At 43.0% G+C, this 284,954-nt stretch overlaps 1 protein-coding gene across 4 annotated transcripts; it reads right to left on the bottom strand.

Annotated features, from left to right (window-relative positions):
* Nucleotides 1–47,602: 47,602 nt before the first annotated feature.
* On the bottom strand, nt 47,603–270,839 carry NOL4 (nucleolar protein 4; the record flags this gene model as incomplete). 4 transcript variants are annotated; one of them, XM_079785152.1, is made up of 11 exons in its annotated part: nt 47,603–47,796; nt 73,076–73,256; nt 101,220–101,333; nt 116,030–116,209; nt 146,546–146,829; nt 199,670–199,802; nt 203,181–203,293; nt 204,571–204,682; nt 224,134–224,196; nt 225,133–225,282; nt 270,579–270,839. In XM_079785152.1, 11 exons carry the CDS (start codon nt 270,837–270,839, stop codon nt 47,603–47,605), a joined length of 1,785 nt encoding a protein of 594 aa, XP_079641278.1. The 4 variants fall into 4 exon arrangements, with proteins under 4 accessions (XP_079641278.1, XP_079641277.1, XP_079641279.1 ...); XM_079785151.1 differs by lacking the exon at nt 224,134–224,196 and adding an exon at nt 115,137–115,328; XM_079785153.1 differs by lacking the exon at nt 224,134–224,196.
* Between the last annotated feature and the right edge of the window lie 14,115 nt (nt 270,840–284,954).

The following is a 284,954-nucleotide window of genomic DNA, read 5'->3' as shown; positions in this document are numbered from 1 at the left end:
GGCGGGAGCCCACCTCTAGGGGGAGGACTACACCCCGCTCTGGCTTTGCTATCCCTTTTATTAAGGTTATGGGATACACCCATATCCTTTAGGCAGGAAATTCCAATAATAGCCAATCAGCAGGAATTAACATAAGACTAACAGGTGGAGGCTGCTTCAGCTACCAATGTCTCAACTAAACAGTGAGCGCTCCGACCTTTCAGAGCATTTTAGGTTGACCAGCCTTCCGGATTCCCTGCCCACCTCTATCAGTGGGACAATGATCGGTTTCCGGCAGATATGTTTATGGATTTTAGAGAGATGCGGGAGGGAGAGAGTGACAGAGAAACTTCCATTGGTTGCCTCCCTTATGCGCCCCAACGGACCAGAATCAAGCCCTTTGAGTGTGCGTGCGGGATGACACGCCAACCCACTGAGCCGCAGGCAGCACGGTCCTGAAGCTGCGGGGCCAAGAGACCTGTGCCCGGGAAGTTGCCGCGCAGTAGCAGTCGTTAACCCTCACTCAGTGGATTGGGTCCGGTCACCTGTGACTCTCAGAGAAGAGCAGCGGTGAGGAGGAGGCTCAGTGGCACTTGGACAGCCCAGAGGGCAGCCACCTGCAGTGCCACGGGGACACAGACCGGCGGAAAGGGGCTGGCACGTTTGCTACGAGCTGAAGCGAGGTCCCCAGAGCATGGTTTGAATGAAACCAAGTGAAATCGTGAAGGAAAAGGAGGAAAAAAACAATATCGGAACAAGGTCCAATTCCAGTGCAAAGCCATTTGAGAAAACAAGCCACATCTGGAAGGCCGGGTGAGAAGTGGGGGGGGGGGGGGGGGGGGTCAGACATGTAAATCGGTGCTGGCATCGACTTGCAGAAGCCCTGAGATGAGAATGGAGAGACACACACCAAAGATCACCTTTGGATACATGAGGTGGATGGGCCGGAAGGGGAAAACGACCTTTCCCCCATCTCTGCTTTGTAAATTGTCACAGGGAGTGTACGTGACAATAAGTGTACGTATGCTTTAAAAGCCTATCCGATGTCTATTGTGAAATCAAGGAAAATACAATAAGCCCGGGCCTACTGGCCTCTTCATGCATTTCTCTGGGTCCGAGGAGAGAACAACAACATGGAATTGTCCTCAGGGCTGTCAAAGGGCATTTTCCCCGAAGCAGACATGGATGTCAGAAAGGGTGAGGTCCGGAGGCCTCAACACAAAGCCGGGCAGTGTAAGGACTACCGTTAAATAGCCACCCGGTCAGGCAGATGTAGAATGGAGGCGTCTAATCGAAAGGCAACTCACGAAGCTGAAGCAGATACTAAATCCAACTTTGAAAGGGCAACGTCAAAACATAATTTAGGAGCTAAAGGAAAACGAATTTTAAAAAAGCACTTGTATGGAATAATGGCACATTTACGATTGGGAGTGAGCCCCAGGGACCGCCAGTGTGTGCTCCGTGCAGGGCAGGCTGGGAAACCCCTCCGCAAGGTGAGCAGGGGGCTCACGGCGGTGCCCCTGGGGGATTCATTCTGCACCAGGGAGGTCGGCTCTGAAGACTTGGGAGGGCGGCTGGGGGCTGGTCAGTTGTAGAGACGTGGGTTGCGGGCTCTCATTCCCGCAGAGGTCTTTTTTAGACCAGGTCTAAGGGCTTATTTGAAGCTCAAAGGAATGGGCACGGTTTTCCCGTGAGTTTTGTGTCCCAGGCCTCTAGTCGTGTGACACCTGTTGGTAGGGTCTTGCTCCTGGCAGCTTTGGACGGTGGACGTCGGCGGCCTCAAAGGCTTGTGGAGTTCTGTATATGACTTGTCTCCTCTAGGAGAATCAGCAAACCTCAAAGAGGTCAACTTTTTATTGCCTTCCATCGACCAATGTAGAAACATGAGTGATTTATATTGTTGAGAACATATAGAATGATTTAGCACATGTTTGTTTAAATTCTATCATTTGAAATAGCATAGAGGGACCTGGAGAGTATTATGCTGTGAAATAAGCCAGTCAGAGAAAGACAAGTATCACGTGATCTCACTCACATGTGGAATCTAATGAACAAAATAAACTGGTGAACAAAATAGACCCAGAGACATGGAAGCATGGAACAGACTGATGAATTTCAGAGGGAAGGCAGGGGGCGGGGAGGTATGCGTGTGGGGAGATTAACCGGGAAACCTATTTGCATAGATGCATAACCCATGGACACAGACAATAGTGCGGTGAAGGCCTGCGAGGGGTGAGTACTGGGTGGAGGGCATCATGGGGGAAAAAACACACACAAAGGGGCATCTGTAATACTGTCAACAATAAAAATAAATTTAAAAATAAAGAAATAAAGTAAAAGTCAATAAATTATGTTTCTAAACTGGTTGAAATTTAATCAAAATTTATATTAGTTTCAGAACAGTAGCAGTTGATATATTACTGATGAAACTACCCATGTTTTCGAAACAATACAGGAAATCCATTAAGACCAATGAAAGAATTTGTTGCCATGCCTTTATAAAACTAAGTGCTAGTCTTCCCCACTCACCTTTCTCTCTTCCCCTTACCCAGCGTTGTTTTCCTCTCTGTAATTATCATCATCAAAGACAAAGCCTGAAGAATAGCTTGGGATTAAAAACAAACCGGCAGAAATCAGTTATATAACTTATATGGTGCTTTTATATTTTCCTGGTTTCAAAATCAGCTCAAACATTGTTTAGATGTTTTGTTTTTTACCTTATAGAAAAAAAAAAAGAAAGAATGGAAAAGACAATTTTCAAACACAATGTCTTCAAACAGGGCTGAAATCTATTTGAGATTTGACCTACATTACTGTCACTTCATTCATATTGTGATATTTTTAGAGACATTCTTATTTAACATTGTAAGCAAATAAATCAGGCATTAAGTCATTAAACCTTTATTTAATACTAGCGTTCCCGTTGCAGGAAAAATCCTGCAATAGGGTTTCCTGCTGCACTCTACCCCACCCTGCCTGCTCTCCTCCCTTGTCCCCCGCCCCGCGATCTCCGCCAGCCCCCCTGCTTTTCTAACTTCTCCGCCAGCCCGCTCTCCTTCCTTCTCCCCCGGCCCCACCTCCGCTCCTCCCTTCTCCCCCGCCCCGCCTTCTCCGCCAGCCTGCTCTCCTTCCTTCTCCCCCGGCCCCGCCTCCGCTCCTCCCTTCTCCCCCGGCCCCGCCTCCACTCCTCCCTTCTTCCCCGGCCCCGCCCCTTCTCCCCCAGCCCCGCCTGCTCAACTTCCTTCTCCCCCGGCCCCGCCTCCGCTCCTCCCTTCTCCTCCCCCCGGCTTGCTTGCTTCTCTGCAGCTTTGCTCCCTTCTGCAGCTCTTGGCTTCTTTCTACGCTGTCGTGATATGCAAATTAGCCGCCATCTTTGTTGGGGTAATTTGCATATTCGTCCTGATTGGTTGGTGGGTGTGGCTTGGCTGGTGGGCGTGGCTTTGGCATAGCGAAGGTGCGGTCAATTTGCATATTTGTCTAGTATTAGATTAGATGTTTACGTTTTTAGTCCCCTTTCAATAGTTACATATATTCATACTGTAATGAATTATATTAGCTTGAAGCAAAGGTTATTCAATATCAGTATGCCCAGAATCAACATGGATGCTTGTTGAAAAGGTATATATGCTGGGTCTCTGGCATGGAAATGGGTACATCAGGAGTGGGACCCACGGACCTCTCTATGCAACAGGCAACTCAAGTGACTCTGACATACGTGGCGTGGAGATTTAGAGTATGTGGTTACTATAACCTGATATGCAGTGTAATCCTAATCATCTCTTCTGGACTTAATTCCTGAAGAAACGTGGGCAGGGAAAGCCGTAACATGGGGACCTCTGACATTGAGAAGGCTGATTTGCGCATTGGTGGGAACCCAATGGCCTGGGACTTGGCAAACATGTGAAACGAGCTCATGTCACGGTGTTGCACGAAGGCAAATGATCTGTTTCCCTTTCCTTGCTTTTCAAATTTAGTTTGAGCTCCAACGTTTCTGTTTCTCCCGTTTTCCCTTTCTAATGTATTTGACTGTTCACCCCACAGGCGATGTGAGTAAGAGGATCAAAGTAAGTTTTTTTTAAATATATTTTATTGATTTTTTACAGAGAGGAAGGGAGAGAGATAGAGAGTTAGAAACATCGATGAGAGAGAAACATCGATCAGCTGCCTCCTGCACACCTCCTACTGGGGATGTGCCCGCAACCAAGGTACATGCCCTTGACCGGAATCAAACCTGGGACCCTTTAGTCCGCAGGCCAACGCTCTATACTGAGCCAAACCGGTTAGGGCTCAAAGTGAGTTTTTGAAAAATTGAAATCCACTCTGTGAGTTGTCATGTACTTAATAATAATTTCCTATTTTATTCGAAAAGCAAGTGTATCTTCTGGTTTAAAATGAAGTCTCTTTGCTTTAATTTATTTTCTCACTTGTAATCAGCCCTTATGCTGAATCAACTAGAGTTCTATAATTATTTTTTGCTTCTTATAGAAACCTGAAGTGTACATTTTTTGACATTTCCATCATTGGACAAGTATGTGTTATTCTAAATATCTTGTATCATCTTTGTTTACATATATGTGGGATCATGTACTACACATTTAATATGGCATTAATTTTATTGCACTTCATTCCTGGATTAATATTGTAGTCAAAATATCCTCCAGGTATTTGAATTTGCACAGCTCATTACTGAATAAGATTTGGGATAATTGGGTAACACTTGCTTTCATAAGTGCTAACACATAATGTAACAATTTTAAGTTTTGTCTTACCTACTTTTTCTGTTCGTACATTGGAAGTAAATACTGATGGTCAGAATTTTAAAAGAGAATATTTCAGATTTGGGGTAATTTACTGCTGCAGTGTTAAAAATTGGCTGTTATAAAGTGAACTAATTACATTTTTCTTATCTTCTAGGTTATAAAACAGTAACAAACCATAACAAATTAGATTACAGGTGAGGTCTTTAAGCTTTTGATCCACAGTGACCAAATGACCCCGAACAAAGCTCATAAAAGACAGAGCAATAAAGATTCTTTTGATGTGAATAGCTGAGTTATCCTGGTTCTCATTTTATTCCTAAGTATGGTTCTTTGAACCCTTACAGACACACATGTGACTATATATCTTTCTTGCTCTGTGTCCCCCCTGTGGCTCTCTCTGTATTATCCTCCTGAAACATGCCATCTGCTTCCTCGGGCTACGGGACATTTACTATGTCACCTATTCGCGTGGATTTGGCATACGCAGGAAGTAGCTAGCCTGAAAGGAAAGAGCCTGGCTTATTTTTGGTTAACTTCCCACCGAGCTTTTAATAGGTAACGTAGAAAGCACTTGCACTCTAAAGTCTCAGACCTGGGGCTTGAGTCACAGCCCTGCTGTTAGTTGCTATGTAATTTCTAATTATCTGATTATTAATTTTTTTGCTAATTTACACACATTACACTCAGACGGACTAAGAAAATATATCATCTTTATGTTCTGAGAACAGCAGGAGGGGGATTCAGAAACTACATGTAGTCAAACCTGGTCACCACTGATCTAATGATTTAAAGTTACTTTTTAAAGTAAGGCCCTCTCTTTTTTTAAAAAAAAAATCAACTTTATTTTTAGAGCAGTTTTAGATTTATAGAAAAATTGAAGCTACAGTAGAGAGTTTTCATGTGCCCTGTACTTAGTTTTCCCTATTAAGAACATCTTACATTAGTATGGTATGTTTATTATCTAATCTAATAATAGACAAATATGCAAATTGACCGCACCTTCGCTACACCCAAGCCACGCCCACCAGCCAATCAGGACGAGTATGCAAATTACCCCAACAAAGATGGCGGCTAATTTGCATATCAAGACAGCGTCAAAGAACCCAAGAGCTGCAGAAGGGAGTAAAGCTTCGGAGAAGCAAGCAAGCCGGGGGGAGGAGAAGGGAGGAGCGGAGGCGGGGCCGGGGGTGAAGGGAAAAGCAGGCGGGCTGGCCGAGAAGGCGGGGCGGGCGACAAGGGAGGAGCGGAGGCGGGGTAGAGTGCAGCAGGAAATCCTATTGCAGGATTTTTCCTGCAATGGGAAAGCTAGTAGTTAATAAAACAATATTGATGTATTATTGTGAACTAAAGCCCCTAGTTTATTCATATTTCTTTATCTTTCCCTAACATATCTTCTGTTTCAGGACTCCATCGAGGACACCACGTTGCCTTTAGTCGTGTCTTCTTAGGCTCGTGTTGGCTGGGCCAGTTCCCCTGCCTTCTAGTTGGTGATGACTGTAAGTTTTGTGGAGACCGGTCAGGCATTTTATGGGATGCCCTTCTGTTGGAATTTGTCTGATATCTTTCTAATGATTAGATGGGGGACGTGGGTTTTAGGGAGGAATAACAGGTAAAGTGCCGTTTTCATCACATCATAACATTCCACTTCTAGGAATATATCCTAGGAAGCCATAAACACCCATCAGGAAGAATATACACACCCCTATGTTCATAGCAGCACAATTTACCATAGCTCAGATGTGGAAACAGCCCAAATGCCCATCAGTAGATGAATGGATTAAAAAACTGTGGTGCATTTACACCATGGAATTACTACGCAGCTGTAAGAAAAAAGATCTGTTACCCTTTGAGACAGCCTGCAGGAACCTGGAGGGTATTATGCTAAGCGAAATAAGCCAGTCAGAGAAAGACAAGTATCACATGATCTCACTCATAGGTGGCATCCAATGAACAAAATAAACTGATGAACAACATAGATCCAGTGACGGGGAAGCAGGGAACAGACTGACATATTTCAGAGGGAAGGGGGTGGGGCTAGAAGAGATTAAGCAGTGAACTTTGATGCATGTATGCCTAGCTCATGAGCAGGCAATAGTGTAGGCACAGCCTGGGGAGGGGAGGGAACAGGGTGAAGGAGGTCAGTGGGGTGGGCGAAAGGGGACATCTGTAATACTTTCAACAGTAAAGATAATTTTTTTTAAAAAAGGTAATACTATTAACATTGAGCACTGTTGATATTGACCTTGATCCCTCAGCTGAGGTAGTGTTTGTTGGGTTTCTCTACTTCAAAATAACCCTAAAACGTCCCCTTCCCATACTGTACTCTCCGAAAGAGGTCATCATCACATCCCCCACTAAAGGAGTCTCCACGTTGGTTTCCGAGGGCGGCGGTGGCAAATTATCACGCACTTGGTGACGTAAAACAATAGAAATGTATTCTCGTACAATCCTAGAACCCGGAAGCATGGAACCAAGCAGTGTCACGTGCAGCTAAAAGGGCCAGTAAAAGTCATGATCAAAAGATGTCCTGTGTATTTGGAACCATGGACTTAAGACTTTGCAAAGCATGTTGTGATACTTCACATGTATATAATGACTGAACGAATGAAGTAATAAAGTTCGACAGTAATTCAGGGTGTTTTTCTGAAGGGCCAGAGACCACAACACAAAGGGTTGAGGAGTGAATTAAAGGTGAGAAATTGAACACAGGAAATACAGACCAAAGTTCCAGGAAATGCAGAAAAGGGGAAGATAGAATCAACAGGAAGAGGGTGATGCTAAGTTAAGAGGGTTTTGTTTGATTTATGTTTTCCTTTCTCTTCTTTTTAAGTGGAAGAGACTTTTAGTACGTGTATGGATTGGATTTCCTTTAGTCAGGGAGAGAGATGTTGAAGATATAGGGAAGTGAGGAAATATTGGAAAGATGAATAACTCGAGAAAGCGGTGTTAAGGGTTGAAAATATTGGATTTTGAAAGGACCAGATCCGAGGGGGAATGTTGGGATAGCTGCTATATAGACAGGATGCGGGCTTTGGAGAAATCAGCTCATTCACTCTTGGGAAAAAAACATGACCTGCTGAGAGAGGGGGTTGGCATCGAGTGAACGTGTCCATTTTTCATGACTCTTTCCAGGCCAGGCTTGCCTGCTACAGCATTTCATTCCAAGTGTTTATTGAATCAATGCCTCAGAGCTGCGAGGCCTTGGGTTCTGAGCTACTCAGAAGTAGAGCCTTTTATCTGGATTGTCAGGCAGAAATATGAAACCAGCCACGATATTGACTTTCCCTCTGATGAAGTGCCCATTCCATGCAGAGGGAGGAAGAACAAACACATTATTATTGTCCACAGCTCTCTGGGCCGCGGTGCCATCTGCTTGCCTTCCTGTGTTCCCCACGAGAGCGGTGTGGTGAGTGGAGAACTGTGCCCCAGAGCCTCAGACACTGGCTGCGCCCTGCCCTTTCCCTGTCGTGGCTGCGTGTCCGTGGGCAGGTACTTCGCAAGCCCAAGCCTCAGGGTCTTCATCCATGAGAGCAGGTCACAGGTCTGCATGGGTTTGGTGGGAGACACACACTGAGGATGTGTCCCAGGGTTCGGTGATCAATCGGGCTGTCGGTCTGGGGGCCTTTTCCAGGCTGCTGAAGGTCAGGGAGTGGCTTGGTCCTGGATTCCTAGTTCTTAGCACAGGCCTGGATTCATTCATTCATTCATTCATTCACATTCTCTCTCTCTCTCTCTCTCTCTCTCTCTCTCTCTCTCTCTCTGTATGTTGAATGAACAAATACACGATTTTTCATTGATTTATAGAAGTGAAGAATTCCGACCACTTTCAGTATTTCTAATGAGAAAGGCTTCTTGGTGAGAGGTATACACTGATTGGTTTTGAACGTCTTTGGGCAGAGGCTTTGCCCGGCCCTGACCTCCCCTCGATGCCTCGCGCGATGGTAAATGTAACTTTTAAAAAACATGGTGGCTGGGCGAGAGGGGGGCCTCCGACGCCTAATGAAGGGGACTCTGTCCTTTCCGTTCCCTGTGGGACCTGGGGTGTTCTCTGGCGGACGGGTAGTGTCACGTGAAGAAGAAAAGCGGAGCAGATCCAGGGGCCACTGTGGCCCGCACAGGGTGGGCTGTGCCTGCCTCGGTCTCTTTTTCTGGGTAGTTTCTCTCATGATGGAGTTTCCTCCCTGCCCTACGGCTTAGACCTAAAGACTTAACGCCCGTAAAGATAATGGGCAGTTCTCTGCTTTGTTAAAGAAGTTTCCCAAACACTGTCAGACAGGCCTCCCAAGGAAATCGGGTGAAAATCTAGGCTGGTCCACAGCTCCTTCTCCCTGAGTTATCAAAAGCTGAGGGGACAGAAGGATGCAATGTGAAGAGGGAACATGAGTGTAGCCCTTGCAGAAAACAGTTTTTTTTTTAAAGTATAGCATGCCCCAACCCCCCTAGTTGGTGTGGCTTAGTGATTTAGCATCGACCTATGAACCAGGAGGTCATGTTTCAATCCCTGGTTGGGGCACATGCCCAGGTTGCAGGCTCCATCCCCAGTGTTGGGTGTGCAGGAGGCAGCTGATCAGTGATTCTCACTTATCATTGATGTGTCTCTTTCTCCCTCTCCCTTCCTCTCTAAAATCAAGAAAAATATATTTAAAAATATTTTTAAGGTATAGGCTCAAATTGCCATGTTTACAGCATATTCAGTTATTTATTCCTTACGTACAGAGAAAATTAGTAAGAGCAGGTCAGTCCCTGAGTGTGGTGACCATGTTCCATGCACAGGATGGGCCGTGACATTGGCCTGTAGTGGTCCCGTCTGCACTGCTGGCTCATCGGTGGATCCTGCAGCCCGCGCCATGCCCTGCTCCCCCACATCTGGACACAAAAGGGGAAGTGACAGCAGGATTCTGGCACCTGGTGTCTGCTTCCACCTAAGGGGCTGGGTGGAATGGTCACCCGTATATCTACACTGAGTGGCCAGATTATTTTTATCTCTGAACGCATAATAATCTGGCCACTCAGTGTATATCCTATATAATAAAAGGCTAATATGCAAATTGTCCCCTCGACCAGGAGTTCGACCAGCAGGCAGGCCGGCCAACCGCCCATGTCCCCTCCCCCTGGCCAGGCTGGCCAGGCCCCACCCATGCACAAATTCATGCACCAGGCCTCTAAAATATATATACTGAGTGGCCAGATTATTATGCGTTCAGAGATCATAATAATCTGGCCACTCAGTGTATTTCCCCCACATCTCAGTTTGCCGCCCAAGTTTGCCATTAATGAGCCTGTTCGTAGAATACAAGTCAGAGCGGACACTCCGTGTGAAACACCGAGGACAGTGGGAGGGGCGGCCAGGCCTTCCCAGGGCCCCGTGGGCTTCTCTCCCCGGAGGCGGCAGGAGCACTGGGGAGCACAGGCCCGTGGATGGGGGCAGAGAGCCGAAAACCTACCGAGCTGTTCTCCTTCCTAAGAGGGGATCGTGAGTGGTTATTCCTCCCTCTCCCCAGGCCATGTGGAATCCCAGAACTTCCTTTCCCTCGTCATGGTAACTCCGCTCTGTGAGAGAAATGGTTGCAGCAGAGTCACTGGGCCATAGTGGTTTGGGCAGAACATTTCTTTGAATGGATTTAAAGATGGATTGATACCATGTTAGGAAAAGGGGAAAGGATGCAATTTATTTGGTTTTGTTTTCTGTAGCTTAATTGACCAGTAAATTGTGAAACTGAAATTCATCCATTCTCTCTCTCTCTCTCTCTCTCTCTCTCTCTCTCTCTTACGTATTTAGAGAACAAAATTACCCCTGCATATAAGGACATCATTTATTTTAAAATAGCCCACTACTTTTGCCCATCATCAGCTTTTTCTACTATGAGACAAAAATCATTCTCTCTACTTTTGGACATTTTATTTTTTTTTTTTACCTTTTTCTTTTTCTAAGAGTTTTTTTTTTAATTGTCTTGCTCATTAAGAAAGAAGTTGATTACCCATTATTTCAATTCAATTTCCTTGATATTGGTTTTAATCACCTTAGAAATGTAAAACTGGCATTCCATTATCCTAAGATTTATCCTTTATACATATTATTGCACTGTTTTTTTCTTTAGTCATAATTTAGTTGTTAATCAATTGTGTTTTAATTTAATTTTTTCTGGTCTTCACCAGAAAAATCTATATTTTACATTCTAGAAATCCTTCTTTAAGAATATTTAAAGATATAATTATAAGAATATCCAATGCAGTGAAAAATGAAAGCAACCTGCATGGCTCTCAGTAGAGGACTCTTTACTATGAATTGTGGTGACTACGCGATGGTATCTCTGTAACAATTAGAAATTACAAGACGTAGAGCTTTTAATTTGGAAGAATGACAGTGAGCAAAGCAAGTTACAAAACAAGATGTGTCATATTATTCTATTTTTTTAGTAAAAATAAGATGTAATTATATGTACATATGGCTAGGTCAGTATAAGAACATTATCCTGACATTAGCAGAGGAAAGTTGTTTTCTTTCTTTCTTTTTTTTAATAATAAAAAAGAAACAGCCCTGGCTGGAGTGGCTCAGTTGGTTGGGTGTTAACCAGTGTACCAAAAGGTTGCCGATTCAATTCCTGGTCAGGGCATATGTCTGGGTTGTGGGCTTGATCCCTGGTGGGAGGTGTGCAGGGGGCAGTTGATTGATGTTTCTCTCTCATTGATGTTTCTATCTCTTTATCCCTCTCCCTTCCCCTCTCTCTAAAAATCAGTAAAAACATACTTTAAAAAAAGCTGGAAAACAGAAAATAGGTAATATTATGATTGATCTAAATAACTAAGCAAGGTATTGTTGACAACACAGAAAATGAAAACTTAGAGCGAAGTCCCCTTTTCTCATCATCTTCAAAAGAAGGCAAAGGAGGGGAGGAACTACAAGGGACTGTTCAGAGGCAGATTTAGTGACTCTGATTTTCATGGGGGGGCGGGGGGTGGATTAAATGCCCTCGGGAGGCAGCCAGGGCAAGTATCACATGTCCGAGGGAGAGGAGCCACGCTGATGGGCTGCGGCTGATCTCCCAGGTCGGCGGCATTAGTTCGGGCTGCCTGTTACCCACCTGGCGTCCCCCAGGGGCCCCAGGGAGGCCGGCTCTGCCCCAGCAGGTGCCAGACCTGCTGTTTACTTGGCGATGTCAGGGCGCAGCTGCTGCTCCGGCTTCAAGCAGTTAGAGAGGCGGTGCCGTTGCCAGGTGCTGTGACAGGTGAAGCGAAGTCTCCGGCGACACCTGCCAGCCCGCACGCCGGCCCGCGCTAACTGGCTGGCGGGCCCAGGGCATCTCCTCGGGGCTCGCTGACGGGGCAGGGGGCATAGCTCCGGCTCCCCGCACCCCGGCTGCGAGCTGGGAGAGGGGAGCGCCTTCTGGCCGGCCCTGGACACAAGCCTGGTGGGGGGTCATGAAGATGGGGGGACTTGACCTTTCCCAGCTGCGCGTGGAGAACACAGGCAACACCCCAAACAGAACACAGGTGCTCGCTAGAGACAACGCGTTCGTTATTGATTATCATTACCGAACGGATGGATGGAGCGAACTGATGTCCTTTTGCTCCCCGTGCTGAACATCTCCCCCGTCTCAGCCTTTAAATCTGGTGTTCTTCTTGGAACAGCTGACGGAGGAGATGTGCTTTACTATTCGCATTAGACGTGAGTAAGTGGAAAGAAGCCCGCGGGCGCTGGCGTTTATGTGGTCCTTGGAACACGTGTGTGACCTGGGCCTGTAGGTTCCTTTTCACACACAAGGGGAGACTTCTTGGGGAGACCTAGAAAGCGAGAGGTTTCCCAAAGCTTAGACCGCAACTCCTTTCTCTTTGGTGAAATATCCCCAGGTCCACTCAGGACGGACAGACAGGAATCCGTCTGAGAGGACCTGCTGGCTCCTGTCCACCGAGGTGCGGAGGGCCCATCTTGGCCTTCATGGTGGGGGGACCCTCCGCGGGGGGGTTATTACCGTCTGTGGAAAAGGCTCTTGCAGGAATGTGAGTCCCTGCTGCTCTCCCCCCGTCGTTCGGGAGATAGTTCAGAGCCGCTGCCCCCACGCGCGTGGAGCTGGGCGTTGGCTTTATGAAGTGCCGCCGGCTCCGGGCTCCCCCCCCCCCCCCCTCCATGGGCACAGGCTTCCTGGGTGCGCACCTGTGGCTTCGGAGGCACACGCTGCCCCACAGCCACCTGGAGCGCATCAGCCCTGAGCAGGAAGGGCCTGTCTCCAAGCTTCTCCCAGGCACCCAGCTGCCCCCGCAGAACTGTGTGCAGCCCCCGCCAGAGCCGGCGCTTTCAACCAGGACAGGCACCCGGTGGCGGGGACACATTCTTGTCAAGAGACTGGCCTTTCCCGTGGCTGCCAGGGAACCAGCAGGAAAGGGTGGGGAGCCCAGCAGACGGAGGGCACACAGGGAAGGCGCCTTCCCTCGCCCTGGGGAGCCCAGAGGGACAGCCCAGCACCGAGACTGACCGAGGCCGGGTGACCAGGACCCGCCGGGGCAGCCGAGCTGAAAGGGGAGAAACCAGGCGGTGCCTTCGTAGGAAACAGCATAAAAGAATAAAAACCATTTCCTAGTAGGGAGTCAGGAGGAAAAGAATAACAAACTACATGGTGAAAAAATGATTGTAAAAAAATATAGAACATATGTATCTGAAAGAATATGAAAATACTTATAAAACTGCTAAGGTTACATTTACAAATACTAGAAATAAAAGGGAAATTGTTCTATGTTCACTGTAGGTTTTATTTTTTAAAAATATATTTTTTATTGATTTCAGAGAGGAAGGGAGAGGGAGAGAGAGATAGGAACATCAATGATGAGAGGGAATCATTGATCGGCTGCCTCCTGCCCGCCCCCTATTGGGGACCGAGCCAGCAACCTGGGCTCGTGCCCATGATAGAATCAAACCTGGGACCCTTCAGTCCGCAGGCCGGCACTCTATCCACTGAGCCAAACCGGCTAGGGCTACTTTAGGTTTTAGAAGGACTCAATGCCATAGGTTTGGTATGTGTTCCGTTTTAATGTTCATACTACAATTTTAGGTGGTTTTGTTTGACTGGCAGCAACTGCTGGTGAATCAGGATCCCGGTGTGAACAGGATGCTGGCACACACTTGATGTGAGGAGGGTGTTGGAAACAATCGTGATAAGATCAAAAGAACAAGCTTGAGCTAAACTGTCTGGCTTTGATTTGCAAACCCAGCTGTGTGCTTTGGGCGAGTTACTTTCCCTGTTTATCAGTTTTGGCCTTAGTGAAATGAGATGAAATTTTATACCCACGAGGTTACTGAAAAGCTTAAGTAGATAATGCAGGTAAAGCATTTAACTAGAGCCTGGTCCTCAGTAAACGAGCACCAAGTGCTAACTATTGTGGTTAGGTGCAAGTGTCCCCCCGCGTGGTTCAGGGTTCCGGTTCAGGGTTCAGGCTCTGGAGGAGGCCGCACACAAATGAAAGAGACTAGAAAATATTAATTTGGAAATATTGGGGGCCAGGCGGGAGCCCAATTCAAGGGGAAGGACTTCACCCCGCTCTGGCCTTGCTATCCCTTTTATTAAGACTATGGGATACACCCATAGCCTTTAGGCAGGCAATTCCAATAACAGCCAATCAGCAAGGATTTACATAAAACTAAAAGCGGAAGTTGCTTCAGCTACCATTGTCTAACAGTGGGTGGTTGGCTCTGACCTTTCAGAGCTTCAAGGTTGACCAGCCTTCCGGGTTCCTTGTCCACACCTCTGCTAGTGAGGACAATGGGCGGCTTCCAACAGTTAGGTAGTAAGATTAGATTTTAATGCATTTATTTTCTTCTTGCAGGTTATTTCGTCTGAAAAAGTACCGTAATTCCTACAAAATGTGAAATACAGTCCTTTTCTTTCTTGTTTACTTTCTGACCTCTAAGAAGTACGTTTTATTTTATTCTTAGGTAGAAATGTATAAATAATTATGAGTTTATACATATTGCAAATGTATAAACTCATAATTGTTTTTCTGCTAATGTAACCATCAATGAAGATGAAAATGGACTCTCCGATTCAGGGAGTCAATAAAAACAAGCAAATGGGTGTTGAGAAAAGTGATGATCATAGTTAAAATAATGAGTTAATGAGGGGGGACCTGTGGGTATGGATGAAAAAGAACTGCCCATTAGATCTGTCATAGTACCTCACCATAAAGAAATCACCACCCCAGTTGGCTTAAATAGTATTGATACACAGAATAAAGAGATAACTAAAATTATGCTAACGCACACCTGGGGTGATTTTGTATATGATTGTCAAGGAACTTTGCACTGAAGTACAATGTGGTCAGCTCGCGGCGCTGTTAAGTTTTATTAGTAATCTGTAGGAAAAAGCTAGACCCGGGATCTGTGTTTTTCTGACCAGCAGAATAGCCCGTGTACTTTACCTACTGATGCACAAGGTCTGTCTGTTCATTTTCAACTTGTGAAGATACTGCAATTTCTGTAACAGATACATTCTGTGGGCGACCCTGAAAATACAGTGTTTGACCTGCCCCTGAAGGTGTAGAGTTCTGTGCCTGGGGGGTGAAATAGGAGCTACTTACTGTCCCAGGAAAAGCAAGCACCAAACTAACTTGCAATTCCGTTTTCATGATCATAACTAAGACCTCGCCAGGGACAGAGCCTTCACCCATGTAAATAGAAGCTTCACTCCCCTTGTGACTTTCTCTGCTGAGCACTTACTCGGTTTCCTTTGAGCCTCTGATCACTGAATGTCGATAGTCTAACCCCGTGGTTGGCAAACTACGGCTCGCGAGCCACATGCGGCTCTTTGGCCCCTTGAGTGTGGCTCTTCCACAAAATACCACGGCCTGGGCGAGTCTATTTTGAAGAAGTGGCGTTAGAAGAAGTTTAAGTTTAAAAAATTTGGCTCTCGAGAAATTTCAATCGTTGTACTGTTGATAATTTGGCTCTGTTGACTAATGAGTTTGCCGACCCCTGGTCTAACCCTATCATCATGAAACTTAAAATGTCAAGTATTGGCACATAATATTCTTTCCTCCAAGTTTATAAAGCCTTTTTGTGACCTCTGATTTATCTTAATTTTAACAACACGATCACCATTTTAAGGTTATCACTTCTAATTTCAAAATGTGAGCATTAAACCCTCATAGAATTTTAAATTTTAAATGTTACGCAATAATTCAAGAGCATAGTCAGCTATCATCTCTGTTCTTCTCCCGGACAAAACCAAAGCATGGAATCAATGCCAGGAGCTGACAGTTTTGAATCACCAGGGGACAATTAGGAAGTTTCTCTTTGAGGTTTATTAGCCAGCTACAAAGGAAGCAGACCTTTTGCAGATGGCACGTTCTCTCCCTTGGGAGACTCTTTGGGTGAGGTAGTCACTGGGTGATGGGATCGTACCGTGCGAATATACACAGGGCTTTTGTAAGGGCACTATCCTGCTCTTCCAGGAATTTCTCTTCTGAAGATTTCAGGTTCCTGGGTTCTGAGCCTTCATTTCCTCTATCTCTCTACTTTCTACCCACAGGTTCTCGAGTCTGCTGTCCCGGGACACGTCTGCTGTAATGACTTTCAAGAAGAGATTCCTCACCTTAACTCCAGTGTTTCTTTCCGTTTGGAATGTTGAGTGTTTATGTTTCCCGCTTCACCTTCTCACCTTCTCCTCTGGTCCTTCCTCCTCATTACTTTCTCTTTCCCACTTACCATACGTAGAGTTTAAACATTGCAGGAGAGAGAAACAATGTCATTTTCTTCTATGGCCTTCGTAAATGCATTCCTTTGTAAAGGAGTCAATACAGAAATAGGAAAATCCAACATAAATACATTTTTCTTCCTTTTTCATATTGTGAACTCAAACTGTCCTCCTCGGAGGACATTGCTAAATATTTGATAAGTAAGCTTTTCTGTGTATTATACACACCTATCCTCCATCTCAAGCATGCTTATCATTTTATTCACATGGTGTGTGCTTGCTTTGGTAGAACAATGTTTTGGGATCTTCCCTATTTTGTATACTTAATTCTACTTCATTCATTTTTCTACCTATAAAGTATTACAGAGTATGAATGCTTATTTATTGGCAATGCTTAAGATAAAAGGTATAGAGATCGCTGCTTGTGAAATCACTGCCGAGTTTAAGAAGTGACGTACCAGCACTGTTATGGAAGCCCACTGGGCGACCCTCCCCGACTCCGGAAGTCACACCCATTCTCCACAGCCTCTCCCAGTAGACGGAAGCAAAGGGAGTGCTTTCCAGCTCTTCTGTGAGGCCTGCATTACCCTCACATCAAAAACAGACAACGGCATTGAAAGACAGGGAAAGTACAGGCCACCATCTCTCATGAACATAAATGTCAGCTTCCTAAGCAAAGTATTAGCAAATCTAATCCAACAATGTTAAAAACGGTGTTCGCCCCACGACCCAGTGAGAATGAATCCTGGTAGACAGGGCTGGTTCCACATTTGAAAATCACTTAATGGGATCCACCGCATCAGTAGGCTGAAGAAGAACAATTATATGATCTAATCAATAGATGCAGAAAAAAATCCAACACCCATTCATGATGAACATTTGGAGAGTTTAGGACTAGAAGGGAACTTCCTCAACTTGAGAAAGAGCATCTCCCCAAACCCCAAACCCCAGCGGCTCTGGGTGGTGGGGGACCATGGCAAGACAAGTAAAATTAAAATTTATGCCATAAAAAAATGTCCTCAGGTCAGAGATGACTGTGCGCAGGTTACCATGGTAACACACACACAGGCCTTCACCCGGCTTAGCAGCGGAGTGTGGGGAAAGGAGGAGAGTCTGGTTCAGAACAGCTAATTCTCAGCAGCAGTGCAGCCCCTGCAGAAGGGCTCCCGGCAGGAGCGAAGGGAGGGGAAATGCCGTGACCTCTCTCGTTCCGCATCTCCACCTCTCCCCGTGCCCCACTAGCCACTCACCCGGGAGCCAGGGAGGAGGGACCCCTGTCCACACAGTCACGCAGAGAAAGGGACGGGGTTCAAAGGAGTGGAAAACGGGGAATCACTGAAAACAGTCACATTCTTAGGCTCTTCTGTCTCCAATCACAATACATGATACATTGCGACTCTCTGATTCTGTCTCTAGTGTTGCATTGAGGTCAGAAAAGAATAGTCTTTTTGTTTTGTTTTGTTTGTTAATCTTCACCCAAGGATAGTTTTCCATTGATTTTTTTTTTATTTTTTTTTTTTAGAGAGAGTGGAATGGAGGGGGAGAGAGAGAGAGAGAGAAACATCAATGTGAGCCACATAGATTGGTTGCCTCCTGCACGTGCCCCAACCAGGGCCGGGGATCGAGCCTGCAACCAGGTACATGCTCTGACCGGGATTGAACCTGGGACCCTTCCGTCCATGGGCCGGCACTCTAGCCACTGAGCCAAACGGGCTGGGGCCAGGAAAAATATTATTTAAAAAAGCCTGGGGCTGCCTGGGTGTGCGCTGCAGGCCGGCAAGCCACGGGGGAGAAGCGTGCTGGTTAATTCTTCTAGTGAACGGTCAACACACGTGTGGCCACGTGAGCTGGCCACGATGAGCAGAAACAGGTCCTTCCCGTGGAAAAGCAGCCATCCGGGACCAGACATGGTCAGTGCCACGTGCTGCCTCTCTCAGGACAACCAAGAGCCAGGAGGCAATGATTGCTGTGAGTGGAAATGCCTTCTGTTGGCAATTAAATGGAGTGAGATGGGCCCAAAGCCAGAGAACGTTCTGGATTGGACGCCTGTCTGATTTCCCTAACTGTAGCCAGCCGAGTTTTGTGAAGTGTCTTCCTGTTCCGTTGTTGCAATACAGGCGTTGGTAGGTATCATAAAAACTCACGTTCTCTGCAGAGAGATCACAGGCTCTGTCATTAGCCACACAGAGCAGCCTGTTTGATGCATTACACATCGCACAGGGTGAAGACCCGAATTAAACCAGAGCGAGCGGGGTGCCCGGAGGAACCCACACACAGGGACTGGGAACCGTGATGAGAGGACGTGGGGGAAACTGTCATTTCCACGATGCCATAGTTTTCCTCTTCTCTGGAAGGCAGCGTGGGCTCACAGGTGCCTCAGATTCCTCCTCCCCCCGGGTGGGAGGGGCGGGGGGCTGGAGTCAGGTGGCTCCCCTCCCAGGGCAGAGGCTCTGATGACCCATGACCCCAGCAGGTGCTGAGAGGCAGCAGGCTGGGCTCCATCAATCAGCTCCTCCCGAGGCGCCTATTTCAGGAGGAGGCAGGGCTCTGGCTCATCTCACCACCGCCCTCCTCCTCTCCCTGCGGACGCCGGGGGACCCTGCTCCAGTACCTTCTGTGGGGCCCTGAGCTCCCCAAGGTAAAGCTCTCATATCGCTGGGGGTGCGGGGGTGTTGGGGTTCCGTCCCAGGTCCCCCTGGATTTGGTCACTCGGAGATTGGCCCGCACGCGCCTCCAGCCACTTTCAGGCCCAGGTTTCCATGCCGAGCGCTGGGGCCCGCAGGTGCCCCCCAGGCTGCGCCCCGGAGGGTCCTGTCCTCCCTGTCCCTCTGGTCTCCCCGCCCTCGGGCGCTGGTGTCCCCTGGGCGCGCCCCTCCCGGAGGGGTCCCAGAAGAGTTGTTTGTTTTCCAGTAGGTCAGTGTGTTGTTGTTGGTGGAACGAGTGGCAACCTGCAAGCTCCTTAGCGAGGACCTGGGGTCAGGGTCCGGTTTCTAGAAAGAAATGCACGGGCAGTCACAGTCGCTGTCTGTGGAGCGAGGTTGGTTCTGTGGTCTGATCAGTGTGTAATGCAGAGCAGCTGTAACACACACCACCACCACCACCACCCCCACCACCCCACCACTATCACCACCACCACCACCCCCCCATCGCCCCACCACTCCCTGAGTGCCTGTGCTGCCCCTTTGGGCTCAACAACACCCCATTTCTTGTCTTCATCCTCCAAGTCCTTGTCACATCAGGAACCTCCAGTTCGCAGCATTTTGCTTCTGGCTTGAACTTCGCCAGAAGGCACGGAGGAGTCCCCATGTTTATTTGCTCCTTTTCGTTGCTGAGTAGTATTCCCTGGATAGGATGCACTTCAGTTTGTTTATTCTTTGAAAGGCATCGGAATTTTTTTTTCAGATTTTGGCAATTACTGATAAAGCTGCAATAAACATTCACACGCAGATACTGGGTGGACATACATGTCTCTTCTGTTCAGTAAAATGCCCGCGACCGGGGCTGCTGAGGCGCCTGGGGAATGTCTGTCTAACTTTCTCCGAGCAGCTGTGCTGTCTGCTGCCGCCAGCAGCACGGGACCCCGCTGCCTGGCCCTCCCTGGCACTTGGTATCTTAGCTCCCCCCCCCCCCCCCCGGAACTGTGGCCACTGGGAGCTCAGATGTGGCCCTAGGCCGTGGGTCCCGCTGTCCAGTGAATCTGCATCGCCTTCACTCGCACTGCCTTAGCGCTGATGGGCGTTCTTGTGAGCATTTCCGAAATTACATTTTGATCTGGTCGGTAGGTGGAGGGGGAGTTGGAGAGTTGGCTGCCAGAGTTGGGCATGTGGAGGGGGGGTGGTGTGGAGACACAGGGGCTTTCTGTGTCCGTGGGGGAGGGCATGAGGCCCTAGACTTGAGCAGTATTGGTTTGCAGCCGGATCGCCACGTGGAGGTGATTTTCCCTGCCCCCACGCAGACCCTGCCCACGCAGGTGCAGGTCATGGATGGAATCCCGGGGGGCTGCACCCTGGACGCGGAAAACGTGAGGGCCCTGCCCAGGCCGCCGTGGGCGCTGGAGCCGGGGTAACCCGGGTGACGGTCACCCTGAGCTTCTTCTGAGGGGTCTGTGGGATGACAGGAGCAGAGGAAAGAGGACGGGCAGCCCACGTGTGGGAGGAATGAATGTTTGGTTTTTACTTTTCCAACCCGAGCTCACTCCAGCGAGAGAGCTCCCACTAAGCCCCAGATCCCAGTATTCTGACTCAGGAATAAAAGCCTGCTGCTCCCTAACACCCGGGGCAGCAGCCAGGGGGTGCAGCTTAGCAGGGCCGTCCTCCTGGCTGCTTTCACAGCTGATACTCAAGGTCGGCCAGGAGCAGCTGCGGGTGGCTCTTTTCTTACCCTCCCGTCCTGTAACCCCCCTCCCCTCCCCTCCCCATCTCTCTCCACCTCTCCCCTCCTTTCCCCTCCCATCCCCATCCTTCCCTTCCTTTCTCCACCCCTCCCCACCCTCCCCCTCCTCATTCCCAGAGAATGGAGGGTGTGTTCCTCTCTTGGGAACAAGTAGAATTGGTGTGAAGATCCAGACAATATCATCAAAGGAAAGAAGTGTACCCCCCCCCCCGCCCCCACTTTCCATCTTGTTGCGGTTCTGAATACAGATGTGATGGCTGGAGCGGGAGCGCCATGCTGGGCTGTGAGGAGAAAGGGGGCTATGACCTTAATGATCCTGGGGTTCTTCTGAAGTTATCTTGTACTTACATTCCATGAGAAGGCAATACATTTCCACTGTGAGTCTCTGTTATTTCGGGTTTGCGGTCATTTGACATGAAGTCTAACCCTAGCAATCAGACCTTTGGAAATGTATCTCCCCCACTAGATTGTGAGACCTGGGTAGCAGGTGTTAGTCCTCTTTTGCATCTATTTCACATCACTTCCCAGCAACTAACACAGGGCATGACCTATATCAATTGCCAAAGAATATTTTTTAAATAATACGTTTATAGAATGTAATCAAGGTAAAAAATGTACTTCCTGATATTTCCTCATGACAAGGCAAGACATGGAAAAATAGTGACAATTAAAAGGTACATGAAAGCAGTGACTGTTCAGGACAGAATTCACATGAAGAATGTGCTAAAGGGGAATCATATTACATATTACATATCATATCCACTCATATGAGACACGTATACTGAAGGAGCTCAGTTGTAAGGAGCGATCGTGTCAATGCATATGAAGTATTTAAAGCTATCTTTACAGACTTGCTGTGTTGACTGAGGTATATGTGTTTATTCTATACATTTTTGCAGCATTCGCTGTTGTCAGGTGCTGCGGCACTTGGTAGAGATGGAATGGTAAAGAAGCAGGTGGGGCCCTAGCTGGTGTGGCTCAGTGGATAGAGCGCCGGCCTGCGGACTGAGGGGTCCCAGGCTCGGTTCCGGTCAGGGGCATGTACCTTGGTTGCTGGCACATCCCCAGTAGGGGGTGTGCAGGAGGCGGCTGATCGATGTTTCTCTCTCATCGATGTTTCTAACTCTCTATCCCTCTCCCTTCCTCTCTGTAAAGAATCAGTAAAAAAAAGAAGCAGGTGTGGTCTTGCCCTCAGGTATAGGTTAGTGAGTAAGCTTTTTATTGATTACAAATTCTCACAGAATGAATAGGAAATGTTCATATAATTTATAGCATATGTATAGTTGACATCACTTATAATGGATATTTATTAGATTTATATAATATAGTTCTCTCATTTATAAAAATATAACAAGTTCAGCGAGAGAAGGATAGGTGCACTTCATTAGAGCACTGGAAGTAGGCATGGGCGGCGCTGAAGAGAGAGATGGGGATAGAGAGAATTCGAGAATGCGTAGATGCATGTGGAGCAGCGGGGTGATGTTACTCTTAAGCCGGCTTGAAAATCGCCCCTGGAGAAGAGGAGAGTGCGCTCCTGATGGAAACGCTCTCCCTGCGGTCTGAGCCCCACGGAGGCTAGCATCCATGAGTTTGTGTGGAGCCGGTCTTCCACGGCATGTGACTCCTCCGCCAGCTTTCGGCTTCATGGATGCGGCCGCAAAGCAGTGATGTCGATAGGTCCTCGGTAGACATGTTCACTTGGGGTGGGGGTTTTGCCCAAGAGCTCTGACAAAAAAAAGATGGCTATTACATTATAGGCAAGAATTTACTCAAGTGATCACTGACGGGATCTCGGCTCCATAAGATACTAAGGAGGGTATGGAGGCTTGGAGAGAAAGGGAGACCTGGGGATGAGGATTTCTGATGAGCTGGACAGGGGAGGCGTAGCAGGGTGCGGAGTGGGTGGTGGGGGGCTGGCACGACCAGGGGGAGGGAGCGGGCTGCCCCAGGTTGTGGTCTTCCAGGAAGAGCACGAGCAGATGAGAGCCAGGCTGTGGCCGTGGCTGCTGAAGGCTCGGGTGCAGGACAGGCAGTCGCTGGGCAGGAGGAAGGCCGGAGCCAGAGTGGCCTGAGCACCTGAGACGCGGAGTGCGCGGTCCGTGCTGATGGGAGTGGCACCGAGGAGGACAGGTGGTGCGGGAGTAGAGAAGACACCGGTCCGGGTTCCTTGTCTGCAAGGCGCCAGCGAGACGGGCAGAAGGCCGGCAGACAATCACAACGGGGGTGAGAGAGGCACAAAGGACCGGAGTGGAAATTGTGTCTTTCTTAAAAATTAGAATCCTGTCCTAGCGGGGTTGGCTCAGTGGATAGAGTGTCGGCCTGCGGACCAAAGGGTCCCTGGATCCATTCCAGTCAAGGGCACGTAGCTTGGTTGCAGGCTCCTCCCAGACCTGGGCCCTGGTTGAGGCTCGTGCACGAGGCCACCAATCCGTGTGTTTCTCTCTCATCAGTGTTTCTCTCTGTCTCTCCCTCCCTCCCACTCTCCCTGAAAATCAATGGAAACATATCCTCGGGTGAGGATTAAAAACAAAAATTACTAGTCCTAAATTCTAAATGTTCTAGAATGAGCAATTCAAAACATGATGTCTAGGATCCTCTTTTACTTCTAAATAAGCTTATGTGAAATAACTCTGATTTAAATAACGTTACAGTGGTATCCCTTGAGAAGTATTACTTATAAATTGCATGTCTGATTGTAATTAGAAATGCTGATTATAATTCTATTCAGGGTAAGGGGTTAGAAATGAATTAAACATATGAAGCTTCTTAAATTTCTGTTTTTTTAGTCTAAGCTGGTTTGTTAATACAAGTACTGTGGTTCTGCTAATGAAAACTTCTGTGGAGCGTTTGTGGTGCAGATAAGACTCTGGGGAAAGCAATCGCTGGCTGAAGAGAGGGAGATTTGGAAATACAGCAAAACGGGTTAATATTTGTTGCATACATTTTCCATTTATTTGCTTTTTAATGTTTTATTATTAATTTTGGTGAGGATTTTTTTTTTTTACTAAGTGCACTTTTATATATTCACCTTCATTCTTTTAAAAAATTTTTTATTTCAGAGGGGAAAGGAGAAGGAGAGAGAGATAGAAACATCAATGATGAAAGAGAAATCATTGATCGGCTGCCTCCTGCACGCCCCACACTGGGGATCAAGTCCACAACCCGGGCATGTGCCCTGCCCAGGAATCGAATCGTGACCTGGTTCATAGGTCAATACTCAGCCACTGAGCCACACTGGCCAGGCTTCGTCCTCATTCTCACAAAGTCCTTGTTAGAGTGGACTTGGTCTGAAGTGCTTGTTCCATCTGCTTCCCAGGGACCCTGCCCCAGCCTCAGCCTGGGGGGCAGCAGCGAGCTCCCTGTCCTCTGTGGCCGCGGCTGGGGTGGTGGGTGCATACACTGGAGGGGCAGAAGGCCCAGCTGGCTGGCCCTGACCTGGGCTGACCTGGATGGGGGAAATGGCTGGCTGGCCCTGACCTAGGCTGACCTGGGTGGGGGAACAGCCCCCTGGCCTGGAACAGACCCGGTTGACCCCTCATCACGATCTGATTATGCTTTCACTCCTGAGTCCTGCTTTATGTGAGAAACTATGAGTCGCCCTCTGATTGGTGTGACTGTTCTCAAAAACTGAGTTCAGCCATGTCACCCCTTTCTAGACATCTGACCCAGAAGCTTAGAGTTTTTGCAGGAACTTGAGCTAGTACCTGGGCTGCACACAGATGAGGGGAAGCCCACTCAGGCTATTTGGGGTTAGAGCTGGTCTAGAAGGACAAACAGCAGGGACACAGAGAGCCCCCCGCTAACCACTGGTGGGACCCTCGGAGAGCGGTGAGACACAGAGCCTGAGCTTCCATTTCCCCGTTACTTCCCTGTGAGGACTGGCTCCGGCCCGTTCCCATGGAATGCTGGGCCACAACGCTGCCTTTTATACAGGCTAAAGGAACTCTCATTGGTATAAGAGTTACAGAGAGAAGAGCCCGCCCATCTGAAAAGTGTTGGATGTGTTATAAAATGTGTGTGTGTATATATTTTTATTTTTTAAAGTGCTTTTCACTCTGGCCAGTGCATCTCAGTGCATCGGCCTGCACACCAAAGGGTCATGGGTTCGATTTCTGGTCAAGGGCACACACGTGGGTTGCAGGTTCAATCCCTGGCCCTGCTTGGTGTATGTGCAGGAGGCAACCAAGCGATGTCCCTCTCACATAGACGTTTCTCTTTCTCCCTCGTGTCTCTCCCTCCTTCTTTCTTCCCTCTCCCTCCCTTCCACTCTTTCCAAAAATCAATGGGAAAAAAAATGCTTTCAGGTAAAGATTAACAACAACAAAAATAATATTCTTACACTCTGTAAAATTTACTTTGTTGTATCAGGAAAAATCGCTACTTGACCATTCCATGTAGTTAGTCAATTCTCTCAACATCATCTGTTGAATAATCATTTCCCCATTTATTTATGATTATTATAAAGTTATTACAATTTTTACTCTCTCGGGCCCTCACGTATTTTCTCATTAATCTACCTGTTGACTGAATTGCCAATAGCACACTATACTTAATAAAAGATGTGATCTGTATTCATATTTGATAGTGAAAAGTATTTTTCAAAAATTTCTTAGTTCCTCTTTTTTTATTCAACTACAGCAAATTTAAAATAATTTTATCAAGTTACAAAAGAATGCCCAATAAATTTTTGTCTTAGTTGCATTAAGTCTATAAGTTAATTTGGAAAGATATATTATTTTATAATGTCTTTCTATGAGGTAATGTAGAATATTTTTCCTTTTGTTCAAACACTTAAAAACTCTTAGCAAGATTGCACATCCCATTTAATGGTTTTTTACATTTTTCTTTGAGATATTCTAAATTCTTTTATGTTTTTTTCTATGGATATCTAATTTTTCTCCATGATAGCCTTAGTTCTTTACTACTTGCATGTAAAAAAGTTTAATAATGTGGAGCACTTTCTTATAGTTAATTATACTGTCTTCACTCTACATTTGAAATTTATTATTAGGAATCCTCTGGCTATAGTATCAACTCATCAGCATGTTATGAAAGTTTATTTCTCCTTTCCAATAATTATGCTTTGTAATTTTTGTTTCATTGGCCTGATTAATATTTAAAACAGTGTTAAGTAGTAAAATGCATTCTTCTCTCGCTGATTTTAGTAAGTCCCCTGAGGGGTTTCCCACCATGCACTCCGGGGGACACGCGGCCCACGTGTGACCTGTGGGAAGGAAGCCCAAGGGTCCGTCATCGGGAAAACGCTCTTCACCTGTTGCCCCTCCTGGACACCAGCAGTTTGCCCTCTTCCATCTCATTAACCTGCCTCTGGAGCACAGTTCCCCAGTAAATGACTGTACTGTGAGCTTCACGGGGGTTTTAACTGGGGGGCAAGGAGAGGGGTACAAGTACGAGCTGACACTATTCTCAGGGAAAGCTAGGTTGAGCTCACAGGGCAAACCAGGAGGCCCTGGGGCTTCCACCAGAGGCAACTGGCAGTTTCTTTTTATTTTATTTTATTTTATTTTATTTTATTTTATTTTATTTTATTTTATTTTATTTTATTTTATTTTATTTTATTTTTTTATTGATTTCAGCAAGGAAGGGAGAGGGAGAGAGAGATAAAAACATCAATGATGAGAGAATCATTGATGGGCTGCCTCCTGCATGCCCCCTACTGGGGATTGAGCCAGAAACCCAGGCCTGTGCCCTGACGGGGAATCAAACCGTGACCTCCTGGTTCATACATCGACGCTCACCCACGGAGCCACGCAGGCCAAGCAGCAGTGGGCAGTGTCCTCAGCACACACGCAAGTGGGAATGCGATTCCATCTCCCCTTCTGCAGACAACCTCCGTCTCCATGAATGATCGTGTCAGGCAGCCCCACTCACCTGGTTCGCCACAGAGGGCAAGGCCCAGGGGTGCAGGCAGACAAGGGGTGCAGGCAGCACAACATTGCCTTTTTTATGTTTTATTTATTTTTCCTTTTAATTAAATTTATTGGGGTGACATTGGCTGATAAATCATATAGGTTTCAATGGTAAATTCTATAACATCATCTTATGATTCAAGACAGAAGTTCTTTTTTTTTTTTTAATGAATCTTTATTGTTCAGATTACAATTGTTTCTCCTTTTTCCCCCCATATCTCCCACCACCCAGTTCCCACCCCCCCTCTGCCCTTACCTCCCCCCCACTGTCCTTATCCATAGGTGTATGATTTTTGTCCAGTCTCTTCCCATACCCCCCACACAGACACCCCTTTCCCCCTGAGAATTATCAATCCATTCCCATTCTATGCCTCTGATTCTATTAAGTTCACCAGTTTATTCTGTTCCTCAGATTTTTAATTCACTTGACTTTTAGATTCACTTGTTGATAGATATGTATTTGTTGTTCATAATTTTTATCTTTCTTCTTCTTTTTCCTCTTTTTAAAGAATACCTTTCAGCATTTCATATAATACTGGTTTGGTGGTTATGAACTCCTTTAGCTTTTTCTTATCTGTGAAGCTCTTTATCTGCCCTTCAATTCTGAATGATAGCTTTGCTGGGTAGAGTAGTCTTGGTTGTAGGTTCCTGCTATTCATCACTTTGAATATTTCTTGCCACTCCCGTCTGGCCTGCATGGTTTCTGTTGAGAAATTAGCTGATAATCGTATGGGAGCTCCCTTGTGGGTAACTAACTGTTTTTCTCTTGCTGCTTGTAAGATTCTCTCTTTGTCTTTTGCCCTTGGCATTTTAATTATGATGTGTCTTGGTGTGGTCCTCTTTGGATTCCTCTTGTTTGGGGTTCTGTGTGCTTCCTGGACTTGTAAGTCTATTTCTTTCATCAGGTGGGGGAAGTTTTCATTCATTATTGCTTCAAATAGGTTTTCAGCATCTTGCTCTCTCTCTTCTTCTGGCACCCCCATAATTCTGATGTTGGTTCGCTTGAAGTTGTCCCAGAGGCTTCTTACACTATCTTCAACTTTCTGAATTCTCTTCTCTTCATACTTCTCTGGAGCAGTGTCCTTGGCCTCTTTGTATTCCGAATCTTTGAGTTGATGCTTGCGATCCTCTAGTCTGCTGTTGGGTCTCTGTATAATATTTTTTATCTCAGTCAGTGTATGTTTAATTTCTAGTTGGTCCTTTTTCATATCTTCGAGGGTCTCATTGAATTTATCGGCCTTTTCCATGAAATTCTTGAAAAACCTTATAACCGTGGTTTTGAACTCTATGTCCAGTCGCTTGTTCTCCTCCATTTCTTTGGTTTGTGATCTGTTTCCTTGCCTCCTCATTTCGCTGCTTCCCTGAATTGGTAGGGTAGCTTTGTGTACTAGATGTCCTATTGGTTCAATGGGTCAGCCTCTCAGTTACTTGAGGTGGACACTCTTGGTGTACCCTTGTGTACTGTGTGCCCCCCAGCAGGAGCTACAGCAAGAACTAGTTTTCTCCTCCTTTGCTTGGGCGGTTTTGGAGCAGTCTGACTGGAGCTGCAGTTTATTTGGTTAAGCTGCCACAGAACAGGCCATTTATATGCAAAAGCCGCTGTGTGGAGCCTGGGCAGGTTTGTAGAATGTGCGGGGCGGGCCTCAGGGCGGGGCGGGATCTCAGGGCGTCCCTAGGCTGGGGCGTGGCCAACGGCAATGGCTGGCGTCAGCCGTCTCTGCCTTTCCACGTTTCCAAGTCCCTGCGCCCCGCGTTCCAGCGCAGTAAAACAATGATTGCTGGGCGCACCTCTGCAAAAAAGTCACTCTCACTTTCTGACCCGATGGCCGAGAGTCCAGCTTCTCCCCGTAGGTGTCTGGGTCCCCCGCGAGTCCCCAGAAACTGGGTTTCAGAGTGATCGGGAGCTTGTCTCCCTGCGGGTTGAAGAAAAACCGCGCGCCCAGTCGCCCGCCGCCAGCCTGATTCGCGCGCCTCCGTACCTCAGCTTTTCAGCGTTTGTGCTCCTTTCTCTCCTTAGTTGTAAATCTTCCACTCAGCCAGCTTTCCCGTGGTTCTGGGTGGTAGACGTTTTGTCTTTTAGTTGTATTTTTGAAATTGTTGTTCGAGGCAGCAGATTAGTTGTTTAACCATGCCGCCATCTTGGTTCCTCCTCCAAGACAGAAGTTCTGACGTTTGTGGGCAAGCCCTGTTCTTCTCCTTGGGCAGCCTTGAGGAATTTCAGAGGGTCCTGGGACAGGCACAATGGTACAGGGTCTCTTGAGGCTTCCTCTATGAAACCCAGGGGGCTGATGGTAATCTGACCTGCTTTCTTTAAAAAATGTTTTTATTGATTTCAGAGAGGAAGGGAGGAGAAAGAGAGGACCATCGATGAGAGAGAATCATTCGCTGCCTCCTTCACGCCCCCTACTGGGGATCAAGCCCGAAACCCAGGCATGTGCCCTGACCAGGAATGGAACCCTGACCTCCTGGTTCATAGTGTCGATGCTCAACCACGCCCACCGGGAATCTGACTTCATTTTTTATAGCTCTTTAAAATGTGGGGTACTTTTTTTTTTTCTCTGCATCTTCAACGAAGAGTTCTAGCCATTTCCCAGAAATAGAAAATGTTTATTGATCATAGTATTAAATTGTTTGAGGGGCACTAAAATGTTTACTGTAGATAGGGAAAGATTTTTTATCCTTGTAAATTAAATATCTGATATTCAGTCTGAGATTATTGCAAGAAAAAGAAGTGTAGTAAAGATCTTAGGAAAAGCTCTGGGAGGAACGGAGGGTTTTGTAATGGGGAGATTTGCAAGTAATTATCAGCTGACAGCAAGGACTAGCACAAACGATCCTTTGAAATAGATTCCAGCTCTAGGATTATATGTGCCTGTGAAGTGCTGAGCGGAAACCACATACAATAATTTTGCTATTTTGCTGGCAATTAATTAATGCTTTTCAAAGAGTGACAAGTACTATAATAACTATGTGACATCAGAAAACTGTATCAAAAGATGGCAAAGCCAATGACATTATTGCTCCCTTAGTGTGGCTCAAAAACCACGAGGCAACTACAAAAAATAAATGACTTTGTCAGCATTAAGAGGATAAAATGTCATTTGCTTCGATCAAAGTGAAAACTATTTTATCCTAAGATGCCTCAGAAGTACACTTACCACAATGCTGATGGATTGATGTTTTATTTTCTTATTAAAACGTTTCCGAAATACCCACAGAGTATATACCATAGGGGGGGGGGGAAACAGTGGAAAAACCAAACAAAGAAGAATTCAGGTTCGTGGGGTGCGTCCCCAAAGGGCACGCCCTAAAGCCCTTTGCTAGGAACTCGGCAGAGAGAGAAACGGCAAAAAGCCGGGTTTTGTTTTTCCTCTCTTTCACGGCAGAAGACAAATTTTGCTGGATATAAAATTACACGTTGGGTTTGTTTTCTTTCAAAACTTTAAATATTTCCCCCCTTCCTGTTTCCATGGCTTTTGACGGGGAGCTGCTTTAAGTCGTATTCTCACTCCTCTCTAGATAAGAGTGCTTCAGCCCTCCGCCCCGCCCCTGGCTTACCTCAAGGAATTCTTTGCCTCTGGTTTTTGGCCGTTTGAATATGTATGACCACATATTCAAATTAGAGGTTACTTTTTACAGAAGTTTTAGGGGCACTGCAGTTTTGATGTGAAGACGGAGATTTCCCATTTAGCTCCTGCTCACACATACACATTGCCTCTCCCACATCAACACCCCCCTGGTAGCGGTGCACTTGTCACAACTGGTGAACTTCACCTTAACACAGCATCACCACCCAGAGTCCATAGTGGTCACTAGGGTTCACACTTAATGTTGCACATCCTATGGGTTTGGACAAATTTATTATGACAGTTTTTCACCATTATGATATCAGACACAGTAATTTCCCTACTGGAAAAATCCCTAAAAATTTTATTTGGTGGATGCTAACATAATGGTACTGTGTTTTTATTTTTAAACTAGTAGCCCTCCGCACGAATCCGTGTGCCAGTAGCTCTGTGCCGCCCTCCTGTAGCTCCCCCGCCCCTCCTCATAGCTTGCTGCCCTGCCCCCTTCTGTAGCTCTCCGCCGCTCGCTTGTAGTTCACTGCTCCACCCTCCTGCTGAACTGTGATCCAGTCCTTATGCGGTTGCTCGTTACGCTTCATGGCGTAAAGGATAATTAGCATGTTCCTCTCTTATTATATAGGATTCCACTTGTTTATTGACATTTTTACATTTACCATATATTTTGAAATCTTGCTGTTATCAAGATTTACTAGTTTCACTAGTATTTTTGTCAATTCTTTCCAATTTTCTACATAGATTATTATGTCGTCTGCAAACAAAGACAGTTTTATGTCTTCCTTCCCAATTTAGCAGAGACTTCCAGTACACTGTTCAAAAAGAGTGGTGAGAGGGAGTGCCTTCATCTTATGGAAAAACTTCATTACGGATGATGTTAGCCTCAGGTTTTTGAATGGATAGTCTTGATCAAGTTGAGGAAATTCCCCTCTATTTCTAGTTTACTGAGAGTTTTTATCACGGATGGGCATTGACTTTTGTAAAATTATTTTTTGCATTTATTCATATGAACATGTGAGTCTTCTTTAGTCTGTTGATAGGGTGCATTACATTAACTGACTTTTGAATGTTGAAACAGCCTTACATCCATGGACAAAAGCATACTTAATAGTGGACAGGGACAACAGTGTGGTGGTTGTCAGGGGAGGGGGAGGGGGTGATGGAAGAGGTTTGGTGATGGTGATGGGGGAAAAAAAAGAATAATGCTGGCCTCATAGAATGAGTTACCTTCTACCTTCTCAAAGGCATTTTAGAGAATTCGGGTAATGTCTTCCTTAAATGTTTGGTAGAATTCACTAATGCATCTATATGGCCTTGTGCTTTCTGTTATGGAAAGTTTTAATTTATCGATTTAATTTTTTAACAGAGTTGTATTCAGATCATCTGTTCATGTGTGAGTTTTGGCAGCACTTGTCTTTCAAGGAATTGGTCCATGTCATTGGTTATAAAAATTAATGGGCATAGAGTTGTTAATAGTATTTTTAATTTTTTTATGTCCCTGGGATCTGTAGGGATGTTTCTTCTTTCATTTGTGATATTAGTAATTTGTATCTTATTTTCTTAACTAGAGGCCCGGTGCACAAAATTCGTGCACAGGGGGGTCCCTCAGCCCAGCCTGCACCTTCTCCAATCTGGAACCCCTTGAGGGATGTCCGACTGCCCATTTAGGCCCAATCCTATCCTGTTTAGGCCCGATCCCAGTAGGATCGGACCTAAATGGGCAGTCAGACATCCCTCTCACAATCCAGGACTGCTGGCTCCCAACTGCTCGCCTGCCTGCCTTCCTGATTGCCCCTAACTGCTTCTCTCTGCCAGCCTGATCACCCCCTAACCACTCCCCTGCCAGCCTGATTGCCCCTAACTGCCCTCCCCTGCTGGCCTGGTCACCCCTAACTGCCCTCCCCTGCCAGCCTGGTCACCCCTAACTGCCCTCCCCTACCAGCCTCATGGCCCCTAACTGCTCTCCCCTGCTGGTCTGGTCCCCCCTCCAACTGCTCTCCCCTGAAGGACTGGGTCCCCCAAAACTGCCCTCCCCTGCAGGCCTGGTCCCCCACAACTACCCTCCCTGGCAGGCCTGGTCTCCCCCAACTGCCCTCCCTTGCAGGCCTGGTCTCCCCCAACTGCCCTCCCTTGCAGGCCTGGTCCCCCCCAACTGCTCTACCCTGCAGGCCTGGGTCCCTCGAAACTGCCCTTCCCTGCAGGCCCAGTTGCCCGCAACTTCCCTCTCCTGCAGGCCTGGTCACCCCTAACTGCCCTCCCCTGTAGGTTTGATCACCCAACTGCCCTCCCTTGCAGGCCTGGTCCCTCCCAACTGCCCTCCCTTGCTGGCCATCTTGTGGTAGCCATCTGTGTCCACATGGGGGCAGCCATCTTGTGTGTTGGAGTGATAGTCAATTTGCATATTACTCTTTTATTAGATTGGATTACTGTGGCTAGAGGCTTATCAATTTTACTGGTCTTTTCAAAAACTAACTTTTGGCTTATTTAATCTTTCTCTTGATTTATTCTTTTCAATTTAATTTTTGCTCTGATTTTTATTACTTTTCTGCATACTTTGAACTTAATTTGAACTTCTTTGTTTTAGTTTCCTAAAATAAAATCATAGATTATTGATGTGGGATCTTTCTCTCTTAAAATAATATTTAATGCTCTAATCTCACTCTAAATACTGCTTTCATTGCATCCCCAAAATTTTGAAATATTGTACTCTCATTCTTATTTACTTCAAAGTCTTTTTTAATATCTTGAGGTTTCTTATTTGACTTGAGATTTTATTTGGAATTATTTAGAACTGTGTTGTTTAATCTCCAAGTATTTAAGGATTTTCTAGATATCTTTCTATTATTTGTTTCTGGTTTAATTACATTGTGGTATGAGAATATAAATATTATTTGTGTTTTTAATTTATTAAGGTATATTTTATGGCCCACAATGGGCTCTTTCTTGGTGAATGTTTCATGTGAGGTTGAGAAGAATGTGTTCTGCTGTTGTTGGATGAAGTTGTCTATAGATGCCAATTATATCAATACAGTTGACTGATAGTGCTATGGAACTTGAGATGTTATTCCTGATTTCCCTGCCTGCTGGGTCTGCCCATTTCTGAAAGAGAGGCGATGAAGTCTCCAACTATGGTAGTGGATTCATCTATTTCTCCTTGTAGTTCTATCAGCTCTGCCTCCCGTGGTTCAGCACCCTGTCATTAGACACATACACATTAAGGGTTGTTTTGTCTCCTTGAATAATTAATCCCTTTATCATTATGTAACACACCGCTGTATTCCTGATAACTCTCCTTGCTCTGAATCTGCTTAGCCTGAAATTAGTATACTACTCCTTCTTTCCCTCTTTTAGTGTTAGCATATTATATCTTTCCCTACTCCTTTACCTTTAATAATAAGTCTTTATTGTTAAAATAGCTTTCTTGTAGGCAACATATAGTTGGGTCATGTTTTCTGATCCACTCTGGCAATCTCAGTCTTTTAATTTGTGCATTTAGGCCAGGCGTCCTCAAACTACAACCCGCGGGCCACATGCGGGTGTTTTTGCCATTTTGTTTTTTTACTTCAAAATAAGATATGTGCAGTGTGCATAGGAATTGGTTCATAGTTGTTTTTTTTAAACTATAGTCCGGCCCTCCAACCGTCGGAGGGACAGTGAACTGGCCCCCTGTTTAAAAAGTTTGAGGACCCCTGATTTAGGTCATTGGAATTCTAAGTGATTATTGATATAATAATTAAAATGTACTGCATTTGTTACTGTTTCCTATTTGTTGCACTTGTTGTTTTTTCCAATTTTTGTGTTCTGCTCTTTTTCTGCCTTTTGTGATTTTAACTGAGAATTTTATGATTCCATTTTTCTTTCATTTCTAGTTTTAAAAATATTTTTAGTGTTTACCCTAGAGTTTGCAAGATATATTCACAACTAATCCAAGTCCACTTTCACATAATGCTATACCACTTCATAGGTAATTTGAATACTTTGTAATAATTATAATCCTAATCCCTCCCCCTCATCCTTTGTTTCATTGCTATCATTCATTTTACTTACACACTAGAGGTCCGATGCACAAAATTCGTGCACTGGGGGGGTGTCCCTCAGCCCAGCCTGCACCCTCTTCAATCTGGGACCCCTCGGGGATATCTGACTGCTGGTCTGACTGTTGGATCGGGCCTAAACCGGCAGTCGGACATCCCTCTCACAATCCGGGGCTGCTAACCACTTGCCTGCCTGGCTGCCTGATTGCCCCTAACCACTCTGCCTTCCAGCCTGATAGCCCCCTAACCACTCCCCTGCCAGCATGATTGACAGCTAACTGCTCCCCTGCCAGCCCAATCACCCCCTACTGCCCTCGCCTGCAGGTCTGATTGATCACCCCCAACTGCCCTCCCCTGCAGGCCCTCTTGTGACAATGTGGGGGCGGCCATCTTGTAATATGAGGGCGTGAGGGTCCATTTGCATATTACCTCTTTATTATATAAGATAAGCATGAGTAATTGAATATGTTGTTGCTATGAGGCTTTGAATTGATGGGCGATTTATTTGTGCTCTGTGGCCTGATTCAATTAAGCTCTCTGTTCTTAATTTTACTATTAAATCCTCCTTTAGTTCCACAAAAACTTCTGTATAAGAATAATGTTCTTGAAATAGAAAATGTAGCCCATTTTTTTTCACCCCATAAGCTACACCTCAACGTTTTTATGCTTAACATTTGTACTGTAGTTCATTTGTAGGGTTTGCTGAAGATGGCTGTATATAGGCTATATTAGCAAGGGTTGGCAAGGCTTATAGGGATTTATAGATTATAGACAGAATTCTCTAGAGACGCACAGAGCCTGGCCAAGTTCTTTGAGTATTAGCAGAACTCTTACAAATAATTTTATTATAGAAATTGTGTGGGTTTAGGGATAAGCCTAGTGGGGTATCTAAACCCAGTTTGAGTCTTGGATCTTAGCTATCATGTAGTCAGGATTCTTAAAGTCACCTTTGTGGCTTAATTTTATTTTAGCTATAGCTTTTTATGGCCTAGTTAAAATTGAACTTTATTATTAAAAATATTTAATGGGGTTTATGCCAGATTCTATTACCTTGGGTTAATCCTATGACCATGGTGGCTAGCACAAAAGTTACCAATCCTTACTGGTTAATATAACTTAGACTTCCATTTATGGCTTAATTTTTATTACTGACGTCTCCCATGGGGGTGTGGTTGAACAAGGCATTGTGAGCTATTCTAAGTGTGCTCGATGCCTGCTCCTTTTACTCATCTGTGATTAAAGGGCACTCTCACTGCGATGCAGATACTTTCATGTGTGATTTCAGTAAAAATTAATGGAAAGGCTGGGACCAAACCGTTGTGTTTATGGAGTAAGTGAACTCACCTAGGCATTTTCACTGCCTTGCTTTGATGTTAAACTACATTAACAGATTGAGTCTAGGTTGCATATAGGTAATGGGTTAGTGTAAGAGGTGTTCAGTGTTAATCAGACGCCAATTTGGGAATATTAGTGATTTGGGGAAATTTCTGAGCATCAATAAATATAGTTGTTTTGGATGATCAAAAGGAAGTGACAGATCTAGAGGTGTAGTTGTCTAAGGAAAATTAATTCATTCAAGTAGCATGCTTGTATCAGGGCAGGATTTTTTTCATTGAATGGTTCCATAATTATTAGGCTGAGTATATTTTGTTATTGAATTTGCTTGATTGTATTAACATGTTTATTTGTATTACCATGGTGGGAACTAGGCTTTGTATATTATCATAGACTTAATCTTGTTTAGGGAGTTTGGCAAGATATTAATGATTATATATAATACTAGAGGCCCAGTGCAAGAAATTTCGTCGGCAGGTGGGGGGTCCCCTCAGCCCAGCCTGTGTCCTTTCACAGTCCAGGAGCCCTCAGGGGATGTCTAACTGGCTGCTTAGTGCTGCCACGGAGGCAGCACTGTGCTTGCAGCCATCAGCCTGGCTTGTGGATGAATGGAGCTCCCCGTGGGAGCGCACTGACCACCAGGGGGCAGCTCCTGCATTGAGCATCTGCCCCCTGGTGGTCAGTGCACGTCATAGTGACTGGTCATTCCCGGTCGTTCTGCCGTCAGGATCAATTTGTATATTGCCCTTTTATTATACACTGAATGGCCAGATTATTATGATCTCTGAATGCATAATAATCTGGTCACTCAGTGTGGGTGTGTGTATATTAGAGGCCCAGTGCATGAATTTGTGTATGGGTGGGGTCCAGCCAGCCTGGCCAGGGGAAGGGGACATGGGTGGTTGGCCGGCCTGCCTGCTGGTCGAACTCTTGGTCGAGGGGACAATGTGCATATTAGCCTTTTATTACATAGGATATACACTGAGTGGCCAGATTATTATGCGTTCAGAGATCATAATAATCTGGCCGCTCAGTGTATAGGATAAGGTTTAATGAGGAGGTAGTAAGGGTTTGTCCTGCAACCATTGACTGAGTTGCACCTTATGGTTTTTTGATGCTGGTGAACAATATTTGAATCATTGCACATTCCAGCTTGCCATATGAGGAAGCCATGATTATGACCTGTGAGCATTAACTGAATTACACCTGTTTTCAATGTTGATGAATGATACTAAATATAAGCTCAGCTACAAGTTGCTTGAGTGTGTTAAGGCCTTTGATGGCCATAGCTGGATCCTAACATACCTCCAATTTAAAAAATACCAAAGGCATGATACCACAGTCATGCGTCTGCAAGGGCTGATTAGTCATTAATACATCGACATGTCTTACCTAAGGGAAAGTTGGTGACTTTAGGTGAGATGGTCCTCTGGGCCTCTAATATACACACACCCACACTGAGTGACCAGATACTGAACACAGCTCATTGAGTAAGAACCAGATACTGAACACAGCTCATTGACAGAAACCACCATGATTGATGGGTCCGGAGCAAGAAGAGGGGTACATTTATGGAAGGGTTGCTGTTTTCTTAAAGCTTAGTAATTAAAAATTGATTCTGAATGCATGCTGACTGGAAATGATTTGACAATGCGTATGCACTATTGCTTTATAACATTATAAAGCACAAGATTAGGGTTTAAAGGTCCTGGGAGATATCTTAGTAAACTTCTTAGACTACCTTGCTCATATGTCAGATATTTTGAGCAAGATTTTGTAAGTATCTGCTTGAAATCAATGGACAGTTGGTTTATTTGGCCAAGGCTTAAACATATATGGTGCAGATGATGGATTAAACAGCAGTCAGAATGCTGGTGTATGGGTGGTTGTCCTTATCTGATTGGGCGCAGGTCATGTGCTAGAGATGGCCTGCTCTGTCTCCACATGGGGTCTGGGAGGGTGAGCTGTAGGCAGATTTGGGCAGGAAAAAATTAGTCTCATCTGGAAAAGAAACATAGTATAAACATAGTATAGCATCTGATTAAAATCAAGGGCTATCTACACTAATAAAAGAGAAAGATGCAAATTGACCATACCTTTGTGACGTCCACCAACCAATCAGGAGTGAGTATGCAAATTAACCCAACAAAGATGGTGGGTTAATTTGCATACTCGGGCGTAGAGTGGCGGGGGCGGGATACTTGCGTTGTTGCCATGGTGACAACACAGGTGTTCCACACTGCCCCAGCCGCTCCAGGCCTCTGGGCACGTGGGAAGGCGGAAATGTGGCTCTGGGCCAGAGCGAAGGCAGAAAGGCGGCTCCGGCAGTGCCGGCAGCCGGGGGAAGGAAGGCTCATTCTTGCACGAATCTTCGTGCAACAGGCATCTAGTATTTATATATTATCACTAGCGGCCCAATGCACAAAATTTGTGCAAGGGCCTCGGCCCTCACAGCTGCAGCGGCTTGCCTCGGCCCTCGCAGCCCCAGCTGCATCCGGAAGGTCATCCAGCTGTCCTGTCTAATTAGCATATTACGCTTTTATCATTATAGTTTATATTTCTATTATGCATGAAGTTACTTCATTAGGAATTAAAGAGAAACTGAAGTAAATATAAGTCCATGAAAGTAAATATAAGAATGTGTTCTCTCTAATATTCAGAAAATGTTTAATTTATAGAAGCTAGATAACCCTTACAATTGTATGCCATATGGAGAGAGTTTATATTTAGGAAGATAAATACTTAACAGCTCAAACTGTTTAAATAGTCCTACAAAAATAAAAGATTATTTTTGTTTTCAAAAGATGTCCTATCTATGGAATCCTTTTCTTCCTGTTTCACTGCTAGTTGTCTTAATGCTCCCCTTGCGTCACTGTTTGTTTATTTTGGAAGTAGAAAGGAATACATGGGGGAGGGGCAGTTGCTCTAGTAAAGAGAAAACATTTGTTTCCAGGTAAAAAAGCTTGAAGTGCTTTGTGACTAGTTACTGTTTGTTATTACTCTCTCTTCCAGTAGGGGGCAGGATGTAGCAGTGTAAACTCCAACTTCTAGGGGCAAGCATGTCAAACTCGAAGGCTAATACCAGCCAAATAAACGAAGCAGGCAGCCCATGGGCCGCGAGTTTGACATGCTTGTTCTAGGGGGTTAAATGAAGAGTGTATCATAATCCTTCAGAGTTACGATTTAACTAACTTAAACATTTACTTCTTCCTGATCTATATGCTCCGGATTAATTCTATTAAGTCCCCAGAAGAGAGACTGGTAACTTGCAAAATTCTTGATTGCAACAAACAGACACCAAGCCCAGGTCCCGGAGTTGCCTGTCTGCTTCCGTGGACTTCAGGAAAGCGTTTTCCACTGTGGGGAAAGGAGTCAACAGAGGCTGGGGCATCTAGCAGATGTCTATCCGGATGCCGTCCTTTAGGGAAGAAAACAAGGTAAACGTTTATTATTACAAGGAGAGCCAGATGTCAAACACTTATGAGCAGCAACTCCCGGGCCTGACCCTCTTCCAGGCTGTGCGCTGCAAAAGTGAACGGAAAAAGAGTTCTGCTGAGCCCTGGCTGGTTTGGCTCAGTGGACAGAGCATCGTCTGTGGACTGAAGGGTCCTGGGTTCGATTCCGGTCTAGGGCACATGCCCAGGTTGTGGGCTTGATCCCCAACAGGGGGCGTGCAGGAGGCAGCTGATCAATGATTCTCTCTCTTCATTGATGTTTCTCTCTCTCTTCCTCTCTGAAATCAATTAAAAAAATATTTTTTAAAAAGGAGCCCTGCTTAGAAAGCCTGCCTCCTGCAGGAAGGGGGCGGAAGATCCACACAGAAGTTACCAAGGAAATCGAAGGGCTGCAGGCCCTCATCCTTGTCAGGAAGAAGGAAATGGGTTGGAGACGGGGAGGGTGGCCAGGTGGCAGGGGCCGCTCTGGGACCAAGGCCAGTGCCTAATGCCACGCGGGCTGATTTCCAATAGCGCCTTTTAGGTGCGTGGCTTGCCACTGAGAACCGCTTTTCCCGCAACAACAGAACATAAAACAGCTCCTAAGTACCTCCGGCAGCAAAAGAGGGTTTGAATTTTGACGTATCTGTTTTTAGTCCCTGTGGATAAAAAGATTCCTTAATGAAAGGTTTGTTGTAGGTGACCTTGTTATAATTTCAGGTTGTCAGATGAAGCGAAAAAATTGCCCCTCTTATCAGAGTTTGCAAACAAAGCATTTATTGTAGAAAGAAATGTTTTATTGGTAGATATTTTATTTCAGATGGTTTTTTTTTGTTTGTTTTTTTAACGGGCAGGGACTCTTCCGGTCTGCCTGCCTTCATTCTTTGCTGTGTTGGACGGATAGGTGCAATGCAGGCCCTTCACCTTCTATCCATGCTCGCGGGCCGCGGCCACTGTCTCGCTGCTGTTGGTCCTCAGCAGGACTCGGGACCCCTGTATGACTCAGGGCGCCTGACCCCTCGCTCTGAACTCGGGCCTCTTCTCGACCTGCGGCTGGAAGGCTGGGTGTTTCAGTTCCCGCTTTTTTTGTTGTGGAAGACGTGGAGAGCAGGCGCCTGGGAGGCGAGATTGGGGTGCCCGTCCGTGATTCTCCTCTGCAGTGTCTTTGGAAGTCCAGTGGCTGGTGTTGAGGTTGGGGTGCCCGTCCGTGATTGTCCTCTGCGTATATGCATGCCCTTCACTGACACTTGTCTCCTCCGTCCTCCCCAACACGCTGGGGTTTTGCCAGGGTTCCTCACAGCTCCGGGCTTTGCGGCCCGCCAGCTCCCCGCAGCCCTGGGAGGCAGGGCCTGGCCCTCCTCTGCGTCTGTCATTACAGCTGCCCGTGGCTCTGTCCTTGGGTTTCCTAACTCCGGTCCCTCTCCCCCACTGGACGTGACTCTTGAAGCAGGAACAGTTTTTCTGTGCCAGAGACGATGAATGCCTAGCACACAGTAGGTCAGAAAACATGGAAGAAAGTTAAATGAGCTAAGAGGCTCCGCGGCCTCCTCCTCCCTGGGGCTGACCTTACAGCGGCCTCAGAACCCTCCCAGCAGCCAAGGAACCAAGAAGAAACCTGTGGAGCCACTTGTTCTCCCGTTGCGTCCGAGGGCTTTAGGCGCGTGAAGACCACTTCCCAGCCCAAGCCCTAAACCGGAGAACGTGGGAAACCAAACAGTCCGGCAGCCCGGCCGGCGTGGCTCAGGGGCTGAGCGCTGACGCCTGAGCCAGGAGGTCACGGCTCCATTCCCGGGCAGGGCACATGCAGGGGCCCCAGTGGGGTGTGCAGGAGGCGGACTGGATCAGTGATTCTCTCATCATTGATGTTTCTCTCTCTCTCTCCCTCTCCCTTCCTCTCTCTGAAATCAATAAAAACATATCTTTAAAAAAAAAATTAAGGGGGAAAAAAGGCGCCAATCCCACACCTGTAATAGCATTTGCTCTCTGTGCTCTGTGCTTTTGTTGTATATTTTTCTCTCTCTCATAGCATTAAAAACGGTCTTGAATTATCTTTGATCTTCTTTGCCTTGGAAAGGAAAAAGAAACAAAGTAAATGAGGGGAAATGAAATTTTAATATGTAAATAAACCTCTGCTTCACTTTCTTTGCTAGATACTTTAACTTTTAGATTGATTTTCCTCAATTCAGTACATGTTATTCCCAGATTCTTCCCTTTAAAAGACGTGTCATCTTACCACACCTGACGTTGAATGTATCTTGTAATTGTTCAGAGTAAATAGGACGCTGCTGGCACTTGCCGTTGGGAGTGTAAGGCACGCAGGTGGATTGCCTGCAGACCCTCGGGCCACCCCGCTCCGCCTAACGGGTTGGAGCCTCCTCAAACTTCTCTCTCCCCTTCCTTGGACAGAACCACCTCCTCAGAAGCAAAGTGGTGGAGGAACGGGTCCAGACACGTCTGTGTTTTCACCCCTGAAAGATGTAGCTGCACTTGTACCACGTTTATTCGTGTTATCCGTTTAATTCAAACGTGAGGCATTTGAGAAAAATGCCATTAAAATAATTTCCAAGAGAAACATACCCTTTACACAGGAGAAAAACTGTGGGTACAGCAGCAGACAATTAACTTCTAACGTGTGTGCTGCTGACTGAGGGCTGTTAGTGCAGGGGGATGGGCACGGACGACTGGGCGGGTCCAGAGACGTTTTTCTTTAAAAAAAAAAAAATAAGGAAATGGCCCTAACCGGTTTGGCTCAGTGGATAGAGCGCCGGCCTGCGGACTGAAAGGTCCCGGGTTCGATTCCGGTCAAGGGCATGTACCTTGGTTGTGGGCACATCCCCAGTTCGGGGTGTGCAGGAGGCAGCTGATCGATGTTTCTCTCTCATCGATGTTTCTGGCTCTCTGTCCCTCTCCCTTCCTCTCTGTAAAAAAAATCAATAAAATATATATATTTTTTTAAAAAGAAGAAAATGAAGGTAGTGTCTTAGGCAGAACAATGCCCCCTGCCCAAGCCCCCTGAGATGGCCACATCCTAGTCATCAGAACCTGCCAATGTTTTCGTACAGATCAACATAGAGTTAAGTTTGTAGGTGGAATTAAGGCTGCTAATTAGCTGGCCTTAAATAGATTACCTTTTTTTTAATCCATGTGGGGCCAATGTACTCAACCAGGGGCTTACCAGGTGTACCGGTTAATAATGCGGATTTCGTATCAAAGAAAACACGATAATTTCAAGAGAAACATCAAAAGTGCTTTATTCAAAGTAATGTCCATCGCTAGCTACACCTTTCCCCCATCTTTGTGAATACCAATCGAATAGAACTTTTCTTGTTTTGAGGCAAACCATTCAGAGACCCAATTTTCCACTTCTTCGTATGTTTTTGAAGTGCTGCTCAGAAAGTGCGTGTGCCATCGATCAGAACAAGTGGTCATCTGAAGGAGCAAGGTCTGGTGAATATAGCAGGTGCGTTAATACTTCCCAGGCAAGATCTTTTAACGTGTCTTTAACTGGTTTTGAAGTGTGTAATGGTGCCGTGTCTTCTGGCACATTCTGGTCGTTTCACGACCAAAGCGTGGTTCAAATTGATTATTTGTTGTTGGTAGTGATCAATATTAAGTTTCACCTGGTTTTAGAAGCTCATAATACACCACACCTTCCTGATCCCACCAAACGCAGAGCATTGTCTTCTTTCGGAAGTGATTTGGCCTTGCAGTCGATGTTGATGGTTGACCTGGATCAACCCATGGTTTTGTGCACTTGGGATTCTCAAAATAAATCCACTTTTCATCGCCAGTCACAACTCGATGCAAAAAAGACTTACTTTCGTGCCATTGAAGCAACATTTTACTGATGACTTTTCCGTTTTCCACTTGTCTTTCGTTCAGTTGATGTGGCACCCATTTTCCTTCCTTTAAAATCTTTCCCGTTGCTTGTAAACGATTGGAAATTGTTTGCTGAGCAACGTTTAATCTTTCTGCAAGTTGTTTTTGAGTTTAACACACATCTTCATCCAATAATGCTTGTAATTGTTGGTCTCCAAACTTTTTCGGTTGACCTGGACATTCTTTGTCTTTTAGATCGAAATCATCACTTTTAAAGTGTTTAAACCAGTGTTCACAAGTACCTTGAGATGGAGCATGTTCACCATAAGCTTCCCGAAGTATACTATAACTTTCAGCAGCACTTTTCTTCAAAATAATGAATTAAAACTTCCCACAAATGCTCTTTTTTGGGGCACGAAATTAGACATTTTTAAGCGTAAAAATATCTATGATGTTAACACCTTCAGCAAATTTGACATGAAGTTTTGAAGTTTGTTGTCAATACAACAAAATAGCACACATATCAAATTGCATCTATATCAACATGTGTAACTCCATCCATTGAAAAGAATCCGCATTAGTAACCGGTGCACCTGGTAAGGGGCGAGAGTCGGCAAGGGAATGGGTTCCCACTAGGAACACAACCCTGCCAACCCCGAGGCTTCCCCCCACGGGGTGCAGTACACCCATGTGGTCTGGGGTGATTTGTTACGGCGGCCACGGGGAACTAACCCCGGTGCATCAGACAATGTAACGCTCCACCGTCATTGAAATAAGACTGACTGAGAATGCCTCATGGTGGGGAAATATTCACGGGCTACTGCCAGGTTAGCAAGGCGGGCGAGGAAACACCATCTGCAATAAAATAAAATGTTCACAGCCCTGTTTAGCGAAAAGCTGAAAGGTTATTCGTGGTTCTCCATGGATGCTGGGGTTGGCTTTTTCCTTTTCTGTATTTCCCACGTTTCTTTTGCAATCGGAAAATAAAAAGTTAAATATGATTGCCCATCTACCTGAAGAAATGTTATTCTACCAACAGCATTGTAGCTCCTTCCAAAAAATATTGATTTCAAGAAGGGGGAGGCGTTAGAATTACTGTTGCGCCACGATTGGTGTTTGAGTGCTATCTGCATCGACGGTGTCGGGGTTGATTTCAGTAGCCGGTTAGCACCTGCATCGTGTCTAAGACCTAAGTCTCGGGTGCGTGCACTTCCCTCTGGTTCGGCTGAAGGCCCTTTCCTTTCCATAGTGGAGGCAGCAGGCACCCATCATCCTTAGGGTCCCTGCCTTCTCCCCACGCTCTGTGGACTTGGTTTTCATCAGTGTGGTTTTTATTGTGGCTCTTCGTATGTGTAGAGAACAAAATTTAAAGGAAATTAAACCTCTCCAAGTAGGATAAAACTTGTGTTTTGTCGTTTCACTTGATGTCAAGTGCATTTTAAAAAATATTTAGCGACAGATAAAACGGCTAAACGCTGGTACTCAGGCCTGGCTCCGAGGCGCGGGCGGGATGGCATTCCTCAGGAGGAGGCAGGCCTGCAGGGACGGGGCTGGGCCGGGGGAGCTGTGGGGGGGGGGCTCCCGCTCCCGGTGTCTGTGCCCCCAGCAAGTCCCTCACCCTCTCAGCCACCTGTGGGCGGTGACTGGCCTGGCCCCTGGGGTTGCCCTGAGAAGTCAAGGCACAGACACGCCTTTCCCGGTGCGGGATCGGGAGAGGGTTATCCTCCTGTCTGAGCGCCTTCATGACGGGGTCCTGCCACCGAAATGCCGCAGCTGTTTGTGCCCTGTGGTATTTCGAGGCGCTTTCTTGTGGTGCTAAGGTAGCCCGATGTGCCAGATGCCCTGCGCTTCTCCGCTGCTGAGGATCAGTCACTTACCGGGAGGGCACTGGGAGCCAGCGTCCCCGAGGCTGTGCAAGGGGCAGCCCCTCTCCTCCCGTGACAGCATCTGGGAGGACCAGGCTTTGTCAGGTACCCGTCATCAAGGAGGAGGAAAGCAAACTGGCCCTTCACGTGGGCTCTGAGCTCTCCCAGGGGAACCGGGGTGGGGTGGGGGTGGGGAGGGACCTGGCACCCTCAGCCGTTTAGGTGCAAAGAGCGAAGACACGGGGATTTAGCCCTTGGTGGACGGGCGTGAAAGTTATAATTGAAGATGCAGACTTCACACTATAGCACCTTGCTGGAGCCTGCCTTCTCCACGCCATTGGCTTCGTTCATGCCACTGTGAGGGACCTTTGTACATGCTGAACTCCAGCCCGGGCCTTACTTTGCTCAATAGCAACCCTATCAAAGCCTCCGATACTGTTCCCACAAAACCCAACGCTTGAAGCAAGCCCTTAAAGCAGGTCTGTGTTTCTGCCAAGTTAAAGATGAGTGACCTAAAGGGCCAGATTACTCATGTAAAAGTGAGGCATAAAAGATAAGTTCATGCCCTGGCCAGTGTTGCCAAGTGGTTAGAGCGTTGGCACAGGCACTGAAGGGTCTCGGGTTCGATTCCTGGTCAAGGGCATGAACTTGGGTTGCAGGTTTGATTCCAGGCCCCGTTGTGCAGGAGGCAACCAAGCAATGTGTCTCTCTCACACTGTTTCTCTTTCTATCCCCCCACCTCTCACCCTCTCACTCTCCCTCTAAAAAAAAAAAAATCTGGAAAATTACCCTCTGGTGATGGTTAACAACAACAAAAAGGATAAATTCTTAAATCAGATTTAAATAATCAAATGAAATATCTTTGGTTTTGCTAGTTTGCTTTCCCCTTCTTGGAATAAATTATTAGACTAAATGTGGAGACTCTGGCACCATAGGCTGTTTCAGAGTACAAGTATGGGTTATCCATTTTGTGGTAACTGTAGGCACACAATATCATTTCCTGCTTTAAAAACTGCTAAACGTTAAAAATTATGCTATTCAGAAAGTTTATAAGGTTTCACAATCATTGTTTTAACACAGAAATCTGTTTATTAAACCCAACAAAACAAAGAAAATTATACCAGCCCTCAATTTTTGAATTTTCATTTAAATAAGCAAACTCTAAATCCACATCTTAAAAGATGTTTGTGCATCTATGTATTTCCAAAATACTCATATTTCAATAAGATTTTTCACATTATATTCACCAACAGTATCACAAAATTTTGTTTTTTGTTTACATAACTTGTAAGGAACAGTAATTCTAGAAACACTAGAAGAAAAAAGCATAGCAATGTCCACAGTTACAAGAAAAAGTGCACATTACTTGGTCACAATCACAGTCATTACTTGAAAAACTATAACAAGTAGATAAGAAATTTCACTGATGCCTAAACGTGTCAAAAACTGAATGACGTAAATTTTACATAAAATAAGGCAAATTTCAGGAATGCGCAAAGATCTTGTAATCCAACCAAAGCTAAACAACAGAAAAACTGTAAGAGAAGCATTAACTGATGTACTCCCTAACTAGCTTAAAAACAGGCTTGCCTCAGTGCACAAAGAAAAAACACCCTTCATGTGTATCCAACGCTACAAAATCAGAAACAAGGGCAGAGGATGGGGCAAGGGGGGGGGGCAGTTTATTTAAGTTGCCGCTGCAGCCACCGAGAGTCCTTTACATCCTATGTTTACCTAGGACTGTAAATCATACATGTTTACCTAGGACTGTAAATCATACATGTCCTATCAGGAGAGGCAATGGTCCTTTTGGAAACTGTGTCTGAAAGAGAGAAATGAAAATTAAACTACACACGAGTGCAAATTTTCAGATTGTCACTTGCAACCTCCTAACATTGTCATCTACATCCAGCGGCTGCTGGAGGGATGCCTGTCAGACACGGCAGGAAACCAAGGTGTGACCCCTGCCCCGCCCCCAACGATGTGTCTTTTTAAATATTAAATTGTGATGAAAACCTCTATGTAAAGCTGCGGTGGTGCCTGGGATGCGTGGGGTCAGCGTGAGTGCAGGCTTCTCTGATATGACGATGTCAAGAACATAGGCAAGGGTTGTGGGTGTTTTTCCAGCATCAAGTGTTATTTTTGTAGAAAGAATTGGGAAAGGGGAGAAGGCAAAGGGATGTGGAAAAGGTACTTACAGTAGTTTTCTCAAAACAGTTTTCTTTTAGGACCTATGAAAAAGTTACCAAAGTAAAAATGACCATTTTGAATGAAAAACAAGTTTCCTTTTTATAAAAATTACATATATATATATTTTTTAAAATACAAGATCCTTTTCATTGTTATAACCTGTAACAAGAAATTTTGGCTTTGTTTTTTTTTTCTTTTCTTTTTTTGCCAGATCCTGCAGCTTTTAGTCCAATAAGTCAGTAGCAAATTCCACTCATATTTCAGTTGGATCTGGAGCTATTCTTTATACCACAAGCTTCTTGCATTTTATCCTTGAAATAGGAATCTACAGCCTTTTTTTTTTTTTTTTTTTTTTTGGCCCAGACAGTTATGCTGACACTAAAACAAAAAGCAGCAGGCCGGACACACAGCCTCTCAAGTGCTTCAGAGGCCAGAGTCCCTTGGAGGCCCCTGAACACATCACTTCATGGACCAAGGACAGTGTGGCCGAGTGCAGGCGTTTCCCTTAAGACCGCGCAGTAGGGCCATCGCTGCTGGGAAATCAAAATGTCATTAGTGGAAACGGCAAACTTCGACCTCCGCGACTAGGATCGCCTTCGGCGTCAGTTCTGCTGTAAAATAAGGTTTTCCAGTTCATCTGCGGAACGCAGTAAAAACGCAGCCGATTCCCGGTAGCCGGCCACGAGCTGCCGCACGGCGTTGATCTCGGTGGGACTCAGCTGGGGCCTGGAGCTGGCGCTGCTGGAGGACCCGGAGCTGGGCGCCAGCTGCCTCTTCATGCTCAGGTCCGTGGGCCCTAGGGAAACGTCACAGAGTCAGACACGGTTTTCATGCTGGTACTCGGACATAAGCATAACCGCGCTGTTGACGTAATTCATGCACCCCTTCGTGAGAAGCTGCTGATGCCTGAATCAAAGGCCGCTCTCAGGCCCGGCCGGTGTGGCTCAGTGGTTGAGCGTCCACCTATGAGCCAGGAGGTCAAGGTTCCATTCCTGGTCAGGGCACATGCCCGGGTTGCGGGCTCGGTCCCCAGGAGAGGGCGTGCAGGGGGCAGCTGATCAATGTTTCTCTCTCATTTTAATGTTTCTATCTCTCCCTCTCCCTTCCTCTTAGAAATCAATAAAATATTTTTAAAAATCAGAAAGACTAACGAGCAACACTGATGCAAAATGAGCGGCTGGGTGTTCTCCTGGTCCAGTGGTCGGCAAACTCATTAGTCTACAGAGCCAAATATCAACAGGACAACGATTGAAATTTCTTTTGAGAGCCAAATTTTTAAACTTAAACTTCTTTTAACGCCAATTCTTCAAAATAGACTCGCCCAGGCCGTGGTATTTTGTGGAAGAGCCACACTCAAGGGGCCAAAGAGCCACATGTGGCTCGCGAGCCGCGGTTTGCCGACCACGGTCCTGGTCTAATTCCTGGCAATCGCCTCTCATGGTGGAAAGACCTTGTCTTTAACGTGTGCCTTTTAGGAAATTCAATGTCAGGTCTACCTCCCACATGCAGAAGTTTCTCTCGACAAGTAAATGACGGGGGTCACAAATGCTTTTCCCTTGCTCTGTTTGTTAAATGATTAGACCCCACCAATTCAGACGCTCAAGTATCCCCGGCTGTAATGCTCATGATGCCGAATTACACACTCACCAATGAGAGGGAACGGAGAGGCAGGGGGCATGTCATAGGTTTAAATTCAACTTTTAAGTGGCACAGTATGGACGCAAATTTGGGTACTTTTTCCTTCCAGACCAAGGTTTTCTTCTGTGAGGCTGACTGATTAAACATGTGGACATAGAGTGAAGTCTTCACTAAGCAAATGATTAGTACAAACAATGCCATAGAGACACCGGGCTGGGAATACTGGTTTAGGTACTGTTCACGTCCCTTCTGTATTGATTTGCAAAAACGTGTCAAAACTTTTTTCTTACATAGATTTAAAGCGAGTCAGATAGCTCTGCTTTTTGATGACATTTTGTGAACTTTTACTGAATAATTTATATCTCATCCTTTCTCATGCATCTACCACGTCTTTCTCCAACCATCTGTCGAAGGACACTCCAGTTGTTTCCATGTCTTGGCTACTGTGAATAATGCTGCAAAGAACACAGGGCTACGTAGATTTTTTAAAAAAATTTAAATTCTTTATTGTTGAAAGTACTACAGATGTCTCCTTCCCACTGCCCTCTCCCCAGCTGCTCCCCCGCCCTGAGCTGCTCCTCCCCCCAATAAATAGGTCTTTATGAGTAAGTGTTTTCCAATTTTTCAGGCTGATAACCCAGAAGAGGGATTGCTGGGTCATATAGTAGCGCTATTCCTAATTTTTTGAGGAACCTTCAGAGCAGCTGAACCAATTTACGTTCCTACCAGAAGTGTAAGGAGATTCCCTTTTCTCCACATCATCTTCAGCACTTACTTCTCGTCTTAAGGAGAATAGCCATTCGAGCAGGTGGGCGGTGGTACGGATTTGCATTTCCCTATAGCCATGGTAGGCAAATGTTGACTAATGAGTTTGCTGACCACTGGGATAGGGGCTTAATCACAAGGAACAACAACAGCCTGTAATTATTGGAATCGAGAGTCTAGGTCAGTGGTTGGCAAACTCATTGGTCAACAGAGCGGCAAACCACGGCGAGCCGCATATGGCTCGCGAGCCGCAGTTTGCCGACCACTGCCCTATAGCAAGTGAGGTTGAGCATCTTTTCATGTCTGTTGACCGTCTATATGCCCTCACGGGGAAGTGTCTGCACAGGCCTGCCCATTTTTAAACTGGATTGCTTGTTTTTTGTTGAGCGGTGTAAGTTCTTTGTATATTTTGGATATTGACCCCTTATCAGAGGTATTGTTTGCCTTTTGGTTTTGTTGTCAGTTTCTTTGGCTGTCCAGAAGCTTTTTAGCTTGATGTAGTCCCATTCATTTATTTTTTGCTTTTACTTTCCTTGTGTTTGGGAAAAACCATTCTGAGACCAAGGTCCATACATTTAGTGCTTATGTTTTTTTCTATATATTTTACTGTTTCAGGCTTATATTCAAGTCTTTAAACCACGTTGAGTTCATTTTTGTGTATGCTATTCCATAGCAGGCTAGTTACATTCCCGTTTTTCCAACATCATTTATTGAAGCGGTTTTCCTTTCTCCATTGTATGTTTTTTGCTTCTTGGTCAAATATTAGTTTCCCATGTATGTGTGGGTTTATTTCTGGGCTCTCAATTCTATTCTGTGAAAAATGAAATATTGCCATTTGTGACAACATGGATGGATGTTGAGAGTATGATGCTGAGTTAAGTAAGATGAAAAAGGACAAAAACCATATGCTTTCACTTATATGTGGGATATATAAAGCAGAAAGCCGTCAAGCTCATAGACACAGACAACAGTAAGGTAGTTACCAGAGAAGCACAGGGGTGGGTGGGGTGGGAGGAGAATGAAGAAGGTAAAAGTGGTCAAATTTATGGCCACGGAAAGAGACTAGACTCTGGGTGGTGAGCATACAATGCAATATACAGATGGTGTATTATAGAATTGTGTTATTAACCAATGTGCCCCCAATTAATTTAATTAGATAAATTTATAGTTTTTTTAAAGATCTTCAAATCAGACATTTGTGTTAAGACCTTTTATATCAATTCTTGTTGGATTATTAATAAGACTTTAGTATATACTTAATGAAAGGTAAGAACTGTGACACTGAACACTTAAGTAATAATGATTCTATAACTTGAAAGTATTTCAACGGATTTTTCTATAGACAGAACTTTTCAGAGAATGGTATTCCATTCATGAACTAAGCCAGGGATGTTCTCTTATCCTTCTAGTTCTCCTTGAGGCATGGAGATGGGTCAAGCCATGACCCATCCACCCTCACCCCTGAAGGGAGAAGGCTTCTGTCAGCCAGGAGGCAGTGGTCCCAGGAGAGAGAAATGGCTTCACATGGAATTTAATTAGGACAGAGAGGAGACTAGCACACAAGAACTCTGACAACTTAATACACTTCTGCTCTGGCCTTCCAGAGCTTTGGTTACGTAGCAGCTTTTAGCTTCCACTCGTCCATGTTATAAAATCGAGATACTGACGTAACAAGCTGGAAGGGCGAGCGGGAGGGAGGTCACACCTGCAAACTGAAATTACTGAACAAGCATCCAAACAGATCATTACCTGGAATTATTCCCCCACGGATACCAAGGGATGACTGTGTTCCAATAAAATAACCTCTCGTACCACAAGGAGAACTGGAGCCCTGGTCCCTCCTGAGCATCGTGACGTACCATGAGCTACTTAAAAAATTCTTTTCTTAGCTTTCAGGAATCCCAGGACCATGCAAATCTTTATGACAGAAAACGGAAAGGGTTCTGCTCTCCGCTCTGGAGATCTCTAGTGTCTGGTTGCCTGACTGTCATTCGAAGGTGTACCGTTTTGTGATGGTTTGGCTGCCAAGTTGCTGACAGGTGCTCTTAACTGGGATTGAGAAAGGGTGGGACTACAGCTCCAGTTCTCTTTGGGGTAAGAGGAATTATTTTATTTGAATACTAGAGGCCTGGTGCATGAAAATTCATGCACTCGGGGGGTGGGGGGTCCCTCGTCCCTCAGCTTGGTCTGCGCCCTCTAGCTCTCCGGGGCCCCCTGCTGGCTTAGACATCCCTCTGGCGGCCCGGAGCCCTTGGGGGATGTCCACCTGCCAGCTAAGACCAGCTCCCCGCGGGGAACAGGCCTAAGCCACAGTCGGACATCCTTAGCGCTTCCCTCAGAGGTGGGAGAGGCCCCTGCCGCTGCCCTCACAGCGCAGGCGTCAGCCCGTCTTGTGGCCAAGTGGAGCTCTCCCTGTGGGAACACACTGACCACCAGGGGGCAGCTCCTGCGTTGAGCGTCTGCCCCCTGGTGGTCAGTGCACGTCATAGCGACCCATCATTCCACCTTTAGGGTCAATTTGCATATTATCCTTTTACTAGAAGCCCGGTGCACGAAATTTGTGCACGGCAGGGGGTTGTCCCTCAGCCCAGCCTGTACCCTCTCCACTCTGGGACTCCTGGTGGGATCGGGCCTAAACGGGCAGTCGGACATCCCTCTCACAATCCAGGACTGCTGACTCCCAACTGCTTGCCTGCCTGCCTTCCTGATTGCCCCTAACCACTCTGCTGCCAGCCTGGTTGATGCTTAACTGCTCCCCTGCCAGCCTGTTTTCCCCTAACTTCCCTTTCCTGCAGGGTTGATCACCTCCAACTGCCCTCCCTTGCAGGCCGGGTGCCTCCCAACTGCCCTCTCCTGCTGGCCATCTTGTGGTGGCCATCTTGTGTCCACATGGGGGCAGGATCTTTGACCACATGGGGGCAGCTATATTGTGTGTTGCAGTGATGATCAATCTGTATATTACTCTTTTATTAGATAGGATAGAGGCCTGGTGCACGGGTGGGGGCCAGCTGGTTTGCCCTGAAGGGTGTCACAGATAAGGGTGTGGGGCGGCCTGAGTGAGGGGCCTGTGGTGGTTTGCAGGCCGGCCACGCCCTCTGGCAACCCAAGGGGAGGCCCTGGTATCTGGAATTTATTTTCCTTCTACAATTGAAACTTTGTAGCCTGGAGCAGAGCCAAGCCTGGGGCTCCGGCAGCCATTTCTGTGGCAGTTAATTCACCTTCTACAATTGAAACTTTGTTGCCTTAAGTGGGTGAGCCCGGCCAGCTTTGCTTCCCCTGTTGCCGCCGGCAACCCTGGCCTGCTCTCTCAAGCTCTGTTCTGCCGCCATTTGTTTGAATTTGTTTACCTTCTATAATTGAAACTTTGTAGCTTGAGTGGAGGCTTAGGCCTGCAACGGCTATGGAAAGCTTGGCTTGCTCTGTTACCTGGGAAACCTTGCTCTCTGTGGCTGTAGCCATCTTGGATTGGGGTTAATTTGCATACTTGCCCTGATTGGCTGGTGGGCGTGGCTTGACTTGTGGGTGTGGCTTATGTAGCGGAGTGATGGTTAATTTGCATATTACCATTTTATTAGAGAGGATTATATAGGATAGCCATCCCTTGGTATCTGTCGGGGAATAATTCCAGGACCCCTGACGATACCAAAACCTGTGATGTTCAAGTCGCTTATATAAAATGGCATAGTATTTGCATATCCTTCCATATACTTTAAAGCATTTCTGTATTACTTATTATCTGACACAGTGTAAATGCTATGTAAATAGTTGTTATGCTGTATTGTTTAGGGCAGTGGTCAGCAAAATCATTAGTCAACAGAGCCAAGTATCAACAGTACAACGATTGAAATTTCTTTTGAGAGCCAAATTTTTTAAACTTAAACTTCTTCTAACATCACTTCTTCAAAATAGACTCGCCCAGGCCGTGGTATTTTGTGGAAGAGCCACACTCAAGGGGCCAAAGAGCCGCATGTGGCTCGCGAGCCACGGTTTGCCGACCACGGGCTTAGGGGAAAATGACAAAGCCTGTGTTTTGTACAGATGCAACCATCATTGGCCTACCTATGTAGTAGATGTTGGCAACAACAGAACTTTTTCTGTCTCCCAGTATTTCCCATCTGGGCTGGTTAAATCTGTGGACATGGAGTCTGTACTGCAGTTTATGGATGACTCTCCACCTCTGGCTCAAAGAGATAAACTTCCAAACGAAGACAGGGCTCCCACTTTTTCATTCAGATCATTATTAACACAGGCAACTCTATAGACAGCCATCCACACCTGTTACTTTGTTTTCTGGAAGAAAGTTGACTTCCTTATCTTGCTTGCCTTTGGATCTACAGGGTCAGGATTGCATATATAAGTGAAAACCACAAGGAATTATTTGGATGAGTGTTTATTCAAAATTTCCAAGTTGTTAGGTTAGATAGGGAAGCAAAAATATATGAAATAAAAATATTCACAAGTGGACAAATTATTGCCCACTTCTCCCCTTACTAGGGACTCCCCCCGGAGCCTCTCAACAGCTGGGCGGGGACAGCAGAGCAGGATAGCTGCCCATTTCAAAGCAGGTGAAACTGAGTCCTGACAGGTTCGCTGGCTTGTCCAAAGCCAGAAAGAGATCCTGGCCCTCCGTCCTGCGCCGCCGTGGCCCAGCTCGGAGGAAACTTGAGTATTAGGTAGAGAAGGACGGCTGCCCCAGAGGAAGGGCAAGCAAAGGTGTGGTGTGTAGGGACGGCGTGCTGGCCAAGGGCCCAAAGAGGCCCAGGTTTAACATGAGATCATACCGAGGTGGTGGGTGTTGGCTCGTTCATGGCTAGAGCCCCAATTTGATCCTGGTTATCACTGTTCCAACCACTCCTCTAGCTGGGTAGCAGTGATTTCCTGACTCCCAGCATCTTTGATAAATGGCCATCCGTCCCCGAATGAAGAGAAAGCAATGCCTGAGACAATGACTAAATGTTTACCAAGTCTACCTCAGCATCCTCCTGGCAATATTCTCTGAAACCAGGTCCTCTGATGATCAGCTTGGGTGCCTGAGATGATGATGGGTAATTCTGGACTCGTAAACTCGGTTTGGAAGTGTTCCCTCCTCTTCTCTTTTGTGGAAGAGTTCCATAGAATTCACCGGTGAAGCCTGGGCTTTTGTAGGAAGAGTTGATTACTGATTCAATCTCCGTAAGAGTAATCATTCTGTTCAGATTTTCTATTTCTTCATAATCATCTTGGTAGATTATGTTTCTAGCAATTTATCCATTTTCTTCTACATTGTCTAATTCGTTGGCATATAATTATCCATAGTAGTCTTTTATGATCCTATATATTTCAGTAGTATCAATGGTAATGTGTTCTCTTTTCAATTTTGACTTTTTAAGTCATGTCTTTTCTTAGCAAGTCTACTATAGTATTATAAACTGTTTATCTTTTCAACGGTCTCACAGTCTCTATTTCATTTACTTCTGCTCTGGACTTTATTTCCTTCCTTCTACTAACTGTGGGCTTTCTTTTTCTATTCCTTGAGTTGTAAAGATCACTTGTTTGAGATATTCTTTTTTGAGGTAGGCGTTTATTGCTGTGGAATTGCCTCTTCGAAGTGCATTGCAAATTAGTTACTTCCACTTAAAGGGGAAGCTTTTGCAATTGAGCAGTGAAAACAATTTTGAAAAGATGGGAATTTACTTATGCCCTTACATCAAGGACCAAAAAACACTGCTGAGCCTGTAGTGTGTGCTCAGTAAATATATCAACTAGAAATTTGTGTGGGAAGTTTAGAAAACAGCTAATCGTTACTTGTTGGTCATCAGCAAAGTAACTTGAGCACAGCAAAAGCTTCACATAACAGCACTGTTCTGCCTTGTAGTTTTAGATGAACTTAATCAAGAAACTTAGTCATTTCTGTAGCAAAATTTCCAAAGCCATTCATTGTTTGATAATAGTGTGAGAACAGTTCTTTTCAGTCTTAGCCCTGACCTGAGAAAAATTGCAATACAACTTTACCATGCAGCCATCACACTGTTGTGTGACAGCAGTTTGATGTTCAGATTCTATTTCTGACAAAATCTCATAGAAGTGATGATGAAATTAATGAGAACACATGAAGTTGACACAACTGTTTCAACAACACATGATAGATGCAAACGTTTTCCATAATTTACCTGCTGATATAGTTCAAGGAATACCAGCTGCCTTATGTTTTAACAAACTTTGTAAATTTGTCCAAACAAGCCTATTTTTGCTTCACGCTTTTTAGCAAATTCTACTTTAGGTTGTACTGAATTAGTTTTCTTCCTTAACTTTGAAAATGAAAATGTATTCAGCTAAAGTTGTTTAATTCATGTTATTCATAGATGCTAATTCTTCTGTCACTTCAAACTCAACGTAAACAAGAGGTTAGTATCAATAACATCTCAACTTATTTAAAAAAACAAGGAAAAGCACTTGAAATCAGTTGGATTGCTCTTTTGAATTGACTATTTATATTGTCAATATCTCAATTTCTTCAACTCTTCAAGCAGTTTTTGTCTTAATGCTCACAGTCAAAACAAGTTTCTTTTCCCTGGACACATTCCTTCAGCCACGGTGATCAAACAATTCAATAAACTCACCATCGGTAGGTATTTGACTTCCCCTGCTTGACTAATACATGAACCACTTGGAAACTTACTTTGATTGCAGGCTCATTTTATATTTTGATCAGATGTTTAATAGAGGTATTTTATCAATGTTTTCATACTTTTCTGCCAAAGGGTGAAAAAAGTAACCGTTACTCTCAGCATTGACTCTAAATTCGCTAATGCCTCTAAAACACTCAACATAAGGCCTGGATTACAGCAGATACACAATACTAGAGTCAGTGTGCTAATGACTTGCATTTAGATTCACAAGTGCTTGCAATATAATTTGCCTTTTAACACCGTTCTGGATGATAGGATTACAGAAGCATCACAAAACGAGTCCAGTGCTCTCCATTTCCTTTTCTTAGATCTGTTTGTGGAACGTGATTACTTAGTCCTTCAAGTTTGAGTAAAACTCATTTGTAAACCATTTAGGTCTGATATTTTACAGAGAGGAAGGGAGAGGGATAGAGAGTTAGAAACATCAATGAGAGAGAAACATCGATCAGCTGCCTCCTGCACACTCCCTACTGGGGATGTGCCCACAACCAAGGTACATGCCCTTGATCGGAATCGAACCTGGGACCCTTAAGTCTGCAGGCCGATGCTCCATCCACTGAGCCAAACCAGTTAGGGCCTGGGTCTGATTTTTTAATGGATAGATTTTTACAATAATGATTCAATATATTTAATCATTAAAGATACATTTGGAATAGCTATTCCTTTGGCTATTGGTCAATTACATACTTGTAAAAGATAATATCAGATCTACATTGTCAGGTATACCAGCACAAAGGTATAAACATTTTTATTTGTTCCTTTATTTGAATTCCTATTTTAAGCTTCCTTTATCTTGGTTCATCTTCTCAGATTTTTTTAAATTCTTTCAAAGTTTCTGCTTTTGATTTTGTTGGTCTTCTCTATTCTTTGTTTTCTATTTAATTTCTCCATTTATTTTCTTCTGTGGTTTGCACTTTCTGTTTCCAACTTCTTGAGATAAATGAGTAGCTTCTTAATTTTCTAATGTGAGTGTACCAAACCAGTTTTCTGCCCCACTAATTACAAATATTTCTGAACACAATACTATTAAGTCTTTGGTTGTCATCAGTTGCTTAGGTGGTCAATATGTTAGAAAGAATGTGTATTTCTAGAAAGTTGGGGTAGGTTCTAGATATAACCAGATTCCATTTTAATTATTTTTTCCAATAAAATATATAATTATTTTTTCAAATCTAAATGATTTTCTTTTTCCCTTCCATTAGTTTCTGGGAGAAGTGTGTTGAAAGTCAATGGCTATGATTGTGGATGTGTCATTTTCTTCTTGTAATTAATTAATTGGAGGTTATGTTATGGGGGCACATAGTTTCTAGACAATGGTGACTTTCTGAAAAAGGATTTCCCTTCATTATAAAGTAACACACCTTTTATGCTCCAAAGCTTTTTTCTTAAAAGACCGTTTTTGGCATATATATGTGTTAATGGCGTATATATGTGTTAATGGCATATATATGTGTTAATATTTCCTTGACTCTTGGAAGATTGTTTTCTGTGGGTCTGTTTTCTCAAATTAGAGCTGCATTTTCCTTAGGCATTTGTCCCTTAACAAACCATAGATTACAACAGAACGAAGCATGGAGCGATCCCAGGCCTTATAGTAACACCACGGTTAGGGGTTTGAGTGGGAGAGGTGGTCAGGTGCTACAGTTCAGTGGAAATGTTTGTCTCCTCTGAGGTCTATGTCAAACTGAAGCCATTTTTAAATCCATTTGGGTCTGCTGTAATTCTAATGATTATTCAGTCAAATACTTTACTCCTCCCCACACCTCATCCCATTTAACCTCTCTACCTAAAGGCTGACTAATCAACATTAGGTTACCAAGGAACAGGGTGTTCATAAAGTATGTAACAAGATGCTGGTATCCGTATTCTACAGACATTTAAGAAAACACAAAAAGCAAGATACAGATCACTGTCAAGGCCAAGTAGCTGATTACGGCATTATGCCAGGAGAAAGGGGGAGTATATAGGTCACCCCTCCTCTCCCCCAAATTATGTCTTATTTCTAGAAAAACTAAAAATCCAACACTGACAGCAATTACAGGTAAAGTGACATCTCCATCATGAGTGTTTACTCTAGATTATAATACTCAATATCCCATACATTTTTAAAAAACTATACAACTGATTGTCCTGAGACAGATTTAGCTGAATCTTCATAGACTTCAAAATGTAAATCTCTTGGACCTGTCTTTAAAAACCCATTTATTAAAATTTCTCTTTTCAGGTCCTTCTGTATTTCATCTTATTTCTATTGTTGATCCATCTGTTTTATTTCATTTTTCGCATCTAAGTGTATCTTATTCAGAGAAAAACCGTAAACATCTCAATATTTTTGTTCTCACCTCAGTGACTGTTTCTACACAATCAATTTGAAAAGACTCAGTCCTTTAACCTGTTGGCCTTCCTAGTTATTCGTCTATTTATATTTGCTAATTTCTTGCACTCAGTGCATGGCCTTCCCATTTGACCTTCCAATTCAGTGGTTTGCAGAGACCTGATTAATCATTCTGATAAAGTAGGAGGATCTGAAAGTGAGTCCTTTTCCCAGTCTTAGAAATTTGTGAGGGGAAAGACTCTTAGCAGGCTTCTCTTTCTGCATACTTTTGGCTTGTGGGAAAAATACAAATATTGCAGTAAGGAAAAAGAGAGGAGTTAACTTTAGTTGAATCAATTATACTACATGAGAGCATAATGAATTCTTATATATGTACTTATATGCCTATATAGTTTGTTTGTTTTGTTTTGTTTTCCAGCAACAGGAAACAGTTCCTAAACCAGACAATAAAAGTGTTCATTCACTGGTTTGCAGAGAGCTTAGACTCAGGTTCTGCCTTTTGGGGCCACTATTAGTTTTTCCTTTCCAGTGATTTCCACAGATGAATGGGAACTATAGTAACAAGGGTCAACATAAGACAAAAACCTCCAGATTATCCTCAGTAAAGATTAGAGATTTGTTTTATTCTTTTACACTTTTATTTTGTTCCATTTTTATGTAAGCCTACTGGTGACCACAAAGCAAGACCCTACAGCAGATTGACTAATGAAAGAAACAGAGCATACCACTACAGCAAATCACCAATTTACAAAGATAGATAAACGATGAGAATACAAAACAATCAGGAAGAAGTTCGAAAATCCGTACCTATCATAGTAACGGATCATTCTGACTTTCTAGACCAGGAGAACATTCTGAATCCCCGAGAGAGCTCTTTCCTGAGTCGCAGAGGGCTGGTGAGGCCAGTCCAATGTAACGGACACGTTCAGACATTCCCAGAGGACACGTCAAAGGCAGTTGTGTAAGGAAAACAACGCGCCAACCATAATGAGTGCACGCCACCTGGAAAGGCCTGAGCGGTATACCAGCAGGCTCCAGGAGAAACGCGTCTTCTTTTCATTCCCCTCCTTCAGTGGGAAGGCACAACTCAAAACCCTCAAGAGGATCTGCAGTACCTAAGGTCCCTTTTACTGTAGAAAACAGGCTTTTAGGAAGCGGATGCCAGAAGGAGCTGGCCATACTGAGCTGCAAAACCAATGGCATGTACGGGCAGGGGAAACATGGGCCGCTCCCCGCTCCTGTTCTCAGAGACCCCTGGACCTACAGGACCTGGGGGAAGACCGAGGGCTCAGTCAGAAAAACGGAAAGATGCTGCACATCACTTTCCTGTAAAACTTCCAGCAAATGAGTAACATAGATTCCAATCATTAAAAGTTTGGGTTTGCTTCCTTTAAACGTCGCACAATTTAAAATTCTGTCACAATGATATTCTTTTAAAATGTGTTTTGTCAAGACATTCAATTTAAAAATGGAAAGTCTTACATATATGCCCTCAGGAAAACAAAACTCAGGAAGGACTGATTTCCCATAAATGCCTGATTTACCGAAAACTGGTGATATTGGAATTGTCTTAAATGCTAGAGGTTTGGCATACAGAAGGCCAGGAGACATATGAAAACATGCTCAAAGTCACTAAACATCCGAGAGATGCAAATAAAAAAGACAATGAGGTACCCTCTCACACCTGTCAGAATGGCTATCATCAACAAATCAACAAATGACAAGTGCTGGTGAGGATGCGGAGAAAAAGGAACCCTCGTGCACTGCTGGTGGGAATGCAGACAGGTGCAGCCGCTGTGGAGAACAGTATGGAGTTTCCTCAAAAAATTAAAAATGGAACTCCCATTTGACCCAGTAATCTCACTTCTAGGAATATATCCCAAGAAATCAGACAGGATATATGCATCCCCATGTTCATAGCAGCACAATTTACCATAGCTAAGATATGGAAACAGCCTTACCATAGCTAAGATATGGAAACAGCCTAAGTGCCCATCAGCAGATTAGTGGATTAAAAACTGTGGTACATCTACACAATGGAATACTATGCAGCTGTGAAAAAGGAGCTCTTACCATTTGCAACAGCATGGATGGATCTGGAGAGCATTATGCTAAGCTAAATAAGCCAGTCAGAGGAAGATAAATTCACATGGTCTCACTCATTTGTGGAATATAATGAACATAATCTGATGAACAAAAATAGATCCAGAGAAGCATTGAACAGTCAGTCAAACCTCAGAGGGAAGGCAGGGGGTGGGAGGTAAGAGAGCAACCAATGGACACAGACACTAGGGAGAGGTCAAGGGTGGGGGGGAGGAGATATATGTAATACTTTAATCAATAAAAAATTTAAAAAATGTTAGAGGTCGTCTCCTATCAACCTTGGAAAGTTTTGCTTATGGTTTCCAGAGGCATGAAAAAGAAACGACCCAGGTGGTTAGCCTTGCAAAATGAGCTAAATTGAGCTTTGTTTGTATAACTGGACTGTTTGTGTCTCCATTGTTTTTAAACAATCTGACTGAACTCTCCTCTCTTTACATTCCCTGCCCATGAGCACAGCTGAGCCTAGACCCTCACCGACTCACCTGTAGCTTGCTACCATTTGCATATTCTGAATTGCAGTTCCTCTGCTATTCCACAATAAAGACACCGTTTTGGCTTGCCTCAGTTTACCTCTTTATTTAGGTCAAGAGTTTTTAGTTTTACAAATCCCAGCCAATGTCAAAGAGGTTTTAAATACCTATCTTACAACTTATTAGCAATCCTTAGGATCCTAAAATAACTGAAAGTTATTTAAAAGCTGAGCAGTTTGCATTAAAATCATTGCTATTTAAGAATCACCATTTCAGTTTCCATAAGGTTACTAATTGACCTCACTTATTTCATTGAGGAGTGAATGATTCGAGCATAATTAGACACAATGAGCTGCTGTGATAGACGTGGGAAGGTTTTCTGTAATAACACCATCGAAAAGCCGGTACCGTGGTGTGAGGTGGAGGAGGTGAGTCTGGAACCAGAGTTCCGCAATACAAGGCCACTCACCACCTTGACAATTGAATACTTTAAATGTGTCCCAGTGTGTCTAAGGAACTGACTTTAACATTTTTATTTCATTTTTATTAATTTTAGTTTCAATAGCTACATGTAGTTAGTGGTTACTGTATTGGATAGCACTTGTCAATAAATTTATATTTGAAAGAAAGGGAAAACAAAATAAGGACACAAATGAGTAGGGTTTAAAGTGAACAATACCCTGATTAAGTTGGGTCACCCAAGGATCACACACAGGAGAAGTGGGCTTACTAAGAAGAGTCACAAAGTTGGACACAATGGGAAAATCTCTAGATACAAACATCTGACTCTGTGCTGTGGAATGTACTTTGACAACCCATTCAGGTTTATTAAAACTCGATTGAGATGGGATTATGCAGTTATTCTATTAGGTTGACTTCAATTAGATTGCACAGTCACCTTTCTCCACATAATACGTTATCATGTAGATCGTCCCACTGCATAAAATACAGGCAAAGTAGGAAGGCCAAGAGACACATGAAAACATGCTCAAAGTCACTAATTATCCGAGAGATGCAAATCAAAACGACAATGCGGTACCATCTCACACCGGCCAGAATGGCTATCAACAAATGACAAGTGTTGGCGAGGATGCGGAGAAAAAGGAATCCTCATGCACTGCTGGTGGAAATGCAGACTGGTACAGACACTGTGGAGAACAGTATGGAGTTTCCTCAAAAAACTGAAAATGGAAATCCCATTTGACCCAGTAATCCCACTCCTAGGAATATATCCTAAGAAACTGGAAACACCAATAAGAAAGGATATATGCACCCCTATGTTCATAGCAGCACAATTTACAATAGCTAAGATTTGGAAACAGCCTTGGTGCCCATCAGCAGATGACTGGATCAGAAAACTGTGGTACATCTACACAATGGAATACTATGCTGCCATAAAAAAGAAGGAATTCCTACCATTTGCAGCAACCTGGATGGAATTGGAGAACATCATGCTAAGTGAAATAAGCCAGTCCATGAAAGAAAAATACCACATGATCTCACTCATCTATGGATAATAAAGAAAATTATAAGCTGTTGAACAAAAAGATAGATACAGAGACAGTAAAGCATCAAACAGAAGGTCAAATTACAGCGGGAAGGTTAGGGAGAGGTGGGGGAGATAAAAGATCAACCGAAGGACTTGTATGCATGCATATAAGCATAACCAATGGACACAAAACTCTGGCGGGTGAGGGAGTGGGGTGGGGGTGGGCAATGGTAAGATATGTACACATATAATTCCTTAATAAAAAAATGAAAATAAAATAAAATACAGGCAAAGTAACTACAAGGGAGTGCTTAACTTTGATGAGTCAGTTTTAGGTTCTAATCTAGAAAATCATCTACACCGTTAACATAACAGACCTGATGCCGTTTTCTCACGACAGAAGCACCCAGCTGTCTCCTGGAGCAGAATGACAATGGCTCCCTCCCCGCCTCTCCTACCCCCCCCCTCCCCCCACACACACACACAGCTGCACTAATTCTTTGCACGAGGCTACGGAGCCAGAACGAGTCATTGAGAGGGAAAGGTAAAAAGCACACCTCCCCAGGTCCCTGGGTAACTATGGAAAATAAACATTTCTTTCCCAAACCAGGGGACTGATGCCTGATATGAAACACTTGTCTTCTGGGGGGTATTAATACTAAAAGAGAATAAAATTAGGAAAGACATCCTCAGCTTCAACTATTATTCCCATTATCAGTTGGATTTAGTTAAGTTTTCCAAGTGGTACAATATTTTATCAGAATAATTTCTTTCACAGAATCTTTCATTTATCTATTTATTGAGCACTAATATATAGTAAAAAAAAAAAAGGTCACCTTGCCTGCCCTCATAATGTACACAATCTAATATAGAAGGGAGCACGTAACAGATGGGTTAAATAACAGACATGACCAGGGTACTGTGGGAATATACCGGAAGACCAATTAATGAGCAAGGCAACCAGAAAATGATCACAGAGAACATAAGAGCCGACATGAGTTAGGGGCAGGGGCGGGCCTCCCTGCATGAGATAATCCCATAAACAGGCAATAACATGTTTGGGGATGAATGATTCCATTTTAACAATTGAATATTAGATTTTTGTGATATCTAGGCCAAGCTATCTGGTAGACAGCTGGATAGAAAATCTGAAGCTCGAGGCAAAGCATAGGGGTGACAGCTTGTTGCATATTTTATAACTGAAATCATAAGAGGGAGTAGGCTCTCCTTTGAGCAATGTACAGAACGAGGGTTAAAGGAACAAGGGCATGAGGACAGGGACAAAGCCCAGGATCCTGGCAGGAGAATCACCTTAGGAGCACACGATGATGTGAGAGTGTTTCATGGAAGCCAAGAGAGTGGCTGCTTCAAAGCTCTAATCAGCAGCAGGTGCAAATATACTCAAGAATCTGATAAGTATGGAGTTTCCTCAAAAAACTAGAAATGGAACTCCCATTTGACCTAGTGATCCCACTTCTAGGAATATATCCCAAGAAGCTAGAAACACCAATCAGAAAGGATATATGCACCCCTATGTTCATAGCAGCACAAGTCACCATAGCTAAGATTTAGAAACAGCCTAAGTGCCCATCAACAGATGAGTGGATTAACCTTTTGCACTCGGATGTCGGGTGTGACTGGACACGGTTAGCATTAGAATAAAGGAATCGAGAAAAAAGCAAGCGAGTGCAAAGGGTTAAAAACCTGTGGTACATCTACACAATGGAATACTATGCTGCGGTAAAAAACAAGGAATTCTTACCATTTGCAACAGCATGGAAGGAACTGGAGAGCATTATGCTAAATGAAATAAGCCAGTCAGAGAAAGATAAATATCACGATCTCACTCATTTGTGGAATATAATGAACAACATAAACTGATGAACAAAAGCAGATCCAGAGACAGAAACATTGATCAGTCCATTAAACCTCAGAGGGAAGGTAGGGCAGGGTGGGGGTAAGGGGGAAGAGATCAACCAAAGGACTTGTATGCATGCATATAAGCCTAACCAATGGACACAGACACCAGGGGGGTGAGGGCATGAGTGTGTGTGGGGGAATAGGGGGATAAGGGCACATGTAATACCTTAATCAATAAAGAAAAAAAATCTAATAAGATAAATAAAAAAAATAACCTTTAAGTGAAATCACTGGTAAACTTACCCTGACCAATTTCAGTAAAATGGTGGGGAGAAGCCATTTACAGTGGATTGAAGAGTGAATAGCTGATGAGAAGTGAAGACAGTGAATGAACAGAAGCACTTCTTTGAAAATATCAAGTGAGAAGTGGTATTTCCGAACGCTGGTGCCTACGGACAGCACTGTCCATGCACCACACCAGCTACGTCGTCATGAACGAGCTCTAGGGAGGTGGCGAATCTTATGGCCAGGCCTCCTTATATTCTAACTACAGGCCAGCATCCAAAGAATCCTTATAGCCACAAATCCTGAATATTGGTGGGGAATAAAGAAGATAATGAATGTCAAGATTCGGGCAAACAAGAAATTGCCATACAAATGTTAGTTATTATGGTCATTATTACTACAATTGGGTCTTGTTAGATTCCCATCTGCCCAGTGTATATCAGAGTTGAAAAACAAATTGAAAAGTCTGCCCAGTGGGGCTCATGGAAGGGACACCTCAGTAGCTGACTTATGCATATAATTTACCCTGGAGATCCCCAGATAACCACAGCGAACCACAACTGAGCTCTGTAGACAGCTCAGCGTGAACTTCCCGATAGGAAGAAAGCATCCCAGCATCCTATGCAATTGGATGTGATTGTAACTGGAGGATTGGCTGCTGCTTGCTTCTCACTTCGGTTGGATAATTTAAATAAACTATGCAAATTGCAACTGCTGTCATCTTGATAACACTCCAACTTGAAAATCTGGATTGTTGAATGCAGACTCTTGCCAGCTCTAAACAAATGGAGGCTGGCTAATGAAGGGTTTGGGGGGCACCCTTTCCAGGCTACGAGGTCTCCTCCATGGGCAGGCTTTTCCTCCTGCTACTGTATTCACAACGAGAAAACATCCGGGAAACTTCCTCATTCAGCCACAGAATCCGTCTATTCCGTTTAATCTTCCTCCTTTCCTGATTCCTCCGCTTTATCAAAGAGAAACCCTTCACCCTGCCCTCCGATATACATACATAATTCTCTTTGTGGCTTTTTGATTCGGGGCAGCACGTGTCCTATTTTTTAAAGGTGTTCATTATGTCACTGAAGTTGAGCACTTACATGTCTGGCCTTATTCAGGAGACGTCATCGTGAACGAGACAGAGCGTCTGCTTTTAAGGAGTGCAGAGGGAAAATATTTGAAAACATGTCACAAGTCAGTGAGTTAAGTGCTAGAATAAAGGCACAGGCAGGAAAGTGACTCATCTCCCAAAGGGAGGGAGGTAGCCAGGTACAGTGTCACAGAGGAAGTGCTATTTAAGCAGAGTCCTAAAGGGTTCTGATATGTAGGCAAGAAGAGGACAAATGTTTTATCTCCAATTGATCTGTCAGTTTCTTGAGGTCAGTGATTCTGCCTTCCTCAACCTTGTTTCTCTTAAAGTAGCTGCTATAGACAGACTGTTGGCATTCCCCTCAAAATTCACTTATAGAAAGCTCATCTCCAACGTGATGGGATTTGGAGGTGGGGTCCTTGGGAGGTACGTCAGGAGGGTGGAGCCTTCATGAATGGGATTAGCGCCCTTTACAGGTGAGACCCTGAGAGCTCCTGTCCCTTTCTCCCACGGGTGCACCCACTGAAAAGACAGCCATCTACCAGGAAGCAGGCTCCATCCAGGCACCTGATCACAGACTTCTGAGCCTCCAGAATTGTGAGAAATAGTGTTTGTTGTTCAAGCCATCCCGTCTACGGTATTTTTACTATAGCAGCCCGAACAGACCGACAAAGCACCCATTACAGCGATGTGAACACGAGGACCCCAAAATAATTGTTAAATTAAAGCCAAACGCTGTTCTGTTTCCTTTCCCATCCTGCCTTTGCATTCTTCTGGAACACAGTACAGTCTGCAGGGCTGATGTCCCTATTACACTGGCTTAGAAGGTCCTGCAAGCATTGTACTAGTATCTCCTTCCATCTGTGTCCTGCTGTTCATGCTGCCAATCCACATCAGACTTCCCCGTTTTTCTGTTAATGGTTTGAATTCTGATGGTCTTCATCTGCTTTATACATTGTCAGATGTATAGCTAAGTCAACTTGGTCTCTTAAAAGTTGTTGCTCCCACAAAAATTCAATAAGTAAATAAAAAAAGAAAAGGAAGAACTCATGGACACGGACAATAGTGTGGTGATTGTGGGGTGGAGGTGAACAGGGTAAAGGGGGGATAAATGGTGATGGTAAAGAAAATAAAGAAAAATAAATAAATATAAATGCTAAAAAAAAAAGTTGTTGCTCCCTTCTACACTTTTCAGACATCTCTACAAACTTTAAAGTCAAGAATTCTCAAACTTAGATTAACTGGAATTGTTGGCCATCAGATATGATGTTGGCATCTCATATAATGCTTATCTCCTATGTCCTCTTTAGCTCTCAAGATTTATGGATGTGTGTGTAGTTTCTTTCTCCACAGCTCCAAATACGTTATAGGGAATGACTATTCCGATGTCTTAGAAATGAAAAAATAAGCTAAAGATAACATTTTTTAAACAAAGTCAGAATGTTTGGGGTTCCCAGAATTTATGAAGAAAGTCCCCACATAAAGACAATCATGGGCCTGATCAATCAGGCTGCCTTCCTGTTAAAACAAGCCCCCTCCCCCCAATAAAAGAAATCAAAGTAGTGAGAGCCAACACCAGGGCTGCAGGCAGTGTGGGTTTGAGATGGAAGGTATTCAGAGCTCCTCCCCAATACGGACTTTAACCCTTCCCCTTGCTACCATCACTATAGCGAGAGGCCTTTCTCAAATGTGAGCTAAAGAGATTCTCTTCAGTTTAAGTCAAAAGCAGTCATTTGCTAAGACTGGTGTTTTGCCGGCTTTTGTTTTTGTTTGTTTGTAACTCAGTGACAAGCCCGAAGTCATTGCCCAAAGAGAGCCTCCTCAGCTGTGAGTTGCGGCATGCCGTCCTGGTTATCCTGCTACGCCTGGCTTTTCCCAGCAGACTGTCTGAGTTGTTCAACGTTGTTCTTTGTTGTATCCTTAAGAGATCTTGATCTCATCACGCAAAAGCCAAAAGGTGTATTGACTAAGCACTCAAAAAGTCAACCGGTGTGACCTTGAGCAAATCACCCAGCTCTCCTGACCTCTTTCTTTGTAGCCTTTAAAAACTATAGGTTGCCCTCACATTATTTCTCAAGTGCCTTTAGACTCTATCTATGATAGTGAGGGCTCTTCTGGGGGGGAAACTGACTAAGTGGGCTTCACCGTAATACATAGTATCTACATTCAAACTGTAAATTTATAAAACTGATTTCTAGCCACTTACACGGTTGCATACCTGGAATCTGAACTAGGTGTCTGAGGTGACTCTGAGCACCATGAACAATACGGTTGAGGAAGGAATACCAATGTATTGTGAGTACGTGTGTGTGTGCACGTGCGCGCACTGTGGTACATGCTTTCAATGACAGCTTCAGGATGCTGTGAGAGTTATGGCTATAAGTGACCTACACCTGGAGTTCAGCATTTCAGAGGTGAGCAATAAATTACGGGTGGGGGAGTAAAAAAAAAAAAAAGGTCAATAAAACTTCAGGTCGGGGAACATTGAGGCATGAAGGGCTGGATAATGCCATTTTCCCGAGAATAATTAGAGCCCGTAGAAGGGTTTTAGATAATTAAGAAGTGATATAATCACATTTTCCTTTTCTTTTCTTTTTTTATATATTTAAGTGATTTCAGAGAGGAAGGGAGAGGGTGAAAGAGAAACATCAATGATGAGAATCATTGATCGGCTGCCTCCTGCACACCCCCACACTGGGGATCAAGCCCACAACGCAGGCATGTGCCCCTGACCTGAATCGAACCCGGGACTCCTCAGTCTGAAGGCCGATGCTCTATCCACTGAGCCAAACCAGCCAGGGCACATTTTCCTTTTCTTAAAGATTACTTTGGTTTCTCTGTGGAGAATGGGGTGAAGGGCAATAAAAAGTTTTGGAGCCCTGCTCAATAATAATTCATAGCAAAAACTTCCTTTATAGTCCTTCTTGATTTTCACTCAGGGTTGGCAGTTGCCCCAAAGGTCTCTCCTCTCAAAATAGTCTCATTGTGTCTTCAATCTTTTCCTTCTTTGTATATATTATCTTTTTATTTTTTATTTTTTTTACCACTCGTTATAGTAATGGTAACAAGGGGAAGGGTTAAGTCCATATTGGAGAGGAGCTCTAAATACCTAGCTCTCTATCTTTTTCATGAAAATGCAATGCTTTCTCCAACTTGCTAGATAAATAATAAAGAGTGGGGTGTTAAACATGTGTAGACCCACAGGAGCCTGTGCTCAGAAGAGCTCTAAGCTTTGTGTAATGCTCTGTTATCAGCATCTTGAAATAATTAATTTTTATACAAGAGGGCCCACATATTCATTTGGCATTGGGCTCCCAAAATTACCTAGCCATTTATGGATCAAAGAAAAATTATTTTGGTTGTATTTGAGTAGAAGTGAGCAATACTCAGTTTGTTCCATACTCTTCTATACGTCACTACCATGTCCAAAGCTTTGTTTTCAGTACTACCACGATAATCCAAATTACCATAGTCTTTTCTTGATATTACAGAAATAACTAATATTAGGCAAAATAGACTTAAAAAGTTACTAGTGATAAAGAAGGATATGATAAAAGTGTGAGTCCATTAAGAAGATATACCAATATATACACCTAACAACAGAGTCCCAAAATAAAGGAAACAAAATTGTCAGAATTGAAGGCAACAGTAAACAATTCAACAATAATACTTGAAGACTTCAATACCCTTCTTTCAATAATGGCTATAAAAATTAGACAGATGTCAACAAGAATATAGGAGATTTAGTCACTGTAAAACAACTAGGCCCAATATGCATTTACAAAATGCCCCACCACCAGCAGCAGAATACACATTATTCTCAGGTACATTCTCCATGAAACATGAAACATTCTCCAGGACAGACCATGATCTGGATCACAAAACAAGCTTCAATAAACTTGACAGGATTATAGAAATTATATGAAGTATGTTGTCTGGCCACAGTGGAATACAACTAGAAATCGGGGACAGAAAGAAATTTGGGAAATTTACAAATATGTGGCAATTGAGCACCATACCTAAACAGCCAATGGGTCAAAGGAAATTAGAAAATACCTTGAGGTGAATGAAAACAAAAATACAACATACCAACATTTTGTGATGCAGATACAGCAGTGCTTAAAAGGAAGTGTAGAGTTGTAAATGCCTCTACGTAAAGAGGAAAGAAGACTTCAAACAAGTGTCTTAATTTTCCATTTTCCACAGGAAAATAAGAGCAAACTAAACTAAACTTAATGTAAGAAAAATGAAGAAAATAATAACTAGGAGAATAGGAATCAATGAAATACGAGATTAGAAAACAATAGAGAAAAATCAATGAAACCAAGAGCTGTTCTTTGAAAGGATGACAACATCTGACAAAATTTTAGCTAGTATATCACCAAGAAGAAAAGCGAGGACACTCAAATGACTAGAATTAGAAAGGACAGAGCGGCCATCACTACTGACCTTCCAAAAATAAAAAGGATTACGAAGGAATACTATGAACAATTACGTCAATAAATTAGATAATTCAGTTGAAATGGACATATTCCTGGAAACAAACTACTCAAACTAACTCAGGAGGAAGCGGACAATGTAAGTAGACTTTATAACAAGTCAAGAGGTTGAGTTAGTAATCAAAAATTTCCCAGAAAAGCCCAGGCTCAGGGCGCCACTCTTGAATTCCAGGAAACATTTAGAGTATGAATACCAACACCTCACAAACTCTTCCAAAAAAACAGATAAATGTAGACCAATATTTTAAGGAAATCATGCCATCTACAGTAGCATCACAAAGAGAACTATTTAGCAGTAAAAATTAAAAAGTGTAAAGCTTGCATTATAAATACTGTGAGACATAGTTGAAAGAAATTTAAAAAGGGTAAAATGAACATAAAGACATCTCATATTCAATCTGTTATTTCCTCGAAATGTTAAACTCAGAGTTACCACATGTACGAACCAGTAATTCCACTTCTAAGTATAAACACAATACATTGATTTCACACACACACTTGTAAAGCAGAGGTTCATATAGTAGCATCATTCATAGTAACTCAAAGGTGGAGAATATCCCAGTGCCCATCCATTTGAATGGTTAAACAAAATATAGCATATCCATAGAACAGGACATTTGGCATTAAAAAAGAAGTGTTGATACATGCTATAACATAGATGAACCTTGCAAATATGCTAAGTGAAAGAGGCCAGACATAAAAGATAGCATATTGCGTGATGCATTCACTTACATGACACGTTCAGCCTAGGAGGGTTTCTGGAGACAGACAGTATATTGTACTTACCGGAGACGATCACTTGCTTCAGTACTTGTGTCCATTATACAGATTATTAGCTCAGTAGCTTACAACGCAGACTCTAATGTCAGAATGCCTGTGTGCAAATCCTGGACCCTCCCCTTTACGGAGGGGCTTTGGGCAAGTCACTCAACGCCTCTGAGCCTCACAAAATAGGTTTCAATCATGTTAGGAAAAAGGGAAGTGGTGCGTTGGCATTATTTTTAAATGTGGGGCAAGTTTAATTTTATAAAAATTTCCTCCAAATGGCAGGATGTATCTCATAAGACTGTGTAAGGATTCAATGGATATTACACTGAGGGGACTCAATAAGTAGTATTTATTGTTATTAGTTTATGTTAAATAAATTAATAGATGAATGCTTTTTAAAGTCTAAATTACAACATGTTTTGTGTCAATAAAATCGTTAGTGAATACACTCTATTCCCCCCACCCCATTTTTTGATTTGAGGTTAAGCTCTGAACTACCTATCAGTTCTTACTTCACATGTAAAGTATTTTTAAAAAATATTAGAGTTTCCAGCTTTATAGCTTTTGTTTATGTTTTCCTTTCTAATCTCAGATTTGCTCTTTCCTGCAGATTTATTGTCCAAATAAAAATAAGACGTGAAAGCAGCTGAGAAGGCTCACCGAACCTACACTGGGAACTAAATCTCTTTCCAAAATAAGCTCCTCCTTTTCCTTCTACTTGAGGCACCGTGTGTGCGTGTCCGTGCATGCGCATGTGTGTGCATATGTGTTTGTGCATGTGTGTGTGTGTTTTAAGCTGGAGGCAACTGATAGAAACTGAAGGTCAGGGACCCTGTGCTTAGAGGACCTTTGCTGTGAGCAGACCCAGCAGAATGGCCCCTGCTCACACACAGAGCAGCTTCCTAATACTGTGCAGGTACTGACACTATAATGCAACTTCCCCCAAATCTAGTAAAAGCCCACCAAGCCCAATCAACTTTTAGAATTCAAATTAGTCTTTGTTTTCAGGCATTTTTCAGTGGAAAGAGAGAGGAAATAGCAGTTCTCACCGATACTAACAATTCAAATACAAGGCTGCGAAGTTTTTGCTTAAACTTGCTGATTTTACATCTGTATCTACTTGGCCTCCTGCTGAAAAATCCCAGCTTGCACTGACACCACATAATTATAAGTTTGCTTTAAACCACAACACACAGACAGCAGAACCAGGATACTAAAGCGGTCACTGACATAATCTAAGGTTGGTCGCACGACGCCGGCACGCTGTGGAGCGTGAGTTCTGAGGTCACTGGAGAAGTCCCTTCCTCTCTGAGGCGATGCCCACCACTCATTTAAACAGATGAGGCTCATTGGCATCATTTCCCCTCAACATTAGAGATTCTTAAGGTCAATTTCATTCCTAATTATATAAACACATAAGCTGTTCCAAAGTTAAGTTTACCAAACCAAGTATAGAAACAAGTGTAAGCAGAGAATTCTGCCTTATATTCCTTTTCCCGTATCATTCTCTCTCATCCCTGCCTCTATGCAACTTTTCAAGGTTTTTTATAAGTCTTTCTTGAATGAATATTGGCACACAGACTTTTCATCACCTGGCGCATATAAGGACGTTTTTCATGACTTTTTACAGCTGCACGCTTCCCCCGTTGGGACGCACTGTCACTGGAGGGTCTTGGGTACAAGGAGGGACTGTGCATGCATCTTTCATCAAGTCAGTCAAGTTCCTGGGCCTCCAGTTTCCAAATTCAAAACTTCAAGTGTTAAGAAAAATGTGTCATTATTCTTGAAGAATAGTTACATAACAGCTTTGGTTGGGGGTGGGGGATGTAAAACTATTTGTTTTAAAAGGCTATTTCTCTGGTTGAGAATTCTTTTCAGTATAAAAAACAGCAATCCTCCCGTTGTATATCATGCTACCACTTCCAGAAACAGCAGCAGAACAGGGGGCATCCTTGTAGCGAGATGGGTGTTCTGCATTGAACGGCCTTGTTTTTAGCAGGTTGGCACGAACTATTGCTTTCACAATATATTCATTTTCTTCTCTCAGGTTCAGAGAACTGACTACCTCCAAATGGACTTAAAAATCGTAATATATAATAGAGACTCACCGCTACTGGAAGCGTCACTCAGACTCAGCAGCCCTCCTCCGAGGCCTCTGTAGCTATGGTAACTGTAGGTCCCGTTGCCGTTGATGTACAGCACCTCCTGGGAGCCCGAGACCGCGGAGGCTGCGAGCGTGGCCTGGGCCGCCTCGGGTTTGCTCTGCTTGTCAGCCGGCGCGGACTTGTCCTGCAATGACAGCATTCCGTTACCTACCAAGCCCCTGGGCCGTTTGACCGCGAGCAGGACTGTCTTACTCTTATCCACACGTCTGCACTGGACAAGAAAAAATACCCCCCAGTCCCTATGAAGTCAGCACCTATGCTCATTTTCAACAACTTTGCTAAAAACTAAAAAGAAAAAGAAAGAAAGAAAGAAAGAAAGAAAGAAAGAAAGAAAGAAAGAAAGAAAGAAAGAAAGAAGAAAGAAAGGAAGGAAGAAAAGGAAGGAAGAAAGCAACAACATAAGACAGTCATCATTGGAGATGGACAACTTCTGATTTCCAACTGAATTTCAATGTGTATGAAAAGAGTCGTTCACAATAGCCACAAGGCAGGCGGGAGCAAGCTAAATGCCCGCTGACAGATGGATAGAGACATGGTATAGAAATACCATGGGGTAGTACCCAACCTTAAGGAAAGAGGGAAACCGTGCCACATCCTACAGCATGGATGGACCTTGAGGACATAATGCTAAGTGAGAGAAGCCAGTCACGAACCTTGCATGATTCCACTCAGAGGGGAATTAAAGTAGTCAAACTCATAGAGAGAGAAAGTAGGAAGGAGGTTTCAAGGGCTGGGGCTTGGGCGGTGGGGAGCCGTTCATGGGTTAGACTCTCAGCCACGCATCCTTCCTATTACCCAGACCACAGCTCCGCGGTGCTCTGCTCTCCTCAGAAAACCACTATGAAGTGCCATGAACACCGCTAGGCTCTGAGGTCGTCTTTCTGTCAGGAGGTGTGGTTGCCGAAACCGGTTTGGCTCAGTGGCTAGAGCGTCAGCCTGTGGACTGAAGGGTCCCAGGTTCGATTCCGGTCAAGGGCATGTACCTTGGTTGTGGGAACATCCCCAGTAGGGGGTGTGCAGGAGGCAGCTGGTCGATGTTTTTCTCTCATCGATATGTCTAACTATCCCTCTCCCTTCCTCTCTGTAAAAAATCAATAAAATATATTTTAAAAAAAGATGTGTGGTCACTGAGACTCTGAGAGAAGAATATCCTATACTTTAAAGTGATTTGGAGGCCCTTGGGAAGTGGCTGGCCTCAAACAATTCCACCAACGGTGTAACTTCCCAGTTTCTCGACTGAAAATAACTTGGGCAGCATAATAAAATTTCTAGTTTGCGGACATCGGTGGCTCTTCTGAAACATATCAGCCTACTTTCCCATGGTACGAAAATGACAAAACAAATACACTCACAGGAAGAGTTTTTTAATGATAAGAAGAAAGTGAAAAGGCATTGTCCCCACCATATTTATTTTCTCATTGATTTTTAGTATAATAGAATGTGTGTTGCTAAACATAAACACACTATATTTAAAATCTGTCTTTCATTATTAACTGTTATTTCAACCATAGTAACTTCACTGAGCAGACAGATAATTGAGTCCATTAATAATCACATCATGCCTTGTAGGGAGTCACTTGTACTTAAAGATTTTCATTATTAAAGTTCTTGGAAGCCCACTATACGTAGAGAAGACATACAGCACATGAAAATTCCAATGAAATCTAGTCTGCATTGTCTTTTTCGGAAAAGTTTACTGTAAAGTTAATTGATGCTTTTCTTTTGAATGATCACTAATATTGGTTTCAAAGAAGCACGGATTTTAATGGCATAAAAAAGAAATACCTCCTGAAGTCAAATGTTTTCTCAGATCTTTTTAATAATTGTTAGCTCCCAAAGTCTCAAATGACAGCTTGCCCCTGGGTTGCTATGAAGATTATTTTCAAAAGAGAATATTAATATATTACAATACTGCATCTCTAGGCAATGAAATTTTAATCAAACAGAAACATTTCTATCCCAGCTTTTATGAGACTTATTTCAAATTTTCTTTTAAAAATTCCAGAAAAAGAAGGTAGCTTGAATGACCTCTAGCAGCGCACTAGATAATACAGATTTGTTTTCATTTCGATTTCATTCATTAAAAATATACAGTAGATTAAGCATGGGTGGGGAATCGTTTTTCTGCCAAGGGCCATTTGGATATTTATAACATCACTCGAAGGCCATACAAAATTATTAATTTAAAAATTAGCCTGCTATCTTTGGTCATATATTTAACTCACCCCTAATGCCTTGGCAGGGCCACACCGAATTATTTCTTGGGCCTTATATAACCGGCACGCTGGATGTTCCTCATCCCTGGATTAAAGAAACACTTATGGTGTCCTAGCTGGTTTGGCTCCGTGGATAGAGCATCGGCCTGCAGACTGAAGAGTCTCAGGTTGTGGGCTCAATCCCTAGAAGGGGGCATGCAGGAGGCAGCCAATCAATGATTCTCTTTCATCACTGATGTTTGTTTTTTTTTTCTCTCTCTCCCTCTCCCTCTCCCTTCCTGAAATCAATAAAAAGTATATTTTAAAAAAAGAAACACTTATGGTGACTTCTATAATTAGGCTCTGGCGTTATCAATAAATACACCCTTCACGGTTCATCCATGTTGTTGCAAAGGCAAGATTTCACCTTCTATGGCTGAGTAGTATTCCATTGTGTGTGTGTTTATACACACTTTTTTTTAAAAAAATCATTTATTCATTAATGGACACTTCGGTTGTTCTCATTCCTTGGATTAAGAGGACATTATGCTAAGTGAAATAAGTCAGATGGAAAAAAGACAAATGCCTATGATTTCACTCACTCAGATGTGAAATTTAAAAACAAAACAAAAACAGACGTATTGAAGCACACAACAGATTTGTGGTTACCGGAGGGAGGGCAAAGCCAATAAAGGTGTATAGTGACAGAAGCTAGACATTTGGTGGTGAGCATGATGCAGTACATACCCTGCTGGTTTATAATGCTGCATGCATAAAGCTTACATGATTCCATAAATCAATTTACTTAATTTTAAAAAATTAAATATATCCTTTATATATATTACTAGAGGCCCGGTGCATGAAATTCATGCACGGGGGGGGGGGTGTCCCTCAGCCCAGCCTGCACCCTCTCCAATCTGGGACCCCTCAGGGGATGTCTAACTGCCGGTTTAGGCCCGATCCCGCAGGAGAAGAGAAGACTGTTTGAGAAGACTGCTCTGTATTCCTTTGTACTCTACCCACAGAAACTGGACGGAGGCAAGCTTAAGTTTGCTGGACCTGCCCTGCTACTTGGGTTACACATGTTGTACTCCTAACCCACCGAAATGCCTAAGGAATCCTTTACTCAAGTTTCTTAGACAACTTTTGTTGTTGTTGTTAATGAGATTTGCTTGATTCCACTCAACTTTCTGAAAGTAGGTTTCCAAAAAAATTGGCATGGAAATGTTACATTGCCTTTACTGTATTTCCAAAGACCTCTACTCTTTCTTAGACTTTACCTCTACCTTCTACTGTACATTTCCATTAACCTTTCTGTCTATAAAGCTAGTCCAAACAATAATCTTACTGCTAGATTCAATAACCCAGCTACCCTTCTTCTGCTTGCCGTTTACCTTGCATTGTTACAGCAATTGGAGTTTGCAAGGCATCATTGCATCAATGTCAAATTACATTTCTAGTTCATCATTGAGCTGATCGGGGCACTAGTGACCCACTTTTTAAAAGTAAAGAAACATGCATAGGCCTCAGATAAGCTTATCAATGCAAAATGGATAATTGTGGCATCATTTGCCTGAACTGTCTAGAAGATTGTTACTGGATGCCTCGTGCCTTTACATGCTCTTTGTAGTCTAGAAGCATCTTTACTTAAGTCAGTGCTCTGAATTTCTCCTTTGCTCTGTTAGTATAGATGGGCTGAGGGAGTGCAATATATTTCACATATGAACTGCTGGAAAACATATCTGCTTTCTAAAAGCCTCTCTTCTTCCACTGACAGTAATTGTTCCAGAACTTAGCACATCGCTATGCATTTCCAGGGAAATTCATAAAAGATCAGAGAGAATCAGAGGTCCCATTCAGACTGTTTTCCTAGGAAAAAACTGCATGCACTCAAAGTAAATGTGCTTATTACCTAGGATAATGAGAGGTGACTTATGATGCCATCAACACACATACACACTCTCACACTCAGATATGTAATAACACTCAGGAAATAATTCCTTTCATATAGTCGGAAGCATTCCATACAGCCTCCTGCAATTGCTGGCCCTACAAATGATTAAAATGCCAACACAGAAGATAAGTCCTTGCAAAGATGCTCCCAAACCCACTAAGACAGATAATAAGGAAAGACACGTTTTGTCTAAATCCAAGAAAGCACGATCAGATTTGAAATAACAGATTTGGTTTCTGACTTGAGAAACCAAAATCACAGCGGCACAGCTGTTACCCAGAGTTTTATCAAAGTCTCTGAAGAACAGGTTATGCTGACAAACTCTCCTTGTAGCAATATTTTCACACACACAAATATTCGCATGGCTTTATAAACAGTAAAGCTTTGAGTACTGTTGCCTTAAAGAAAACTACAAAATAAATAGGGTCTCCAACTCAAATACATGTAAATGCATGGCTGGCAAGAAGGAACCATGTACACTGCAAAGTTATCTACTGACATTCTTCCTGGGGCCATAACGTTTTATTATTAAAAAATAAAAGTAGAGACTTAGCACCTTTAAATTGCCATTTTAAATTTAAAACTCTGCCATTTAGTTATTGACCAAAAAGAAAAAAAATCAGATTAAAAAAATGTCTTTTTCTATAGGTCTCCAACACTCAATTTTGAGTTCCTTTGTTGATATAACCAAAATGAAAATTTAAAAGTATTGTTTCTTTGAGGTTGTAAAATCTGATTACAGATATAAACCTTTTGGAAATAACTTTATATGCACATCATAGTATTTTCCCCTCAGAAAAATCTTTCAGTTTTATTTATTTGTGAGCATAAACACTGTACTTTTAATACTGGCATCAAAGGGAAGTCAGATATCCCCTCCCTGCCCCCACATCCTTCCTTCAAACGAAACATCACTGTGGAAATGAGAGAAGTGGAAATATTGATGACAATTAGAGGATTCCTCAGAAGCTTACTTATCTCAAGTCATAAATTACTAGGATATAATCTGAGAATCCTATATAATAAAAGCCTAATATGCTAAGTGTCCGGTCATCTGTTCAACCAATCAAAGCATAATATGCTAATGATATGCTAAGGACGCTCAACCGCTTGCTATGACGTGCACTGACCACCAGGGGGAAGATGCTCTGACCAGTAGGTTAGCTTGCTGCTGGGGTCCTGCTGATTGAGACTGAGTGAGATGGGCCAGACATGCCCTGGAGCCCTCCCGCAGCCCCTCCCCAGCTGGCCAACCTCCCGTGTCCCTCCCCGGCCCCAATTGTGCTCTGGTGGGGTCCTTTGGTCTGGCCTGCACCTTCTTGCAATCTGGGACCCCTCGGGGGATGTCGGAGAGCCGGTTTTGGCCCGATCCCACAGGCCAGGCCAAGGGACCCCACTGGTGCACGAATTGGCATCTAGTATTCAAAATAAATGTGTGCACTTCCCTTTTTTTCATTTACATTAACCTTCAAACCCTTTCTGTGGTTTGGAGAGATTGAGAAAAAGAAAAAGAAACAAGAAACTCTTGGACACAAACAACAGTGTGGTGATGGCTGGAGGGAGAGTGTTGGGGGAGGCAGAAGAGGGTAGAGGGGGGATAAATGGAGATGGAAGGAGGCCTGACTGGGCGTGGTGAACACACAATACAGTGTACAGAGGTGTTGTGGAACTGTGTACCTGAAACTGGTATAATTTTGTTAACCAGTGTCACCCCAATACATTCTTTCGGTTTTAATAAAGTCTTTCCATTTTAATAAAGCAATGCCAAATTGGTATCTTTAACATTAAACTTTAACATAGAGGGTGAAAATAGGTTTACAGTTGTTCGCGTGGAAAATACAATAATTAATAAATGGTAATACAAGAATGAACTCTGTGTTTTGTGTACTCACAACTGTAAACCTACTTTTTCCCACCCTGTATTTTAGGTATAAGAAATATGTTCTTCTAATCATCTATTTTTGTTTTTTTGTGTTTATTTTTCATTTTTTTAAAAAAATCTACATTTAGAAAATTCAAAACATCTTTGAAACCATCCCTGTATTTGCCATTGGGCTGTACTGATTTTTTTGAGTTCTTAAATCATTTTTAATCCCCTTTACTGTATTCTTTCTTGGTGATTCTGGCATGCACGGTTCCTCCCAATCCCTACCTCCACTCTCAGCCTTCCCTCTGAGGCTCGTGTCTGAATTTCCTATTGCGCAGGCATGTCAAGTTTAACATTTTGAAATTAAATCTATCTTCTCTTTTTTCCAGATACCCGTTGCAAAATGTTTAATCAAAAGGCAGAACAACACCCGTTCTAGCACCAATGTTTCTTGTCCCAGTCAACACGTCATGCCAAGGTTTTCCTCTCTCACTCTGGGCCCCCAAGTCCTCTCAGCTCCATCTCGGAAGCAGCCTCGCGGGCAAGCACCTGGACCACTCTCCTGGCTCACCCCGGCCTCAGGCTCCAGCAGCTCTCCCTCGCCGACTGTGATCACCCCTGACCTGTGCTCACTCCTTCACATCTTGTCTGTATCTCTTATCATGTTCATGTCTCTTTAAAGTCTTCTTTCTTTTCTCCCCTGGAGATGAAAACCCAAAGTTCCTGACAGCGAAAGCTCCTCAGAGTTTGAGAACTATCTTGCCCACCACACTTTCTGTCACTTCCTCTTTTTAAAAAAAAAATATATTTTATTGATTTTTTACAGAGAGGAAGGGAGAGGGAGAGAGAGTTAGAAACATCAATGAGAGAGAAACATCAATCAGCTGCTTCCTGCACACCTCCTACTGGGGATGTGCCCGCAACCAAGGTACGTGCCCTTGACCGGAATTGAACCTGGGACCCTTGAGTCCGCAGGCCGACACTCTATCCACTGAGTCCGCAGGCTGACGCTCTATCCACTGAGCCAAACCGGCTAGGGCTGTCACTTCCTCTTGTGCACGCTATCCTCTGATCATAAACTAAACGGGAAAATAAAATCTTGCCACTGTAGTTTTCGGAGCCGCCTGAGTTGCCCTGTATGTGCACCAGTGAGCAGCACGTTTCTCATTATTGTACGTATTCTATCCTCCCAGGATATTTTGTCATTTATTTCCAGAATTTTAGCACATGTATGTAATATTAAATAACAAACTGCATTTTTTCTTAAAAGTTTTTTTTTAAATCATCTTTTTGTACTTTTTGTGTGAAATGAAAAGGTATTTCATTAGATAAAGCAGGCTTAGAAATGGCTTTCATCAAAAGTAACGGGAAATATGGTATTTTCCTGTTTCACGCCCTTACTAACCTAAATCTCAGATTGACAAAATGTCTTTCTTGCTAAATCCCTAATCTATCCTCTAGAGGGCCTCAAAAAAAAAAATACATAACACAAAAACCAAAACAAACCAACAAAAAAGAAGCAGGGCACCTATTTGAAATTCCTACATCTCTTCTCTGGTATACAATCATTATTATGAAAATATGCAAGAAAAACACATAGGGAATAAAAGGTAACCTATGAGAGAAAAATAATTCGACTGTATATACATTCGTTCCTTAGTTTTCAGATTGCTATAGATCAAGCATGTCAAACTCGCACCAGCAGGCCGCACGCCTCTTTGACATACTTGCTATGGATGAAATACCTTGAGCCAAATATCCTATTGACTATGGGGAGGCTAAACAGTGCCAACTCCATTACATGCTAACAATTAGTAAATTCCCTCCAAGCAAGATTCTAAACATGACCGTTATATTAGAATCTTTATCTATAGAACACTGCAGCTGTACTAAACATTCAGAAAAAATACTTTTAACATTAAATGTTGAGAGGCATAGTGGAGGTTGATGAGACTTCTTAGAGCAGTTCACCATTGGCTATTACATAAAGGTCCTATTAACACGGTGATGTCAGCAGTTTAAGGCTTATACCCACATAATGGTTATCTAGAGTATGATGCTGGGCAGCAAGAGGTACATTATTTTATCTACAATGTAATCAAATCTGTGATCCATAAAGGGGCTTTATAAAGGGATTTAATTAGTTCCTGATAGGCCATGACTCTGATAACAAAGCTACATGTTTAATTTATGTTGTCCACATAATATGTCTATATCATTGATGAATGCTCAACTAAACTCACAGGCATTAACCTCTTTTGACTAACATTTACATTCAAATCAAGTAAAAATAATGCCTGCCACTTTAAAAGATAAAATAAGAGAAACAAACTGACTTTCTTTTCACGTCCGTGGCTATGTTTTCCCAAAGCACAAGGTTAGGCTGCAATTTATGTTAAAATGATGGTTGGACGCATTGCCACAAATTGCTATAGAAACACAAGTCAACAAAACTCAGGGCGAGTACTTTAGAAGTGACTTCTCAGAGCCTGTTTATTTACTCCAGATGTCAGTTACCCTAAATCCAAGGATGCGGATGTAATAACCTAGTTATTAATAAGAGGAAAGGAGCAAAGGAATGCCAGATTTTATAGGCGTGCGATTTGTGCAGTTTTGCCAGAAAGCTGCAATTTGGAAGCATGCCCAGTCAAGTCTGGGTGAACGCTGGGAAGGTAGTTGCCTGTAAGTCACCCCTGGGGACAGGTCATTGGCCAAAGTAGGTGTGGCCACCGCAAGCTCAGAGATTTGAGATACATAAGCTCCTAAACAAAGAGTCGTCTCTTGTGGTTCTCTTGGGACTCCTGTGGTGGGGGGCACGCACCCTCGGCTCCCCTGCATCTGCCCACACAATGGACTGCTGGACGGGAAGTGGCCAATGCTCTGCAGAACCAGCTCCCCCGGGGGACGGACGCTCCGGACACTGGCTCTGCTTCCGGCTCCGCGGAATGGCCAGCTGCAGCACTTTCAGGACTGGGTTAAGGGAAATGGGACTTTGCCAACGTAGGGATGTAATTCCACGTAAATAAAGCTTCCGACCCCATCTCATCCTCCCGTGAGGGCCTCCAGAAACGCTTATTTCAGCGGTACCCCAAGAACCTCACCCCCACTAGCAACGGAGAAGTCCCATCCATCTAGCCGATGACACTTCTAAGTATGGTCTTGAGAGCTTTCACTTTGGACTTAGAGAAGAGTAGGCTGAACTGGCCAACAGACACTTGAAAAATATAATTAAAGTTAAAAAAAAAAAAAAGCTGGTCATGGCTATTTTCATCCTTTTCATTTCTTTTTGAGCGAGCAGAGATACTTGACGAACGATGCTATGTCAACGCTGATGTTGGGAGGTAATTATAAATGGTTTCCAAATTAGAAACAGGTGTGCAGGCATGGCTGCAGGAGCAGAATGAGCGACTCCTCCCCACGGTCACGCCACACAAGGGATTCCTTCGGCTCCTTCTGATGGCCATTATGATCGATCATTTAGCAAAACATAAGTCCATCTGAACTGTACACCTTGAAGGAGCCATATAACTGAGATCTTCATGCCTACACGTTGGAATAAAAGCTTATGGATTATTCTAATTTGATTTAAATTGGGCATAAAAATTACCCATCCATTCTGAGTTTTCAAGTATATTAATCATGAAATAGTCAAATTAAGGTAATTAGGAAAGCCATAAAAACGGCGATGCCCGAATCGCAGAGTGATAATGCTTTTACATTAATGTGAAATTAAGTTTCTTTAAAGGGAACGTGCATCAGACAACGTGAAATAATCTAACAATAAATAACCTTGTGATGAATTTAAAACACATTGCCTACGCCTGACCACGTGTGGATGTTACATGTATATAGACGTAAATGCTCTGCTGTTAAAAATGCTCCCCTCGCCAGTCCTGCTTCTGGTTCTCACAACTTAGGTATGTGAGGTGCTCTGTTTAGCGTGGTGACTGTGGGGTCGGGTGTGTAGAAAGAGAAATATCACCGTTGGCATGTTTCTCCATATATCAGATATAAAGTTTATGATTGTTTGCATCTACAACGAGAAGTTCGTTTGTTATTCAGGAAGTCACTAATTTTAAGAAGTTCTCTTGACTTATCAAAAATACACACAGCCGAAACCGGTTTGGCTCAGTGGATAGAGTGTTGGCCTGCGGACTGAAGGGTCCCAGGTTCGATTCCGGTCAAGGGCATGTACCTTGGTTGCAGGCACATCCCCAGTAGGGGGTGTGCAGGAGGCAGCTGATTGATGTTTCTCTTATCGATGTTTGTAACTCTCTATCCCTCTCCCTTCCTCTCTGTAAAAATCAATAAAATAAATTTTAAAAAAATACACACTCATGGCCTTGAGCATCACCTGTGTTTGCAGAGCCGTGGCGCTCCCTCCTGTAGATGCCGATCACATCACCCGACTCCAGGATGGACTTTGGTAGAATCAGTCTAACGAAGTTTCTCTTTTCCTTCCATTTTTATTCTCTCTGAATCTCTTCCTTTCCCTGCAAGATCTCATCCTGTTTAGGGCTTCCTCGACCCCCTTCTGCACTAAAGACCTCGAAATCTAAGCCCACATCTCTGATGAAGACCTGTCCCCGGGTCCACATTTTCAGCTCTTTATGGAACATAAACACTGCCTGCTGCATAGGTGCTTCCCGCTCAGCATGGCAAACTGTACACTTGATCTTCTCACATTCTCACTTCTCAGCATAATTTGCTCTGCCTCCTGAATTCTTGATCTCGATTCATGATGCCTTCATCTATACCAGCGGTTCTCAACCTTCCTAATGCTGCGACCCTTTAATACAGTTCCTCATGTTGTGGGGACCCCCAACCATAAAATTATTTTCGTTGCTACTTCATAACTGTAATTTTGCTACTGTTATGAATCGTAATGTAAATATCTGTGTTTTCCGATGGTCTTAGGCTCTACAGCAGCGGTTCTCGACCTTTTTTCTAATGTCGCGACCCACAGGTTGAGAACCGCTAGCAGGGTCGCCTAAGACCATCGGAAAACACAGATATTTACAGTACGATTCATAACAGTAGCAAAATTACAGTTGTGAAGTAGCAACGAAAATAATTTTTGGTTGGGGGTCACCACAACAAGAGGAACTGTATTAAAGGGTCGCGGCATTAGGAAGGTTGAGAACCACTGATCTATACAGTCTCCTGAGCCGGAGGCCTGTGTCATATTCAACAGGCACCCTTTTCATGATCTCCCAGGACCAAGTCTTATTCCACCACTGTTACAACCTGTGCACAACCCAGGACCAAGTCTTATTCCACCACTGTTACAACCTGTGCACAACCCAGGACCAAGTCTTATTCCACCACTGTTACTGGTTAGTGAGTTGTTTAAACAATGTTCTATCGAATGTCTTCTGCTTGCTAGGCTGCACACGGCGGGTGCTGAGAATCTATCGTCAGATAAAACAGAAGGGATCCCTGCCCTCCAGGGACCTAGAGGCATGAACAGGAAACAGACTAGAGGAGAGGAAGAAGTAAAAAAATACATATAAGTTCAGACAGTGATAACCGTTAATAAAATAATACAGGGTGGTGTAAAAAAATGTTTAGAGATGGATGTCCAAGAGGGAAGGCCTTGCTGAGAAATATACATGAGCTAATTAGCCAAAAATGGAATGATAAAAAAGAGGCAGCCATGTGAAGATTTAGATGTGTGGATGTGTGTGTGTATGTGTGTGTGTGTGTGTGTGTGTGTGTGTGTGTGTGTGTGTAAACAGAGCACAGAAATCCATTCTACACTTGTCCTGAAATGTTTCTCATATCCAAAGACCTCAGTGATCCCCAGGGTTTGGCTTAATTATGTCATGGAAGCATTCACATAACTTTGTCTAACCATCGATATTGTTTTAATATCCAATGCTTCTCTGTGGCAATAGAATTGAGAAATATTCAAATAAAAGTACCCCGTTTTCATGTTTCCTTAATGCAAAATACTTTAGTGGATGCTAAATATGACGATATTTTTTGCATGCACATTAAATATATCTGTTTTCAGGTATATCTTCAGATGTTTATAACCAAAAATTCAAACTTGTTTCTTAATCTTGTAAAATTTGCTAACTGCACTAAGCTATAGCTTCAAGTACAAACACCATTCTGTTATTATTGAGGCAGGGCTGTTTTTATCCTAAAACACTCTTTAAAAGAAAAATTAAGAAAAGTGAAAGACAATGAGACGGCCCGGGACATTTCCCTCTGAATTCAGCATCATCTTCACTGCAAACCTCCCCTTGGTGGCCTGGCGGCTAGTTTCACCCCAGACGCTGAGCAGGAAGCTGCATTTGCTGAGGAGCAGTTTTTCATTTCCATACAAAATTAGCAAGGTGATTAATACTTTTAATTTCCAGGGGCCTACATTATGCAAATGAACCCCAACCTTCCTTCTGCTCTGCCTCTGTGAGCCTTCCCACGGGAATGAGGGCACAGTCCTGCATGTGACCCTACCCCACCCCCCACCCCCAGCAGCTTGTGAGACACCCTATTTTCCGTCAGGGGCGCACCCACAGTTGCAGTTAAATGTGGGGGCGGGGCTCACTCTCCACCCCCTTTTTTCTGTCCTGGTGCCTACAGGCTAACAAAGGGACACAGTTCTGTCCGCCCCGCAGAATCCATCTCAATAGGCTCATACTGATCTTTGCAAAGCTTGTTGGGGACCGCAGAGTGAAATGTGACATGGGGAGAGTACTGACCACCACCACCAAGAAAAGAAACACAGGAGATGCTCTTCAATTCCACAGAAGACTAAAGTGACACGGAGGCCCTGGTTCCGCGATGTGTTTGTCAGCTGGGTGCCCTCGGTGCTGGCTGGCGGCTGCCTTCCCGCCCACTGCTTTCAAGGGTCTCATGAGCCCTGGGCTTTGAGGGTGCTGAATCCCAGGCACCCTTCGCTTTCAATGACGAATTAACTAACTCGTTACTTTTTTGCCTTATAAGCATCTTCTCATTCTAGCTTAGAGGCTCTGGCCCCATTTACAAAGTAAACACACCTTGGCTAAGACCGAACACAAATGATACGTTTACCTACTCGGGGACCCGGAGGCTTCTTTCTCCTCTGAGCTCCCCGCAAGTCACAGGCAATTCCGTTCCACCTGAATACGGATGGACACATGCCGAGAGGGTAAAGAAATAATTTTGCTCAATTGTTTTCCGTTCATGTTTTGTACCAAGCAAAGTTCATAACTGAGCTCGAGTTTGAGTTATCTATAATAATAAAAGCGTAATATGCTAATTAGACCAGACGTCATTCCGGACGACCTTCCAGACGAAGCCTGGGTCCCGGGTACCAGAGGGAAGCCGGTGCTGGCAGCCGGGGGAAGGAAGGCCTACTCCGCACAAATTTCGTGCATCGGGCCTCTAGTATTCATATATTCTTCACATGTTCTAATATATGTATTATTTCTAATATAGCAAGTATCCTCTCAAGGGCAAAAACACATTTTTCCAGGCTAAAATATAGAAACGAGTCCCATTTAAATAGATTCCTTATTCCTATTCCATTCACATAATTTTCTGGTCTCCTATAGAAATGTGTAGAGGAGACAGTATCTGTGCATTCGTGTCAGTGGAAATGGGCAAAACATCTAAAGACTATCTTATTTCTCATCCCAATGATTTTTTCAAAGGATTAGCAAAGCTTTCATTTTCAAAGCACAAATTTGGCAAGTATGTTCAGGTGATAAAAGACTCCAAGAAGACGGTAAATCAAAGTCTTGCTACACTTCAGGTGCCAAACTCAGCTGCCTCTAGGGGCCAGGCGAGGATTATAAATGAGTGAAGCGATCCCGGGAGAGGACAGCAGGGAGTACTGGAGACAGCGATGAACTCAAGAGCCCAGGCACCACTGAGAAGCCTTCAGATGCAAACAGTTTACAGCAACGTCCAAGCCAAACAAAACACTTCTGCAGCCCACCACCCGCGGGTCACCCCAACTGTCCTCTTTTGATAGACTTGGGTTTAGTGCACTAAGAAATGCATGATTCAATTCTTTTTCTTTTTGCTTCTTTTCAGAAATCCTGGAGCAGTGCTTCTCTGACTTGCTGAAGCAAGTCGTGACAACTCTTCCTGGAAATAACCAAAGACCTAATGAGTGTGACTCATCTTGATGGGAGCCTGTGGCCACAGCTGTGGCCCAGCCCCAGGGTCCTCATCTGGGCTTCACAAACAGGAGCTCTCGAGTTACTTGACATAAAGGCACCCAGACGTTTACCTCACATCTGGGGTTGGAAGAACACGAGGCCCTGGCATGTCACAAGGACAGAGTCGCAGGCCCTCTCCTCGTCCTGAGCCGGCTGCTCAGAAAGGGACTAAGGGAAGGAATCTGTGGCCAGGCAGCCCCAGTCTTGTGTGGGGGTGAACTCGGGATGTTGATGCGTTTGCCTTCATTTTAAGGTCCAGACAACTTTTCAGAACCTGCCTTGCTGAACGCCTCTGGATAACTGCTAGATCCCTGCAATCTGCCAGTGCTTTCAGATCCAGAGAAAGGCCATAAGGCAAACAGAGAGACAAAAGACAGATGCACAAACGCATGTTAATTTCGGTTTGATTTTAGAACAGAGTCGACGCATTTAAAGCGCGGTCAGCACTTTATAGCTAATAAATGGACAGTCCTTTTCAAGAAGCCGCTCATTATGAACTGGTTTCCTCCTCATCATTAAAAAGCACTTATTACAAGTCTCATTACAGATGGCCTCCATGAGGAGCTGTGCGCAGGACTGCAATGCACAAGGGGTCTGCGAGAGCTCTGTCTCTCCAGCAGAAAAAATTAAATCTACATGATATTCCCATCTTATACTTAACATCACAACTAAACAAATGTTTAGGAAAACGTAGAAGAGTAAGGTTTTGTAGAAAGCACAGATTTCGTGGAGGGGGTGTGGAGGTACTTTACACAAAGCACTTACACCTCTTTGACAGGAAGATCACAATGGAATACATGATTCCTGAAAGAGCAAAGCAGATGTCGATAGGCAACAGGGCTAATTCCCCTCCTTTTGAATGCCAGCTTGGAATTCAAATTCTCCTAATTTCTTCATATTTTGATATAAATTTTCATTTTGTGTAGCGTTATCTATACTCTGTACACTATGTAGGAGAGAGAGAGAGAGTCTATTCCAGTCTCCCGATGATAAAAAATGTTTAATTCATGTCATTAAAAAAGATGAATATTGACCCTACTTCAAATCTTTAAATACAACTCAATGTTACCTGAGGAAGGGGGGTCCTAATATATGGTGGCAGGAGAAGATGTGACTTTGCATGTCCAGCACGTGGTGTAATGTACAGATCTTGTAACACAGAAACCCACACCTGAAACCTGTATGTTCATGTTAACCTATGTCATCCCAATCAATTTAATAAAATAAAATTCAAAGATAATTTATGTTATTTCCATTTTAAAATCGTTGAAAGTGGTTATATATTTTGCATTTATAGATACATTTTAAATGCTAAGTCTTCAATAGTTCTGTTGGTAAATTCTGATTAGGTGTAACTCATGGGCATAAAGCCATATACACATTCTTCAAAAAAATGGAAAATAAAAATTGGAAGTCAGCTCAAGTTATGCGTTCGATTTCTTAACACACAGGAACCAGCACTTGACGACCAGGGAGATTTTCCAGAAAGCTTGCTATGAAAACAGGGTGTGCTGGACAACCCTCTGCTAGCTAAGGAGATGAGGTGCGTGACGCCATGGGTCCACCCAGCCATCTCAGCAGGGGCTGGTGACAGAAGAGGCTACCCAGGAAGGAGGTGTGAGGGGTCAAGTCAAGCAGCCCAGGTCCCTCGGCCTCTGAGGAAGACCAACGAGGTTCTGAGGGTTTCATACCAGCTGAAGACATGCATCCTGAACGGAAAGGGACAGAAGGGGACGGAATGAGAGAAGAATGACCCTTGGGGCAGCTGAAGATGCAGAGATAGAGAGGGCAGAGCTGACTGAGGCCAGCCAACAGGAAGTCCTTGGGCGGGGAGGGCCCAGGGGGCAGGGAGGAGAGTTGGGGCTACAGATAATGATGCTCAGGCTTGAAATCAAATGGAATTTATCCCTCTGGGCTTTGGACTTGTTGGTATCTATCAACCTTTTTTTTTGTTTTTAAATCCCCTTTCTCTCTTTTGGAATGGGTATACTATGCCTGTTGCAGGAACTGTATAGAAGTGTCTCTTCATATACAGTGCATGGATTTAGATTAGATTGGGTGTAGTCTCAATTTTTGTGCCATTCAGGTGAACGTATTTTCTGTTTATAAAAATTCTTAAAGATAAGTTAATATAGTAATATACTCAATTTTACATATTCTTGTGTCCACACAAATTGTGGTTCTGAGCTTTTTTTAAAACTCCCCTAAAGCAATTTAAATTCTAAATATTAAATTTAGTTTATCATGAATTGTTTATTATATATGCATTTTTTATAATTTATGAAATGCTGGTTTGAAATTGCTACAGAGCCGATATGTTACTTTTCCTTAAGCTTTAAGCAAAGACAAAATATTATTACTCTAATTATATTGCTAGTTTTTCTTTGTCAGTAGCATTATTAATATCATCAGCTAAAAAAAATGAATTAAAAATATGCAATATTTTTGCTTTCCCCTAAAGGTAAAAACACATGTTGATCGAGAAACAAAGGGGGAGATAAAACATCCTCAAGGATGTGGATATACTAACACCCACATCTTATAACCTTTACCTGATGCCTATACAGAATTCCAATAAGGTTTAGAAAACATTTAGACATTCTTTAAGGTCACGACTTAGAATACACAGGGTATCTGTTGATCATAGTATTAGGATTTTGATTTTTTTGTTGTTTTAGGTAAAATCATCTAAGATTGCCATGCATCTTACTTATCACTGGAACAGAACTCACTTTTTTCCTTGCTAAAAATTATGCAGTTGTCAACAGGATAGCTGAATGTCTAGATTGTGCATGCATTAATATTTGAACTGCTTGTAAGATATGACTACATAATGATATGCTATTTAATGTGGCTCGGTTTCTAAAACATGACTGCGTAATGACAGATTATTTAATGTTGCTATTAAGACTTCAGTTTGGGGAGGACATGTCCACATTCATGTGAAATTCAGCCTACTAAACCAAAAGTACCATTTCACAAACACAAATGAGTGTACCCCAGCAATGGTCCCAAACCTTTCTTTTGTAACATATTGGTACTCTCTAGTTTATGTGGACATAATGTATTTATATATATAGATAGGTACACCTTTTTAATTATTATTTTCTTTTAATCCTCACCTGAGGATATTTTTTCCATTGATTTTTTTGTGAAAGTGGAAGAGAGGGAGGAGGGGGAGAGAGAGAGAGAGAAATATCTACATGAGAGAGATACATAGATTGTTTCCATACGTGCCCTGACCTGGTCCAGGGATCGAACCTGCAACCAAGTATGTGCCATTGGCCAGAAATCGAACCCAGGACCTTTGGTCTGTGGGCCGATGCTCTAACCACTGGGAAAAACTGGCCAGGGCATGTATACCTTCTTATACATAGCTTTTAAGAGTTCTCTTTTGTGTAGAAGACATAGACATAGCAGGCACATGCATATATTTGTGAGTAAGTAAAGAGTAAATAAGGATAAGTCATTTATTTGCTGAGTACAGACACAGCATACATAGCTAAAACAACAACAACAACAAAAAACTACACCCAGGTGACAGCATCCCAGCCTTTCTCTTCTCAGTAACCCTTTACAACAGCTGCTCCCCAAGGCACAAGAGCCTAGATACACACACAGCATCTACTCATGGTCCGCGGCCTTTGAACCTGGACTTCTCATGAAACGAGTCCTTAACCATCAGATAAGCGCGGAGCAGAGGAGGAGGATCAGCAGACAAACCTGAATATTAATGTTCCCTGTGTGGCATTTGGGGCGGAACGCCCCCCACCGCGGGGTCGCACGGGGAACAAGCTGTGCGTTCGGCCTGCTGCTATGACAACTCCCCGGGCCAGTGTCAGGCCAGCTCCCGCCTCTGGCCTCCCTGTCACGGCTCTGCCAGAACCCTAACAGCGGCCGCCTTTTCACACGGAACGGTGAAGAGCAGCCGTGTCCAAAGCACCAAATGTGAGACATTCTTCCTCCCCGCCTCAGCCCACCTGCTTGTTCCCATCACACTGTGCTGTGAGCTTCTCTGTCCGCTGCTGAAACTGTTCACCAGGCTGTCCGACAACATTTCCCGGTGCAATGCTCATTCCGGGGATTCCTGCTCCATTCGGCCACACCTTACGTTTCTCAGGAAGCATCGCTATTGTGTTAGCAGGCACCTCAGGAAAAGGCTCTTCCCTTCCCGAAAACCAACCTTTTTGCCATGCTACGTCCAGCCACTTATGGATTACTTATTGAGCGGTTACCCTATCCCCAGTACATCACTAGGTATCTTTGGGGGCTCAAAGTAATGAAAAGCCAAAGATGATTTAGTTCTACAGCGTGATACCAATGGAAGAGTCCATCTTCTGAGACACCTGGAGGCCACTGCAATGCTGCGTGGGATTTACAGTTGAGTCCTAACTTTCGTTGTCTACAGAGAGAGCTGGGAAAGGGACTCGGCTTGTGGGCTGACCTCTGCTCCAGGAGGGGCTCCTTAGAGCAGGTACCCTGTAAGGTGGGCGGGCAAACAGACACAAGCAGAGCGGGAGCCACACCAAGCCTGGGTGGCAGACTGGTGGCAGAGCCAGGATGCGCTCAGAGGACTAAGAATCCTGCTCTACACCCACATCCCTCTAAATCCCCAAACTGGCATTGATACTGCAGAGAGCAGGAGCAACTGCGGGGAGCTGCATTCCTCTAGTGTAATTCTTTGTCATAAGTACTAATAGTAATGACATACACCTCGCTGAGTTTTAGGACAAAGATACCTGAGAAAATTTACGGGCAGTCAACATTAAGGTACAAGATAATACACCTGCATTAGTATAATGATATATGTATGCTTCCCATACATACCCTGACTTATTTCCCAAATATAGTTGATCTGGCAATTGGAGTAATGAAGAAATTGGAATTTAAAATTGCATCAGGGTATTTGAAATGGTTTCAACAAACTTTGTTCTGAGAATATAAAATGATCAAATAACTAACAAACTAATAGCTCAATAAACTAATTTAATGTAAAAAAATATACAAAGGATTCTGTATTTTTTAAAACTACCCCAAAGTGCAGAATCCTAAATAAAGGATTAAAGAAGACACATGGATACCTGGGAAGTTCCCCAGAAAGTCTGACAGCTTCACTGGATTCTCTAATTTGCTTCATCGGCAATAATAACTGATAGAAAAATGCAATGGAATCATGTGACCTCCTGAGTTCTGCATCCCAAAGAGTATTCAAATCCTGGCATGTTCGAATGTCTGATGGCATTATGATTTGCAATTTATGAAGCATTCTGAGTTTCATTACTCAGAACATCACCCTGAAGTCAAAAGGGAGCTAAATTCTTTGTACTGGATTGGTCTATTTTTTTTTTAAAGAGAAATTCTGTTTCTAGTGAAATATGGAAAAATCACAGAAGAAGGAAGGAAGAAGGAAAATCTAAACTGGAAAAAAACAACTTGTCCAGGCCTATTTCTTATATAAAATAAAGTTATTCAATTAAGTGGTGTGTAAGGTCCTCTGTAGCTCTAATTTTTAAAAACTAATCTAGTATGTCCCAGTCGTAAAAATGTTAGTTTAATCATGTGTAAAGGAGGCTCTTTTGAAAAGCTGTGCATGAGTAATCCCCAACTGGAGCGACTTTGTGTGGATGCCCACGTGTATGACTCGGACACCCCCACACTGATTCCCAGGCCTGAGTCACAGGCTCCCCTCCTCACACGCCTCAGGTCCCCCCACTGAAAGCAGTTATGTAGCAAAGGTAAAGAAATGACCAGTGGGAAAGACACTGGTAAAGAGCTTTAACTGCTGCATTTGATGGAAATCTTAATGCCTCTGGGATTTAGATAAACTTCTCACTTGCATCCACCTATTTTATTAAGTTTATAGTCACAGCTCTGACCTCTTTTGAACTTCGTTCGGCTCGCTGCCCTCTTTACAGCACCAAGCATAAACCTCACGTAGCTTTTCTAGAGGATTTGGGAACAGGAGGCCACACGCAAATCCCAGGGACGAGAAAAGTGACTGTGCCTGCCACATGCTGGGGTGGCCTGAGTGTCCGTGAGCGTCAGGGCCAGAACGCAGTGTCTGTTTTCCTAAATAAAACGAACACCCAAACCAACAAACCAAAAAGAGCACGGGTGTTCCTAGAGAAGTATTTAATGAGAAGCTGGCTCTGAATGTCGGCAATCTTACTGGCCTCCCCATGTAACTGCATAGGTTACAGTCTTGATCTTGCTTACATTCTCGGCAAAACACAAAAAGGGGACAAATGAAGGTGGCTTGGTGTTTGATCTACATGAGCATCAGGTTTCTCTTGAGAGAGTGCAGGTAAGGACTCAGAAAACTGCTCTGTGTAAACTCCTAAAGCAGCCAGAGGCACTTTTCCTGACACCCGGTGAGCAGGGTGCAAATAAAAACAAACACGGGCTGTCCTTTAGTCATCCAAAAGCCACTGGGCTTAGGGGAGGGTTGCGGGGTAAGAGATCAACCGAAGGACTTGCATGCATGCATATAAGCACAACCAACAGACTCAAGACACTGGGGGCGGGGGGACGAGGGCAAGTGCTGGGGGGTAGGGGAGGCCGGGGGGAGGTCACTGGGGGCAAAAAAAAAGAGACATATGTACTACCATTTGTAATACCTTAAACCAGTGGTTGGCAAACCGTGGCTCGAGAGCCACATGCGGCTCTTTGGCCCCTTGAGTGTGGCTCTTCCACAAAATACCACGGCCTGGGCGAGTCTATTTTGAAGAAGTGGCATTAGAACCGTCAAGGGCCAAAGAGCCGCATGTGGCTCGCGAGCCGCGGTTTGCCGACCACTGCCTTAAACAATAAAATAAAAAAAAATTTTTTAAAAAAACCACCATTGGGCTGAAGCAAAAGGAAAATTTAAAAAATATATTGTTGACAAAGCAAAGAAAACACGATGGGGTGTCTTCGTGAAGGTGAGAAACTTAGGAGTTGGAACCATTTCAGCAAAATTGGTCGGAAAAGGTCAACATTGCTGGCAAGCGAATCAGAACGCCAGGCGCCCTTCAACATCAGGAAAAAGAGGCAAATGACCAAGAGCGCAAGCTGACCTTCCCAGGATTTGCTTCCGCACGGACCCTGTACGGCCACCCGTCCTGGCCCCTGTTCTGAGATACCCAGGCCTAGGGCTGCCGCTCAGGTGCCAGACTGCACAGTCCTGAGTGAAGATGAACAGACAAATCCATCATTAACACTTACGGTCGGAAACCTTTTGTCATAAGCTAAAGATGCACTGATATTTTAGAAAGAGTTCCCCTGAAAAGGAAAGTAAAATCGAGACCGTTGTAATGAACCTCGTTGTGAACAACAGGAAAGACGCAAAGGGAAGGCCAGATGTTAGAGGCATGTCATTTGGGCGGCATCAGCTGGAAGCTAAAGCCTCCCCCTCCCCAGGGAGCTACCAGTCTATTCCCCAGGGATCGCTGGGGGAAGGGACCGGACAGGGAGGAGAACAGACGCATGCCCAGTAAAGCTGGGGTGACATCTGGAAGGTCCTTGGCTGTCAGTCACACCTGGGAACAGGTCATTGGCCGGAATGGGCGGGGCCACGGCAAGGGCACGGAATTGGGGATCTTTAACCCCCTAACAGGAATTTGCACTCTTAGGCTCTTGTGCTTTCGGTTCCTCTTATGCTCCTGGGGCTCTTATACCTCGGGGGCGCGCTCTCCTGCATTCACCCCAACACAGTGGACCGATGGACCGCAGCCAGCCTGATGCTGAACTGGACCCGGCGCCAGCACGGAATGCAGGCTCCGGACCCTGGCTTTGCCTCTAGCTCTACCGAGACCCAGCACCCTCCTACGGGGGAAGGGGACTCGGGGGACCCCGGGATGCACTGCCACACCAATGAGACCACGCAGCCCCTTTGCGAGTCTCAGAGAGGTCCTCTGCTTGAGCTGTCCCGAGGACCCCGCCCGAGAACCCAGTGTGGAGAGGCCACCCCCGTTACTCTGATAACAAAAGCATTTTAAAAGGCGGCCGTCAATGGAGACAGATACCAGGCGGGTGAGGGCATGAGTGGGGGGGTAAGGACACATATGTACTACCTTAATCAATAAAGGGAAGAAAAGGCGGCAGCCCTCAGCGGCCTGGAGTCCCAGCTCTAGGGGAGCCCTGCTCTCCTAAGGGCCGGGCAACAGAACAGCGTGCGTGTCTCGTGGCCACTGGTCCCCCATGAACCGTGCCAAACACCAGTCTCTTCAGGAAGCACAGTTCAACACGCCAAGCTACTGCATTCGCTAATTTTATAAAAACTTTCCCCAATACATAAAACATTATTTTTTCCAGAGTAACTAATGGGTTTTAACGTGGTTAAAGAGAAAAGACAGGGCAAAGAGTGGACAGATTATGAGAAAACATAATTACAAAAAAGGAATGTATTGGCATAAACCAAATATGTCAGATTCTTCCTTTATCTGCGAAGCCTAAAAATAAGTGGTTGTAAAACAAGTGGTATTAATGAAAATGCTGTCTTCACGGAGAACCTTGGAAACCATATGTTCCCCCGACTTTGGCGCTGAGAAGTGTATCAACATAACATGTTGAATTTCTCTGTCTGAATTCAAACCACCTACTCACGTCCTGACATTTATCAACTTGAAATTAATGACACCCTAAGCTAAAGATGTACCCAAAGTTTTAAAAAAATAATTTCTATAAAGATGTGGAAAAATTCTCAATGAAGCCAGAATACAAATGAGCAACAAAAAGGCAAAAAAAAATCAGAAATTGAGGCTTGTTCCTACCTTCTCCCCTCAATCCATACATGACACCCAAAAGACATGACGTTTCCACATTCAGAGTCCCTGTCCATAAAAGAGGGGAGCCGTTGGCCAGGCTGGTGGGTTCTGGTTGGTTGAGTGTTGTCCCACGCACTCAGAGGTTGCTGGTTTGATTCCCTGCCTCTGTCTAGTTCAGTGGTTCTCAACCTTTCTAAAGCCACCACCCTTTAATACAGTTCCTCATGTTGTGGTGACCCCCAACCATAAAATTATTTTCGTTGCTACTTCATCACTGTAATGTTGCTACTGTTATGAATCGTAATGTAAATATCTGTGTTTTCCGATGGTCTTAGGCGACCCTGCTAGTGGTTCTCAACCTGTGGTCGCGACCCACAGGTTGAGAACCGCTGATGTAGAGCCTAAGACCACCGGAAAACACAGATATTTACATTACGATTAAAATTACCATAAAATTATTTTCGTTGCTATAACAGTAGCAAAATTACAGTAATGAAGTAGCAATGAAAATAATTTTATGGTTGGGGGCCACCACAACATGAGGAACTGTATTAAAGGGTCACGGCATTAGAAAGGTTGAGAACCACTGGAAATTGTAACCAAGAACATTGAGATATCTTTATTTTTTGAGGAGAAAAGTAATGAAATAGCAAAGGCAGAGAAAGAGACAATCTTTTCACTTGAGCCGTGTCACAGAATTATGAAAGGGAAGGCTGGCATTGGCCACCTTTTTGAAATGTCAGCGTGTGGAACCATTTCCTAGATAAGTTAAAAAGTCTAGGCTTTCATGGGAACGGAAACGTGATGCTGAAGATACCCTGCAAGGCGCTGCAGGCTGACCTCGGCTCTGAGATCCCGGACGCCTGGCGGAGCAGGAGGCGCCGTCCGGGCCCGGGCTGCCGCAGGGCCGAGGCCGCACGATCACACGCCGCCCCGGGGCCCGGCCACGGTGGGCTGCAGAGAGGCCGCCCGTCCGCAGCACCTCCCGGGCACAGATGGAAGAGCTTTAGGAAATTCACCGGATTCGTCAAGCGCCACAGGCTCGGAAGGGCACACACACTCACAGCCCTTCACCACGGCGGCAAGCAGCCAGGCGTGCGGCTCCATAGAACCCATGATTGTCTGGTTTAGGACCTTCAAGTACCTACAGAAAGACAGGGCTCGGTGACGAACCTCTGAGTCACCGGCGAAGTCCAGGCATCGTGAGTTGGGTGAAGAATGCTCACGGCAAGAGATGATCTCCTTGCTGAGCCCCCAAGAACTCTGGCTGTTTCTTCCTGTGCAGAGAGAGGGTCTGGGTCCCAGCGGGAGAGGATGCCCACCTCCATGCTGTGGTGGGAAGTGCAGAGTCACCCACAGAAGCCTTTGTGTGGCATGTCCAAAGCAATCTGTGGGATTCCCAGTAAGGAGCGGTGTAGATATTTTAAAGTAAAACCCCCTCAGGCAGCCAGCACTCTCAGAGCATGGCCAGCTTCTCCGGTGATGCGAAGCGCTTTGGGAAGGTGGGAGCCTCGGTCAGGCTCATACTGAGACAGAAGCATCATTCTCGGAGTAACTGCTCGCTGGGGAAGCCCGCGGCTATGGAAGAAGGAAAGGTCTCTGGGAACAAAGCGGACAGTTTTCCAACAGAAGCCGCCCTGCCGAAAACACTGAGCAGAGGCCCAGATGGGACGAGTCTGAAGAGCTTGTGCCTGAACATGGGTTTCCCCTCAGTGAACACAACACAAAGGGACAGGGTCGCGGAGAGATGGCAAGTGTCAGCCTCACGTCGTATGAACTTACACCTGGACTTGCTCAGGCAGCTGAGCAACCTTGTATGCACCGCCTCGCTTCTCTAAGCCTCAGTTTCCTCCTATGTGAGAATAATAATGCCTGCTCTCATTTATTCTTGTATAAAGAATAAATGCTAAGTGAGAGAAACGTCTGTGAAGTGCCTATCTGATTTATAATGAACCATAAGATGTATTTTTTTGTCATTCCTTCCGTATCTCTCATGAATCCTAAGCCCATGAGCCCTCGCAGGGCCTGAAAAGAACACTGCTACGGGAGTGAGATTGGACAGCCCGCCTTCTCAGGTGACAGAGCCTCGTGTCTGAGGACGGAGAAGAAGAATGGTTCATATGGGAAGCAGGGTGAAGGCCAATTGGTCCCCACCCATTCCTGTCCCTACGCCCGGGACAGTAGTAAGAAGTCACACTCCTCATGACTGTGAGCAGTTTTTCTTCAGTGGGTAGAAGCTCCAGGAAGCAAATCTGAGCCCAATGGGAAGACCATCAGAATGTGTGACCAGGACATGTGCTTTACGAAAGAGCAGGCCTTCCGTGCTGGGGGTGGGATTTTCCCACCACGTGAGGTACTCGAGCAAATGGTGGATATCAAACATCTTTAAACTGATGAAACACACCGTGCTTTCCCAGGCACTGCTTTCTTAAATCCTCAAGATAAATCTGTGCGTTTAATATTCACATGCCGATTTCACAGATTAGGCCAACAGTGGCCAGATAATTGACCACATAGTGGTGGATGAACAGCTTTGGGGGATATTACAGAATGATGTCACAGGTCAGTGGTCGGCAAACCGCGGCTCGCGAGCCACATGCGGCTCTTTGGCCCCTTGAGTGTGGCTCTTCCACAAAATACCACGGCCTGGGCGAGTCTATTTTGAAGAAGTGGAGTTAGAAGAAGTTTCAGTTTAAAAATTTTGGCTCTCAAAAGAAATTTCAATTGTTGTACTGTTGATATTTGGCTCTGTTGACGAATGAGTTTGCCGACCACTGTATAGGTAATACTTAACATGAACCAGTCATAACTACTCTATATGTGACTGACACAACGCAGGAATATTCTAGAGTGTAGACTAAATGGCTATATGGCAACATGATAACCAGGAGAATCCACAGAATCCCAGAATCCTGCCATTGAAATTTCTAGAATTATAATCTCTCAAATAGACTGAGTCTGATTTTAAAACTCCTATGAAAGAAAGAGTACAAATAATGCTTTTAGTTTTACTTATATTGATGCAACAGAAAAGCTAGAACATCAGTTAAAATCATCTTTTCTAAGCTGATTTATTGATACTTACTATGTGCCCTGCAAAATGCTAAGTACATAACATAAATCTGTCATTTAGAGTTCTCATAACAACCCTACAGGACTAATACTGCTAATCTTGTTATCTTGCATATGAAGAAACAGAGGTAGAGAGAACTGAAATAGTTTTCTGAAAGTTACACAATTAGTAAGAGTAGAGCTGAGAATCAAAACCAGATGTATTTAACGCCAGAATGTGTAATCTCAATCACAACACGAGGTGGTAGGGTGGGGCAAAAGTAGGCCTACCATTGTTTGTATGAAAATAATATAATAATCCTACCTAATAAAATGGTAATATGCAAATTACCATCACTCCGCTACGCCCACGATTGGGCCATTGGGAGGCTGGGGGCGGGACTCAGGGTGGCCAATTGGGCTGGCGGCGGGCGGCCTCCTGCTGGCCCCAATGGCCAGCGCTGCGGGAGGACCCATGGGGCTGGCAGAAGGCGCCGGTGGCGGAATTTGGGGTGGCTGATTGCATGGCTGCCTGCACCAGTTTTCCACCAGCACCAGTTTTCCTCTGGCCACCCGCTGATCCGAGTGCCTCCGGCCAGCGCGATGGGCCACCCAGAGTTCCTCCACCGGCGGCGCTGAAGGAACTCGGGGTGGCCGACCACGCTGGAGGCCAGAGGAAACGGCGCTCCGATCAGCGGGTGGCCAGAGGAAAACTGGTGCTGGTGGAAAACTGGTGCCAGCAGCCAGGTGAAGGAAGGTCTTTTGCACAAAACTTCGTGCAACGGGCTTCTAGTTAATAAATAATAATACAAGAATAAACTCTATTTTGCATACTCACAACTGTAAGCCTACTTTTGCCCCACCATTTATAGTACTATCACCCATTTTAATATAAAGTTTAGAATTATAATAATGACAAAAGTCTCAACTGAGAACATGAATATGTGAATAAACACTTAGCAAAGAATTATTAGCAAATTCAAAGTTAGTTTTTTCATACATAAATTTTATCTGAGGCCAATACAATTTTTTATTTAACTAAAGGCTTCATCTTTTGCATCGTTTAAAATTATTAGCACATGCCATATTAATAACAAGCATATTAAATTTAAAATAATGCCATTCTGAAACACTTTTCAATAAGGAAGCCTGGAATAGAAACATATTTACTTCTATTTTTCTATTTTCATTGGCTCACAGGAAAAACAAAACTGGCTTAACAATTTAATCTTCCCACCCCAATCTCAATTAGACATATGAAGCACTCTGTCATTTGTTGTAAAAATAATTTGAAAGTAAGACTACAGCACCCTTCTATGTGCACTACTTAAATTATGTGTAATATTTATATGCTATAATTTAATTTTGTATTAGGGATAATTTAGGAAGTGGGCTAGAGAGAAAAATAAGACAAAGGAAGACATAGCAGACACAAGAAGGGGAGACAGACAGAGGTAGATGAAGCAAGGGAGAAACTGAGTGAAACCCCAGGGAACGAGATCAAAACATCCTCACGCCCACCCCACCGGGACATCACCCTCAGGAGAGAGACGCAGGAGTGGACACGGAATGGCACGCAGTGAATGACTCACTGACGAGGAGGTGGGCCCGGGATGTGCACTTCCATTACTTCATGTTCCCACGTTAGGGACCTCCCATGGGGCCCATGGTGTGTGCTCTCACCCCCCCCCCCCCCCCCCCCCCCGCGCGCCACGTGCTGCCCCTTAGCAGTCAGGCCACAGGGATCACAAGGCAGGTTGACGTTCACGAGAAATGAACACAGTCAGGCCCTTAGCATAACCAAGCAGGAAAACGGACAAGTGTGGTGGTAAGTGGTCACTGAGGACCTGTCCCTTGACTGACCAGCCTTCTGATAGGATGCTACACGGACCTGTAACCCAGCCATTTACAACTGTCCGGTCTCCGCCACAGAACATCTGGCTTGTTAGGTCTCCGTGGCGCTCGTGAACCTTCATGGCCAAGTTTAAATTCGTATCAGAAACACACAAAACCCCTGTCTCTGTGAACTTCAAAATCCACCCGCTCAGCGTGGCCAGGAGGCCCGCTGAGCCGCCCGCGTGGCTGTGGCCCCGGCCCCTCGGCCCCTCGGTGCCCAGTACCTGCTGCTTCTCCAGGCGCATCCTCTTGGCGGCGTTCCTGCTCTCACTCTCACAGGCCGAGGCCAGGATGCTCTCTGCAACTGCTGAGGTAAGGTGGGAAGGGATAGGTCGCGACTACAAAGAGAGAGAGAGAGAGAAAACGTGACCAAGTGATGAACAGTAGCGTCCAGAGGCCCATGCTCGTCTCGGAAGAGCTCACGGGACGTGCAGGAGCATCCCTTTATTCCAACTTACTTAAATAAAAAGAGGAAATGGAGATTGCAGAGATGGAAAATGAACGCTAGCTAGAGGTAAGGCTCTAGGTGCGACACCGATCCATCATTCATTCATTCCCAGGACGCCGCGGTGGCGAGGGCTTAGTGCAGGCCATCGAGCGGGAGTTGGAGCGGCAGGGGAAGGGGTGCTGACTGGGCTCAGCCAACAAGACAAGTCCTTCAGGTCTTTCACGGCCTGTGACACAGCCAGACAACAAGTGACGGGGCTGGAACGGAGCTGGAAAAACCTGACAGACACTCAGACCGGGTCAAACAACATTAACATGAAATATTTATGAAGACTGACAGTCTAACGTGTGGCCATTGATATGATGAAACCCTTTGAAAAGGAGTTCAGCTCAAATACAAACTAAAAAGCAGTACTAAAACACTTCGGGTACGACAAAAATGTGATGTTTTAGATGTGAGATGTATTCGTGCCTACATGTTTTATTTCTAAAATGTGAGTTAACAATATCCCTTTAACAGGCACATCCATCTTCTTTGTAGCCCACATAGAAATTAACTCCCCCCAACCAAGCTCCTAATTAATTACCAGTTGTTTTCAACTCTTATCATTTGTGATAATCAAGAAAGTTTTTCTTTTACGATAATTACATACAAAATCATCTAACTGAAAGATGAAGTCCTTAATGACACTGAACAGTTTTTTTAAATGAAGGTAAGCAAATGAAAGATAAGAAAAAAAAACATGAAAATTAAACCAGAGGAGATAAATATGAAATTACGAAATAAAAGATCCTTTGGGAATCTAGCATGTACAGTGACGTACATTAGGGTTTTCAAAGCCTCAAACTAAAATATGTTTGGATGCCATTATTTAGAAGCCTCTGAACCCCCAGAGACCTGGCCTTTTTTTCTTTTCTGGTAAATGAATGAACCTGAGCATAGCTTTATGCTACCTGATTCATTTTGCTGCCTCTGGCATGTAAGGAGTGCTTGAGCGAATGGAACCATGGGTGTTATGTCTCAGACAGTATCCCAGGACGGCTAACTGCAGACCGCAGGGCTTTAACGGGCGCTCCTCGGGGGAATCTGTGTGCTGCAGGGCTGTGGTCACGGGTTCCTCCCGAGAGGAGGGCTGCAGATGCCCGCACAGCAGTAAGGGGAGCCAGATCACACAAAGCTTCCACGTAGGAACGTGAGATAAATGTTTTGACAAAAACAAAAACAAAAACCCACAAAAAAACAAATGCAAAGAATTCAAAAAATAATTTATGAAGTCAATACTTCCCTGGTTGAATATAGTTCAGTAAATATGCTATTTATTAATATATATATATTTTTAAATGTACATATTAGATTTTAAAATAATGATTCAAAATGTATACAGCCTTATACTCTACATGATTTATACCTAGATTAATAAGACTGGATACTGATTTCTTTCCTAGGATATAATATAATGCTAATAAGCACCCCTCCCTAATTACCTCTTAATTAACTGTCATTTTCGACTGAGATGTGCTGATCTTTCCCCAGCCCTGTCCTCATCCTAATAATTATCTATGCCCAAAGCAGTGGCGGCTGTTACATTAAACAGATGGCCACACTGTCACATGGAACTTTTGGAGTTAAAAAAAAAAATCACATTTTAATGGGGGACTTCAGATGTGACTGCTGTTGGCACAATGTAAATGAGTCTTTCCTTGTGTGCGCATGTGATTCTTACCACCACACCAACTAGCTATTCCAGTTTTTGCTCTAAACAATGCTAGAGTCCTCTGAACTTCTGCTGTACATGTGAGATGCTTTAGGACTTTTAAAATTATAAAAATGTAGTACAAAGAAATAAAAAATGTAAGATTCTGTTCGTGGGTTAATTCAGCAACGTCTCTAGCCTCTAATGTTGAAGTGTAGCTTAATCACGTATTAGACAAGGCCAGACGGAGAGCAACGGTTACATCCACCCAAGGTTATAAGTAGAATGAGCTCCTTCAAAAATAATTAAAGCAAATTATTCACCAGTCAGAGTTTAGGTAGGGCCGGAATTAAGACTGTTTCTTCTAATCTTGACATCTTGTAGAAATATGTAATTTAAGAATTCGGTAGCTTGGATGATATGCATACCCTATTTTCCCCAAAAGGTATCTCTGCACCTAAATGCCTAATTGTTATAGGCTGCACAGAGTGTTCAGCCCCTAAGGGATCCCTTTGGTTAACTAGGTAGCGGCATTTGTAAACATCAGTGGAATAACCTAACAGTTCAGCAACAGTTCAACTACTTGCAATCTGTCTGACCAATTTGCTATTTAATCTCTCTGAGCTTCACTCATCCTGCCAAGTATCATTATCTCTGTTTTCATAAGTGGCAAAACTGAGACTCATTCTGTAAGTTCTGAATAGAAAAAAATAATCTCTATGTCATGGAGCAGTTGTGAGAATTACTTCCATGAAGTAATGTACACAAAAATCACTGATATCCTCACTTATTTATTCGACCAGCATATTTAATGAGTACTTTCTACATGTCAAGTCCAAAGACATGGAGGCCAACACTGCTGTCTCTGCCATCATAGAATTTACTGTACAAGCTAGTACAATGCCTAGCACGTAGGGTATAATACACATCCAACCAAGTATGTTTAGTATAGATTCTCAACTGGCAATTCTGAAATCCTAATATTGTACATACAAAGATTTTCAAAAACTTGGGGCAAACTCAACTGGCATAAAAATGACATGAGAATACTTACAATCCTTCTTTTTCCTACTTTCTGGGCATAGTCATACGTTTTGTGGCAGAAATAATAAATTTGTATATGGGATGTTTTCCCAGATTCCTGCTGTATGCAATAACAGAATATATACTCTATTATGTTTCCAAAATCTAAAGAGTTCTGAATTCGGAACCTGAGATGATCCAATATTTCAGATAAAGATGGTGAATGTGGGCTAAAATAGCAGGTCGACTGTCTCGACCTCATCCTGTATGGTTTTAGTGAAAATGGCAAGCAAAGAGGCTCCTTGGCCTGACCCTGGCCACATGATGTAGGATTAGACAATCATAGAGCTCATCACTTTATTCCCAGTGACTGATCCAAGAGATGGACTTACGATCCAAAAAGGGCCAATCCAAGTCCTTTCATGGGAACCAGGACCTGAAGCTGGGAGCCTGCTCTTAGACTGTGAGTGTTAAGAACAGAGGTTAAGAGCTGCTAATGCAACCTTCCCCAGCAGGCAGCAAGGACCACCTGAGAGGGCAAGCAGTGCCCAGAGAAGCACAGGTAAGAAATGGGGAGCATCAAACCCCTGACATTTGAGCCCTTGGACCCAGCTGTATGTGAACCATTGGATTTGCTGCAGTTTCTCGAGAAAATTCTCTCGACTAATGCAAAGGGGCTTGAAAATGTGTTTGTAACAAACATGCTAATTAACCTTCAGTGAGGGTTTGATGATACATATTTTTCTATGAAGTGATGCTCTATGCTTTGGCCTTAATTTTAAAACATTATTGGCCGTTAATAATAATCTTTCACAAATGCATGGGGAATAATAGTTGGTACCTACATATACGTCTATACTTATATAGCCTTAGAGTTGATACCTAGAAGTTCAGTTTAGTTAATGCCATATGAAAATACCTCTGATCAAAATAAGATAAATGAAATTATCAACCAAAATGATATTTTCATTTTTAACTAAGAGACCCCTTATCTAAATCTCCACTAGGAAGCATCTTTGAATTCTGAAAAAAGTGACTATATACACTTATGATTATTGTGGAGCACAGCATCTTCTCCCTAATAGTTTACATGGGAAACCTAACACTACACAAAATTCTATTTATACATTTAATGTCACTACCTAGTCACAATAATTGACAAGTAGATGAAAATACGTTTAAAATAGTATTTCAAGAATTAAAAAGAGAGTAAAAATAAAATGTGATAAAAAATTAAATGTTATATCATTGTCTTATTTAGTGGAAAAATCTCCCTAAAGATTTAAAATATATTAGGCTAGATTTTCTGTCAGTGGTAGCTTTTAAATTCAAATGCCAATTGCAGAATACTGTGAGGCACATAGTACACAATAAAAATTAGCTTATCTCCCAACTAATTTCTACCACAAAGTAACACATTAGTAAATACTCACTCACTCATCTTTCATTCAATAATTTTAATTCAATTGAATTGGACGTGTATTGAGCAGCGTTCATGAGCAACTAATTGCACTGCACACAACATTGTGGGCGATACAGATACGCACAAACTAAGAAGCATGGTCCTCAAGAAATAGAACTCCGTGTTAGGGAGTCAAGGCCCATACGGAAGGCACAGTAATAGAAGACAGGATAAAATAAAGCTACAGAAGAGGTACCACAAGTAAAATTTGCACACAGAAGAGAGAGAGACACAAGGCTGCTCTTAGCCAGAAGGAAGGGGTAAGTAGATAAGGACATCATTGATTCAGTTCTCCAAGCAGTTCAACAGATTAAGGCAGCGAGGGTTTCCCAGTGAAGGGAACGGTGGGATGAAATGTCAGATTAAGTTGCATTTTATCACGTTCCTCCGACACCACGTACTGGGCGACGCAGGAGTGTTCACATTGCTATTTCAAGTGCTGCTGGTTTCACGTGTAAGGTAAGTGCCATTTATTTCCATTTTCCCAGAAATGAAAACCTGGGGTGACAAGGTCCCTAAGTAACAACTGGTGAAGCACAGATAAGAACTAAAGTCCATTTGATATAAAATCGAGGTGTTGTTCTTCCCATTTCCTCACCATTACTGCCAGTTCTCCACCGCTTCCCTCTGGGGTCAGCCTCCTTCTTTTCAGAGGACTTTCTGGGGCCCCCGGAGGAGACAGCTGCGCCTGGGAACCTCAGTCGCTGCAGGATCTCCTTCCTCTCTCTGGATGTGGCTTTAGCAGTGCATTGATTTTTAGGTTAAAAGTAGTTTCTCTACCAATTTTGAGGACATTTTCTTAGTACTTTGAAGATTGGCTCTGACATCTATTTTTGAGGACAAGAAGTGTGTTCATTCTGTCCTGTTTTCGACCATATCTTGCTTCTTCCTGTCGACATTTTAAGAATGCCACGGGCCCTAGCTGGATTGGCTCAGTGGGTAGAACGTCAGCCTGTGGACTGAAGGGTCCCGGGTTCAATTCCGGTCAAGGGCACATGCCTGGGTTGTGGGCCCGATCCCCAGAGGGGGGCGTGAAAGGGGCAACTGATCAGTGATTCTCTCTCATCATTGATGTTTCTATCTCTCTCTTCCCCTCCCTTCCTCTCTGACATCAATAAAAATATATTAAAAAAAAAAAAAAAGAATGCCATGGGTCTGCGGTTTCTACTGTGACATCCGTAGGCATGGGTTTGTTTTCATCTATGCTACTCAGCACCGGTCTACTTCTCTGGTCTTAGGATTCAATGGTCTCCTCACTACTCAGTTCCAAAGAGCCTGCTCCTCAGCTGTTTGAAGGAGGACCTTATTCCAAGTTCTCCTCTGGAATGCCAGTTAGCTATGTCTTCATCACTCTAGTCTTTAGTTTACATGTTTTTCATATTTCCCTTCTCTTTTTCTCTCTGTAATTTCCATAGTTTTGTGTTTATGGATTTTCTCTTTGGCTGAAACTTACCTTCTACTTAACCCACTTGCTAAGATTTTAACCTCAATGCTTACAATGCCTATTTTATTTCTTAAAGTTGTAAGGAGACACTTTAATTCCTCGTTAATAGAGCAGGAGGCCTTCCAGGGCCCGACCTTCCTGTCCAGTATTCATTTCCTGCCGAGTCCCACGCCAAAATCCATGTCTCCTGAGCGTGACAGGGTATTCAGACCTCACTTCTTCTACCTTCCTCGTCTACCACCCTATCAAATTAAGGGCTTACAATTCTGCCTATGAGTTTTCTATTCATTTCTTGGCCTGGGAATTTCCTTTCCTTTCCTTTCTTTTTTCTTTATCCTAGCAAGGTATTTTAAAAATTATATTTTACTTAGGAGTTGTATATATTTGTAGATGAAAGGGAGGTGGTATGTGTGTGTGCCTGTGGTATTCTATGAGGCTCAGGTCAATATTTTGCTAAAACTAAAAGATCCAATAATTAGTAACTCTGACAACTATTTGGCTATACATTTTAGTTATTCTTCCATTTAGTGCATTTAGTAAATAATGAAGCATTGTACCCATAACCCCTGAGCCAGGAAACATCAGTGGACCAAGACAGCACACGTTGAGAGGGAGCAGCAATCCCATGTGATGGCCTGTTGTGTTAAAGGAACTAACTGGGCATATTTTTAAAAAGGAATAGAAAGGGGCAAGATTATGTGCTGAACATTGTATACACATTATCGCATGTAAGACTCCAACAGGCCTCTCCTTTAGAAAGAGGGAGACTCAGAAACACCACATCAAATTGTATGGAAATTCAACTAAGCCTGGAACTGAGACTTAGCCTCTCAATTTCAAAAGACCACACTCTAACATATAAACAACTTAGACTTTGTTCTAAAATGGCAACGTCGGACACTGTCAAAGCCAGAATTGGGAAAGGCTGTTCCAGGAGCCAAGGAGACTTTTCATACAACCAATGAGGCGCAGGCGCCAGTCCCCCTCGCTCCGATGGGACTCCTGCACTTTCCGCATGTGTAAGCCCTCTGCTGGGAGCCACGTAAAACCCAGGAAGAATTTATGTGTGTGTCTGCACATTTTCTAAGATGTCAGAAGATAAGGGTTTGAATCTTCAAAACGTCCCTATTTTTAAATCCTTTTCTGTGTATATGGTGTCTTTCCTAACTGTAAATATGCATCATTCTACCTAATTTTTTGCTCATAATGGTGTCTTGCTTTTCTTTTTTAAAAAAGGCCCCAAATTTTACAATTTCCAGGCACAAATCCTAGTTCTGTGCCTGCCTAGGAATAGATGGTATGGAGGAAGTATGAGATGGAATTGAGTTTAAAGAATTACGCAAGAGCCCTGGCCAGCGTGGCTCAGTTGGTTGGGCGTCATCCCATGTACCAGAAGGTTTACGGTTTGATTCCTGGTCAGGGCACACGCCCCGGTGATGGGTTCAATCCCCAGTATGGGGTGTGCAGGAGACAGCAAGTCGATGTTCTGCTCTCGCATGGATGTTTCTCTCTCTCTCTCTCTCTCTCTCTCTCTCTCTCTCAATCAATGAATTTTTTTTTATATAAAAAGAACTATACAAGAATATAGGTATGGCTTAGGAAGGACTAGAACTAAAATGATAGCAGATAAAATTCAAAATTATGGGACTGATTTGAAACTCAGCAAAGGAAGAATAAACAGAATTCAGTGAGTGGTAGGATGCAAGCCATAAGTGTAATCAACAGTCAAACCTCATCTCAAGTTTATGAACACTGATTAAACGACAACAGTGGAGTTAGTACCAGAAATAGGTAAGTCAAGAGGAATTTACCAGTGACAGAGTAGATAAGGTGGAATATCAGTGAAGATGATGGGTGACGGAGAATATAAAGAGTTCAGTGAAAATATATCAGTACATTTGTCAAATGTCTGGCTGACATTTGGAATGAAATACCAAAGCTTTGTAGATGACTGGAATTCTATTTTGAGAGTGGAATACAGCATATAGTGCAGACTTGTGCAACTATGAGTAGGGTCATCTGTTGTACATTGCCAAGCCCAGAATCTTAGAAAGTGCCCCCCCCAAAAAAAATTTTTTTTAAAAAGGAGGGACAGAAATAAATGTCTCAAGAAAATGGGGCTGATTGAGTTGAGGATTCAACCTTGGGGTTTGGTGCAAAAGTAGTCATGTGATCTTCCTAGGAACTAATTCAGTATGGTGAGAACCAGAATTTCAATTTGAGGGATGATCAAGGGAGTTGGTGGTGACGGGTCTGATCTTTGAGTGTGAAATAATCTTTCAGAAGATCTATCAAAGAAAGCTGGACTCAGGCTCTGAACGAGAAGTTATGAGATTAATTATTTCCTTGGAATCTGGAAACTTTTTTATTTCACAGAAGAGAAGAAATTTCCCTTTCAGTGAAAAAGGAAAACTGAAAATGGGGAAGAGCTGGGATGGTTGATGGAGCAACATTCTAAGTAATACTGTCTATGCAGGTTTATCAAGTTTTTAATCAAGCTCTTGTATGAAGGACTGGGTATATTTCTGATCAAAATTTTAGTTTAAAGAAGCACTCTAATTCACTTCTTATAACATCTCTATTTGCTAAAGAAGGAATAGAAAATGTCACTGTAGCTTTTGCAATGCATCTGATATCAGGGAAGCTGTGAATTAAAAGCAAATTCTGATCCCTCAACTTTGGGGCTGCATTAGACGAATAGAAGCAAATGATGTAATTAGTCAAATTCTCTTAAAAATGTACTATTCCTGAACATTAAGTATTTATTTTCTGATGAAAGAACTGTAAGATCAGAAGGTCAGATTTCAAAATTACTGAAGAGGGTATTATAGGATGCAATTAAAAAGAAATACTAAGGACAAGAATTTAGAAGATAGTATGAAAGTATGGTGTTGCCATAATTATTTACATATTTGTTTTTAAAATTCACATCTCACTTTTTCCCTAAAATAGACACATGCACACTAAAATAAATTCAGCAAAAGGATAATTGGGACCTTAGAAAGACTTTGACTCTGAACTTCTTGGAGGCAAGGCGCAAAAGTGAACATACAAGGTTACACCGAGTCCTAGGGACGAGAAAACACAGAAGCACTATTTCTGCAGGAGAAACAATTTTCTTCTTGCTTTTCCTTCTAGAAGTTTCTGAAATAAAATCATTTGCAGTGGACCCTGAGTAACTTCGTGGACAATGTCCTTGGCAAAATTTTACCAAGTAATTGCATGAGACTTATTCCTTCAAACACACACAGTCACTTGCATAATATTAAAATGCAAGTAAATAGGTCATTTTTCAAGAGGCTGAGATTTATGAATTCAAATATCTAGGATATTTGATAGAACTTGGTAGTGGCAAAATTTGAGGTACAGGAGGAATGAAGGGCTGAGAGTCTTAGGAGATCATCTCACCTAAATATTTTCAGTTGAGTTTTATAAACTTGCATTAAACCTATGCAGCAGGGTGCGTCTCTCACAATGCACACTCAGAAAACAAAAAAGAGAAATCGTATCAGGTGACACGGGTGACACTCAGGTATGGGCCAACCCCACCTTTGTAGAAAGCTTTGTCTCTATGAGCTTATCTATGACAGGTACTCTTTGAATTCAGGCTCAGGACACCCTGAAGAAACGTATTTCTTTTCTGGAACAATCAACAAATATTCTTCACAAAAAGTGGCGGGAGTAGCCTGCCAAAGCCACACAGCAGAATCCACAACCATTTGATATTTCTGTCTAAGGACTGGGTGAATGGCTGTTTAACTCATGGCGTCTTTAAAACTTAATGAAAACTAAGACAGTACTTTGGATCAAGCTTATTAGATTTTTCGCAAAACATACCCTTTGACATTCAACACGGAGGATTTTATGATTTGAGATGTTTGTTAACAACGAATTGGTAAAAATGTGAAGCATGTGTAGAAAAGTGTCATAGTGCAGTTATTATACTTCATGCATCATAGAAAATACTTATTGTGATGACAGAAAGTTTGGCTGCTTAAGCAATCAAGATCTGTGGGGTCTTGATAATTCCAGTGAAATAAAAATGCATAAATATGAACTTGAATTATTATAGGCAGTCAATTGAAAGTATTTGTGTTGAAATGTAAATTCTTGAGGGATAGTGCCGAATAATTAAACATGAATAGATTTTGTATTAATGACAGCAGAAAATTAGTCAAAACGAGTGCCAAGATGCTCAAGTGGAGTACTAAAATATGCTGTGCTAAAGCACTTCTATGGGAATACTTCTTTGAATTTCTTAAAGTCAGCAGGAAACATATAATTCAATATTTCACTCTACTTAAGGAGTCTCCTGGTTTAGACATCCCAAGTAACTGAAGAGCTAGGTTTATTGAATGCCCCTTTCATTTTATAACACAGAATCCCCTACCAAATAATCCTACACTTAACCATTCCATCATAAAAAATGTCAAAAACTTCAGGTTGCCTTGTTGGCTTGTTAAGTATTATAGAATAATTTGCATGTGAAAACAATCACATACTGAAAATGATACATTTTCTTCATGTCTACCTACACTAAAGATAATAAAAATAATTTTTGTTAAGAGTTCTTCCAATTTAAAAAGATACCTATTATATCAAATTTAACAATTATGATGGCAACAGTATTCGTGTACAATACTTAGCTGTAATTCTTCTCTGTCCTACTCATGCCCTTTCCTCCCTGTTACAGATGACGACTACTCACAGTGACACAGAATCCTCCCCACACTCCATGTCAATGAAGTGACACATAAAACAAATCAAACTTCCAAGTGACAACTAGATGGCAGGTCTAATTTGTTATTGCCAGGAGTACATAGCTGAGTAATGCATAAAAAATGGGCTAAACTGCAATAGCAATTTGCATCCGTGTTGTTCATTTAACATTTAATTACATTAGGCCTTGTATTATTACTTAAGCATTTTGCTTCCCACAACTTGTCACCTCAATGAATCATACTAATCAAGGAACATGTTATATTTTCCTAATTAACAGGTCAGACATCTCTTCAACTTCTCCTTATTATGTTGTATAATGTTATGTGCATTATATATCCTATCTAATAAAAGAGTAATATGCAAGATGTTACTCCAAGACACAAGATGGCTGCCCCCATGTGGTCATCAAAGATGGCTGCCCCCATGTGGACACAAGATGGCCGCCACAAGATGGCCTGCAGGAGAGGGAAGTTGTGGGCAGTTAGGGGTGACCAGGCCAGCATAGGAGGGCAGTTGGGATGACCAGACTGGCAGAGGAGGGCAGTTGGGGGAGACCAGGCCAGCAAGGGAGGGCAGTTGGGGGGGACCCAGGCCTGCAGGGGAGGGAAGTTGGGGGGGATCAGGACTGCAGGGAAGGGCAGTAGCGGGGGGACCAGGCCTGCAGGGAGGGCAGTTAGGGGAGACCTGGCCAGCAGAGGAGGGCAGTTAGGGAGACCAGGTCTTCAGGGGAGAGCAGTTGGGGGGGGGACCCAAGCCTGCAGGGGAGGGCAGTTTGGGGGGACCAGGCCTACAGGGGAGGGCAGTTGGTGGGGGTGCAGAACAGCAGGGGAGGGCAGTTGGGGGGGGACCAGGCCTGCAGGGGAGGGCAGTTAGGGGTGATCAGGCCAGCAGGGGAGGGGCGTTAGGAGTGAATGGGTCAGCAGGGGAGGGCAGTTGGGGGCAATCGGGCCAGCCGGGGAGCAGAGTTAGGCGTCAATCAGGTTGGCAGGGGAGTGGTTAGGGGGTGATCAGGCTGGCAGGCAGAAGCAGTTAGGGGCAATCAGGCAGAGGCAGGCGAGTGGTTGGGAGCCAGCAGTCCTGGATTGTGAGAGGGATATCCAACTGCCAGTGGGATCGGGCCTAAATGGGCGGTCAGACATCCCTCAAAGGGGTCCCAGATTGGAGAGGGTGCAGGCTGGGCTGAGGGACAGCCCCCACCTGTGCACGAATTTCGTGCACCGGGCCTCTAGTCTATTAAATAAAGAACGAATGAAATGATTACATTCAAATTTAGTAGCATTTCTGTACAGCATAAGATTCCTTTATAAAACCACTTGACTTTGAAGTAGTCAACTTTTTGTTCTCTATGCATGGTGCGAGGTTTACAACAAACAGATGTCCATGGAAGTAAAAAATACAATTAATGAAAAAAACCCACGAATGTCTCAAATATGCCTTAGAGAAATTAAGAGTTCTACATGACAATTATTTTTCTCTAAAATAATGATTAATAAAACATTTATACTATGAAAAATAATAAATTTTACCAAAGAAAATAATCTCTAAACATTAAATGATTAGGAAGAAAGAGTAATGCCAGATGCTGTTAAAATAAAAAATATTGATATATAATATTATCTTTCTTGTAACTGAAAAAGGAAGCTATGTTATATACTTTGTACTCAGAGTGAGACATAGTTTTAATTGGAATTTCACTTCAGCTGCTTAGTGGTCCTGAGCCAGATCCTATGTCAAATCCAGGATTCCGGGCTTTTACACCTGCTCAGATATCCTTTTTGTTTGTTATCTCCCTCCTATTGGGTAAATTATAATAATTTTTTTAATAATTCAATAATGGGGAAAATAGCTTCCCCCCCAAAGTGTCTCTCCTCTTTTATACTACATTACCTCTGCTCGTAATAATTTAGTTTCATCAGACACAGTTATGCCATTCTTATTTTAAAATGGCTGATGCACCATGCCTCTAATTTTAATGTAGTTATTCTGAGAAGTAAGCAACTACTTACATAAAGAATTCTGTGCATGTATAATGGAAGCTTTTTTCAGATGATGAATTAAAAATATTTGATAATGTTCTCAGAGTTAAGATTTTACTTAGTGGTGACTGTGGGTCAGAAATGGCTCCCAGAGCTTTACGTGTGCCAGCGGATAGAATTCCCACAGCTTTATAAATTAGGAATTGGTGTCATCTCAGAGAGGTGTCTGACACAGGCCGTGGAGGTGGCTTGCCGGAGCCACCTAGCTACGAAGTGCTGGATCTGGACTCCAAGCCAGGCTCCCTGGGGTCCAAACCCGTGCTCTTTCCCATCCAGGCAGACCACTGCTTCTCCATAAGGACAGTCCTTTTTTAAAAAAAAATCCATGATATGTTCACAAGCTAATGCAGAAAATTTGATAGATGGCGGATTTTGTTATTGTGTCGTTTCATGTACATCTGAAAAATGATTTCTCAGATACGACATCCTCTGAAACCTCTCCTAGCCACCCCGACTCCTGGCCCATCACACCGAAGAAGGAGAGGCGGGACCACAAACACTCCCGGTCTTGGCTTTTATGGAGCAGAGAGAGGAAAAAAGGATTTCAGAAAATCCCCAATACATTTCTGCTCACATACAATTAAAGAATTTTAAAAAAACACTGTAAATGCATGCACAATCTACAGGGGTACATTTAGAGAGCAAGGTGAATTATAATCAAGTTAAAAACAAAGCAAAACATCGGTATCTGATTTCCACCCATAAGTAATCTAACCTCCGCATAAGCTCACCCATGTATACAGCCCAGCTGAATATCAAAGCTCATGCTTTCACCCACAAGCACACAGATACGCTGAGCACAACAAAGCCTTATTTTTCACACGAGGATCTCCAACCCCGATGGCCATTTTCGAGGCTTGCTATCTGCTAAGCGTTGGCACGAGAACGGTGTTCCTTAGACGGACCCATCCACTTCCTCCCATTGCACAGACACCCTTCTCCCAGGCCATCCAAAGCCTCCAGGATGCTCCTCCTCATCTCCACTTCGGTGTAACAGAAAGCAACAAACATGAATGAGATGCTGGTTCTCATGGGACTTGACTCATGTGACCCTCATTGTCTATGGCCCGATACCACATGGGCCTGTGAGCGCTGGCTCACCGGGTGCTCCTGGTTGAATAAACAAGGGATAAATATACTTCAGGAAGATGAAGAGGAGAAGGGGGGAAACAAACGAGCAAACAGAACCCCTGTGACCTGACATCATGGAAAAATAAATAAAAAAAGACACTAGGATGAAAAAATAAATAGTGTCATGGTTTACAGGTGGGATTTGGATGGAATCTAGGGCTGTGTTTTCATTCAAAACTCACCATCTCAAAACCACTTCTTTTCATCCGCCTGCAGGACTTGAGGTAAGTACGGATGCGCTTTCTGGCACGCTCTTGGTACTCAGGGAATTGTCGCCTGCATGAGTCAATGATAGCCTGGATCTTTTCTTTGGGCTGCTTAGAGATTGGGACCATTCGGTCCAAGTTTTCATCTACAAACAGCCTGACAAACATCTGTTGGCAAGAGGGAGACAGAGGAGAAGGGTTTGGAGGGCTGCTCTCGGCTGTTCCTCGCTTCCTGTCTTGATCACGGATAGGAAAATACTCTTGTTTTTTTTTGTTTTATTCACTGGAGAACTTTGCAATGGAAAGCCAGAAATTTTAAGCAAACACCCTTTAAAGACTTTCTCCATGGTTGGGTTAAAAAAAGAGAGAGAGAGAGAAAGAGAGAGAGAGAAAGGCAGACAGACACAGACAGACAGAAAAGTATAGACTATCGTGTAGAAAATAAAAACAGGAGGCCACAGCAGACTGCGACAATGAAGCACCCCATAAAACTCTGTTAGAGAGAAATACAGTGCGGCCGCCACTTCGCTACTCTGCAGGGTACTGGTCTCTGAACACACACCACGGACTCTGTCATGCAGCATGAGACACGCTGGGCAAGCAGGAGGGCCACTGATGACGAGCTATGTGCTCCTCACCCCTGGGGACACATGATACTCACACAACACGCCAGGGGCCGGCCACATCGGGCCTGAACATTCTAAGCAACACACAGCAATTCTGGTGTCTGGTTGGCAAAGAGTGTTTCGTGTACTTTTAAATCGCTCTGCAAATCCAACAGACACGTCTCTAAAATATCCACAGGTACCAGCAGGCGACATGAGCGCGACGTGGTGAGAACTGAGCCGTCGGGGCGGCGGGGGACTCACGTTGAAGGCCTTCAGCCGCTCGGCCTCCACGCCGTCCGTCTCGGCCACCTTCTCGGCGTCGTCGTGGTCCTCGTGCTCGTCCTCGTCCTCGTCGCCCCGGTGCAGGGACAGGTCCTCGGCCCCCCGCTCTCCGCCCTCGTGCTTGCTGGAGTCGTAGCTGGAGTAGCTGTGTGCAGGGGACTGCAGAGAGAGCAGAGGAGATGGCCGGTTACATTCGCTGCCCACACTTAGACGTAAGGGCTTGATTTTTGAATTCCAGCTGTTTCTCAAAGAACGTCTTGCTTAAATGAGTTGATCATTTCGGGAGCTGTGGCTATTCTAATTTGAATGGCAATTAATTAAAATTTAATGAGAAACGCATTTCCTCAGTCACACCAGTCACATGTCAAGTGCTCAATAGCCCCACGGCAAATTCCCATCGTGGCACCAAGTTTTATCGGATTTTAGCTTTTTGAGAGCAACCGCTGTTCCCACTCAATGTCCCTGTCCCAAAGGAAAGGAAAACCAGCCGGTACTCAGTTTTGCAAGAGAACCATGGAATCACATTTCTCCGCGATGGAAATGACCTCGGAGCTGAGCCGGCCTCAGTGCATTCGTCTTCTTTAAACGGATAAGGAAACGCAGGGGTGCGCATGCTCAGCTGGCTTGCCCAACAAGGACTAGACAAAGCACTTTGGAGACTAGGCCTGTGATTTGTACGACAGCATGCTTTCAACTTAGTTTATAAACTGTCTATGTCTCAGGATGGCATCTGATTTTGGATTAGAAAACAAGGAACCAGGATTCCTCCTAATGATGTGTCACGCTTAGTGGCTCCTAATGCAGAAGAGATGACGAAGGCCAACCAAGACAGGGTTCCCAAAGGGATCGTGGTACCCAAGGCCAACCCTGGGCCTGCTGTGGGGCCTCCTGCTTCTCGGTCAGCCCAGCAGCTTGTCCTTTGAGAAACGGCTTTTGCTTTTCACCACGTGAAAGCGGCGATCCCATGGGCAACAACCTTCTCTACCTTATGCGTGTGCCTCACCTTCCCCTCTCGGTGAAAAAACACACACCGAACCTGCCTGTAACTGAAATCAAGCCGAGTCCAGCAGAGCTAAGCAGAACCTCATATGGACATCTAGAGTCCACTGTGCTTGAAATTAACCTAAACACTCTTCAGATGTATGATAAAATACATCCTCCTGCCCCCCCTTTTTATTTTGATTAAATCTGAGTTTTAGTCGCTTGTAATTGAGTCTGGAGTGGCACAAAAATCAATCATTGTAAGGCCAGAGTAATGAGGCAGATTTCACACATACTAATTTAGATACATAGGTGGCTCCCGATACACAGATAACAATATCTGTCAACAGCAGCAGCTTCCCTCAAATCTATCCATAAAGTCAAATCCTTCTGAAAGACCTTGATGATAGAAAATTTTAAATCAACGGTATTCAAAACATGCCTCTGTGAAATGTTAACATATGGGTAGCATGCTTTAAGGATCACACAAATTTAACTGTAAAATAAGAGGAGAAATTGTAAAACTAGACAACTGACCTCAAAATGAAGTTAAAATTTAAAAACCAGAATATTTTTATAGTTCAAAACATTAAGAAGGTGGAATTACCTAATAAAAGACAAGGCAAATATTGCATAGGTTTGAAAAATACACCGTGTAGAATATGTTTTTAAATGGCAATGTGCAATATTTGGAAAATGTTATAATACACTTATCTGCATTCAAATACGCCAAGCTAATTTATTCTTTCTGCACACCCTATGAGACACACACCCAGCATCTGCTCCAAACAGGATCCGCTGGAACCACAAAGGATGTATAGTCCTAGTCTCTTCGGGTAAACAAAGCCCATCCTTAATGTATTGAAATATTCAGGCTCTAAATCTAAAGCATAATCCATATAGACTAAAGGATCCTTTACACTGTAAACTAAAATGATAAAAAAAACTCTGAATTCTGTTTCTCAAGTGGAGTTTCATTTCTTGCCCCGCTCTCACTGGGGAAGACCTAACCGGCTTTCAAGGCCAATCAGATTAGGTTCCGTTTCTACAAAGATCCCCACTTGTACCTCAGTCCATCTTCGATCCTTTGCTACACTGTGAACTCATCATAACTATAACGGTGGCCTTTGACACGGAAGTAAACACCGCCGTTGCTCTCTCCTTTTCTTCCCGTGTTCATGTGCACTTTCCTGCCAGCTAGGCCGAGATAGGCATCAATGCAGATCCTCCCACGTTTCCCCCCACACCATCCAGGACACGCTCTCCACAGAGTTGCCGCTCAAGACTAGTTTCCCGCTTTCTACAAAACTAGCGGGTCTTAAAAACGGAAAGAAGACCAGCCACAGACTGGGAGGAGAGAATTGCTAAAGACACGTCTGATAAAGGACTGTAATCCAAAATATACAAACAACACTGAACACTCAACAGGAAAACCATCAGATTACAAAAGGGACCAAAGACCTTTATGAGTGATAGGAAGTCATTTATGAGAAGCAGCTTTTGAGGATGCAATGAAATCATACAGAGAGATTCAACACGACAAACAGATAACACAAAGTCTTAGTACACAATTCAAGGCAAAAAATAAAAATAAATAAAAAAATAAAAAAAGAAGAGACACACTGGACGGGCTACATAAATGCTGATGGACAGGGGGCAAGGAGAGAGTCTAAGCCACGTTCTAAAAGGGGTTCAGAAGGACTGCTTCTCAGGGCAGTCTCCTGGCACGCATGCCTCATGTACTAAATGGTTACTGGAGTTTTTCCTCCTGAGGAAAAGACAATGGCCCATCATTCAACAGATCCCACTTAGAAACAGGAGCCGTAAGTCAAGAGCAATGCGTTTTATTTGAAGTTACTGTGTGTTTCTACGTGGAAGAATGGCTCCCGAGAGGGTTATACATTTTAGCCAATTTGTCAAGGCTTTTATTTTTATTATACAAATGACGACAGAAATGTGTGCTAGGAGTGACATTGAAAGTTTCTTTCAATTCCAAGCTCCTATGATTACACCACTTTTGAGAGAAGAATCCAACGAAGAATATGCTCTTTCAGCTTCTCGAGACGGATGTTGTCAGGGACACTGGCTTATCTTTTATCACAAGGTGGGGGAACACGCTGACAACAGAGAAGTCTTGCGACCCAGTGGTTAAAATGTGCATTCCTGATTTCACTGTTCTTCCAAAGTTTCAAAAACAACTACTGAAGACATTAACCCATCACTCTGAAGGAGAAATCCCCAAATGGCAAAATTCGTCTTCTAACATTTCAGTTTAGTTCTACAACTAAAATAATAAAAGGGAGATGTAGGCATCAGATCTCAGAACGTCTATGGTGAATATCAATTAGATTTCTTTCAAGTATTTTTAAAAAGACCAAAAAAAAGAAAAAGTTATAGAAATCATTAGTGTATTTTCTCCAGAAGCCTTATTTTGCTACTAGTGACCTAGTGCATGAAATTCGTGCACATTAAAAGGGGATTAATTAAAGGAAATAATTTAATATTGCTATTTGCCCTTTCGCTATAATAGAAGTGTCAGAGATGAAAGAAAATTAGTAAAATGTATATGAAAACCTTCCTCCTGTCTGAGTCTGGGGCTCATCATGGGACCCAGAGTCAAGTCCCCGCCCACCCACATGCACCTCAAAATCGTGTGAGACCCAGACCTAGCCACCCCCCCCTCATTGGGCTAGATCCAGACCCAGCCAGTCCCACCCTTGTCAAGCCCTGCCAGGCAGGGAGCATAGCCTCAGGTCCTCCAGCCCAGCCCCAGGACAAGGGGCATAGCCTGAGGTCCCCCAGCCAAGACCAGGGCAGGGGGCATGCCTTGAGGTCCTCGTCAAGCCCCGCTGGGTGGGGGACATGGACTGAGGCCCCCCCTCAAGCCCCCACAGGTGGGGGGTGTGCAGCCTCAGGTCCCCCGGCCCAGCACTGGGAGGGGGGCGCAGCCTCAGGTCCCCCATCAAGCCCCGCTGGGCAGGAGCACGGCCTGAGTTCCCCCAGCCCAGCACTGGGGGTGCAACTTGAGGTTCCCTGTCAAGCTCTGCTGAATGGGGGACATGGCCTGAGGTCCCCTGTCAAGCCCAGCCAGGCAGGGGGGCACAGCCTCAGGTCCCCTGTCAAGCCCTGCTGGGCTGAGGGTGTGGTAGAGGTCCCCTGGCCTGGTGCCGGGGTGGGGGGGCGTGGCCTGAAGTCTCCTGTCAAGCCCCACCTGGTGTGGGGCACAGCCTGAGGTCCCCCAGCCTGACGCTGGGGCGGGGGAGCAGCCTGAGGTCCCCTAGCCCAGCACCAGGACAGGAAGCACAATTTGAGGTCTCTGGTCAAGCCCTGCTGGGTGGGGGGGCGTGGCCTGAGGTCCCCTGTCAAGCCCTGCAGGAGAGGGCGTAGCCTCAGGTCCCTGCTGATTGCTCGTTAAGGCTCCTTATGGGAACTTGGCCTCAGCTGTGGGTGCAGCCATCTTTGTGATGGAGTGATGGTCAATTTGCATATTCCCTCTTTATTATATTTTGCTATAATATTATCTCATATGTTTTTAGAAGAACTTTTTTTCTTTTTAAAGTGAAATTGGAATTTAAAGTGAGCCTTCAAAGTGAACCATCAATTCCATCACCAGCAACAAAAATGACTGCCATACTATAGTGGTTTTGAGGCATTATTACCATTTTTGTTCTCAAGGGACTGGGGTTGTATAAATATTTTAGCAATGTTTAGTAATAATTTCATCAGCCTAGGCTTCAGACACTAAAAAAACAATTGATGTTTGACAAGCAGAATGGCCAAACATGCTATCTATTATTACAATGCTTTTAACATGCAGATTAAATGTTTCATTTGTCTTATTTTAAAAATTAAGTCTAGTCATAAATAATAGTAACATCATTAGTAATAGGAACAAGGATAACTAAGACTTATATTGGGCATAATATGTTCCCGTTCTGTACTTAATACTTTATACAAATGTGTTCTCACAAGGACCCCATGAGTAAATACTATGATGCTTATTTTACTCGTGAGAAAGAGTGAAAAATGGTGGAGTTGTGATTTGAACTCCTGCAGGCTCGTTTCAAAGCCCGCCCACCAACATCTCTATGTTACACAATACAAGATTTAAATCGTACAACCTCTGGCTTGAGATTATTTGGACACTATTAGACATACTTAATCTACCTTTAAATGTCCATCACTGTATTAATCAATATAATGCTACCTGCTGTAACTGACAAAATCCTCCAATTTCAGTGAATAAACACAATTCAATTCTCCTTCCGATGGAAGTTCAAATTATTTCCCTGACTGTCAGGGGAGTTCGCAAGGTAATCCAGGGACCTAGGCTCCTTCCATCTGTGGAAATCTAGGGCCTAAGAGTCCTCTATGTCCAGCCAGTAGAGAGAGAAAGGAGGACCATCCATGGGAAGTTGCTATGGGCCCACCCTGGGCCTGGTACATTTCACCTCCACTCACTTCCTATTGCCCAGACCTCAATCATAGGGATGAGGAAGACTTGGAGATTCTGTTTAGCCGTGTGCCCAGGAAGAAAACTGGATTGGTGAGCAGCTGGCCAATATCGCCCACATCTTTATCTATCTTCCTAGTGGTGTTTTCCTCATATTTTCTTACTCCAAAACTAATAATTACTCTACTAGACTTCTCTATCTTTTCTAGAGATGCCATATTCGTCAAAGTGAATGCTACTAGTACCTACAAAGGATGTTGTGAAGTTAGAGTAAGAATTGAAAAATGGTGAAACCCCGGCCAAAAGGGAGCCTTTGGGTATTAAGAGGAAGAGCTACATTGTTAGTTCTCCATCAGTGAGGTCTCTACTAACAGCTCCTTTGCTCTTCCAGGAGGAACATTTATTTACTTAAGGCCCCCTGTTCTTTTCTGTCCCTGCTGCAAGAAATTAAGCTCTTTGTAGAATTTATAGAATTTCTTGAGAAATTTTGACTGCATGGTTATTGATACATAGTAAACATCCCAAGGTATTCTGGGTTTGTGAATTGATAATTCAAATAAGTGCTCGGTAAACACTGTGTGCTAGGGATACAACAAGTGCTTAATAGAAGCTTATGGATTATTGCTTAGATAACATTGGTTTTTAATGGTAGAGTGAAAAGAAGAGAATCCAAACTATGACTATAAATTAAATAAAGGCTTACGAAAACCTGAGACTCTTTTCCTTTTAAATTTACTTTTTAAAGTAGGTACAGTGGTAATGGTTGAGCAATGCTTTTTATATATAAAGCACATGAACTTTTAAAAAAATGTAAAGTCTGAAAACAAGGCTCAATGGACATTATATCATGCTTGTTCTTAGGTCTCCAGGACAAAATTAAAAATAAAATCAACTTCACATATTCCTTCGGATGTGAAATCAATAGAGTAAGAGGGCAAGAAGAAGACTTCGATAACCTATAAATGAATTATAATAAGATACTAAATCAGTTATCTCATTGAAGTTTCAGGTTTATTGATGTTCAAATAATACGCCAGGCACAATCATACCCTTTAAAATTATAAATAAAATTATCTGTTCACCTTTTTTTAAACCCATCCATTAAATGATCTAACCATACTATCTGATTCCATGCCTAGTTAATTGCAAAATAACATACTATCTACCCTGACCGGTTTGGCTCAGTGGATAGAGCATCGGCCTGCAGACTCAAGGGTCCCAGGTTCGATTCCAGTCAAGGGCATGTACCTTGATTGCGGGCACATCCCCAGTGGGGGGTGTGCAAGAGGCAGCTGGTCGATGTTTCTGACTCTCTATCCCTCTCCCTTCCTCTCTGTAAAAAATCAATAAAATATATTATAAAAATAACATACTATCTATTGACAAAATAGCTCGAATTCTGAGATTAATAAATATTATTACAGGTTCATAGTCTTTTATTTGAAGCCTTCGGCCCTAGGTCTGTTGGGACTTAGAATACTGTGGGTTTGGATGGAACATGTGAGGACGAACTACAGAGTGTGAACTATCCCCGAAGCACACAGAAATATTTCCACATTTCTCCAGAAAATCACATGAATATTTACACTAAAACAAAGAAATACATAAAGAAAGACTATGAATAGTTTCATGTCAATTTAGGTCAGGTTTTGCAAAACATGAGTTTTCCACAAATCTAAGTTAAAATTTTTTGAGAGGCTTTTCCATTTTAGAATTGTGGAAAGGAACTCAGAGCTCCTAATCCAATTAAATCCTCCATGTTTAAATTAGATATTGTTTCTAAGCTGCCTCTCCATGAAGCAATTTTAATGAGTTACAATTATGTAAAAACGTCAAAGTTTTCAAACAACTCTCGTATAGTCAGATTGAAAACAATGCTTTTGGTGATTTCTGGTCCAGCATTTAAGCAGCTTAAAAGACATTAACTAGTCCCAACAAGTAAAAAAAAGGAAAAAAAATCCACAACTGTTCCTCAATCCATCAGAGAAGTGAGGTCACAGGGCGAACTGCTGCACCCCCAGAGAGACAAGCAGGTAGAGAGAGAGAACCATGATTTGGTGGAGCAGAAACCAGTATTGGGGTAGGAAAACCTGAATGGTAACTGATGAATTTCGGGAGGCTCAACAACAGCAGAATGCGTTCTTTTCAAGCTCCCATGAAATATTCACCAAGACAGGCCACATTCTAGGTCATTGAGTGCCTTCACACATTTAAAAGAAATCATACAACATAGCCTCTCAGACCACAGAGGAAATAAATGAGGAATCAAAAACAGAAAGTTACCTGGAAAATCTCCCAAGTATTTGGAGAGCATCTAACACACTTCTAAATAACACTTAGGTCAAAGAATAACTCCCAAAAGAAGTTAAAAAATACTTGGAACTACGTGAAAATTTATCAAAATCTGTGGGATGCAGCAAAAGCAGTGTTCAGAGGGAATTTTATAGCATTAAATGTATATATTGGCAAAGAAGCTTCCACCTGAGGAAACCTGAAGGGCAGCAAATTATATTCAAAGTAACCAGGTGAAGAGAAATAATAAAAATTAGACAGAAATTAATAAAGTTGAAAACAGGAAAATAATAAAGAAGATAAAAGAAACCAAAAACTGTTGTTTTTAAATATCGGTCAACGATGTAAGCCTCTAGTTCAGTGGTTCTCAACCTTCCTAATGCCGCGACCCTTTAATACAGTTCCTCATGTTGTGGTGACCCCCAACCATAAAATTATTTTCGTTGCTACTTCATAACTGTAATTTTGCTGCTGTTATGAATCGTAATGTAAACATCTGTGTTTTCCGATGGTCTTAGGCGACCCCTGTGAAAGGGGTCACGACCCACAGGTTGAGAACCACTAGCAGGGTCACCTAAGACCATCGGAAAACACAGATATTTACATTACGATTCATAACAGTAGCAAAATTAGAGTTACGAAGTAGCAACGAAAATAATTTTATGGTTGGGGTCACCACAACATGAGGAACTGAATTAAAGGGTAGCGGCATTAGGAAGGTTGATAACCACTGCAAAAAAAAAAAAGAGAGACACAAGTTACTAATATCACAAATGAAACAAGCAACATCACTATAGACTCATGGATATTAAGGGGATAATACAGGGTTGCTACAAACAACTATATCTACAATTTCCATAACCCAGATAAAAAGAACCGATTCCTGGAAAGATACAACCTGCAAAATCTCACACAGGAAGAAACAGGCAATTTGAATAGGACTTTGCCTATTAAAATTGAGTCAATCCCTTCCGAAAACGGGAGGCATCAGAACCAGATGGGTTCCCTGGTGAAATCTATCAAACACTTATGAAATAAATCACCCGTGAAGGACAGAAGCAGAGGGACTACTTCTGGATTCACTCTACTAGTATGAGCTCATAATTACCCTAATACCAAAATTAGACACACCATGACAAGAAAACTCCAAAACAGTATCTCTCATGAGCATAAATGCATCTTTAAGAAAATATTAGCAAATTGAATCCAACAATGTATAAAAAGTTGTATACCATGACCAACTGGATTTATCCCATATATGCAAGGCTGGCTGAACATTCACAAATCAATTGTGGTTTATCACATCAACACATCAATCCTCACATAAACAGCTCAGTTACATGAACAGAAAAATTGAAAGATAATTGAAAGATATTCCATTTTCACTAATAGGAAGACTCAATATGGTCAAGAAATCAGTTCTTCCCAATTGGATCTAGTGAATCAATACAATCACAATCAAAATCCCAAGTTTTTATATTAATATCAAGAAATTGATTCTAAAGTTTATATTGGCAGGCGAAAGACCCAAAAGAAACTACTCAATATTGAAGAAGAAAAACAAAGTCAAAGGGCTGACACTTTCTAACTTCAATATTTACTCTAAAGCCACAGTACATGAGACAGTACGGCACTGATTAAAGAATGGGTAAATCAATGGAACAGAAATCCAGAAATAGACTCACCGAATAGAGTCAACTGATCCTCGACAAAGGGACAATGGAGAAAGAACGATATTTTCAACAATGATACTGGAACAATTAGATATCCACATGCAAAAAAATTTAGCTGTATACATGATAATACACACCAACTTTTTTCTTGCCACAGGGTCATATCTTCAACAATAGGGAAACAAATGTATTTTTCCTATCAACAAATTAAATCACAATAAATCCACAATACACAATAAATTATGAAGGAATGTAATGAAAGCTTAATCCTGATCCAATTTTCACTCTTACAACTACCCTAGGCCCAAATATAAAGGGAAATATACCTCCAGGGAAATTTACCTCCAGATAAACACCACTGCAGACTTACATAGAAATATTTTCCTGGGATGGCACAAGTGAATTTGCAAGCTTCCCAAAATGCTGGTCAATTTTATCATTAAAAATCAAAAGGAAAACCCAAACCAGATCCACAACAAAAAATCAAGTGATTTTTGTTCCTTTATCAACTCTGGAGAAATGTCATGTGGCTTCAATTTTTACAAATTATCAACTTTTGTCCAAGGGTTAACTTTAAGTAATTCAATGCTCCCTCCCTCATTGCTGTCTGTGTGACCTTGAATGGTTTATTTCGCCAAAGTCTCAGGTTCTTCCGGACAACCTGAGGATGACATTGTACCTGCCTCACAGAATGGCAATGAAGAATATGCGAGATGGAAAGGACAAAAACGGACTGAAGAAAATTATGCTTCAAGGAGAGAAATGCTATAATGCATCAAACCAGTGATTAAAGTGAAGGCTACAGTATGATTAAAAATTTTAAAGAAGATTATTTTTAAAATTCTTTTTAAGAATCAAATCCATCCTAAGTGGTTGCACCAATTGTGAAACCTCAAGAGGTCATTTTTATAGGAATGTTTTGACAGCTAGGGAATTCAGGCATCTGAAAGTGTTTGCTTAGTGATACAGCATTTACCCTCTGGCCAACGGGGAAAATGAAACACAGGCATTTAATCGAGTGTCTAAATATTGTACCTTCCAACATTTTGATTACTTGAGACTTAGTATTTTGTGTGCACTTTATTTATTTATTTTTTTAATATATATTTTATTGATTTTAGAGAGGAAGGGAGAGGGAGAGAGAGATAGAAACATCAATGATGAGAGAGAATCATTGATTGGCTGCCTCCTGCACGCCCCCCACTGGGGATCAAGCCCGCAACCCAGGCATGTGCCCTTGGCTGGAATCGAACCCGGGACCCCCCAGTCTGCAGGCCGATGCTCTATCCACTGAGCCAAACCAGCCAGGGCTTGTGTGCACTTTAAAATGGTGCAATTTTAGTTTACCAATAGTTTATTACTCTCAGTTATGCCTGACTTAAAAAAATCTCCTTTTACAAACTCACATTTCCCTCTAGACCAATATTGAAAATTCCACATATCTTAAGTCTTCCTTAATATATTTTTTTATTATAGAGAAACACAATAAATAACAGATTACTGGATGAAATAAAATGCAATCAAGCATTGTAGTTTTGCAGCAAAAGCTGACGTTCAACAGATTTTAGGTAAAATTCTAACCGTCATCTATCTTTGGTGTATGCTGGGGAAGGTATGAAATATACAGAGAGAGATTTAAATGAAAACCAACTTCCGACCTCCTTGCTCTCTCTGAATGGACTGCCTCGTCACCACAGACCAAAGCCGAGAGCCACGGAGCCAATGGCTTTTACCCACTTGGATTTTTACAGATTAAGAAACTGGGATGTAGATGTGTAGATAAATAATCACTGGGATTGGTTATGAGTCTTTGATCAAATCAACCACATTTCACTACTTTATTCTCAAGCCAAAATATAATAAAACCAATAAAAAAATATGTGTGCCTGATATGAAATATCTTTCTAATATGGGGCTATAAATCTTCATAGTACAAACTACGTTATATTCCCTTATACTTCTTAGTTTGAAAGGGATATTTATTGAAAACAGTAAAGCTATTTCATCTATTGATTTAATGTATATTAATGCACTTTCAATAACTTCTGAATAACAAATAGTTTTCTTTTACAACTGGGAGGAGCTGTTAACCAATGTATAAATAAAGTCAATTGACATAAAACAGGGAAGTCCAAACAGCAAAGATCACATACTTAATATTTCATGAAAACAACCATTTGTAAAATGAAAATTAAATTTGAAATTCGAATTAACCACTAAGTTTATTATTTCTATTGTATAGATTCCTTATAGGTTTAGATAAAGACATAACCCTCCTGCAATGAAACAACACTAGGCCCAGTTTACCCTGTGTGGCTCTTCCTGTTATAAGAGAGGTTTAAAAGGAAACTGTACTCAGCGGTCGCCAACCTTTCAGACCTCACCGACCACCAGTAATTCAATTACTATCCTGTGTCAGCGACTAAAATGGGTCTTACTGCTCTGAAATAGTTAGTGCCCCCTGGCCCCGCCAAAGTGCCTAGCTTACAGAGTGGGAGCACTTTGTAAGATACTGGTGAACTGTGGAAGGACATGGAGCATTTTTATTTAGAAAGTAGAAGCTAAGCTGTTTGACGGGCTGATCTGCAATACGTTGATACAACAAAAGGGTATCGATTTTACAATGACTTTAATAAGGATTAAAATACCTACAAATTATCAACTGTTACTTAACATTCTATAGAAAAATCAATCCTTAATCCTTAAAGGTGAAGGGATTAACCCTTTGCACTCGCTTGCTTTTTTCTCGATTCCTTTATTCTAAAGCTAACCGTGTCGAGTCACACTCGACATCCGAGTGCAAAAGGTTAAGCGAAAAAAAAAAAAAGCACAACCTCATGGACACAGACCACAGTATGGAGATTACCGGAGGGAAAGGGGCTAAAGGAGGGTTTGGGGGGATAAAAGGTGATGAAAGGAGACGTGACGTGGAGTAGGGACAAACACCACCACATGCAGATGCTGTATGATAGAATTGTACCCCTGAAACTTATATAATTTTATTAACCAATAGCACTCCAGTTAATTTTTAAAAATCCTTCATTCAACAAAAGTGGTAAAATGCTTCAAATGACTCCCCAGCCCAGGATGTTAGCGGAGTATTAACATGCAGCCTACTGCATGTCTTAAAGAAGGCAGGCCTGGCCAGACAATTTCCCTTTTTTGGTTTTTGCCTAGAAAAACAACAACAACAACACAACCACCAGGAGGGATTGCATGGTGTTTTCTGGGGGAAATAGGTTTTAGGAGACCGTTAGGATGGCTGCCTGGGTCACAGGGCCGTGTGCTCGACAAGTGGGTGCAAACAACTCGTGTGATTCCGTTTGAGGGAGGACAGGACACGGAGCCCGTGCACCCCCCCTCCCTCCCGCAGGGACCCCCTTACCTGCGGGTCTCACAGCGGAACCCGGGGCCCACCAGCCAGGATGGGAACCCCGAACTGGAGTAACGGACCCGCCGGGGCTGGAGTCCGGGGCTGAGAACCCTGAGAGCTGGCCATTCCAGGGGCGCAATTCCAGGGCGCCCTCAATATTGTGAGCATCTCCTCCAAGAGCCTGGCCAGGGCCCCACAGAAGGTACTGGAGCAGGGTCCCCAGGGAGAGGAGGAGGGTGGTGGTGAGATGAGCCAGAGCCCTGCCTCCTCCTGAAATAGGCGCCTCAGGAGGAGCTAATTGATGGAGCCTGGCCTGCTGCCTCTCAGCACCTGCTGGGGGTCATGGGTCATCAGAGCCTCTGCCCTGGGAGGGGAGCCACCTGACTCCAGCCCCCCGCCCCTCCCACCCGGGGGGGGGGGAGGAATCTGAGAAAAGCTTGTGAGGTTCACAGCTCTGAGGCACAGGCTCCCCAAAGGCCCCAAACCTCATCATGAACCTGGGGACTGGATCCCCGCCCCCCACTCCTCAGCACCTCAGCACCAAGGCCTGCTCACAGCAGTTCCCTTCACCCAGGGCTTTGAAACTGGCTACCCAGAAACGTCACAAGGCAAAGCAGACGGCCAGAACACGCGTGGGGGCGCACACAGCGTCAGAATCACACGTGGCAGGGCTGCTGGGCTACAGAGTGGGAATTTCTTAAAAGAAACTATGACTAGATCAACCCAAGGACTTGTATGCATGCATTTAAGCATAACCAATGGACGCAAGACACTGGGAGGGGGGTGAGGGCATGTGCTGGGGGGTAGGGGAGGCTGGGGGAAGGTCAATTGGGAAAAAAAAAGGAGACATATGTACTACTATTTGTAATACTTAAAAAAAAAAAAAGAAACTATGACTAACCTGCTAAGGGCTCTAATGGATAAAGTAGACAGTGTTAAAATAAAAAAACAACAACACAGAGACCAGCCTTGAAAATTCCCTGCGCAGACAAAACCAATTAGTCATACAAACAGAGCTTAATTAAGCTGATTGCAAGGCTAACTGGACCTGGGTAATTTCTTGCGATGTCTCTGGAAACCATAAGCAAAACTTTCATTTTCCAAAATTTAAATCAGGTAGCCACTAACCAATTCCCTGTCATTTAAGAAAATTCTAGTATTCTAACCAGTCTCTGTGGAGAACAGTCACTGCCTTCTCCCCATATAACTGCTTAATAATAATATACCCCTGAGCCTCATTCCATGTGCGTGGCCCCAGGTCACGAACTCTCTCTTCGGTGTGGGCACAATGAACTCTTACTAATGACCACTAATGCAAGAAGGGATGGGCACTGAAGAGAGGGATACAGGTCCTGATGAAATAAACAAAACAAAAAAGTGCTAGAAAAAAAGCTGTAACAGAAATAAAAACGGCCTTTGATAGGCTTACTAGTAGGTTGGACACAGCTGAGGAAAACAAAATCTTTAAGCTAAAGAACGTATCAGTAGACTCCTCAAAAGCAGAAAAGCAAAGAGAACAATGACAAAAAAGAAAAAAAATAAGCAAAAAAATAAACAAACCCAGGATATCTAAGGACTATGGGAAAACTACAAAAGGCACAACATACACTTTTTTTTCCAAAGAAAAAATCAAGGAAAAGAAGAAATATTTACAACAATGACTGAGAATTTCCCCAAATCAATGTCAGACATTAAACCACAAAGCTTTAAGAACACTACGCAGGATAAATGCCTCCAACAACCTGCACACAGGTGTATCTTTTTCAAATTACAGAAAACCCAGGATAAAGAAACGGGAGGAATAAAACCCCTTACCTATATAGGAACAAAGATGACAGCCAGCTCCTCAGAAACCATGCAGGCAAGAAGAGAGTGCAGTGAAATATAAGTTAAAGTGTTGAGAGAAAGAAAACCCACCAACCCAAATTCTGTACCTTGAAAATTATCCCCCAAGAGTGAAGGAGAAATAAAGATTTTTCTCAGACAAACAAAAGTGGAGGAAAATTATTGTGGCAAACCTGCTTTGCAAGAAATGTTAAAAGAAATTCTTGACAAAGAAGCAAATAATATAGATTGAAGACTTGGATCTACATAAAGGAGGAATAAATGAAGGCAAAATAAAAGCTTTGATTTTCTTATATTTTTCCCCATCATCATCAGCAAAACGCTAAATAAAATACATACTAGTATATTCAAAGGAGTGCTGGTAGAAGTCTAACAACCAACTCGGAGGGGGCGGGGACGGGGAGGGGGTTGGGGACAGAAACACAATAGATAGCACTTGCAGATTTCTGTTGTGTGAATACTCCTATTATGGCCAATGTCAAGCTATTAACATGATGTCACTGAACAGAGTTAAGAAATGATGCACAGTATACCCTTAGCCAGAAAAGTGGATATTGTCAATATTATTTTTCCACCCTCCCCTATCCCACACTGGGTACTACTAGACCTCTCCTCTCTCCTCCTTTGGAGTGCCCAAGAACCCATATGGAGGTGGAGAGCCGCAGAGTTTCAAGGGATGACAGAAGAGGGAAAGGGGTTGGGGTAGGTGGAGGTGAGCCAAGGGTGGGGGCTGGGGGATAGGGATGGAAAGAGACTGTGCTTTGGGTGAGGGGTGCACGATGCAGTGTGTAGATTAGGTTTTGTTGAGTTGTACACTTGGAACCTGCATGGTTTTGCAAACCAATGTCACCCCAGTAAGTTCAATTAAAAAAAGAAAATGAAGAAGGAAAAACAAGCAAAGGCTGACAGCGGTATAAAATGTTCAAGCATGAGGAGATACTTGGGTCTTGATTATTTCTTTGGGGAAAGAGAACTCATCCCAGGAAATGGCCCAGACAGTGTAGCCCTGCGCACCGAAGGCGAGACAGGTGGGGTTCGGAACCGGCGGGGGGCAGCCCTCTCAGTCATTGCAGTCGTGTGTGTGTGTGTGTGTGTGTGTGTGTGTGTGTGTGTGTGACTCATTGTGCACTACTGAAGTGCGAGAAGCACCCACCAAATGATAACTATGGATTTGGGGCCACAAGGAACCACCGGTGTGGATGGTGGAGACTATGACTCAGCTGAAGAGTGGGTAAGATTAATTCCTCAGAGTCACACCCCACCTCCAACCAAGGTAGCTACACATACCTGCGAGGGCAGTGGTTCTCCACCTTCCTAATGCCGCGACCCTTTCATACAGTTCCTCATGTGGTGGTGACCCCCAACCATAAAATTATTTCCGTTGCTACTTCATAACTGTAATCTTGCTACTGTTAATGAATCTTAATGTAAATATCTGTGTTTTCCGATGGTCTTAGGCGACCCACAGGTTGAGAACCGCTAGCAGGGTCGCCTAAGACCATTGGAAAACACAGATATTTACATTATGATTCATTAACAGTAGCAAAATTACAGTTATGAAGTAGCAACGGAAATAATTTCATGGTTGGGGGTCACCACAACATGAGGAACTGTATTAAAGGGCTGCGGCATTAGAAAGGTTGAGAACCATTGTGCTGGGGGAAGGAACAGAAGCCACCTACACCACGCTGGATATGCATTTTGTACAGCAGAATTCTGTCAAAGCCTACAGAAAAATATTCCTTTGAAAATCCCTACCCTACATACGCCATCTCCCCTTTCTGTGGACAACGGCACCAAGTCCAATTTGTGAAATTCCATCAGAAGTATGTAAAGTAGATGTTAAAATCAATGGCAAAAGTCACCCTGATTCAAGGCCTAAAGCATAAACGGATAACTGACATTAAAGGGATTTGCTGTAATGCACATTGCTTCTTAGTGAGATGAGTGATGGCATCTGTTAATAATTATGAAGCAGCTGGGTAGGAAAAAACACTGAAAATTCATAACACACAACATCTTTAAACAAAACAATGGAGATAGTTTGCTGGAAGCCAAACCAATATAGAAATAACTTTACAGCATCTATTATAGGGCTTTAAATAGTTTATATATGGCATCAGACAAAAAGGACGTGTTTTCATAAATAGTGTCTGGCCCAGCAAAGAGCTCCTAAGGATATTCACTTAACCTCATTATAATATTTAGCTTATGTAGAGTCACAGATGGTAAATGACATTCTCATGCTCAGCATTTTACTTTTTAAAAAAATATATATTTTTATTGATTTCAGAGAGGAAGGGAGAGAGAGAGAGAGAGAGAGAGATAGAAACATCAATGATGAGAGAGAATCATTGATCGGCTGCCTCCTGCATGGCCCCTACTGGGGATCGAGCCCACAACCCAGGAATATGCCCTTGACCAGAACTGAACCTGCGATCCTTCAGTCCGCAGGCTGACGCTCTATCCACTGAGCCACGCTGGCTAGGGCACTCAGCATTTTTCTGAAGCCATTTATATATATAAAAGGATAAGCAACCAACAACTGAACAACCGAACGACCGGTCGCTATGATACACACTGACCACCAGGGGCAGATGCTCAATGCAGGAGCTTCCCCCTGGTGGTCAGTGTGCTCCCACAGCCAACCTCCCCCAGTCCCCCCACCCCCGGGGGCCAGCTGGCCAACTTCCCGTGGTCCCTCCCTCGGCAGGCCCCCCTACCCCCATTAATTGGCCCCGATCACTGGCCAGACCGAGGGACCTCACCCGTACATGAATTCATGCACTGAGCCTCTATAAAACCCAAAGCAAACTTCTTGGAGAACTACCAAGGCAGAATAATAATTCATCATTAATAATTGATGAGTTAATATTAGTTAAGTTGTTAGAACAATTCCTAGCCTATAGAAGCACCATAGGAGTGTTTGATAAAATAAAAATAAGTACCATAGTTATGTCAGGGGTACTTCCTTGTCAACACCTCACTATAGCTGTCGCATGAGTTTGATGTACATTATGTCATGTACAATGTCCAATAAGATCAGCACAACTCTTTAGCCTCTTTTATTCTCACTATAACATGGCAGAATGTAAAATGTAAATGAGTTATTTTGTTTACCAAATATTTACTGAGCACTTATTATGTTCCAGGGGCTGTTCTGAAGGCTGGAGGTGTAGTCACCAAGTGAAACACAGATCCTACTCTCATGGGAGACGATCTTCAACCAGCGGAGGACTATCACCAGGTGACAATTAACCAGGATGATTCAGACCCTCTTCCTTCTCCCTACCTCTTCAAGTGACCCATCCTTCAAAACGACCCGCCACCTCCCTTCCCTGTGCTCTGGGACAGGTGTTTCGTTTTCTGGCTTGGGTCTGTTCGCTGGTAGCTTCCTGTTTGGTGGCCTGTTGACACTCTGAGGATGACCCCTACTTGTTTCCTCCCCAGTCTTCCTCCTCGCTGTTGGCCTCACATTTCCACTTGCCAGCCAGGCATCCCTAACTGACCCTCTAGCCCCTGGCACTCCATAATCTCAAAACAGGCTGGCCCTGCTCTGCCCTGGCAAAGGCCCTCGTAGCTGCTCCAGAGAAAAGCCATCTCTGCCTCCTTCTCTAGCGCCCTCCAACCGTTCCATGTGGGCTGAGGCCTCCAACCTCCTGCCCAAGGCGCAGGCCCACTGCACCCCTCTCCTGCTCAGATCCTGGCACGGTCCCCCACGCTCAGGGACACCAACCAAGTAGCACACCAGAACTGGACCTGGAAAAAGTCCCCCAACTCGCCTTTAGGCACCCCTTCATCCATCCAAACCCTTTTGCTCCCAGATCATTCTGGTGCCTTCTTACGTTTGTGACTTTATTCTCCTCTGTATTTTCCCCTCCTCAAACTTACCTCATCGTAGCTACCTTTATTCTTCGAGTCCTCCATGAAACCTTCTCCGATTCCCTACTTTGTGTTTTCACAGAACATTTTACACATAAAGATTGACATTCATGTATTTTTATCTTTAATTCGTGGTTATGTGGTGGCTCCTTCAGAAATAATTCTGTAGCCCCACAGTCCCTAGGGGGGCACCCTACCTGCAGCAGAACTGAGGGGTATTTGTCACCTGGATAATTGTGACCCAGGAATGTTCTCCCCAAATACTACTAGTTTTGCTGAATTATTTCAGCACTGTAAAGGCACCTCAGATGAGAAGACTAACACCGGGAATAATGGTTTCGTTAATGAAAGTGTAGAAATAAACATCACAGGTTAATTTTGGTTTTTAAAACTTTGTCTTAAGCAGGACAGTGAAGACCCTCTGCGTTACCATAATGGTGAACATATGTCTATATATTTGTCTGAATCCATAGAATATACAATCCTCAGGCGAACTCTGGACTTTAGGAAATTATCATGTATCCATAGAGGCTCACCAATTGTAACAAATGCACTACTCTGATGGGGGATGTTGGTAATGGGGAAGGCTACGTGTGTGGGGGGCAGGGGGACTATGGGAAATCTCTATACCACCCACTTAATTTTGCTGTGAACTTAACACTGCTCTAAAAAATTAAGTCTCAAAAAATTTTGTCTTAAGCATCAAAGTGAAACTGATTAAAAAAATCACTTAGTTTTCTTTATATTAAATTTTCACATTTGAAAATCACAATAAAGTCCTCATAAACCCCCAAATGTCTCCTTTGCCAGCCTGCTATCGCTCTATCCTCCTCCATCACCATACTGGAAATTCACTTTATTTTAGTCACTGTTTTCTTTAATTAAAATATATTTGGCATATAACATAGTGTAAATTTAAGGCGTATGTGAGTTAATCATATAGTGCAATATGATTGCCATTGTTGTGATAATTAGCACCTCCATAATATCACATAATTATCATTTCTTTTTACTGATTGGAATAATTGAAATCTAGTCTGTTAGCAAGTTTGATGATTATAATGCTGTCTTGTCTATATTCACTGTACTAGAACTCATTGAAGCTTTATCCTCAACATCTGTCTCTCTCACCCACCTCATTCCCTGGTAACCATCATTTTGCTCTGATTTTATGTGATAGTATTTGTTTTTCTCTGTCTAACTTTGCCCACTTAGCATAATGTCCTCATGGTCCATTCATGTTGTCGCAATGGCAAGATGTCTTTTCTTGTGGCTGAGTAACATTCCATTGTATGTGTGCATGAATAAATAGCACTGTATTTATCCATTCCTCCATTGATAGGCATGTAGGTTGTTTCCATATCTTGACTATTGTGAAAGAGTGCATGTCCCTCTTTGATATGCTGTTTTCATATCCTTGGAATATATACCCAAAAGTGGAACTGCTGGGTCATATAGCTCTATTTCTAATTTTTTGAGAAACCTCCATATTGTTCCCCAGAGTGGCTGAACCAATTTACATTCCCACTAACAGAGGGGAGGGTTCCCTTTGTTTTTGTTTGTTTGTTTTTAATTTTTTTCTTTATTGATTAAGGTATTACATATGTGTCCTTACCCACCCCCCGATTGCCGCCCCCCACATACTTGCCCATACTTATCTTGTGTCTTTCTGATGCTAGGTATTCTAACAGGTGTGAGGTTGTATCTCATTATGGTTTTGATTCGCATTACCCTGATGATTACTAACTTTGATTATCTTTTTTATGTACCTGTTGTCCATTTAGATGACTTTTTGGGGGGCAGGGTGTCTATTTAGTTCTTCTCCCCTTTTTAAAATAGATTTGTTATTATTGAGTTATATAAGCCTTTTATATGTTTTGGATATTAACCCTTTATCCAACATCTGACTTCTGAAAGTTTTCTCTCCTTCTGTAGATAACCTTTTCATTCTGAGTGTTTCTTTTGCTGTGCAGAAGCTTTAAGTCCCATGTAGTCCCATTTGTTGGTTATTGATTTTGTTGTTTGTGTTTTCAGTGTCAGATTCAATTGAGTCATTGTTCATGGTAATATTTTCAAAGGAGAATCTCTGGCCCAGAGAGATAAGAGCGTATACATTTGAACTGGAATGGGGCATGGTCATACTCCAGATTAAGGTCCCAGTCAAGTGCATAGTGGGGAGTTTGGGGAATCCAAACTATTTGAGGAAACTGCTGGTATGAGAAAGTGGGTGGGATAAGATAAAAATGATGTATTCCCACATTGCTGCGTATTTTTTCCTTTAGCAAACATTTTATAGGGAGCAAGTTTCATGCATCTAAACCACATTAGTGTGTGACCGTACAACCCACCACCCTTATAACCTATGACCCATAATCCACCACCCGCCACATTGTCCTCATTCCCCATGAATCTTTCCCCCTGGCTGAGGTGACCAGATCGGTGTCATGAAGGAAGTGGCATTTGAATTGGACAGATTCCAACAGCATAAGCAAATATTTTAACAAGCAGAAATTGCAAGGTATCCTAGGATTTATTTCTATGAGTACATGTTATATAGTTACAGAAATAGGTCCTAGAAAAATGCCTATAAAATGCATCCGGGAATGAATTACATCCAGAGTCATGGAAAATAGGTATAAGAAAATAGGAAGGAAAAGGGGACAGAGGAAGGAAGAAGAGGAAAGTAGTATTTACTAGTTGAAATGAATTAATATGCTTCTTCAAACTGCCAATCTCATTAAGTGATTTGTAGGCTATTAAAATAAATATTTTTAAATTGAGAACAACTTTGCAAGATTCAACTAAGCTGCAAATTCTGGAGCCAATAACCACCACCACCACCACCATCACCACCACCATTCTGATTGTTATGAGTTTATATGAAAATGCACACAGTCTTATTTAACCTTCACAATTTCCTATAGGGTAAGTGCTATTATCTCTCTTTTACTGATGAGATATTTAGGCTTAAAAGTTAAAGACTTGATCAAAATTACAAAAATAAAAAGTATAGTTTTAAACAATATATTTGTATTGATTTCAGAGAAAAAGGGAGAGGGAGAGAGAGAGAGAGAAAAAAAAATATCAATGATGAGAGAGAATCATTGATCTGCTGCCTCCTGCTGGGGATCAAGCCGGCCTCCTACACGCCCCATGCCCACTACTGGGGATCGAGCCCACAACCCGGACATGTGCCCTTGACTGGAATCAAACCTGGAACCCTTTAGTCAGCAGGCTGATGCTCTATCCACTGAGCCAAACCAGCTAGGGCTAAGTGTGGCTTTTCGGTCAGCAAATAACTATGAGCCATCAAATAGCAGCTGAGGGGTCTCGGCATCAAGTCGAATTTGCTGCTGCTCACTGTCAGACCCTACCCTGTGATCTCAGACTATATTGTAGCGGTTCAAATAATGGCAAAATTCCAGAAATCCACATTCTAGAAATTCTTAGTGTAGCCATTTTGTAATGTCTGCGGGTCTTAGTTTTCCCATTTGTAAAAAATGGGAATAATAACTGAGCCTAATTACATGGGGTTATTATAAAGATTATAAAAATTAGTTCTTAGAATAGCGCCTGGCAACAAATCTTACCTTTTACTAACTTCCATTATTATTTTTGGGCGCCAAGTTTAGGACCTCATTCTTTTTCACTCCATCATCCAAGATTTCTTCTTAACCCCAACTTCCCCCTCCCCGCTAAACTTAAGGTCTCCATATCAAAAACACACCTTAAAAATGCTAATAGGAGGCCATAGGAATATACATTAAGACTCATCAAATATTTCATATTTTTTAAATTATTACATTAAGACAAGTTGGAATATATACCTCTCTGTCTCTTTCTTCTTCTTCTTCTTTTGCTCTTTTCTAAAATTTGAGCCAAAACTGATGAATTTCAATAAGTCCTGGGGTAATACCAACTATTTGAGCAAAACAAGTATTTGTCTAAGAAGTGTCAATGCAAGTATTTGCCACTGATCAAGGAACTATCCACTAACTGTACCAGATCTCTGCCTCTCTTGATAGCTTGCCGGGCTCAGTTACCATAGAGATGACCGGTTTTCACAGCATCAGCAAGGGCGGGGGGGGGGGGGGGGGGCGGTAGGAGGGGTAGGGAACCGTACAGGAGCTACAGAGTCAGACCCAGGTTCCATACCAGGTTCGATTACTTGACAACTTGTTTAACTGCTGTCACTTAAATGACTTATAATGCCCTGGATTTTATGTCCTTATGCTTAAATGAGGCTGGTAATTACACTTGCTCTCCTTACCACACTGAGTTGGTTTGAGTTCAAAATATGACAGCATCGTACAAGGGTTCATTATTATCACAGTGGACATGTAATATGAGAACTGATATGTCCTGTATCCTGTGGCTGTTAGTTTCCTTCACACCCTCATCGCTTACCTACTCCCAGTTCTGCGCATGGAACATTCTACCGTATTTTAAAGCTATACCCGCATTTCTATCCCCACCACCACCTCCCAAAGTTAGGACCCTGTCCTCTGTCAGCAGCCTCCTCCTCCCTTTAATGCCGCGTAAAGATGCCAAATGCCACAATGATCGACCCCAAAACACAATCTGACCATGCTAGTTTGCTCTCCGACATCCTAAGGTATACACCGCTCAACTGCCAAGTTCACGTTTTAAAAGGCATTCGTTCACAGCCTACCCTAGTCTGGCCCCCTAGACCAAATCTCCAGACTTCTCTCTTACCACGCCCAGCCTCAATGTTGACAGGTTTTACCTGAATGCTCTCTTTACTGAGAATGCCCCATTCCCTTTTGCCAAATGGCTGCCTCTTACTTAAACATTAAAAGTTAAATGGGCCCTGGTAGGGTAGCTCAGTATGTTTGAGTGTCATCCCAATACGCCAAGGTGGCTAGGCTGATCCTGGGCCAGAGTGCATATAAGCATCAACTAATGTAGGTAAGTAAGCGGAACAACAAATTTAAGTTTCTCTCTCTCTCACCATCTCTCTCCCATCCTATCTCTCTGAAAATCAAGAAATAAAATATTTCATATAATTAAATCGGCAACTTTCTAAGGCATGGCTAGTAGGCCTAGAAGGGGATCCCACATACAAATTAATTTCTGTATTCTAATACACTTATTTATTTGTGTGTCTGTAAGTTCTTTTTTTGTTGTTAATCCTCACTCAATGATATTTTTCCCATTGAATGTTAGGGAGAGTGAAAGGGAGGGAGGGGGAAAAAGAGAAGCATTGATGTGAGAGAGACCTATGTATGGGGTGCCTCCTGCATGTGCCTTGGGCCAGGATTGAACCAACCTGCAGCCCAGGTATGTGTCCTTGACCGGGAATCAAACCTGAGACCATTCAGTGCAACACTGACCAGGGCAAAATATACGCTTTTTAACGACAGAGACCTTTTATCCCGTTCGATCTAGCACCCAGGATAGGCACGTTTGTGGAGTATATTACTATTGTTTCTATCCTGAAAAGAGTCTAAGCCAAAATCTCTATATAACACCAAAAAGTTAAGCATTGAAAATCATCAAATTAAAATGATAATGAGCTGGAATAGCCACATAGCAAAGATCAACATGACACTATTCCAAACGTGAATCCATTTTTCTTGTTTTAAGTGGCAACCTCATTACACCTAAATATTTCAAAGAGGTATTCTAAAAAAATGCACTTCTGTTCATCATAGCTACATAAAACCACATAGCAATTATTAATGGGAATTATGATAAATATTCTACATACTTTAATTTGAATGGTAATATCCACGTTGGTAAAAATTTAAAGGGAAGATTAATTGATTATATGTCACATGGACCACGATGAGGAAATATTATTTAAATAAAGTGAAGATTAAAGGGTCTTAGGAACTGAGCCAAAAACCAAGTGTGTAGTAACCACAGTGACACATTAACCCTCCGACATTAATCACCTTCCCACCACAGTTATCACTTGAAACATTATTCTTTTGGGAGACTGATTCAGAATATTTTACCATATTAAATAAAATGAAGCTGGGTCACAAATACTAAAAGAAAAAAAGAAAACTAAAAAGATACCCTTGCCAGTTTGGCTCAGTGGATAGAGCATTGGCCCATGGACTGAAGGATCCGGGTTCGATTCAGTCAAGGGCATGTGCCTCGGTGAGGCTCCATCCCTGGCCCTGGTCAAGGGATGCAGAAGGCAACCAATCGATGTTTTTCTCTCTGTGTCTCTCTCATATCAATATTTCTCTCTCTCTGTCTCTCTCAGTTCCACCCACTCTCTCTAAAAACCAATGGAAAAATATTCTCAAGTGAGGATTTAAGAAAAAAAAAAAAGGGGGGGGGAGGCAATAATAGTGTTTTAAAATTATATATTTCCTCCCTTAGTGTTTTAGTTTTGTTTTTATTCTCCCTTGTTAATAATTTAAAACATATTTACATCTGGGTTTGTATATTCTTAACCTTTCTTTTTCCCATATAATTAATCCCCTAACACTTCCTCATGAGACTTACTTTCCAAGATTTAATCAACATTTCTACTTTTCTTCTGAGCTCTAATGTTACTACTTGTCCTCTAAAATTGTGTAGAAAAATAAATATCACCTAAACTCTCAATGCAATATATTTATTCTTTAGATTGGTTAATATGATTCCCTGCTAGTCTAGTGAGTTAATTTGCATAGTAATAAGCAATCAGTCAAAGGCATAGTCCTGCACAGCTATTCTTTTTAAGAATTTCTAGTCACTGTTTCGTTTTTTCCAAAGGCTTTATAATCAGTTTTGTTGGATATTATCCATAATAAAATCGTGAAATAAATCAATATCAAACCTTCAAGAATCTAAGCTTCTCAGAGATACTATGTAATTAAGCTTTCATAGTCCTCCAAGGTAGAATAGAGACTAGCCTGAAACATGCTGGAAGTTCACAGTGCAGTCATTTTATCAATCGGCACAGAACTGACGGGACAATCCTGAGAGCTGCAAAAGGCAGCAATGACTGAACAGAGCAGCATTAAACCTTCAGCGTAACGTTCACCTGAGAGCCTTGGGGTCAGACAAGAGAGCCAGGGGCCCTGGAGGACTCTGCATATGGATTGGGATTGCAAGACGAATCCCTAAACACGATTCCAGACATTGTCTTCTTCACGATTAAATGGCTCAGCTCGCTTACCCCAATCCAATTTCCCACGAATTAGGCTGACGTTTCATCGGCCATGTGTTTTGAGTGCAACTCTTAGTATTAACTCTCCTAACCACTGTCCAAGGTAAGACCTCGACCACTTCCCCTAAGGGTTGCTCCATTTAACCACTTCCCACTGTTTTGAAATGCCCTACATGTTTGCTTCCAAAATACCTCCCTTTCTTATTTGGTTGCCTTCACTGTCCTTTTCAGTTCTTTCTCCTCCACAACCTGCCTTTACGCCACTGGCTCCTGGGGTTAGTCTTCTGCAGGATGATACATGTTCACTCTCTTCTCTCCTCAGTCTTTGCTTTTCTGAGGTAACCCTATCAGCCACATCAGCTTCAGGCAGCACTGCTGCTCTCAAGTCTTTCTAACGTTTCTCTCGCCAACTGACGTTTTTTTTTGAGCTGACACGTGGTCCCCAGGGCCTGTTAAACATATCCAGAAGATACTGCATGGGCACCATAAGCTTCACACGTCAAAAGTGCTTCGTCAATTGTTCCTCATCCCGAATCTTGGGGAATGGAATCATATCCACTCACCAACCAGCCCCAAATCCTGGAGTCATTCTAGAATGTTCTCTGCTTCATTTCCCACATTCAATATAACTTCATTTCTTCAAAATATTTGAGGAACTACTATGTACCAGATATTAAGTCAGGTGCTCAATAAGCAAGGTAGCCATCATGTTTATACTCATAGAGTTGGCATCCTAATGGGATGTACAAAGGTAAAGAGGCTATTCATATGTGAAAGACATCTCCAGGAGTTTGGCAATAGACAACCTATGGAACTCTATATAGTGGCCCTATAAATACAATTTCAAAAGAATAAAAGGAACAGTATCTCTGCATGCTTTTCTTTCTGAACTGCCACAATAGCTCTCTAACCAGTTTTCTTTTTTTTTTTCCTGGTCCCTATCCTATGCATCTACTATAATGTTGCCAGAAAATTCTAAAATTCCAAGCTGAACACAACCTTAACCATGCTAAACTTTACTGTTGGATACAATGCAGAGTCCTTGAACTGGCCCACAAAGCCTTTGTTGATGGAGCCTCCTTATACCCCATCCCTCCATACATCCTCTCTGCTGAGGCCATGCTCAATTCCCTACACATCTCCACACCAGGCAAAAGTCTCTAGAAAGTCTCCCCTGAGAATCTCTGTATTCCCCTGGGTGCCCCACATCTGTCCTCTCTCTCATCCCCCTGCCATATGTCCATCACTGTACCTATGGGATTAGATTACAATCACAAGTTTGCCTGTCTTTCCTGCTGGACTATGGGTGTTTGAGAGACAGGGACCCTGTTTGAGGGACATGAACATGCTTTGTGCATGTCTATGTTTTTGCTTCCCACAACAGTGCCTTGCACGTAGGAATCCCTTGCATGAAGTCACACCTCGTTCTGAATGGACAATGCTTCCCAACCCCATGAAATCAACTCATCTTCCCTGTCTGCATTCCAGGCCCCTCATGGTGAAAACAGGAGACCCCTTTTGGAAAAAAAAAATAAATAAATAAATAAAAGGTCATCTTACATTTCCTTCAACGTTTGAGACTCATTTCCTCTAAGAAGCCCTCTTTAGTACTTCAATAGAAATAGTATTTCCTTACTTCGAACTCTCAATATTTTAACACAGGAATCTGTATTTGCCCATACTTTCATTAAGAAACGTCTCTATGTATATGTACCTTCTTTACCCAAACTACTTATCTAAGAGCCTCATGAATAAAGTCTCCTCTCTTTCAGTTGCCCTGCTGACTACTTCATTGGTGCAAGGGTGACAGGTATTTAATTTGTCCCTTTTGGACAGTGATGGCGAACCTATGACATGCGTGTCAGCACTGACACGCGTAGCCATTTCTGATGACACGCGGCCGCTGAGGCGGCCACATGCCAAGGATGAAACATTTGCTGCTCCTGAGGATGAAACATTTGAAATAATGTTTTTTCCTCAAAATGACACACTACCCGAGTTACGCTCAGTTTTTTGGTGAAGTTTGACACACCAAGCTCAAAAGGTTGCCCATCACTGCTTTTGGAGGAGTGAATAGAGTCCCTCTGGATTCTGCTCCCAATGTGCTCCCAAGCAAGGTCTCACAGTTCAACTGTTTTCTCTCTTCATCTTATCTGATATCTCAGCATTGGCCATCAGAGCTGACCACGCCCTCATTCTTGACAGTGGAAGTCACTGAGCTTCCATACTCTATACCCTTCTGATTTGCCCCTGCCTCTCTGGCTCCTCCCCACTCAGCTATGGGAGAGGTTTTTCCTTTACCAAACCATCCAACTTTCAGCTCCTGGGGGGTACCTCCACCCCAGGTCCCTTCCTCATCTCATTCCTCACAAGCAGCCCAAACAATCTGTGCCCGTGGATAGCTCTGTTTGAGTAGGAGAGCAAAAGTATATTCATTCTGTTCAACGAGTGCGAGAATGTGTTTCCATGAGCAGAGTTCACATGGTAATCACACACAAGGGGATAAAGAAGACAGCAAACCACGGAGTGTTTTTTTAAAAAATCAAGACTCATGGTGTTCAAAGGACATTACATGATTATTCAAGTCTTATGGAGACAGGATTATGTGGCTGGCAGGGAAACTTAAGGGTTGTTTTGTTCCGTAAAATGTCACACACAGACACAGACCCTGTTAGTGAATACAAAAGCATGCCTGTTTGTGCGACTTGGCGTTAAACCACTGAAGAGGACACTTGTGCGTTTAACCACCAGCAAAAGGCACAGCAGCCTCCTGAGGCGGAAGTGCTTACGTGTCTGGTGATGTCCAGTGACTTCCCTAAAAGAGGATAAAACAACACATCCTCGGGCGAGAAAGCAGATTTAAATAGAGCCATTTCAGAAGGCAGAGTGCCTCAGCAAAATCAGGAATTAATCCAGATGAAGACATTTTGCTTTCAGGGGATCTATGTAACAAAAACATGTTCTACAACTCTAACAGAGTGGGGTCGGGGCCGGTGGGGGGTTTTGAAGTGAAAATGTATACTCTATAAAGTCCTCCTGTTTTTAAAAGTATACCTTAAAAATTATAGAACCAAGTCACCAGTATGTGTTATTTCAAACTGTAGTAATATGAGCTTAATTTAAAAAATAAATAAATCAGGAACATTGTAACTTATTCTAATATAAAGAATCTAGTTGTGAGATGATAGCACATTGTGGTTTTAATTTGCATCTCCCTGATGATCAGTGACGTTGAGCATCTTTTCAAATGTCTCTTGGCCTTCTGTATGTCCTCTTTGGAGAAGTGTGTGCTCAGGTCCTTTGCCCAGTTTTTTAATTGGATTGTTATGTGTTTTTGGTGTTGAGTTTTATAAATTCTTTATAAATTTTGGATATTAACCCTTATCAGATGTGTCACTGGCAAATATGTTCTCCCATTCAGTGGGCTGTCTTTCCATTTTGTTGGTAGTTTCCTTTGCTGTGCAAAAGCTTTTCAGTTTGAAGTAGTAGTCTCATTCGTTTGTTTGTTTCCCCTGCCTGAGGAGATATAGCAGAAAAAACATTGCTACAAGAAATGTCCTTGATTTTACTGCCTATATTTTCTTCTAGGATTTTTACGGTTTTGAGTCTAACATTCAAGTCTTTTATCCATTTGAGTTTATTCTTGTGTGTGATATAAGAAGGTGGTCTAGTTTTGTGGCAGGAGGAGGTAACGGGCCAGATCTCTCAGACACAGTGGGAGCGAGGTCCTTGGGGTGCCGCTGAAATAAGCATTTTCAGAAGACCCCCCTAGACAGTGGTCGGCAAACTCATGAGTCCACAGAGCCAACTATCAACAGGACAACGATTGAAATCTCTTTGGAGAGCCAAATTTTTTAAACTTAAACTTCTTCTAACGCCACTTCTTCAACATAGACTCACCCAGGCCGTGGTATTTTGTGGAAGAGCCACACTCAAGGGGCCAAAGAGCCGCAGGAGGCTCGTGAGCCGCGGTTTGCCGACCACGGGCCTAGGAGAATGAGATGCGGTAGAGGGCTGTATGTGTGTGGAGCTACGTTCCTCAGGTTGTAAAAGCCCCTGCGCCTTAAGCCAGTCCTGGGGCTCCATTAGAGCCCGAAGCAAGGCCAGCGTCCAGGGTTTCATTCCATGTTGCAGCCAGGTTAGCTCAGCATCCAAGCTAATCCAAGTCCATTACTCCATTGTGTGGAGTCCCACATGGCTCTGAGCATGTGGGCGCAGGGGCGCTCACCCCAAGCAGGCATCGCAGGAGCCCAGTGCGCCAGAGAGAGAGTACAAACCAAGAGAGCACGCTCCTCTGTTCAGCGCCGTTTATGATGAGATACATGTCGGAGCACTTATTTCACCTGCACGTTTCCTCTAGAACACGGACCCATTCTCCTCTGTACGTGCAGTAAACTACGGACCAAAGTCCTCAGGTCTCTCAAGTAAACCAGAGGCTTCGGCGGAAACTTTATTGCTACAGACACCTGTCTAATCTTGGAGAAACCAGATAGTTATTTTTACAGTTGAAAACTGTGTTCTGAGAGCTTAACTTTCACCTCAGAGCTCCACACACTCCCAGACACAGACCCATAAAAGATTATGTAAACGAGAAACATTAAATCAAGTAATTCCATAGATGAAAGCACACCAACAGCTTCTCCTGAGACGTGATCCATTTTGCTCAGTCATTCCTTAAATTTACCGCTTCTATTACAGGGACACATGATAGCCGTGGTTATAAGTTTCTTGGCAATATATCATTGGGACTTGTTTAAAATATTTTTAGATTTTTTTTTTTTTAACAATAATCTTCATCTCTTTATTTCTTTGTGACCTTCATGGCCAAATTAAAAAGTCCATGAAAATTGTAATGTGATCTTACCTTGCTTCCATTTTCTCTCGCCTCCCGTTCCATCTTGAGGTCAGAAATTAGAAGGCTCTTGTATTTGTTTTTCCCATCGCTGCTGTGGTCGTCGGTTCTGTATTCCGAGGTGAGCTGTGCTGAGAGGGGGCTGTCGCTCAGGTTCAGTGGCTGCTGGTCCTGCTCCAGCCCCGGTTTGCCATCCCCATTGGAGTCGCCCATCTCCCTGCTGTGTGTTCCCCCTGAAGCAACTGAACTTTGCCCCACAGTCTCATTGCCATTAAAGCTCTCTGCAGCGGAATCATCTGTCGGAAAGAAAAAAACAAACATTTTGATTTTAATGAATGTGCCGTTCAGTTTCTACTTCAACTAGCATTCACTGCGCTCCTACTATGTGCTTGGCATTGCGCTAATTTCACATACAATGTGTAATTTATCTTTAAGAATAAATTGGTAAAGTTCCATTGTTACTTTTAATATAGTAGGCACATTCAGCCACAAGAATAAGTGAATAAAAATAAGAAAAAGAAGAAAAAAACAGAGAAAACAGTTTAATCTCAAACAATCCCAAAATGTAAATTTAAACAAAGAGAATAAGATAATTGTCAGCTATTTTGCAAATAGCTTTTGTTTTTCCAGTGAGAACAGCCATATTTGGTAAAAATGCTCTGATAAAAGCACTGTCTATCCTGCTAATGGGGTACATATTGATTCAAGCTTTGTGGGCGTTTAATATGCATCTAAAGCTTTAGAAAGGCTCAAAAATGCTGTTCCGGCCATTACATGTCTGGGATTTTAAGCATAAGAAGTTTAATCACTGTGTGTACTTCTGTGCAGGTAAGAAGGCATTTATGCTAGTGCTGTTTACAATGGCAAAAACTTGTTATAAATTACCGGAAAAGGAGACTTGCTTAACACAATGGAATGATTAGAATATTATGGAATAATTCAACATTCCATTTTAAAGATATAGGAAAATGTGAGTCAAAGTATTACAGGAGAAAAAATCTAGCTACAAAGAGCATGGTCAATGTAATCCCAATTTCATAGAGCAAACATATAAACATGGATGGAAAAGACTGAAAAGATATAATCCTAAATGTTAATATTGATTTCTTCTTAACTATATGGCTCTGGATTTTCTAATATTCTTTATTATCTATAACATATAATTTTCCAATAACAAAAATAAGATAACTGTAGAATAAAAGAAAAGGGCAGAAGTGGAAGCAGGAGAGTTAAAATTTTTCTGGCATTAAAATCTATATATATAAAAGCCTAAGGGACCGTTCGACCATCCGACAGTTCGACCGGTAGCTATAATACACACTGACCACCAGGGGGCAGATGCTCAATGCACAGGCATGGAAACATGGAACAGACAGATGAATCTCAGAGGGGAAGGGGGAGGGGAGAGGGCAGGAAGAGATTAACCAAAGATCTTATATGCATACTAGAGGCCAGGTGCACAGAATCATGCACCAGTGGGGTCCCTCGGCCTGGCCTGCGGGGATTGGGCCGAAACTGGCAGTTTGACATCCCCGAGGGATCACAGATTGCAAGAGGGTGCAGGCTAGGCCGAGAGACCCCACCAATGCACGAATCCGTGCACTGGGCCTTTAGTAAATAATAAGCTTGTTTAGAAAAGTATATTAATGATACTTTACTGAAACCAAGAAAAAAGTTTACATAAAACAATCACCCTTTATTTCTCTTAATTTCATCTTCTCGTATATAAGAATTTGCTATTAATTTTAAAGGATTATGAAGTACATATATTTAAATGTTTTCATTAGTTAAAGGCTATTGATGAAACCATATAAATACGAGTAAGAGTAATAATATTCAATATTTCTTACTTTTGTTTGATTTCTGATTTATTTATTTACTTATCTTTTAATCCTCACAAGAGCATAATTTTCCACTGATTTTAGATAGAGTAGAAGAGAGGGAGGGAGGAAATGAAGGAGGAAGAGAGAGAAACATGGATTGGTTGCCTCCCTCACGTGCAGGGACTGGGTCTAGGATCGACCCTGCAACCCGGGTACATACCCTTAACCAGAAATCGAACCCACAACTCTTTGGTGTGTGGCCTGATGCTCTAACCACTGTGTCACAGCAGTCAGGGTGATGTCTGAGTATTGTTAAGTCTGCTTTACTTTTGTAGAGTTCAATGAAATATTTACTGCCTTCTAGTCAATTAAATTCATGGAAACCCTAAAGTATAATCATTTATTCACCTGCCTGAGTGCCCACACTTGGCCTAGAAGGGGTTGAATACTTGGCCTCTGAGATTCTGCCTTCAGTAAGTTCACAATTAAAAGGGGCAGAAAAGTGAACGTGCACCTAAAACTCACAGCCAAAACGGGCTATGATCCAAAGCAAGCTATGATCCAAAACATCCCAGACCATTTCCAAAAGATGCTGACACATGACCGAGTCCCAAAAGGGGAGGCGACCTTACCCCAGCTGAAGCAGTTGGAGGATTGGGTCTCCCACCTTGAGATCGGCAGGTGCCAGTCAGAGAAAAGCACCTGCAGGGCTGAGCACGGAAGAGAAAGGAAAGAACCAGAAACCTGGACAGGGAGGAGGAGGAGGAGGAGGTGATGGGAAGTTTTGAGTCTGAGAGAGTTCGACTGCAGCTTGAGAGTCAATAGAAGTGACTTTAATTTATTGTGGGAAATGATGTGTTAAAGAGATTACTCTGATTCTGATGAGAATGGGGTGAAGGCAACAACATGGAAGTTGGGGAGACCAGTTAGGAGATCTGCACGTCACCCACGTCAGCACTGCTGAAGGGAAGCTCAGACTAAAGCGGCAGCCGCGCAGAGAAGGAGGGGACCAGGACAAGCCTGCGGAGAGACGGGGAGACGGACGGTGGGCTGGACAAGGCCCGGGAGAGGCCAGGTCTCCAGCTCCAGTAAAACATGAAAAGAGAGAGCGCTGAGTTTAATTCTCAGTAAAATGCTCCTTTAGAACAAGTATTCTAAAAGTATTTTGAGGAAAAGTTAAAATGGGTTCAAATATTCTCCTATTAAATTATTCTTTTTGTGTATCCACTCAAGAAAAGACTTCATGTGGAGCGGAAACATACATAAGGAAACTGGCCATACGTAATGTGAAAATGCACTTCCCATACTATTAGTTTGAGAAATCAAAAACATCCTTTTAACAATGAAATAGCTAAGGTGTTTCAAATAATTGGGGAAATATATATATATATTACATATATGTAATTTGAAAAATTGTACATATTTTTTGTTATGTCAAATCCTTAGGCTAAAGTATGAAAGGTAATTTTGGGTTAAGTTATTTCTTTCCAAGGAAGTCCAAAGAAAAACATAATGGACATATACATGTCCAATTATTTAATTTATGAAGAAAAATGTAATTTAACATTTTGTACTAAAATCCTTTAAAAATTACTAAACATTTCATGTAAGAAATTTTATCAATATAGTAAAAGAATGAATAACCCTGAAGAAATATTTCATTTTAAAATAAAATCTACATTAGCATGAAACAAATCCAATACCCATTGTAGTTAAAATTCAAACATGCGATATTTGTTCCTTTAATCTGAAATCATCATCAATATTTAATAAACAGTGTACTAGTTATTCATTTTTCAGGGAAGATAAACATTACTATTTATCAGGAAAGTCTTTAATAAAAGTCATGTATTTATGATGTTGGTACAAACAGTAAATGAATAAAGGAGAAAATATTTTTAGACAAAGTAGTTCTCTCCAGATGTTACCAAGGTAACTAAATGCAACAGCCTTACATATTTCATTCCTGAGTAAAGAAGTCTTTTTTATGATGAACAAATGAGTGATTTACTCATTTGCATCAAATATATATTCACATATTTTATAATGTAAATAGTCAAAGAATCAGTAATTGTCACATGCCACTATTTTAAAAATCAAAATTCAAAAAAAAGTTTTGTTGTCTACATTAGAGACATTCAATATAAAGAAGTGAGCAGACATTAAACGGAGGATAAATTCAACGTTTTCTATTGTGTAGTTTTGGGTGACCATGTTAAAGGTTTTTATTCTCTCTTAAAGAGACTTTTTTATAATAAAAAACCACAAATCCCTGACTCCTCTTTATCATAACCAGCTCGTGTCAGTTTATGGCTTTAAAAAGGGGAAATGTGTTTCCTTACCCATCCTGAGTGGCTGCTGGTGTGTGGACACCGGGCTGCTACCCGGAGGGTGTGGTCTCTACATCTGGAGGAAGGACCTTGGGCTCACAGGCGCAGGGCGACCGTGCTTCCCCCCGAGTTTAGCCTGGGCACCAGGGCATTTGAGCCCAAGACTCTGTATGCCAGTCCCCAGGGGAAACAGCCCCTGGAGCTCGGGATAACAAGATTGCCCAGGGTACCTAGCAACAGAGGAAAACGTGGGATGCGATGACAGGGAAGTGTGGAATCCAGTGACATCAGAAGGGCAGCTGGATGTCGGGGTGGCATTTGTGCTGAGGTTGCCTTTGATGGGATGGACTTAGTAGTGTGGGGAGGGCCGTCCAAGTGAGCTCGGCGGGGGGGGGGGGGGGGGGGGCTTGTCTGTAAGTTACAGCAACACGAGCTAGGCGGCCGGCCACTCCTTGTTTTCTCTCTCCTTCCGTCCCCTACGCCCCTTTCCCTGCACCCATTAGCACATGTTGGAAATATGATGGTTTACGTAGATAGTTTCATCAGCACCAGACTCAAAGGTCAGCTTTTGCTACTGAAAGAGGATTAACCTATAACCTATGTATGGTATGTATTTATATGTATATCTGTATTTACATGTATGTATGTATGTATGTATGCTCCTACCTACCTAATAATATGTGCTAAATGTGTTGGAGATCTCCCAAGCACCTGACCTACTTTCTGAGTCAGCTACTTTCAGTAGCTCTTTATTATGGTCTTCGGGCCAAGTGCCTTGGGCAAAATGAAAAGGGAAAATATATCCTCCCATTTTAAGACTGCTACTTGGAAATTTAGTCCTAAAATCCAGGTCAGATGCTTAGAGTCCAGAAGCTTTTTATGGTTCCCCAAGTCCACCACAGTCTCCTTTGATGCCTCCTCAGAAAACCTGCCTTTCATATCTTACCATGAAACTGACTTTTAAACCGATAATATGACATCACGAGCCAAATAGGTGGACATATTTTTAAATTCTTCAAAGTCTACTTGCAAAGGAGAGTTTTGGTGCAATGCCTGTCATTGTTCCTGATGTCTTCTCTGTCTTCTCCCGGCTCCGGGTCCCCGTAAAAAAATGTGAACTTATCCATTACTGGACTGTACCTTACATCTTACGCCTCAGCCCGGAGCTCCCTCCCCTCTCCAACACGAAGCACGCCATCAGGTGCCAACGGATCCTTGGCAGCAAGCCCACGGCCCTGTCCTGCCCACCGCCCACCGCCTGACTCATCCCTGCCTCGATACCCCCTTTGCCCATCTTGAAATGCCTTCCACATTATTCCCATTTCCCCTCTTCAAGTCCTTCTGATGGCCTTTCCATTCTTTGCATTTCTATTTTACTAAGCCCTGAAAATATAATTTTTAAAATGTTAAGTAAACACCTGTTCTGTATTTCGTCTTTTGTTTTCTTATATGCAAAAACTTCATTGTTGACTACAAAAGCCCTGGATTTCCAAGTCCTCAATACCACAAAAACCTTTGAAAAAATAAAGTTTAAAAATGCAATGTTCTGAATCGCAGAGGGGAGGCAGGGGTGGTTGGGAAGAGATCAACCAAAGAACATGCATCTATGCATAACCCATGGACACAGACAATAGGGTGGTGAGGGCGTGGGAGGGGGGCTAGAAGAGGTCAATGAAGAAAAAAAGGGGACATATGCAATACTTTCAACAGCAAAATATTTTTTAAATGCATTGGTCTATTTTTGTTTGTATTTTCAAAATATTATCCAGGTTATTAATGCTTTGTTAAACATGTTCCAAAAAATGATGCTACATTTGGAAGTCAAAACATTTAATACTAAGTTTACTAATGTAGATGAATATATACGCATGTATATATTTAGGTGTGACTACTGCTGAAAGGTTAAAGGGCACTGATTTTAAAAGGATAAAACCGGCATTGCAGGTAAGAATGTATCAAGGGGATTCAGTTTTCCACTAACTCAGTTCTGCAGGGAGGGTGGCCCTGGGTTGGGAGCGCCTCATCCAGCCTTGGCTGTTAGAAGAAGGGGCTCTAATTTAAGGAGAATACAGAGAAGGCCCAGAGATCAGCTGTACCTTTTATTTTTTATTTTTTAAAATATATTTTATTGATTTTTTGCAGAGGGGAAGGGAGAGGGATAGAGAGTTAGAAACATCGATGAGAGAGAAACATCGATCAGCTGCCTCCTGCACACTCCCTACTGGGGACGTGCCCGCAACCAAGGTACATGCCCTTGACCGGAATCGAACCTGGGACCCTTCAGTCTGCAGGCCCACGCTCTATCCACTGAGCCAAATCGTTTAGGGCCAGCTGCACGTTTTCAAGCAGATAACTAAGGCTCAGCACAGTAACTCAGTAACAATATTTCGGTGCTGTCCATGCGTAGGCAATGCACGTTCTTTATGTTACGTTCTCTAAAAATGTTAACCAAGTACCTACTGTGTGCTAGGCACCCTTGTTGGCACTGGGAGTCAATCGAGACTCCGTATGGAATCTGGTCTTAACTTAGACTCTAACTGAATAACTGCAATGCCAGGTAGAAGGGAGTAGCTAACCCAGGAGAGCGCCATGGAAGGCAACAAATAAACAAGGTCTTGCACACAAAGAAAGTCACCTGTGATGCGGGGGACGAGGCCGGTATCGGGAAAGGCCTTCACAGGGGGGCAGTTTGAAGAGGGAGAGATATACTAGTACGCAGGTGCATGACGGTGATTGTGGGTCAGGAGAATGTATAAGGAACAGCACCAAGGCAGGAAAGAGCCGGAAGAGCTCAGGGATTGGTACTCTCTACACACTAAGGCAGGGAACTGTAGTCTCCGAGTCTCCGCGTCCTGGACATTTGCTGGGTACCCCTTCTCTGCAGCCGCTCTGGCCTTCTTCCCCCAGGGCAGGGCCTGGGGACGTGTGCAGTGCTTCCCCCCATTCCGTGAGAGTGGCCTGAGAAGCGTCTCTCCCTCCCTCCCCGGAGCCTCGGTCAGCGGGCCTGTCACAGGCTTTCTCCAGGTTCTGCGATGCTCGCTTTTTACGATGGCCATTAACGCGAGCACTTAGCCATAGTTTCTCTGCCTAAAAAAAACGTATACACTATTATTTTCATGCTCAGGGTTTCAAAGAGCTGGGTATTTTATAGAAAGGGATGCGCATAAACATTTTTGTATCGTTATAATGAATTAAAACTATCTATGATTTCTTTTGCTGATAAAATCACATCACTGTGAACACCACTGTGCTTTACTGCCTACATTCACAATACAATGCCATGTTAAATTTCAGTTAGAGGTAAGTGAAAATCTTATATAATAAAGAGGTAATATGCAAATTGACCATCACTCTAACACACAAGATGGCCGCCCCCATGTGGACACAAGATGGCCGCCACAAGATGGCCAGCAGGGGAGGGCAGTTGGGGGGGACCAGGCCTGTAGGGGATGACAGCTGGGGGGGACCAGACCTGCAGGGGATGGCAGTAGTGGGGGACCTGGCCTGCAGGGGAGGGCAGTTGGGAGTGACCAGGCCTACAGGGAAGGGCAGTTGGGGGCAACCAGGCCTGCAGGGGAGGGCAGTTAGGGGCAACCAGGCTGGCAAGGGAGGGCAGTTAGGGGTAATTGGGCTGTCAGGGGAGTGGTTAGGGGGTGATCAGGCTGGTAGGCAGAAGCAGTTAGGGGCAATGAGGCAGGCCGGCAGGCCAGTGGTTGGGAGCCAGCAGTCCTGGATTGTGAGAGGGATATCTGACTGCCCATTTAGGCCCAATCCCACCGGCATCAGGCCTAAACGGGCAGTCAGACATCCCTCAAGGGGTCCCAGATTGGAGAGGGTGCAGGCTGGGCTGAGGGACACACCTCCCTCCCCCATGCATGAATTTCATGCACAGGGCCTCTAGTTTAGATATAAATATGAATATTCTCCCCCCAAGTAATGAATCTCCTGATGTATTCATTGACTCCAAGATAAGAGGTTTTGAACTAGATTACATGTTGTTGTTTTTAACTTATCTGAAATGTACCATAATAATCATATCTGTTACAGATTTTCAGATATCTACTCAAATCCTGATATTCCAGATTTCAGTAGTCGTTTGTTTAGTCTTTTTTCTTATCTTACAATACCTGTCATCTACAATTCTAAAATCTATATATTTTATTTACCAGTTAGACTGTAAGCGTCTATATAGTATGTATTTTACAGGTCATAGTGGTCTAGAGAAACCAGTTTAGTGCTTTACACAAAGTTGACATGGTAGAGATATGACTGTCTGTCTCTCTACAGATAGATCGATATATCCATCAACTGATTGGTAAATAATACAAAGTCATAAAGAGTATAATAAACTCATGCAGCTGCGTAACACATTCCTGTAGCGGCAGCTCACTTACGAAGCTATTTACTGCTACAAATGGAAACCAAAGCAATTAACACTGTGGGTTTTTGATGTCCTGTCTCATCCAACAAGCAGAATATACAATGATAAATTCTCACGTTAAACTTAAAAGTGAATCTAAGACAATCATTAGACCGCAGTCCAATGTTTTCAAAGAGAGTTGACAGCTAATCACTGGAGAGAAATGTCTTAGGAAACATTAAATGGGCAATAGAAACGAAGTCATATAGTATTATTATAAAGTCATTCTCTTAGAAAAATAATTGGACAATTTATAGAAGAAATGGCTCAGGGATTTATCATTAATTATGCTAAGCTGATAACTAAGTAAATGGGGTGGGGGAGAGTCACAGATTTGAGATCAGTTATTCTGAAAAGAAATGTTCTAATTGAGACTAAACTTAATGTGATCCAAAAGGACGGTCCCCTACCTTGGCATTTGGCCAAACAACAACTTCAGGGTTTTGTTGCCTTGCCAATAATAATCCAGGAACTACATGATCCTAAGAAATGGTGAAGCAGTGATAAAAACAAGACCCAAGAATAACACATTGTTTGAAACAAGTCTGGGCTATCGTCATCTCTTTATCTGGATTCTTTTGTTTGCTGTCAAGTGTCTGAAGATTAAAAACGCCTTCCTCATGTCCTTAAGTTTGATTTCCACTGCTGTATCTAGGGTGTGGAGGCGGTGGATAAATATACGAATTCCTCCATTAGTTGTATAATTTCAGTTGTCCCGGAACTAGAAGAGGCGTGCGCATCACCTGGCGATCTGGCCTCAGAAAAGTGGGCTCGTCGCTATCACCTGAGCCCACCGGCAGGCCAGGACCCAGATGAGTTCCACTGCGGGGAATGGGGCTCTTTGTGGTGTTCGATCGGTTCCACTGGGGCGAGTGGGGCTGTTTGTGGTGTTAGATGGGTTCCACTGGGGCGAGTGGGGCTGTTTCTGGTGTCTGTGAAATAGGTGGTAGACATTCAGTATATAATTGTATCTGGATATATGGAGAAGTTGTGTGCTGGGTGCTGCGTGCTGGTGTGCGTGTTTCAGCAGCCACGTCGTGGCATGTACCAAGCACCGATAGGAATGGAAACCTAGTGCACACAATCCCTTCCGAACACACAAGCACAGGCTCCAGGAGGCATGATCTCTTGCAACCCTGGCAAGATCTGGAACTATGAGACAGAGAGAAAGGGACTCATCCGACTTGGTATTCGTATGCTAGCCGTTAGGAACAAAGCACAAAGCACAAAGCTTACAGTCGCTGGAGTTACCATCATTTTTTCTAAAACTGGGGCTGCCTTTCATTCTTGCCTTTCCGGATTACTGGGGGACCAGCTCTTCCATGAATTCTGTGAGAGGCTCCAGCGCCCCTCCAACAGATGGTCATTCTTTGTATTGTTTTTGCTTAATTTATCCAAAGACCATTTGTAATTTGAAAAATCAGCAGTAACTAATGCATAATATTTGTTTTACTTTTGGAAAAAAACCACCACCAGGAAAACAGACATATTAAGTGAATTGACTATGTCCGGTTAAAACATAACGTACACGTTGAAGGGACTTGAAGTCATGTAACAAAATATAGTCAAATAAGTAGCAGTTTCTATCCTGAAAAAAAGAACGCTTTCAGAAATAATGGGAAGAAATATAACTGAATCAAACATTTGAAGACGTTTATGTTTTTAATTACCTGTCAGAATTTCAAGGATTTGAAGTCATACAGAATCCGTTTTCTGTGTAATAAGTGGGAAACGATCGTGACAAAATTACCAAAATATCAAACAGGTTTCTAAGAGGTGTGTGAGCACAAAATGTTAGCTGTTAAAGGGCAAGTTCCAGCTCTAATTCCTCTCTCAGTTTGTGACAGGCACACAGAAAATATTCAGTAACTATTTGTTGAAGTGGACAACCAAGAGAGACCACATGCACATGTATATCTAGTGTCTGTTTAGTAAATAGACTGTGAGTCTTTTTATGTTCTTATAAGAATGTTCTGGAACTACTCATTGTACGTATTACTGCACTAGGTACTGCGCAGGGCGGATATCGATGTGCCCCTCCACCAAAGATCCCACACCCTAATTCCCAGAACTTGTCAATAGGATGTGATAGAACGTGTGTGATTAAGCAATGGCATGTGGTACGGTGGATCTGAAATTTGGAAATGAACCGGGTAGGCCAGATTTATTCAACTCGGCACTTAAAAGCACAGAGTTTTCTCTGGTTAGTGGCAGGAAAGGAAGTCAGAGAGATCCAGATCCAAAGCACAAAGGTTTCTCAGTGTACCGCTGAGGACTTGAAGGTGGAGAAGGTCACATAAGACGGAATGAATGCAGGCAGTTTTACGGAGCTGGTAGAGATCCCCAATGGCAGCCGGCAAGGAAACGGGGGACCTCAGTCCTACAACCACAAGGAGTTAATCTCTGCCAACAACTCTGTTTAATTCATCTTGCTCAGGGGCAGGGAATCCAGAAACATTCCTTCTCATACAAGAGTTTATGTGAGACGTCGGCATAGATAATATCCAACCACTAAGGGGTTGATATGCAACTGTGGGAGGCCACTGTTGATAGCAAGAGAACTAAATATGACTGACAGCCTTCAAATCTGGTTTAGAAAGACTGAACCTGAGGTTATATCAATCCCGAGTAGTAAATCTCTAGGAAATTTTCAAGAAAAGGAGGCAGCAAACCAAATATTCTCTCCCTTAATCAAAACTAATAAGCAAGAACAGTGTGGCCTCACTTCTTATAAGACTCATAAGAGGATATGATATGGCCCAAAGAGCTTATATGTGTACCATAGGGTTAAAGATGTTAGTGCAGGGGAAAAGGTCACCTTGATTACCTTAATTAACAAATTCCTGGGAAAGAAGGTCTTTACTGAGGTCAAGTGTATATTTGCAAAGATCGAGAATCTTTGCCCATAAAGTAGAGCTGTGTACTGTCCGAGTATTAACAAGCTAAAATCACTGTCGGTTTTGCTCACATAGTAGGTAAAGAGTATCATTCTAGAGCAGTGGTCGGCAAACTCATTAGTTAACAGAGCCAAATATCAACAGTACAACGATTGAAATTTCTTTTGAGAGCCAATTTTTTTAAACTTAAACTATATAGGTAGGTACATTGTTATTAACTTAATTAGGGTACTCCTAAGCTGGCCTTTGCTAAAAACTCAAGGAACCAAAGAGCCGCATGTGGCTTGTGAGCCGCAGTTTGCCGACCCCTGTTCTAGAGGAAATTGTCCAAAATCTTCAAAGGTTGCCCAACTGGCGTGACTCAGGGGTTGAGCCTATGAACAAGGAGGTCACGGTTTGATTCCCAGTCAAGGAACATGCCCAGGTTGCAGGCTCCATCCCCAGTGTGGGGCTTGCAGGAGGCAGCCCATCAATGATTCTCTCTCATCATTGATGTTTTTATCTCTCTCTCCCGAAATTAATAGAAATATATATTTTTTTTAATCTTCAAAGCTTGTTCTCTGGGTCCTTCATGTTCTCCATTCCATCTTTATGGCAAATCCTCCAGCTATTTGTATGCACACTGGCTCTCTGTAAGTCATTTTACTGAGAAATAGACTGACAGATTGATTGATTGATTATCCTTTGACTGAAATTCCCCCACAGGAAAATGTTACTGCATTTAGACACTTGTAATTCAAACCTTTTATCTCTAATTGTCTCTGGATAGTTCCAGCCATTAGGAAGCAGGCGAAGGAGTGCATGGTGCTTTAGGAGTGTGCATAGAGGGAGAAATCCTGCATGCACACTAGGTCTATTTAACGCCCAGGTCTTAGAGAAACTTAGAGGCTGATACTTAAGAGTGCATGCTTCATGATGTTTTCTCCCAAGCCCTCCTACGCCACTCTCCCCAACCCCAATGTTTTCCCCACTCCCTACTGTAGTGTGTGAGCCAGGACTGCTCACTCAACTGCTCAGCCATGTTCCAACGTTCTGAGATGATGAGAAGCCTAAGTCATCAAGCACTTCTTTGACTTAAAGAATGAGTCAATCCTAAAATAAATATATGAACAGTCCCCCCCACCCCCCCACACACACACATGCCTTCATCTTATCCTGGTAACTACAGGCCGGCTGCACAAAATTCATGCAAGAGTAGGCCTTCCTTCCCCCGGCTGCCAGCACTGGCTTCCCTCCGGCACCTGGGACCCGGGCTTCCCTCGCAGCCGCAGCTTCGTCCAGAAGGACATCTGGTCTAATTAGCATATTACGCTTTTATTACTATAGATTCTCTGGTTTGATCTCAGATCCTCTCTTCCCCCTTTCTTTGCAAAACATTTCCCAGTTTCCCTTGCCTGTTATCTTATGACTTGGTTCAAAATATGGGAGATACTGGCGAGAGCTTGAGGTTGGGTATCCCTGTCCCCGTCCCGTGCACACCCCCTATCTGGTTCAGGGGGCATCTGCAGCTCCAGTGTGGAGTGCATCTGCATGACCACGCCCAGCTCTTGCCAGGAAGCATCTTCGGGGAACCTCATCCCATCAGGTGGCTCTGGCTCTCGGGCTCCAGGAATACCAAACTCCTTCCTTGCTTTCCACCTGGCTGCAGCAGGCACCCGAGCAAAGGACCATGGAACCAAAAGAGGTCAAGGCCACACCAATGTGGTCCAACTAGAAAGGTGAATTAGATCAAGAAGACTCCGTCTCTTAGAATTGGAGCTAATACCTTTCTCCTCAATAAACAGCATCAACATCACCTGTGAACTTCTTAGAGCTACCAAATTTCAGGCCTTACTCCAGACCTGCTGAATCAGAATTATGCCATTGCATTTATATTCTCAGTAATAACAATAATAAATGCTCAGACTTTCCATTTATACCTGCTCTGTCTTAATATTTTTTTTAAAAAACAAAACAAAAAACAAGAACAATGCATCCTAAAATACGATGTGCCCAGGTTAAATAGTCACAGAAGCCAGAATTCCAATTCTCTTAATACCTTTGCTTATTTTTCCTTTTAGGGACAGGAACAGAGATATAGGGTGAATATAGTGTGTGTGGGGGGAGGGGCAAGACACAATGCTTGCCACATAGTAGGGGCTCAATAAATTATAAAAGAAATAGCCCAGTGGATGAAAGGAAAGGAGGGAAGAGGAAAGGCCTAGGGATGTAGGCACACACTCTTTGGCGATCAGAAAGAGAATTAATAAGTAAAAATTGGAAACTGGAATAGCTCCTTGTTGATTATGATTACTGATAAGATACCTATTCTACTACGTAGATTGATAAATATCATCAGAAATATACACCAGAGTCGGTGAAAAGCAAAGGAAAGATTAAGGAGGACAGAGGGAGAGAAGTCATGGCAGAAGAAGGGGGTGTCAGGGGAAGAGAGGTGAATGGGTGCAGAGGGAGCAGGAAGGAGAAGACCCGAGGGGGGAGGAGAGAGGGGAGAATGAGAGGGGGGAGTGGAGAGGAAGAGAAAGGAGGAGAGGGGTTGAGGCGGAGCACTGGTTTCAGTCTGAATAGTAACCGCTTAGGTATGGTTAACAGCTGGGTCTCCCCCAGGACCCCAAGCTCTGAAAGAGTGGGAACTAGGTCAGTGCTGCTCTCTGCTGCATCTCGCACAGCTCCAGTCCCCAAGTGCTTCTCAGACAATGTCATGACAAATTGGGTCTTTTTATTTCTCGTCTGGCATGGACAAATAGTTCACAAAATTAAAGAAAAATCCTGGAACATGACATGCCAAATCAAGCCCATTTGCTTATTATTAAATTCTACGGAGATAAAACTGTTCTGTTCCAAATCCTGTACTTCTCTCGTCCTGGGCCAGTTAGTCTTCAGGCCCAACTCGGGGCCACTAAACTGCTCCCAGACCTGGTTGAAACTCATTCAAAATTTGTAAAATATAGCCCTAACCGGTTTGGCTCAGTGGATAGAGCGTCAGCCTGCGGACTGAAAGGTCCCAGGTTCGATTCCGGTCAAGGGCATGTACCTTGGTTGCGGGCACATACCCGATGGGGAGTGTGCAGGAGGCAGCTGGTCGATGTTTCTCTCTCATTGATGTTTCTAACTCTCTAACCCTCTCCCTTCCTCTCTGTAAAAAGTCAATAAAATATATATTTTTTAAAAATTTGTAAAATATCTAGTGTAGACATCATAACATTAACAGTTCAGCAATAAACTATAGCATTTTTTTTTTCTGGAACTTGATCTATTTCTTTCCCCTCATTTAATTGCTACCACAATTCTTAAAAGCTAACAGGTGGTGAACATGACCCTACTTTAAAGTGGTTTGAGGAGGAAGGACAGGCTTGCTAACTTATGGCCCCTTATGGAGTTGCAAACTAGAAGAGACCTCAGTTCTCCACACCCAGGCCACTGCTTTTTCCAAAGGTCTCAGTGGCTCCCTTTTTCCTGTAACCCTGTTGGACAGGCAGCGTTAATTAGGGAGTGTGAGCACTTCCGCCTTCACTTTTGGCTAGCAGAACCTCTAATTTACACATTTCAGCTCTGCTGCTTTTCAGTTTGGCTTAGCCTCCATTTCTGTATCTATAATGTTAAGATGTATATGAAAGGGTACTCCTGCCGTTAATTAATTTTGCCACAATTAATCAATTGTTCCCAAAAGGTAAGTGTGTTGTTAGTCCCATTCCACTTTTCTTTAGTCTATAAATTAAGTCTCTATAGTAACCGCTAGTATAAAACAGCTAATATAAAAACAATATAAAAGCTATGAGAACGCATTTGCAAATCATTAGCAAAATGCTCTTTCCAACAACTGATTCAAAACAATGATAAAAGATGACACCTATATTCAAAACCTTGGTGACCACTTTTTGAGGATATCAATTTTTTAAAGAAGAGTTTATTGATTATTAGACAGAGGGGAAGGGCGAGGGAGAAAGAGAAGCATTGATGTGTGAGAAACATCTGTTGGCTGCATCCGGCACGCCCCCTATTGGGGATCAAGCCTGCAACCCCAGCATGCACCCTGCCTGGGAAATAAATGGGCAACCTTTTGGTGCAAGGGACCACGCCCAACCAACCGAGCCTCACTGGCCAGGGCTTGAGGATAGCTATTGAACTACCTATCATTTATCTATCTTGTCTAAAAAAATACATCTGCTAAACTGTTAACAGAAGTTGTCTATTGGGAGTACAGTGGGTTGGGAGTGGAGAATAGGGGAGCCTTCCTGTTTTCCTTATACATTTCTGTATTTTTGGAAATTTTTCTCATGAATATACATTTAGATGAATATGTAATATTTTATTAATAATACATGGATGATAGAAGCAATTCCAGTAAGTCTAAAGACTTTCATCATGTATATTTTAAAACAAATGTGTCATATTTTATTACTTGATCCATTAAACTTTGAAGTAAAACCATATGCAGGGCACATCCTTAACCCTTTAGTAGACAGATGAGGAACCTACTGTGAGATAGGAGATGAGGTTCCAAGGGGAATATAGGGTGTCCCAAAATAGTGGACACACACTTTACAGCTGACGCTCAATTGATGTTTCTTTCTTTTCAGATGTAACCCATGGGAATTAATAATTATTCAAACCGCGTATATATTTTGGGGGACCCCCTGTATGTATAATGCCAAAGTTTGTGTGCTTCCCATTTCCCTATGCCATGGGGCAGTGAAAAATGAATAGATTGTGTCTTTTAACGGAATCTCCTTGTATTTTTAACGTAGTCATCACGGGGTGGCAAAACAACAAAAAGGTGGCAGTGATACAACCCAGAATGCAGGTAACCCTCGGCCAAAATTGCCCACGCAGCTTGGCTCAGAGAATATTTCATATTTTAATCATCCAACTCATTTCCATCCCCCTGTCATTGTAAAATGAGTAAAACATCAGAGACGGGTGCAGAGAGCAGGTTAAGTTGGCAAGGATCACCTCCCACTGGAGATTAATTTACCTGATAAGCAAAAATAGTCTAAGGTGGAGAAAGCATGATGAAATATTTGCCAGACTGTAAAGCTAATTTTTCATCACTGGTCCACTAACCCAGAATTTGCTTCTCATTGGCGATTCCCGAAAGCCTAGCAGTTTCGAATGTTTAAGATAAAAGAGTTACTAATGATTTCATGCCAGTCCCAGCACGGCTGTGTCTCTTGACCAGATCAGAACTGATACGCATTTTAGGTGAGTGCAGGCCCCTGAGACAAACAAAGCTTTGGGGTCAAGAAGAAATGGTGCTAAAGTTATCGGGTTAAAATGCTAAGCTCTGAAACCTTAAGAGAAGAACTTGGGAACAGTGTTGTGAGGATTTGTAACAACGACAACAAAAGAGTAGGAAATGTAAGACCATGTTCCTGATGCCCCCCGCCCCCCCACCCCTCCCCTGACTGTGAGGACCAGCAGCCAGAGGAAGGGACTCCAGGAGGGGAGGACCCCGGCACCCCCTACTTGGCAGGTGACAAGAGAAGCACATGTCTCCTTCTGATACAGGTAATAGTCATCCCTCGGGAACTTATTAGCTAAAGGAAAAAAACAAAACTTGGTTATCCACCTTCAATGTCCTGCTTGCCTAGAGCAATGTCTGAGAGAGCACGCACACGGGCAGCATGCTCCAACACGGATGGCTTCTGGGATGCCCGAGTTCCTCAACTTCTTTCCGAGCGCTGGCAACGCATTGCATGTGCTTGCCTTTCTTTCTTTTCTCTTTTTTCCCTAACGGGTTACCAGTGTTAGACAAGGTTAGATGGTTTAGGCAGCATCAGTCAACGTTTGTTTCTTCTTCTCCTTTTAAAAAACGACCTTAAGTTTGTTTCACAGATCATGGTACTGGCCATATTGTAATGTGGAGTGCTGGTCTTAATATTCATCGCGCGGGGCTCAACTTGATCATCTCAGAGCTGGCCTGTACTGCAAGGCGGTAGATATGAGTGATTCTGTCATGAAGTAATCGCCTCCAAAGCGGGTTCTGCTGCAGGGAGTCCTGCATGAGATTTGAAAGGACAGACTCGGGCAGCGACGTAGACTTACACCTGGATGTGCTTCAGGACCACAGAGTGAAAGCTTTTTCTGTGGGATACAGAGTCGGCACATCCTGTAGTCCGCTTGGAGGTTCTGGCTCCGACACTGAGCCACTGGTCCCACTGAAGACCGGCTTATACACTTGGCCCTTTCCTTCCTCTGGCTCTAATGTCCTGACCTTTCTCTCCGACACAGTCAGTGAAACCTATGAATAAAGGCTGCATCCAGAAAGAGCCGACCTCCCTAGCCAGTGATGGTGCCCTCACTTTCCAAAATGGAAAACTCTCAAGGTACCCCTCCAAACAAGCCCCCTTTTTCTCTGTAAATTTAGAGAAAAAAAGAAAGAAAAAAGTGGACCAAAAAGGTAATGCTGTTTTCTACAGTTTAGGGGAATGTGCCCACCATTTTCTAATCCCAGTTGTTATGAACTCCAGTAGATCCGCATGGAAGATTAAATGTTGGGGAAAAGTTGTCCGTGGATCTTTAATTAATAATCGCCCAAACTTTTAGGCAAAATGAAGGAAAGGTAGCCCATATGTTCACAGACTGTTTGTGAAACAATCAAAGAAATAAGAAAGATAAAGAAAACCTAAGCAGTAATTGGGACTTAAATTGGTAGGTGTGTGATCGCACGGGGCTGCTATCTTTTAAGAAGCACCAAGAGAGCAAGCTTCTGTGTATGAGACACTCCCTAAAGAATCCCATGGAAGAGTTAGTACACAGAAAGACTGTGTGTGCTCTCTAAAGAAGACTATAGCACAGAGGCCCTCCTGCAGGACCGCCCCAAATCCTGCCAGGCTCTCCTCTCTGTCAGTACTGTACCTGGTACGAACCTCTGCCACAGCACCTTCCATATCCGTGCCATAGGCACAGCAACATTGTGGTTAAGAGAATGAATGCGTTTTGCAGTCAGAAAACCACAGATTCAAACCTGGGTCTCCCACTTACTAGTTGAGTGGTTTAGACATACACTTAGTCTCCTCATAGGGACAACAGGGGCAGGGATGGCATAATGCCACAAGGTGAAAAATAACATTTTAATGCCACAAAGTGAAAAATAACATTTAAAAATACAATGATGAGGTTAAATTAGCTAATGTTGGCAAAGCATCTAGCCCCTTACCTGGTTCACATCCAGGAAGGCTAAGTACTGTATGTAAGAGGAGAGACAGGCTCCGGTGTCTCCATTTCCCGCAGCGTGCCTATGTAGAGGCAGGCCCAGAGGAAGGGATTCAAATGCTGGTGGAATGAATGATGAGTGGACACGTGAATGGATGGATGAATAATCTTAGGAAAGCATTATTTCTATTGAAGCCCCAATTGTCTTCAGCATTTCCCTCTTCCTGGAGGACAAGATGGTTCTGTGACAGGAAGTGGCTTCTATCAGATATTAAGCACCCGGTGCAGTGCAAGTTTCCTTATGTTCGTTATATCCTTTCATTCCCCAAACAACTCCTTGACATAGATATTATGTAGAAAATTTCATCTAGACTGTGTCCAAGGGCCTGCTTATTTAAAACATAAGACACACACACACACACACACACACACACACACACACACACACACACACCAGGCAAAACAATAAAAATGATTGTTTCCTTATCAGTAACTCTCCATGAGCATCCAAAATGCCTCATTTAAGAAACGAGAATGCAAGTTGCAGAGTGATCTGGAATAATCCTCTGCTATTAGTCTTATGACTTTAAAAATATTCCTTGACCTTTCTAAGCGTCAGTTTCCTCATTCTAAAACGGGATATAATTATGTGTGCCTGGCAGTGTTGTGAGAATTAAATGAGATCATGTGTATAAAAAGGCATATTATGGAAGGATAAGACGATAAGCTTTCCTTGAGGAGAGAGGCAGCGGCCTCCCCACCAGCCCCTCTGTGGGGTGTCTTTTGGAAGACACAGCGGTGTGAAAGGGGACCAGCCTTTTGGTTGCCAGTGCAAGATTCGAACTTCTGACCCTTCAACTTCTAAGTGCATGCCTGCAGAGTTCGCTCAAGGCTTTCACAAGGTAGACAGAAGATAATCCACAGGTGCATCTATTTATCTCTCTAGGCAATGGAGAAGTTGTAATTGTTCCTTATTCTACCTGACCCTATAAATGTGTGTGAAAGTCTACCCAGACTTTGCAGTCACTTCCACAACACCTCACACCCCACACCCTTACTGCATAATAAACTGTGTTTCCTTCTTCTTCTATATGGGCAGAGAGGGGTCTTATTTTGGCAGGATAGTTTTATTTCCCCAACCATTATGAACTACAAAGGGCCAAGATGTTAATGGTTGAGGTTGTTATTATAATTATTATTATCATTTCGTGATTACACGAATAGAAAATAATGACAGTTCTCCACATAAAAGAGACAATACTGCTGTCCCTAACTGGGTATTGTCCTACAAAAGTGGTTTTCTCAAAAATTCAGCTGACTATGTACTTTTTCCCTATGTATTAAATTTACTTTTATCATTTATTAATGCCAAGAGCAGAGCATCAAAGTTCTCTAGCAAAAAAATTATTAAATTTTGGAATTGTCAGACTCCGGTAATAAGTGATAAACTTCTTTTTAACCATACTAAAAAGTTGTACTTGAGCAGAAAAACTGATGTCAAGTTCTCACATACTCTAATTGCTATACACACATATTAAAGAGGAAAGGACAGAGAGAGAGCAGCGGAATGAATGCTAAAGATGCCATGGAATTTCACCAATAATGTGAACTAAAATAAACTACATTATGAGTAACTTAACTCTAACAATTAAATGTAGTATTTATATTTTAAGACTTAAAGATCAAACAAGATGTCTGAAACAAGATTTACTGCTGCCTCCATTACCACCCATTGATTTCCTCCCAAACACCCACTTCCTATTGACTTCCTCTTTGTCTACCAATGGTTCTCATAAGACTCCAGGTTTGAAAGAATTTTTTAATGCTACCCAATCATCGACCAAGTTCATACTCTATTTGCTTTGCCATACTGCTTAATACAAGAGATATATAGATATAGATATAGATATAGATATAGATATAGATATAGATATAGATATTCTTTTATAAAAATATATTTTTATTGATTTCAGAGCAGAAGGGAGAGAGCTAGAAACATCAATGATGAGAGAGAATCATTGATCGGCTGCCTCCTGCACGCCCCACACTGGGGATCGAGCCCACAACCCGGACATGAGCCCTGACAGGGAATTGAACCATGACCTTCTGGTTCATAGGTAGACACTCAACCACTGAGCCATGCCAGCTGGGCTATATATTTTTCTCTATATTTTTTTTCAATTACACTTTACCCTCAATATTATTTTGTATTCGTTTCAGATGGATCGCACTGAGTTTTCTATCAGTCATTGTCACCAGGCTGTTTGTCTGAATGCCTGACTTTAACATTTTGCATCTGCCTTGTCACCTGTCACTTGGCAGAGGCTAAATAAGTCTTGGTTGATTTAATTAATACATGAATTCCACCGATTATATGTCTGTGACTTCTTTCTCATCGGGTCCCTAGTTTTAATTCTCGGCGCTTCCCTGCTAGTTTAGGCTCTCAGTCCTCATCAGCTCCCCTGTGGCCCATACCGTCTATTCATCTCACTCCACATGTGTAGGATGTGCCTCCACAGAGCAATGGTCCCATTTCTTCCTGCTGGGTCACAAACTCTCACTGGCCCCCATCTGCCTTCTAATGTATGTCATCAAAAGTTGACAGCCCAGACTGACATTCTGGTCTTTCCAAAACCTAACTTCAACAAGTGCGCCAGCCATCTTCCCCATACACCAGGCTGCCTGTTTGCTTACAGGCAACCCTAAGAAGACAGGTCAATTTAGCATCTGACATATTTCTCCAGGGACATATAAAGCCAAACTCTGAAAATACAAGGAGAAGGGTTTTTACATGAGCATAAACCCTAAAATTTAAAAAGAGAAGATGAATCATTGCTGTCTCACAGTTCTATAGAGTGGTCCTTCTAACCAGCAGTGTGTCACAGAACTGAACCTTACATAATAGTCAAATGGAACCTTAATGTGGTTTTTAAAAGCAAAAGCAAAGTGTTCATGCCACGGTGCTGCCTTTTTTGTTAAGTCAGCACGTGCAGTAACCGCACTGGGTGGTTCAGAAGCCTTCCTCGGTTCCCAGGAAACCTGGCCATTACGAAATCGCGCCTTAACGCCCCTTGCACCAGGTTGCTTGGTGAGTGCTCCCTACAAGCCGATAGGTGGTTCTCCCCTCTCTCTCTCTGTGCTCTGCTTTCACGTGCAAATGCTCCCACCATGTCTAGGTCCCCAACCCCAGAGCTTTCAGACCACCTTGATTTCCTGAAGATTTTTCATCTTCAACGGCCTCCTGGCTTTCCCAGGGACACTCCGAACCTCTGCGGCCAGCTGGGGACCGGGGCGGCCTGTGCTTTCAGACCCCCCCAGGGCTGCCTCCCCAGGACTGACTGGGCGCTGGAAGGCGACCTCTTCTCCCCAGCGAGACCTGGGCACAGCAGCAGAGGCCGGATCAGAGCGGCCTTGGAGGCGGCGCACCCCCACCCTCAGCAGCCGCACCCCCTGTCTGCAGCCTACAGCACTGGCAATGGTTCGGTCGCCACTTTATCACAAAAAGAAATCAAGCACGTAAGACAGGAATCGGGAAATTCTAAGCGCCATAACAAAAAGTTATATTGTTTTGCTTTTCTTTAACTGGTGAAGAATACCTCTAAGACAGTGGTCGGCAAACTCATTCGTCAACAGAGCCAAATACCAACAGTACAACGATTGAAATTTCTTTTGAGAGACAAATTTTTTAAACTTAAACTTCTTCCAACGCCACTTCTTCAAAATAGACTCGCCCAGGCCATGGTATTTTGTGGAAGAGCCACACTCAAGGGGCCAAAGAGCCGCATGTGGCTCGCGAGCCACGGTTTGCCGACCACTGGTCTCAGAAACTTTGGTGAAGGTAGTGAATGAGTTAAGTCTCTGACTCAATTACTTCTCAATTATTCTTTAGTTATTTTTGTATACTTTATTCTGTGATCTCAATAAATGGTGCCCCTCTTCTTAGCCATCTTCTTTCCCAGTTCTCTTTGATTGGTTCTGAGCTCAGCCTCTGTGAGCCCCAAGTCTCTCTCTTTTTGGCCTGAGGACATGGGTTTCCTCATTTTTTTGTCCAGAGTCGATGAAGAGAGATAGTTACGCTAATTTGTTTTCTGGGGGGGGGGGGGGGGGGGGGATTGGGGAGAAGCCGCAGATTTGCTCTCTCTCTGTGACTGTGAAGGGCCCTGCCGTGAACTATTGGTGGAAATCACTGAAGAGAGGTTGTCGGAATCACGGGCCATCATTCACAAAAGGGGCTCCTGACTTGCTGCTTTGTCTCCATTTTCTTAAGAGCATCGGGCTTCTGCATCGTTACAGCCTGAATGCCAGGAAGCCAAGTATGACCCTTATGGTTCTGTGTGTATTCCCTCACACACAAAGAGAACGATTTCATGTCCCCTTCTCACATGGCTGGCCCTTGGCGTCTCAGACCCCGGGTCTACGCGAGCATTAAGTTCCAGGGAAAAGGAGTGTGCGTGTGGTCTCTGCTCCGCTCCGGCGGCAGCACCCCAGCCTCTCCCTCCTGCTCAATCAGAGCAGCACACTTCAGATGGCAATTAACGATTTTCCTGGTAATGGCTATACTTAGCCTACTCGGTGATATTAATTGTAGTGTGACAGTACGTTAGGATCCTAGGATTTGGTACACAGAACCCAGTTTCTAAATATACATTATAAGTAAGTGGCCATGATCAAAACAACAGGAAAACATGACAGACCGCATAATGAATTTTCACTAGGAACACTTTAGATGGAAAACACACACTTTTAGAGTCATACGCACTGAGAGTCAAAACCACACAGCGTACATATGAGTAATACAGTAGGCAAAACCTAGGTATTCTTGAAATGTTTTTATGTTTGGAGGTGGATTAAAGTGTACTTTGAAGTAATTAAGTTTCTGAAAGAGCAGACGTCTCCATTGTAGCTATTAACATCAAACAGTTCAAATCCACGATAAGGTTTCCCAGCTCTTCAGCTAAAATATAATGAATCCTTAGTAATTGTGGAAAGAACTGTGCGAATACAAATCAAGGTGGGGGGACTAAATAAATCCACCTCACAGCACCCCCAGAACAAAATGCATTTGAGGCAACAGAAAGTCTTGGAGGATTTACACATTGCACTGCCTTATGCTGACAAATTAAAGCAGTAGCACCAGATAGAAGAGCTAAATTAATTAATCTTCCCCAAAGAACACCTTTTTGTCATATAACTAAATTAAAAGAACGATGCCACTCGTATACTTCTGAAAGGATTTTGGAAAAAAAAAAAGTATACATAATTGAAAAAGCACATTTGCAATCCTAAAATGAAATCTCATCACTTATGGTGTTGAAAAACACACCTTCTTACACATAGAGGTTTTTTTTTCCATGAGTCTTTTTGTCTCTCTATGAAATTTAAAAGCACAAAAATAGAAGGTCAATACATTAAGTGCATAAGCATATGAATACTTTTTTTTTTGCTTATCTAATGTTGACATGCTCCCAGGATTTTAGATGGATGCTTCAAAAGTCTCCAAAACATTCCCTCAAGTTTCTGACGTGGCCAACCCTTTCCAAACCACCTGGACGGGGAAGGCACCGCTCATCTGATCAGAACCCCTGCGGTCACTCTCCTGCTGCATGGGATGGCCTCCAGCGAGACCTCCACCAGCCCCGTCCGTCAGTATCCTCGGCTGCGGGAGCTGACACTTACTGTGAATTCTGCTCTTCCACTTAAGCCCCGAGCCTGTGGCGGGCCAAGTCTATCACTGCGGAGGCGGCATCCCTCAGGCGCGGTCCACCCTTTCTCTCCAAGTGCACCCAGGGATTAGTCTGACTTCCCCTAAATTCTCTCCTTTGCACAGTAAGAGCTAATCTTTCCTGTATGAAGCAGGAGGTGGTGTTGCTATGACAACAGAGCACATTCTAGCAGTGGGACTACGGAGATGAACCTTCAAAGACTCGGGCAAGCAGGCACTCGGTTCTCCTTCAGGGCCGTGGGCTCCTTCCTCCGGGATGTGATTCCCCCAGCAAGTTCACTGGCGGCTGGGCTGCTGATAAATCATCGGTGCATTTTGCTACGGGGGAGATCGCTGGGTAGGACCGTGGCTGGAAGATCACTTTAACAAAAGTGCCCTTCTCAGGCATGCTGCCTTGCCAGTGGGCAATGCTCTGGAGAGCTGTTTTAAAACACTACCCTAATCTGCAAGCCTTCTGTTTACTCGAAAGTTTTCCTGCAATGCGAGTAATGTGTTAGGAATGGCATCATGAAGGGGCAAGCTCTATCTTTTTTGTTCGTTTGTTTGTATATCATCTGACTGTATCTACCTGGAGCTTAGAGAGAGAGAGAGAGAGAGAGAGAGAGAGAGACACACACACACACACACACACACACACACACACACACACACACACACACACGCACACACAGACACACATCCATTTTCTCTCTCCAGCATCCCTGTCTGGAGCCTTGAGGCTTCCGGGTAGGGGAGGGGCTATGCTAACAAAAGCACATCCTTGCAGCCACATTTGCATACAGACATTAGCCCAGGAATAACCACCAGGGGCCTTAATCACTTAGAAAACCCCCCTCAGTGGAGGGCCGGCGCCTGTGCAGCAGCAGAGAGCCACCATCAGCTCACGCTGCACGAGAGCGCCACAGCGTATTCCTCGCAAACACAGCAGCTGCGGTTTTTGGAAAATTATTGACACATACATTATGACACATTTTAAATAGTCAACTATGCATTTTTTCTTCTTTAGTTTTGAATTAAATTTATGGAGGCCACAATGGTTAGTAAGATTATGTCACTGGAATGCATTCTACTGGTCCTGACTGAGTACAGTTCTGAGCACTCATTTCTCTTCAGAAACATCCCTGTGGACTCAGCCCGTCCATCTCTTCCATGGGAAGGAAAGGCCAGGACACGGGGCTGGGAAAGTTTTCTTCCCTGGGCAGCAGAGGGTCCGTGTACTGCCCGCCCTGAGTGCGGTTTCCACCCAGGGAGGATCCGCATGTCCCTTCTACTCCGGGGTTTCCGCTGTCCTCCCCGCTTCTCAATCCCCTGTGCCTGGAGCCTCTTCTACACACACCCCTGCCCGCCCCCTCCGCCCCCCACGAGGCTGTCATTACTCTCCTTTGTGGCTGAAGCAACGTAATTCGCATCACCTACACCAAGCATGTCAAACTCCCGGCCCGCAGGCCGCAGGCCTCGTTTATTTGGCCCGTGTGAGGCTTTGAGTTTGACAGGCTTGATCTACACCTGCTATTTCGAGTGCAGAGGGAGAACATCACTTTAGGAATGTTGCTGTCACTCACAGGTGAAGGGACCTATAGCTTAGACGGATCCAAAGTCCTATCGTAGTTACTGGTTGTTTATCACCCAAATGTGTGGGAAAGCCTTCAGATAGCCCTGGCTGGTGTTGCTCAGTGGTTAGAGTGTGAGCCCAGGCACCTACGGGCCCTGGGTTCGATTCCCGGTCAAGGGCACGAACCTGCCCAGGTTCGATCTCCACCCAGATAGGGTGCGTGCAGGAGGCAACCAATTGATGAGTCTCTCTCATATCAATGTTTCTCTCCTTCTCCCTCCTCCCTTCCTTCCATTCTCTCTAAAAAGCAATGGGAAAAAATATCCTTACATGCGGATTAACAAAACAAAACAAAACAAAACAAAAGAGAGAGAGAGTAACAAAACAACAAAAAAGAAAAGCCTCAAGATATTAACTACTAGTAGAATGTCAATATTGCAAGTAATGCGTGTTTACACTAAGTCATACATATAACATGGACAGGGCATTGTGAAACTCATGTGGATTTTTAATTTCTATCATAGTTAGAATAACAGTTAAATGTGTTTCACGCGTGCCTTGGTACGTGTCTGCAGGACACATGCCCTTGCCTCCTGGGTGCGAGCAGAGCATTCCCCCATGATCCTATTCGCACAGCTCTTTCCAATACATTCTCATAATTCAAAAAGTTACGGCAACTGCTTCCATTATGTGCATTATTATCTAATTAGTAACGAGCTTTTTTTTTTTTTTTTCCATTTTTCACTCTCATCTTCAGGGAAACTGGATAAATGCCAAAACACGTAAACAACATATGGTACTTTCAAAATCAACCAGCCAGAATTACTTATTTCTGATGAACCTCAGCTAAAAAAAAAAGTTAAAAAATAATCTCCTGCTCTAATAGCTAATGTTTACCATCTGCTAATCCTTTAAGACTAACTACCTGGAAATCAGTCATATTATGTTTTCCAGCTCTCCTTCGCCCCAAAGGATAATATTCTTTTTTTAAGTTTATTTTTAAGTAGGTCATGCTGAGAATGCACCAACTTAGACTTAAATTTTGAAAGCGATTTATAACCTTTCACTAAGGTTATATAAATGCAAGAAATCAATGCTGTTAGACATTTAAGAGTTTTATAATTATTTTTCATGGGTTAATTTTATGAGCCCATAATTTTTCAACATGATAATCAGTGTAATTGTTAAATTACAATAATACGTTTGTCTTGGGAGGAAGAGGGGCAGAGAAAATAGGGGGAAGAGCATTGTTTTCAAAACCAGTTTTGAAGCCGAACTCCAAGGAAGCTCTGGGGAAAGAGGCCGAGAGAGACCCTGGGCCCAGGGCTAGAAACCACCTTTTGTAGAAAGCCTGAGGACCGGTCTCTAGACTTTTGGGACTCTGCGCACAGACAAATGCATTACTAATCTTGCCGGGCCTCAGTTTCCTCACTTTCAAAATGGGGGAAATAACAGTGCTTATCTCATGGAAATATTATGACAATTCGAGGAGTAAACATACTTAACGATCTCATCACAGTGCCTAGAATATGGAAAATACTATGTAAAGTTAGGTTTTATTTAGGATTTTGAAGACAGAGACTAAATATTATTCACCAGAGACCCAGTGCACGAAATTCATACACTGTGGGGAGGGGGATGTCCCTCAGCCCAGCCTGCACCCTCTCCAATCTGGGACCCCTCAGGGGATGTCCGACTGCTGGTTTAGGCCCGATCCCACAGGTTGGACATCCCTCTCGCAATCCGAGACTGCTGGCTCCTAACCATTCTCCAGCCAGGCTGATCACCCCCTAACCACTCGTCTGCCAGCCTGATCGACACCTAACTGCTCCCCTGCCGGCCCAATTGCCCCCAACTGCCCTCCCCTGCCGGCCCAGTTGCCCCAACTGCCCTCCCCTGCTGGCCATCTTTTGGCGGCCATTTTGTGACCACATGGGGGTGGCCATCTTGTGTGTGATGGTGTGACAGTCAATTTGCATATTACCTCTTTATTATATAGGATTGTTGCTTCTGCTGTTCCAAACACAATGTTAGCTACAGGACATGTACTCAATAGTTGTACAAAAGTATTTTTCATAGCATCTATATGATTTTAATATCTAATAGAGTAAAATGAATATATGATATCTAAGGATTCTAAAATATATCAGAAGTATTAATCCTATATAACTAATTACTATGGGTTTATAAAATTCAATACATAAATATGCATTCAAATAATGAATGAAGGTTTAAATATGTAGATCTTGTGTATTAATTCTGTTTGAAGAACTATTTGCTGAACAACTGCTACTTACTACAATTAGTGGGATCTTTCAATATAAATGACATAATCCCTTTTAGTTTCACAAGATAATTGAGTTATTTATTATATCTATAGTTTAAAAAAGCCCTGCTTTAGAGTGATATTCCAGGTGCTGTCCCTGTCTTCAGCAGGTTCCAATCTAATAGCAACTGACATTCATTCAGCACATGCTCTGTGCCAGGACAGTTTGAGGAGCTGGGGATACAAGAATAAACCAGAGAGAGAAAAATGCCATATCTCTAGAAGTTTACCCCAGTGTGAGTGTGTGTGTGTGTGCGCGCGCACGCACATGTGTGTGTGTTGGGGGCAGACAATGTGAGCATGTAAGTACACTATAACTGCTGGAGGGGAAACTAAGCCAGATGAGGAACTAGGAAGCACAGTGGAAATAAAGGGCCCTGGGAAGTTAAGAAAGGGAACAGCTAACTTTTTCCCCAAGGAATCTGAGGAGGCTCCCTACGGGGAATGGGGGGAGGGAGAATTCCAACTAGGATTTTAAAAAATAAATATGTAAAAATTCTTAATTGTACATGAAAATGTATTTTTTCACATCATCTATATGATTTTAATACCTAATGCCACAAAGTGAAAAATAACATTTAAAAATACTAAAGCATGTCAAAATAGAAAGATAAATCTACTAACTAATTATTATGGGTTTACACTGTTAAAAAATATTGCAGTCAATTAAAAAACCTGTTATTTTTGCAACTTACTTTGACACTACTGTTCATTCTCCTAAGAAATAAAATAAAAAAGAAACAACTCAGTACTACGTTATATAACAAAATAAATTACAGATGGTTTAAATTTTTTTTTTAAAAAAAAGTTGTAAATGCACGGTAAAAATATTGAGATTTTAAAAGCATAAACATAGCGGAAAACAAACTGAAATAACTGTTAGATAAAGGGCATCCCGTGTGGTCCAGAAACCTACATATACTTGCCTATTCCAACTTTTTAATTATTTATTAAACGATCATTTATTCAGCAGCAATCATGTGTCAGGAAAGGAAATGCAAAAAAAAAAAAAAAAAAAAAAAAGATGATGTGCCTTCTAGAAGTTTACGGTCTAGCAGTAGAGACAGACAAGTACACAGCCTCTACCGCTTGGTGACGGACACTATCATGAAATGACGCCCAGGATGCTACGAGAGGACCTAGAAGAGAACTGTCCCGGCCCAGGGAGGCAGGCACATGGTATCCTCAAAGGAGCAGTAGACGCCGCCATAATGGAATAGATTGGTGCAGGCAATGCCACCACGGAGGATCCCCAGGAAAGCAAATGTCTAAAAGCGCAGGCTGCAGGTCTGTTTGAAAGCATCAGACAGCCAACAGGCAACCGCACTTGAGAGCCCAAGCTGCTAGAGAGAAGGAAATTAGCGAACTGTGACCCAACATTCCCTAGGCAGCTTTCCCTCAGGACAAATGCCGAATTCCTGTGGAGAGAGACCAAGAATATCAGCATCTATTGTGTACAGTTAGAGAAGCGAAGAAGACTTTTGGAAATCTCATGATACTATAAGGGGGAAAAAAGATGGATTTCACATCAAAAAAGGTAGCCCGGGTGTGAGTAGGCAAGTTCCCATTGAAAGGGTAGTAGGACGGAAGTGAGACCACAACCAGCTACCATTCCTGAGACCCTCTGCTACTTTGAATACACAATATCCGTAAATTACAAAGTACAAGGCAAACCAAGAAACAGGATCAAGAAAAATACTGGTTATAGAAAAGAGACAATGGACATGCACAGATAATCCGGTTATTGGAGTTATAAGAAACAGATCTTAAAATAACTGATTATTATGTTAAAGAGGATAGAAGAAGTGTGAATTTCATCAGAACTGCAATCTATAAAAGGAAATTCAAGAATGTTACAGGTGAAGTAACTAAAATGCAGCATTTAATAGATACCATGGATAATAACTGGAGATAAACATGAAGAGCACTAGTGAGCTGGAAAACAGACCAGCAGCGTATATGCAGGTTGAAGCACTGAATGCAATGTTTGAAAAGCACAGAGTGCCTGTTTCCTGTTTGCTTTACTGATTTCTCCCTAGTGCCCACAGCAATGCCCGGTATGTGTGGGTTGAATTAATTCTCTGTTTTAGGAGAAAATGGACACATTTGTGAGAAAACCAGAGCTTAGAGAAGGTCTACAGTTGCTTTCTAAGGAGGAGGCCTACATGACCCGAGACAAGAAATCTTGCTTCTCAGTGTTTGGCAGTGAGTGCAGAAGGCAGTGGGTGGGGGTGAGGTGCTGTACATGGAACGCCCTGAGCTGCTCAGCACACAGGTGCTATGCAGATGCGGAAACGCTCTGCCTCGCTCTGTGGTTGACTCCAAATTGCAAAGGTATTTCTCAGACATTCAGCATTAATTTCTCCAGAAAACAAAACTTCAAATTAACTTAGAGGCGGATATGCCCTAAGTGGCCCAAATTTCATACTAAGGTGTCTTATAAAACAAAAAAAGGCTTTATATTATCATGTAGCAGTGACTTACGTGTACTATCCTATCTAATAAAAGGGTAACATGCAAATTAACCATCTCTCCGTCACAAAGATGGTGGTGCCCATAGCCACAAGATGGCGGCGCCCAGTCCTCTCAGCCCCGGAGTCCCCCAGTCACCGGGGGGCGGCCGCTGAGAGCGGGCAGTGTGAGCGGCCTGGCGGAATGCTTGCTTCATCGCCACAGTGACCAGGCAAGCGTTCCCCACCCGGCCGCAGATGGACTTCTGGCTAGGCCGGGGCGTGGAACACTTGCGTCGTCACCCTGGCGACGGGGCAAGCGTTCTGCGCCCAGCTGTGGGTGGGCCTCTGGGCAGCGGGCGCAGAGTGGCCAGGCCCCGCAGAGAGCTACTGGTGCATGGATTCGTGCGCAGGGCTACTAGTAAAGTATAAAAATGTGAGAGAGTGTAATTAAGAACTAGCATATACATGTATTTAGTTTAATCACTAGTGCATAATAGATATGTGAAAGATGTTTGCCGAATTAGTGTTGAATGAATAAACACTAATCTCACATATAGTTTTAATAATAATGTTTATTATTAAGATAATAAGCATTATCTTAATGGTGCTCTTCAAGATACATGACTAAGAAAAATGCAAGGAGGTGTTAGTACCAACACTGTAATCCTGTAGGCCAGTGGTACTCAACCTTTCTAATGCCGCGAACCTTTAATACAGTTCCTCATGTTGTGGTGACCCCCAACCATAAAATTATTTTCGTTGCTACTTCATAACTGTAATTTTGCTACTGTTAATGAATCGTAATGTAAATATCTGTGTTTTCCGATGGTCTTAGGCTCTACAGCAGTGGTTCTCAACCTGTGGGTCGCCCAAGACCATCGGAAAACACAGATATTTACATTACGATTCATAACAGTAGCAAAATTAAGTTATGAAGTAGCAACGAAGATGATGTTATGGCTGGGGGTCACCATCACATGAGGACCTGCATTAAAGGGCCGCGGCATCGGGAAGGCTGAGAACCGCTGCTGCAGGCCCAGCTGCATGGGAGCGAAGAGCGCGGGTGACCGCTCGCACTGTGCAGTACGGTGGTCCTACATGGAGACAGCCGAGCGCGCTTCGGAGGGACACCATGTACTCTAGATGACGTGTGGGATGGTGGCCAGGGCCTCACGATGGTCCCACAAGGCCAGCCAGTGGCCTGGCTAACCTCTCCTCAGGGCACATACCCAGCACTGGAGGGGTTACTGTCGGGCTACGAGTAACTAACTATGAAGCTGGCTGCATTTGCTGTTGTCATCAGCTCTCCACGAATGGAACACACATCAGTGAAGGAAAAGGAAGCACAGCCAGTGTGTTGTGACAGCTAGAGCCTCTTCTACGTATTTATGTGTCGGGTAACACTGTTAACCAGCAGTATTCTAAGTTTATTGGGGTGAAGGGCCCACATCTTAACTAGCGGCTGTGTCTCACCAGCGTCCGGGAGCGAACACTCCATAGGCAGTTAACACCGTTTACCAGAGTTGCTGCAACTCCTCTAGGTGTGGTTCTAGGAACAAACTCCTGCTTCAATCACCAGAGGAACAAATTATGTGTTATTTAGAATACCATATGCCAAAAAGGACATTACGTGGTTCCCAACTGGAAAAAAGATCAAGCAGAAACACGGACACAGTGAGGTGAGGACAAGACTGGGTGAGGTAAGGAAAGGGACCAAAGAGGAAAATGAATGAGGAATGAAAATGAGAAATGGCAAATGGCAAAGCCTGAAATATTAATGAGTAACATGAAGATGCATTTGAAGGGACAATACAGAGAGCAACAGAAGTCTCACAGAAGAGAGAGAATGAAAGATAATAGTTAAGTACTTTAGAGAACAGAAATGTAGCTGTTTGAAACATTGTAAATGTAAAACAAATATGTGGGTTATTAATAGTAGTAGAGGTAATACTTTACCTGTGAATTGTGACATACAATTCAATAGTACTGTTAACTGTGATACAAACTTCTGTAGTTTGTCTTTATGTGGATATTATTATTATCCACAATAAGAGAAAATCAGAGTAAACAGATGAGGATCAATAGCTAATTCAGTTATTTAAATTAGCCTGCCTGAGCTTTTAAAGAACCATTATTAATATGTTAAACAACTTATAGCTAAAGACGGATATATTGGGTAACGTAATAGCATATTTCAGTAGCTAATTGGAGGCTCTAAGAAAAGCACCAAAAGGAAATTATGGAATTGAAGAATACAGTGTCTGAAATTAAAGTTCATTGTATTGATAATTGTAAACAGAAGACTGGACCTGGATAAAGAAAGAATAAGTCAATTTGAAGCCAAATGAAAATAATTAAAACATAGAGAAAGACTGTTAAAAAAATGTCAGTAGTCTGTGACATAATATCAATTAATATACATGCAATGCTTTTGGCATCTCAAAAGGAGAGAAGAGAGCATATGGGATTGGAAGTTTGAAGAACTTGATTTTAAAAAAATCTCAAACCACAGAGCTAATACGCTCAACAAACCCTAATCAGAATTTACACCAATACACACACACAGCCCTGGACATATTATAGGTAAACTGCCAAAAAACAAAAAGAAAAGAAAATCTTTAAAAAAAGACAGAGACAAAACACACAAATAAAGAATGAATATAGGGTGGGTGAGAAGAGATTAACCGAAGACCTTGTATGCATATATGCAGAACCCATGGACACAGACCACAGTGTGGGGAAGGCTGGAGGAAGGGGGTGGGGGGGGGGCTAGAAGGGTCAGTGGGGAAAAAGGGGACACATGTAATACTTTCAACAATAAAGGTGAAAACAAACAAATAAATAATAAATACACAAGTGGACAACTACTAATTTTAGTAAAATTTTAATTGGAATGTTGCTTTAAAAAACTATATTTCTGATTTTATTCTAAAAAAAGGCAGTTTTAATAGTTCTTACTTTCTCTCATATACGGGATTTAGTGTTTTAGTTTATATAGTTAGGTTTTCTTTGGTTAGAATATTAAATCCAAGGTAACAGGTCTCCTGTCTGCCTTTTTTGTTGCTATGATCCCAGCAGGGAAATGTCTGGCTCACAGTTAGGACACAGTAACTGAGAAATGGCTGAATTATTCTTAAACCCAGCGTGTTGATCATTCTAAGTCTTTTAAATCATATTGATGAAATGCTTCCGGAAGTAGTAAGTGAAAAGAATTTTTTTTTTCATTTCTTATATCATTTCGATCCCAGGTGAACAAAAAGAGAGAGGGGGCTAACCTCATGGAGGTTTCACTGTGACCTTGGCCCGGGAGGCGTGGCCGAAGGGAGAGGGGTTCTAAAGCGTCGAAGGCCTGTCCTCCTTCTGCGCTCTTCCCCCCAATCTGAATAGCTCACAGGCGGGTGCTGCGTGCAGCTGGGGGTGAGTGTGTTCTACCATGAGTACGTACGCACGCTACTGTTTCCTCTGTGTGTGTGTATGTTTGAAATTGTTTGTATATAGTTTGTACATACACACACACACACACACACACACACACACACACACACACACCCCATAAATGCAAGAAGAAAAAAAGCCCTTAAGTTCCTATGAGCCTTCCCAGATAGCAGATGGTCATTTAAATGTAGGTATTCATTCACGGCCGTAAAAGTTTTGTGTTGAGGGGTGCATGTTGTTTTAATTTTGATAAGGATGAGAACATAAGAACCTCCCCCAAGGTATCATGGCACAATTCAACGTCCCTGAAGGTGAGCTCAGCACACGGGGTGGGGTGCCCGGAGCGAACCCCAGAAAGCCTGGCCTCGGGCACCAGCTGCTTCCTCTTGGCAGATACATTGCCAACGATGCCCACTCCTCGGGCGGGTGCAGCCCTGCACCAGGCCGTTGGCTGGCAGAGCAGAGCCTGCCCTGGCGCCAGCCCTCACTCACCGGGGCCAGCAGCCTCGGCGGGCGCTCAGACTTCGGTCCACACACGAGCACCGCAGCGATGGGGCCGCCGCCCGCATCCTCCACGTCCTCAGGCGGCAGGGCCTGCGGGCGCTCCGAGGGCCCTCCTGGACGGAGTAAAAGGCAGCCTAGCAACGCCTGGCAAACACATGTATGTGGGCTCCCTGGACTGAACGAAGTCACCCTTTGCTCCTGCCTCCTAGGCAGAGTGATGTCTGAAAATAAACCCGGGGCAGCTCACTAAGTGTTCCAGAAGCCCGGCCAGTGTGGCTCAGTGGTTGAGCGTCAACCTATGAACCAGGAGGTCACGGTTCAATTCCCCGTCAGGGCACACGCCCGGGTTGTGTGCTCGATCCTCAGGGTGGGGCACGCAGGAGGCAGCCCATCAATGTTTCTCTCTCATCATTGATGTTTCTATCTCTCTCTTCCTCTCCCTTCCTCTCTGAAATCAATAAAAAACATATTTTAAAATATAAATAAGCGTTCCAAAAAATGTAGATCCAGCGTTTCCTTAAATTCAGATCCCTTTCCTTTACTGCAGATGCATTCATAATTATTTGGCTGCTGAGGAGAGGAATCCCAGAACTTACACATTTCCTTCCCCCTCTTCCCAACGAGACGGCACCGTGTTCCCAAGCTCCCTTCTCACCTTGGCAGGATGAGGGGGCTGAGGCTGGAGCAGAGTGAGCGGAGGAGGAAGGTGACTCTTCTAAGCGGGGACTCTGCCAAGCCCTGTGGATGCCGGAGAACCTGAGACCACCCGGTGTGTCTCGGTTCTTCAAATGCCCCTGTGCTCCAGCGGGGAGACGGACCGTCCCAGGAACAGCAGGTGCTGGGTCCCTCTGCAGCACAGGCTTCAGAGGTGGGCACCTTCATTCTGGCACACGCATTTCAACCGCTACCTTCTTTTGTATAAAACGAAGTAACATGGCAAATCATGTTGAATAGCAACCGTAACATTTCATACTTTCAAGGTCCTTACACACAAAATCTCTGCATCATGTTGGCTAGCAACATTTATTATTTCTCACAAAACAGAAGGCATCTGTTTTTAGCAACGGGACTGAACAACGTTAGTCCTTGAATGGTGAACTCTGCTTACATTCGATTTGCATGCGCATTGCAGGCTCCCTGGAGGTACATTCCCAAGTCAAAGTAAAAAATGTGTAAGACCAGGTAGTCAATTCTGGCTTTAGAATCAAATGGAATTCATATGGCCCCCGGAATAAAAAGCAAGACGGACGTTTCTTCTGCACTAGTAGATGTGTGCGTGAATTAAGTAATCAGTGCCCACCAAGCACGTCAAAGTTGTTTTCCTCAGTGAATAGTCATGATACAGTATTTAAACACACCTTGAGGGGAAAAGAAACAAAAACCTAAAATAAACCAAACCCAAACAAAAAAATCCAAGAAACTACCACATACGCTTAATTGTATGTGGAATTAAAAGTCCGCAGAATGAAAGACACATACAACAACAAAGAAGAAGCCATTCACTTAAATTCACATCAAAGTGTCCATTTCAAATATTTGTAGAAAGGAAGGGTGTTGGCAGAAATCGGATATCAGTAGACCTCTAGTGGTTACTACAGCAATTGATGATTTTACTGTTTTTCATTACTGCCTCCTTCTACATACAACGAAGTAGTTAAGTGTTCCACCATATTACCTTCCACAACAATACTGCAAATAGTAGCAAATACCTATTCATGTCTTTGGAAAAAAATAAATTAATTAAACTAACTTCCAAAGTAGGTTGACCACAAACTACCAAATAAATATATTCTATTATATTTACACTTGAAAAAAAAAAAGCCTTTATGAAAAAAGGATCCAACGTATAGTTGTGTTTACTTCTTGAAGCATTTTAGCATTTGCTTGAAGCCAATGTGTTTCTGTCTAAATGTGAAGATGTGAGCAAATAAATACATGAAGTATACTTGCAATGGAGGCGTTAAGTACCTGTCTTCTCTTTACATGAGAATGAAATGAATGCCATTTTTGGAGGAGGATGGACTTAGGCTTCTCAGCATTGGTCGTCATAGAAACGCACATTGGGTGGACTTCAGCTGGATTCTAATTGAAAGTGGAAATGTCTCAGGTGAAGTTAATTTCCTTCTTCTAGATTGAAGGCATTCTTACTAGTGATGGCTTCTGTCAATAGAGACAACTGGCAAAACGCAGAGGGTGTCCTCAAGCAGCATCACTCATCAAGCAGCACGGATGTTGAAGATACGGAACAGTTCCAATGAGACAGTGACACTCTCCATGCCATCACTGAACAGTGTGCTCCTTCGCTCCATCTGATCAAATACTAGTAACGGGTCTGAACATAAGTGTAGAGCAGCGTTTCTCAACCTTCCTAATGCCGCGACCCTTTAATACAGTTCCTCATGTTGTGGTGACCCCCAGCCATAAAATTATCTTCGTTGCTACTTCATAACTGTAATTTTGCTACTGTTATGAATCGTAATGTAAATACCTGTGTTTTCCGATGGTCTTAGGCGACCCACAGGTTGAGAACCGCTAGCAGGGTCGCCTAAGACCATCGGAAAACACAGATATTTACATTACGATTCATTAACAGTAGCAAAATTACAGTTATGAAGTAGCAACAAAAATAACTTTATGGTTGGGGGTCACCACAACATGAGGAACTGTATTAAAGGGTCGTGGCATTAGGAAGGTTGAGAACCACTGGTGTAGAGGATAAAACACTTAATAAGTTGTGTTCATTACAACTGTGTAGATATAGTAACGAGCCAATGTGAAAATCAGTAATTCAATAATTACTCATCTGGTGTCAAACATCTAGCATAATTCTGGAACACGTGTCTTGATCTGGAGGGGTTTTGATGTTCTCTTTCACTCTGAAAGTTTGCTCACATTTGAGTAGGGTTGATTATCCCATTATTATATACATTTACTGAATCTAGGTAATTTCCACATTAAGCACCCATATTTTATTTAAGATGTTTTAATGAGATTAACATGACTATCATTATCATATAAAGTATGTTATTTTAAGGCATGTGACTTGAATAATTGTTACTTCAAAATAGCCTATTCATCTGGATGCTTTTATGAAGAAAAATAAGGCCCTTTATATTTATAAAAGAGGTATAACCTTTATTGTTATTTCACACAGAGCAAAGCTGAAATGTTATGCAAAAAAAAAAAGCTTATAAAATAAGATAAATCATTATTGTCATGAGTGGATAGTTATGAGTGAAAAGTGTGTGTGTTTTTTTCCTTCTCCCAAAGCTGAGTCTTATTATTTAGAGTAAAGCCTGGTAAAATAAAATGAGATGACTCAAAATAATGAATGCAGTACAGGAGGTCAATCACAATTCCCTCTTGTCCTTTCCATACAGGGACAGAAGAGGGGAGATGAAAGAAATTGTCAAAAGTCAATTACACATTTAACAGATAAAAGGAAATATGAATTTTAAACATAGGGTAATGATTGTCCAGAGACATTATTGAAATAAACAGAATTTTAAATGTGCTACTCCTGTTTTAGAAAGCTAGATGAGACCAACGGATTTCAATGGCAAGAAATAATCATTTCTTTACGACAATGCAGACACAAAGAGAGATGTGAGTGAGGAGAGGCAAGTATGGGAGAACATCTATAAGTAGCTATTACAGACAGTGTAGAAAGCACGGGGATACTAAAATATTAGCCAGAATATTAATTCTCTGTGTAGAAAACATGAACCTGAAGGAAGGCTGGACATGGGTGGCATGAAGGAAGGTGTGTGAGCAAGCACAGTTACCTAGCAGAACGAATGCAATGGTACAGGGGTGGGCGTGGCAACTGAGAAACTCCTCTTTGCAGACATAGCTCCATATCCAGGAGGCCCGGGTCCAACCTGTTGGTACCACTGAGCAGTTGGGTGATGCCAAGCCGGTTGCTTAGGCCCGGTGTCCTCATCTACACCATAAAAAGTCCTACTTCATGCGATTATTGTGAAAACCTACAAAGGGAATTCCTGGGACGGTACCTGGCCTCCGGTAAGCACTCATCATCGCCTAGCCTCGCGTTGCGTGGGAAGTATCCTAAAAGAATTTGATCTTAGATGGCTGAATCTGGATGAGGATGTAGATGTGCTCACCATCTAAAACAGAACTCTGCACATGACATTACAAGCAGCCGCGATGCTGCTGGCAGGCGTGGGAGAGCCGGCGTGTCCGCGCGGAGAGCAGCTGGGAGCGCTGGACCATGCTCACGGTGCTCTGCCCACGGACCTACCAAGCTAAGTGGATCTTTCTTGATTACTTTATCAGGGATTTGAACAAAGAGAGAGGTAAACAGCGATGAGTACTTTTTTTTTTTTATTCTACGATGGTAGACTCTGTTCTCCAAGATACTGTTATAACAATATGTTAGTGAATAAATCTCCATAATGAGAGACGAGCTGATGAATGATATGCCAAAGCTTTAAGGATGTTGCTATTGAAGGAAGTCCTAAGAAACCTGCCAGTATCTAAAAATCTCTGGATAAATTTTATGAAAAGCACCTGAAGGAAAATAAACATTATTTAAAAAAAAATACTCTCTCTCCCCACATACTCACATACCTACACATGCATATATATGTACATACACATGTACACACATACACTCAGGAAAGAATAGGGATAACTTATTATATTCTTATTATGTTCATAAAGAAGAGAGGGGGAAGTGTTAATTTTATGCTTTAGCTATAGCCATAAGCCTTTGGGTTGACCACAGTTTCTTACCGAAGGAATGAAAGATTAGTGGCAAAAACATGGCAGAGAACGACTCTGGATGATTCTTGCAGTCAGCCTGGAGGAAGAGTGGGGAGTCTGCTCCGTCAGTAACACCCCGGCTTTCTAAGCACTCCTCACGTGTGCACCTTGGAAGTAAAGTGGCTCTTCACAGATGGGAAGCGCTGGCTGGAGACGGAGGGGCGTGTCTCCATCATTAAAAACACTTACAACAATTTAAAGATCTGTAGGAAATTATGGAGTCCCATTTCACTGTCTATTTTATTTTTTAAAATATATTTCTACCGATTTCAGAGAGGAAGGGAAAGGGAGAGAGATAGAAACATCAAGTATGAGAGAGAATCATTGATTGGCTGCCTCCTGCATGCCCCACACTGGGGATCGAACCCACAACCCGGGCACGCGCCCTGATGGGGAATAGAACCGTGACCTCCTGGTTCAAAGGTCAATGCTCAACCACTGAGCCATGCAGGCCAAGCCCATTGTACTTTCCAAAGGAAAGTGTTTTATCAAGACAAAGACAACGGAAAATGCTATGGATGAGAAAGGGCATCCTGAGAGGGTGAGTACTCAGAGCGACTGGAGCTGGAATGAATCTCAGAGGCTTAGCTAGGCTTCTGACTCACAGATGTAGAAATGGTTGCTCAACGATGTCAATAATCTATACATATAAAATCCTAAGCAACAGTTTGACCTTTCGACTGATAGCTATGATGCACACTGACCACCAGGGGGCAGACGCTCAATGCACAGGCATGGAACAGACTGATGAATCTCAGAGGGAAGGGGGGAGGGGGCAGGACAGGAAGAGATTAACCACTGATCTTATACGCATACTAGAGGCCAGGTGCATGAATTCGCATACCAGGGGGGTCCCTCAGCCTGACCTGTGCCCTCTCGCAATCTGGGACCCCTCAGGGAATGTCGGAGAGCTGGTTTCAGCCCGATCCCCACAGGCCAGGCCAAGGGACCCACCGGTGCACGAATCCATGCACCGGGCCTCCAGTTCGTAAATAAGGCTGCAAAACTAGTCATGGCAGAGCTGGGATAGGAAACCAGGGCTCAAGATTTAAAGTGAAGTGTCCTCCTGCTGCCTTCTTAAGGCATCTACTTCAGAATCTCAAAGCGACTTCATGGTCCCATTGCTCCCGAGCGGCTCTGGGAGGTAGACAAGAGAGACACACAGGCTTCAGGGACCCCAAAGTGAAATGGAAAAAGGACAGAATAGTCCTTCGTGGGCAAGGACATCCCCTACCTATCTCATATCTGGCAAGAAAAGAAATACCTTCCCTACAGAAGCAAGCAGGTGGGGAAGAAAGTCCAAAACTCTATTTCCGTTCAAAAGCTGTGTTTTATTGCGTCAAACACTGCTTGGCTTCAGAAGCAGCGTGCAAGAATGCCCAGGTCTACCGCTTCCTGCCCCCAGGGCGCTCCCAGGCGGATGACGACGAAGTGAGGCTGATAACAAAATAATTAAACTCGGAGTTTATAGTAAAAATCCTTTCAACTGCTTTCTTCAATACCTCTGACAGTTCTTTTTTATCAACCTACCATGTAATGGTTGATACAAAAAAAACTTAGCAATTAAAGATTTTTATGGTCAATTTAGACGCATTTTGTAGCTGATTTATTTCTAATGCAACACCAGCTTCAAAGCCCCATCCAACATTGAAATTCTGTGGCCTAAAGGCTAATGCTGTGCTTTTCTTAAACACACTACCAGCACGCGCAACAACAAAGTTGTAAAGAAACACAGCAAGGTGCTGGCTTCACAGTGGGAGTTTACAAAGGCCAGCCAGGTGACAGTAAAACAAACAAACTAGTGTCTGAGATGTTCAAATTGGGAAAATTAGAGTGGTTCTGATTCTATAATGCAGCCGGATATGTGAATTTATAGGTTCAGAATTTATTTGGCCCTGGCCAATGTGGCTTAGTTGGTTGGGTGTTGTCCTGTGCACTGAAAGGTTGTGGGTTCATTAATCCCCCATCAGGGCACATGACCTGGTTATGGTCCCCACCTGCCATAGGTAGAGGGGATACAGGAGGCAGCCAATCCATGTTTCCCTCTCACATCGATGTTTCTCTCCCTCTTCTTTCCTCTCTAAAAGTCAATAAAATTTTTTTTTATTTGAATAAATGCTCAAAAGACATTTTCTAACATCTCTCATATGGATTCTTAATCTTATTTATTATCACACCGACAGAATTTAATATTCAAAGATAAAAGGATCCAATGTCTGCTACTTGGTTCTAATAGAATTTTGGTATTTCCTTGAGGTGCTGAAACACTGAACTTTAAATCCATGTCGTCATTCCTGGACCAGCGAAAACAATCATGAGGATAATGTCAAACCACAGAGCAATACCTCAAAAGCAAGAACCAGCCCAGAAGAAAAACTCCCAATTAACCTGAAATCCTTCACTGACCAGATTTGATTCTCTAAGTCAAGCCTGGAACCTAGGCAATTTCTCCCAATTTTCCACAGGCCCAAACCTAGCTAAGATTGGACTGGTCTCTGGGGTTTACAAGCTTCAGACTGAAGTCAAAATTTAAATCTCTAAATAAGCACTCACATGGAAAACCATTTATGAAATATGAGTAAAGTATCAAAAATCAGAATTTTAATTTATGAGAAAAGTAAACTTTCAAATATTATGAGCCTGAATCCAAGAAGAAAAAAATAGTAATCCCCACAAAAGCATTTTAAATAAATCCAAAACTTCAGCTTCTTTTTTCAATACTTATGATTTATATGTAAGCTAAATCACTATTGACTCTACTTTTGGGAACAGAGAATTACTACTTAACCCTTTCAAATGATTAAATACACACACAAACAGTGTACATAATATTACAAAAGAATCTAGCAATCAAAATTTCCTCTAATTCATAGTAACTTTCCTTCTAATTATTATATTACTTATAAAGATACTTTGTATTTCTGAAAATTCTGATATATAATTATTTATATAATAAGTTCCATGAAAATAAAGCTTTCTAAAAGTTTCATCAGTGTATCTACCTCAACTCAGAATAATTAATTCAGTTAATTTATTATGCAAATTATTTCTTAATCTGGCATTAGAACAACTGAAATTAAGAAAAAGGAGCAGCATGCTATTATTTTCAGGTATTTTAAAACCAGAAGTACATAAAACTTAAAAACTGAGAACAATAACACTGTTAAGAACAGATGCAATTTTTTTGTTTTTGCAGAAATTAAATTTCTGCAAAAACAAAAAAACACAGTATTTTAATCATTTTGCTTTATGCAAAATTTCCTAGGCAATTAGACACCATTAAAGGAAAAGAAAGTTGTAGAACAAAGAAAATGTCTTAGGTAAGAAAGTATAACCTCAGTAGGAAATTTGGTGTTCAGCCTAAAAAAAACTTTAATAGTGTTTCTAATTAAAACTCACCATCATAAAAAATTAACCACTAGATTTAATTTCCTATTAAGTATACTGCTTTACATCATTTTTATTAAAAACATGTTTTATTAGATTTTCCAACTAAATTAAATGGTGAATGGTAGTTCCTTTTATTGCTGGTTTATATGCTTTAATAAATACTTGAACATATCCTATTCAGCTAAATTAGATGTAATTTTAGTCACAAACATACTTTTACTAAAATTTTATTTGCATATACAAGGAGCAGTAAAAGAGTATTATGTGTTTGTGTGTGTGTTCTTAAATTAAATCCCAGGTGTACAATAATCAGATAAGACTGCAAACAAAATGTAAAATATATTAGAAGGTGTTTTTAAAAGCATTCAAGAACTGCAGTGCATGGCAATTGTCATAACTAAGAAAACAGTATTACCTGAAACCCATACAAACATGCATATTAATCCTCACTCAGGTAAGGCAGAAGGTAACACTGGCCAAATTAGCATTTGAGCATGAACTACACCTGCATGACTCAATACCCTGTAGACAGCTGCCATCTTGGCACTCCAAAACTGTCAAGTAGAAATACGAGGAATGTCTTCAAAAAAATGGTCTGGAACACTGGCTCCATGCTTTTTCCCACATGCCTGTCAGTCATCCCATCTGAGATGGGTCCCATAAATGTGTGTGTGTGTGTGTGTGTGTGTGTGTGTGTGTGTGTGTGTGTGTGTTTAAGTTCCCAAGGTAGGGGTCTATGCTCAGCGTATCATCTAAATTAGGACAGAAGAAAAAGTGAAACTCCCACCACCACATCTCTTTCCCCACTGATTTATCTCACAACTAAATCACTATTTTTAATTTACTTCCTTCCGTTTCCACTCCAAACAAGACTATGGTCATTTGACAAGAGTACAAGTTAAGATATACAGGACATACCAGTGCATGTACCATTGTTCTGAAACAGAAATATTTCCCAATTTCCAAAACATTTTGCTTTCACATTCTCCATGTTGCAGCATTTTAAGTTACTTGAGAGCTTGGCAATTTTGTATTGTTCAACTTAATATGTCACATCCGTGCCCGTAACCTCATTATGTGGTTCACTGTAGAGTTTAATAGAGAATTGTTGAATGAGTAATGAAATATTGGGCCTCTCACCACTTACCCTTGCCTAAGTATACTCAAGACTCCATGTAAGAGACTTTTTAAAATTATTTCTCTGAGTGGGGCAATCTGTCTCCATTTTGGCTACCTAGCTCCTGAACAAGCTTCCTTGTTTGGGTGAATACTGTGCCAGCTAAGTCTCAGTGGGAGGCAAAGATCCCCACTAAACCAAAGGTGCCAAAGAATTTTGGAAAAATACTTAACACTGAATTTTTTTCCAATGAATTTCTTAATAACATGTCTTTGGAAAACAGTACAATATGGATTATAATGTATGGGAAAAGTGTTCTAGACCAGTGGTCAGCAAACTCATTAGTCAACAAAGCCAAATATCAACAGTACAACAATTGAAATTTCTATTGAGAGCCAAATTTTTTACACTTAAAATTCTTCTAATGCCACTTCTTCAAAATAGACTCGCCCAGTCCGTGGTATTTTGTGGAAGAGCCACACTCAAGGGGCCAAAGAGCCGCATGTGGCTCACAAGCCGCAGTCTGCCAACCACGGTTCTAGACTAATAATATGGGAAAATGCTCTAGACTAATACGGTCTCATACAAAAAAAAATCTATGCATTCCTGAAAGAAGGAAGTAATGTTAGATTCTTAGAGGGGGGGGTATATAGGCTTTAAAGGACTTAAGTGGACATCAATGGGATTCAATTTTTTTCTCAAACAAGATATTTTTGTAAGTTTTAAAAGCTGTCTTACTGACCTTTTGACCTTAGAGCCACAATATATTTAAAGGAAAATTATGATTTTACTCAAAGGTAAGCAACTTAAATCTTTATAATGCAGAATATTTACCTATATTTATAACTTGAATACATTATCACTTAATTTTCACTAAACTGATATTTATGGTAAAAATTTACCTATTCTTAGCAGTGAAGTAAGACCTAAAGTTTTTTAAAGTTTATTATAACTAAGCATAATTTCGTAAGCTATATTTATCCAGCCACACTATAGTTAAATTTTGTGTGCAGGTTAAACACTAAATTCAAATTAAATTTCTTTCCTGTTTATCAAAAATGGCCTGACCAATTAAAGCATATTAATATATTTCTAGAATACAAGTATTATGCAGAAAGAGGAGATTTTTAAAAATTCTGGCACATGAACTATCTATTTCTAAATGCTGACAGAATTATCAAATAGATTTCTGAATGAAAAAGTTACCTTGAATACATTTTTTTAAAGTTCATCACAGAAAAAAAATAAAATAAAAAATAAAAAATAAAGTTCATCACAAATAGAAGTTGAGGTAAATGTTGTTGAACTCTTTAAGAAAAATTTTAACTCTCAAGTCCTTTTCCCTCTTTGTTTGTTTCTAAATATTACCACATCCCTTTACCTGGCAGACAGAACACTGTTAAGATTTAAATGTATAAACAAGCCACTACTTGATAAATTAATGAAATAACAAACACTACAAATAAAAACTATATTAAAAAATTTCTACACTATTCCACTGAGTCAAAAGACAAACCAGGGCCATTAAAGACACTCTCCTAAGAGCAATATTCTGAGATGCCAACACCAAAATCATAAAAATAAAATGATGGCTAAAGGACATTGTATTCTTTATTTCTTATTGCAATCTCTTAATTTTAAAGCTGATTAAGCTCATGTGCAGAGAGTTGAGGGTTTGCCTCAACTTCCCTTTGCATTCCTGTAATCTAAAAAAAAGGCAAAAGAGAAAAATTAAAAAATTGTGTGACTTAAAATATAAAATTTTTTACTGTTATCTAATAATCTTTTTAAGTTTACTAAAGCACAAACATTCCCTCACACAAGTACTAATCGTTTATAATAAAGTATTAACTCAGACAACCAGTTACAATTATTTGTATTCCTCTATCAAATGAGGCTGAGTATTTATTATGAGCCTGTTTCTATATCTGACACTTTTCTTTTGCCAGATATTCTTTTTTGTTTTTAATCCTAACCCAAGGATATTTTTTCCATTTTTTTTTTTTCAGAGAGAGAAAGGAGGTGGGAGAGAGAGAAACACAACATCCTTGAGGGAGAGACATCAATTGGTTGATTGGTTGCTTCCCACAGGCACCTGGTGTTCAGGGGGTAGGGGTACCCGAGAATAGAACCTGCAAATGCACACCCTTGAACCTGAGGCCCTTTGGTCTGCGGCCGGATGCTCTAACCCCTGAGAAAAACCAGCCAAGGTGACCAGATATCCTTTAATAAATAACCTCAGACAACAACAACAAAATATAGAGATCAACTGTTTTTAGAATGTAAAAAGAATATACCGTGTTCATGGATTGGTAGAATCAACATCATTAAAATGTCCACATACTACCCAAAGCAATCTATAGGTTTAATGCAATCCTCATTAAAATACCAATGGCATATTTCACAGAACTAGAAAAAACTCTCCAAAAATTCATCTGGAATAAAAAGAGAGCCCGAATAGCCACAGCAATCCTGAGAAAGAACAAAGTTGGAGGGATCACAATACCAGATATCAAGCTGTATTACAAAGCCACTGTTCTCAAAACTCCCTGGTAGGGGCACAAGAACAGACATATAGACCAATGGAACAGAACAGAGAACCCAGAGATTGACCCAAGCCATTAACTCAATTAATATTTGACAAAGGAGGCATGAACATACAATGGAGTCAAGACAGTCTCTTCAATAAATGGTGTTGGGAACATTGGACAGATACATGCAAAAAAATGAAACTAGACCACCAACTTAAATCATACACAAAAAATAAATTCAAAATGGATAAAAGACTTAAATGTAAGATGGGAAACCATAAAAATCTTAGAAGAATCCATATGCAGCAAAATCTCAGACATATGTCGTAGCTATATCTTTACTGATACAGCTCCTAGTGCAATGGAAACTAAGGAGAAAATAAACAAATGGGGCTACATCAAAACAAAAAGCTTCTGCACAGCAAAAACAACCATCAACAGAACAACAAGAAAGCCACTGCGTGGGAGAACATATTTGCCAATGTTATATCCAATAAGGACCTAATAGCAAAAATTTATAGGGAACTCATACTTCTTAACAAAAGGAACATAAATAATCCAATAAAAAAAAATGGGCAAAGGACTTAAATATACACTTTTCAAAAGTGGACATACAGAAGGCCAGGAGAAATATGAAAACACTAGAGGCCCAGTGCATGATTCAATCATGCACCTGGTGCACCAGCGGGCTGGCTGTCCGCGGGTGCCCCAGGCCTTCCGAAAGCCTCCGGCGCTGCGGAGGCTTTTGAAAGGCCTTGCGCCGGCGCAGACAGCCAGCCGGGTCCCCCGCTTTGGCCTTTGATCGCGGGGGACCCGGCCGGCTGTCCGCGGGTGCCCCAGGCCTTCCGAAAGCCTCCAGCTGCTGCGGAGGTTTTCGAAAGGCCTTGCGCCGGAGCAGACAGCCGGCCGGGTCCCCCGCTTTGGCCTTTGATCGCGGGGGACCTGGCCGGCTGTCCGCCGGTGCCCCAGGCCTTCCGAAAGCCTCCGGCAGCCATGGCTCAGCGTCCTGCTGGCCCAATCAGCTACCCCGGCCACCCTGAGTCCCGCCCCCTGCGCCTCCTGCTGGCCCAATCGTGGGCGTAGCGGAGTGATGGTAATTTACATATTACCATTTTATTATGTAGGATGCTCAAAGTCACTAATCACCTGGGAGATGCAAATCAAAAGGACAATGAGATACCATCTCACACCTGTCAGAATAGCATCATTAACAAATCAAGAAATGACAAGTGCTGGCGAGGATGTGGAGAAAAAGGAACCCTCTTGCACTGCTGGTGGGAATGCAGACTGGTGCAGCCACTGTGGCGAACAGTATGGAGTTTCCTCAAAAAACTGAAAATGAAACTCCCATTTTTAGCCAGTGATCCCACTGCTAGGAATATATCCCAAGAAACTAGAAATACCAATCAGAAAGGTGTAGGAAGCGGTTATAGGGTTAAGCCTTGCACTGACCTGTGGCAGGGTCACAAACAAGTTCGTTTGGAGGGCAGACCACTCCCAGCATAATTAAGCCTGATCCTGTAACTGATCCCTAGATCCTTCCTGGGTAGCTAGTGGGCTGTGGGAGGGGCAGCAAGTGCTGCCAAAACAAGTGAAACTTACAAGAACATTGTTAATTGCCTTGTTTGTCCCTGATTATAAATAAAGCCTCAGCTTTGCAGTCTGGATCTGTTCTGTGGCCTCAGCCAGGCACAGAAAGATCCACCCAGCCCCAGCTTTCAAATCTATCTCTCCTGTCTTTATTCCTAATATTTCTCAATCCCTGGCCGCCTCCACTTAGAACCGGTTCGTTCATCTCTCTGCGCGGGACACAGAAAAGGGAGATCCCCACCATGTTTGGCCCCCGCCGCATCAGGCCCCCGCAGAAAGGATATATGCACCCCTGTGCTCATAGCAGCACAATTCATCATAGCTAAGATCTGGAAACAGCCTAAGTGCCCATCAGCAGATGAGTGGATTAAAAATCTGTGGTACATCTACACAATGGAATACTAAGTTGCTGTAAAAAAGAAGGAACTTTTACCATTTGTAACAGCATGGATGGGTCTGGAGAGCATTATGCTAAGTGAAATAAGCCAGTCAGAGAAAGATAAATATCACATGATCTCACTCATATGTGGGATATAACAAACAACATAAACTGATGAACAAAAATAGAGCCAGAAATATAGAAGCATGGAACAGACTGTCAAACTTTAGAGGGAAGGCAGGGGAGGGTGGGGGTAAGGGGAGAGATCAACCAAAGGACTTGTATGCATGCATGTAAGCCTAACCAATGGATACAGACAGACACTAGAGGGGTGAGGGCATATGCTAGGGGATTGGGGTAGTGGGGTAAAGGTCAATGGGGAAAAAAAGGAGACGTGTAATATTATACAGTATGTAATACTTTAAACAATAAAGAATTAAAAAATAATAATTGATTAAGAATAAGAATACTTTTTTTTAGCTTCTCCACGCTCCCACAGATTTCTAGGGTCTGGGATTTAAAGACAAAAGCCTAAGAGACATTTCTACTTACAACACATGTAAGTGAATGGCAGGACAAGCACACTTACAAACTGCTGAACCTGTGAGCACAGAGCACCCGTGAGCTTTGGATCCTTGGACTGCTCCTCGGAATTCCGTGACGCACCGCGCAGCCCCGCACCCAGGGAGCCGCTGTCACAGTCGGCCCCTTCATTCCACAGGGCTGCGAGGACCTCATTCGAGCGTTTATAAGCAAAGCAAGTGATTATACAACCTTTAGGAGAGTTTAACCTCAAGGCAGTATTTTAAGTCTCCAGAAAACCTGTTAAGTAGCTTAACATATTTTACTTTAATGTTTTTAAATACTCCCTATGCACTTTCTGTGCATTTTTTTGAGTTTCTGTGTTTATTGAGTAAAGGAAGCACTATAAACTTAAAATAAGCAGCATTAGCTAAGTATTATGCATCCACCTTGAAGCATTCTTCTCTAAATGTTTCATTCCCGCCTGTCTTGTTGTTCTTCACCTGGTTATCTAGCCTGCCAGCAAGACATTTCCCTTCTTTTCCTCCAGCATACAGACAACACATACAGGGTGGGCCAAAGGAAGGTTTCTAGTTGCTTGTGTGAGAAATAATACGATGTGTAATAAGTGATAAACAAGAATAAAATGTTTTACATACAGCTGTAAACCTACTTTTGCTGACCTATGTACCGTTATGAAGTTTATATTATGAAATCTTATATCTCTAATATGACGTCTATTTTCTATTCATTCTATCCCTTGATATTAAATAGACTGCAAATCTTTATAACCATGGGAAGGTGAAAACTGGAAAAAAATGTTTTTGACTCTGCATTTTATATGGTGTCCAATAAAGACATTATTCTAACTACCTGTGTTACAATTACTAGGAAGGATTCTTAAAAACCACAATATGATATTTCAATTTACTTAAAATAATAAATTAATTATGTAGTGCTAAAAAATAGAACTCTTTTATTAACTTTTACAATTTAATATTGTTCAGTCCCAATTTACACCTAACTCCCAGAATCTCCACTGATTTGAGAAAGAGGCATAAACTAAAAGTTTTACTACTATGAATTCTTGTTTTTGGTAAGCAGGAATTTTCTCACACTGGTTAGGTGAACTCTAATCAAATGTGAATGTTACCATGGATATTTTTATTCCTTTAGATAGTATGTTACATAACGGTAGGGACCATGTCTTTTTTTTTTTTTCCTCACCATTATATATACATATTTTAGCATACAGAAAACGCTAAGAGAAAGATAATATTACGTGAGCAATAGTGCAGGTTATATGAACCTCTTTTTATAAAACAATGATGACAAAACCTTCTGAGCATGTACATATGTCTATGTGCCTGTGTGTTGAAGTAGAGAGAAAAATCAGGAATGATACAGTCGTTTGTCACTCTTGAGTGGCACCTAGGAGAGTGCGCCTGTCAGGGGAAAGGGGAAAAAAAAGAAAGCACCAAAAATATGTAAAACTGATATCACAAATCATGATGATGGTAGAGAGTTATCTTTTAATCACGAAAAATAATGGATCACTTAAGAACTATCTCAAATGAAGAAACCAAAAGGAAACCAAAAGCATAAGATATACTCATTAACATGGTATTTGCATTTCAGAAGAAAAACAGCTAGTAGGTAAAAACAATATGGTTCCATACAGTGATAAGTCCTCTGAAAAATGTCAGGCTTTAGGTAACAGGTAGGGAAGATCATCTTGAGGTCAGGAAAGCTATCAGGGCACCGATAGTATGGAAAGCCACAGGACTCGGTGTGAGTGTGTGGAGAGTGGCCTGGAGGAGAGAGTTAAGAGCTGTGCCCTCGAGCACTCCAGCATCCCGAGATCAGGATGTGGGAAGGAACGCCCAGAATGAGCTGAGCGTGGGAAACAAAGGGTGTGTTTTCCTTTGAAGTCAGCCTTGACGATGAGGAAGAAGGTCTGACCAATGAATCAGGCAACGTGGAGATTGCTGGTGATATTCATAAAAGCAAGTAAAGGAGAGGGGCGAGGATGAGTCTGCCTGAGATGAGCCAAAAAAAAAAAAGGAGAGGAGAGGAGAGGAAGCGGAGATGCTGAGACAACTCTTTCAATGAGTCTCACTGTGAAGTGTGTTATAGGGGGGTGCAGAGGAATGCAATGACTGGGAGGACAAAATGGGATCACAGGGGCTTTCGTAAGAGGATGTGTGTTACATCATGTTTATGTGATCACGGAAAACCTGTGATGCAGGAGAAAGAAGAGACGACTCCAAGAGCAGACTCAGTGAGGAGTATGAGGAGACGGCATTTAAGCTGGAAGGAAAGGCTCAGGCTCAGGTTGGAGAAGGAACAGTTAGACAGGTGTTTATCCCGGAGGCACACATCCATATATGACGAGAAAGGGCTTTCTCCTCAGAGTACCTAATACTTGAAGGAGTTCCACTACATTTTATTAAAATCAGTGTAGATTTAAATCACACCAGCTGTCCCCAGCCCAAGAGCCACAACTGGCGATTTCAATCAAGAAAACCATGAATTCACATCATGACATTTTCTTGTTATTTAAATTCTCCAAAGTTATAGGCTAAACAAGATAATAGTGTAAACACATAAAATATATATGAACCATTATTAATAGTGAGAAATACATATATATTTTTCAGTTATTCTATTATCCCAGTGAAATGCAATTTCCATTCAAAATCCAACTGTGAGCAAGTCTCCATATATTAGAAGAAAAGAGATAGTTCGTATCTAAACCGGAACTTCATTCTTAGAAAGTTCCATATAGATGTGTCCTTCCTACTACTCTCGCTATTCGACTCTGTGGCGAATAAGATGCAATTTTAAAATCACTGATCAATGCACTCCTAACTTTTGCCAACAAACATCAGCATCTTTTAAACTCATCTGTAGTGTGAAAAAGAAACCCCCTGCCTTTTGTTGGATGTTTTATATGCTTAAAACTAGAGCTTTCTTAAACCTTGACAATACAAGCACAACGCTAACAGCAGCTAGAAATTCAGCAATACGTATTTTGCAACCAGTGTTTCGTTTCTTTTTCTTTCTTTATTTTTTTAAATTGATTTCAAAAAGGAAAGGAGAGGGTGAGGGAGATAGAAACATTAATGATGAGGATCGGCTGCTCCTGCACACCCCACACTGGGGATCGAGCCTGCAACCTTGGCATGTGCCCTGATCGGGGGAATCAAACAGTGACCTCCTGGTTCATAGTTTAATGCTCAACCACTGAGCCACACCGGTCTGGTGAAAGGAAATATTTTTATTTTCCTTCTACAGATGTAGGCACAAAACTATACGGTCACAGAAAATTCATGTAAACTCATTACAAGAATAAAAAACTGATGTTGATTAAAATTGGCCCATATCCTTCTACTTATAACCTTTAATTTTAATCCATAACTATCCAAGTAATACATTTACTTACATGCATAACTTCAAACTTACAAAGACAAAAATCTACAAAGATAGTTTTTAAAGATCTCTGAAAATATTAGACCTTAAGTGTCTTAACTACCAAATCTACTTACTCTGCATATCCAGTTTTCTTTCTGTCAAGAACAATGGGGTGATTCAGGAATCTTCAATGGGCCAAGGAACATAAGAGATCATCAGGGGAAAGAGGGTCAATGGGGGAAAGTGGGACATCGGTAATGCTTTCAACAATAAAGATAACTTTTTTAAAAAAAGCATCATGATCTTTCTTCTCTGTACAGCTGAGTAAAGGAGCTCAATTTCCCAGCAAAAATCTTCTTACCCAGCAAAATCATTCCGTAAAACTACCTTTTTATATCCATTGTTTTTAGTTACCACCTTGTCTTTTAGTGAAATAAAAAAATCCAAATTACCCATATGATCATATTTAAACTCTTCATTTAGTCAGAAGAATGATGGCCCGAGAAACCACAGCTAGAAACCCAAAGTAGTTCAGGGAGCAGAACATGGGCAAGCTTGGACTTTTACAACTAACATCTGTTTCTAAATCAGTCTGACGCCCCAGTTTTGAGCAAGGTACTTGAATCCCAGAATAATAAAGTGGATAATACAACCTGAGCACACAGAAAAAGCCCCCTCCGAAACAGGTAACGAATTGACACGAGAGTAAGCGGCAGTTGTTTTAATACATTCCGACTGTTGTTGTTGTTGCTTTGTGTGTGGGTGTGCGTTCTTCAGTTTAAAGGACTTACCATCCTGCTGGCCTTGAAGAGCCTGGGGACTCTGCACTCTTTCCTCAAGATTGGAGCTGAGATCCGAGTTCACAGCTGACATCCGCGTGGAATCGCTCATATCAAATTCGTCACTTTCTATTGAGCTTTCATCCTGAAAATGATTTTAAAACATCTTCAAGCAAGATGACAATATTATACATTCACATAGTTACCATTTTATCAGTAGAGTCAATTAGAGTTTAGTCAGTACTGTTACAGAACTCAGTAAAATATGTTACACATTAGTAGATACTTGAAATAACAAATAATGGAATAATATCTCCTGTTAAGGAATTTCAAGACTTGTGAAGTTGCAAGCAATGCATCTATGTACGGGCAGATTTAAAAGGTAAAATAATGTGTTTAGTCCAGCTGGTGTGGCTCAGTGGTTGAGCCTGGACCTATGAACCAAGAGATCATGGTTCGATGCCCGGGTTGGGGCTCGATCTTCAGTGTGGGGCGTACTGGAGGCAGCCAATCAATGTTTCTCTCTCATCATTGATGTTTCTAACTCTCTCCTTCTCCCTTCCTCTCTGAAATCAATAAAAATATATTTTAAAAACAAGTAAATAAAATAAAATTATATGTTTAGGAAGGATAGAGTTGGGGATTTATTCTGAATTACAAAAGAATGGATTTTTTAAAATTAGCATAAAACTTCATAAAGAGTCAATCACAAAACATAGCATAAAGAGAAATACATGCGATTTTAAAAAATGAATGACCTAATAAAATATTATAAGCAAAAATCTTAGATTGTAATAAATAAAAAACCAAAAACTTAACCAAAAACTACTCATTGGCAAACAGGAAGTGGACTCGATTAATAGACAAACTTACATGCCAGATTCCAAGGCCGAATTGCTGGGAGCAAGACAGCCTAGCACAGTGGTCGGCAAACTCGTTAGTCAACAGAGCCAAATATCAACAGTACAATGATTGAAATTTCTTTTGAGAGCCACATTTTTTAAACTTAAACTTCTTCTAACGCCACTTCTCCAAAATAGACTCACCCAGGTCGTGGTATTTTGTGGAAGAGCCACACTCAAGGGGCCAAAGAGCCGCATGTGGCTCGCGAGCCGCAGTTTGCCGACCACGGGCCTAGCACACCTGTCCCTTCCTCACAAGGGAATATACACCGTGCTGCAACCACAAAACGGAGTTCTAGGAAAAGTGTGAAAAAGCCACATACCGAAAGCCAGTTCACCAAATAGCAAAATTAGCCAAAGGCTAGTTTGCCAAATGGCTAATTCATCAAAACCTGTCCAATATTAAACAATACCTAAAATATATTTTGCAGTAGACATTGCACTGAAGGAAACCCCTTTTGGAGAACTGACTCTTGGGCAAATGGCGTGATTATGTAGACAGGAAGGCCTGAGAAACCCGTGTAAAATACAGTAAATATTTAATGGAAATCATGAGGTTTGCCTCTCGTTTGTAAGTGTTTGAGGTGAAAGTTCCACATTAATGTTAATAATTAATAGTAGCAGTGCTGCCATGTATGTTGCAAACACCATTCTTTATATTTGTTCACTCGATTCATCTTCATCACAACTATGAGTTGGGTACCAGGATTCATCCAATTTTACAGACTGAGAAGTTGAGGAACAGAGCAGGCAAAATGTTGTCAATTTATTTAATGTTTATTTCCTTTATCTACAAGAGTATCAGTTATATAGAAGGTACTCAATAAATATTGAATTTATCATAATTTAAATACAACTGATCAGAAAAGACCATTTCAATTGAATGTCATTTTAACATGACTTAACTTCCTTAATCACCTTTCTATTTTTCTATAGTTACAACTGCTAAAATTTTTAAATAATCTCATCATTTATCTGCATATTTTTTAAGACAATGTACATCTAATTTGGTATTTCAAAATTTAAGGATAAGAGGTTTTTTTTTTTCCTAATCCAGTTATAAATTTGAAAGAATCTAATGCCTTTGTGTGAAATACTAATAATTTTTTAGAAGCCAGAACGGCTCAGCATATATGAGGTTTATTGTTGGCACAAAGTTGATCATCTTACTTTATGGCCTAATAATAAACATGTCAACATCTAAATGAGCTTTCTACAAATACTTTGACAGCTCTAACTAGTTTATGAGATTGAAAATATTTTTCAATTATGTGATGAATCATGGGAATAATTTTTCCAATGTCAGGAATGGGTTGACATTAATATTTTGTTAATTGTTTTTCATGACTGTAACCCAATAGTCTACATATACAAAAGGCTAATATGCAAGTGTCCCCACAGGAGTTCGACTGGAAATTCTATCGCTTGCTATGATGTGTGCTGACCAGGCCTAGGGACCCTACCCGTGCATGAATTTCATGCACCGGGCTTCTAGTTTTATTATAATTTATTTAACCATATATATAGAGCCATCTGGTAATATGGAATCTGACACTACTGTTGCAGTAAACCAGATATTCTTATAGAGTGTACCTGTATAGTTTTTTGAGATAAAACAATTTTATAAATATAGTTTTGAAATTAAATTGGCTGAGATAAAGAAAACCAAAAATTTAATTTGAATTTTATAAAGTTAGCTCAACAAAGTAATTTTGAAAGAATGTAATAATACTTCACCAAATAATGCTATATTTGAAGAATGAATATTTAATCATATTCCTGTGATAGTGAAATTTCAAGGACTAGAGAATTTGTTAGCCTGAGAAATTATTCCGAATATAGATAATCTAAATATCTTTATCCATTATTAATGGCTACTAACTAGTTAACAAGGACTTACTAGGCCCATATTGTTATGTCTTTTGGGAAATATACACAGGGTATATATACAACTTGATAACTTGGTCCCTGCCTTTGGTATACTTCAACTAAACTGGGGAGTTAATTAGCATTCTAGAGAGGATTCACCAAATGCACATTTTGTGTCTAATACATGGCAACAAGAACATTGCAAGATTGTTCCTATACAAATTAAGTAGAATAATTTGAAGCATCGAAACACCTCTAATAAGAAGGATCACTACAAGTTGTCTCTAGATCTAGAAAATGCATCGAAGTAGACAAACAAATACATAGAATGGTCAGGTGAAAGATAACTTTAAAATATATGCCAGATGTGGACGGTAGAGAAATAACTATACTTGAAATACCTAATAAATTAACTTTTCTGATTTCCAGACAAAGTAGCCTTAGCGCTAAAGACTTGGATACTCACTTGGGGTACTGCCCCCTGAAGTTTCTAGCACTGTACCAAGGCCAGCTCGATGGAGCTCATTACAGAAAATGAACCTTCTTGGGAATGAACAAATTCCCACCTGGCACTAAGGCAGATTTGTTTAAACAGGAAATCTCTACGGTCTTCGTCTGTGCAATCCCGGTGACCTGCCTTTCATTAAGAAATAAATCACCATCTTCAACCTGCCATGGTGCTCCATAGGACAGTCATGGTTATCAAACGCCATTCGGACGTGTGATCACAAACATCGGGGTTTCCGCCTTACCTCGTCTTGCTGTGAGCTGAGCAGCTGCAGTTTCATGTGCTTCATGTAGGCCATGGTGATGGGCATGTTGTAGTCAATCATGCTGGTCACCAACGTGGGAGGCTTCCCATTATCTGCAAGGAAACATAGTGAGTGGGTAACGAAAAGGGTCCTGCGTCCCACCTGCACGTTCAGAATGACTCCACTTGTTCACACGGAAATGAGACCCCAGAGACCAAGTGTCTAGGACACTGCACGCATCAGAGATGGATTGGAGAGAAAACAACGAGTCTCTTCTGGGGTGTCGTGCGACAAATTCGCACTGTGCGTAAAACAGTTATTTCTAACTTCGGGTGTGGGGGGGGCTTTTGCTATCCTGGGTAACCATGTGTGAAGGCGGTATAGTAATTAAGCACAATTATTTGTACTTTTGCATTTTTCTTTTTTGATGTAAACTTACTTCATATATGTACTCGCTCTTTTTTTTGGGGGGGGGGGAGGCCAGTCTACTTATTCATCCTTGAATAATCTAGCCTAAATATATATTTGAGATTAATTTAATCTGAGAATTGTATAGATTAGAAAAATAAACCTAGATATGTTTTAAGGTAGTGGTTCTCAACCTTTCTAATGCCGCAACCCTTTAATACAGTTCCTCATGTTGTGGTGACCCCCAACCATAAAATTATTTTCGTTGCTACTTCATAACTGTAATTTTGCTACTGTTAGTGAATCGTAATATAAATATCTGTCTTTTCCGATGGTCTTAGGCGACCCTGCTAGCGGTTCTCAACCTGTGGGTCGTGACATTAGAAAGGTCGAGAACCGCTGCCGTAGAGCCTAAGACCATCGGAAAACACAGATATTTACATTACGATTCATTAACAGTAGCAAAATTACAGTTATGAAGTAGCAACGAAAATAATTTTATGGTTGGGGGTCACCACCACATGAGGAACTGTATTAAAGGGCCGCGGCATTAGGAAGGTTGAGAACCGCTGTTTTAAGGAAAGCTAAAGCCTCATTACAATTTGTACGGAAGAATTTCCAATGAAGGGACTCCACACTATTCATCACTTAGAAATAAGGAGTTGGCAGGTTTACAAGGACACCAAAGGAACATCCACTTCCTTGGGAACATGTCTAAAATACCACGAAATACACGCCATGCGTGAATATTAAGGCGTTATTTTAGAAAAAAAGTGTTTTTCACGGTCAACACTGTCTTTATTGTGAGAGCGGGCACTGCCCTGCCCTGTGCGTCCCCGCTCAAAGCGCCCTGCGTCCCACTGGAGCAGGTGAGACATGCACTTTGGAACTGCTGCGTCCACCGCGTCCCCATCGGAACGTGAGGGGCCAGTGGCCACCGTGACGAAAACCACCTGCAAGCCCACCCTCTGCCCCCCGCTACCTTTGTGATCGGCGCCGTCGGGGTTTAAGTGCATCCTTTTCTGGCACTCGGAGCAGCTCATGAGGAAGCGCGTCACCGCCTCTCTGGGTAGGAAGGCGTAGCTCTCCGAGATCTGCAATGGGCCACAGAGGAGGAGTGAGGACGCAGGCCGACCCCGCGGTTCGACAGAGATGATCACCGCATTTCCAAATAAGACGCGTTATTCCATAAAGGCAGGAAGCACAATGGGAGCATGCACTGCGGACCATGCATCATTTCCAGAAATATCTATCCAGCTCGGCTGCATGTCTCGTAATCACAGTTAAGCACGTGACGTGGAGGGAAAAACAACCACATCGGAATGGATCTCTGTTTGCATTTCTGCATTGCTTTTAGTAAGAACAATCACATTTGTACAGGTAGTCTTGTGACTTTTCCTTATTAAAAATTGCCAACATTGTTTTTAAACGTTACAGCTCACGTCAGCAAAATTTTACCCAATTGTACATATAGATTTTAAAATTTTGCCCCCCAAGTAGAAGCAATAAACTTTGAATTTTGCGTTAATAAGCATGTCTTCATTATTGCTTTTCAAAATGTTGTCAGTGTAAATAAAGAGAATGCTAACCACCCTCATGTATATATTCACTGCAGTGAATCATCCCGTCCACAGAAAATGACACACTTGGAAATGCATCTGGCCACCTATTTTGTTACTTTCTCCGTTTATTAATATGTATGTCCCTGTAGCTCAGTGTCCGAGCAAGCTTTCCCTCTGCCCTACACAGAGCTACTGTTTCCAGAACTACGATCTAGAGCCAAGTTAGACATCCATTCTCCTGTCATTATGTTTTTAAATATTAGCTTTCCAAAAACCAAGCTATTTCTCTCGTCAAAGCAAAGAATCTCTGAAGTGAAACGGATAGATTGTTCAGTATTCCTAAACAAAAGTTAATGCTGACTCAGTGCTACGAAGAAGTCAGATGCAAGACACTAGTTCCGCCATGGCACTAGCACTGGTGCATGAAATATGAGATAACCCGACGATGAGTAAATAAGATGCAAAAGATGCAAATTAGGCACAAATGCCACAGACGATGTCTCAGTTGCATAATGACTATTGTGAACACTAATATATTTTAAGTTTATAGAAAGGAAAAAAAATATGCACCTCATGCATCATTGAATATAATTCCATTAATGGTGACGAGGTTAATTTCTGCTTTTCCATGCTGCAGAAGCACAGCACAGGGAGACACTACATGTTCAGATCGAGAACTGTAAGCCATATTTTCCCGGAACTTAATATTAAAACCAGCTTATGTCACGTAGCCTGTCCCATTGACTCTCAGGGAAAGAAGCCATGAGAACACCAGAGAGATAGGGATGAATCTATAATTAGAATCTACCTGGGATGATCCATATACAGGTAATTACATTTCAACTTTACTAGGACTTGAAGTATGAAACTCTGATTTGTAATATGATTATCATTTGTAAATTAAGAGGTCCAGCTTTTTAAAAAAAATATGTCTTCGTATTATACAAGAAAACGTTAAAGAAAAGGCAGAAAATTTATTTCATCAAACTATTTCATGTTAGCTATCCTAATATATAAAAAGCCAGGGGCCGTCACGACTGAAACAATCAGACGGACAACTGAACGCTGCGTGGGGCGACAAGGTTGGCAGGAGGGGTTACTGAGGGATGACCAAACAACTGAAAAGCAGGCTGCATGGGGAGATCATGCCAGTGTGGGGAGGAGTTGGGGCGACCAGGCCTGCAGGGGGGAAGTTAGGGGTGACAGGCCGGCAGGGGGGCATTTGGGGGCAACCAGCCCAGCAGGGGGGCAGTTAGACGCAATCAGGCTGGCAGGCAGAGGCAGTTAGAGGTAATCAGGCTGGCGGGGAGCGGGGGTAGTTAGGGGTGATCAGGCAGGCAGGCAGGTGAGCAGTTAGGAGCCAGCAGCCCCGGATTGTGAGAGGGATGTCCGACTGCCGGTCTAGGCCCGATCACCGGGATCGGGCCTAGGCCGGCAGTCGGACATCCCCCAAGGGGTCCCGGATTGGAGAGGGTACAGGCTGGGCTGAGGGGATTCCCACCCCCCTCCGTGCATGAATTTCACACACCGGGCCTCTAGTTAAATAATAAAAATATATAAACAATTTAAATGCTCATTCACTCTCTGTTACGCTCTCCTTCTCTACACACATGCATGCACACACACGAATTTGATTCCTATTCATTTATTATGCAGAAAGAACTAACACCTTTGCCTGACTTATTTTATCTGACTAGAGATCATTTTTTCCTGACTCTCTGGAAGTCTATATTACCATAGTGCTAAGCAAAAACAAAATTTACGATGCATTCCCAGTCCTTATACTTTATTTTTCTAACTTACATGGAACCAATGGGCTGACCAGTCAATTCACTAACAAATAAGGTTTGGGAAGACGGCTCCTTTGGTTTTCACAGAGGATTTCCATTAAACCTCTCCTCTCCTTACATAAAAGAGAAATCTTCCACGGAAGCAAGACAGGCCAGTGATGGGGTTGGAGAGACGCCCCATTGGCCCCCGTGGTCCTGCTGCATGCCCCACCGTCTGCCCCATCTGTTACCAATGCTGGTAAAGCCCTTGTATAGGAACCCCCTCAGGACACATTTATGATGGACCCCGTCTTGGGGCCATTATTCACACATTGCATTTCCCTGATAGCTCTACTCCGAGAAACAAGTACCTGTAATGGTGACAAATACGTTTGTGTTCGTGTGCACCTGTGTGCAGGAAGTAATTTAAGGTCCTACTTTGCATCATAGAAAAGGTGCTTAGCAAGTATTCCGTCACATTATTCTCTGTGGTGGTATTCTGCACAGTGTTTGGCATGCTACTACCTGTTATATACGTGGATACGGGCTCCTAGGTGAGTGTAGTTTTCTTGGTGTTCAACCCATTTTATGGGGAGACCTGCCTCGGCTTCCCACTCTCCTCAGATCTTTTCTCCCCCACCTCATGCTCGCTGGGCCCACCCACCACCGCCTGCTTAGGTACCCGGAGGAGAAAGCCTCCAAACAGACGCTCCTCGTCTCCCACTGAATCTGAAACAATATTCCTCCTGCCCTGGAGGTGAAGAGGGAAAATGGTTCCTTTTTCTTCATCTAGGATCTTTCTTCTCAGATCTCTCTGAAATTAAGAGTCCTAGGCACCCTTCATTACTGGGTTCTTAGAACATTCTTCAAAATGAAAAAAAAAAAAAGTCTAAAAATTATTAAATGACGGTCATTAGAATAACTGCATGTCAGGATTAAAGCCACAGGATGAAACCCTGTCCTTTGATCATGTCCGCATCCTTGGTGACCTCCTTCAGAGAACGCTGAAAGCTTCCATGAGCAGCCTCCTTGGAATGTACCGCCGCTCTGGCCTGGCCTCTAAAGAAAGGCCCTGTCTCCACGGATGTTTGAAATGCTAAGTCAGCCTTAAGCAGATGCTCATGAACGGTGATAAGACGCCGGGGCGTGTTCTACTGGGCTGTCCACTCATCACAGTCCTAACATCCCTCGTGCGATAGGAAAAAGCAGCTGCAGGTAAGACCGAGCAGTAAGGGGCAGAAATGGGGAAATATTTGGATTCAGCTACTTGAGATACCATCTACTAATGCCATAATTAATCACATAAAAGGCTTTACTCATTCACAAATGTCTCTTGCCTTGACCCACTTTTCAAATTGAATCACATCTCCGTTTCTAGGAGAGAAAGTGGACTTTGAATACACAACACAGGCCTTTGCTAGAGCGTGGGTGAGGAGAGCACTTCACTCGAAAATGTATTCGTGGAAAATACCTCTATACCTGGGGAAGAGAGAGAGCCCTTGCCTAGAATTTGTTTTTGAACACAGAAACCATGAATGCATCATGTTAATAACAGGAAGCAAAAGATAACATGAATTGATATTAGTCTTGCTCCCTCTGAGCTAAGCTCTAGAAAGGCAACTGCCGTGTGACCAGCCACATAGATTGCTCATAACAGAACTAAACATACAAAGGAAGGGCTAGAACATGGCCACAATGAAATAGACACACTAATGACCTAAGCGTTACTCATCAGGTAATTTCCTTATTAGAAATGTTATTTTCTACAAATCTAGACTTGTTTCTTACATGTATATATGCTTTATACTTTTCCCTGGGTTTTTGCACCCATTGTTTTAAACAGTGGCTAAAACAGAGGTTATGGTAATGTTTTGAAAAATAGATTGACTGATATAGAGACAAAATGAATTGCCATTGTTAGACAGGGCGAAGCAAAGAGTTATAAAACTCAACCCTGGATCTCCCAAATCCTGATTTATATCTATAAATGGAATGGGCCATGGTGGGCTTATCCAACAGACAGAGTAGATGAGTGCTTAAGGTCCATGGGAAGCAGGCGCATCGAAATCGATATTTAAAAACTTTATATTTAAAAAACCCCAGAGAAGCAAAGCATTATCATAGGACAAAGTCAGCACTTGAGAAACTTTCTTAAACTTGAGTTATGGCTGAAGATGTGTGGTTGCTCTTTAACTTTGAATGAGCTACGGTGATGGGGGGACGCGGAGGCACGCCATGGCTTGTTACTTCTACGGACCCTAATCAATCTGTGTAGTGAACACTGCCATTGTTTTCAGTGAAAATATTAAATTCTGGGCCCATTAAGACTGGAATTCATCAGTAATGCAGAAAATGCTAAATCCCATATAACATAAATTACAAGTAGAAATGATCTCTCCCATCAAAAAATATGGTAATACTTCTACATAGAAACATTGCACTAGAGCATCTTTTGATGAACTAAACAATAAAATTGGCCTCTGGAGCAACAATAGTGTAACATTAGCAATCTAAAGATAAACTGACCCCCAAAGAAGGCCGAAGGATCAAGTCCCGTAAAGGGCACTGCTACTGATATTCCACTTATTGGTTAAAATTTAAATACGTATTTTATATCTATATCTATATCTATATCTAATCGATATCACCTATATCTATATCTAATTTATATCTATATCTATATCATCTATATCTATATCTACATCTATATCATCTATATCTAATCTATATCTATATCTATATAATCTATACCTATATCTATATCATCTATATCTAATCTATATCTATATCTATACCTATATCATCTATATCTATAGCTATAGCTATATCATCTATATCTATATCTAATCTATATCATCTATATTTATATCTAATCTATATCTATATCATCTATATCTAATCTAATCTATATCTATATCTATATCATCTATACCTATATGTATATCTATACCTATATCATCTATATCTATATCTACATCTGATATATATGGAACACCTTTCTGAAAAGTTTACTGACAAATGTCATAATAGAAAAGATGATGGGCATTTACCTTGTCAGTGTCCCTGGCTTTCTGAAGAAGGAACAGACAGTGCTTTTAAAAACCTTGTAAGTATAAAGCCACTTTCTGGCAGTTCTCAAGTGCCACTCACCTTCCTCTCAACACAGCTCAGCTAAGGTAAAAATGGCACTTATCCAAAAAAAAATTGATATAAAAATAAAAAGTGATGTTTCTCTCTCTTTCCCTTCCTCTCTTTGTAAAATCAATAAAACCATATCCTCGGATGAGGATTTAAAATAAATTCATTTTTAAATAGTACGCAGAAAGTTTTGTGCTGCATCTATAACATATTTTCAAGTGAAGTCATTTCAATAGGAAAAGTCTGAAATTATTTTAAAATGTGAAAATAAAATTCTCAGCCTTAACTATTTCCTGGCCCCTTAACTATTGTAACTCCATGTTTACGCTTACTCCCATATTAAAATGGTTTCTAAAATAAATAAAAATGAATAGCAGAGTTTTATCTTCAGAAATAAACCCCCTTTCTTCTTGGATGTGAACACATGAGAAATAATATAAAGTTATAAAAATTAACAAAGTTAATCAAAACTGTAATAAATGGCCGAAACCGGTTTGGCTCAGTGGATAGAGAGTCGGTCTGCGGACTCAAGGGTCCCAGGTTCGATTCCGGTCAAGGGCATGTACCTTGGTTGCGGGCACATCCCCAGTAGGGGGTGTGCAAGAGGCAGCTGATCGATGTTTCTCTCTCATCGATGTTTCTAACTCTCTATCCCTCTCTCTTCCTCTCTGTAAAAAATCAATAAAATATATTAAAAAAAAAAAACAACTGTAATAAATGATTGCTTTGCTGTGTGTCTCACAATTACATGAAGTAAGTTTAATTCATTAATTCAAGCCATAAATTTTTGTAAATTGGGAGCAAAATTGATAACAGAACCTTTTAATCCAGGATTATTTGTACTATGTCTCTCTTCCTCACCCTCAAGCAGCTTTCCTCGCTCATTTTAACTGTTTAATTCCTGAACATTCCTGGTAGAAAGGCCCTCTCCATTTACTCGGCTTGTGCATAAACCGGAAACTCCCTGGTGCCTGAAATGTTAGAGAATTGACAATTTTCAAAATGAAGACTCTCATTCATTATATGATCACTATCACTCGCATTGGCCGTTTTACACAAAAGGAAATGTTTCTGAAACGTTGTATGTGTGTTGAAAGTTTTCCCTTGAGTGCTTAATGAGTGGATTTTGCTGGGTAGACTTTGATGTGGATTTTATCATTTAACCCTTAAGACAATCCCAGGAATAGATTCTTGCCATCTCTGTTTAACAAACGAGGAAGCTGAGCTCGAGAGAGGTTATGTATTTAGTCCAACAATAGAAGAGAGAGGACCCACGTGGTGACCTGGCTTCACAGCTCCCCTTTAACCCCTGCATTTTAAAGTCTTCCCTGGTCATCAGCACTAAAGAAAAAAGGGGGTGGGAAGACCGTCTCATCCATGAAGAGTTGCCATATTCGCCTCACAGAAGAGGTTAATCACGCTGAAATGTTTTAAATGTTTCCTGGGGGAGATTCTTCAGAAAATGCTCTCACCAGTTGGAGGTGACCCTCTGAACACCAGGGCGCCACGCGCTCTGTGCCTTGCCTCAGGTTGCGAAGCCCCCCAGAAACCAGTCAGATTACCCGGCAACCACGCAGAGTTCCGCCTGGAGGGAACGGACAGGCCGTCTGTGCTGTCCCAGCACCACTGACAGCGAGAGCCCCCATTTCCAACCGCGGGGCCCGGCACACTGGGGGTGCCGCTGGAGGAACTCGGGTGTGCCACGAGGGTTTCTAAAGCACGTGATACCTGACTATGTAGTCAGGGGCACTGACCTCTGTTCCCTGAGATCATCAAATGAAAAAACGACAACAGCCAACACAACAATAGCCACCTGGTGGGAATGGATCAAAATCATAGCTCTTATTTCGGCCAGGTCTGCGTAAAATCTATTTCTTGGAGTGCCGCAGAATTTTAGTAATTATCAGAATTTAGAGAATAGCAGTAAAATGTTTGTTTTACTGGAATGATGACATTAAAACCATGTTTTGTGCTAAATACCACACAGCACCCTCGATGAAAAATTGGTCTGAAGAGCCAAACATTTGACGTTTTCGCTAATGAACACTCTTGGGATTATGAATAAAGAACAAATCATCATATATAATAAAAGCCTAATATGCAAATTGACCAAACAACGGAATGACCGGTGGAACGACCAGTCGCTATGATGCGCACTGACCACCAGGGAGCAGACGCTCAATGCAGGAGCTGCCCCCAGCCTGCAGGCCCAGGCCAGCCAAGGCGGGTGCCAGCGGAGGCCCCCAATCACCCTGCTGGTCACCCCACAGATCGGCTCTGATCGCCGGCCAGCCCTAGGGACCCTACCCATGCATGAATTTCGGGCATCAGGCCTCTAGTTACAAATAACAGCCTAGTGGAATGGCTTATGATTTAGCCTACCATATGGCTTATGATTTTTAAATATTTAATATTGTGATGTTCTATCACAAACCACCTGCACTGCACATAACTGGATAATGAAACTAGAAAATCTATTTTTTTTAACTAATTAAGTTAAAATATTCTTCAACAGAGCCTGTAAATCCAGGTGTTATTAAAGGTCCCAAAAGTCCTGATGCATAAACACAGAGCCCACCATAGTCCAGGGATGCCCCTGTCTGAGGACGTAAAGGCGTGGTCCTGGGCAACATCTCTAATTCAACAAGGCCCACTCTGCCTTCATCTGGTTGGCACATTGTATGTCTTTACATACTTTTGAAAGGAAGGCATTATGATACACACATGGTTAATTTTGAAGTTTTTCAGGAAAATACTTTTATCCAGAAAACATAAATATAAATACTCTAATTAAAAGTGCATTCATAGTAATAATAAATTAGACAAAAAGTTGGCCTGTGTAATCAAATATGCATTCACTCTGCACCTCAGCAATTTTGCTTCAGAACCCTAACTACTATTTTAGAAAGACTTGTGCTATGTTGAATCTGTCAGACCTACAAACGTTTGTTAAATAACCAACTATTACATTTTTGTTAATCCTCACCTGAGGATATTTTTTCCACTGATTTTTAGAGAGTGGAAGGGAGGGAGGGAGGAGGGGGAGAAAGAGAGAGAGAGAGAGAGAGAGAGAGAGAGAGAGAGAGAGAGAGAGAGAGAGGGAGGGAGGGAGGGAGGGAGAGGAGCATCGATGTGAGACACACACACCCATTGGTTGCCCCCTGCATGTGCCCCTACCGGGGCCAGGGATCGAACCCACAACCCAGGTGCTGCCCTTGACCGGCAACCGAACCCATGACACTGCAGTACAGGGGAGGGGTGGGCTGACTCTCTAACCACTGAGCACACTGACCAGGGCAATTCCTCTTCTTTCATCATGTCGCTAATTCCCAAACCGGGACGCTGCCCACTGCTCCCCTGGCAGAGGTACCCACCCTGTCTGGGCTCCTGGATGTTTCGCTCTGACTCTGGTTGTTATCATTTACTCCAGTTTGCTATTTTCAGTTCCTATCACTATTTCTTCTGTCTTCTCTGATCCTCTTCCCGCATCCAGTCTCCACACCCACTCATCAGCTCCCCTGGCCTACTTGGGAGTGATTTTTAAATAGATTTAAGGTTGCCAGCTAAAATACAGCACATACAATTAAATCTGAATTCCAGTAAAGCATGCAATATTGGGGCTGACATATCAAAAAGTATTGTTTATCTGAAATTCAAATATACCTGGGCATCTTGTATCTTGTTAAAATCTGGCCACTTGACAGTGTGCATTTATCGAAGATGAATGAAAATATGGATCAGAGCCTGAAGATGATTTAAAACTTGGAACAAGTTGGTATGTTAGGAAAATCTAAGACGATGCCAAGAGCAGAAGTGAGAAGCAAGGCAATGTGCCGGGGATTTGAAACCGCAGTGCCCGATTTAAGCAATGTTTCCCAACTTTGCAGACCAACACCACAGGTATGAACATATTTTACATACACATTCATGTAATATCATTTCTACTCTCTTCCATTTCACTTTTTAAAAGTGATCATGCCCGGCCAGCGTGGCTCAGTGGTTGAGTGTCGACCTATGAGCCAGGAGGTCACAGTCCCATTCTCGGTCAGGGCACAGGCCCGGGTTTCAGGTTCAGTCCTCAGTAGGGGGCATGCAGGAGGCAGCCCATCAATGCTTCCCTCATCATTGATGTTCCTATCTCTCTCTCCCACTTCCTTCCTCTCTGAAATCAATACAATCAACTTATTTAAAAAAATAAAAATAAATAAAGTGGTCACACCCACCACCCCGACTGGACAGCTCGCTAACCGGTTAGGACAGGCCCCGTAAACATCCCTGGTAGGAAGCAGAGGGAGGCAGCCCGCATTTGCTGTGTGTGGTGCTGAGAGGAGACGGCGCTCTGGGGTCAAGTTTAACATGAAGGCTGGAACACCCAAAGGAGGGCGGAAGCCGGCGGGACTGTTTTTAGGCAGCTCTGGCCACCTTGCAGGCAGCCACAGGCGATTTGGAAACTCGAGGCAGATGCGTGAAACGCAGGCCGAGGGGAATGGAAGGGAATGTGGAGCCGGGACAGAGGGCCGCATCGTGCGGGGATGGAGAAGCGGTCCCAGGGGAGGCAAAAGGCAGACGCTGGGTTTGGGCCCACGGTCGTCGGCAAACTGCGGCTCGCGAGCCACATGCGGCTCTTTGGCCCCTTGAGTGTGGCTCTTCCACAAAATACCACGGCCTGGGCGAGTCTATTTTGAAGAAGTGGCGTTAGAAGGAGTTTAAGTTTAAAAAATTCGGCTCTCAAAAGAAATTTCAATCGTTGTCCTGTTGGTATTTGGCTCTGTTGACTCATGAGTTTGCCGACCACTGGTTTGGGCGAAGGCGCAGGAATCGCTGAGTGACGAGACACCAGAGGAGGACAACAGAGAGGTGACAGCATCCCGGGCAGCAGGACATCACTGCCCAGGAGCAGGTCAGGTATCGGCAAACGAGAAGCAAAATGTGCTTAAGTTCGTAATAAATAATCAGATTTTATTGGAAAGTTTTTGCTTCACTGATTCCACTTCAATGCTGTATTGCTTTGCCCTCCCGCCCCCCCCCCAAAAAACACACCCTTTATTTTCTTTGGTTTCATATAGTAAAGATAAAATAACGGTGAGCATCTTTAATTTGGAGCTGTTTCTTGCAATAATTAAAACAGTCACCGACGCAGCAAATGAGACAATGTCAAAAGGAGTCCAACTGGAGTCACAGCTCGAAAGTGTGGGCGCTTCTTCTGTGTGGCTCCTGTGTGATGGCAGAGCAGTGAGCTGGGAAGGAACAGGCCGGGGTAAACGGAGGATTCTGAGATGAGGAGGGAAAATGCGCAGATGGGCTCCGGGAAAGGCTGTCTTCAGGCGTCCCCCAACAGTGAAATAGAGACCCCCCGTAAAGATCGCACGTGAAGGGGCTCACTCAGCCAATCGAGGTGTCTCCGTCCTGGCCCCATGAGGGGCTACACTGAAATCGGCAGCCACCCCTGGGGAGGGGGGGGCCACTGACTGCTCCCCTTTTCCTGAAGCGAAGGTATGACACCATACATCCACATTGTACTGTTCAGGCTCCTGTCTGCACCCCGCCGGTCAGCGGGAAAGCCCCGCTTCTGGAAGAGGAGGCCAGGGAGTGTGGCTGCGGCCACTCAAAGCGGCCAGGGCCAGCCAGCTTAGGGGGCGGCAGGGGAGGTGAGACCGGACTCCAGGGCACAGCTCTCCAGGCAGCAGCACCCCGAGTCTGAGAGGGGACCCGGGGGGGGGGGGGGGGACCCGGTGCAGGCTGCCCTGTCTGGGCTCTGGAACATGCACCTCCTGGCAGAGGATGGAAGCATCTCTCTGAGGCACTAAGGAGAGACGCGGCCACATGGTTTCCTGGATAAAATGTCTCTCGACTTGGGGTGTTGACATGCTCTAAACGGGGCCTTTGCAAATGGGGAAGTGGGTGCATTTGATCCCGGTAGCTGGGGCCTGGTTCCTGGAACGTTACACCCAGGGGTTAAGGAATCAAATTCCTGGGAGCACCCGGGGCAAAGCCAACTGTCTGCCCGAAGCCTGGAGGCCCACCGTGAGAAATACTGCTCTAGACCACGGGGGGGGGGGGGGGGGGGGGGGGGCTTCTGGTTGCTCGTATGGAAAATACCACAATACTTAGTAAGAATACAAGAATAAATTCTGTGTTTTGCGTACTTACAACTGTAAACCTACTTTTGCCCCCCCATATACAAATCATAATACAACTAATGGATGCACATCACAAAAGATACCATGCTTGCATGTTCTCCCCTGAAGAGAAAGAGCACCCCGGGAGAGAAATGTTTGGGGTCTAAATCCCAGATTCCCAGAAGCAGCAGCTAAGTCACCACATCAGTTTCTCTCAGAATCCCCCGTTTCCCACACCACGGTCAGGGCAGGGGGCAGAGCCACATTCGGACACGGTCGGGCTACAAGTGCATCGGAGCGGACATTCCCAGAAAAAAGAAAGGGGAGGGGGAGGAGCAGAGCAGATACAAAGATTTAAAAAAAAACAGGTAAAGGGCCAGCTGGCCTGGCTCAGTGGTTGAGCCTCAACCTCTGAACCAGAAGGTCAGTTTGATTCCCAGCCCCAGCTGCGGGCTCGATCCCCAGCGTGGATCGTGCGGGAGGCAGCCAGTCAGTGATTCTCTCTCACTCAAGTTTCTCTCTCCCTCTCCCTCTCCCTCCGTCTCTGAAATCAATAAAAATATATTTAGAAAATAGAGGAATGCATACCGTGAAATGACGAAGACTTACTAATCCAGCTGGTGAATAATCCCAATGCTGGGAAGTCATGAATGAAGACAGGGTGGGTGACATCCGTAAATCACAGAGGAGCACAGGGGACACAAAGGGAGAACCTGACTTTTCAGTGGCTAAGTATGATTTCTTTTTAAAAAGCTGTTTACGGCATCTGGCACCCCACAAACAACTTCATACAGGTTCGAAGCAGTTACTATGTTCAACACGTTACATATATTATTTCTGAGCTTCAAGACAAACCTACTAATAACCCATCCCGAAGTCACCCCTGACAGGACTTTCCTCTTCAGGGTTAAGTCCACGTCCAGCTGGTATCACTAGTGTTCTTCCTACTACATTTTACTCAAGTTAATTCCATTTCCAGGTGCCTGCACAGGTGCACACGGCACGGCCTTGCGGGACTGGGAAAGGTTTTATGTATTACCCGTCACCGTGCCCAGGAGTACCTGAACCTCTGGATCTGAGTGGGGTCGGCATTAGATGTCCTGAGTGGCTTTAGAAGCTGCACTGGCTCACTTTCACCACAAGGGTGCACTAAAGGAGCAATTTATGTCTAGGCTGGACAGAAAGAGTTAATGAGGTTTCTCCAAGGTTAATCCCTTTCAAGGAATATATCTATTTACTGGGATATTATTGTTTAACATGGAAACGAGCAATGACGGGGTTTGTGATGATAAGCTGGTTTGGGTGAGCTCTTATGTCTTGCTGATCTCCACTTCCACCTTCCAAGCAGACAGCATTGTGCGCTGACTCTCGCCCTCCTGTGATAATTCTAACTACACCATACAAGAAACAAATCCATTTTGATGAATGGCAGTACACCATTCTGTTTTAGGATTGCTACTTCATACTCTAATCCCCATGCCACTTGTATCTTTCTTTCTGAGATGCTTTAGACACCTGACTTATTAGTCTGAATAATATTATTTTTAGTTATCCAAACAGTGGGCCCTGGCCAGCGTCACTCAGTGGTTAGTGCTTCGGCCCGAACACCGAAGGGTCGCAGGTTCGATTCCCGGTCAAGGGCAAGTACCTGAGTTGCAGACTCAGCCCCGCCCTGTTGGGGTGGGTGCAGAAGGCAACCAATCGGTGTCTCTCACCTGGATGTTTCTCTCTCTCCCCCTCTCCCTTCCCTTCCACTCTCCCTGAAAAATCAATGGGGAAAATATCCTTGGGCGAGGTTTTAAAACAAAACAAAAAAACAGTGGGACTATTCTAACATAAAAGCGGATTGAATATTATGTGTACTATGTTTAAATGTAATGGCTGTCTTCAAAATTTAGAAATCGCCTAAGTGAAACCTACATACGTGTGTGGGATACACGGGTAGGGGTGTGTATCTGATAAAAACAAACCACGTGGGAGTTTTTTCCCCTGAAGAGCAAACAGGAAGCACTTGGGTTAAGTAATGTGTTTACCTCGTCCAGAGCCTCCGCAATGGCATAAATCCACTCCCTGTTCAATGTGAACATGAGCTGTGCGGTGCCCAGCCTCTCCAGGCCTGGCTGCAGCTCTCCTTCAATGTCATCATTTCTATATGGTGACCTCTTCATCCTACTGAGCTGGTGTCACAAAGGCAAGGACGGCACAGACGAGGAGAGCGTACGCCTTCAGCAGGGACCTGCTGAGGACCTACTGGGAGACTGGTCTTCTGCTGAGCTGTGTGCTGGCACAGTGATATGAAAAACAGACATGGTCTCCCACCAGCAGGGACTGTATGACATTTTAACATCTACTCTAGCCATAAAAAAAAAAAAGAGAAAAGAAAACAAAAGTAACCTCACAAAGGTACCATAAAAGATCTATAACTGTACCATAGAACATATATAAAAGTGCCATAATATATGTGTGTGATTGAGCAATGGTTTATGCTCATAAACTTTCCAAGATGAGCTAGTTACGAAATATACTTCTAAATCACTGACTTAATGTATAACAGTATCATGGAGCTCAATATTAGCGAATGTCCTTAAGCACATTTAAATTCGAAGTAATTTCAGGTTTTTTATCTCTATTTGGTCTCCAGAACAGTCATTCATTTACGCCACTCTAGTTTATAACAGTGACATGAAATGAGCAATGCCATCTGCATCAAGAAGGCAGTGCCCATATCTGTTTATTTGCTGCACTGCTGGTGCCAACCTGCTCCTCACATTGGTTACCACCTTCACTGTGCCCCCAGCACAGCGATGGCCCCACACACATTCCCATTGGTGTCATTCCTTCAGAGTTTTAAGAAAACTGAAATATAACCCTCTCGTTTTACATGTCAGCAAACTGTGGCCTAAGTAAAAAAAAAAAAAAGTTAAAAGACTTCCCTTTTTAATTTTCAGACAGGAACATAGAAATTCTTCATGAGATAGTATTTTTCGGTAGTATGTATCTAGAAAGAAATATTCAATAAATATTGAAAACAAATTCTTTAAATAAGAGCCAGTTTTTAATCTCCAACATTTACAGGGAACTCATACAACTTAACAAAAGGAAGATAAACAATCCAATCAAAAAATGGGCAACAGACCTAAATAGATACTTTTTGAAAGAAGACAGAAGGAAGGCCAAGAGACATATGAAAACATGCTCAACGTCACTAATTATCCGAGAGATGCAAATCAAAATGACAATGCTGTACCATCTCACACCTGTCAGAATGGCTATCATCAACAAACGACAAGTGCTGGCGAGGATGCGGAGAAAAAGGAACCCTCGTGCCCTGCTGGTGGGAATGCAGACTGGTGCAGCCATTGTGGAGAACAGTATGGAGTTTCCTCAAAAAACTAAAAATGGAACTCCCATTTGACCCTGTGATCCCACTTGTAGGAATATACCCCAAGAAGCTAGAAACACCAATCAGAAAGGATATATGCACCCCTATGTTCATAGCAGCACAATTCACCATAGCTAAGATTTGGAAACAGCCTAAGTGCTCATCAGCAGATGAGTGGACTAGAAAACTGTGGTACAGCTACACAATGGAATACTATGCTGTGTTAAAAAAGAAGGAATTCTTACCATTTGCAACAGCATGGATGGACCTGGAGAGCATTATGCTAAGTGAAATAAGCCAGTCAGAGAAAGATAAATACCACATGATCTCACTCATTTATGGAATATAATGAACAACATAAACTGATGAACAGAAACAGATCCAGAGACAGAGAAGCATCGATCAGACTGTCAAACCTCAGAGGGAAGGCAGGGGAGGGTGGGGGTAAGGGGGAGAGATCAACCAAAGGACTTGTATGCATGCATATAAGCCTAACCAATGGACATGAACACCAGAAGGGTGAGGGCATGAGTGGGGGGGGGGGGCGCGGTTGGGGGGTTAATGGAGGGATGAGGACACATATGTAAATTTTAAAAAAAATAAATAGAGCCAGTTTTTAAATTTTTCTGAACATTAATTTAACAGAATTAACCCGTGGAAAAGCGTAATGAAGTAATTAAAACACTCATAAACTCAATCTAGCAAGAGAACCCCTAACCACGGGGACTCTGCCTTCTTTCATGTTGTCCTTCAGCCCAGGCAAACCTTGCCTCAAAGTTACAGGGTGGACTTCCAGGGATAGTGCCACCTACAGGATGCACACGGAAACTGCACAGGTTATTGCCATTATATCTCCCAACAGGGGAGTGGGGGTGGCGGGGGGGGTGGGGAGGGGGGCAGGCAGAGGAAATGATGTCCACCATATAATACTAGGTGCCTAGTGCACAAATTCGTGCACCTTGAAAGGAACTGTGGGCGTGAGGCTGCAGTGGGCATAGGGGCAGGTCTCGGCCCATCCTCCATGCCTCTGCCCAGCCCCTCCCGCCGCAGCCCACAGTCCCGTCTGCCACCGCTCCCTCATGCTGATGGCGCCGACCCCACTCACACCTGCTGATGGCGTGGAGCAATTGGGGCCAGCACCAGCAGTGAGTGTGAGCGGGGCCAGTGCTGTCAGTGGGTGCGAGCAGCGGCTGCTGCCCCGATCGCCCCTCTGGAGCAGGGGGAGGTGGAGAAGCCCTGAGGGGCGATCGGGGCCGGCAGCCACTGCTCACACCTGCTGACAGTGCCGAGCAGTCGGGGTTGGCGCCAGGTGGTGGGAACAGGTGTGAGCAGTGGCTCTGGCACCGGCAGTGGGTGTGAGCGCCCAGCGGGACTGTGGTGTGCAGGAGCAAAGAATTTTCAGTAACCACCAGAGGCTCGCCGCAATGACAGTGACCAGCGCCCCGCCTTGGTCAGGCATCCCCGCTCACCTGCTCTACCATCCTGCCATGGCCCCGACGCCCACCATGTCCCACATGTGCCCCCTGGTGGTCAATGCACTTCATAGCGACTGGTTGTTTGGTTGTTCTGCCGTTTGGTCTATTTGCATATTAGGGTTTTATATATATAGATAATTAGGGCAGTGGTCGCCCTGTGCTACTGTCCCTGTTCGCCCTTCTACCTGGAACATGAGTAGTGACTAGATAAAGAAGTAACAATATTCAAATGTTAACCAGACGCCAAGCACTTCGCACATCTTACCTCACGTACTTTACCACACCACACGTACCATTATCTCCCTCAGACCGAAGGAGAAAAAGGGAAACAATGTGCCCAAAGGCACACAGGTAGCAAGAGCTCGATGTGACATGTGAAACTGAGCTGGTCTGGGTTCTAGTCTATTTCCTGTTAGCTAAAGTGCACGCTAGCCACTCTGAATTAAACGAATGTAGTTCCTGGCAGCAATGCGTGTGAGCAACACATGTAGGCTTATTGCATCACACGACAAGGGGAGTGTGTGTGCGTGTGTGTGTGTGTGCGTGTGCACGCACGTTGACACATACACACATACACGTGCAGACTGTTCTCTCTATTGACAACACCAACGTTCCCCCTTCGTTCCTGAATTCCCACCAGTTACTCTAGTTTTCTGTTTGTTTGTTATTTCACGAAAGAGCCTTGAGACGGAATCTTTCGATGGGACCCGGACATCAGAAAGGCCTGGGAAGGCAGCTGTGCTGAGCCTGTGATGGGCCACAAGCCACAGAGACCTCCCGAGAGGAGCGGGGCAGTCCCTGAAGGGGAGCGCAGGGCGCGCTGAGGAGAGGTAGACAGACGGGAGGACACACCAGCACCCGCACTAGTTCTGTAGAATGTTGCATCATTCATTCTGAAGGGGCTCTCCAAATTGTAAGTGCCTGCATTCGATTTTCAGTACAAAAATGCATTTTAAGTTCAAATATATATAACTGAATGATCCATACCTTGTCTCCACTCTGTTGATGTAGATAATCAAGAGTTTACTCTAGTCAAGTCTATTGAAAGACACACATTCAATGGACCAGTTACAGTTAACATGGCGACAGTGACAAAAACAGAGAAAGTACCTAAGACACTAAAATCCAACAATGACTGAAAATAATAACCAGGATAGCCTTCACATATTCCTAAAATGTGTCATTTTGTGTGGATTTGTTTTTCAAAGAACTCATGAGTAATAGAACATATACCTTCCAATTTTATCTACAGCCAAATCAATTTGCAATGAACTTTAAGTTACAGAATGCCTAGATATTTCAAGGAATGATATACTGCAGATAGGTAAAAACAAATAGCATTCAAAGTTAATCCGATATTAAAGAACCACCATTTCCTGCAGAGTGAAAACAAAGAAAGATTTGCAAACAAAGGCAAAGTAAATAAAATGACCACTAAATCTATTGATAATATTATTAAGACAATCTGAGACTCTTTAATGATTAGTTGTATAAGTATGGTTTCTTGGCCATGTAGGAAAAGGAAGAAAAAGGTCAATAAACATAATCATGCATGCCCTATGAGCTAATTAATGAGTTAGAAGTAGAAAAAAAATCTTAAACTTAATGGAACCATTATAATTGCCATAGGTGTCTAGCTAATTCTACTAATAACGAGCCAATCCCTGTATTGGTATAGAGAACGCTCTCTGACCCAACACTGCTCCATTTCAAGTTGCATTTAGTTTTATGCTCCATTACTTGAACATTTATATTAATTTTTAACATTAGACTTAAGTTCACTGCAGAGTCTAGTACACAGTTTTGCTGGCATTGCAGCAGTTTTTTCCTATGATGAGTTATTAGTCCACAAAATGGAAATGTTTCCTAATTAGGATTCTCTATAGAGATACCGGAAGGTAATGGGTTAGGCCAAAAAGAACCTTCGTGATATTAGGAAAAGGTTGAAAACACTTTAGATGTGAAAATAAACAATCAACTTGGGCAAGAGAAAGATCTTCAAATAGAATGTTCTCAATAGGGATTAGATGATGTTTTAGATGCTGCTTAGACTTTAAAAGTTGGTATCCTGCCCTAACCGGTTTGGCTCAGTGGATAGAGCGTCGGCCTGCGGACTGAAAGGTCCCAGGTTCGATTCCGGTCAAGGGCATGTACCTTGGTTGCGGGCACATACCCAGTAGGAGGTGTGCAAGAGGCAGCTGATCGATGTTTCTCTCTCATCCCTCTCTATCCCTCTCCCTTCCTCTCTGTGAAAAATCAATAAAAATATATTTTTTAAAAAGTTGGTATCCTTACCCCAAATTGCAGAAAATTTCTTTATAACGTTAATGCAAAATAATATATGTTAAAGCATGTTTACCAATATACTGAGAGTGTTTAGCATGCAACATGGGAATGGATCAAATTCTCACATTTCATTTCAGAAAACAAAGGTGAGCTATTTGGGTCTACGTCTCTGACTCATGTTCCCACTTTAGTTTAAGATCTCAATCTAGCGCATTGGAAAGATTAAGTTATTTTAAATTGCTTTTGGCATTTAATCAGATTTGGCTGCCACCCTCCTACAGACAATGAAACCACTCATTTCTTGTTAGCTTTTCATTTAATACAATTAAACTGATGTATGTCTACCTTACAAAGTCCTATCAAGTTCAGGTAGTTATTTCATGAAAACAGAACTATCAAAGAGTACACAGTTAGTGATATTAGTAGATCAATATTCAATTGTTTTTCTATTGCCATCCAGAGATAATACCCTGGCTTAGGAGACAGGTGAAAGGAGCATTTGCAGGGATATTAGTCGACATAAAACTATCCTAAAGAAGGCAAACCTCTGCCATTAGTCATGAGAGGAGTAAGTCAAAAGAAAGTTTCTGTGGCAGAATTATGGGAGGAAACCTACAACAGTGCCTCCCACAAACCATGCAGTTTGGAAACAGCCAAGAAACAAAACCATAGAGAAGGAGAGATAAATACAACATGTATTAGGGGTTATTATGCAACTACACAGGTTCGCTATGACCCTGGAAATATAGCAAAAAATAGTTATGGAAAAGAAGCTCTTTCTTATGCTCAGTAGCTAGTTTTCAAACATAGGTACCTGGATCTGAAACTTTGAGCATTTCACACATTTTTCTGTATCTGAAAAAAAAATGGATCCAGACTGATATTGTGTATCAATATAGCTGAAAACAGTTAATATAAAGGCAGCCAAAAGCAAAGTTCAATAAGAATTCTAAAAAAGCATATTCTTCTGATTGCTGATAAAGTACTTCTGACGTACACTTGGCTCATATTGGAAAAGAATAATTTACTGTTCCATTTTCCTAGAAAGGATGAAATATCGATATTAAGAGGATTCCATAAACTTTTTAATTAAATAAAAAGCTATATTAAAGTGTCTAGATCAAACAGTAAGTAATAATTAGACACTTTAGAAACAATATATAACTCCAGCTTGACAATATATATTTCAAATCTAACAGTTAATTAAACCTTCTTTTCACATAATTTATGATATAAACATTACATATATATATATCCATTCAAAAATGTCCAAGGGCATTAAATCTATAAAAGTTACACATATCTTTTAATAACCTATTCTGTAAGAAATGTATACCCTTTGGTACAATGTATTTATATAAGGAGACATTTAAAGAGTACATAAAATTTTCTTATCCGTGTGATTATAAGCATTAAAGAGGAACTGCCTAAACATATTAATATGATTTGAAGGGGAAGAAATGTTAAAACTGTAGTGGTAGTACCAATCTTCAAAAGTTCCAGCCATATTATGATGCAGTGAATAAATAACGCATTTGACTGGGACTGCCACATATTATGTATATTTACAGAAAACTCTATGAGACTCGTAGAGACAGGTTTAAATTACATACAACAGACTTGGTGAACACACGACCAAAACAGAACCAGTAATAATTAAATTACAGTTTAAATGTCGGGTGTGACCAGGAGATGGTCTAATTTATGTCGCAGATAGAATATTTATCCTTATTTAACCCCGTTTTAATAAGCATCCCTATCACCAAATTTCCAAATGCATGCCTCGTTCCTTTTCAGGGCCTTCGTAACTTACTGCTTTGTATGTTCTCTTCTGCCCAGCGTGCTTCCGGATCTGTTCCCCATTGGGCCCGGTCTCCACGTGCATGGAGTAGATGATGTCGAAGAAATCTTCGACCACGGCCACCCGCCGCAGGGACAGCTTCTCGTCCACCCCTACGCCATCCTGAAACAGAAGCAAAACAAGCAGCACAAAATTAGTAAAAAATAAAATTAAATAAATAAATGTATTTAACACAAAGTGAGCACCTAAAGTTGTTTAAACAAAAACATGTTCACACACTGAACCAGGGGACGTAAGTAAGTTTCTCAATCACTGCACGGCACCAGGTCACACACCCGGGGCTCCGGCGCTGAAGCATGCTCCCCTGTGAAGAGGAGAGAGACGGGAAAATAGAGGTTTTCACCGGATCCAGGCAGAACGGGCTCGCTCTCAAAGTGGCCCGAAGCTCTCTTTTCAGACTCGGGGGGCCGACCCTGCCATTTGGCCCTCAGGCCTTCGGTTCACTCACATATCCACACACACACACAGACAACGACAGCAAAACGTCTGGCAAAGCAAATAATTTGTAAAAATCTGGAGCTGAAATAAATCTTTGATTTTATGTATTGGCTATTGAATAAATTCACCCTAACTATATAAAAAATAGCACAGTGATAAACCAAATTATGAACCTTTAATCTGCAGCATTCTTCAATATCTTCTAAAGTGTTTGTGACGAACCATTCTTTTTTCAAAAAAGGGAAACAACAAAATAACTTGTAAAAATTCAAACAATATTTATGGGAAAAGAAATAAAATAGAACAAAGTAAAAGTAGCATAGAGAGAGAAATGAAGTGTTTCAACCTAAAATAATACTACAACCTAAAAAAGATAAAAGTGAGTGTTTTGAGTGGCAACCCTATAAAAACGCATTAATTTTATACCAGCAATTCATCTGCAAAAACAAAACAGGTAATTCCACTTCTCTCCAGGATGCATGGTTTACCCAAGAACACAGTACTGAGGTCCAAGCTTATGCGTCTTCCATGAGAAGATAATTACAAGTGTTTACGGAGCGTGTTCGTGCTCCTTCCGCACAAACAGAAGTCTGAGTCCCGAGGCAGACAAGGCCTTGGGCACAGAGCAGCCCGGGCACAGAGCAGCCTGGCCAGCCCTGCCCGGCCATATGGTCCGGCTGCGCCGAGCTGCCTGTCAGATGCTGTCTCGCAGGAGTGGCTCCCACCGCCTCCTCCGGCTGCTGCTGCTCAGGAAGCACAAACCACTTTCCCTCTCAAGGTCCTGATGAACCACGCCTCACTGAGGCTGCCTGCTTCCCTGCTTTTCTTCTTAAACATATTCTTATTGATTTCAGAGAGGGAGGGAGAGGGAGAGAGAGAGAGAAACATCAATGATGAGAGAGATTCATGGATCGGCTGCCTTCTCCACGCCCCACGCTGGGGATCGAGCTTGCACCAGGGCCTGTGCCCTGACCAGGAATCCAACCGTGACCTCCTGGTTCACGGGTGGACGCTCAACCCCTGGGCCACGCCGGCCGGGCTCCCCTGCTTTTTCATCATCTGCCCGAGCTAACATCTATTAACAGCTTACGGAGTAAACAAGGACAAGGCAGAAAGGAATTTTCTCTCCCTGAAGACGGATTTGTTTTTATGTAAATGTAGGGTTCATCTGAAGATTTAGTCAACTGGGCCATCTCCTTTGGTCACCATTGTGGATAATGCAAGTATTTGGCTGTGAAGGAGCAGCACAAAGGCATCTTCTCGCATTTTCCCTTAACGAGCAGACACAATCATTAGCTGGAAGAGTGGTAAAGTTACACCCTTAGTACTAAGAACCAGAGCGAGGCAAACAAAAATGAGTTTCAGAGATGCTAGTATTCACTGAACACTCAATGATAACAAAATTAACAGGTCAAAAGACATATAATGTTCGTGGCCAATGGCCTATAATGCATGAGTATATTTGGAAGGAGATGCTAACAAAATAAAAAATAATTTAAAGCTCTTGCAGCTAAGAAACCCATCTTGTGAGTCATAGTCCCAAGGGGCAGGGAGGGGGAGGAGGGGGAGAGAATTTTAGGAAAGCTCTGAGGGTAAGAATTGAGCTATGTGCATTTGACAGCGAAGTAAAAATTACTGACCTAATCACAAGGCAAGGAATTAAAGCCCAGAAATAAAGGTTCTTTCCTCTAAATTGATCAGAAGAGCTACAGTAGACTTTCTCTGAGAAGTAAATGTGAACATTAATTAATGAGATGTGGAAGTGTGGTCTTTGTCAAGACTACCACACTTCCCCAAGAATCTAGATGCATTCATTCTGTGCCATGATTTATTGCTATTATTATTATTATTAATGTTACTGTCACCCAGATTCACAATATAAAAGTCTGAATCAGTCTCTTATCCAGTAATCAAATAATTCTACCTGTGAACTAGCTCTCCAATCTACTCCCTTCCTTTTCCTACTGGGCTCCTGATTCAAGAACCCAGCAAATGACTTTTGGAACCTCCACCAGAAGTCACCTCGAGTGCATGTGCCAAACCTGCTTTTGATCATGTGTGTGCCGGGTTCAAGCCTGGTTTTGACTTGGTGAGGAAGAGTGCTTTTCTGGGTTAGCATAGCCTACGATGGGCTCAACAATATGAGGTGGCACATGTACTGACTTTCTGCCGACCTTGGCTTAACTTTGGGAACAGCATTCTCTTTACCACTTTTCCACTCATTTCTCTCTATTCCAATGTGTCCTCAAATAGTCCAAATATCTTCCTTAAAAATTATAACTATCTCTGAAACTAATATAATATTAAATGTTAACTATAATTAAAAAATAAATTTGTAAATCCTAAATTGATGGTAACTACATCAATTTAGGATTTACAAATGTCTACTAGACTCTCACACCTCTAAGATACAATTCACACTCCTTAATTTATTATACATTTAAATATTCTTAATCTGATTCCAATTTACTTACCACTACCCACCTTATTTCTTATCATTCCAACACATTCTAATCACAATGAACTCAACTTTCCCTGAAAGTTGTTATGAAGTTTCCATAAAACTTATGACTTATGACTTCCCCATTAGAATCTAAGCTTTCTGCAGGCAAAAACTGCATTTGTCTTTTTCACTGCTGCATCACAAGAACACAGAATTATACCAAGCAGAAAATAAATGGACCATAATTTTTGAGTAGATAAATCAGAAATCAATAAATGAATGTGCGCTCTGCTTTTCCCCTAGAATATCTTTTAACTGGCAAATTCCTGTTGTCTTCAAAACCCAACTCACATGACCAGTCTTCCATGAAGCAATACCTGACTCCTTAAAGCTACGTTACTCACTTATTTCCCTGTGCTTCTGCCTCCCTTCGCTCATTCCAATGTTTGGCATTTCATATTTTATTTTGTTTTTTTTTTATTTCTTTATTTTTTTATAATTTATATACAGCGAAATGCTCAGATCTTAAATATATTGTTCAGCCAGTATAAGTAAATGTATCTAATAACATTCCCATCACCCTAGATCAGTGGTCGGCAAACCGCGGCTTGCGAGCCACATGTGGCTCTTTGGCCCCTTGAGTGTGGCTCTTCCACAAAATACCACGGCCTGGGTGAGTCTATTTTGAAGAAGTGGCGTTAGAAGAAGTTTAAGTTTAAAAAATGTGGCTCTCAAAAGAAATTTCAATCGTTGTACTGTTGATATTTGGCTCTGTTGACTAATAAGTTTGCCGACCACTGCCCAAGATAATCCTTTCATATTCTTTCTTAGTCAAGTCCTTAAAAGCAATGACTGATGATTTCAACCACCAGGTTAGTATTTGCATATCCCAAACGTTTACATACTGGGATTATAAAGTACGTACTTGTGTACTTCTGTGTCTCACTTTTTCCATTTGGTATAATAATTTAGAGATGTATTCATGTTTTTGTGTGCATCAGAGTTCATGCTTTTTACGTCTGAATAATGTCCCATTGCATGGCTAAGTCACCATTTGTCCATTTTCCTGTTGATGGGCATCTAGGTGGATCCCAGTGTGGCACTGTTGTGGGGGAGAAAGTGACTAGGTTGTATTTTAAATGATCTCAGCACTATCAGATCCTTACTCTGCACAGTGAGCTCACTAGGAAATGATGCTTAGTGATAATGACTGAGAAATGTTCATACCGAGAGGAGTCCTTGGTATGTAGTACTTGGTCAGTAAACATCCAATTAGAACATAATGTGTGTCTCCATAACCTGGATAATTTGTACACACTCTTTGCCAAGCAGTTGGCTCATGCTTACAGGTATTGGGAAGAGACAGCACATTATGCCTCTTTGAAGTAAACTATCATATCCCATCATTTACTTCCCAAGTTTCCTTGGGCAATTCCATTACATTTATTTGGTCCTTGGATTTTTTTTCATTGGGAATATGAAGATCATTATAACACTTATCTGTTTGGCTTGATTTGAGGTTTGCCGGAACTTTGCATGGAATTAGTAAGCACTCAACAAAGGTAAGTTGTGATTTTATTACTAGAGGCCCGATGCCTTTGTAGCCATGGCAGGCCTTTGTAGCCACGGCTGCCTGGATCCCTCCATTGCAGCCGTGGCAGCTGCCTCAATTCCACGGCTGGAGCCCCAGCTTCATCTTGGAAGGATGTCCAGTCTAATTAGCATATTACGCTTTTATTATTATAGATAGACTAGAGGCCCAGTGCACGAAATTAGTGCACTCAGTGTGGGGGGGGGGAGGTCCCTCAGACTGGCCTGCACCCTCTCACAGTTTGAGAATCCTCGGGGGATGTCCAACTGACAACGTAGGTGACAGTCATACATCCTTAGTGCTGCCCGGCTTCTGGCTGAGCGATGCTCCCCCTGTGGGAGCGCACTGACCACCAGGAGGCAGCTACCGCGTTGAGCGGGATCGGACCCATACTGGCTCTCCAACATCCCCTGAGGGGTCCCAGATTGAGAGAGGGTGCAGGCCAGACCGAGGGACCTCATTGGTGCACAATTGGGGCCAGGGAGGGACGTGGGAGGTTGGCCAGCAGGGGAGGGACTGCAGGAGGGCTCCAGGGTGTGTCCAGCCTGTCTCACTCAGTCCTGATTGGCCAGACCCAAGCAGCAAGCTAACCTACCGGTTGGAGTGTCTTCCCCCTGGTGGTCAGTGCACATCATAGCGACTGGTCGACCAGTTGACTGTCTGCCCCCTGGTGGTCAGTGCACATCATAGCGAGCAGTTGAGTGGCCTTAGCATATCATTAGCATATTACACGTTGATTGGTTGAACGGACGACTGGGCACTTAGCATATTAGGCTTTTATTATAGAGGATAATGTGTGTCCTTCTAATGCCTGACTAAGCCTTTGACATAAAGAGACAGAGTTCTGGTGATAGTTCCCTAAAAAAAAAGTAAAGGGCACCCAGAAAAGCCAACACGATATTAAAGGAGAAGAGCAAAGTGAGAGGATTGACACTATCCAACCTCAAAGTTTCCTAAAAGCTACTGTAATCAAGACAGTGTCATACAGACAAGAGAACAGACAACTGGATCCATGCAACAGAATATAAGGTACCTGAGTGGACCCACATAAATATGAAGTGATCTTTAACAAAGGAGAAAAGGCAATACAATGGAAAAAGATTGTCTTTTCAACAACTGTTGCTAGAAACATAGACATCTACATGCACAGAGAAAGAGAATCTAGACACAGAGCTGCACTCTTCATAAAGAGTGATTCCAAATGGAGCATAGCCCCAAATGTACAAGTTCCAAACTATACAAACGCCTAGAATATAGGAAAAATATCACCATGAACTTGGGCATGACAATGATTTTTTTTTGGTACAACACTGAGGTACTATGGATGAAAAAAATAATTCATAGGCTGGACTTCATTATAATTAAAAAGTTCTGCTCGGTGAGAGACACAGTCAAGAGACTGAAAAGGTAAGTCACACATGGGGAGAAAATATTTGCAAAAGATATACCAGATAAAAAATTATTATCCAAAATATACAAAGTCTTAAAATCCTACAATAAGAAAACAGAAGTCCGACTACAAAATGGGCAAAATATCTGAACGGATATCTCACTGAAGAAGATGTACAAATGGAAATCAAGTATGTGAAAAGATGTCCTATTAGTATGTCATCAGGAAATTGCAAATTAAAAAATGAAATGCCACCACAAACATGAGTCATAATGTTTACAAACTACTGTGTTAAGACAGAGACTGTATCGTAATAAAAGGACCTCCAGATATTGTAGCTTAAATAGATGGAAATGTATTTATCTCTCATCTAACAGTCCAGTGGGCTGGACGTGGCTCTGCTGTCAGAAACACGTGACTGCCCAGGGCTCTCTAGACTTCACTATTTCCCATCCAGAAGTACAAGTGAGAGAGTATAGGAAATAAGGTGTGCTCATCATGCCTGCCTAAGGTCCACACTCCATCACTGGACCACGCCGAGAGGCAAGAAAAGCTGGCAAATGCAGCCACATGTCCCGCTGTAAGTCAGAGGGTGCTGTTCCTCTGGGGAGGAAAACAATGAATACGAAGGACAAGTTGGAGCTTCTGCCTCATTTACTGGCCAGACCAGACAGAAACATAGGACATGTGCAAAGATACAAGGGAAAAGGAGTAGGAAATAGGTTTAACATTTGTAAAGGACAGTACTGTTTGACAAAACAGGCAGTCAGTATGGGGAGATGGGAGCCAATGGAAATGTAAGTTTGGAATCACTGAGGAGTGTTGATTACAGAAGGAGCAGGGCAGGGAAAAGACCACCACGTAGCAGCCAGGTCCAGTTTTTCCCACCTTAAAGGCATCCCATCATTCTTGCCATGATTCACAACTCCATGTTCATCTTTCTTTCTGAGCACTCAGAAAAAGAAAACTAAAATGACAAAACGCAGGCTTAAGGAAAGTGAGTTTCAAAACAATCAGCAAGGAACAAGACGTTCTTTCCACAAAGAGAATTTTCCCAAGAAGAGATATTCGCGGAGTAGCAACTGAAAATGCCTGTTTGCGAAAACGTTCCCTATGTCCTCCCACCCTGAAGGTTAGCGTATGCCCTTCCCCTTCTGCTTCTTAGACTTTCCGTATGTTAGAAGTAAAGGCTGCGGAACTTCCCCCAAGTGGCGGCATAAAAATCCTTTCAGTGAGATCTCAAGACCCCCTCACAACCAACGTCTTCTAACATCAATTGAGCACTTACATGCACTGGGTGATATGTGCACTACAGTAGGTCCACGGGTTACGTGGGAGATCCGTTCCTACAGCGCGACATACCACGATTTTCGCCGTTAAGTCAGAACCCACCTACATAAGCACCTACGTCACTCACATGGAGCACATACACAGCAGTAATGAAGTGAAACAGTAAAAAAAAAATGTAAAAGACAACAATTCCTGACCTTTACTTGTGGTAAATAAATAATAAAAAACATAAAGCACATATGGACATACATTGAAATGACAGAACTTTTTTTTATAAATAAATTAGCAGCCCTGTGCACGAATCCGTGCACCAATAGCTCACCAATAGCTCGCTGCTGCCCTCCAGTAGCTCTTAGCCTGCTGCCCTGCCCTCCTGTAGTCCCCCTTTCCCCTTCCCTGCCCCCCCATAGCTTGCTGCCCTGCCCTCTCCTGTAGCTCTCCGCTGTCTGCTTGTAGCTCGCTGCCCCACCCTCCTGCTGATCCGTGATCCAGTTGTTATGCAGTCGGTCGTTACGCTTCAGGGCGTAACGACCATTTGCATATTACATCTTTATTATATAGGATGGGAGATAGCAACGTAACCACAAAACGACGTATGTCGAATGTCAAGTCCGATGTAACCCGAGGACTGCCTGTATTTAACTCCTGCAAAGTCCTGAGAATAGCAGAAAGGTTAAGCAATTGTCCTAAATGACACTGCTAGCAAGTTGTGGAGCTTGGCTATGAACCAAGGCAGCTTGATCCCAGCGCCAGCTTATCCATGGTTGTCCGCATGCTCTGCGTCAGCTACCGTGTAACTATCACAGAGAGTGAACTTCAGAACAGAATAAGAGGTTGGAAAGGGACAGGGTTCAGTCAGGGACGGGTTGAACTGAAGATGCCTACAGGGAAGACAAGTATCAAGGTCCATGAAGGAGCTAGAAATAGGGGTCTGGAGTTCAAGCGAAGTTTGCACAAGATAACACAGAGTAAAGAGACAAGAGAATGACAGGGCGTGTGACCCTATGGATGGGAAGGAGAAGGCCCAGGAAAATAGGTAAGATGGATAAAATGGAAAAGCAATATGCAATAAAAAAAAAAAAGGAAAGGAAAAAGTGAAAGACTGAGAAAGAGCTTTCGAAGAGGGCAGAGAAGTGCCAGGAGAGATGGGAGATTTTCAAGGAAAAGGACAGGTTAGGTCAAGAGGGTCCGATTCTTAGCAGTGGGATGACAGATGAAAGGCAGAACCAGATTCCGTGCTTGGGGAAGACCGAAGTGATAGGACACTGAAGACAAGCGTGTCTCACATTCATGGCTTTACCGGGGGCTTGGACTATATAAAACTCTCCATGACACAGAAAGTGTGGGGAAAACCCAAATCATTACGTATCTCACCCATCGGCTTTAGGAAAGAAATAGTTGTCCTGCATTGTTGGGATTTTCTAAAGACACAGTATTCAAGTCAGCTGAAAAGGCTGGTCAAAATTGCAGAACTATGGGAGGAAACTCGTGATTATCAGCAGCAAAAGCTCCAGGGAGCTCTCGGGGCATGAAAGCCGGGCCGTATCCTCGGGAAGCAGGCAGACACTGAGAAGCCAGGGGTTGTGACCAACAGCGGTTCGCAGGGCCACCGAGGCCGCCACCTGCTCTCATCTCATCGGGCAGTCCTTCCTGCTCAGAGCATTCGCGGCTGGAGTCGGGAGAGAGGCATCGTGCACTTCATCTTGAACCTGAGCTAAGTGTCGGTATTCTAGGCCACCCCCTCCCGCCCCAGTTCAAAGGCAGACCCCGGCTAAAACAGGCCCCTTTGCAAAGCCAAAAGCTGACCTCAAACATGGAAGAAGCAGAGCCCAGAAAAGAGGGGTTTTCGCACCGGATTGGCATGTAGAATTAGGGGGGAAACACACACACACACACGAAGAAACAAGGACAGGCTTCTGAGCAGTCTGTTTTTCTCTCCATTATGTCCCCAGATATTCCAACACCTGTGATCTCACTCAGGTGTCAAAAAGCAGTGCATTTCATCACGAGGACAGTCCTACGAATGGTACCCCGGTCCTATGGGTGAACACGCGGCATTGCACGTATCTTCCGTAATGAGGGGGACCCAGGACTGGAAATTTCTTTCTGCCGGACCCTGGATGTGGTCAGGCCAGTGTCCTGGGAGCTGGGGAGCTGCCTGCCAGCAGGAGAGACTGGCAGACCCCGTGTGAAGGGGCCACGCTTCCATCCTCCGCGGTTATTGGGGAGACGGGGGCGCAGAGACGGAGAAATCTGGGTGGAAAGCCGAGTAAACCAAGGCGTGGACGGGGGTGGGGGTGGGGGTGGGGGGGAGACCCGGGGTGACTTGTGGACACCTGCCCGCTCACTTCCTGTTTGTGGGAGGCGGGCGGGCGAGAGGCGGCAGCTGCTGGGATGGGGTTCCTGGCGGAGCCGCGGGGGCAGAAGGGCTCTGGTTGCTGTTTCCGCTCCAGCGCCTGCAGGAGCAGCAGCGGGTGCAGGCGAGGCTGCCCCAGCGTCTCCATGACAACCCGGGAGGGTGGGAGGGAGGAAGGGGCCCTGCACCCCACAGCCCCCGCCGGGCCTCCGACCCCGCTACCTGGCGCTGGGCTGGGCTGGTCCTCCACCCACACGCCCCACGCCAGCCCCGCCGCGCGCTCAGCCTCCCGCGTCCCCCGCCAACCGCACAGTTGCCCTGGCAACGGCAACGCCTGCGGGAGGCAGGCCAAGGCCCCATCCCGCCCCCGCCTTGAAGCCGGGCGAGGCCAGGGGACCCCGCGGGATGGGACTCAACGCCTCACGCCCTCTGCGTCCCTGCCCACTGAGCAGCACTTGTCGCCCACCTGGAGTGACCCCCAGGGCCTAGGACACCCCCCCCCCAGCCCTCCCCCTTCTCTCCGCCCTTCCCAGGCGCGCAGGGAGCGCGGGGCGGAGGGGCTGCAGGCGCCGGTGCAGCCAGGGGCTCCGGGGACCCAGGCTTCCCGGGGGAGACAGACGGGACTGGGGGGCAGGTATCACCAGCGCGTCCCGCCACCCCCCAGCCAGCTGAACCCTGAACCGTGTCCCGCAGAGGCGCCCCTAGCGGACAACTCAAACTTGCACTCGGAACCTGATGTGGCTCAGAGCCTGAAAGGACGGAATCTGGTGTTTATTTCCTGGAGCAAAACCCGCTCAGGCAGAGGAGGGCGTCTCTCCCTGCAGCTGAGCCAGTGGGGGCTGCTGCCTTGCTTTCAAAAGCATCCAAATGCGCCACGATTTTGAAAGAAAGAAACACTGTTGTTCGGGTGTAAACAAAGGAAGAGCCAAAGAAACTGCTGTTCACTCTCTGGTTGAAATGTTTTAGGACAGATTTTTCCAATGTTTACAAGGTGGATCCGTCATCTTCTTGGACAATAATTAACATTTTATGGCGATAGCCAGGGCTTTTCATGATAAAAGCTTTTGTTATTATCTTTTCAATACGATCCACAAGATTTGAAAACAAATCATAAGCAATATATGTATTGCTGAATATACACTGTATCGTTGATTTTTCCAAACATATGCGGGGATGCTTGCTAAGTCGGTGCATTGCTAAATGTTGACTTCCTGACCTAGCACATTTGGCAAAGATAGTATTTAACTGGAGAACACACATATGGAAACAAAAAGTATTTGTCAATTAAAATTAAGCTTACTAGTTTGCCTAAGAAATTTTAAGGCAATCTTTTACATATGTGTACATGTATATATTTGGGAGCTAAGTAAATTTGGATCCTAAAACAAAGGATCTTTGGGAGAGAGTTCTGAGATTCTGTGTGTGCCTTAAAATGCAAACGGAAGCGCTACCTGACGGCACTTCGGATGGGCCCTGGTGTCCGTGCACTGATAACACTCAGCTTTACAAGGCAGTTATCTCCCAAGGTGATTTTCCTAAAGAATTCCATCTGAAATGTGATGTGCTGTAAGCAGGGGATTAATAAAGACAGTATGTCATTAATCATCTCCCAAACGGGCAGAAACCTCCTATCTCCCTCAGACTATGACTCATGCCCTCAAATACCAAATGTGGTCCCTTGTTGCCCATATTGAGTAAGGGTAACTGTACAGCATGTGCCACTTAAAGGCTAGGGTACGTTCCAAAAAATGCATCACTAGCCAGTTCTGTCATTGTGCGAACATCATAGAGTGACTTACACGGACCCAGGTGGATAGCCTGCTACACACCGAGGCCAGAGGGTATGGCCTACTGTTCCTGGGCTGCAAGCTCTCCAGCATGTCACTGTACCACACAACTCAGGATTACAGCGAGCACCAGAGCGAATGACGCAATCAAGAAAGTGACGTGGTGAACACCAGATGAATGAGGCTGCTGTCTGCACAGCAGCATATGGTATTACACCAAACTTTTTTTATAAGTATAAAGAGTGAACTCTAAAATAACAATACACACATAGTAAATACATGACTAGCAATATAGTTTTTATTATCAAGTATAAGTACTGTGCATACTTATATGTGCTATACTTCTACAGGACCCTCCTTCTGGAATCAAAGGTCTCAGTCTGTTGATGAATAGAGGAATATGCAATCTTAATATCACCTGTCATTTTTTAATACATTACTTTATTATTGTTTTCTTTCAATCTGAATAGGGTATTCCTTGAGACAGAAAACAATATTGTATTTAAAATTCCAATAATCTCTAACCTAGAACTTAATATATATGTATGTTATGTATGTGTATATACACACTGTACATATATATTATATATACATTGAGTGACCAATTATGATCTCTGAATGCATAATAATCTGGCCACTCAGTGTGTGTGTGTGTGTGTGTGTGTGTGTGTGTGTGTGTGTATTGGGGGCCCGGTGCATGAATTCGTGCATGGGTGGGGTCCAGCCAGCCTGGCCAGGGGGAGGGGACATGGGCGGTTGGCCGGCCTGCCTGCTGGTCGAACTCCTGGTTGAGGGGACAATTTGCATATTAGCCTTTTATTATATAGGATATACACTGAGTGGCCAGATTATTATGCATTCAGAGATCATAATAATCTGGCCACTCAGTGTATATATAAAAAATACATATATAACATATTTTTCAAATTATTACAAATTATATTTTTACAAACTAGGTGAGGTTCTATTAAATACTTAAATTATTAAATATTTCTACTATATCATCACCTAGCATTATAATATCAAGTGACGTAAATGTTTTTTGATAACTACATCAATCCTATATAATAAAAGCCTAATATGTTAAGTGTCCAGTCTTCTGGTCGGCTGTTCAACCAATCAAAGCTTAATATGCTAATGATATGGTAAGGCTGCTCAACCGCTCCCTATGATGTGCACTGACCACCAGGGGGCAGTCGCTCCAATCAGTAGGTTAGCTTGCTGCTGGGGTCTGGCTGATCGGGACTGAGCGAGACGGGCCAGACACGCCCTGGAGCCCTCCTGCTGTCACTACCCAGCTGGCCAACCTCCCCGGCCCCAATCATGCACCAGTGGGGTCCCTCGGCCTGGCCTGAGCCCTCTCTCAATCCAGGACCCCCCAGGGGATGTTGGAGAACCGGTTTTGGCCCGATCCCGCAGGCCTGGCCGAGGGACCCTACAGGTGCATGAATTCGTGCACCAGGCCTCTAGTATATTAATATTAATCTATTAACTGATGTAATTTTGAAGTATCCAAGTTTAAATGCTGATTAAAATAAGAAATTTTCATCTTCTAAATTAATTAAAATATAATTATTTTTAATTTTTTAATGAAAATAAAGAAGTAAATATTTTATAAATAGAAAATCATTTTCTCCTGTATCCACCAAATACTAATAAATACTGAAAACACATTCAAAGACTATCTACTTAAGTGGCACCAAATTACCAACCTGCTCTGGGGCTCCACATATCTTGATCTGTATTCAGAGTATTATATTAATTCTCGAGTGGCAATTCCTTGCCACACTCACAGATGTTACAAATGTATCAAAATCAGAATTCTGGCAGTGCCAGGTGTGGTCTACATGTGCTTTTACTGGGGGAAAACTTCATCCCAACACGGGTGATATGTTTTTATCAATGTGAATGGTAATATTTTAACTTCAATCATAGTAACTGTTCACTATTTCTTCACTTGGGGACCTCCTTTTGATGTCAACTGAGGCTTCTTTACTGTTTTAATTAAAGTTTAAAAATTCCTTAGGAAACACAGTACCTCAGAGAGTGACTCAGCGCAGCTAACTGGTTCTGCCCCATTTCGCAACCAGGTAAGTGGACGATGGTTGGCCAACGGCCCTGCTTTATTCAGTGAGCAGTGCCCCACCAGCTTGCTTGCTCCTTCAGCGTGGTCCTGAGCTAACTGCCAGCCTAACCCCACACACGTGGGCGGGAAGCTTCCTATTAGCTGTACCATTCAAATTCAGTGTATGGAAGTGACCTCAACCAAAATGGCAGAGTGAGGACCTCTGAAAATATGCTCTTCCTAAAGCAATGGGAAAAAGGTGGCAAAAAAAAAAAAAATGGTCAGAATCAACTTTCCCAAATCACTGGGCACTCATCAAAGGCTTACACCAACCCTGTGATCATGCATTAGAGAAAAAGGCCTGCACCTTGGAAAGAACGGGAAAATGTGCGGTGCTTTAACTGGCACTCGTTCCATCCCCTCCGGTGTGGCTCTGCAGTTCCCTGGAAAAGCCGCAGCCCACATGATTAGTACAGCCTGGTAGGCATCAGAGAGAAGAGAATAAAACTGGAACCTTGTCAAAGCTGGGTACCAGAGGACAGACGTATTCTTTCACCTGTCTAATGGTTCTCTGGGAGAGCCCATTTAGCAGCCTGTCTGAAGTCGACATGACTCAGAGCTCGCCCAGTGTGAAAGCCTTCTTCCGGGAGAATTTATGGAAAGCAATTATAAAAAAAAAAAAAGTTTTCCCATTGCAGCTGCCTAAGACAGTGGGTAACATTTGACTCAGACTAAACACAAGCTTCAAAGTAAAAACTATGGAATGAGATGTCCATTGGGTACTGCAAGGCTCTGACATGCTGATGTGTGCATGCTCACTGAAGCCTGAGGTCTCACTTCTAACTGGCCTCCAGACTCTACAAAGGTAGGAAGTAAAGATTAGGAAATAGTTGTCAGCTCCATGGCTCAGTGTCAAAGGTTTGCCCTAACATAGACAGCCCCTTAGCATACACTGGGACATGTACTGGTTCCAGAAATTTAAGAAAGTCATTCTTCAAAGTTAGATAGACTACTCTCGCAGAGAAAAGACATCAGTGGCTACACATGACAAGCAATACAGACTTGACAGAATTAATTCAGAAGATTCATTAAACCAAAAAAACAATACAACTGTAACCGGCAGCAACAACAAAACCTAGAGAGGAAAAAAAATTTCATTTCCAGAATTCCCACATCATGCTATTTAAAATATCCATTTTTCAATAATAAATTGAATGACATATTCAAAGGAACAAAGAAGTACCCATACACACGAGTAGAATCAATCAATAAAAATGATCTCAGAGGAAACCCAATTGTTGGATTTTTCTAGAAAAACAGTTTAAATCAGCTATTTAAATATGTACAAAGAGTTTAAGAACATCGTGTATAGAGAGCAAAAGAAAAGTCTGAAGACATTATCATACCAAACAGAAATATCAATAATGAGAAAAACTATTGTCTTAAGAAAGGACCCGATATGAATTCCGAGTTTGAAAAGTAGAATCACTGCAATGAACAATTCACGAAAGGGTCTCAGCAGACGAAAGCAGAAGAACCAAAGGCAAGAGTTATTTGAGCAGAAGAAAGAATCAGTGAACGCAACGTCAACTGAAATGACCCATTCTGAAAAGCAGAAAGAAAAAAAAAAATAGAGAAAAATGAATAGCACCTGAGAGACCTGCGGGACACCAATGCGTAACGAGAGTCCCAGGTTGAGAGACGTGAGAAAGGAGCAGAGAAAGCATTTGGAAAAGAATGGGGAAAATTCCCCAAATTCAATGAGAATATGAATCTACACATACAGAAAGCTCAGTGAACTCCAACTAGGTTAGAATTATGGACGGATTAGTGTATGCCCGTAATTCATAGCTCGAAGCTGTAGTCCCCAATGTGATGGTATTTGGAGATGGGGCTTCTGAAAGGGAATAAGCATGAGATGAGGTCACGAGGGTGGGAACTTGTGTTCCTTTCCCACCAGGTGAGGACAGCGACTAGGTGGCCTCCTACAGGCCAGGAACATAGCTCTCAACAGAAACTGACTATGCTGATACCCGGATATTGGACTTCCAGCCTCCAAAACTGTGAAAAAGTAATTATTGCTGTTTAAGCCACGAGACTATGACATTTTGTTATGGCAGCCCAAGCAGCCAAAGACTCCTAGATACTTCATCAAACTGCAGGCAGTTAAAGACAAAGGACATATTGAAAGCAACAAGAGAGAAGTAGCTCATCATTGGCAGAGATTCTCAGTGTGATAAATAGTGTGTTTTTTTTAGTCAAAAACCAGGGAGGCTTGAAAGCAGGAAGGCCGGAAACTATATGTTGTAAGTGCTAAAGGAAAAAGATAAAAAAAAGTGTCAGTCAGAATTCTATATTCAGCAAAACTATCCTGCAAAAGGAGAAATTAAAACATTCCCAGATAGTATATCTGACCTAAAGAAATACTGAAGAATGGTCTTCAGGCTAAAAAGAGAAGAAACTAGACAGTGACTTTAATCCACATAAAGGAATAAAGAGCTCTGATAAGGGTAACTACACAGATAAATATAAAAAGGGAAGTAAATATAGCACAGTGTATTTTTTTGTTTGAAATATTTTTCTCCTATCTAATTAAAAACATAAATGTATAAAGCAATAATTAGGAGCAAAGGTTTGGGCTACTATGGAAATTCTCATGGTAAAAATCCTAGCTGGACTATTATATGTTAAGAAGTTGATGAAAATCTCCACAGCAACCACTAAGAAAATTACTCAAAAATATATAGTAAAAGAAATAAAAAGAAAACTAAAAAGGTACATAAGCAAATAACCATTGAATACAAATGAAGACAATGAAAAGGTAGAAACAAGAGAAATGACATACAAATTGTAAACAAATGAAATAAGTCCTTTTTCATCAGCAGTAACATCAAATGTAAATAGATTAAGTAGAACAATTAAAAAAAACACATGGCAGAATAGATTTTAAAACATCCAGAAAAAATATCTATGAGACACATTTTATATCTAGACACAACATGTTGAAGGATAAAAAGACATACCATGTAAACATAAAGCAAAAGAGAGGTGAAGAGGCTATAATAATAGACCAAATAGATTTTAAGATAAAAATTATTCCTAGAGACAAAGAATGATATTTTATAACTATAAAAATGCCAGTCCTCAAGAATATATAATAATTAACAAATATACAATGAATAACAGCCACAAATACAAGAAGAAAAAACTGACAGAACTGAGGTGTGAAATAGACTTCAATACTCAACTTTCAAATAATGAATCAAACAACTAGACAGAAGAGCAGCAAAGAAATAGACAACTGGAACAACATTATAAACCAACTAAACCAGACAGACATCTCTACCCAGCAAGAGCAGAAATACATATTTTTCTCAAGTTCATACATAATATTCTGCATTTTCGGCCATATGGTAGGCCTTGAAATGTGTTAACAAATGAAAAAGAATTGAAATCATAGAAGATATATTCTAAAGTCACATATAAAGAAATTATAAATCAATAACAAATAAAGTTGGAAAACTAGCAAATCTGTGGAAAATAACCAGTGAGTCAATACTTTAAGATAAATAAAAATCAAAAACACCTATATATATAAAAGCCTAAGCAACTGTTACGACCCGTCAACCAAAAGACCAGTCAACCGGTCGCTATGATGCGCACTGACCACCAGGGGGCATATGCTTAACGCAGGAGCTGTCCCCTGGTGGTCAGTGTGCTCCCAAAGCCAATCTCCCGCAGCAGGCCAACCTCCTGCAGTCTCTCCCCCCAGCCGGCTGGCTCCATTGGGTCCGATCAGGACTGGGCCAGATGGCTCTGATTGGCCCCAATCACCAGCCAGGCCGAGCGACTCCACCCATGCATGAATCCGTGCACTGGGCCTCTAGTCTATTTATATAAAAGCCTAAGCAACCAAATGACTGAACAACTGGTCGACTGGTCGCTATGATGCGCAGTGACCACCAGGGGGCAGACGCTCAATGCAGAAGCTGCCCCCTAGTGGTCAGTGTGCTCCCACAGTAGGAGTACTGCTCAGCTGATCGACAAGGCACCAGACATTGGGCTCACGGCTGGCGAGCACAGATGCGGTGGCGCGAGACTCTCCTGCCTCCATGGCAGTGCTACTGAGCCAGCGGGGGTGGCAGGTGCAGTGGGGCTGAGATGAGTGGGAGCAGTGTGGCACCTGGCCTGAGCTCGGGCTCCTCCCAGGCTGCCTGCCGCTTTGTACACTACTACATCCCTTGGGGGGGGGGGGGGGTGTCGGACTGCCGATTTCGGCCTGATCCCCGCAGGTCAGCTGAAACCAGCAGTCCGACATCCCCCGAGGGGTCCCAGATTGTGAGAGGGCACTGGCCAGGCTGAGGGACCCCACTGGTGCACGAATCTGTGCACCGGGCCTCTAGTAACTTATAAAAACTTATGGAACACAGCAAAGGAAGTGCTTGAGGAAAATTCATCATGGTAATTGCCTACATTTAAAACGGGTGGGGAACCTTTCTTCTGCCAAGGGCCATTCGGCTATTTGCAACATCATTCGCAAGCCGTACAAAATTATCGACTTAAAAAGGTGCCTGTTCTATTCGGCCAAACATTTAATGAACTCACCCCAACGCTTCGGCAGGGCCAGACCAAATGATCTCTTGGCCCTTATATGGCCTGCAGGCTGCACGTCCACCCCTGATTTGAAAGAAGAAAATAAATAGCCTAATTTTCCACATGAGGAGCTAAAAAGACAAGCAAACCAAATGCAAGCAAGCATGAAATAATGAAATAAGGAATAAGACAAGAATCGATGAAATCAAAAGTTGGCTCATGGAAAAGATCAAAAGCAAGGATGAATCTTTAGCTAGACTGACTAATTTCAAAAAGAGGAAAGATTCAGGTTACTTAAATAAGGCACTTAAAAGGGAACATTACTACCCACCTACATAAATAAAGAGGATTATAGCTGTTTACAAAAACAAATTCGAGAAGAGTGTTTTTTTCGAAAACATTGAACATACTAACCTTGCAAAGTAACTTAAAACTTTAGCACAGTGCTAATTGCTAAATTTCTCTGAATAAGAAAATAATTTCTATTATTGTTATCATACCATTATAATATTATACAATATTATGTATATTATAGTATATGTCTATACAATATATGTATTATATGTTTATGTATAATAGCATATTATATTTCTAAGAAGGACATTTCAATTAAAAATATACTAATCTATGCCCCGCTGGTGTGGCTCTGTGGTTGAGCATCAACCTATGAACCAGGAGGTCATGGTTCGATTTCCAGTCAGGGCGCATGCTCAGGTTGTGGGCTCAATCCCACTGTGGGGCGTCCAGGAGGCAGCCAATCAATGATTCTCTCTCATCATTAATGTTTCTATTTCTCTCTCCCTTCCTCTCTGAAAGCAATAATAAAACATATTTTAAAAACATATGTACCAATATAATGGAAAGTGGGCAATCCACATGAAGAGAAGTCAGGAGCATTTATACAGGGATAACTAATACTGGTGTTCTTGTATGCTGTTTGCATTACTTTGATATTTCACCCCAAATGTCAGCAAAATCTACAACAAAGAGAGAGAACATGGAGTAAGGCAGGTGGCAGTAAGGAATTCAAGGAAGAGCCTGAGTTTCATGTTTGGGTGATTTCAGTCTGATGACACAGCAAGAGCCACAAGGGACAGTGAATAACACAAATTCTGAGAAAGCAGGGATTCAGATAAAAAATGACCTGGCAGCCCTAGCTGGTTTGGCTCAGTGAATAGAGCATCGACCTGCAGACTAAAGGTCCTGGGTTCAATTCCAGTCAAGGGCACATGCCAGGGTTGTGAGCTCGATCCCCAGTGGGGGGCGTGCAGGAGGCAGCCAATCAGTGATTCCCTCTCATCACTGATGTTTCTCTCTCTCTCTCTCTCTCTCTCCCTCTCCCTCTCCCTCTCCCTCTCCCTCTCCCTCTCCCTCTCCCTTCCTCTCTGAAATCAATAAAAATATGTATTTTTTTTAATTACATGTCAATAAAAGACCCTCACGAATTCTCAGAAATTTGGGAAGAGCATTTGACTTTTCAAATTTCAGAATGGACGCTCAACCAATCTCCTTTAGATGGGAAGGGAAAAGGAATACCTAGCTGATATAAATGCTATCTGTGTGATTTACGGAAGTAATCACATGGCCCACTATCAAACTCTTTATGAAAATAAACCACAAGAAACCAAATGTTTGCATAAACAAATGTGAAGAAAACACAGAAGTAATAAATCGATGAGACTGCAATTAGGGAAAGGAAAAGTTAGGGTTCAAAGGTAATTAGTAGAAATCTCTGTGGAGGCAAAACATTATCTCAGATTAGGGGTTCACATTTTTCTTTCCTGGCATCTCACCCACTCACTATACTCACTGTCTATTTTGTCCCTAGTTAGGGATTTCAGTTACCTCGTACTGTTCTATCTTTCCAATTATCAGTTCACTTCTCAGTCTCACTTGCCTTCATACCCCCCAGACCCCCTGGGAAACAATGTCTATCTTAAAATCTGGCTGTCAAGAACTATGAAGGATCTGAGATTCTGCCCTTCTTGCAAGCTAACAATTTAGCTCCTCTCACTCTGCCTCAAAAGTGAATAAAATATCATCTGTCTAGAACATATACATATATTTTTATTTTACACTCTATGCCTAATGTGATGTGACAACTAACAGTCCTTTGATCAGAAAAATATTTTCCCCTTACTTCAGATTAGTTACTAGACTTATAACTACTTTCACAATCCTATATAATAATCCTATATAATAAAAGGCTAATATGCAAATCGACCGAATGGTGGAATGACCGGTCGCTATGATGCGCACTGACCACCAGAGGGAAGACTCTCAATGCAGGAGCTGCCCCCTGGTAGTGCGCTCCCACAGGGGGAGTGCCGCTCAGCCAGAAGCCCTGAGCCGGGCTCATGGCTGGCGAGCGCAGCGGAGGTGGCGCTAAGGATGTCCGACTGCTGACTTAGGCCAGGTCCGCTGAGGGCTCCCGGACTGTGAGAGGGTGCAGGCTGGGCTGAGGGACACCCCCATCCGAGTGCACAAATTTTGTGCACCAGGTCTCTAGTGTTATCAGAAACAACCAAGCTTGTTTTGGCAAAGATACCTTCATTTTTAGAAAATGTCACATAACTTTTTGGCCTTGCCTTACTGATTTATTTTATTACAGAAACTGTTGTTTTAGTCTTGCTCGAAAGACAGTTTTGATTGCTTTACAAAGATATCGGAGTGTTTTCTCTTTTAGAAATTAAAGCAAAAACTTTCATGTCAAGTGCTGTTTGATAGCTTTACTAGTGCCAACGTCAAGGAAAAGAGGATGCATACATGCACAGTCAAAAACCAAACTTTCAGATATTTATCAATATATTTTCTATGTAGCTTTACTTTTCGGGTATCTGGGCGAAATACTACACATGAAAGTCCATTTATCCTGACACAGGTACACCCGTATTCTCTATTTTGTTCACTTCATTGTGTTACATTATTCTTTATGTTTTAACACATCTAATTTCCCTGGTCCACTATGGTGAATTCAGGATATCATACAATATGTCAATATGTAAATTGCACAAATATAAACCATAGCATAAAATTACGTTAGCCAACCTGTTATGTTCCCTGTCAACCAAAACCAAGTGACCGGTACTCCCCTCAGAGTCCTTCAGCAGCAGCGATATAATAGCTATGAACCACTATTGAAAATGGAAGTGAGAATGTATAAGAACAGAATCCTTTGACTATCACACACCTAGAATAGCTGAGAACGGATACATGCCCAACAAAAGTTCACAGGACTTAAGTGTGCATATTTCTCTTGTCCTTTTCTTTACTCACCTTCATACTTTTGACTCCACCAAGTTCGCAACTTGTATAATCATGACTTGCAAACCAGTTTGGACTTCTCTGAATTGTTCACTCTTTATTGCTAATTCCTTGCTAGAAATTTCTCACTTACGTGTTAAGAATCTTCAAGTTTCCTGTTTCCAAAACAAACACATTACGTGTTCTACATACATCAGACATAAACCTGCCTCAAGTCTCCCCTGCTGCCTGTAACCCCATTGCACCAAAAATCCAGGCTCAACCTCCGAGTCTATTGTTCTTCCTCCCTCACCCACTGTCAATATTAAAGCCCTATTATCCTTTTAAAAACATGTTTAGTTGCAATCCTACGTAATAAAAGCGTAATATGCTAAGTGTCCGACCGTTCATGCGCCCATTCGTTCGACCGTTCTACTAGTTGCTATGATGCGTACTGACCACCAGGGGGCAGACGCTCCAATGAGTAGGTTAGCTTGCTGCTGGGTTCTGGCCTATAAGGACTGGGTGAGCCCTACCATGGTCCCTCCCCAGCTGGCCAACCTCCCATGGTCCCTCCCTGGCTGGATTGTAAGAGGGCACAGGCCAGGCCGAGGGACCCCACCGGTGGATGAATACGTGCACCAGGCCTCTAGTCTAAACCTAACTATAAAGAAAATAAACAGCCCTGGCCAGTTTGGTTCAGTGGATAGAGCGTCAGCCTGTGGACTCAAAGGTCCCAGGTTTGATTCCGGTCAAGGGCACATGCCTGGGCTGTGGGCTCGATCCCCAGTGTAGGGGCGTGCAGGAGGCAGCCAATCAATGATTGTCTCTCATCATTGATGTTTCTCTCTCTCTCTCTCCCCCTCTCCCTTCCTCTCTGAAATCAATAAAAATATATTAAAAAAAGAAAATAAACATGTTTTAAAAGGATAATAGGGCTTATTGTAAGAGCTAATATGATAGTTGCATAATAAAACAGTATCTACTTCAACCCCAAACTCCATGTTCTGCTACTTTTGCACAATCAGTCTTTATAAGTTGTCTATGGCACAATGACGACGATGCCAAATCCAAATTCATGCCAAGTCTATCTTTTCATTTTCCACTAACGCCACCCTAGCTCAGGTCTGCCCTACCAAAATAACAGTGTTCTCCATGTTTCAGTCTGTCCACTTTGTCCATGATCCATTCTGTTCACTTTATCATACAGATCTTAAGATCATGTTTTCTTTACCATTCTCCAACATTAAAACCAATGGACAACTGAGTAAAGTCTAAATTCCTTATTTGAACATTCAAGGATCTTCTCTAGTTAATAAAGCATAAAACGACCATAAAAGGGGGGGGGGGGCTAGGAATTAGGTGAATAAATTCATCCATTAGTAATTGTGTTATCCGACCTCTACACCTTCTTGTTTATCCATATTAGGGATTTTTTTAAAATATTTTTTTTATTGATTTCAGAGAGGAAGGTATATACCAGCTGCCTCCTGCATGCCCCACATTGGGGGATCAAACCCACAACCTGGGCATGTGCCCTGACCTGGAATCCAACTGTGATCTCCTGGTTCCTAGGTTGACGCTCAACCACTGAGCCACTCCGCAAGGCAGTATTGCAACTACTTTTATACACATTATATCTTCACTTTAATTACTAACTTCTTAAGGATAGCCAAAGTTATTCATCTTTTTGTCACCCACTGAATGTACTATAATGCCTTGAATTAGTTATTGAATAAGTGCTGGGATTCAAGTAAAAAAGAAAAAAAGGGAAGGAATTAAAAAGAATTGTCAATTGATTGTAAGGATGCATTCTCCCTTGGAGGACTCTAGGAAACAATGCTGGAATTAATCATTATTAGAGTTGTAATTTTGAGTATTTGCAAAAATATATTCATATAGTATTTATTCACAGATGATGTTCTTTCTCATCACAATATACATTTGTGACCCCAAATGGCCTTGTGTATGACTGCTGGGATGTTGCTTGTCTGATGGCGAGAGATTAAAGGGGACATGAGCTGGATGACCTCCCCAAACCTTGAGCAACGGCAATTTGACTTTCCAAGTTAATTCATTCACCAAACATTTATTGAGTGTTTACTATATACTGGGCACTATTCTAGAGTAAGTAATACAGGGACTGGCAAAAGAAGGTTTATAGTCGTGAGTACCTGAAACACAGAGTTTATTCTTGTATTATTATTTACTAACTAGTGGCCCGGTGCACAAAATTCGTACATGGAGGGGGTGGTTCCCTTAGCCCAGCCTGCACCCTCTCCAATCGGGGAGCCCTTGGGGGATGTCCAACTGCCGGTTTAGGCCTGATCTCACCCCCAACTACCCTCTCCTGCCAGCCTGGTTGCCCCCAACTGCCCTCCCCTGCCGACCTGATCTCATCCCCAAAGGCCCTCCCCTTCTGGCCTGATCTCGCCCCCAATGGCCCTCCCCTGCCGACCTGATCTTGCCCCCATTGGCCCTCCCCTGCTGACCTGATCTTGCCCCCAACTGCCCTCCCCTTGCCAGCCTGGTTGCCCCAACTGCCCTCCCCTGCCAGCCTGATCTCACCCCCAACTGCCCTCCTCTGCTGGCCAATTTGATTCTAATTGGTCAGTTTCTATGCCAGTCAGTATCAAAAGCTCCACCTCCTAGGCAGCTATTGGCTCCTCACAGTTGACCCAGATTTGGTTCTGAATCGTCAGTTTCTATGCCAGTCAGCATCTCTGGGCCTATCAACAGGGCCTCATTAGAAAGGCAGTGGTGATCAGCAGCCCCAGTGGAGGCTGGAAGAGAAATGGAGGCAAGGCTGCTGGCTAGGCTTGGAGGGAAAGAAAGAGGCAAGTGCTGGTCAAAAGCTGCCACAGACGCTACAGATCAGCCCCTGCTTCTCTCTTCAGGTCTCTTTCCGAGCCTGAATCGCAGCCCCCACAGAAGTCACTGCTGGGTCACCAGGTCTACAGTCACAGTACTCAGTGCTGGGTCGCCATGGCAACCCAGCGCTGACTTCCGGATGGTCAGCCTTTGGTCGTGATCGGTTGTTACACCCTGGCTCTTTATTATAGAGATTATTGTACTATATTGCCACTGTCACCCCTGTATATTGTGAGCAAATCAAACAGTTTCTATTACCAATAATGTTATTTTGTTAGATTAAATTTATTGGGGTGACATTGGTCAACCCAAACATATATGTTTCAGGTGTCAGGTGTGGGTTTCTATGTTCCAAGATCTGTATATTGCACAGTGTGCCCACCACCCAAAGTCGAATGTTCTCCTGTTACCATAATGTTAATGATTATCAAGATACACATTTAAGTTTTTCCTTGATAGCTAATAAAATATTTCAAGATCATATGCCATTTGGTATATTTTAAATTGTTACTCTAGTTTTGGAGTAAATTGATTTGAAAAGACTAAGGTTAAATCCTTTGAGTTCAAAATTTTTTATTTCCATTTCTCACATATGGTTAAATATTTGAATCCAGAAAATTCACATTGACACTTGGCTTGGAGATGCATTCTTAACCATCTTTTTGCTTATTGCTTTGACCTCACCAGATTTCCAATCTAAACTATATAAACTACATATTGAACTATGGTTGCTTAAGTTACAATTTAAATAGTAGAGAAAAATAAATATATATACATATATATATATATATATATGTATGTATGTATAGTCTATCTAATAAAAGAGTAATATGCAAATTAACCATCACTCTGCTACACCCACAAGCCACGCCCACAAGCCACACCCACCAGCCAATCAGGCGCGAGTATGCAAATTAACCCAACAAAGATGGCTGCAGCCACAGAGAGAGCAGGAGGGAAGCTTGGGTTTCGCCAGTGATGGAGAAAGCCAAGCTTCTGCAGCTCTGGCCTGCCTTGGTCTCCACTCAAGGCTACAAAGTTTCAATTATAGAAGATAAATAAATCCCAACCGAAATGGCTGCTGCCATGGAGTGAGCAGAAGGCTTGGTTCCACTCCAGGCTACAAAGTTTCAATTGTAGAAGATAAATAAATCTCAGATACCAGGGCCTCCACTTGGGTCACTGGGGGGCGTGGCCGGCCTGCAAACCACAACAGGCCCCTCGCCCAGGCTGCCCCATGCCCCAAAGGGACCCCCACCCTGATCTGGGACACCCTTCAGGGCAAACCAGCTGGCCCCCACCCGTGCACCAGGCCTCTATCCTATCTAATAAAAGAGTAATATGCAGATTGACCATCACTCCAACACACAAGATGGCTGCCCCCATGTGGTCAAAGATCCTGCACCCATGTGGACACAAGATGGCCACCACAAGATGGCCAGCAGGGGAGGACAGTTGGGAGGGACCAGGCCTGCAAGGGAGGGAAGTTGTGGGTGATCAGGCCAGCAGAGGAGGGCAGTTAGGAGGGACTAGGCCTGCAAGGGAGGGCAGTTGAGGGTGATCAAGCCTGCAGGGGAGGGCAGTTAGGAGTGACCAGGCCGGCAGAGGAGGGAAGTTGGGGGCAAAGTGGCTGGCAGGGGAGCAGTTTAGACATCAATCAGGCTGGCAGGGGAGTGGTTAGGGGGTGATCAGGCTGGCAGGCAGAAGCGGTTAGGGGCAATCAGGAAGGCAGGCAGATGAGCAGTTGGGAGACAGCAGTTCTGGATTGTGACAGGGATGCCCGACTGCCCGTTTAGGCCTGATCTGTGGAATCATGTTAAACGGGCAGTCGGACATCCCTCGAGGGGTCCCAGATTGGAGAGGGTGCAGGCTGGGCTGAGGGACAGCCCCCCCCCCCCCCCCGTGCACAAATTTCGTGCACTGGGCCTCTAGTACACACACACACACACACACACACACACACACACACACATTCTACTGCACACAGGTAGTATCCAAATGAATTTCAGCATCTCTATTTTGGCAGGAATTCAGATTTATAAACATAAGGCTTTCATCTGAAATTATAGTCTATATAAAAAGGCAAAACAGATTGATATTCATTCACCAAAATTTACAAGAGCTGAAAATGCTTATCTCTTAATAAGGATGGCTACAGGCCATCTGTAACAGATCACATGCAAATATAAGCTTGGAATATAAATTACCATAGTTTCTTAAAATGTAACGCAACTGGACAAATGATATAAATGATTTTTATACCTCTCAAATGCTCTGCCATAAATAAATGTCAAATAAGTTTAAGTTCAGTACAATTCTATTATGTTCACATACTCAATATTTGTATGAATGGATGTACTGTCCATTACATATGAAAATGAATGACCCAGTTACCACGAGTAAGATGCGTGCTGTTAATTGTTGGTAGGATTTATCCGTTTAGAGGGAGTCACGGTTTCTTCCTCCTCCTTGAGCTACACACTCATAACCTGAGTGAATTTGCAAGGAAAGAGTCCAAAGACCATGCTAATATACAAAATAGTGAATGCAACTTTAGGTTTTGATAGTTTAAAACTTAAATAACATTTTATTTAAATATACATGTAACCATGTTTTGACAATAACTTCAAAGTTACTTTGCATTTTATTATGGTTGTATATTTATTTCCCACTCTAAAAATGTAGTATGACTCCATTCACATCAATATATTATAGGAACTACTTTGTATTTTAAAACAACTGTCTGTGATATTTTATACAGAGCTATGATGTAAAACTGTTTTATATGCAGTTACAAAACCATGCTAAAAGCCAAATAGCCAAACAGGCTTCATTGTATCAAAAGTTTCCTATGTTATTGCAAAGCATGGAGATACTGCTCAATAATCACTGAATAACCTAATAAACTCATTTGCAATCATAGCGCAGGCATGAGAACCCAAGTTTAGCTTTGTTATCCTAAAAATATGGCGATTTCACTATGGATATAGTTTCAGGAGGCTCTGGACATAGGAGATAAAGCAAGAAAATGCCATAAATACTTGAGTGCATCTGTACCCAATTCTAATAACTTCACTGATTTACAACATATACACAGGCACATATTAAATATAATGAGAACAATTGACATGTGTCAGTTAACATGATTTTGCTGTAATAAGCAAAATAGCTGTCTTAAATTATTTATACAATTAAGATTTTGCACACAAAAATTCCCGGGGGCAATGTTGTTCCAGATTTGGTTCTGAGTCAAGGAGATGTTATTCTGCTCCAAGTAGGTGCTTCCCATGGGTCTCCTCTCATCACCCCACGCCAGCTCTCACTCTGGCGACTGGAAGACGGTCCACACCACCGCTCCCAGCAACGAAGAGTGTCTTACACGTTTTATCTTTGCTTATTGATGGAAAAATAACTTTCCTGAAACCTCACAAAAGACTTTCCCTAGCTTCCACTGGCCAGATTGAGTTTCTATTCCAATGCCCTAGCTACAGGGAAGCTGGGAAAACAAATATACAAGCATATTCAACCTTCACGTGGGGAGCAGGCTCTGCCAGCAGAGATGGGCCAGAGAGAAATGGGGGTCGGGGGGCTGTCCATAAGTCTGCCACATGTCTAGATGTGCCTAATTTACCCGACATTGTTCAAACTTCATCTACACACACACACACACACACACACACACACACACACACACGTCACTTTTCTTCTGCAATTATTAGCTTGTATAAGTGAGGCGCTGTGTATTATGCTGTGCTAGAACATCGTATGTAAATCTCTCCACTATGTCCAGATAGTCTATTAAAGCTCTTAAATCTTGGCTAGATTTTTACCTAAACGTATTCAGAAGACTTTGTTGGCATCTTCACAAAGAGCTCTCATGGGTGTGTAGCTCTTTGAAATTTACTGTTTTGACTATTAAGGGAAGCAGGTAGAAGAAGAAAGAAATGTAGCCAACATTTTGGTTAAACTTATGTATCTTTTAATTTTCCATAAAAAGATGTTACTTTGCCCTGACTGGTTTGGCTCAGTGGATAGTGTTGGCCTGCAGACTCAAGGATCCCAGGTTCAATTCTGGTTGAGGGTATGTACGTTGGTTGTGGGCACATACCCAGTAGGGTGTGCAGGAGGCAGATGATCGATGTTTCTCTCTCACCGATGTTTCTAACTCTCTATCCCTCTCCCTTCCTCTCTGTAAAAAATCAATAAAAGTATATATATATTTTAAAAATATGTTACTCATTTTGTCCCATCTTAATCATTTTCCAAGGGCTACTATATTAGCTCTCTCAGCTTCAGCAGTTTTTGAATAAGACTGTAGATTATTTTTGCATGTAATTTAATAGAGATTACACACCTAAATGCAAATATATTTTAAAGAGCTAAGACTTAACATACAGATATTTAACTGACTCCAACCTAATTAATTCAAACTAACAGAAGTTTACAGTGAAAAGGGGATTTTCAAATGACTTACCAGATTCTTGTGATTACAGGTTTGTGTAAAATCTTACAAATAATATTGAAAATGGCACTTTATCAGAAATTATTGAGAGAGTTTTTATGAAATACTAAAGCATGACTGCATTCTTTCTCTCAAATGCAAATTTTATGGGTTTTATTTCTGACCTGTATATGCCCTTGCAAATTACTCTTTCTCAAAGCTGAAATTAATAAAAAGAATAATCTAAGGATGAGTCACAAATACCAAATTAATATTTATCAACAGAAAAATCCCAGCAGCCAAGTAAAAACAGAAGTTGCAAATCTTGATGCTTCTGTTAATGCAAAATAATGAAAAGGCCAAATTGAGCTTGTGTAAATTTTATGTCTATTGATAGATAGTATCCTTCTAAAGTCATACCACCAGGTTTTCCTTTAAGTCTCAGTGTCTGTAAAGCACGTTAGTTTTCCCAAGACGTATGCAATTTAGCTATGCACCTGTGTGTACCAAAATAAGCTTTTATGCTGGCATTGCATTGAGGCCAATTATGCCAATTTTATAAGTGGTTGTATGCATTTTATTCTCCATTAACATTGGCCAAGATATCTGAAATCTTAATAAGTGTCTCCCTGTCTGGAATTCCTTGCTAGCATTACTCCAGTAAGGTGAAATATCATGACATTGACATCAGGTGCAAAAGTGGATTAATATTTTGTTTTTTTAAAAACCTCTGCCCATATATTATGAACTTATTTTTCTAATCTCCAATCTAATCCCCACCCAACTTTCCCACTTAAAAAACTAGATAACTATGGAAGACCACACAGGAAATAGATGTATTCACGGAGACCCAGAAAAGGTAATAAAATCTCATTTTCTGACAAAAAAAAAAAAAAAAGGTCATTATGCACCATGTCATGCACCTTTGTTCTCTTCTTATGTTTGGAAAGAATGCATTTATTATTAAATAACAGATTCCCTTCAGAAATGTCCTTGCTGAAAATAGTGTTTCCTTTATATTCCTCTAGGACACAGAGAAATCATCTCTACTATTGTATCTGGTTCATGAAATCTTAAAGTTAGGAGGAGACGGCTGCTTACATGCGTGCACAAAGAAGTACCAAGGACAGTCAACTAGATTACAAGGACTCCATCATCTTGTTTTAATCAAAGTAAGGAAATTGCTCCTCAGAGCCATTTGGGACTGGAAACCACACACATTCACATCTTAAACCATTAGAGTCAGATTCACAGAGTTAGAATCACAAACTGGTTTTAGAACACACTCTAATTCACTAAACAATAAACTAAGTGGCTTGTCCTAGAGGAGAAGTTGCCATCACTGAACTGTCAATACAACATGAATTTTGAGCAGATGTTCACAGCAGGCATTTGAGGGTCTTCAAGCAAATATTTCTCTGGAGATTTAAGTCACCCTTTCACTGCAAAACAGGAATTTGCAGTGAATTCCCATACAATGGAAAGAGTTCTTGGTCTTTACAGAATCACTCAGGAAGAGCCTTTTCCCCTGCAATAGTTTATGTCACATTGATTTTGCCTTAGAGAAGCCACACTTAAAGGTTCAGGAAATAATATCCAACAGATGACTATTTCCTCTAAATTGAATGACTGTGATTTAATCATATATGGTACAAAAACACAATTTTATAACTCCTTAGATATTTCTTTTTTACTTAACTCATTATTTCTGTGAAGTTGGATGTCATTCTGATCTTTGATCTGATATAGGTAAGGGATTTTATTCCTCTGGTTTCTTTCGGATTTTTTTTTCCTTATCTTGGGTTTTCTGTAATTTGAAAATGATACCCCTGTGTGTATGTTTTTTGAGGCATTTATCCTGCGTGGTGTTCTTGGAACAGACTAAGGGCTTGGAGACCAGGCCAAGGGCCACTGGAGGTCTCCTACCATCCGGAGCTGATCGGGCTCGCCCAGAGCAGAGGCAGTGAAATGCCTCCCGTGCCATACACAGTACATGCTTCCTTACAAAGAAGCCCAGACGAGCGGGAGCACGTGCTTCTCATGTCATACAAACACGCTTGATTCCTCCTCCTGTCAAACAAAAACGCTTGATTCAACTTAGGTCTTAGGTGAGACAACGGGCATGGCTGGGGCTGGGACTGGGACTCCGAACAGGAAAATTCCTGGCGGTGCTGCAAATAAGAGTCCAGGCCTCAGCCCCGAGAAACCCGGTCCAGGCAGCAAGTGGGATCCCCAGTACTCACCCAAGGAGTCCCCTGCTTACATCCCCTTCCTGGTCGCCAGAATATGTAACCAGACAATCAATGGGTCCATGCTGCCTGTCACTACTTGAGCCAATTAAGCAGAGACAGGGTTGAATCCCTCTACTGGGGATGTGCCCGCAACCAAGGTACATGCCCTTAGACCGGAATCGAACCTGGGACCCTTCAGTCCGCAGGCCAACACTCTATCCACTGAGCCAAACCGGCTAGCCCCCCCCCCCCCCTGCTCTGTCACTTTAAAAGTGACTTTAAATATCACTGAATTGCTTAACTTTGATTATTTTAAACTTTTAATTCTAGAGGGATATATTATCTTCCTTATTTGGAAGTTCCAAGAAACACATCACTCTTAATGCTCTATGCATTGGCAACAAACACAGTAATGCAAATTAGCTAAAGGGTACTTAATTCATAACACCTACTGTACTAAGTAGAAAGCCATTTTATGATTAATTGGACATATGAATTGTTTATCTGAGGATAGAGCTGGTTTAAGGGAAAGTTTTTTTTCTCATTATAGAAGATAAGCATGCCCCCTTGCTATATCTTATTAATTATGAATTTGCAGATAAATCCTCCTTTAACAGGTAGTTCAAGGTAGTGGCATTCTACCCCTGTTCAAATTCACGCTAACTCTAAATTAACATATTCCAAGTAAGTGAGGCCAATCACATCAGCAAATGAATTGTTTTGTAATGGTAGCTCTCAGAGAGAAAAATGAGCTCTAACAAAGAGAGCAAAACTCGTTTCGTGACCTCAGGTAAACACCCATGAGCAGGCCAGCAGAGACCAGCAGGAGAAGGATGGCCCGCAGCTGCAATACAAACAAACCTTTGATATTAGATTTGAAAATCTCGTCTAATTAGGTCAATTGGTTACAGCACAGTACGAATATGGCCCAGCTAGGACACTAGATCCTAACATGTGCCACTCAGTCGTGACCCATGTCCCTAGATTAAAGCCTAAACCCTCCACCATCTGGCAACTGCAGTTAGGTCCTCTGAACACGCAGGGAAAGGTTGCCTCTGGTTTGGTCCTGGGCAACCTGCATTTGTAATAGCACATGATCTCACTCATCTAGGGGAAATAATGAACAACATAGACTGATGAACAAGAACAGACCCAGAAACAAGGAGGCATGGATCAGACTGTCGGGCCTCAGGGGGAGGGGAGGGAAGGGTGGGGGTAAAGGGGGAGACCAACCAAAGGACTTGTGTGCATGCATATGAGCCTAACCAGTGGTCAAGGACAACAGGGGGGTGGGGGCATGTGTGGGGAGGGGTGTGGGATGGGAATGGGGGGATGAGGACAAATATGTGATACCTTAATCAATAAAGAAATTAAAAAAAAACAAAAAGAAAAGAAAGGCTGCCTCCACTCACTTCAGGCCGGGACTATTCTCCCCCACCCGACCCCAACTCCAACCACATCAACAAAGCTTCAAAAAACACCGGCCAACCTCACTTCAATGACTACTCTCTCCATACCGAACGACGAGACACAAATAGCCATGTGATATTTTCTGAAAACGCGTTATAACTTTAGAAAAGAAGAAAGAAAAGGAATGACTACTACTGAGAACACCTGCTCTGCCTCTAGGACTAAGGTGACCAGATCGTCCCGCTTTTGGCGGGACAGTCCCGATTTTTAACAATTTGTCCCGCGTCCCACGGCGTTTTAAAAAAGGCCCTATCTGGTCACCTTATCTATGACAGGTTATTTCTTCTCATTATTACCCAAGTTAAGCTTTCAACTCCTGGGCTTATTTCTGACTCTTCTCCTCAACCTTCCGGCTTTCTTGCAGTTCCAAGCACTTGGAAAATCAGTAGCCGTGAGAACTACCACAATGAACCCGATTAAAATTAGGAAGAGTGGGACAGAAGAGCTTATTGCATAAACCTCAAAGAGAAAAAAGGGAAGAAAATCAAAGTAGTTTTCCTTCCCTATCATTTCCAGTTCCCTCTGACATCTTAACAACGGAAAAAGATCAACCTGGTATGGTTATTTTCCATATTCTACTCCCATAGATTACGTATTCTTTAAAATGTATAGTATTATATTAAAACTAGAGGCCCAGTGCACAAATTCATGCACGGGCGGGGTCCCTCTGGGTGGCTTACAGGGATCCGGCCAAAACCCACAGTCCAACGCCACCTGAAGCTCCTACCTGCCACTCCTGCTCATCCCGGCCCCACTGAGCCTGCCGCGGGCTCGCGCCCCATCAGTCCCATCAGGAGAGGCTCACGCTGCGGCAACAGCACTCACCAGCCATGAGCCCTGCATCTGGCGCCCTCCCAAGGAGAGTGGCCTGCGGGATTGAGCTGAAACTGGCTCTCCAACATCCCCTGAGGGGACCCAGATTTCAAGAGGGCACAGGCCAGGCTGAGGGACCCCACTGGTGCACGATCAAGCCGGGGTGGGACCTCAAGAGGGCTCCAGGGCGTGTCCAGCCCATCTCGCTCAGTCCCGATTGGCCAGACCCCAGCAGCAAGCTAACCTACCGGTCAGAGCATCTATCCCCTGGTGGCCAGTGCATGTCATAGCGACTGGTCGACCAGTTGACTGTCTGCACCCTGGTGGTCAGTGCACGTCATAGCAAGCAGTTGAGCAGCCTTAGCATATCATTAGCATATTACGATTTGATTGGTTGTTCAGTTGTTCTGTCATTTGGTCTATTTGCATATTACCCTTTTATTATATAGGATAATTATTTAAAAATAAAATTATAGAATGGTTATTTCTATAGATCAGAACAAATGTTATGTTTTGTTATAGTTTCTTCTATGTATTGTCTTCAAAAATTCTTAAACCTGGCCAGTGTTGCTCAGTGGTTGAGCATCAGCCTATGAACCAGGAGGTCACAGTTTGATTCCCAGTAAGGAGCAGGGCCAGGTTACTGGCTCAATCAGGCAGCCAATCAATGATTCTCTCTCATCATTGATGTTTCTATCTATCTTTCTCTCTCCCTTCCTCTCTGAAATCAATAAAAATATTTTTTAAAAACTTTTAAATATGCATTAATATAATTATGTGAATAATAATCTCCTGATATGTGCCTTCATCTGTCACCATACTCTCATCAAAAAGATAACACAGTAGGCCATATTGTGTTCTATTTAGCAGATAGATGAAATATAATAAAATAAAAATATTTAAAATTAAAACATTAGAAGAAAAATAAAGGTGATTTATATATTACATATATATAATATATATGCCATCATTAAATATTTCAAATTATTTGTTAACAATTATATATTTTACTAAATTATGGATGACTGTCTCATCAAAAACTATAAAAATGGCAACACATTAGGATAAAAGAACATTTAAATTGTTCCCAGCTGTATCTTAAACCAAAAATAATCTTAAGTCAAATATGTTTTTTAACGAGTAGACTTGCTTTAACTGCACAAATGCTTTTGGGAAAATTAATGCCTAACGCTTATGCATTCATTTTCTTTTGCTACACAACTGATCGTGACAAATTGGGTGGCTTGAAACATCACAAACTTATTACCTCACAATTCCTGTGGGCAGAATTCCAGCACATTTCAAATGGGTCCTCTGCTCAGGTCCTCATGAAGTTGGAATCAAGATGTCAGCCAGCTGCATTTTTATTTGGAAGCTCAACTAGGAAAAGATCCACTTCCAGGCTCCCTTGTGTTGCTGGCAGAATTAAGTCCTTGTGGTTGTAGGACTTGGGTCCCCACTGTGTTGCTAGCTGTGGCAAAGCATGCTCTCAGCAATGTCAGCTCTAACCACACGGCCCCCTCCATCTCAACAACAGAGAATCTTCTTTGCATTGAATCCATCTCAGGCTTTGCAACCCTCTCGCTTATGCTGCCTGGAGCCAGGAAGAAAGCTCTCTTTCAAAAGGCTAGTGTGACTAAGTCAGACTCACCTGAAAGATCCCCTTTCTTAAAGCGAATGGTACCTACCAGACAGCACGACAGAAAGACAGTAGTCATAGCTCATCATATTCACAGGTTCCATCTACACCCAAGGGGGAGTTATTGTAGAATCCTGCCTACCACAAAGTATAAAACCATGGGGAAGACCCTTAATGGCAGAGACAGACACGTGGATATAAAATCAAAGTAACAACAAGAAACAACTTGGGATAAGATTTAGAACATTGCCTTAAAGAATAAACTCCATGTGTTAAATTTTTCAATTGACGTTCACTTTACTTTGAAGGTCTGTGCTTGAATAAGTCTTCTATATAGAATTCTCTACTTGGGCTTTTAGAAAGATTTCTTTGGGAAGTCTTTGCAATTGTTGATGTAGTAACAACTAAGAGGTCAACAATTATTTCTCCTAGGCCCCCAACCAAACGAAACTAAAATCCACTTATTGATCCATACATGTTCTTTTTAAGTGCCCTTAAATCTATTCTTTCTTAAGTTTTATAGAATCTTACTTTTAATATTTTCTTTGAATTAATGAAGACATCTGTACAGCTGATTCAATTACACAGCAACATCAAATATTGAATTACATTGATTTACTGCTTGATAATTTGATTTTAATACCCACATAACATTTATTTATAACTATAGATCAAATATGATATTGAGTCAATGGAACTATTTAACTTTTATTCTTTAATCATCTGATTTATATTCTGCAACATAAACCACTGAGAGACATCTCTCCTCTACGTCTAAGAAGACCTAAATCATGACATACCTGCTTAAACACTTTTAGTAGCTGCCACTCCCTACAGAATGAAGTCCAAACTTTTTAACATGGCAGAAAAGAGTTCGCATCATTTTTTCCCCAGCCTAATTTTCCAACCTCGTTTCCCACTGTACCCTACACGTCAGCTCTTAACTGGGCACCTTTCCCTGAATAGGCCTTGGATGAAATCTCTTCCCTCGAACCAACACCAAGTGCATTAATTCTCTTGTGGATGTCACAGGTTGGAATGGCTTAGATCTCACTTCAATATTGTGCAGGCAAAGTACGGAGGTACCCCTTGTAATAGAGGAGGTCATATTTAGCTGAAGTGTAAGGTCTTAACCACAGTGCTCTGCTGTGAAGCAATATGTCACTATGGATTAGAAGACTTGTCTCCAAATTCGTATATGTATACCCCAAAGAGTATACGAGATGGCCTATTGCAGGCATCCTCAAACTACGGCCTGCGGGCCACATGCGGGTGTTTTTGCCGTTTTGTTTTTTTTTACTTCAAAATAAGATATGTGCAGTGTGCATAGGAATTTGTTCATAGTTTTTTTTAAACTATAGTCCAGCCCTCCAACGGTCTGAGGGATAGTGAACTGGCCCCCTGTTTAAAAAGTTTGAGGACCCCTGGCCTATTGAATAAGCAAATACAAAAATGTATATTTTAATATCATCCCTAAATATTTATTCATCCATTTTAACTTTATTTTTATTGTTGACACTATTACAGATGTCCCTATTTTCCCCCGCCTCCACCCATCCCTTACCCCCACTTCCCTCTACCATCACCTCACTGTTGTCTGTGTCTATGAGTTATGCATGTATGTTCCTTGGCAAATCCCTTTGCCTTCTTTCATCCAGTCCCATCATCCCCTCCCCACTCTGACAGCTGTCAGTCTGTTCTGAGTATCCATGCCTCTGGTTCTATTGTGTTCATCAGTTTTTTTGTTCATTAGTTTCCACGTATAAGTGAGATCGTATGGAATGTGTCTTTCTCTGACTGGCTTATTTCACTTAGCATAATAATCTCCAGGTTCATCCATGCTATTGCAAAGGGTAAGAGTTTACCTAATTAAGTTGTACTTTATGAAAAAAAAGGCAAATGAAAAATATTTTCAATTGCAGACAGATCTCAAAGAATAGAACACAAGAAACATTCCTGAGATTTTTTAAAAAATCAGTAATGACAGTCTATCAAGTAATGAATCAAATCAAAGATTCAGAAGTAAGGAAACCCAGGCCAAAGAATGGATAAGCATTGAAATTAAGACAAAGGAAAAATAATTGTGAGAACTAAATTATATACTATAACATAAATACAAAAATACTTGACAGTAAAAACAATTATAATATACTAAAGGCCCGGTGCACGGACTCGTGCACCAGTGGGGTCCCTCTCCAGCCGGCTGGACCCGATAGGCCCAGATCGGGACTGGGCGAGCCTGGCTGGACATGCCCTGGAGCCCTCCTGTGGTCCCTCCCTGCCCTGATCATGCACCGTTGGGGTCCCTCATCCTGGCCTGCGGGGATTGGCTGAAATCAGCCTGGTGCACGGATTCATCCAGGGAGTGTCCAGCCAGTCTCGCCCAGTCCTGATTGGCCAGATCCCAGCAGAAAGCTAACCTACCGGTTGGAGCATTTGCTCTGGATGTTTTATTTACTTCTGCCCCTTGGTAGTCAGTGCACGCCACAGCTACTGGTCGAATGATTGATTGGGCTTTTATATAGAGAGAGATAATATGATATAATAAATATAATAAAAACAATAAAATATAAAACAATCATACTATAATAAATGTAATACAACATAAATAGGAAGTAACAAGGAGGTAGCAAGTGAAATAGGCTTGTTCCTCATCTACCATAGGAGAAAGTCAATGATATGTATAACATTGAAATGTATATGTAAAAATAATTCCATCTCTTAATCTTTTCTATTAACTTCAGAAATAAATACCCCTGGGAAGAAGTATTTTTCTATTAGCAATTTTTTGAATTTCATGTCTTTCTTTTGTTACATTTTGGTAATATTTTTATTCTTCTTACTTAAATTAGCATCTAATTATCAACCAGGTTTGGAAAATTATTTCTGCCTGCCCATATTAATCATTATATCAATTGTTATATCTAATACTTTGGTATAAATCTTTAGAGAGACATCTATAATAATACTCATAGTTAGTTAATGGTGGTTATATCTAGGTGGGCAATTTAGTATGACTTTTCAACTTTATTTCCTTTTCACTTAGATTTTTTATATAATGGGAATATACCGGTTTTACAAAGTCATTTTTATTTTCTAAAAATGAAGTAGGCAGGAAAAAATAGCTGAATAATACATCCTATCTAATAATAGAGTAACATGTAAATTACCATCACTCCGCTACACCCACGATTGGGCGGCGGGAGGCTGGGGGCGGGACTCGGAGTGGCCTATCCAGCCATTGAGAGGCATGGATCCGCTGCCACTGAGGGGGGCTACCCTGCTGTTGAGAGGCTCAGGGGGCGGGACTCCCGCCCCCTGCGCCTCTCAACGGCCAGTTCCGCGGCCGCTGAGGGGGCCTGACGCGGACACCCAGCTGCGCCTCTCAAGGCAGGGTAGCCAGGTGTCCGCGGCAGCCCCCCTCAGTGGCCGTTGAGAGGTGCAGGGGGCGGGAGTCCCGTCCCCTGTGCCTCTCAACAGCAGGGTAGCCCCCCTCAGCGGCCGCGGACCATCAAAAGTGGGGGAGCTGGGTGCCTGTCTGCTCCGGCACCAGGCCTTTCAGAAGCCGAGCCGGAGGCTTCTGAAAGGCCTGGTGCACCAGTGGACAGGCACCCAGCTCCACCGCGAAAAGCGAAAGCATGTAGGGGACCCTACACGTGCATGATTCAATCATGCACTGGGCCTCTAGTGTACATATATATATATATATATATATATATATATATAGTATTTTAACTCTTTGTTACCATGTTTTGAGTTTACAACATATACCCAATTTTCATTATATCATGGTGTTCTTGATTTCTTAATAATATTTAAAAGAGTATCTATGTTTTAGCATTTATTATGTGCTAGGTTTATGCTATATGCTTATGAATTATAATTATTTATTCTTATTCAAAGCCAGTTAGATAAATATTATTATTGACATTCACAAAGAGAAACTGCATCTTTAAGAAACTTCCCCTAACTCCTAGCTCCAGTAAATATCAAATCTAGGATTTAAATCTTGTTCTAAAATCTATACCCTGCCATCTATGTGTCCAAAGTATATTTTATCTTGTTATCCCAGTAATATGAAAATGAATGTAATCTAAAACATATTAGAGTCACTTTCATATCTCCTGGTTAGATATAAAGAGTCTTAGTAAATACAACAGCTATTAGGGAAAAGTCTTTATGCTCTCTACACAGGATAGACGTTCTTAGAACTTCTGCTGCCACATCCTTGTACTTGCTTCTCTATCTTTCCTTTATCCTATGCAGAAAGTCTAGACTATCCTTAAAAGTTGAATCTTAGCTGGCACAAGAGGTTTAGAAACAATATATATGAGTGCTGAATCTTGCCCCTCATCCTACTGTGGTTACTAGTAAGACAAGGAACCAATGGAAAAGTCAAGAATTGGTATCAGCCCTGGCCAGTATGACTCAGTGGATAGAGCATCAGCCTGTGAACTGAAGAGTCCCGGGTTTGATTCTGGTCAGGGCACATGCCTGGGTTGGGGGCTCAATCCCCAGTAGGGGCCATGCAGGAGGCAGCCAATGATTCTCTCTCATTACTGATGTTTCTCTCTCTCCCTCTCCTTTTCTCTCTCAAATCAATAAAAATATATTTTAAAAAAGAATTGATGTTATAGAAAATAAGTGTGGGGTAGTCTTCATATACTAGAGGACTGGTGCATAAATTCGTGCATGAGTGGGATTCCTCAGCCTGGCCGGCAATCGGGGCCAATTGGGAGGCCAGCTGGCCGGGGGGAGGGACCATGGGAGGTTGGCCAGCTGGCTGGGGGGGAAGGACCATGGGAGGTTGTCCGGTTTGCCCCCCCAATCAGGGCCACGGGGGGGCCAGCCTGGGGGAGGAACCACGGGAGGTTGGCCAGCCAGCCCCCCAATCAAGGCTGATGGGGGGGGGGGGCGGCCGGCTGAGGGAAGGGACCACAGGAGGTTGGCCGGCCAAAGGAGGTTGGCTGTGGGAGTGCACTGACCGCCAGGTGGCAGCTCCTGCCTTGAGCGTCTGCCCCCTGGTGGTCAGTTCATATCATGGCAACTGGTCAACTGGTCGTTTGGTCGTTCAGTTGCTTAGGCTTTTATATAGATTCGTGCACTCTCGGGGGAGGGGCCCCTCAGCCTGGACTGTGCCCTCTCGCAGTCTGGGAGCCCCTCGGGGGATGTCCGACTGATGGGGAGCGGGCCTAAGCCATCAATCAGACATCCTTAGCGCTGCCGTGGAGGCGGGAGAGGCTCCCGCCACTGCTGCTGTGCTTGCCAACCATGAACCCAGCTTCTGGCTGGGCGGCGCTCCCCCTGTGGGAGCACACTGACCACCAGGGGGCAACTCCTGCATTGATCGTCTGCCCCTCTGGGGGTCAGTGCACATCATAGTGACCAGTCATTCTGCCATTTGGTTGATTTGCATATTAGCCTTTCATTATATAGGATAGATTAATAGGGTCTGATTTCCTCCTTATATTCAGGTGAGTTATATCTACAAGCCTCTTGACCCCTAATTCTCATGCCTGCCTGCCGGAAGCCAGTTCCAGCATGTCATAATTACAAGAGTTTCATCAAAAGGTTGATGAAACTTGGGGACTCAACAAGGGCTGAGTCACATATGCAATCACCTGTTAGAATGGCTGAAAGCACTGCCCCCAAACCTGAATAGGATGATTGTTTGCTGCCAGACAGTTCAGGGCATCTTAATCTCCATGTTATTGCCTCCTGTTGGCCAAACACCTGAATAGCCGTAGCCTATTGCCCAATCTGACAATGCTTCTGTACCCTACCCTTTGAAGTGTATATCTCCACTTTCCCTTAGGACAAATTGTGTTAATAAAAAGCAAGTGTCCTGAGACAAGGAGAACTTTAGCTCCTTTAGCTGAAGCTCCTCTGACCCCCAATGCCTTTCAAAATTATCTTTCGTCTTTGGACTCTTACTTAATCTATGCACAGCCTTTCTCCAGATTGCTGAACCCTTTGTAATGCTGGAGCAAGAACCCCGGCACATGCCAAACTGGTCTCTAGTAAAGGTGCCCACTATTCCCTGAGAGCCTTACATAGGCACTGTGCTAGGGACTTGCCATTCACAATTTATTCCTTAGTGCAACTCGTAAGGGGCCACTAAAGTCAACTAATAACCTACACTGCTGAGATTCATACGGGAATCTTTTGACTCCAAAGACCTAGTCTATGTAGGGAATGTCTCTAAACACTTTGAATGCAGAGAAAAATGCATCAGTTATCAATAGCGATGCCCACTGTGAACATATCAGGGGATAAGCAAAATTTCCCTTATGTCTCAGTGACTACAATTATGATTTGTCTCTGTCATAGATACAATGTCTCCTAATATATAGCTAGTGCTACTCCTCAGCTCTGTTTTCTGAAAGTTCTATAGCATCCAGATCAAGGCCTAATATATGTGATATATGCCTTAGGCATGAAGTTAGGCCAGGTAGGATGTATACAGACTCTGTATGAGGCATTATTTCCTTCCATCTGATGTAGCCTCAAGAATTTATAACCAAAAACAGAGAAAATGAAACAAACAAAAAACCAGTTACTATACATGAACCAGTCCATGAATATTTATTCTAATTACTGTACAGTAACAATTAGTAGCATGCACAGCAAGAACAATGTGAAATCTACGGCTACATGATTGCAGAACTGAATAAATCAGCCTTTTTAAATGGTATACTACAGATAATGCATTTTCCTCTCTGGATAAAAAAATAATTTCATGTTCCCCAGTGGAATAAATAGAAGGGAACAATACATGAAAGGCAAAAATTAGATGCAAGTGTCTGTCCCTACACACACAGGTCACGAAAAGCATCACTCACGTTACCTGATTTTACGGTTTGGATATTCATTAGCCTGTTTGAGTAAGACTGGAAAACAAATAAAAATGCGAGTTCACCAAATTTCCTATTGCTCTATACAGTGTAGGGGGCTTTTTACAAATACACTATAATGCGTGAGTCACACGACTAATGGAAAGCCTTAATGAGTTTTCTGGTTATTTTCCAAATTTACTTTTCATAATATCAAGTGGTATAATGTGTTTTGGTAGTTTCAATTGTGTGCTGTTTCAACTAATTGCTGCCAGAAAAACAAAAAATGTCCATCAAGACGAAAAGTTGCTAAAAACAAATTAAACTAGAACTCTTAACTTTGTAAATTAGAGTAACCATAGTAATGCTAATTTAAAATGATCACTGATTGCCCTAACTGGTTTGGCTTAGTGAACAGAGTTATCGGCCTGTGGACTGAGAGGTCCCAGGTTCGATTCCGGTCAAGGGCATGTACCTTGGTTGCGGGCACATCCCCAGTAGGAGGTGTGCAGGAGGCGGCTGATCGATGTTTCTCTCTCATCGATGTTTCTAACTCTCTATCCCTCTCCCTTCCTCTCTGTAAAAAAAATCAATAAAATATACTTAAAAAAATAAATAAAATAAAATGATCACTGATTAAACATTTTTTGGAACCAGTGTCAGAAACTTGCTATATCTTTTACAGAACTATCATAAGTTAGTTATTCAGCATGCCATTCTTCTAAATTCCTGACACCTTTAGTGAAAGAACATGTGAAAATAGAAGTGGTAGTATGGGAAAAAACCTAGATGCCATGCTCCACAAGCTGTGTGTGTGTGTGTGTGTGTGTGTGTACACGTGTGCGCCTGCGTGCACACGCAAACAGGTCCCCCCTAGGCCTAAAATGGCTGAGTTGCAGGATGCTGTTGCTTGGTGACCAATCAGTATCTCCTCAGCCACGAAGTAATCTAAACAGTGAGAGATATGTCCTCTCAGCATTAGCCATGGCCAGGACCAATATTAAAGGGCATTTTTATTTTTTCCAGTATTCTACATATTTTTTATTTTAAGCCAGCTGACGCTTGATGTTATCATCGGTTAAATATGAGCTTTAGAAGAAAGCATATTCTCAACGCTACATCTATATTCTTTGGGGAAAATAAGAGGTAGAGCCTAGCTTCTTTCGGATTGAAAGATATTGTTTCAATTAACTGTGTGTGGGGTGTCTGCTCTCTCCTAGTACAACCAACCTCCCAGTCGCTATCAGTCTCCCTTTCTTTCATTAAACACAAGCAGTTAATTAGCCACAGCCTGTCCTCTCCCCTTCCCTCTCTCCCTTTTCTCAGCAGTAATGATGTCTAATTATCAACAGCAACCTCAGGTGCAAATCTCTCTCACTGACAGCAAGCCAGCTTCAAGTAGCTGGAATGAGTCTCGGTCTACTTGAAAATACTATTCAAATACAGCATTTTACTTCAACCCATGTATGCCTTTGAAGGAAAAGAAAATATGGTTTCTGATTCTCTGGTGATTGCACTCTGGCTATTAAAAAAAATCAAGGTATTTCTAAGGAGGAAATAATTTGAGATGTGGGGAAACACTGGCTAAAAAGGGATCATTTTTTTTTTTTAACTTGTTGAAATGACGATTGGCTGTCTCCCAGAGAAGGAGGAGCCTATGATTCTGTCTGGAGCAGCATAAAAATTTCATAAAGAGCAACAGAAGAGTCATGAATTAAACACCTCTCCAACATTTCAAAACAGCCTTGAATGAAGAGCAGGGCTTTTAAATACTCCATGGAAACTGTTAACCAAGAATATCAATTGATGGATTACATTTTCTCCCCATAAATATGTGGAATCTTTTACTGAAAAGAAAAAAAAAGTGTTTCTTTATTCGTAACCCAGGAGTTGTGACGCTATATTAGGTGTATTAGCAGTAATTCTTTAACAACGCTGCATTAATTTTCAAATGAAAATGTGTGTATCTGAGTATAAGAATGCTGGTTTGAATTACTGGCATCCATGTGTATCTCAGTGCCTCGGTAACCATTACAGAATTTATATTATTTAGAATTTTTAATTAATGTCTTATACATAGTGGATATAACCAAATTTATGCAAGTATAAACTTACTGGACCAGGGGAAGCTATCAGCAGGTAACATGAAAAGAATGAAAAACAAACTTCCCAGCTAGCAATGTTTTAAAAAACATATACAATATTATTAAATCATATTTAGGTAAATAGATCTTAATTATTCTATTCATTTAATTACCTCAATATTGCCCAAAGGAAAATACAGTCTGATGCTCTGAATTCCAATTCTGTCTAACAATAATATGTTGTTTTTTAAATCGGGTTCTTAATGCTCCTCCTAATACAAATGAATCAAAACACTTCATTGGCTACAACAGACTTCGAGGCTCATCCCGCTGTAAATGAGCCTCAGTTTTAATCCATGGCCATCTCCCCCTCATTGTTCAGTGAAACAAGACAGTCATCTCAGCATTTTCTTTAGCAACGCCACATGTTCAAGAAAGCTGCATTTACAAATGACTTCCTGGAAACTTCCAACAATCACATTAAAAAAACAACAACACAGCAGAACTTTGATGTGTCTCCCTTCACCTTCATTTCCACTTCTCATAGAAATTCCAAAACAAATACACTTCCTTCAAACACCTACACCGAACCTCGGGAAGCCACCAACTGTTTTCCAAACCTCAAAGAATCCTCCCAAGAGCCCTTGGAAAACCTTTCCTAAGCCTCTGTCCAATGGAACAGGCACCGTTGGAGAGGGAAGAATGGCTCTCCACACCCCTCCTCTCCAGCGCCCTCCAGGAAGGCTGCAGGGAAACCGTTACAGTCGGAGGCAGGAAGAGCAGCCCCAAGGCCAGGCAGAAAGGCACAGGATGCCACACACCCGCCCCGCCCCCCTCCGGGCCGGTACCCACCGTGGCGCGATGGAGAGCGAGGTCTCGGGGATCTGACCTGAGATCCTACCGGTCCCCATCTTCTCTCAAAGGAAACTGCCGCCGCTCCCGGCCGCCCGGCGAGGCGGACCCACGGGGCGCCCCGCGCCGCCACCCTGCAGCGCCCGGGCCCAGCGCGGCGCGGCCACGGGGCTAGTGCCATCCCCGGAGCAGACGCCACCGCCGGCCCCGTCGGACGGCGCCCCGGCCCATCTCTCTTTGTGGCTCACCGCGTAGCGGCGCCTTCCTTTGTGGAAGGGGGACGCGGGGAAGGGGGTGGGGGCGGGGAGGCGTGATTCCAGAACCTCATCTACAACCTAAGCGGTCCAGGCAGGACCTCCGGGGGCCGCCGCGGCCACCGGACCGCCGCGCGCCTCCCGGGCGGCTCGGCGACAGTAAAACCTGGCCGCGTCGGGGAGGGGACCCCGCGGGCACGGCGAGCGCCACATTCGGGCTTTGTACCAATAAGGAGACACCGCAGCCTATCGATCAGAATCGTCTGCGCGGAGCGCGCGCGGCTGGGGCTCCGGCGCGGCCTGCACGCGCGGCGGCGAAGGCGGACACGCGCCAGGCGCCCGGCGGGACCCGGGACAATGGCCCCGCACCGGGGGCGCGGGACGCCGCCCGACCCCGGGCCGGAGGCAGGAGGCAGGAGGCGGCGGCAGCGCGTCCCGCAGCGGGGGCGCACGCGAGGGGCGGGCGGCGGGCTCGGAGCGGCGCTGCCGCTTTAAAATAAAGGACCACAAAGCCTCCGCGCGGGTTGGGGGTGGGGGGGGGGGACCCGCCTGGCTGCTGAGAGTGGGGGCGACTGGGGGAGGGGGTTGCGGAGGGAGGGGGCACACGAGCCAACGGTGGCTCGCGGCTCGCGGCTCCCCCCGCTCCCCCGCGCCCCCTCCCCGCAGGCAGGGCGGCCGCCGCAGACAAACAACCGAGGCGGGCGCGGCACTCACCGTGGTCTTGACCGGCACGTAGAGCACCGGCTTGGCGCCGCCGCCCGCGCGCACCTCCTCGGGCTGGCCCAGCTGGAAGCCCTTGGACTTCACCCAGAATTTAAATTTCGCGTTGTCCGTGGAGCTGGACTCGGAGCCGTGGAGGAGCTGCACGATCCGCTCGTATTTTTTGCGGGTCACCGTCTTGGTCTTGCCCGAGTCCCCGTAAGTCCGGAGGCACCAGTCCTGGAACTGGCGGTACATGTCGCGCTCGCTCTCCATGCTCCCCGCGCCCGCCGGGCGGCCGCCCGAGGCTCCCCGCGCGCTTCGCACCTGTTCACCCCGGGCTCATGAAAAAGGCAGCCCCCGCCACGATGCGGGCACGCGAGGTCCCGGCCGCCGCCGCCGCCGCCGCCGGAGCCCGTCTCGGGGCGGGGAAGGAATGGGGGAGGGAGGGGGGGTCCGGCCAGGCACCCGCGATCAATGCCCCGTGCGGCCAAGTCTCCGGTCCGTCGGTAACTGCAGCGATGGCTGGCTCGGACGCTCTCCTCCTCCGCGATGGGTCTAAAATTGTGCGACTAGGACCATCCCACCAGCATCGAGCCAGAGGAGCTGGGTTTTGAATAATTAAAATCTCATTCCTTGGTTGATTACAAATCCCAATATTGACTTCAGGTGGTCCCTCCTCGCCGGGCCTCGCCGCGCCCCTGGGCTGTGTCCTGGGCTGCGTCCTGGGCAGGGCAGGTGCGCGCAGCGCCGCCTCCCCGCGTGCGCCCCCGAAGCCTGGGCCCCGCGGGCCGGGAGGAGGGCTGCGCCTCCGGAGAACAGCCGCCCGGCCTGGCGCCTCGGAGCTCGGAGCCCCCGGCCCCCGGCTGCCCGTCCTCCAGGGCCCGGTTCCGCCTCGGCCTCCCCTGCGCGGGGCGCTGAGAGACTAGGAGGAGAGAAAGTTCTTACCTGTCGTGTGGGTAAGCCTATCAAATCCTGCTGCACAGGACATTTTTAAAAGGTATTTTTGAAGCGGCTTAAAATACCATTTCTTCCGAGGCACTGAGGCTGAATGCCAGCCTCCCATGTAGGTTCCGGGAGTTAAGTCCCAGAATTAGCCAAAGGCATTCGTGGAGACTGGGCCGAGGTTCCACGGGAGGGAGAGCGGTGCCCCACACAGGTCTCCGCCTCGGGGAGGTGCGGGCAGACGCAGGCAGGCCGCTGGGTGGAGGCAGGGCGCCCCGAGGGTGCCGGGTCCTCGGACAGGACTCCCCTGGTGCCCGCGGACCTGGGCACGGACCGAGGAGGACGTTTGTGATGCAGATGCTTAAAGCCCTGCGCGTGGAAATGAAATCTACCGAGAAATCATTCCCCCCCCTTGCTTGGTTACAGTTTGCAGTTCACACAGGAGGTTTCGGGCGTCTGTGTTCCCTCTGCCACGTCATGGGCACCCCTCCACCGCTCAGAGGAGCCAAATGTGAGTTCCTGGGCACGATCTTCTCCAGCAGATGAAACCAGCGGCTCCTCCATGCAGGATCGCCATCGTCCGCCAAAGGGCCGGGAGTGGGGGAGTTCCCGTCCTCCGCGCGCTGCGATTGCGGCCGCTCCTCTTTATTCCACTCTCGGCGGAGGCCCGCGCCCGTCCCGGGAGGCGGCGGTGCCAGGCGGGCGGCCCGGTGCCCGGCGCGCGTCCCAGCCCACCTTCGCCCCTGGTCGTCGTGTCCAGAACGAAAGCCCCGAACGGGAACGCCGTGTGGGAGCCCCCTGCGCCGCAGCCGGTCCCGGCGCTCGCGAAACGGTCAGTAGCTCCCGCTCGGCCAGACGGAGTGTGTGCGTGCGTGAGAGCGCGGGGGTGCGGGGCGCGGGGCGCGGGGGTGCGCGCGGCCCTGGGAAGGTCTCCGGCGGCGGGAGCCGGGACTGACAGCCCGGGCAGAGCGCGAGCAGCTCCACACACACGAAACCTCTCGCCTCTCCCCTCACCCGCACCCCTCCCGCTCCCCTCCCCTCCCGCCCCCACCTCCCCGGCCCTCTCCAAGCGCGCTGATTGGTCAACGGGACAAAAGTTTCTGTGGAGACGGCTGGGCGCTGACGTCACGGGCAGAATTGTCCCATTTAGGGATCCCGGGGGCAGGGCGCACGCTGCAGGCTGCAGGTTCGCGGCGGGCGGAGGCAGCCGGGGCCGGGCGGCAGCCAGGTGGCAGAAAGGAGCACTCAGCATCCAGGTGGGGGGACGACTCCAGCAGGGTTTCCATGGAGATTCCTCTGGGTCTAGCCTAAAAACGGCAGATCAGCTGACACCATTAGCTCAGGACCTAATTACTGCTTATTGGAGCAACAAATGAGGGAGAGGGCCAGCTGCAAAGGATGAGTTTTTATCCACCCCCCCCCCCCCCCCGCCCCTGGAGTCCCGGGTGAATTCTCATTAACTCGCAAGACTCCTGCAACAACAGCTCCTCTTCTCTGGAGGCCACCCTGACTGCTTTGATTCTTCTTATTTCCTCCTTTTGTATCCACATTAAAATGTTAACATAAATCCGTTGTCCTGAGTCCTTGAATTTCCCCCCAATAAATAGGAGACCAATAGAGCTCAGAGAGTACACGTGGGCTACAAGACACAATTGTATCTAATAATCTCATCCAAGTGTGCGAGGGGAGTCCCTATGAACGTGTTGACTGGGGTACTTATCTGTAGGCCTTTTAAGAATGTGGTTTCTTAAATACATAAATATTTGGAACAAGCAGTTGAACAGAAGGATCTTTTGCATCACCTCAGTGTGGTTGGTGCACCTCACAAGAACAACTCTGTTAACAAAGTTTTCCTTGTGGCATCAGAGATAGAGAATGCATCCAAGCGCGGAGATCTAGACTTTGTTGTATGTGGTTCCGTGGTTCCTGGAAGATTCAGGAAGCAGAGTTAGTCCTAGGGTGGCCGTTCATTCAAGAGGACGCTGTGGTTCTGTAAAGTTTACTTTCTCTTGTGGTGATCTAAACTTAACTCACAGTTTCCCAATTCCTTTTGGTAGCCTTGTGTCTGAAAAGTCATCTCCTCTCCTCTAAGTCTTAGCCAAGTACTTTCAGACCCACGAAGCCTTCCTTCCTTGGCTACTCAAGTTAAAACCATGTCTTTAAACTCCTCTGCATACTGTCTTGCAAACATTTTGAACCTTGTCTCATAGTGAGACATGCACTTTAATTGACATACAGCACATAAGCACATTTGTCCCCAAAAAAGGTTATGAAAAAATATTTTATGACATGCAATACACACGGAGATTTGCCATTTGTTCCCATTTATTATTATTATTACTCTGATGTAAAGTGTGGTCCCAATCCAGTACATTTATTTTATGATTCAACAAAAGATGACTGCAACCAATAGTTTATAAGACATTGTTTTAGATTATAAGGAGTATATCCCCCGTGTACTCTATTTATAGTTTCATTAGTCAAATAGAATCTTGAATGGAAGACCCCTGAGAGTTTTGTTGTTTTTTTCCTCAGTTACTGTAGCACAATGAAAAATGCATATAGTAAGTGCTTAGTAAATATATTTTGAGTTAGTTAATATAATAAAGGGAGGGGAAAGAGAGAAGTAGCAGGCAGGCACAATCCTTAGCCATCCCTTTTGACTTTTGCTGGGTAGTGTTTGGATAAAGTTGCTCTTAAGAAAATACTCGGCCTCACCACATACACAAGTTCATTAGATTTATGACTATACTTGATACTCTAAGGCACAGAAGAAATTAGAGCACTTTAGACATAAGAATTCACAGAATACAAGTTAATGTGTAATTTACTCTCAGCTGTATTAACTAAATTTGGTATACAAGCAAAAAGAAAAAACCCACAAAATTAAAAGTCATACAAGATGCATTCTTTTTAGAAGGAACAGATGAACAGTTAATTATTGAAATAATATTCACATTGGACCAAAGGAATTAAGAGCCCTAGAACTGTATGGGCCAAGCTCTCAGAGCCATGTGGATTCTCTTATGCACAGTGGGACCCAAATGTACTTCGGTCTATACTTGTACTCATTGTTGCTTGTCTAGGCTGTCCACATCTTTCACCACTAGCAGGGGTGGGGAACCTTTTCCTGCCAAGGGCCATTTGGATATTTCCAACATCATTCACAGGCCATACAAAATTATCAACTTAAAAAGTAGCCTGCTATATTTGGTCAAATATTTTATTAACTCACCCATTTGCCTTGGCAGGGCCAGACCAAATGATTTCAAAGGCCTTATAAGGTCCATGGGCTGGATAGTCCCCACCCTGACTAAGAGCATGTGCATCTGACAAATGGAACATCCATCTCAGCAGCTGTGGATTTATTTCCCTCCTTTACTTTTAACTCCTCTAGAGTCAGGGCTTCCCAGCCCCACCTGGAGGGTCATCCTGAGCCCTTCATCAGCTCCCTTATGCTTCATGTAAACAGGCTACTGCAGTGGTCAGCAAACTGCGGCTCACGAGCCACATGAGGCTCTTTGGCCCCTTGCGTGTGGCTCTTCCACAAAATACCACGGCCTGGGCGAGTCTATTTTGAAGAAGTGGCGTTAGAAAAAGTTTAAGTTTAAAAAATTTGGCTCTCAAAAGAAATTTCAATCGTCGTACTGTTGATATTTGGCTCTGTTGACTAATGAGTTTGCCGACCACTGGGCTACTGGAACTTAACATTGCATTTCCCAAGAAGATGACTTCAGAATTGCTCTCTACAGAGCATCTCTCTCCAAAAAGTGACTTCATCCTCATATCGAATACAAATCCCTACCCCTGGCCCAGGGTCCTGACGGCTACTTATAGGGGGAGGAAGTCAGAATTATTATATCAGAGAATTATATTTTAAGTATATTTTTTATTGATTTCAGAGAGGAAGGGAGAGTGAAAGAGAGATAGAAACATCAATGATGACAGAGAATCATTGATTGTCTGCCTCCTGCACACCCCCTACTGAGGATGGAGCCTGCTACCCAGGCATGTGCCCTGACTGGGAATCGAACTGTGACCTCTTGGTTCATAGGTTGATGCTCAACCACTGAGCACACTGGCCAGGCAAGAATTATATTTTCATTAAAGATAATTCAAATGTTGAGGTATAATCAATATGATTTTCTTATAAAAATTAAATATCTCCCAACTTAAGGTGATTTTGTTTATGACATTTTTTAAATCTGAAAATCTTACCTTTTACTATCAATCACCCAACACTACATGTTCATCAACAAAATGTTGCAGTACAAACAACATATAATCTGTAATTATAAGTGTTCAAAGAATAAATAAGCCTTCATCCATTCATATAATTATGCTTTCATTCAACAAATATTTACTGAGCATCAATTATTCTGGTAGGCTCTAGAATTAAAGTAGTCAATAATAGATATAGATATAGATATAGATATAGATATAGATATAGATATAGATAGGTAAATAGATGCTCCTCATCTAAAGCAACTACATTTTTTCTACAGCAAACATTAAGCAAGGAAATAACTGGTGCTTGAGATAAGTTAAGTGTTGTTCTCTCTAAATGGGTAACATGTATCTTGGGACTTAAAGGATGGCAAAGGGTCAATCAGAAAAAGATCCAGGAAGGGGAACGAAGTCACAGCACAGAGGTCTGAAGGGAAGAGCTGTTGGCACATTTGAGGAATGAAAGCAAGGCCAGGGCCACTGGCCCTTACTGAGCTCGAAAGAGAGGTAGGGTCTGAGGTCGGCATAGTCCTCTCTGGCCAGATCTTGGAGGACATGCTCTCCATGATAAGAACTTTGCATTTTATAATTGACTAGAGGCTTGGTGCATGAAATGCGTGCACGGGTAGGGTCCCTAGGCCTGGCCAGTGAACAGGGCCCATCTGTGGGGTAATGGGTGGGGCGATTGGGGGCCCCCGCTCGCACCCACCTTGGCTGGCCTGGCACCGCCTACTCACCAGCCCTGCCCGCTGCCGCCAGTGGGGGTCTGCAGGCTGGGGGCAGCTCCTGCGTTGAGTGTCTGCTCCCTGGTGGTCAGTGTGCGTCATAGCAACCGGTCGTTCCGCCAGTGGTTTGGCCGTTTAGTCAATTTGCATATTAGGGTTTTATATAGATAGATACAGCGGAAAATCAATAGAGGGTTTTAAGCAGGAGAATTATATGACATGAAATGCATTTTTATAAGTTTCACTCCACTCTGAGGTGAAGGATGGCAACGGGGCCAGCATGGAAGCAAGAAGACCCGTTAGGAGCGTGAAGTGGTCCTGGCAGCTTAGGTGAAGTACTGCGGTGGTGGATTAGAAAGTGATGGTTGGAGTGAAAGAAGAGAAATGACGGGTTGGAGATATGTTTTAAATATGGAAAAAGGCAAGGGGTTGCAAGTGGCAGGGGAGGGAAAAGTTTGGGTCAAGGATGACTTGTGTCTCGTAGCTTCAGTAGTCTGGCTAGTAAGGCCACTGGCGTAGAGAGGGGAGTTTGGGGGAGGAACAAATTGGAAGCTGGAGGCTGAGGTAGGAGTAGAAGCAGGTTGGGAGGAGAGGCAGGAAGAATTAATTTCAGGAAAGTTAAATTTGAAATACGGGGAGAATTGTTCACGTAGGCATTTGAATATAGAAGCAAGAACTACAAAAACCGTCTGGGCTGGAGTTATAAATACAGTGACTTTAAAACCACAGCAATGAATGACATCACCTCTACCCACATTCCCCCATCCCTCAAAAGAGCAAGCCTCCATCTTTTGATATTGATTTGAACACAGGTACACCCTATGACTGAAAGAGAACGTCATGCACTGAATGGCCGAAGTTGGGTTCTGTTGGTATAACCCTGATCATGGGAAAGCCCAAGAAACAGTGCAAAGGTGTTCCGGTCAGTCCGTGATGAGACCTAAACTTTCAGTGAGTTCCAACATTTATGTGGCTTTAAAATCATTTAAAGTTTTTAAAGGGAAGATTGAAAGCTCGGGTTAGATCTATTCTAGATTAGACCAAGACCGGGAGGCATGTTAAAACAGGAATCTAAAATTTGAGGATGGCCTTTGAGAGATCCTGTCATTAAAGGCACCAAATAATGACTTTGTCTGCTGAGTTGAGTCACTACGAGGTTTTGATCCTTTTCCATTAGAGATTGTGTTGGATTGATTGTAGTTCCTCCTTTGAAACTGGGAAGTTCTGAACATCTTTATGCATTAGTAACTCTTTCAAGCAAAAGGAGTTAGTAAAGGAAGCACATGGCCAACACAATCAGCAACTTGATTACTATATAGCATGGTAACATTTCAAAATGGAACAGAATAAACAAAGAAGCAGAAATGCACAGCTCATGCAGATAGGGACATTTGGAATGGCGTAAAAAATGTCACCAATCTGATTTTATTAGTGACTTCCATTCTATTGACTCTTCTCCCAAATTATTTTGAAAATAGCCTCTCTGAGATATGCTATCGCTCTCCTTTGGTTCAGGAAAGAAATACATTTGAGAGAGTTTAAATATTGTCTGATCTATATGGCTATCATTACTAAGACACAGAAAATCATTTCTGTTTATTTTTAAGCTATAGTATCAGTAGCTTTATTCCATTTTCCATCCAAAGGAGAAATTTAGAAATTTAATGTCATTGTTTGGCCCCAAATTAACTGATACTTTAGGTTGGTATGATCATCATTACATACTAGAGGCCTGGTGCACGAAATTCGTGAACTCGGAGGGGGGGGGGCAGTCCCTCAGCCTGGCCTGCGCCCTCTCACAGTCTGGGAGTCCTTGGGGGATGTCCAACTGATGGCTTAGGCCCACAGGGAGAGGCTCCCACCACCGCCACTGTGCTTGCCAGCAGTGAGCCCAGCTCAGGGCCTCTGGCTGAGCAGCGCTCCCCCTGTGGGAGGCCACCAGGGGCAGCTCCTGCATTGAGCATCTGCCCCCTGGTAGTCAGTGCACATGGTAGCGACCGGTCATTCCGCCATTTGGTCGATTTGCATATTAGCCTTTTATTATATAGGATAATGCATTGGCCAAAAGTTAATTTCCATAAATACTTATGAGTAAGTGTGCAAACTAAGAATACATTAGATTTGACCATTTAATGGATTTGCTGAATTTCTTTTTAATTCCCACCTTTAACATCTCTATGTAAGCAAGTCCATGGCACAGCCAGTTCCTGCATTTTATAGTCACATGTCATTCAACAATTCCGCAGCCATCTTTATCTAGCCGTTATAGCTATGATAAACTCCAAAGTAATATAATAGTCTGGTGCTCATGTCCATTGTAACAGAGAATATAGTACATTTTTTCTGGCCCCAAATATTGCTTTATTTCCCACTAGCCATATGGCTTATCTTTTCTCCAAAATATATGTCTTAACAGAGTAATCCACATATTCATCTTCAATGCAATGGTCAGTGCTACTGTAGAATTTCTATACTACTTTTAGAATAGTTACTATCTCATAAAAAATAACTATTTTGAGAAAAGGGAGCAAGCTACCACTGCCCAACTTTCATTATACTTTAACATATGTCCAATTTTTACTCTGATTTCTGTTAAGTGAGCCAATTAATATCATCATCATCTATTCCTTATGTCTTATATTGTTATTCAGTGTAAGTAGGACCTTTGTTTAACTTGAAAGATAAAAGTCATAAAAACAGAAATATCCTTGTTAAAACCACAGACTCTAGAAATAGTTTTCACAGGGGAGCCATCTGAGTTAAAACTCTGGAAAATAACTGTAATAATACTAAAACACTGGTTTTCTTCTCTCTCTCTCTCTTTTTTTATTTTTTTTTTTTTTGAAAAAAAAAATAGGGGACGGGGGAGTTGAAGGAATAACTACCCTTAATTTCACTGGGACTAAGTACTGTAATAGGCATTAAAAAGCAAGGCAGAAAAGTTTTATATTTTCATGTTTTCCCTCCTAAAATGAGCATTTCCCAACACTATGGGAGATTCTTTCATTAGGCCTGTTGACCAACAAGCAGTGTAACCATTCAGAGGTCTCCAACATTTAATTTCTTTTTATAGCTTATATTGAGTTTTGGAAATGAATTAACTTAAAAAATGAAGTGTTCCTCTTATATGTGCATACCTCTTGGGCAATTCAACTCAAACTGTCCATTTGGTGATCCTCGGCCACATACCCATTTATCTTAATGAATTGTGAATTTCAGGTTGAACTAATCTTCCAGGCAGAGCTTTACAAATTTGTTCAGGAGACACCTATTGCCTAACCTATCAGACAGCCCAACTTATTAAAAACAGCCTCAATTATACTGTGAGGCAATCAAACCTTCAAGAGTCATTTTCGCCATTAATTTATAATTAGGTGTGATGATTGGAACAAACCCCCACATACAAGGGGAAGATGACGCATCTCCTTCAGGATCAGTGATAGATCCTCAGATGAATTTTGAAACAACATTCATCCTTGAAATATTAAGATTTCTTTGACAAATAAAATAATTTGAGCTTACCATTTTGTTTGAATATTAAATTTACTAAGCCCAAGTAAAATTGTGACTTCTGCCTTATACTTGTAAAAACTGTTTCAAAATATTCAAATGACCATTATTTTTTAAATATCAGAAAACTATGCCATTTATAAGTACCAATTCAATTATGAAATACATAGTGATAACACTGGCTCACTTTCCTATGACTACTCATCAAAGTAAAGGCACACTATTGCTTTATACATTTTAAGAATAAGTTCAATATAGATTTCTGCTTTTAGTGTGTGGCTGTCCAGAGACTCTAAAAGGCCCTTCTTCAAGGAAACAGCTCAAGGATGCACACATGGGTACATCTGATTGCATCGCTGGGCTCAAAGGACATGGGGACAGTATCTTATTTCCACACCACTCCTCCAAAAATATCCATTGAATACTGAACAGTAATCAGACAGCACACTAAAGGGGCTACAGCAGTGGTCGACAAACCGCGGCTCGCAAGCCACATGCGGCTCTTTGGCCCCGTGAGTGTGGCTCTTCCACAAAATACCTCGTGCAGGTGCGCACGTACAGTGCGATTGAAACTTCGTGGCCCATGCGCAGAAGTCGGTTTTCGGCCTGGGCGAGTCTATTTTGAAGAAGTGGCGTTAGAAGACTCAAGGGGCCAAAGAGCCGCATGTGGCTCGTGTGCCGTGGTTTGCCGACCACTGGGCTAGAGTATCTTATGAGAAAAGTCAATATCAACATTACAGTGGGAAACTGAGCATTAGATCAGCAGTACATTGCTAGATCTGTGCCCGAAATTCCTGTATTAAGCCAGAGACCTTGATGGGTGTTAAAATAGAAATGAGGTCAGCCTTGCCTCCAGCTCATAGTAAATATAAATTCTCTATAAGGAAAAACATCCACAATTTGATTAGTCTGGTTTGCTCCAGATTAAGATAAACAAACGTGAGCATACAATTAGAAATGTCCAACAACAAGAACCCCAACTATCTACAATAATAAAAGAGTAAGATGCAAATTGACCATACCTTCACGACATCCACCAGCCAATCAGGAGTGGATATGCAAATTAACCCAACAAAGATGGCAGGTTAATTTGTAGACACAGGTGCTGAGCGGCTGGGGTGGGGCGGGATGCTTGCATCATCGCCATGGTGACGATGCAGGCGTTCCGCACCGCCCCAGCAGCTCCGGGCCTCTGGGCAGCGTGGGAAGGCAGAAAGGCAGCTCCGGGCCAGAGCAAAAAGGCGGCTCCAGCCGGAGTGAAGGCGGTGCCGGCAGCCAGGGGAAGCAAGGCCCATTCTTGTGGAAATCTTCATGCATCGGGCTTCTAGTTATCTATAAAAGCCAGCACAAGTAACAACAAAACTAAACCATGAAAGATTTTATTTAAAAACAGCCAAAAATTAATCTACGGTAATAGAAGTCAGCATAGCGTTTCTTTGGGTCACAGTGACTGGTGGAGGACACATGGAGCCTCTCTAAAATGCTGGTAACATTCTGTTTCCTAATCTATGTGCTAATTACACAGGTTGTTAGCTTTATGAAAATCCATTTAGTTATATACTTGTTATTAGTGCCCTTTTCCCCATGTATGTTAATCTTCAATTTAAAAGTTTACTTCTAAAAAGCTATAAACATGCAAACTCTATAGATCAATCACTAACAATATTTTAAAGTATAACTAATATACTGAGAGAGGAAGTAAAATGGGATCATAGAAAATAATTAAAATCAGAGAAGATGGTAAAAATGGAGAAAAAGATACAAGGAATACAACAAATAAAAAAATAGCTACAAAATGATAGATACTGATCCCATGACATAAATATGATAAATTTAAATGTAAATGGTCTAAACACACCAATTAAAAGACAGAGATTGTCAGAGTGGAAGGCAAAAGAAGACACCACCATATTTCATCCACAAGAAACGGAGTTTAAATATAAGAATTCCTATAGATTCAAAGTAAAAGAATAGAGAAAGATATAGCATGTTGATGTAATTAAAAATGCTGGTCTAAGACTCATAGAGAGTAGACAGCTCTGGTGTGTGTGTGTGTGTGTGTGTGTGGAGGGTGTGGAGGGTGTGGAGGGAATGAGAAAAAAAGGGAGAAAACTCATGGACACAGACAACAGTGTGGTGATTATGGAGGGGAGAGGGTGGTGGCATTGGAGGAGAGGATAGGGCAGCTAAATGGTGATGGAAAAAATTAAAACAAGAAATTAAAGAAAAAGAAGCTGGTCTATATTAATTTCAAACAAGCATACCTCAGAACAATAAAAATTATCAGGAATAAATAAGGGGTATATAATGATAGTGTGATTGGTTTTTCAATTACACATAACAATTTCATTAATGTGCTTATGCCTACTACCAAAATATGTCAGCCAAACCTGGTAGAATTGCAAGGAGAAATAAATCCACCACTACAGTTGAGACTTCAACAGCTCTCTGCCAGTGTTGATAGATAAAGCAGGCAGAAAATCAATGAGGATATAGATGGCCCAAACAGCACTATCAATCAACTTGATCGAAGAGACAGTTATAGGACACTCCAACAACAGCAGCGTGCACATTCCTCTCAAGCTCACATGGAACAGTTATCAAGTTATACCACATTCTGGACCAAACAACAAAATTTATAAATATTTAAGAATATAAATTATATAAAGTATGTCTTCAGATGATATGGAATTACTAGTAAAGGAGAAATCAATAATAGAAGGATAGCTGAAAAAATCCCCAAATTTTGGAGATTAAACAAAACACTTATAAAAAAAATACATGGGTTAAAAAAAGTCTTGAGAAAAAAATAAAAAATATTCTGCACTAAATGAAAATAAATATACATTTTATTAAAAATTTGTGACCCTGGCTGGTGTGGCTCAGTTGGTTGGAACTTTGTCCCATGCACCAAGGGAGGGTGGGTTGCATTCCCGTCCAGTGTGCATTGGGAAGCAACTGGTTGTTTCTCTCTCACATTGACATTTCTTTCTCTCTCTCTCTCCCTCCCCATCTCTCTCTCTTAAATCAATTAACATAAAAATTTGTGGGATGCAGCAAAAGCAGTGCTTAACGGGTAATTTATATCATTCAATACATATGTTAGGAAAGCAAAAAAAAAACACCTTAAAATAGTATCCTACCTTTCACCTTAGGAAACTAAGAAAAAGAGCAAAAGAAGCCCAAACAGGAAGAAGAAAGGAAATAATACAAAGTTATAAAAGAAATCACATAAATGGAAAATAGGAAAACTGGAGAAAAATCAATAAAACCAAAAGCAGGTTCTTTGAAAAACACACAAAAATAGAAACCAACCTCTAACAGACTGACCAAGGAAAAAGAAGATATAAATTACCACATTCAGAAATGATATGTCATTACAACTCATCACATATACATTAAAAGGATAGTAAGAGCAAATGCTATGAACAAGACTATGCCTATCCATTTGATAACTTAGTTAAAATGTACCAATTCCTTGAATGACAAAAACTACCAAAACTCACACTAGGAGATACAAATAATCTCAATAGACCTATATCTATTAAATTGAACAAATATTAATAACTTTCCAAAAAAGAAAATACTAAGCCCAGTATGTCTCACTGGTAAATTCTACCAAATTCTACCATTTAAGGAAGAAATTATTTCATTCCACAATCTCTTCTAAAAACTGGAAGCAGAGGGAACAGTTCTTAACTCATTCTATGAGGCCATCATTACCTTAATGCTAAAACAAGACTAAGATAACGTAGGAAAGAAAAAACTACAGACCAATATCTCTTATAAACATAGATTAAATATCCTCAATAAAATGTTAGCAAATAACAATATATAAAAACATTATACCCCCTGACCAAGTTAGATTTATTCCAGATATAGAAGGCCGGTTCAACATTTAAAATTCAATCATTGTTATCTACCATACCAAGAAGCTAAAAAATCATACGACCATATCAATTGATAAAGATAAAGCTTTTGACAAAATCCAACACCATTGATGATAAAATTCTCAGCTAACTAGGAATAAAGGAATTTTCTCAGACTGACAAAGAACATCTACAAAACTCCTAAAGCTAACTTCATATTTAATGGTGAGCAACTAGATAATTTCCCCCAATATTTGGGGTCAAGGCAAGAATGTCCCACCTCACTACTCTTATTCAACACAGTATGACAAGTGCTAGCTAGTACAATAAGATGAAGAAAGAAAGAAGGGAGATGGAGGGAAGAAGTGAGGGTGGGAGGGAGAGAGGAAGGAATTAAAGGGAAGAATAGGTACACATATTGGGAAGGAAGAAATAAAACTATCCTATCTAATAAAGAGGAAATATGCTAATTGACTGTCACTCCCTCAAAGATGGTGGCACCCACAGCCAATAAGAAGGGAATATTCTAATTGACTGCCATGCCCTCAAATATGGCGGTGCCCACAGCCACAAGATGGCGGCACCCAGTCCCCTCGGGCCCGGCCGCTCTGCGCGCCTGCCTCTGGAGTCCCCCAGTCCCCTCAGACCCCCAGCCACCCAGGGCCGGCCTGAGGCACAGGTAACCAGGGCCAGCCCAGGCTTGTGCTGCCGGCAGTACAGCAGCAGAGGTGTGACGGGGGCATCGCCTTCCCCTGATCGCCGGGTCGCCTCCCGCCCTTTAGGGCTCCCAGACTGTGAGAGGTGGCAGGCCGGGCTGAATTTCCATGCACCGGGCCTCTAGTCTTTTTCATAAAGGACCTGATTGTCTATGTAGAACACCATTAATAATCTACAAATCAAAACACCTAAAACCAATAAGCAATTATAGTTAGATTGCAAGATCAATACACAAAAATCAATTGCTCCTATAAAGCAACAATGAACACTTGTAATTTGAAATTTAATACCATTTGTAATAGCACCAAAAAACTCTGAAATACTTAGATATAAATCTAAAATAAAAATGTACAGGATCTATTACAGAAAAGTACAAAACTCTGAGTTATTTTGTAGAA

The sequence above is a fragment of the Cnephaeus nilssonii genome (genome assembly GCF_951640355.1).
Source record: "Cnephaeus nilssonii genome assembly, chromosome: 11".
NCBI classification, from domain to species: domain Eukaryota; kingdom Metazoa; phylum Chordata; class Mammalia; order Chiroptera; family Vespertilionidae; genus Cnephaeus; species Cnephaeus nilssonii.
Note: the sequence above shows the minus strand (reverse complement) of the source record. Positions and strands in the feature narration are given on the sequence as shown.